Below are 282,078 nucleotides of genomic sequence, written 5' to 3'. Positions count from 1 at the left end.
AGCTGCAGCTGTACACATCCTCCAGCCGGTGCTCCTGGATTTTCAACATAACCGATGCAGTGTTTGGGAGCATCTGATCTTAGTCTTTGCTTAGAATTTTTAAAAAGCAACCAAAGCACTTCTCCTTAACGAAAGTTTGGCGGATTAGGACATTAGCCAATTGGAAAGGGAAAGTCAGTTCCTTGTAATGTCAGAGAGCAAACGCTCCCTTCACCCGAGGAGCAGCAGACAGCCTCTCGGGGCCTCAGTGTGTCCATCTGTAAATGGGGCAGATGACAGTCCACAGGAAGGAATCGCTATAAAAACTAGGTTCCCAGGCAAAGTCACTTCCCGAGGAGCAAGCCCCTCCTTTCACGGGCCTTGCCTTGCGGGATGAGAGAAAATGCATCCATAAAAGCCTGCCATTCTCCAAGAACAAAGGCCCCGAGCCAGGTGTGGGCTTGGGGAGCAGGTGACTCACGGGAGGGGAGACGTGGGCAGCACAGTGGAGCCAGGAGGGGAGGACAGAGGAGACCGTGGGAACCCGAGGGGGTCTGGAAGGCAGAAGCAGGGGCGGGAAAATAAATCCCACCCAGACCGTGGGACAATGAGACTGGAGTTTAGAAAGCAGCTTAATGACTTGAGAATGTGCTTGGCGAATATGAAGAAAGGGGGGGCGGGGAACAACAAGATAAAAAGCACACGCATAAAGTTCCGATAGTTTTCCAAGGAAAATATATGTGCGGAGGAAAAAGAGTGGAAAGAACTTTGCTCCAGGAAAGCACCAGGTGCAGAATGTCGGCTTCTGATTTTCCTATGCGGTCCTTCCAATGGGCCAGTTTCTCTAGGGAGGGCCTGTGACACTTTGAAACCAGAAAAGAGAAATGTTAAGAAACGAGGTAACCCTAACTGGTTTGGCTCAGTGGATGGAGCGTCGGCCTGCGGACTGAAGGGTCCTGGGTTCGATTCCGGTCGAGGGCATGTACCTTGGTTGTGGGCACATCCCCAATAGGGGGTGTGCAGGAGGCAGCTGATGGATGTTTCTCTCTCATCGATGTTTCTAACGCTCTATCCCTCTCCCTTCCTTTCTGTAAAAAATCAATAAAATACATTTTTAAAAAAAGAAAGAAAAAAGAAATGAGGTAGAGTGACCACACTTGGAGAGGGGGGTCTTGAAAGGGGTGCTCAAGTTAAAATGGGTCCTAGGGGTGGGTCCTAGTGGAACCTGATGGTGTCCTTACAAGAAGAGAAGATTGGGACACAGGCCCACGCCCAGGGTCGACCCCGCGAGGACACGGGGAGAAGACGGCCGTCTGCACGCCAAGGAGGGAGGCCTCAGGAGGAACCACCGCCCACACCGTGATCTCAGACTTGTAGCTTCTGGAGTTTTGAGAAAATTCATTTCTGCTGTCTAAGCTACTCCGCTGACTAAGACACCACACCCAGCCTGCACTGGTCCGGGATAACCAGAAACAGGGACACGGGTGGCAGAGCCACCCCAGCCCAGCTCAGCTAGAAGCAGAGCCTCCCAGCTGAGCCTGGCCCGAGAGCGTTGCCTCCAAGGAACCACACACCACGAGAAGTAAATGTGGTTGTCGAGTGCCACGGAACTTTGTGGCTTGTTGCTACACAGCGTCCTCCGGCCACGGCGGACTGATAGAGGACGCCAACGGGCCTTAGGAGTGCGAGGACATCGTCCCGCACAGGGCTTTAAATTGGCAGTGACTTTCTCCTGATATGGAATCGGGGAGGAAAAGGGCCCCTTCTTGCCTTTATGACTTAAAACCATAGTCAGAACAGTAGCAGAAACAACAAAAAGAGCAGGAAAGCACAGGTCCTGCATTCAAATCCAAGTTTTGCCACGCACTAGCTGAGTGACGGTGGGCAAGCTACGTGCGTAACCTCTCTGTGCCCTGGTCACTCAGGTAGTAACACCCAGGTCATAGGCCTGTGTGAGGAGTGAATGTGTAGCACCTGGCACACGTAAGCGTTAGCTATTTCTATGCGTTGAGTGCCGACTGCATGCCAGGCTTAGGCAGGGACCCCTCACTCTGTTATGGCTCATCCTCTCAATAAATCTATTGGCCCCATTTTGCCAATTAGCTCAGAGGAGTGGACCCATCCAATTCTCTCCATCAACATTTCTACCCCTAGTCCCAAATCTGGACTGCTCTTCCTCCAGCGCCCTGCCTATCTTCCTCAGATCTCAGCTCAGTTGTTACATCTTCAGAGACATTCTCCTGACCACCCCTACCTACCCAGCCCCTTCCCCCACTGCACCTTTCACAACACCGTGTACCTATTCAGTGGAGCTGTACCAGTCAGGATAGGCCAAACTCTGCTGCAGTAACAAACAGGCCCTCATCTCCTTGGGTTACCAAAGGTTTACGTCTCCCTTTTGCTACATGTTTCCTGTGGCAGGAGGTGAGGGGCAGGGCTAACTCATCATGGTCACCCACGCCTAGCAGAGGCTTCGTCTCCACACATGCTCCCACATTCCCAGTGGGAAGGGACTGTGGTCAGTGGTGACTGGCTTTAAAGCTTCCACTCATCCCTGAGACACATGACCCTTAGGTTCACATTTCATTGGCCAAAGCAAGTCACAGCCCGATGTAACTTCAAAGGGAATGAATGGGAAAGTGCAGTCCTATCATGTGTCTGACAAGGTGGGGGGAGTGGGGCACACTCTTTGGAGAACGTCACTAGTCACTGCCACAGTAGCATTGACCCCCAGCGGTGAACTTAGGTGCATTTCTGTGACTGGTTTCTGTCTGTCTCTCCCTGGAGTATAGATCCTGGGAAGGGGGTCCTGTCTGGTTTTGCTCATGACCACACCTCTGAGTACGTTATTGAAAAGTCACCCTGTGAGAAGCTCTGGATTTGGACCCACATCTATCTGACATAAAACCTCTTGCCCACTTCCCTTGGCCAGTGTTAGAATTCTATTACCGACAGCCTACTTGTGGTGCTCTCTCTCGAAATAAGTTTTGCTTATTTGTTTTTGATTCTGAACGGGTTAAGGTAGGAGCGATGTGATTAATACCTCCGTAGGGATTCATTTAATCAGATTTATTATTTTTCCCTCTTAGCACTTGGCTGAGCTCTCCCTCAGACACTGAGGCAGCAGGTGGGGGTTGTGGAAGGGACAAGGTTTTCATGAGATGGGAGTGGAGACCAGGGAGGAGGTGGGGCTCATGGGGGAGCCTTTACCCCCTGGGGACGTTGTGAGACCGATGACAATCCTCAGCCGTGTCCTCGTTTTGCCCACAGTGGACTCCGTGCAAAACGACACAACACTTGGACAACCTGGTTTCTTCCTCAGAAGGCGTGATCTCTAAGCAGCTCAGTCACCGGGCTGCAAACTTCCGTGCAAGCCGAGTATGGAAGACAAAGGACCTGCAGAACAGAACTTTCCCTCTTCTTACCTGTGGTCAGAAGCAATTTTGCCAAGAGTAAGCAGGCCCTGGGCATAAATACTTTTACTAAAAATCCTCCTTCCCCACCCCACCCCCACCCCCGACAGGAACCCGGGAATCCTCGGGGTCTTGTTCAATGGGATACCAAAGCGCCCTCTTGTGTAGGACCTGAGAACTACAAGTAAGTTGACCGCAGCCATCGCTGGCCAAACACACCCCTCACGTCTGGCAAAGGCCAGTACTTGTTTTACTAAGTATGTTTCCAAAGACAAGCTCTTCTCTCTCTCTCTCTCTCTCTCTCTCTCTCTCTCTCTCTCTCTCTTTAAAATATATCTTAATGATTTTTTTACAGAGAGGAAGGGAGAGGGATAGAGAGCTAGAAACATCGATGAGAGAGAAACATCGATCAGCTGCCTCTTGCACACCCCCCACCTGGGGATGTGCCCGCAAGCAAGGTACATGCCCTTGACCAGAATCGAACCTGGGACCCTTCAGTCCGCAGACCGACGCCGCCGCTCTATCCACTGAGCCAAACCGGTCAGGGCACAAGCTCTTTTGTTGTCAGCCACAAGCATTCCCAGCGCCATGTGGGGTGGCTGCGGGATATGCATTTGCCCTGGATGGTTGGGGGGGGGGGGGCCGTTTGGGAGGAGCGAGCAAAGGTTGCTATAAACTGAGCTATGCGGCCGCCGGGTCACGAGTCCGCAGAAATGAAGCTATTCCGATATTTTCAGTAATTACAACCTTTCCTAACTGCCAGCTTGAGTTGCCCAGTGGACGAGGAGGAGAATCTCCAGTTCTCTGGGAAAATAGAAGACATACTTGGGAAGTTTGGGGCAGGGGTTGGGGGGAGAGTGTTAATTCAGCACAGACATTTTTGCTGGGAGAATCTAAAGAATTCAGCAGCGAGACTCCCCCTCCCCGCCCCCCAAGAGGAATAAGCGTATTTTAAAGCGATCTGCGATTTGGTCTCACGTCTTGGTTTTCAAAAGCAGGGCTGAGAAGGGCCCGGGGTGGGGCATTCGCCTGTGAGCCTGGGGATTTCCTGCCCTTGAAAGTGCATTTCTGCCGACTTCGCTGCTTGCGGCTCAGGAGCAAGGATATCAACACCAGAGGCTTTAGCCTCAAAGGCCAGGCGTCTCCGGCACTTTCACTGCTTCATTCCTGCGGCCATTTAAAGTTACATTTCCCCCAGGAACACGCCCCCGCCCCAGCGCCTGCTTGCACCCCAAGCACAGAGGGGGCCCCTCTCCTGCCCACTAGGTTCCCCGGCTCACAGTGCCTGCCCAGGACATTCTCATCCAGACAGAGCCTCGTTCCTGGGGGAGGGAGGCAGGACACTCAGAAAGACTTAATTCAGCCAGATATGGATCTAGTGAGAAAGCACCATAGTTACCAGCACCGTTTATGTAAGAACAGAAGGACAGGAAAGAGGAGAAAAGAGGGAGTTGGTGTTTTGTTTGTTTTTTTAGCTGAAGAATAGAACGTTTGAGGGTGAAATTGGGACAGCGAGGGGAAGGGAAAGACTACGGTGACAGTGTTGGTCACACACCTACAAAGTGTGGTTACCAAGCTGCCCTTTTTCCGGCCTGAGGCCACCGTTCGGGTGTCCCCTCGGGAGGACCATGGGGCTCTGGGCCCCCAGGGAAGGCGTATCGCTTTAACTCTGGGAAAGAAGTTTGCTCCCCCAAGAAGCCGTGGTTGTAAGAATCTTCTGAAGGGTGAGCTGAGGCCTTTCTGGAAAGTTCTGGAAATAAATGCTCTGCTGAGATAGTCTGCCCCCTATGGGAATCGGGGGAGAGGTGGGCTCCTCTTTTCTCCAAGAAGAGAACATTGAAGGCAACTGATCTTGTTGCTATTGTCAGAGAGCGCTGAAGACTGGAGCAGCTGAGCTCGCCTGACAACACGTGTGCTAAGATTGGAAGGATACAGAGGAGGTTAGCATGGCCCTGCGCAAGGGTGGCACCACATGCGTGGAGTGTTCCATATTAAAAAAAAAAAAAAAGACTGAAGCAGCCCCAAGTGGACTGCAAGTGTGTATTTAGGAAAAGGAGCGAGAGGAGCTGGGAAAGTGGTGTTTCCAAAATCAACGCCCCAGTGCCATCCTCCCTGAGGCTTCTCAGGAGTGGGAGGGAGTGGTGTGAACTCCACAGGGCAGTGGGAACGGGGGCAGTGGGAACCGGAGGGTGGGAATGGGGTGGTGGGAACCGGGCGGTGGGACCGGAGGGCGTGCAGGTGCTGATCCCAGAACCGGGACTTCTCCCTCCCACGGCTGGCATCCCTGGCTTGGTCCCGAGCTGCGTCTTATGAAAAGGCTTCTCTCTAAAGAGCCCGTGGACTGGTACCGAAATCGCCCTCAAGGTCAACAGCTGGGGGAGTGGGTGTTACTGTGGAAGGTGGGGAGACACCCAGGCGGGCCGGCGTCAGGCGCTGCGTCAGAAGTCACCCCGCAGGGCCCGGCATCCCCTTCACTCCTCGGCTTTTGACATGAGAACATCAGCTCCGTGACAGGAAACCCTCCTTCGCCATTTGTTTTCAGCTGAGAACCTAGTGTGTGTCTTAATCTGATTATTTGTTAAACCGCCTTGGGGGCCTGTTATCTCCGACTTTATGTTAGATGCCAATTAGACCTAATTCTAAAGGCCCGTTTCCCCATTATCATTATTATTATTGTTACCCTCTCAGTATTTTTCCATTTATTTGAGAGACTCTCTTCTGTGCCTATTGGAGAGTGATTACTGGGGAACTGAGAGCGCTCTACGTCATATGGTAGTTTTGTTTTGTTTTTATGGAAATGTCTCCAATATATGTGTTGTTTACATGGAAACACCCCCAAACCCAACCCCCAAAGGTCCCCTACAAACCCCAGGACAAAGTGGGGACACAACGTGACCTGAAATTAGCTTCAAGTCATTGTAAATGCCTCTGCCTCTCAGCTCCAGGCCCACGATGCCGTCTGCGAGGGGAGATATTTCAGGCCTCGGGGCTTTCCCTCCTAAAAGCCACCCAGGACCACAGCCACCACCTTGCCAACACCCTGCCTGGTAGAGAACAAACTGGGGCTGCACGTGGTGACCCTGAAGCCCCACAATAGCAAGTGCTTTCACCACGTGGTGGGACCGGTGGGGAGAGGAGAGAGGGCAGTTTCGTCTCCATCGAAAAGTCAATGGAGAAATTTCAATGGGACCGGGGGCCAGGGCCAGGGAGCACAGGGATGACCCAGAGGCAGGTGTTACTTTTCAGATTCCTCTGGAAGAAGCAAAGGGCACAGACGGAAGGATCCTTAGACACCCTATCGTTTTATTCTGTGGTACTGGATGCAAACATGGAGTAGCTCCCAGGAGGTCAGAAGTGAAATAGTAGAATGGATGGGTGGTGGGTGGATGGGTGGATAGATGGGTGGTGGATGGGTGGTGGGTGGATGGGTGGATAGATGGGTGGTGGATGGATGGATGGATGGATGGATAGGTATATGGATGAGTGGTTGGATGGGTGGATGGACAGGTGGGTGGTTGGGATGGATAGATAAGTAGATGGGTGGGTGGCCAGGTAAACAGGTGAGAGGTTGGTAGATGGATGAGCAGGTAGATGGGTGGATGGATAGGTGGCTGGGTAGGTAAATTGTAGGGAGTGGGAACCAGTGAGTAGAAGATGAGGTGGGTGTGGGCATGGCCATGAGGGGGGATGGGTGTGGTCTAGAAGGGGAGGTGGGTGTGGTGTGGAAGGAGGTGGGTGTGGTCTGGAGGGAGGTGGGTGTGGTCTGGGTGAGATTCCTGGCAGATGCATGAGGGAGTGCTCTCAGGCAGTCTTCAGGGCAGGAGTGCTCACACAGGTTCCTTTTTCTGAGGGGGACGGGACAGGCCAGGCCAGATATTTCAGGGAAGTTCAAGGAAAGGGCTCAGAGAGGAGACCAGGTCAAGTAAAAGCTTTTCAGAACTGAATACATTGTTGAAATCACCATCGCGGCGTTTTATGCTGTAGAGATGGAGGTAGGATGGAGAGCAGCTGTTCCAGGACTTTTTGAAACGGAGATGACCAGACACAAACATTCTGGCCAGGAAAGCTGCCCATGAGTTACTATCAATATTATTCACTAACTAAAGGCCCGGTGCATGAAAATTCGTGTACGCAGGACGGGTCCCTCAGCCTGGCCTGTGCCCTCTTGCAGACCAGGAGCCCTCAGGGGATGTCTGACTGATGGGGAGCGGGCCTAAGCCGCAGTCTGGCCTCCCTCTGCGGGAGGTGACCTGCGGGTCTAGTGGTCTAGCCGGGACAGGGGAACGGTGCCTCCCCCCAATTGCCCCTCTGCCACCGCCGGTCACCACCCCATCCCCCCACGCCCGATTGCAGTCCCCTCCCTCTGTCCGCTGGGACCTGCCTTGGCTGGCCTGGTGCTGCCTGCTCGCCGGCCCTGGCCCCTGTCTACTGGTTGTTCCGCCATTCAGTTGATTTGCATATTGGGTTTTTATTATATGGGATTCAACAAGTATTTATTGAGCATCTACTACACTGGCACTGCTCTAGGCTCTGGGGACATATCATGAACAAAAGAGACAAATCCCTGCTCTCGTGGAGCTTACAGTCCAGGGGGAACAGATGACAGGAAACACGGTAAACATGTCAAAGGAGCAATGCACCAATGGGGTGCCAGGCACCACCCGTGTGGGGAGTGAGGACACTCGGAGTCGGTGGGCTCTGCTCACCCGTCAGTGATGTTCTTCCTGGAGTCAAAGAGCAGCATTCAGATCAGGAAGAGAGAGCCTGGCACCTGGAATATTGCCCAGAGCCTGACCCAGGCCCGCACACGGCAGCACACAGCACACCCAGAGCCTGGCCCAGGCCCGCACACGGCAGCACACAGCACGCCCAGAGCCTGACCCAGGCCCGCACACGGCAGCACACAGCACGCCCAGGGCCTGACCCAGGCCCGCACACGGCAGCACACAGCACGCCCAGAGCCTGACCCAGGACAGCACACGGCAGCACACAGGACGCCCAGAGCCTGACCCAGGACAGCACACGGCAGCACACAGCACACCCAGAGCCTGACCCAGGACAGCACACGGCAGCACACAGCACGCCCAGAGCCTGACCCAGGCCCGCACACGGCAGCACACAGCACGCCCAGAGCCTGACCCAGGCCCGCACACGGCAGCACACAGCACGCCCAGAGCCTGACCCAGGCCCACACACGGCAGCACACAGCACACCCAGAGCCTGACCCAGGCCTGTACACGGCAGCACACAGCAGCACACAGGACGTCCAGAGCCTGACCCAGGCCCGCACACGGCAGCACACAGCACACCCAGGGCCTGACCCAGGACAGCACACGGCAGCACACAGCACGCCCAGAGCCTGACCCAGGCCCGCACACGGCAGCACACAGCACGCCCAGAGCCTGACCCAGGCCCGCACACGGCAGCACACAGCACGCCCAGAGCCTGACCCAGGACAGCACACGGCAGCACACAGCACACCCAGGGCCTGACCCAGGCCCGCACACGGCAGCACACAGCACGCCCAGAGCCTGACCCAGGCCTGTACACGGCAGCACACAGCAGCACACAGGACGCCCAGAGCCTGACCCTGGCCCGCACACGGCAGCACACAGCACGCCCAGAGCCTGACCCAGGACAGCACACGGCAGCACACAGCACGCCCAGAGCCTGACCCAGGACAGCACACGGCAGCACACAGCACACCCAGGGCCTGACCCAGGCCCGCACACGGCAGCACACAGCACGCCCAGAGCCTGACCCAGGCCCGCACACGGCAGCACACAGCACGCCCAGAGCCTGACCCAGGCCCGCACACGGCAGCACACAGCACGCCCAGAGCCTGACCCAGGCCTGTACACGGCAGCACACAGCACGCCCAGAGCCTGACCCAGTACAGCACACGGCAGCACACAGGACGCCCAGAGCCTGACCCAGGCCCGCACACGGCAGCACACAGCACACCTTGACTGAACGCATCGATGCCTTGAGCGGTAGATGGGTGAATGAATGCATGGGTCCACCAGCTGATGAAGGACAGCATTCACTTGGTGAAGGAGGGATGAGGCTCCCAAAGGGAGCTGGCCCAGGAAGAGGGGCGTGCCAGCACTGAGACTCGGGTGTGAACTGGTGGGCTCTTTATCTCCAGAAGTCCTGGACAAGTGAGTTCAGGGACAAGGGAGGGGTAAGCAAAGGGAAGCGAGTTCATTACCTCGAAAGTAAGAAAGCTCTGTACATGCTAAAGGGGTCCCCGAAAGGGTTGTTGCAGAAGCGCACAATCTAGGGGTTTAAATTTCCTGCCCTGGCCCTCTATCGGCTCTTTAAAAAAACAAAAACGCTCTGCTCTTGGGCTCAGGGGGAAGGGCAGCTCTGCAGTTGACTGGTACCTCCGCCTGCCTTGCTCACAGCCTGACCACCTGGGTCATCACTTTATCTACCCTCTCCCTCCCCACGGCCCTTACCCTAAACTGCCTGATCCCATCTAACTGCTCAGTATGAGGACCTACTGTGTGCCTAGCACAACCCGTCTATGTAAGACCCCCATCCCCAACCCTAAGCACTCAGGGTGACCACGAAAGGTCCCGTGCCCCGCCCACTGCCCTGCTGTGCCAGGGGAGCCAGGGCTTATGTCCGGGTCTGCCTGCTCCTCCTGCTCCCCTTCCTGGGCGTCCCTGTGACACTCCTGAGCTGCTAAGTTCTCAAAAAACATCAGTGTCTTTGCCGCAATCACTGAACCCTGGAGAATTTCCCCCAGGAATCCAGGCGCATTCTTCCACAAGGTGGCTAAGAGGAGTGCCGTGGGCGGGCCCTTCGGGCATCCTCATCTAACAAGGCAGAGGTCCCCTCTCATGGGCTTTGTTTCTGGGTGCCCTACCTGGTCCTACAAATGGCTGTCAATAAATTCGGGGCCTGCGCAGTCCTGGTGGCTGACCAGGTTTAAATCGCATCTCGATTGGGGTGGATAAGAGAGCCTCAGGCCCTCTGCAGACCAGGCCCCTTCGCCCCACCCCCTCCCCCCGGCCCAGCCGACAGCAGGAATTTGTGCTCTGGGATCTGCTTGCACTGAGTGAGCCCAATGCTGTGCGGGGGAGGCCATGACTCAGGCCTGGCAGCCTCAGGGGAACCTGCTCAGAAGGTGTCCCTGTAGCCGCTCTCAGGAGCTCGGGCTCTCATGGTCCTCGCCAGGCCCAGAGGAGATGGTCGTGCACATGTTTTCAGGAGCCAGGGGGCTGGGAGAGGCCCACAGACCCCTCAGAGCTCAGCAGAGAGAGGGCTCCTCCCGCCCAGAGCTCAGAGGGAAATCCTGACAGGGAGGGAGATGCTGGGGGAGGGGGGGAGGAGAAGGGTTAGGGGAGGGGGCTTAGGAAGCCTCCTGCGTGGAGTATGGCCGGGTCCATGGCCCCAGCAGCGAGTGTATCCTGCCAACTTCCACTTCGGGACTCAGCTCCAGCAGCAACGGGTGCAGGGCCGAGGGCGTGGGGTACAGAAGCTGCAGGTGGGCCTAGCAGCCAGCAGGCCCCCTCCCCTCTCTGAGCCACGAGGCTGACATTGGCAGACGGGCGGATCCGTGCGTGAGAAGCCAGCCCACTCGTGTCAGATACTGTGGTGCCCTGCGTGGCCACCACACACAATGCCAGGCCCGGTGGCGTTTCCTCTAGTTCTGGAGGTTGGAAGCCAAAGATCACCCGGGATCGGCAGGGAGGGTCCCTCCTGAGGCCTGTCCCCCAGGCTTGTCCACGGCCGTCTCTCCCTGTGCCCCGATGTGTGAGTCTGTGTCCTAGTCCCCTCTTCTGATAAGGACCCCAGTCCTATTGGATTATGGCCCTTGTGACCTCATTTGACCTTAGTGGCCTCTGTGAAGACCTGACCTCTAAGCCCAGCCATAGGCGGAGGTCCGGGGGGTGAGGACATCCGCATAAGGATTTTCTGGGGACACCGCTCAGCCCCGTAGCAGTGCTCACGGAATGGCCCCACCCATGGCCTCTGGCCTTAGGCAACTGCCCCCCACTGCACGCACGGCGTTTCCCAGGACAATGAAAGAGGACCCGGGTTTGCTGAGCACTCGCTCTGCATCGGACACAGTGCTGTTTGCTTACTGTGCACATCTCTGAGTGGAACCGGAGTGTTAAGGGGATTTTTCCCTGTGTGTTTTGTTTCTCATTGGGAGTGGGGAGTGGAAATCCCACCAGGGGGCGGGGCCTGGGCTTACATGAGTTCTGAGGCCCCTAGGATTCTGGGAAAGGGCTTTGTTTCAATTACTCATTCATCCAAGAAATAGAAATTGAGTTCCTACTACGGCCGGACATTGTTTTGGGCAAACAACATACAGAACTCTGTCTGGGAGGAGGTTGCGTTCTAGGGAGGGAGATAGGCCACCGATAGGCATAGCTGGTGAACTGTATAGTATGTTCGGAGGGCAGGTGCCACGGGGGAAATACAGCAGATCAAAGCGGTAGGGAGTGCCTTCCAGGGGGCAAGGGGAGCTCTAGATGTTCAGTACAGGCAGTCCTGGCTGAGGAGATGCAGGTGAACAAGACCTGAAGGAGGGAAGGCTTGGCCATGCAGGTGGTCAGGGACAGCCAGTGCAAAGGTCCTGTGGCCAGGGCATGCTGAGTACCATCAAGGCAATGGCAAGGAAGTCAGTGTGGCTAGACAGAGTCAGCAAAGGGGAGTTGTGGGAGGAGAGCCGAGGAAGCCCACAGCAAGTCAGGCTTTTGCCTTGTCCCTCAGGGAAATGAAAATGATTGGAGGGGAAGGATTAATGAGAGGCAGAGGCAGAGTTTATGAATCAGAAAAACAGATGAGCAGTGACCCCACAAGGTAGATGTTAGCATCTCCCTTTTACAGATGGGAAACCAAGCCTCAGAGAGGGTGAGTAACCTGTCCAAGGACACATAGCAGGCAAGCATGCCACCGGGAAGATATGTATTCATTCATTCATTCATTTAAGAACGGTCCAGTTCTCTGCTATTTCGAAGGGGACTGACCCCCCCCCCCGCCACTGTGATGACAGAGGTGCTGAGGGAGCCCACGTAGGCCCAGAGGAAAGGGAAGCTGCCTGGAGGAGGCGCTGCCTACACAAGCCTTTGAAATGAGTCATTCAGGAGAGGAGAGCGGGCACCCAGAGCCAGGGAACAGCTGGGCACAGGGGACACCGGTGGGGAAATGGGCTTCCTGCTCCTCACTGTCCTGCCTTGGACTGTGGGCGGAAGAGCAAGCGCTGGACCAGGATCCTGGCTCCTCAAGCAATGTGGCCTCAGGGGAAATGTTCTGAGCCTCAGCTTCCCGGAGAGGGCCTGGGTTCTGCACAGTGGTTTTCGTGGTCCCCAAACCACAGCATCACCGGGCAGCTTCTCAGAAACACAGTCTCCGGCCTCAGCCCACACCTGCGGCGGGAGGGGCCCAGCAACCTGTTTTAGCAAAAGCTCCAGGGGTCCGCTGCCGGGAGAGTCAGAGAACCGCTCTTCGGCCCAGGCGGGCGCTGGGACAGGACGAAGCACCAGCACCAGGGTTGACAGGCAGAGTCTCTGGGGAAAGGGCCCAGACCCACCCAATCAGAATCTGCATTTCACAAGAACCGCAGGGGCGCCGGCATAGTCACATCGGAAGAGCGCAATCCCAGAGCTGGGCGACCCGCTGCTGAGTGACACCCCTAGAAAACCATCGGGCGCTCTTGGGAAGTCGCCCCACCTTCCCTTTCTCTTTCCGTGAAACCCCCCGGCCGGGAGGGAGCCCGTCGGGCTCAATTAGGGCGGCGCGTCCTTTGATCCTCCCGCCCCCTTCGGGTGAGAAGCGGGGGCGGGGGGGGGGGGGGGGGGGGCCGTGTAAGGGCCGCCGGGGACCGCCCTCCGGCAATAGGACCGGGAGCGTCTCCCCTCGGGAGGCCGGAAACCCCGCGCGCAGCGCTCCTCTGCCACTTTGGCCAAGGAATGTCCCCTCCCGGAGCCTCGGAGCCTCGGGATGGGAAGAAATTCCATGCAGATTCCACGGCCATCCCGAGCCGGCGCGAAAACGCGAGAGCGGCTCCAAAGCGAGTTCAAAACAATTACCAGCCAACATGTGTTTCCTATGAGCGGTGCAAGTGTTAAAGCGGATTTAATTTTCTTTTGTAAATAAAGAGGCCGCTCCAGGCCCGCCCGTTTATCTCCCTGGGAGAGATGAAAGTGTTTCATGTGCCAGCAGCCTCTGCCCGCGGAGCGGGGGCAGCGATCTGGGCCCCATGTGTTCCCGATCTGGGAGCCCACGTCCTCTTTCCCATGTGGGACTGTTTGGGCACCGTGGGGTCTTCTCTCCAAGTCTTATTTTTCCTTATCTCAAATGGTCCCCCCCCCTTTTTTCCCCCTTAAACATATTAGTGATTCATAAACAGTAAAATTAGTCTGCTAGGGGCTAGTGGAGGTATTCATCCCGGTGGCGCCTGCTTTCCTGGGCTGGTAGTTAAAATAAATCATTGCTGTCACAATGGAATTCGGGCCTAAAAATCACCTGTGGGAATCCCCACCCCCTCCTGCTCCACCTCCCCCAGCCCCCAAGCAGCAAAGGATCAAAGCTATCTTCCCCCCTCCAGCTGAGGGGGGGATGGGGGGGGCGCGGGAGGGAAGAGGAGGCGCAGGAGGAAAACCCCAGAAGTTACACCCAACCAGGAAATTAATGTCTCTCTCTATTGTCGAAGCCGGGAGCCCAGAACCCGGAGGCCCATTTGTGACATTAGTGTGTTTCTAAAGCGAAACACGATTAACCACTTCATTATGTAAAGTTATGTTTCCACTTAACCTCCTTGCGCTGGCGTCCAGAATGCGGTTTTTGTTTTGTTTTGGTTTTTTTTTCTTTTTTTACTGCAAATTTAATAAATTCCAACATGCCCTAACTTCCTGCCTTCCACTGTCCACTGCTGGTATCTCTGGAAACTTCAATCGCGGGAGAGAGCTCGCCCAGTCTGCTCTGCCTACCTTCGCGGCCCAGGCCCTAATCCAGGATCAAGCAAATAAGCTTTCATCTTCGGGGCACTTAAGTTAATTACATGGAGGCCGGTGGAGGCCCGAGCCGGTCTGCGCACAGCCCTCCCAAAGCCAGACATCATAGGATCCAGATGCGAACCCTTGGCAGCTTAAGCCCAACAAATTTCCTTTGTCAAGAAATGCAAACAGCCAAACATCGCAGCCCAGCCCAGGCTCCGTCAGGGAGCCGGCCTCCTCCGGGGGCGCTGGGCCTGCGGGGCAGCAGCCAGAAACCATTCAAAGCGCCAGTGGTCAGGGCCTCGCTGGTTCCCAGGTGGACGAGGGAGTGGGTGGCTCTACTTTATTTTGGACAAGTTACCCTCAGAATGGTGGGCTGCCTGCTTTTTAGAAAAATATTTTTTTTTATTGATTTCAGAGAGGAAGGGAGAGAGAGATAGAAACATCAATGGTGAGAATCACTGATCAGCTGCCTCCTGCACGCCCCCTACTGGGGATCGAGCCTGCAACCCAGGCATGTGCCCTTGACCAGAATCAAACCTGGGACCCTTCAGTCCGCAGGCCGATGCTCTATCCACTGAGCAAACCGGCTAGGGTGGTGGGCTGCCTGCTTTATTCTGGCGCAAGGTGTTTTGATGGCTAGAGGATCCATGGGGTGGGGAGGTGGGGGACATGTCTGGAGTGGCTCCCACCGCTGCCTGCCTCTGCCGGCTTCCTCCGGCTTCCTCTGCACCCGCTCTCTCTGGCTCCTTCAGACCTGCCCCAGCTCAAGTAGACCCTCTCCTGGGAGCCCTGCTGTCCCTACTGTGAGGCTGCCCGCTCTTGCCATTTAGAAGCTTCATTGTCAGGCAGCCTTCTTCCCTGGCTTCCTGGCCCATGTCCATCAGAGCGACCTTTGTGGTCCCCTCCACCCCCTTGTCTGTGGGGTGGCTTGGACAGGGGTGGGGGTGAATCTGATTCGGGGGGCCGCCGGAGGAAGCCCACGGGACGCACCAGTGTGGCCTGCTCCCCAGTGCCAGCGGAAATGTTCTGCCACGCGGTGTCCTGACTCGGGTGGGCTCAGAGCTCAAGGGGACAGCAGAGAGGCGAGCTGGGCTCTTCCTGTGTGGGCTGAATCGTGTCCCCCCCAAAGATAGGTTCCACCCCCAACCCCCAGAATAAGAATGTGGCCTTGTTTGTTATTCCTCGTGGGAATAGGGTCTTTGGGGATGTGATCCAGGTGAGATGCCAGCACGCTGGGCTAGGGCGGCCCTCACTCAGGGACCCGTGTCCTCAGAAGAGGAGGTGGGCAGGGACACTCGGGGAGAAGGTCAGGGGAGGGCGGAGGCAGAGGTTGGAGTGACGCAGCTACAAGCCAGGGACACAAGGATGGCCACCAGGTCACCACTTCTCCAAGCCATGCTGGCTGAGGCCAGGAAAGACCCTCCCAGGAACCTTCAGAGGGAGCACGACCTTGGCCTTGAACTCCAGCCTCCAGCCCTCAGAGAGTGGATGTCTGCTGTTTCAGCCCCTGTTGATGGTATTTCACTCGCTACTGCAGCCCCAGGAAACAAAGGCGCCTCCTGAAACCTCAGCACCGATCACCTGCGCCTTCTCCCACCTCCTCAGACACCGTGACGTGGGGGGCGGGCAGTGTCTCCCACCGCGTGGCCTGGCCTCGCTCCACACACAGGGGTTTCTGCTCCGGCATGAAGCCCACGAATTCAGCCCTGCCCGCCTGCTGCATCTCCGACTCATCACTGGGCCAGGCCCCTGCCCCACGCCTCAGCTGCCCTGGGCCTGTGCAGCTCCCCAAAGCAGGGCTGGAGCTGCCCTGCTGGCCTCCGGGCCTTTGCCCAGGCTGTGCCCGCTCCTGGGACCCACCCCTCCTCTAGGCCTGGCCACCTCTTACCCAGCTCTCAAAACGGCTCAGGCTCCTTTCTCCAGGCTTAGATGGGGTGGGCCTCTCTCTGTGTCCCCACGGCCCTGGCACAGCCTATCCCACTCTGCTGTCATTGTCCCTTTGCAGACTCACTCACATCACCCCCTGGGGTGGTCACAGACCACCCACCTCCACGCACAGCTCTCTGCGGGCCCACCACGCTCGGGCCGGGTGCCGCATGAACAAGAGTCCTGAATAAACAGGTGGGTCCCAGCGCCCTCCCCTATGTGTCCTGCACCTGAAACTCAACGTCCCCCCACAGATCACAGCCCCGCATGGGGACAGAAACAGGAGGGAAGTCCCCGCAGGGCCACTGTCCTCTGAAGAGCAGAGAGAAATGAGAAAACCCTCGCAGTTCCCCAATCTGGTTCAGGGACGGGACTGAAATGCGGCCTGAGCCCTTGCTTCGTGGCGGGTTGCCTCCTCCGGAGGGAATGTTGTGGCTGGAGCAACGCAGATACAATCGATTCCCGGAGGCCAGGAGCCTGGGAGGACCCACGGGCCCACGGGACCTGTCATGACATTGATGCTGGGGAGAAGTTCCAGATGCGGTCGGTGCTGCATGTATGGAAGCATCTCCAAGCGCTGCATCTACGAAGACTCTTTCTAAAAGCTCAACAGCCAGTCACACAATCTGTTCCCGATGACTGCGCCCACCGCAGAGTCAGGCCCGGCTGTGATCTCTCGGTCCGAAAGTTCCCTCTGCCTGCACGCCGTCCCTGCCCGCCTGGGCCCCACGCCTCCTACGGGCTCCGGCTTCATGGCACCTCCTCAGGGAGGCCTTTGATCCATCTCAGCTCAGCCCTCCTGCAGCCCCTGTGTGTGCGGGTCCCTAGGCGACATAAAGATCCGCCCTGGCTACGCTGTACCCCGCACAGCACCTGGCACAGAGGGGCTCTCAATATCCCGAAAGACAAACAGCTCGCTGGCTCCGCACAGCCCCCGAGTCAGCGGGGGGCGGAGGGGGGGGGGCACGCATACAGCAGGATAACCAGACACTCAGGTTTGGCGGCTCTAACAGGGACCCAGAATAAACTCAGCTCAATGAGATAGAGACCCATTTCTCTCTCATCAGGGATCTATGTTCTCCCTCTGCCTCTTGGCCCAAGATGGTACCACCCGGTCCTGCCCTCGCATCCACTCTCCAGCCAGTGAGATGAAAGGGGGCGGGGAAAGGATGCTCCCGAATTTAAGGGCGTGTCCTGGAAGTTGCCTGCCTCGCTTCGGCCTGCATCCCATTGATCACATGGCCACACCTGGCTGCAAGGGAGTCTGGGAAAGTAGTCTGTGTGCCTTCTCCCCTGCTCTTCTAAGGATAGTTTTCATTGGCTTTGGGCCCACCCGGGGAAGCCAAGATAATCTCATTTGAAGATCCTTAACTTAATTGCATTTGCAAAGGCCCTTTTTACAAATCAGGTCACATTCACAGGCTCTGGGTAGACATAGCTCTGGGGGACCATCACTCTACTGGGGCCAGGGTGGGCACAGGAGACCAGTGAAGAGGCCATTGTTCAGGTCAGTGATGAAGGTGGCCTGGATCAGACAGGGGGACTCGGCGGGGTGGCAGGACTAAAAGGTACCAGGAGGGGGAATCGCAGGACGTAACAGATGACCAGATGCAGAGAGTTGAAGAAGAGACGGATGTTAAAGGTGACTGTCAGGTTTGGGCTTAAACAAATGGTTGGCTGATTAAAAACACCTTTATTTTACCCAGTGCCATTCCACGCACCTGACTCTTCGCCCCACACCCTAGCTCCAAAAGGCAGCAAACCCCACCCCTTCAAAGCCAGGTCTGGTTCAAAGCAGACCTTTCTTAAGGTTGCACGGCTCTGGGAAACACAAGAAGACCTTCATGTGATTGCTAAGTAATTGCTTTCCAACTATAAAAGTAATTAAGAAATGGCACCAATTTCCCTAAGTGTAATGCAATTAAATCCACTGGCTTGGAAAATCATTTGTGATAAACGGAAACGGCGAAGGATCAGGCCCCAGGGAATTAGGGAACGTCTGGCAGGAGGGACAGAGTGTCCCCAGGGCCTCTCCCTCCTGGGGTGGCTTAGGTCCACGCAGCACCGGGCGACGGAGGGGAGGGTGGAGGCTGGGGAAAGTCAGATGCAGGGCTGGCTCTACCCAGCATTACCTGCGCAGGGGGTTACCTGCAGGGCTCAAGCTCTGGGTGGGAGTCCAGGGACCAGGCAAGGTTGGGTAGAGGTATTATCCCAGCAGGTTGAAGGCAGCTCTGACTTTGGTCAAGAAGTCAGCCAAGGAAGCAGGATGGATGGTCACACTCAAGGAATGAACCTGGACCATGGAGAGAAGCAAGTAAAATCAGGGTCTAGTTAGGCCAAGCAATGCAGCCAGGGCAGGCCGAGTAGTTCAACACCAAGACTGAGGCCAAAGGGCAGGGGTCAAAGATCTCGTCTTCAAGGGTTCTAGCTGCAGGTACCCAGTCTGATGGTAGGAAGGCCAAATAGATTTCCAATATATGTGGAAACTAGCTCCTTTAAAAAAAAAAAAAAAAAAGCAGTGTGCTAGAGAAAGGAAATTCAAGGCAGGCAAAGAGCTCTGGGTTCCAATCCTGATTCCCCACTTTGCCGTCTTGAGCAGCTTGCTGAGCTCTGTTTGCTTTCTCACAGAGAAGAAGCTTAATTCCTGACAAGCGTGTTGCTAGAGGATGTGCTGTAGAAGCTGTCAAGGCCCACACGGACAGACGGCCGTGCCCTGGGACTGAGAAAGGGCCATCGCTCCTCTCTCACCACATCATCCCCCTCCCTCGCTGCATCACCCCCTCTCTCCCTGGGTTCCTTCCCCTTTACCGAGGCCCCCACTCTCTGCCCCTCAGTTGTCACAAATATAACAAGAAAATTAAAGTCCCTCCCTTGTTGGGTATCGTGAGGGTCAAAGAGCTAGTGCATGAAAAAGCATTAAGACGGGCCTGGCCCCTCCCTGGGGGCTCACAGCTGGGCTCGGCCATTATTAGGAACACAAAACGTACAAACATCAGCCCTCAAACAAAAAACACCCCCCTGGTAATAACTATCTATAATAATAAAAGCATAATATGCTAATTAGACCGGACAGCCGAACCACCTTCCAGATATCATTCTGGATGTTCTTCCGGACAAAGCCACGACAGCAGGGGCTGAGGCAGAGGCAGTTAGGGGCAATCAGACAGGCAGGCGAGCAGTTAGAGGCGATCAGGCAGGCAGGTGAGCGGTTAGGGGTGATCAGGAAGACATGCAGAGTGGTTAGGGGTGATCAGGAAGGCAGGCAGGCAGGAGAGCAGTTAGGAGCCAGCGGTCCAAGATAGCAAGAGGGATCTCCAACTGCTGGTTGCGGGATAAGGCCTAAACCGGCAGTTGGACATCCCCCAATGGGTCCTGGATTGTGAGAGGGTGCAGGCCAGGCTGAGAGATCCCCCCGTCCTGTGCATGAATTTCATGCTCCAGACCTCTAGTGGTTAACAATTAGATAGTGACCTTTGGGGCTTTTTAAAAATGCACATAATTCTCGTCTTAATTTTAGGAACTGATCACATCGTGCACACTGTGTGGGGACCTAGTTCTGTCACATAACAATGTGTCGTGAGCAGCTTCCCATGCTCTGGTGCATCGTCATTTTAATGGCTGCCAAACTATTCGTGGTATCATCACACCATTGTTTCATCAATTAGCTACTCTGTGGCCCCCTGGCAAAACTGGTTTCCATCCCTCCTTTTCAACCAATTGCCGCCCCCATTCTGGCCCAGGTTCCTACTCTCCTTTTTCCTATCTCCATCTCCACAGAGGTAAAATCCAACTCTTCCACTCAAACACCTTCAGTGGCTCCCCAGTGCCTAACAATTGAAATTGTATCATCGTCTCTTCCTGGCTTTCAAAGCTCTTTACAAAATGTCGATCCACCCCTGCTTAGCTCCTAAATCTCCCTGTCACACTCCCCCCCACCCGGAGGGACCCTCCTCACTCCCGCTGTTCCCAGCACCTGTAAGGAACTGCTTCCCCTACCCCTGCATGTCTCGTACTATCCATTTTTCAAAGCCCAGTCCAAGCCCATTTCCTCCCTCAAAGCCTTGTCTGCTGGCCCTCTGTATCACTTAGGACTGGATGGGAGGAAACAGGCATTACAACAGTGGCCTAAACAAGAAGAAGCTCAGTCTCTCTTGCATAAAAGATGACCGGGGGCTGGTACAGTAGCTCTTCAGTCACCTGGGACCCAGGCTTCCTCTGGCTTTCCTGGGCCAATCCTTGGACGTACACTCGCCCTCATGGTCTACCATGGCTGCTAGAGCTCCAGCCATCACACCCACACTCCTGACAGATGCTTGCTCATTCAGGAAGCTTTCCAGAAGTGCCACTGTACAGCACAGGGCTTCTTTTTACAGCTCATTCGCCAGAGCATGTTCCCTTGGTCACCTCAGTGCAAAAGAGGCTAGGCAATGTGGCCGCCTGCCCATGGCTAAGAAAGAGGGGAATGGACACTGAGAGCCTTCCCAGTCTCCTGCCGCCACGAGAAGTAACAGCTCCCTCCTGCGAGGCCCAGATCCCGGACAAATGAGGTCTAGATCCTGGACGAATGAGGTCTAGATCCTGGACACATGAGGTCTAGATCCCGGCTGGTGGCTTTCTGGCCAGGAGATTTAGGAAAGTTCCTTAAACTTTATCAACCCCTCCATCTTTAAAAAAACACAAAGGCGGTTGTGAGAAAGTCACAGAACAGAGCTTGTGTCTCAAGCCCCGGGGAAAGTGGCCCGAGAGAGCCTGGTAAATATCGCCGTGGCTGGGCCCTTCTCGTTTGCACTGTCTGTCCCCTTTATCCATGTCTCCACCAGACGCCAGGCAGTCCCGCCCTGCGGGCCTAGAAGCTGCTCACGACCGCCCTGCTGTGTGGTGAGGGCTGTGATGAACATTTGCTGCGTTCAGTTGAATCCAATTGGCCTGTCCTGGGCGTGTTCTGCCCCTGCCTTGGCCAGTGAACGGATGGCCACTGGGATGCTGGTATGCAGCTGACTCGGCAGGTTTGGGGTGGGGCCTGGGCACCTACATTTTCCATCTCGCCAGGGTGGAGCATCCCTGGCCCAGAAATAGAGCCCCTTCCACCTCTGACTCTAGGCTCTAACTCAGTGCCAAGCTGCAGCACGGGCTCAATGAACGTTTACCCTTATTACTATGGTGGCTGTATTTTCTAGCTACTGCTGCTGAGTACCAAATGAGCTCTAAAATACAGTGGGGTTCAACAACCACTTCATTATGCAGAGTCCTGTGGGGCAGGAATGTGGGTGGGGTTTGCCTCTGTCCCCCAACCTCTGGGCCTCAGCTAGGAGACTCAGATGGACGGGGGCTCAAAGGCTGGAACCATCCTTAGGGATCGTCACTGCAGTGATTGGCAGCCAATGCTGCCTGTCAGCTCAGCTGTTGGTTGGGATGCACATGGCCTGGCCCTGCAGGCTAAGCTAGGCTTCCTGACAGCATGGCGGCTGGTTCCAAGAGACAGTGTCCTGAGAGAGCAAGACAGATGCTCATGGCATTTTTTAAAAATATATTTTTATTGATTTCAGATAGGAAGGGAGAGAGAGATAGAAATATCAATAAGAGAGAATCACCAATAAGCTGCCTCCTGCATGCCCCCCCACCACCACCACCAAAGATGGAGCCCAAAACCCGAGCATGTGCCCTGACTGGGAATCGAACCATGATCTCCTGGTTCATAGGTAGCTGCTCAACCACTGAGCGACACCGGCCGGGCCACATGGCATTTTTATGATGTAGTGAGCAAGCCTTGAAAGTCACATAGCGTCACTTCGGCCATAATCACAAGCCTGCGCAGGTTGAAGGGGAGGGAACCTAGACCCCACCGCATGGTGGGAGGAGTGTCAAAGTCACTTTATCAGAAGACAGTGTGGAAAGGGAGATACTGTTGCAGCCACCTTTAAAAACACTGTCATAATCCTATCTAATAATAGACAAACATGGTAATTAACCATACCTCCACTACACTTCCCATTGGCTAATCAGGGTGGTATGCAAATTAACTGCCAACCAAGATGGCGGCCAGCAGCCACACAGCTGAAGCGAACATGAGGCTTGGTTGCCCCGGCGATGGAGGAAGTCAAGGTTCCCCGCCTGCCTCGGCCCACCTCTGAGCTCCAGATGCAACAATGTTGCAATTATAGAAGCTAAACAAACCCCAGATACCTGCTTCCAGCCAGCGGGCCTCAGAGCTGGAGCTGCAACAAAGTTTCAATTACAGAAGGTAAATAAATCCCAGAATAAAAAACGAAAGAAAAAAAGGACTGGGAGCTTCAGTTGCAGGCTTGGCCTGCCTGAAAACAACCCTCAGCCCCTCATCCAGACTGGCCAGGCACCCCAGAGGGGACACCCACCCTAAAGGGGGTGTGGACAGCCTGAAAACAGCCCTCAGCCCCTCATCCAGACTGGCCAGGCACCCCAGTGGGTACCCCCACCCTAAAGGGGGTGCAGGCAGCCTGAAAACAGCCATCAGCCCCTCATCCAGGCTGGCCAGGCACCCCATTGGGAACCCCCACCCTAGAGGGGGTGCGGGCAGCCTGGAAACAGCCATCAGCCCCTCACCCAGACTGGCCAGGCACCCAAGCGGGACCCCCACCCTGATCCAGGACACCATTCAGGGCAAACCAGCCAGCCTCCACCCATGCACCAGGCCTCTATCCTATATAGTAAAAGGGTAATATGCAAACTGACCCTAACAGCAGAAAGACTGGGAATGACTGGTCACTATGACACATACTGACCACCAGGGGGCAGACACTCAATGCAGGAGCTGCCCTCTGGTGGTCAGTGCGTTCTCACAGGGGGGAGCTCTGCTTAGCCACAAGCCAGGCTGATGGCTGCCAGTACAGCGGTGGTGGTGGGAGCCTCTCCCGCATCCTCAACAGCGCTAAGGATGTCCGACTGCAGCTTAGGTCTGCTCCCCGCTGGCAAGTGGACATCCCCTGAGGCTGCCGGGCTGCCAGAGGAATGTCTGACTGCCAGCTTAGGCCCAATCCCCTGGGAAGCAGGCCTCAGCCAGCAGATGGTCATCCCCCAAGGGATCCCAGACTGTGAGAGGGCATAGGCTGGGCTGAGGAACCCTCCCCGCCCCGAGTGCACAAATTTTTGTGCACCGGGCCTCTAGTCTATATATATAAAAGCCTAACCAACCATTACAACTGGCCGGCAGCTATGACATGCACTGACCACAAGGAGGCAGACCCTCAATGCAGGAGCTGCCCTCTGGTGGTCAGTGCACTCCCCCAGACATCCTCCCACAGCCGGCCAACCTCCCTCAGTCCCTCCCCGCCGGCCCCGATCGGCCTCGATAGCCGGCCAGGCTGAGGGACCCCACCCGTGCATGAATTCGTGCACTGGGCCTCTAGTATAACAATAAGGAGGAGGAGAAGTCTTCTTCATTGTTGCCATCGCCTGTGCCCACTAGGCCATACCACTCAGTACAGTGGAACCAGCTTTGGAAACAACTCAGACCTACCACTCACCAGCCTCATGACCTCGGACGAGACCCTTCTCTGCCCTTATGATCTGCTTTCATAACATGAAGACGAGAACTCTTCCTTCCCAGGACTGTCCTGAGTTTTAAAGGGAGAGAACACATGGAAAGTTCCAGGGCCCGGAGCCAGCTCACCCAGGGTGAAGGGCAGGTTTCCTGCTCAGTCGTGCATCCATGGGGCTGAATTAGAGGCGGTCTTCTCCACGGATGCTCCTGCAGCCCCCGGAGGCATTCGGTCAGGGTCAGGGACTGGGGAGGGGGGAGACAGGCCAGCAACGTGTCCAGGCCTCGTTCTTAAAGGACTTGTCATGGGCTTCCCGGACGACTGTCCTTTGAAGTTACTGCGGTGGGTCCCTTTCAACTGTGCCCACGAGATACCCGGTTGGTGACACGGCTGGAAAGATCCTCTCGGAGACACACAGTATCTTGCTTCCCAGCCTCCCAGGCCTCCGAGGCAAGGCTGTGTGTTTGGTTTGAAAACAGAATGGCTTTATCACCAACCAGGGCCCTGGATGAAATCTTTCCCCCAAAGCTGAATAAACAGGCCAGGCCGTCCGCTCACACCCTGCTCTCAGCCCTGGAAGCCCACGGGGGCTAATCTAGGCCCCGCCCTCCATGCTGGGCCTGTCCAGATGCCCTCTTTGAGGCCTGCCTTGAGCCCCAGAGGACCCCATGGGCTGGGAGACCAGCATTCCGCCCCACCTCCTCCCAGCAGGAGGAAGAGGCAGAGGGATTCAAGTCCCTTCCTCCGGAGCCTCAGTCTCCTCATCTGCAAAGTGGGGATGGCACTGCTTGCCTCGCCAGACGGAGCCAGGGTTGGTGAGACCCCTTCATGGACAGCCCTGGCTGTGGAGGTGCGCCAGGAGCCTGGCTTGGTCTGAAGAGAACATGGCAAAACCCAGGGCCACCACCATGACAGCTTATGCGTTGGGTGACCTTGGGCAAGTTCATTCGTTTCTCTGAGGCTCAGCCTCTCCCGCTTGTGAACAATCTGGTGATGAGAAGATTGCAGTGCAATGCTTGAGCACTGTGACTGATGCACAGGTGCTTAATAAATGTATTAATTATTATTTTTAATTCACTACACTCCTCTAGGCAAGAATGAGGTCTTAGAACTCCTTTATTCCCAACATTTCGCATGTACAAATGAAGCTCTTCAGTGTGTTTGCAGAGTTAGTCTTAGCATTTTAGTGTATTTCTATTTTTAAAAAATATCTTTTTATTAATTTCAGAGAAAGAGAGAGAGAGAGCCATCAATGATGAGAAAGAATCATCAATCAGCTGCATCTCACACACCCCACAGTGGGGATGAAGCCCATAACCCAGGCATGTGCCCTGACTGGGAATCGAACCAGGACCTCTTGGTTCATAGGTCGCCGCTCAACCACTGAGCTTTTTTTTAAATGGGAAGTTCCCGTGAGGTCATCGTGGTTTCCTGGGCAGGTGTGAGAAATTACACAGAGACATCCCTTGTCCGATTCTGCTCCATGGCAACACTTTTATCAAATTGTACAAGGGGACTGTGGAACTAGTGATCGTGGAATTCGAGCATATTCTTGTAGCATCGTAATAAGCCATCAAAATAAAGACCCTAGATGACCGAGCCGGCCCCACCCTCGGGCCTCCCAGGGAAGGCCGGCGCGCTCCCCGCAGAATCTTCTTCGCTGAGGCTGCGTTGACTCTCCAACACCCAAAACTTCAGAGCTGCTGGGAGCCTGTTCTTTCCAAACAAACACAGGTTACAATCTCTGTCTCTTTTTCTTCTCCCCAAGATCAAAGGAGGCATTTGGGCCTTTAAGATAACATTCACTTGAGGGGGAGATGGTAATATATAAGATTAATGAAAATTAACACAATCCCTCAGCATAGAAGAGAGCTTTTGTTCGGTCGTTTGTCCTGCTGTTAATTATCCGTTGGGTGGTGATAAATGCTTTAAGTCAAGCGGTGCCTCGAAAACCATTTAAATGATTTTCACCTAATTAGGTCCCTTGCCTGGCTCTGAGCCTGGGTGGGGGTCCCCCCCCCCGGCCACGCCCCCTCCTTTGGATATGAAATGTGCCCGGGGATCAAGGACCCTCAAGCTCCAGAAGGAACTCTCTCTGGCCTCTGCGGGCTCCGACCTACCCGGGGGCCCAGGGCTGTGGTTTATTTTTGCTGAGTGGCTTTGCAGATCAAAAGGGTATTTATCAGTGTCTGTCTCCCTTCAGCCTCTTGCAGCCAGACTTTCTGACAAGACCCTATTGGCCTTAAAGTTGAGAAGGCCCGAGGGGAACAGAGGGGGGTGGGGCAGCCTACTGTCACTGTCAGATGACCGAGCGGAAATTGCTGTGTGGCACCCAGCTGGCCCTGGGCAGCTCTGGTTGGTGCCACTCAAAGCTCTCGGGGTCACAGATTCAGAAAGGCTCCCCAACGTTGCACCCCTCTGAAGTTGAAATGCCATCTGGGCGCCTTAAAGAAACCTGGGGGTGGGGGGAAGTGAACTGACATCCTGGAGACGAAGGGTGAGGTGGGGTGGGGGATGGGCCAAACCTCCCAGATAACCAGGATCCTGACTTGGAGGCAGGCCTGGACCCAGAACTCTCCTCCTCCCAGGGGGCCTCCGGGATTGAAACCCCCGTTCTAGCTCCGGGTCCCTGGAGCATCTTCACTCACCACCACTCTTACTTGCCAGGAGATAGGAGCATCTGAAGATAATTCACTTTGTGAGAAATGCTCACCTGTCTGAATTCAAATAATGGGCTTGGAGACATGAAGCCTGGCGAAAGGAGACCTTTAGTACATTCTCGAGAGCGGGTGTCTGGGCCGGCAGGCACAGAGCGGCGATCACAGGCGATTTCACCCTATGGCGTGAGATCCTCCCCCGGGTCCTCCCTGGCTGAGTACTATGGGGTTCACAGTCCCTCCTGCACCTCGCCTGGGTCTTACTGCCTCCTACTGGGTTATTTTAAAAAATGGGCTGAGGCCTTTTCTAGTTGTCTCCAGGGCCCTTTGATCTTCCTGGGAAACATGCTACTGGTCATGTGCACAGTTCTTTGCTCTCATACCCTCTCCCCCCACCCCTCACCCGCCCCCCCCCCCCTCCCATATCCTGTCTGCAGTAAGGAGATTCGGTTACCACATGCTGTTTCTCTTCTAAAAGTTGACTCTGGCCCTAACTGGTTTGGCTCAGTGGATAGAGCGTCGGCCTGCAGACTCAAGGGTCCCAGGTTCGATTCCGGTCAGGGCACATGCCTGGGTTGCAGGCTCAATCCCCAGTGGGGAGTGTGCAGGAGGCAGCTGATCGATGTTTCTCTCTCATCGATGTTTCTAACTCTCTATCCCTCTCCCTTCCTCTCTGTAAAAAATCAATAAAATATATTTTTTTAAAAATAAAATAAAAGTTGACTCAGCCCAAGATGGATCACAGAGGCCTGCTTCCCACCACGTGGAGGCAAATCGCCATCGTCAGCCTGAAACGCTGCGTAGGGCTGGGCTCTGGCCTTGGGGCTCGACGGGGTTCTCTGGTCTGAAGACTGAGACCCTCCATCTCCACGCGGGTAGATTCCCGGGTCTGTCTGTGTCCAAGGGGCTGAGACTCCCCGGGGTGGCCTCTCCTACTGGGTCTGAGCCTCTCGCCACCCGCTCTGAAGCCAGAAGGTAAAAAAAAGCAAATGAAACCACGATGCCCTCACTAGATACCTCCTCTAGCTTTAAAAAGAAGAAAGAACAAGAAGAAAGTTCACATTTGACGTTGGAATCTTTGTCGGGCCTCCCCCTCCTTTCACCCCGAACAATCCTCCATTCACAGCGCGGACGGCTCGGCGCCCCCTGAAGTGCAATTATTTGGGCATTTTTGGAACATGCCTGTTAATGATTTGTGATCCCAAGGACTTATTTTGAATTAATTCCTTTTTTAAAGGGCAGTTTGGTCTCCCCATGAGGGGCAGACCCTGCGTGCCACCGCCGCTGCCTTTGTGCTAAATGAACTTTTTAGAGGTTCCAGATGAGGCCTGGCACCGCCCGAAGGAAGCCAGCGGAGAGGTCAGTTCCCTGGGACGCGTTCCCTGGGCGATCCCCCACGTCCCGGCAGGAAGCGGTGCCCTCTGAGCGAGGCATTTCAGAAATGCCTTTGAGACCGGAGCCTGCCTCCACAGCTCTCAGCAGGAGGAAGCGGGAGGATGAGTCTCAATGCCGGGCAGTCACAGTGTCACTCCCGCTACTCAGACCCACCCCCCCAATCCGTGCTGCACTCAGCATTTCCAGAAGGCCCTTGATCATCGCCCCACCTTTTATTGTGGTAAAATAGACATAAAATTTATCACTATTAAGTGGCATTGAGGGCATTCACATTGTTGCAACCATCCCCATCGCGCACGCCCCCCCCCCCCCCCCAGCCCTTCATTGTGGCAAAACTGAAGCTCTGTCCCCATTAAACACTAACTCTCGCTTCTTCCGTCCTTCCAGCCCCAGCACCCACCACTCTGCTCGCTGTCTCTATATATCTGACTCCTGTGGGGACCCCAGAGGTGGAATCACACAGTGTCGGTCTTGTTGTGACTGGCTTATTTCACTTGGCAGAGTGTCCCCAGGGTTCCTCTCTCTTGTAGCCTGTGTCACTATGTCCTTCCTTTTCAAGGCTGAATACTATTCTACTGCCAGGGACTGGCCATGTTTTGTTTGTCCATCTAGCCATGGATGGACACTTGGGTCACCTCCCCGCTCTGCCTAGCGTGAGTAACGCTGCTGGGAACGTGGGCATGCACGGATCTGTGTGCATCCCTGCTTCACTCCAGTGGGTGTGCACCCAGAAGTAGAATTGCTGCATCAGATAGAAATTCTGTTTTTAACTATTTTACATCCCCACCGGCAGTGCACGGGGCTTTAATTCCTCCACTTCCCACCAACATGTCATTTCCTGTTTTGTTTTGTTATTTTTTTCATAGTCGCCATCCTAATGGGTGTGAGGTAGTATCTAATGCTGGTTTTGATCTGCCTGTCCCTGAGGACTAGTGATATTAAACACCTTTCCACGTGTTTATTGATCATTTCTACATCTTCTTTAGAGAAATGTCTACTCACATCCTTTAGCTATTTTTTTTTCATCAGGTTTTTTGTTGTTGCTTGTAGAAGGCTGGATATTAATTCTGGATATTAATCCATGACAGAAACGTGACTTGACGATACTTTCTCCCATTCATGGGTTCCCTTTTCACTTTGTTGCTAGTGCCCTTTGACACACTCAAGTTTATAATTTTGATGTAGTCCAACGTATCTATTTTTTCTCTTGTTGCCTGTGCTCCTTAATCATTCTTACCTCTGGGTCTTCACTTGTTTCCTCTACCCATAATGCTCTTCCCTCACCTATTAGCTGGACTGACTCCTATAAAGTGTCAAGTCTCAATTTAAATGCCACCTCCTCCAGGAGGTCTGCTCTGATAGGCTCACTCTGGAATAGGTGCCCTATTGTGTTTCTAAGGCTGAGGTGCTTCCTTCAATCACAATATTCATCCAATCTATATATATAAAAGCCTAAGTGACCGTTACTGTGGAGAGCACCTGGGAAAGGCCCCTGAGCTGACTGTCATCTGAATCCAGCACTGCCTGGCAGAGCCATGCCCTGGAAACATACCTTGCCAGAGGCAGGTGTGTTGTCAGCCTGACCTTCAGCTCAGGTGCCAGGGGGTGGGTTTCGTTATCTAAATCCAGCCAAGCACCAGGAACAAACACGATTATCCAGGCCCACCCAGCAGTGATGATTACAAAGAAGCCACAAGAATGCACATAATCTTCTTTGTCTTGGGCTTTCATAAAAGCCCTGGTATTTTGCTCTATAAAATAAAAGCACTACATCAGCTCTGGGTCACTGTCTCTCCATCAGAGGACAGCTGTCCCACCCGGCACCAGCTTTTTCCTTCTATCTCTGTGTCTGTCTCTTTCTTTCATTTTCTCAATCCCCAGCCACCCCTACTCAGGAACTAGACCGCTCTCTAGCTGCGCTGGACACAGAAAAGAGATAAATATTTATAGTTGCGACCAGTCAACCAGACAACCAGACAACCGACTGGTAGCTATGATGCGCACTGACCACCAGGGTGCAGACGCGAAACGCAGGAGCTGCCCCCCGGTGGTCAGTGTGCTCCACAGCCAACCTCCCATGGTCCCTCCCGCCTCCCTGGCCAGCCGACCCCACCCCGATAGGGACTGGGTGAGAAGTCCCTGATCAGCCTGATCACAAGCCAGGCCAAGAAACCCCACCTGTGCATGAATTCATGCACCAGGCCTCTAGTTATTTCATAATTGTCTGTTTACACGTGTGTCCATCCCACCAATACACACATTTGCCACTGGACTTGGAGTCCTTCAGGACAGGAGTTACATTTTCTAGGTCACAAACCAGGCACAGTGCTTGGTGCACAGAAGGCTCTCAATCAGTACCTGTGAATGGCTATAGGCGAAGTCTGTGGCTCCAGACATTTTGCATTATAAAGGCCTCTGACATAGGAAAGTATTTCACAAATTCTCACCTGAGAGAAATTATATTTCCCTGTTTATGCTCATTGAGAATATCCATGACAAAAACCAGTGAGCTTTCAAGTAAATGTGTTTCTTCTTAATCCCAATAACATCAGCAGGCATTCCACCTACTGCAGCGCTGGGTTTGCATGGAAATTCTAAGACTCAGAGTCACTACGCAGTCAACACCCCTCCTCCTGAGATCCGGGGCCTGCAGACTGGGAGCAACCACCTATTTGATCAATGGGAAAGTTAACTCTCAATGGGGGAAAGGGAATTGCCCCAATGATATGTCCTAAAATACTGACTGCAAAATCCTGCCCAGTTCTCTCCAAATATGTCTACTTTTGTGGGATTCTGGTCAAGATATAAGCTTTGGGAAAAACAGTGGCCGTGGCATAGACACGGCTTCTTCTTCCCAGACTCATCCTGCCCACATTTCCTGGCCTCCCTTGCAGGTCAGTTGGGGAACATAGGGCTGAGTTATGGCTAATGGAGTACAGGAAGGGGGGTGTCAGCCACTCTCAGCCCTGGTCCTATAACAACATCCTGAATGATCCCCCCTGTCCCTTCTCCTCCTGAGGTGACCTACTTCCTAGTTATACTAGAACTTTGGCTAATCTATAATAATAAAAGGGTAATATGCTAATTAGACCAGACGTCCATCCAGATGTCCTTCTGGATGAAGCCGAGGCTGGAGGGAAGCCTGGGTCCCAGGTGCCTGCGGGCAGCCGGGGGGATCCTGGGTGCCAGAGGGAAACCGGTGCTGGCATTGGGAGGGGTCGGGGGGGGGGGGGGGAGGGGGAGAAAGGCCTACTCTTGCATGAATTTCATGCATCAGGCCTCTAGTTACTTTATATTTCTGGACCTCAGTTTCCACATCAGTTAAATGGGGTAGCTGGCGTACCTGTCTCACAGGGATAAGATGGAGATCGAATTATAACACATACGTAGAAGCAATTTTTAAACGATACCTAAAAGGTCTTTGCAAATGAACAAGTTCTTGTCATCACCTACCAATTTCCGCTTTCGATGCTTTCCCGAAATATTACTTTGCTGTGCCCCAGGCAATGTTGGAATGAATTGATTGGCTCAGTTGTTGGAGAAAGGAGAAAAAGGGGAAAATCAAAGACAGCTTGGAAGTGTCAAGCCAGGGAGACTTCAAATGCATGCATTTGAAAAAAATCTATTGAGCACCCATTATGTGACGGGTGTCGATGCTGGAGGTTCAGCAATAAAGGCTGGTTGTCTTAGTTGGGGTAATGTTAGCTGCTATAACAAATAACCCCCCACATTTCAGTGACTTAATAGGATGTTTCTTACTCCCATCACCATCCCACAAAGATGCACCTGCCTGCTGGGGTGGGGGCGCTCCTCTCCACAGGTCACTCAGGAGGAAGCTCTGCCGTCTCCCGCAGTGGCTCCCACAGGCATCCTGGGCTTGGCCCCCTGCTCAGGAGATGGCAAAAGATGGTGTGGCGGGTATGCCCGGAGGTTTGCAGACCAGGCCAGAAGCTGGCCACTTCCATTCACGGTCCAGTGACGCAGGCACAGGGCCACACGAGGTGCCTGGGGACAAGGAACTCTGAGTTGGTGCATTGCTCCCTGGCTGTCTGTGCCAACTGACTCTGCCCCCCAGTGGCTCAGAATATAACCTGAAAATTCAATTAGGAAAACAATTCCATTTTTAATACTACCAAAGAGAATAAAATCCTTAGGAATAAATTTAACCAAGGAAGTATAATGCTTGTACACTGAAACTACAAAACATCATTGAAAGAAATGAAAGAAAACCTAATAAATAAAAGATCCCCTGCGTTTATGGGTTAGAAGACTTAATATTGTTGAAATGGCAGTACTCTCCAAATTTATCTACAGATTCAATGCGATCCCTGTCAAAAACTCGTCTTTTTTTTTTTTCTTTTTCTTTTTTTCCAGAAATGGACATGCTCACAAGAATTTCTATGGGAATGCAAGTGACCCAGAAGAGCCAAAACAAACCTTAAAGCACAAAGTTGGAGGGCCCACATTTCTCAATTTCAAAACTTACTATTAAACTAGAGTTGGCAAAACACTGTGGTTCTGGCATAAGGATAGATATATAGATCAAAGGAATAGAATTGAGAGTTCAGAAATAAACCCTCACATTTATGGTCAATTTATTTTCAACAAAGTTGCCAAAACCATTTAATGAGAGAAAGAATAGTCTTTTAAACAAATGGTGCTGGAACAACTGGATATTCACATGCAAAAGAATAAATGTGGACCCCTACCTCACACCAAATACAAAAATTAACTCCAAATAAATCAAGAACCAAAATGTCAGAGCCAAAACTAAAATTCTTAGAAGAAAACACTGGGCATAAATCTTCATGACTTTAGACTAGGCGATGGTTTCTTAACATGACACCAAAAGCACAGGCAACCAGAGGAAAAAGTAGGTAAATTGACTTTGCCAAACTTAAAAACTTTTGTGCAAAGGACACTAATAAGAAAGTGAAAAGAGGGAATCAGAGAAAATATTTGCAAATCATTATAGAGTAAGGATCTAGTGTCCAGAATAATGAAAGAATTCTTACAACTAAACATTAAAACAACAATTCCACTTTAAAATGGGCCAAGGATCTAGACATACAGTCCTTCAAAGATCTCCAAATAACCACTAACCACAGGCAAAGGTGCTCAACATCACTAATCATTAGGAAGATGCAAAAACACCAGGATGGCTATAATCAAAAGACAGGTAATAACAAGTGCTGGTGAGGATGTGGAGACACTGGGACCCTTATGCGCTGCTGCTGGGGATGCGAAACGGTGCAGCCTGCAGCCACTTTGGAAAACAACTCGGCAGGTCTTCAAGTAGTTGACCGTAAAGTAACCACGTGACCCAGCAATTCCACTCCTAGGTCTATACCCAAGAGAAGTGAAAACATATGTTCACACGAAAACTTGTATGTGAAAGTTCATTGCAACATTATTCATAGTAGCCAAAAGGTGGAGACCACCCATGTCCACCAATGGGTGAACGGCTAAACAATATGTGGTGTGTCCATACAATGGACTATCATCCAGCCATCCAAGGGAGGAAGTTCAGATTCTGCAACATGGATACACCTTGAACACACAGGCTAAGTGGAAGGAGCCAATCACAAAAGGTCACATGATATAATTCCACTGACATGAAATGTGCAGAGTAGACAAATCTATAGAGATGGAAAGCAGATTCGCAGTTGCCAGGGGCTGAGGGAGGGAGTTGATGTTAGAGCTGAGTCTTGAGAGGTGAGTATGGTGGCAAAAGGTTTCCCGTAGCAAAGGCACAGACAGGCACTCCCTTCCCCTACCAGCCAGGGCTTCTGCACCTGAGGGGGCAGTCCCTGTGTGACACCCATCCCCTGGGACACCCCCCCCCCCCACACACACACACACTTCTTCTCAGCCCCCTGAGACCAAGGGCCTGTACTTTGGGCAACTAAAAGAACCATCATCTTCTCCTACTCGGGGCCCCCCATCCCTAAGATGAGAGGGTTCTGAGAGCCGAAGAGGAGCTCTCAAAGAAGGCGTCTATCTTCAAGACCCTTTGATCTCATGCAACTTCGGATAACGTCGGCATTTACAAAAACAAAACATCCTCAAACGAGCTTGTAATAAAAATCCAAAGCAGTGTTGGGGGGTGGGGTGGGGGCTTGTAAATCCCCAGGATGTCAATTCCAAGTTGAATACAATTTACAAGAATATGGTTCAAATATCACAAGGTCAAAACAATGTTGAGCTTTGCAGTATTTACAAACATACCTCACTTCATAAGCCTTTTCGGCCCATGCTACACGGCACACACAGGGCCATCTGAGAACAACCCGCTTTAATTTGATGTGGCTTTCGGCGAGGTCTGTTGGAAATGTGCTACTAATTTCGGGCTTTTGTGTTTAGGGGAAAATGCGATTGAAGCTTAATCCAATTTTCTAACACCCAGAAACAGCTCCGAGGAAATAGACGGGCATCAGGGAACAATGGCAGGGCTCGCCTCCGAAAAGGCTCTGCTGCTCCCACCAACGCTGGAACGTTCCACACGGACCCAGCGTCCGCCCTTCAGGCACAAGGCGCTGTCTCGTGGTGGAGCAGGGCCTTGGGGGAAGAGAGCCCTCGAGAAACTCCTTCTGGAGGGGTGTCCGCTCGAACAGCTGCGTGGAGAAGTCTCAACATTGAACAAGTGGAACCAGCGTGGGCCTGAGTGAGGGTTTGAGGGGAGATCTGGACTCTTCACTAATTGTCCGTGCGACCTTGAGGCATCCCCTCATCTCTGTGAGCCCCTGTTCTCTCCCCTTCAAGCCCCCAGGGCTGCCGGGTAGCTCACTGGTCCATCTCGCTGACAATAATGCACATGTGTGCACGTATTACACAGATGTCTTTTCCATCCCCCTCCTCTTCCTGTAGATCTCATTTCCTGTTAGCTATTCTGCTCTAGGCCCAGGGACTAGGGAAGGAGAATGCCACCTTGGGTTGAAGAGGCCTTGGCCCAGGAAAGTCCCTCGTAGACAGGAAGGAGAGGGAAACCAAACCCTCTTGGCTCTCCAAGAGGAGGGCGGAGGAGGTAGGACAGAGAAGCCATATGCCCATGACCTTGAGGTAGACGTGCCGCGATAATTTAGAGGAACTGGAGAGCAGCAGGCTCACGACCTGTGGCCCAGGCAGAGAAGCTGCAGCCTCGGAGAAGCTCACGGGGTGTGGCACCCGACATGATTGCAACAGCGAAGCTTGGGCAGCGGCAGAGTCTAGCTCCGTGACCTAGGGAGGCACCGCTCCTCCGCCATGGTCCACTGAGGAGTCAGCGGTTCCCCGAGGGCTGGGTGGCGGGCAAAGGGGACCAGCGGAGGCCACGGAAGGCGCCACAGAACTCGGGGACTGCGTGCAGGGGCTCTGAGAGCACAGCAAAGGGCCAAGGCCATTGGCAATGGGTGCCCAGGTGATGCCCAGAAGACTGGTCGGGCCCAGCTGTCCCTCATTAATCCCACCCAGAGGCCCCGGGACCAGATCAGAGCAAACTGGACGTGTCACCCCAGAGGCAAGAAGATGCAGGGACAGCCCACCCACCTGCCTCGATCGGGTCACAGAAGCCTCGAACCCCGGCCTTGCAGACGCCGAGAGAGGAGGAGGAACAGGAAGTGTGACAGGAAGACCTACGGTTATGGAAGAGCCGAGAGCCAGGCTGAGCCACCGGGAGGTCCCTCCCCTCCCCCAGCCACCCAACAGCACAGGTTGGCTCGTCTATCAAACACACAGAAGCTGCATTTCCCACTCCAGCCTGAGGATTGAGGTATGAAGCCGCCATCCCACCCCACTGAGATGGTCCTCTCGGACCGTCCTGTCCTGAAGGCTTTCTCTAAAAGGATGACCCTATGGAAACCCATTCGTAAACTGTCCCATCCAAGGAAGAGAGAAGTAGAGCCGATAAACCGAATCTTCTCCCGAGGCCAATGGGGGCGCCTGGGTGATTTAAGCAAGGGAACGGCCGAAGAGACTTGTGGTTGAGGAAGACCTGGCACTAGCAAGGGGGGAGGGACAGGCTGAGGCTCGGAGGTGGAATGGCCCAGAAGAGAGACCCTGGACCGGGCAGGGGCCATTCGGAAACGGCCCGGGAAGGCAAGATTGGCAATTACCCCAACAGCAAGCCTTGCCCTTGTCCATCGCGGGGCACCTGCTCCTAGGCAGGCACCACGTCCTCTCTGACCCTCAGTCTCCTCTTCGGCCCAGAAGGGGTAGTAATCGCTCTGCTACCTTCAATGGCATCGCGGCGAAAGCACACAGCATGGGCTTTCTCTCTCCTGCTCCGGCCGCGACATCCCCCTCGCTGTGTGAGGGTCCGTTTCCAACAGCGATGGCGTGTCCGGGGGAGGGACGCCTGTCTCATCCGCGGTTAGGGAAACAAAAAAAGGCCTCTGCCTTCCCGTTGGAGAAGAAACTCCCTCTGCAGCAGCGAGTGGGGATCTGCAGAGCACAGAGAACTTCATTCCGCGGCTATGAAAGGCGCTTGGGAATCAAACCTGTGCACGAGGGGCCTCTGCCAGCCACACCCAGGCGGGCCGAGAGCAACGTGCCTCTGGAGGAGGTGAGACCCGGCGTCACCGAACTGGAGCGTTGTCTCCTTCCACTTACCCTGGGAGCCAGGCAGGACCCCAGCTTCTCCCGCCCTCGGTTTCCCATCCGCAGGGGAGTGAACACCTCTGGTGTCACAGGGGTGCTATGAGGCCTGCAAGGCAGCCTGGGGAAGGGGAGGCATCCTGGGTAGAGAGTCGCCTGGATGACCTCGGGCAGGTGGGTGAGTAGCCGAAGCCTCAGTTTCCTCAGCTGTTAAATGGGCGCAGCACTTCCCTTCCTGCCTCTCAGAGTTTTCATTCTTCCAAGTCTGAAGAATGAACCCAGTGTCTGCCAGGTACCAGGCTCCGCTCTAGGGACTAGGGGTGCCACCAAATACCACAGAGGCAGCAGCTGCTGTCATGGGGCTTAAGACTCCGGTCAAGGTCACCCTGAGAGCAGTGCAGACTCTTCAGGACAGAGGGACGGGGGCATCCTGGACACCTGCTCCCGGGTCCAAATTCTCACTCCACAACCAAGTAGCTGGTGACTCTTAGCAAGTCACTGCCCCTTTCCTGGCCTCAATGGCCTCATCTATATACTGGGGAGAATGTCAGTTCACCCAATGGAAGAACTCAGTGAAGTGAAGTGAAGGGGGAAGGCTCTTGGAGCAGTTACTTCTGTGTCCTCTCTCCGAGTCTGACCTTTTATCGGAAGGTCTACACAGCCTGGCCGCAGGCTCCTTCCCCAACACTTCCCCACCACGTACAGTCACCCAAAATCTAACGCCACCAAGCGACCCCAGTCTCCAACCTGCCGGCACCTGAACTCCCCGCCGCCAGGACTGTGGGAAAGTGCGTTTCTGCTGTCTCAGCGCCGTCGGGTGCTTTGTACGGCAGCCCAGCCCGAGGGAACTAACAGGAACACCCACATGGAGCTCTTGGAGGGCCGTTAGCAAAACAGCCACGTGCTCCCTTCTCTTCCATGAATTCAGGCATCACCCGGAGCACCAACTCTGCTGGGTGCTGGGTGCTGGGTGCTGGGCTCACAGATACAGAGTGAAGCCCGGGTCTGACCTGAGGGAACAACACTTTTCAGGAGCCCAGAGGGGCCGGTGCCCGCCCGCAGCCGTCAGGGGAAACTTCCAAGGGACAAGGTCGCAGGAGTGTTGTTCCAGGAAGAAGGCATGAGCAAAGGCCCGGAGGGAGGTCCTCGGGGGTAGCCCCAGAGCAGGGCCGCCCGGCACTGGCCGCAGAGCGAAGGCCCCAGGTTCCAGAAGGGCGGGCGTTTGCTCGGACCCAGGTCCCAGACACGTCCCACTCCCGGGGCCGGCATTAGAATGACGGTCACGGCCGCATCTGACATCTGCCCAAACCAATTCGTTATCATTAGGAAATGAACCCCTAATGAATTTCTGCCACCATTAAGTCTGATTTACAGGAAGGGTAATCACCCTTGCAAGCACATGCTTTATCCCTTTAATGACTAATCCTCGCTTATCAACCACCCTAATGATCACGGGGCAAAAAATGGAAGAGGGCCTCCCACCCCCACCCCCGGCTTCCCCGGCTTCCCCGGCTTCCCGTCACACTTAGGGGATGGGGAGAGGGAGAAAGGGGGTCTCTGGACCAGGCCCGGGACCAGGCTGCCTGCCTGCCTGTGGGGGCATCAGCACCCCTCATCCTCTAGCGCAGTGGTTCTCAACCTTCTGGCCCTTTAAATACAGTTCTGTTACGGCCAAAGGTGATCCTGAGTGGGAGGGTGAAAGGATTGAGAAAAGACAGACAAGAGAATGAAGGCTGGGTCTCGGTGGAACACTGCATCCCTGATGAGGAGACAGCGCCAGTGCCCACAAGCCGTGTCTTTATTTTATAGCAGATGCCACGAGGCAAAGTAGGGGCGTGATCACGTTGTTTACAGCATTCTTGTGAGTTCCAACCCTACTCAACTACATGCACCTGAACTCTAAAACAAGGCACTTGGGGCCACGTGTTCGGACCATAGGTTCAAGCTTACTACCACAGCAGTTGGCTATAATTGTGCTGGGAGGGCCCTGCCCTCTAGTTGGGACTTGCACGTGGCAATGAGAGGGAGGACCCTGTCCTTTCATTAGTCCGAGGCTTGAACCTGGCCAAAACACTGTAGCCGAGCCCTATACAGTTCCTCATGTTGTGACCCAACCATAAAATTATTTTCGTTGCTACTTCATAACTGTAATGTTGCTACTGTTATGAATCGTCATGTAAATATCTGATATGCAGGATGGTCTTAGGCGATCCCTGTGAAAGGGTCGTTTGACCACCAAAGGGGTCTCGACCCACAGGTTGAGAACTGCTGCAGTCTAGCGGGACCGTCTGAGTCAGCTAGAGGCTGTGCTGGGACCCGGGCCCTGCTGTGCCGGCCCCTCACTCCTCTGCAGGCTCCCGGGCCTGTGCAGACTTCGGCAAACCTGAGCAAGTCACTCCCTGCTCAGAACCTGTGGGCTCCACGCGTGCGCCTGGGACAAGAGCGTGAACTCTGGCGCCCAGCTGCCTGGCTGTGAGTGAGCCCCCACTTTCTCCTTGCTGGCTGCGTGATGGTGGGCAGTGACATGGACCTCTCTGCACGTGGGGACCCCGTTAGGATTCTGTGGGTACATAAAGCACTTAGGACTGTCCCCAACACACACCCGGGCAAGAACTCATTTACAAAACCGTACCCTCCCCCCCCTGCCCACTAATGTCCTTATATCCCCACTGCACAGCCCAGGGAGTGAGACTTAGTAGGTGCTCAATAAAATACTTGTCGAGCCCAATGACCCCACAAAATGGAAACAGAGCCTGGCCCACAAAGCGGGCATTCGCTTCTCTTCCTCAGGAGGCGGTTTTCCCAGAGCGCACCGGGGCACACACTGCGCATTCTTTACTCCAGCGAGACGGGAGCTTCATTAAGGCGCAGCGCCGTTTCATTAGGAACCCTGACTTTCGGGGTTTTATAACTCGGCCACAAAAATTCACTCGGGGCAACATGCTAACTCTCGTCTGGAAATAAATGGGTTTATTTTATAAATTTTTATGCATTTTCCACACATAAACAAATGGTCAGATAAACCGTGCTTGCATGGAAGGATTGCGAGAGGAAAACTTGATATTCTGGCATATAAGACAGAAAGACGCGAGACGGACGGGGGGCCGGGACCTCGCTTGGCCAGAGCTGGGTCTCGCTGGTCATTTGCTCAGACTCTGTCCCCTCAGCCTTTTCCAGGGTCCCTGGCCCCGTAGTGACCACCGCTGTGACAGCTGCCCTGGGCCAGCAGCAGTTCTAAGTGCTTTGTGTATATGAACTAATTCCCCCAAGTTAGTCTCCGTCCAAAGAACGGGTGTATCGGGTTAGTAAGGGTCTTGGTAGGTGTCATCCAGGTGAGATGAGGCCACACTGGATTAGGGTGAGGCCCGAACACAATGCCTGGTGACTTAGGAGAGAGGAGAGGAATTTGGACACAGATTCGCTGAGGAGGGAGGCCGTGCGATGACAGGCAGAACAGAGTGACACAGCGACAAGCCACGGACGCCAAGGTCAGCCGCAACACCACAGCTGGGAGAGGCAGGAAGGACGAGTTCTTCCCGCAGCCACAGAGGGAGCCCGTCCGACACCTGGATTTTGGACTTTATCCTCCAGAAGAGAGGAACTCTCTGTTGTGTGAAGTCACCAACTCATACAATGGGGGAACTCAGGCCATCGGAGGTCAGGCAGCGCACCTGGTTTGTTCCTGGAGCAGGCAGAGGCGGGGCTCCGGGGTCCAGGGCACCCCGCTCCCCTCCCTGCTCACCAGCAGATTTGACGTGAGCAAACCTTTCGAGCCTGCTCAGCAGTAAACACTCAGTCAGATGACTTTATCGCTTCATGCTTTCCCAGGTTCCCACAGTGAAACATGAAGGAACAAACAACTCCCAAATTGTTTACATTTCAGGGTTTTTAGCTCATAATCCAGGGTTCTATCCAATGGCCTAAAAGCTGCCTCTCACCCATCTCTGTCATGATGTGAGGTCTGGTGAAAGCAAGGCAGAGGTCCTCACACGCACGTTGCATCCAGGACAACAACGGCGCAAGAAAAAGCTACCTAATTCTGATCCAGTCTGGCTGGAACCCTGCCCCTCCCCCTCAGCAGTGGAGTGTCCACCTGCACACTCGGACCTCGATGCCAACAACAGGGGGTGTCAGAGGAAGGAGGGGCCAGCAGCCGACTCTGTACAGCCGCTGACAATGCAGACACTGGCCCATTGCTGTGGGTGGGGAAAGACATGCACAGGATGTTATAAAGTGAAGAGGCAGCTGACAAGATGGCGTGTGCCACACACATCTTCCTATCTATATATATAAAAGCCTAAGCAAGCCTTACGACGAAACGACTGGAACAACCGGTCGCTATGATGCATACTGACCACCAGGAGGCAGATGCTCAAGGCAGGAGCTGCCCCCAGCCCGCAGGCCCCAGTCGTTAAGGGGGCCTGCCAGCCAACCACCTGCATGAGGATGGCTTTACTTTTTAGAAGGGGAAATGGCAAGTGTCAGTGAGAACGTAGAGACCCGGAACCCTCCTGCATGGCTGACGGGGATGCAAAGGGGTGCGGCTGCTGGGGACAAGCTGGTGGCTCCTCAGAAAGGTCAACACTGAGCTATGATAGGACCAGCAATCCCACTCCCAGGTGTACACCCCAAAGAACGACAACGTGACCAGACAGAAATTGGCACAGGCGTGGTTGCAGCAGCACAATTCACACAAGCCGGATGGTGGCAAGAACACACGTGTCCATCCACAGACGACGGAGCCTGGCCGGTGTGGCTCCCTGGTTGAGCTTCAACTTATGAACCAGGAGGTCAGGGTTCGATTCCAGGTCGGGGCACATGCCTGGGTTGTGGGCTCTATCCCCAGTAGGGGGCGTGCAGGAGGCAGCCCATCAATGATTCTCTCATCATGGATGTTTCTATCTCTCTCCCTCTCCTTTCCTCTCTGATATCAATAAAAATATATTAAATTAAAAAAACAAAAACTGACAACGGAGCTGTGCTTCCAGAGAGCGGAGACCGAGTGCAGAGCCCTTGGATTCGATTCTGGTCAAGGGCACATGCCTGGGTTGGGGGCTCGGTCCCCAGTAGGGAGCAAAGGAGGCAAACTGATCAATGATTCTCTCTCATCATTGATGTTTCTATCTCTCTCTCCCTCTCCCTTCCTCTCTGAAATAAAAAAATATATATATAAAAAAAGAATTTTAAGAAGGAACGTTTTGGAACAAATCAGAGGAGTGACGCTTCTTTACTTGAAAGCAGAAGAGAGAGGAGGTGCGGAGATGACCACCACTGCGGGGTCCGGAGGGAAGGTGCGTCCACTAACCGGGACGCTAGCAGCCGGACGCCCTTCTCAGGGCCCCTCCGCTGGACCCGAACTCCTCGCACCAGCGCCTGTTGCTTTATGAGGAGGCAGAGTCATTCCCGCCTCTGTTTCTCGTCTTCGGCCAAGGCCAGGCCCTAGGCATTGCTGACTGCATGGTTTTAGCCGAAAGATGGGCTCTGTCTTCGGCCCCCGATGGATGCTCCCTTTTGTTGGTGCCCACGCTGCGCGTGAACACGGAGATCCCACGGAGGGACTGCGGGGCGACTGGGGTGTGCGCTGAAAGTCCCCGAAGACCATGGCCAGCGGCCGTCCCCAGCGGGACAGGGAGGTGTCCCGTTACGTAACTGAGGAGACAACGTCTTTTCTACTCAGCCTGGTTCGCTTTTCACACTAAATTCATCTTCGTGAGCATCTGCTTTGAGTAAAGGAAGTTTTGTGATAATTCAACCGTGACCTCGGTAAAGTCCCAGTGATTTCCCTTCAGTCCCTTGGCCCCGAGTCTCCCCTTGAAACGGCGTCTTCATTTCATGATCATCAGCATGTTAACATGAGCTGATTAACCCCATCCACCCACTACACGGCGCCACCGCCGACACAGCCCAGGGCTATGACATCATTAGCTCTGGGACGCGAGCGCGGGCTCCCCGCCGGCCGGTCAGCTGGTCCCACGGGTCATCCGATCCAGGCTCCTCGGTCCGGAGAATTAAAAGCAGACTCTCCCGCTGGCTTGTTTTCTGGCTCCAAGACGCAGGTAAACCGGTCCCAACAATGGCGTCGCTGGACCCCCATGTTTGCAGGGGCCCACGGAGCCTGTGGTCCCTGCGGGAGTGTGTGTGGCCAGGCCTCTGGGCCTCAGCCGTGGGTCTCAATGACCACCGTGACCTCTGCCAGCCCCCCTGTCATCTCTGAGCCATCGTCACGGACTGGGTCCCACACCTTCCCCAGAGGAGAACCCTCGACAGCAGCCTGGATGGAGGTGCCCCTGCCCCTGGCAGCCGTGTCTTCTGGCTCCTGCATCCCGGTGATCTTTCCGGAAACTTCCCCTCCTCCCTCACGCGGGCTGTGGGGAGGATTCCTGGACAGAGCCATTACACCTCCCGTGGCCCGACGGCCCTCAGTGTGATTCGGACCAGCAGCTCATCTGGGAATCTGTACGAACACAAATGCTGCATGAGAAGGCCCGGGACCTGGGCCGGCCGCCGTGTCTCCGTGGCCCTCGCAGGGGCTCTGACGAATGTCCTCGCCAGCCACGTGAACCGAGCTGGTCAGCCACGAGTCCCCGGGCTCCGTGAAGGTCCCTCTGGGTGGGGTACATCCTCCGGGTTGTGACAAGTGTGTAATGACATGTACCGGCCATTCCACTATCACTGTAGTGTCGCCGGCCTGAAAACCCTGTGCGCTGCCCGCTCCTCCCTGCAGGCATGTTGTGTACGCCGCTCGTTTGTGGATACTCATGACGGCGGCCATAGGAACCTGTGACCGCCTTGTCCCTCTACGAGACTCCGGTCTGAGCAGGCCCCGCAGCCCTGGCTGGCGCTGTTCTCGGGGGCTCCCGCGCCTGCACCCCCCATTCCTCCAGGGCCCGCTCCCGGCCTTCCTGTGAGTTCTAAGGGCCCCAACAGCCACCCTAGAGGGAGCGGGAGTTGGTGCTCATTGCTTATCACCGAAGGGCCTTGCTCCTACCCTTCCAATGTATGGACTTGAACTCTAGAGGTGGGGCTAGCAGCTAACGGATTTCAGTGCTCACAATGTTAAGGAAAAACTGTTTCCATCTCCAGGATCGTTTGAAAACAACACCAGCCCAACGCTAACACCCAGGAGAGGCTCGCTCTCTGCCCGCGGGTCCAAGCTGCCAAGAACGCGTCCTGAGCCGCTGGGGCCCGGGGCTGAGAGCGCACCATCCAGGAGTTTCTTGACTTCATCCTCCCGGAGGCCCTCTAAGCTGGACGCTATCGTGGTCCCCTTTACAGACAAGGAAACTGAGGCACAGCGAGGTGGAGGACTGCTCAGAGTCATGGGGCTCTCCTGCCCGGCTAATGCTGTAACGCAAGGAGGGACCCCCAACAACTAATCCCTCCCTAGACCAAACCAGACCGGGTGAAGGTCACAGCCCGACGCCATCCCCGGGGGGTGGCAAGGTCCAGAGCTGCGTCCTCGGCCTGACCCAGAAGGTTCCGGAAACTTTTTCCACCGCAACAGCGCTCGGAGCGGCTCCCCTCCATGAGAGCAGCTCGGTCCCAGCAACGTTGTTTTCAACTCCCATCCTGCAAACTGCAGTTCTTTCCCTGAACATTTATTATTTCAAATTATAACTTGGAAATGAAGGCATGAGCTAATTTGGCCTTCCTTTCATTTGGGATTTGGGACTGAAAAACTGTAGTGTTGGATGTAGAAACACAGTCCAACTTTCCAGTTTTCTGAGCACTCACACACACACACATATGCACATGCACACATACATACACACACGCACCCTCACACACATGCACCCTCACCCAACATCAGACAGCGAGGCTGGGGCAGGGACTGGGGGCAGGAAAATCAGGCGGCCACGCCGCTCTGTCTCCCAGGGTGACCCTGCCTCTGGCCTCAGCCCCACCCCTCCCAGCCCGTTGGGACAGAGCGCCCACTGCCCACACATGGCTTAGATTTCTCTGCCCCGACCTGGCGCAGAGTTGAGCACAAATATCCTGTGAGAGGAAATGAGTTGGTGCCGACTCCCGACTCGCAGATTTGCTCCCTTTTCTCCGATTCTGGCAGGGAGTGAGGGACTAGCAGGAGCCCACCTTGGTGAGGAGGGGGGTGTTAGGGGAGAGAGCATTGAGTTTGGAAGCTGCAGACCAACTTGCTGTGTGATCGTGGGCAAGCCATTTGCCCTCTCTGGGCCTCAGTTTTTACATCAGGAAAAGGAAAGACTATGTAATGAGAAGAGATCTACCTTAGGACTCTAAGTGTCACTCGGCTCCATAAGATACCCACGGAACAGCCGCTAGATATGAGAAGACACACCTTTTGGGGAGGTGCTCACTGCCAGGGTCAGGGCGGTGCCAGGGCTGTGCCATCTTCGGTCTCATTTCTATCACTAACCATGACCCTGGAGAGCCCTGATGTTACAGGGTGAAATGTCTCCTCCCTAAACTCATATGTCCAAGTCCTCACTTCTAGAACCTCGCTCAGAGTGTATTGAGAGACGGGGTCTTTCAGGAAAGAATGAAGGTGAAGGAGGTCAGAAGGGTGGGGACTTCCTTTGATAGGATTTGTGTCCTTATAAGAAGAGGAAGAGATGGCAGGGTGCACAGAGGAAAGGCCCTGGGAGCACCCAGCAGGAAGGTGGCCGTCTGCAAGCCAGGAAGAGAGGCCTCCCCAGACCCAACCATGTGGGCACCTCGATCTTAGACTTCCAGCCTCCAGATCTGTAATAAAATAAGTCTGTTGCTTAAGCTTCCCAGCCCATGGCATCTGGTTATGACAGCCCGAAAAAACTACGACACCTTCCCCTCTCGGCCTGCCTCCGGTTCTCAGGTTAGATCACAGTATCTTTAACTTTTTGGCCCCAGGACCCTTTGGGAACCTGCAGAAAGCACATATTCTGGTAGACAAGGCAAGAATTTTAAAGAGAAAACAGGATAGGAGGCACACGTTCCCATGACCTGAAAGGGCACATTATCACAAATTCTGCATTTTATTTGTACAGATAAAAGGGATTATGGACAACTTTATGCCAGTAAATTTGGAAACAAATAGACAGACTGTAAACTGAGACTTCATGATGTTATGTAGGAAGAGGTACAAAGCCTGAATTTCCTGTATTTATGAAAGAAATTGAGTCTGTAAATAAAACTTTTTCACACAGCAACCTCCAGGCACAACTGACCACCACAGTTGGTCTAGCCAACATGGGAGGTAGAAATACCCTCCGTCTAGACAAATGCTTGCAGGGAATGGAAGACTCCCTGTGTAACAGCGATCCCCAAATCCGACAGGGATGTTACAGGGAAAGAAAACTACAGGCCAATCTCGCTCACAAACGTAGATGTAAAAATCCTGAACAAGCCTGGCCTGTGTGGCTAGGGGGTTGAGCGTCAACCCAGGAATCAAGAAGTCACCAGTTCGATTCCCGGTCAGAGCACATGCTTGGGCTGAGGGCTCAAACTTCAGAAAGCAGCCAATCGATGATGTTTCTCTCTCATCTCATCAATGTTTCTATCTCTCTATTCCTCTCCCTCCTCTCTCTCTGAAATCCTATCTAATAAAAGACAAACATGGTAATTAACCGTACCTTCACTACGCTTCCCATTGGCTAATCAGGGCGATATGCAAATTAATCACCAACCCAGATGGCGGCCAGCAGCCACGCAGCTGAAGCGAGCAGGAGGCTTGCTTGCTCCAGTGATGGAGGAAGCCAAGGTTCCCCGCCTGCCGCGGCCCGGCTCTGAGCTCTGAGCTCTGAAAGCAACTAAGTTTCAATTATAGAAGCTAAACAAACCCCAGATACCTGCTTTCAGCAGGCCGTGGCCTCAGAGCTGAAGCTAGCAGCTCTCAGCTCCAGTGACAGCAACGAAGTTTCAATTATAGAAGGCAAATAAATCCCAGAATAAAAAAAAAAGAAAAAAAGGAGAGGCTGGGAGCTTCAGTCACCGGCCAGCCTGAAAACGGCCCTCAGCCCCTTACCCAGACTGGCCAGGCACCCCAGTGGGGACCCCCACCCTAAAGGGGGTGTGGCCAGCCTGAAAACAGCCATCAGCCCCTCATCCAGGCTGGCCAGGCACCCCAGTGGGGACCCCCACCCTGAAGGGGGTGTAACCAGCTGCAAACAGCCATCAGCCCCTCACCCAGGCTGGCCAGGTATCCAAGCGGGACCCCCACCCTGATCCGGGACACCCTTCAGGGCAAACCAGCCAGCCCCCACCCATGCACCAGGCCTCTATCCTAAAAGGGTAATATGCAAACTGACCTTAACAGCAGAAAGACTGGGAATGACTGGTCACTAGACACACACTGACCACCAGGGGGCAGACGCTCAATGCAGGAGCTGCCCTCTGGTGGGGTCAGTGCACTCCCACATGGGGGAGCTCTGCTCACCCACAAGCCAGGCTGATGGCTGCCAGTACAGTGGTGGTGGTGGGAGACTCTCCCGCCTCCTCAGCAGCGCTAAGGATGTCTGACTGCAGCTTAGGTCTGCTCCCTGCTGGCAAGTGAACATCTCCAGAGGGCTGCTGGGCTGCCAGAGGGATGTCTGATTGCCAGCTTAGGCCCAATACCCCGGGAGCAGGCCTAAGCCAGCAGGTGGTCATCCCCCGAGGGGTCCCAGACTGCGAGAGGGCACAGGCCGGGCTGAGGGACCTCCCCCGCCGCGCCCCCGCCCCCCCCCCCCCCCCCCCCCGCCCAGTGCACACATTTTTGTGCACCGGGCCTCTAGTAAATAAATAAAAACATACTTAAAAAAATACTGAACAAAATTATAGAAAAGGTAAATCCAGGGCTTTAGAGCATAAAAAAGAAGAAAGTACATCATAAATGAGTTGGGTTCATTTCAGGAATTCAGGATTGCTTCACCGTCCTATAATCGACCAATATAACTCACTCTATTAAAAACATATTGGTGAAAGGTCTTCAATCGATAGAAAGTGTTTGATAAAATTCAGCGCCTATTCACAATAAGTCTTAGCAAACTAGAAAGAAAAGCAACCCTCCTTCATTGGATGAACTGTTTCTTTCTAAACAAACCATTTTTCTCAGAGAAACGAAGACTTGTTTTCATGCAGGAATTTGTACACAAAAATACATAGCGGGGTATTCATAACAGCCCCAAATTGGAGGTGAGCCAGACTGCCTTCGGTGGGTAAATGGTCAAACCAACGGGGGTACCTCCGAGCCACGGGCAGCGTCCTGGGGCTGCCGGAACGAATTGCCACACATGGGGAGGCTCGACGCCACAGAAGTACATTCTCACAGTCCTGGAGGCCGGAAGTCCAAACCCAAGGCATTGGCAGGGCCATGCTCCCTCCGAAACTTCCCGGGAGCCTCCAGCTCCTGGTGGCTCTAGGCCTTAGGGCCTCCCTAGGGGCCTCATCTTAACTTGGTTAAATCTGCAAAGACTATTTCCAAATGAGGTGAGGACTTCAAACTGCAATTTAACCCACAACACTGCTCAGCGATAAATAGGAATGTACTACTGATTCATGCGACAACTTGGAAACCTCGAGGAAGTTATGCAGAGTGAGAAAAGCTAAGCTGAAAAGGCTAATGCTGTACTATCCCTCTAAGGCAGGGGTCCTCAAACTACGGGCCCGCTGGCCACATGCAAATACAAATATTGTATTTGTTCCCGTTTTGTTTTTTTACTTCAAAATAAGATATGTGCAGTGTGCATAGGAATTTGTTCATAGTTTTTTTTTTAAACTATAGTCCGGCCCTCCAACGGTCTGAGGGACAGTGAACTGGCCCCCTGTTTAAAAAGTTTGAGGACCCCCGCTCTAAGGTAACATTAGTAAAATAACAGAGAGAGTGAGCAGATGAGCGGGTTCCGGTGGTTAAGGATGAGGGGAGAGGAGTGGGTGAGGCTATGAAGGGGTCACACGAGTGAGTCCTGTGGTGATGGCCAGTTGTGTTTCTTGGTTGTGGTGGTGGCTATGCAGACCGCACATGTAACAAAATTGCACAGAGCTACACTCACACTCAAGTTAGTGCCTGAATCGCTGGTGGAACCTGGAAACCCACGCATCCTTCAGTGGGTGAATGATTAAACTGTGGTGCATCCATGTCTTGAAATACTACTCAGCAACGAACAAGAACAAACTGTTGATACACACAACTTGAGTGCATCTCAAGGGAATTATGCCGAGTGAAAAAAGCTAATCCCAGAAGCACACGAGTGCAAGTGTGGATTTATAGGACCTTCTTGAAACAGAACAGATGTCGTGCTAGCAGGGGTTAAGGATGTGGGATGGGGGAAGGAGCAGGTTGCATAGTACGGGCAACACCAGGAGTCCTCGGGTGATGGAGAGGTTCTGCACCTTGACTGTGGTGCTAAGTGCATGGACCTACGTATCTGCTGAAATCAAGGAGCACTAAATGCATGTAATGTAATACACACATAAGGACAAGTAAAACGGAGCAATCTGAATAAGATGGGTGGGCTGTACCGATGTCGATGTCCTGGTGGTGACAGCGTATGGTAGCTTTGCAAGATGCTGTCAGTCGGGAAGACTGGACGAAGGGTGCACGAGCTCTCTCTGCATTATTTCTTACAACTGCATGTGAATGTACAGTCATCTCTGATGTCAGCCGGCCACGGTCCGATGTCCTGACTCCATCACAGACCAGCTTGGTGGCTCAAAGCAGGTCAACTCCACGAAGCCTGTTCCCCAGCCACTAAATAGGGATGCTGATGGGTCCTGCCACCTGGGGTTGTGATGGGGATGGAGCATCGTGTCCTTGACAATGTGAATCCTCCGCTCGTCACGTAGAGAAAAGGACCATTGTTACAGACGGGACGAGTGGGCCTTAAAGAGAGGGTTTGCCCCAGATCACCCCGCAATGAGGCAGGACCCCAGTCCCTGAGCTGGGCTCTCCTTGGAGAGGATCAAAGGTGGGAAATCTGGGGGTGGATACGCCGGCTTTCTCCCCCTGACAGTGTGTATGTGAGAGTGTGTTGGGGGAAGGGAGGCTAAGGGAGGGGGAGGAGGGGCACGAGGAGACGAAGGAGGAAGGGGTCAGAGAGCAGGCACGGAAGGAAAACAAGCTCCGAGAATCAAAGGGCCGCTGGGAAACAATCGTTTTGAAGGCTATTGTGCTCTTGCCGGATCCTCTGGCCAAGACTGAATAGACTCCCGGTCCGCCTCTCCCACCAGTGTGCGCGCAGGGTCAGCCGGGTTCAAGGATGTGACAGCTGCCTTGGCCAGCGAGCAGCACTGCATCCGTATTCGTGGATGCTGACGATGGTGGTGTCAATTTTGTAACTGCAGGTTAGAAGGACCCCTCGGGGTCATTTCCTATTCTGTGTTACCCCTTCCTGCCTCACCCACACCTTTCCCCGAGCGGGCCCACACCTCGGCAACTCTATTTGTCCTTCCCCACCTTCCTGCTGCCAGGGCTCAAGGCCTGGCCCTTCCGAGCCAGAAGTGGCCTGGGAAGTCCTCTAGGTCCTTGGTACGTCAAGTGGCCCAGAGCCGGGGGGGAGCAGTGGCATTACCTGGGAGTTTGTTAGAAAGGCAGACGCTTGGATGATGTGCACAGCTCTAGCCCAGCATTCCGGCTTACAGCCAGGGAGATGAAGGCTCAGAGACGGGGAGGGACTGCTCTGTGTCACACAGCATGATTGCCCCAGAGCTGGAACCAGCACCCGGCTCGAGGCTCCCCGATAGACAGCCGCCTTTCGCCAGAGCCTTTGGTTCAGGTGGTTGACGGGGAATGGGGAAAAGGTCTGTCTTCACTCCTGAAAGCTGTGGCCAGTCAGTAGATTGAAAGGGGCATCAGGTGGGAAGTCTCCTGGCCCATCTTCACCTCCAGACAGGGAAATGGAAACCCAAAGAGGGACAGAGGCTGCCTTCAGGACTCACAGTATTCGTAGTAGCACCGGGACTCCCTGCACCTTTTCTGGGGCACTTTCTACCCCACATCCGTTTTCCTGTCCTCCCATGAGGAAGTCACAATTCAGCCAACATTGACCGGGGTCCTCTTTCTCTCTCGAAGCGAGGCCGGTGATTGAGACATGAACACAGTTAGGCCCCACCCTGGGGAAGGCTCTCAGTGTAGGAGGACTGAGCCAAGCAAGTTCTGCTTCTTTGAAAGCCATGTCCTGGAAGGATGGAGGTACCCCGGACCAGTGGGGGGGCGGGGGCGGGAGTGGGCGGTGCCTCGGTGGGTGGGGTCTTTGTGGGCAGGGCATCTGGGCAAGATGAACCTAGGTCGGAGGTGGGTACTTCAGGCAAACTGCCTGGGAATCCCTGGCCGCTTGGAGGGCTTTCCAACAAAAATGTCGGAGGTCTGGAAAAGTGGTTTTTGGCTCCTACCACGAGAAAAGGAAACTGCGAAGTCAAAATTAATAAATGCGTAATTCAATGTCTACAGAAGGTAGCACCGTGTCAACATCATTAAATGGCTAAATTAATTATTCCTAAAAATTTTCATTACATGTGAAAACGATTTAGATTTTCTCACTTTGCAAGAATTTCCCAGTTTGCCCAATCAGCCCTAAGAAATCACAGCCATTGTAAATTAGGGCCTTGTAACCAAGTAAAAGCAAAATTAAAATGATTTTTTAAAATCCTTTAAAATGGTGTAATAAAAAGGCCCTGTGCGGTGCGTGTGAGGTTGCTCTTCTTAAGGGCTTGCTGTGATGAGAGCCGGGCCCTCCAAAACAGAGGTGCCGGGGGGCCTGCAACTCACCAGAACTTGGCACCTGAACTCGCTCCGCGCTGGTGCGGGACTGGCCTGCCACACGTCCCTGCGCGGGGAAGGCACTTTCCGCTTTGGTTTTCCCCTTCTGAAATATTGGGGGGGGGGGGGGGTCAGTGACCCCACCTGCAGGAGCTTGTTGTGAGAATCCAAAGGCCTCCTAAGCCCGCGGGAGGGACCAGTGGGTTCCAGCAGGACAGGGATGCAGAATTAAAGAGGTGCAAAAACTTGATAAAGGGTGTGTGTGTGTGTGTGTGTAAAGCAGGGTAAAGGAGGATCAGGCCTGCAGCCAGCCAGCCCGGCGGCACCACTTCTAGCTCGTGCCTCGGTTTCTCCATCTGCACAATGGGCCACCATCCCACCGCCTCGCAGCGCCCTGGGAGATGGACACGGGTTTAAAAGCGGAAGGATGTAGAGGAGCGCCCAGCAATTAGGCGCGTCAGGTCCTTGCTGTTACGGGCAAAGAACGGACGGCCACCCTCCGCGGCAACGTGACGCCCCGTGGGAGAAACTCAAGGTCACACTGTCACCGTGTCCTTCGCGCCGGGCTGGGCACAGGCGCGTGCCTGCGGCGGGTGGGGTACCCTGCGCTGCAGTTCCCGCCTCGGGAGGACTCTTGGGGGGCTCCGGGGACAGGGGCCCGAGCGCCGAGGGGCGGGAGCGGGGCGCGGGGACCACGCTACGCGTCCGTGTCCACCTCTGTCCCGCTCCTCCCGCGCCGCGAGGTGGCGGCGCCCTTGGCCGCCGGCGCTGACACCGACCCCACGGCCCACGAGCCCCTCCTCCGGGCCCGCCGCACTTCACAGCCTGCGCCACCGCCGCCCCGAAGGCGATGGGGGGGGGGGGGGCGCCTGCGGGGCGACAGGGCAGACGGTCCGAGTGCGAGAGGCGCGGGGGCCGCCCTGCCCCGCTGCGTCCCGACGCCGAGGGCTCGCGGCTCCTTTGGTCCGAGGTAGCGGGCGCCTGCCCCGAAGGGGGCCAATAATGAAACGCATTTTGGCCATTTCAGTCAAACCGAGAGCGCGATCATCTCCAGTGTCTCCTTTTCGGGAATAAAATAGGCCCCTGGGTTCGTCCTGAGACCAAAGCAGCCCCTGAGGCCCACCCGGGGCGAGTCGCTGGCGGGGTGAAATCTCTGCACACACCTGTCTGGGCGGCTGGGCTGCTCGGTGGGACGCTCGTGCGGACACCTGGGGGGGCTGTTGGGGACGTGGGGGAGGTCGTTCTCCAATGGGACACCAGGCACAGTCCCGCGCTCAGCCTCACCCCGCAGGGAGCCCCAGGACCCGTCCCCCCAGTAAGTTACACCTAGACTTTGTCCTGCCTGGGGGCCAGGAGGGCGACTTCCACGCTCCTGTCTGTCTTGGGCTGCTATGGGGTTGCGAGGGTGGGGGTTGCGGGGGTGGGGTGGGGGTGGGGGTGGGGGTGGGGGGGAACTAGCTGGTCTCGCGGCCAGCGCAGAAGTGACCCCAGCAGCCGGGCAGCGCCCCTGAGGGCTGCAGGTGTGGGTCCTCCAGAGCAGAGCACACAGAAGCTTGCGGGGGCGGTTGAGGTGGGGGGGGACGACTCTGGGCAGAGCACCCACAGATCCACCGCAGTAGCTCACCATGGCCGGGAAAACACCTTACTGTTTTTATGTGTCTGCCTTTCCCAGCACAGCCAGCCGCGCCCGAGCAAGGCAAGCGGCTTTCCTGTGGTGGGGTGTCCGCAGCAGCAGCAGCCGTACTCAGGCCTCAGCGGGAAGAGCCCGCACTCAGTCCTGCCCAGCTCTGCGGGCTGTGCGCCCCTGGGCCTCAGCACCCTTCCCCATCCGTCGCCCGCAGTGTTTACTGGGCATCTCTGGTACTGGCCTCTCATTTCTGGGCCCTCGGCTACAGCGAACAAAACCAAGTTCCTTGTGCACCACCCGCCCCAGCCTGAGTTCTAGTGAAAGAAGAAAAACATCAAAGTAGATAGTATGTCAAAAAGCAGTACATTGAGGAAAGCTAGCATCAAAAAGAAAAATGAAACAAAATAACAAGTGTTGACAAGGACGTGGAGTAATTGGAACCCTTGTGAGCTGTAGGCAGGACATAGAGAATTATTATATGATCCAGCAAGTTCACTTCCGGGTATGTACCAAAAGAATGAACAGTGGGGACTCGAACATATTTGTCTACCCATTGTGGCACTATTCACAACAGCCAAAGGCGAACCATATGAGGAAAATAGCCCCGGATAAAGGCCAGATCTGCTAAAACTCTGCTACTCCATTTCTACCCAAGACTCACAAGGCACAAACCCCAGGCCCTTTGCACTCACCACAACATGGTACGTTGGAGTTTTACTCTTAGCTGGGGATGGTCCGGGCAAGACATTGCCTTGTGAAACAGATTTTAGCCAGAGTCTGCCACGCCTTCCAATATCAAGGAGGGAAGTTGTGAGTTGAGGCTGGAGAAAGACCTGAGAATTTCGGGGTTCTGGGCTCCCCACAGCCTTTCTGAGCTCAAGGCAGCTTACTGGTGGGTAGCTGGGACGAGCAGAGCGCACACTGGAGGTTTTCTAACATTCCTCACCCGGGGGTAGCCAGGCCCCTTCTCCGAGTTCCCGCAGAGGGAGGGCTGGGTGGGCACGGAGAGATCCCTCACCGCTGAGGGATGCACTTGGAAAGAATTCCCGCTGACTCCTGGGATTGCTGTCTGCTGCCTCCCCAGCAAGGGTTTCATGTGGGCTAACAGCAGACACCTGAGCTAGTTAAGAGTGTGAACACCATCACTCGTTCCCTCCCCAGTACGGGTTACTTTGCTCCATTTTCTCTGAAATGCCTATAGGCAGGAAGTTCTCAGAGCAACGGTCTTGTGAGGGGACGCTGAGTAAGTGCTGCAGGGTGAATAAACGTGTGTGTGAATGAGCTGCATTCACGGAGGAGTGTGCAGAAAGCTATGGGTGGGCTCCTCAAAGCTGCAACCACGTGTGTAGGTGCAATCTCTCTCTCTCTCTCTCTCTCTCTCTCTCTCTCTCTCTAACAGGAGAGGGTGTGGAGCTTTTGAGGTCTCCTTGGGTTACAGAAGCAAGATTCAAAAGTTCGAGAAGCTAAAACAAGGGGACTAATGTCATAAGCCTGTATAACAAGGGCAGGTGTTGGACTCAGAACATTTGTCCTCAACCACCCCACACAGGGAGGCGATGGGGGAGGAGGCTTAGCGGCAGCACAGGCAACAACGGCCAGGGAGCAGCGCCGGAGTCAGGCCTGCACCGGCCGCCAAACACGTTAATGAGCGCCTGAGCCTTTAACACAGTGGTTCTCATCCTTGGCTGCACATGAGAATCACCTGGGAATCTTGTTAAAATCCTGATTTCTGGGCCTCATCATTAGTAACAAACAGAATTTCCAGAGGATGAGGCCCAGAAATCAGGATTTTAACAAGATTCCCAAGTGATTCTCATGTGCAGCCAAGGTTGAGAGCCACTGCTTTAACACGAGCCGGAGCCGCACGGTGCTCAGCACGGAGACCCGGAGACCTGAGGGGCACATGAGTCAGACCACACCTGGCGCCTGGGGCTCAGCTCTGGGGAGAAACCGGGCAAATGGTGACCAAACCAAATGCCACGTCACGGCAAGGGAAGAGGGGAAAGTAGGGCAGAGAGTGGCCTATGAGAAGCGAGGAGGCTGGGAGCAGCCAGAGGGCCGGGACAGTGGGGGGCTGCGGTTCTCCCCGCACCCCCAGGTGACTATCTGCTGCATGAACAACATGGAGCATCCCAAATAGGAAGAGCTTTCCCAGAAAGGAGAGAGGCCCCACCCACGGGGGCATTTAAGTGCAAAATAGCCCCTTGCTGGAGGTTTCTAGTGCTACCGGGAAGGTACGGGGCGGGGCAGGGCTAAGGCGGCCTGGCCTACCTGGGCTCTTGACTTCCTGCAGGAAAGAGCTCACAGCAGAGTCCAGGTGACGAGGAGGGGTGCTATGGAAGCTGGGACAGAGAAACAAGGGGGTGGAGGCACAGACAGAAACAGCAACAGGGGAGAGCGGAGCGGACGGCTCTGGCCGCTAGAAACCTTATAGGAAGGAAGTGAGCCCGGGCGGGTGCTGCCAGCTCACGGGGGAGTCAGGGAAAGGGGGGCCTTGGGCACAGGTCCAGGGGGTTAGCCCAGGACGATGTACAGCTGCCCAGTGCTCCCCTGGCTTCGAGGCTCGTGGGGTCCCTTAGAGTTAGGAGCTGCACACAGAGAGGAGGGGGAGAAAGGCGTGGCCGGCTCACGGAAGGGCCTGCTCGGGGGCCTTTGCTTAGGCTTTTAAAGGCTGTGCGTTAGGCGGGCTTCGGGAGGGTCTCAGTCGAAGGCCCATCAGCTTTCCCGGTGTGGCCTCTCAGGGCCGTGGCTCCCCTGATTGATCGGCGCCAGGGCGGGTCATTAGTCCTCGCAGGTGGTCCTGGCAGCGCCCACCTGGTTCTGCGCTTTTCTGGGCCTGGAGCCGAAATCCAGCCAAGGCCTCAATATTATCTCCAGGGAGAAAGGTCAGGGGTCACAGGACCAGCGAGATGCCAGGGGAGGAGAGGCCACCTGTTTTGCCTGTTGCTAGGCACTGGGGCTTTCTGCCCCGGGGACCGGGGACCGCCTGTGTCTGGCTGTAAGTTGCTCAGCCGGTGTGTCCCGCTGTCTCAGTTTCCCCATTCCACGAGCCACGGAATTTTCCTAGCTCCTTACTCCCCGGCCTCACAAGGAGAGATCCAAGCATCCAACGACGTTTTGGAAATAGGAGCGAAGTTCCACGTCCTGAGACTCTTATTCCGTAAGTCTGGAGAGCAACGCCCTCACCATGCCTCCTCTCAGACACTTCTTTTTCATTAGTGATTTCCCACGAGACGGGAGGGGGGAAGAAAGGATCAGTGGCCAGTGGGAGGGCCTTGACTCCCTGAGCAGTTTCCCCTCTCCCCACCCCCAAGGAGGAGGCCCCGCCTGGGCGTCTCACCCCATTAGAGTGTCGCTGTGGCCAAGTTCACTGCCTGTGTGCCAGCCTCCCCTCCCTGAGGCCTGAGCCATCTGCCTCGGGCCGTTTTGTTCCCAACACTCACACAGTACCTGTTAGTAAACATTTCTCGAATGAATGAGGGAACAAATGAATGAATCCCGCACTGTTGGACTCTGTTAGGGATGATGTGTTCTCTACACTGGCGTGTTTTTCATACAATATGCTGAGGTAGAGTTTGTGTATATGATTCCATTGGAGGAAAAAGGAAGGCAGACGGGTGGGGTGGGGTGGGATGGGGCTGGGGGGACATTCCGGGGAAGTGAAAAAACCCCCCTTTGTGGGTTTCAGAAACACGCCCGAGGCGGAGCATGGGGCTGTATTTACTTTTCCTTTTCTATAAACAGTTATAAGTTTCCTACGAAACCAACAACAAACAGCAGAACCTCTTGTTACTTTTCGTAATGAAAACATATGAGCATGTCTCTGAGAGTCTGCGTCTTGATACTCCGCCTGGCTTGGTCTCGAAGGTTTAGAAAAAGTGTGTGTTGTCTTGTACCTTGGGTTTTTCAAAGGCCCCTAAGCACGTGAAGAAATTTCAGGGAGAGCAGGGCTAGCCTCTTCCCTATCCTAGTTCCTGCAGCTAGAGCCGCGCCTGACTTACAGGAGGTGCTCAGTACATACTTAGCGGAGGGATAAGGTATCCCTGTCTGCCCGATGCCAGGTGTCACATAATAAGCATATTACTAACCATGCCATTCCTCTACTGGCACATCAGTGGTTAAGTGTGACTCTGATCTTAAAGACAAAGAAATAAATGAGGACTAATCAATGGTGGGCAGGATTCAAAACCAGCGGTGCCTGACACCAAACCCAGGGTTCCCCCTTTGTCCTCAGGGGATAGTGAAACTGACCAGGGCTCTCCCTGCTCCCTGCCTGGCCTGCTCCTCCCCTGCTGTGCTTGGGTCCAGATCTCTGGAAAACGAGGTGGAATATCCGTGTTGACAGGCTGGGTGGATGGCGAGTTAGTTAGCTGACGGATGGATGAGGGACGGTGAAATCGATGGATAGCTAGCGAGCTACATGCAAACACAGAGGCTCCTCCTCCTGTCTGTACCCACAGGGGCAGCCCTACAATTTCAGTCTGACCGCTGGTCCTCGCCAAACAGGCCTGCCCCTGCCCCTTCCCTGCCAAGGCTGCCCCCGCCGCCTGCCCCCTCCAGGATGATAAACACCCAGAGCCTTGAACGTTTACCAAGAGGGAGCATACTTCTGTACTCCCGCTTTTGTCCAGACCTCATTCATTTAGGAAGATGATACTTCAGCCAGTGGGAAGATATCGAATGTGTGCAAACACGCCCTGATTACGGTGTCCTTTTGCTGTCTGCCCCCCCCCCCCCTCATAAGTTTAGAAACTATTCTATGTAAAGCATTTTCTTTGAATGGGGCCGTGGCATTTCCCTGCGCCAGCAGCTGGAGCAGAGGGGGGACGGGGAGAGCAGAGCAGAATGAGAGCTGCCTGGAGAATGCTCCGGCGAGGAGATGGTGCTGCAGCTGCATCTTCACTCTAATCTTAACCAAACTCCTCTGGGGATGCTGTGGGTAGTGTGAGTCTTGGGGAGGCTGATGGGAAAGGGAGCCCGGAGTTTGATGGGCGGGCAACAGAGTAATGGTGAGGCAGAAATCTCCACACCAGGAGTAATGCCGAGGGCAGAAGCTGTACAGGAAGCCTGGAGATGCCTGGGGTGGGGTTGAGTGGTTTGAATGAGGAGGCTGTGTGGGTGGGAGTGAGTGAATGAAGAAAAGGAGAAAAGGTTCATCAGCCGGCAGGGCAGGGCTGCAAGACCAGCCCAGGAGCCTGAGAGAAGGCCCCTGAGCTCTGGTTTCGGGGTCACCTCTGGTCTCAAAGCCAGAGTTGCTACAGCTACTCCCCGTTCCCATCTGACTGGCCACCAGACACTCCCAACGTGACGACGGTCTTCATGGGAGGCTGTTCAGATTTTGCCACCTGAGTTCCACTCCCCTCTGCTACTTACTAGCTGTGTGACCTTAGGCAAGGATCTTAACCATTCTGTGTCTTTATTTTTCATATCTATAAAGTGGCAATAAGATTACCTACCGCTTAGGATTGTGTGATTTACTATCCATAAGCATTTAAAATAGTGCTTGTAAGCTATCCATCTCATCATTGTTGTCATCATCATCATCTTCATCATCATCATCTTCATCGTCATCATCTTCATCACCCCCTACCTCTATTAATGACAACCAGTCACCCAAGCACTTTCAGTTTATCTACTTGTAGGGAATGAGATGTTCTATTCCACTCTCATCCGCCATTTTCTAGAACCTATACCAGTGATTCCCAAAGTGGGCGCTACCGCCCCCTGGTGAGTGCTGCAGTGATCCAGGGGGGCGGTGATGGCCTCAGGTGCATTTGTTTTAACTTTTTTTGTATTACCTTTCTATTCTGAGTTCAATAAATAGTTTCATAATTTCAAACTTCAATGTTTCTAATTTACACCTTTCTTTACTATATTTTATGAAAAAGGTAGAAACATTAATACATATATCTTTCTGTTTAATTGCTATTAAAATTTTAAAAAAATTAATTTCCAGGGGGCGCTGAGTAATATTTTTTCTGGAAAGGGGGCGGTAGGCCAAATAAGTTTGGGAACCACTGACCTAAACTCTCCACAGTGAAGACAAATACAGGGACTACAACTCAAGGGGAGGAGGAAGAGGAGCTGTAGGGTAGAGGAGGCAGCAGAGCATGCACTGAAAGCTTGGATGGAACCCAATACATGGTAGGACCCCAGGGCTTCCATAGACCAAGGAGTCAGAGAAGGAGGAAGGGAAGAAAAGAACAAAGGTCTGAGGGCATTCCAGAGGGTGGCCATAGGCGCCTCAGGAACAGAGAGTTAGGCCCCGTGCTGGGCCGACGCTGGGCCGAGCAGCTGCCCTGCCTCTCCTCCCTTTGCAACCCTGTGTGGACAGGAATGTGCCATCAGGACTTGCACACTCTTCTGGGCCCCGTGGGAGACTTGCCTGATAAGAGCAAGTCTGTTTGGTGTTGGAGACGTTCACTCCTTCCTTCCACAACCAGGGGCACAGGCCGGGCTGGGCTCACTCGGAATCATGCCTTGTCATGGAGGCATCAAGCCTGTGAAAGCCCTTTGGGTATAATTAGGGATTTCTATGAACTCAGTTAGTGCATTACTAGAATAAATTAGGCATTTCTAATGAAGTACTTTAAGGTGTATGGGGCATATTTGGTAACTGCTGAATGACCAACATACAGGCTCTTTGTTTAAAACCTCTTCCAAGTTACAGCCACTCAACTTTCAATCTATTTTTAAAACACAAACCTAACCCATCAGAGGCTACTTTTTTTGGGGGGGGGGGGGGGGGGAGGGAGGAGACTCAAAACTATTCCCACTGATGGTCACAGTGAGATTTTCGTGTTCAATTTTGCACTTCGAGCTGTAAGTTGCCTGCCTTTTTAATGAATAATTATTAAAAGCAGCGGCTGGCTTAAAAGCTTCCTAGAGGAACAAGGAGAAACTTGGCCTTTCTGAGAGGGGCCGGGGAGAGCTCCAGCCACAGGCCGACTCCTGGTTATTGACAATGTTTGGAACCCGCTGTGCTGGCCTGCCCCATGCCTACCAAGCCGAGAGGTGAAGACAAGTAATCACGGAGACCTAAAAACACAGCAACCAGAATCAATGTGTTGCGAGGAAATTCCAAGCTTTATTAAATGCACTTTTGGTGAAAGAGGCCCTACAGAGACTTTCTTAATAAATTTCAAGGAGGGGAGGTGCGTGGTCGCTGGAGGAGCTCCATAGCCGTGGTGGCATCTGAGGAATGCCCAACCTGGACACGGCCAGAGGGAACTGCCGGCTGCCATCCGGGACGGCGGTTTCATCTGGCGGAGCCTCCTGGCCCTGAGTTGGAGGGTTCTGCCAGGATCACGGGTGCCCCGGTTAGGAAAGAGCTTGCGAGTGTAGCTGTCCCTGCACGCAGCCAGCGAGTGCTCCTACACGTAAAGACGCGTGGCTGGAAGAGACACTGTCCACTATTGAACATCTTGGTGACTCATCCCAAAGTCCAACACCACAGCATCCAGGACCTTCTTCTACCGTGTAGCCTGGATCCCCCACGCGCCAGTGTAAGCTCGGTTCCTCTCAGCGAGTCCAGAGCAGAACAGGGGCAGCTGCTCCCCACCCCCTGGTCCACACAGGAGGGCCCTATTTCATCCACCGCGGCCTTGTCTCCAGAATGAATGCTCCTACTCGCAGGAACTCTCGGAGACTGCCCCAAACCATGGCAGCCAATTACTAAGTGCTTCCTGTCATCCTGACACTCACCCCAGGCCCTGTCTCAACCTTCCTCGTGAGCCCCACGTTCCTGGGTGATGTGGGGGCCGGAAGTACACCAAGGCTCCTTCCAGTGTGTGAGGAAGACTCGCCACTGCCTCCAGCTGTGACGTGTAATCTGTTACCGTCCTCAACACCCTCGGGGGCAGTGGTTCTATTTGTAGGACCAGCTCAGTGCCAGAGCTGCTACACCCTCTGCAGATCCTCTCATGAATGCCCACAACAACCCTGCTGGGTGGATGTTTTTATCTTTAGTTCATGGATGAAGAAATACCTTCCAAAGGTCTCACTCCTAATAAGTGACTGGGATTCCAACGCAGGGCTGTCCGACTTGGTGCCCCCGTGGCCCCCACGCCGGGCTAGGCCCTGGCTCCACTCCAGATTCCGGTCAAGGCTGGCGTGACTGGAAGGGCTGGAAAGGACCACAAGAATCACCTTATTTCTGGGGTCAAGACCCCCTTTTTTTTTTTTAATATATTTTATTGATTTTTTACAGAGAGGAAGGGAGAGAGATAGAGAGTCAGAAACATTGATGAGAGAGAAACATCGATCAGCTGCCTCCTGCACATCTCCTACTGGGGATGTGCCCGCAACCCAGGTACATGCCCTTGACCGGAATCGAACCTGGGACCTTTCAGTCCGCAGGCCGACGCTCTATCCACTGAGCCAAACCGGTTTCGGCAAGACCCCTTTCTAATTCATGGTCTTTTCCTGTCTATGGAGAGTAGGTGGGTGATGCATAAAGTGGTTTTTAAATTTAATTCTTCAGAGACGCCTAAAAACGGCAAACTCTGCTTGTGCACCTGTTGTGGTTCATTATAATGGTCTATGAATACGTCTGTCTGCTCCGTTAGTCTTTGACCTGTTCCCAGGTGGAGACTTTAGGTCTGTTTTTATATTTTCAGTACCTAACACAGGGCCACTTACTGACAAAATGTGTTTGTAATATGAGTGAATGACTGACAATGGATGAGTGGATGGTGGATCAATAGGTGGATGTATGTATATATGGATGGATGGATGGATGGATGGGAGGAAGGATGGATGGGTGAATGGGTGACACATACTCAAGTCCACACGTAATTACCCCAATTCTCAAATTCAAAAGTACTTACAGATACATACGGATCCCTTTGTATGCATGTCACTCCCCCTACCTCCCCCCCCCCAAAAAAAAAAACCTGGCTTGAGAGTATTGAACAGTTGGGAGATAAAGAATCTACTCTCATTTCCCCGCCCCCACGAACTCAAGGTATGATCCTGGGCCAGCCACTTGCTTCCTCACCCGAAATGCGAGGGTGTTGGATGGATGATATTTGAGGCCCTTTCCGATCCTAAATTTCCATAATTCTATGGCGATCCACCCACCTCAATCAGACTTATCTAAATAATCACACAAAAACACCACTTCATGCTGGAGAAACACAGTCATAATAAACTAAGCAAAACCAAATGCCCTTCAATATCCTGTTGTGAACTATAAAATGTCCCCTAAAATCACATTTTCCCCTTGAAACAGGATGTAGGAAAAATATTTTCCTATTAAATCCTTTTAAAGTGCAAAGGAAAGCATTTATTCTGTGATTTGCCATCCAACTCAATAAAAAGTCGCGGACCCGGTCGTCCTAATTCTGGGAGATACTGTCAGCAAGCAAAGCGGGTAGGAGTCCAGGCTGGAAACCAAGATGCCGGGCCCTTCCTCCGTCGCCAAAGCCAGCGATGGCTGGACACGTTTCCTGGAGCGAGTGGCCAAGTGCGTCCCGAGCAGTTTATTTCTGCCATTATGTTGGGGAAACCAGTAAATGAGCTTTTACGAGGTGATTTATGAAACTCCTGGGGTGGACGAAGTGAGTGCTGGGAAGAAGTGGCACCACCTTCCAACCCTGTGGGGGTGAAGGGAGAGAGCGGACTTGAACTTTGGAAACTGTTAATGACGTTGTTACAAGCTGTGTCCTTTAAGATGGGCTAAGCAAAGTGGGACCGTTCCTCGGGAGAGGCAGGCAGGGCCAGAAGAGTTCAGAGGGGCCCTTGTCCTTCCGGCGTGGGAAAGCCGCCTGCGGGAGAACCCTTTAGGGCAGTGCTCCCGTCTCCCTGATTTCTGTAGCCCCTCGGAGTGTTGCAAGGAGCAGGCCCAGGACTGTTGCTAGAGAAATGGAAAAGCCTGGATCTCTCTGTTCATCTGGGAAGACACGCCAGGAGCGCGAGCCCAGCTCATGGTCATCCCACCTTTCTGTTGGAAGCGAGCCCCTGTGGTAGGCAGAAGGCGTTCAAATCCATACACCCGGCATGTGTGAATATGTTGATACATGGCCAGGGCTAATGGGGTGGCAGATGGAATGAAGGTTGGTCATCAGCTGGCCTCCAGAGTGGGAGGTTACCCTGGACCACCTGGCCCCGCCCCCCCGTCATCACAAGGGTCCTTACATGCGGAAGAGAAAGGAGGTGTCAGGCTGATGGATTGTAAGAAGGACTCGCCCCGCTATCGCTGGCTTTGGAGATGGAGGAAGGGGCCACGAGCCAAGAAAGGTGGGCACCTTCTAGGAGCCAGAGAAGGCCAAGTGGATCCTCCCCTACAGTTTTCAGAGAGAGCGCAGCCCTGCCCACACCCGGACTTCAGCCCAGTGACACCCATTTTGAGATTTTGACCTCAAGAACTAGAAGACAGCAAACTTGCATTGTTTTAAGCTACTATGTTTGTGCTAATTTGTTCCAGGAAACTAGCCCCAACCATCAGAATATGTCCTGACAGTCACGTTTGAACCTCATGACTCTGGATGCTGAGCCATAGCTGACTGGACCAGGGGCGGATGTCTGTCCCAAGCTGGGCCAATGTTCTCCTGCATGCTCAGAAGCTGGGCTTGGAATTGATACAGCTGTGACGAGAAGCATATAAACTCAGGAGCTGACGGTGGCCCGTGTTCGGCCATGTGAATTGAGAAACAGGGAAGGCTGGTTCGCAGAGATAATCAAATTGAGGGAGAGAGAGATGGAGAGAAGTCTGGTAGCGTTCTAGTGCCTAGCTCCCTCCCAAGGTGAAGTACAAGTATGCAGAACGGACCCCTTGCCCAATCCCTTCCTCCTGCTGACATCTGCAAAAGAGCCCATGTCCTCAGCTCAGAAATGTTGAGAGATCAGCTCCAACCAACTGAAAAAAAATGCAGGCCGCTGGCTGTTGTCCAACAACCAGATGACTCGCACTGGCTCCGGGGGGAGGTGGAAAGTGTATTTAGGAAGAAATTCCTGCTCGTAGAAGCAGAAGTGATGAATAGGTGTTCCTGTTTCTCAGACAGTTTTCAGACAAGGCTCGGAGAGGTAAGTAACTCACTTAAAGTCGCACAGCTAGTGAGCAGGGAAGCTGGAGTTCAAACCCAGATCGTTCAGTGTCCAAATCTCAAGTGTTTTTCGTTTGTATGTTTGCTTTTCCTATTACTCATTCTTGGCTCTTTCCTGGGATTCTTCTTCTTCATTTTTTAAACTAGAAATGTCTAGTGTCCAGAAGCTACAGGTCCGATACAGATGAAGGTTAACACAATGGCTTCCCATTCCCTTCTGAAGCCTTTTGCTCAGTAGCATCCACTCTCTGTGGCTCCTGGGGAGTGCACACCAGCAGGCACTGGGTGCTCAGCAGCCCGTGGGCCCGTCTCTGCCTCAGGTCTGGGCTTGCGGATCCCAAGCAGGAATGATGGTGGGAGAAGAATACATCCAATCGTCTTGCTATGACAGGTTATCTGGATATGGGTTTTATCAATCAAGATAGTCTAATTATGCTGCATAACAACCACCACGCATCTCCACAGACATCAAGAACAAAGGGTGCCTTCGCACGGCCAGCACACGTACTCGGCTGGCTGTGCTCCATGGCATCTTCTCTCAGGGACCAGGCCGAGGAAACACTGGACTATTATGGGTTGTCATGGCAGAAGGTAAAGCCAGCAGTGGAGCATGTGGGATTTCTTAAATTTGCAACACATGTTGCTTTTTATGGCCAAGTCTGTCATCAACAGGTCTAGCAACTATCACCCTCTCCTGGGAAGAGGCCCTGCCGATGAGTGAACACTGAGACCACCGCAGAGGGTCTCCAGTTCCTATGTTATCATGGCACGTTCATGATTCCACGGGTCCAGAAAACTCAGGTTTCCCGTGCTACCCCACGAGAATTCCCACTTCCGGGTGCTGGGCACCTTCCATGCGGCAAAAGCCTGCTTACACCACCTTTCCCAAGGCAGCAGGGTCATCCAGGCAACCTTTCTAAGGGCTGTGACAGTGACGTCTGGGTGGCTGGCAGCTATTTCTCACTCACAGCACACGCCTCTCATGGGTGGCAACAGATGCTCTTTCTGGCCGAGGCTGCGCTGAAGGACGTCTATGAAAGTCCCCAAATGAGGCCACGCTGCCTGCATCCATCCCGATGGTACAGAGGTGGGGCTGGAGGGGAACTCCCATGTGCCTTGCTCTCTTCCAGAGCAGAACGCCTGGCCTAATGCATGAAATATTCTTACTTATGAAACCTCCATTAGGTGCTACATCGAACGGGGCCCTCTGTAGCATCCCTCCACCTGCTCTCCCTTTGCATCCATATCCCCTCAGCTTTACGGGGTTTCAAATAGTTATCAGCCCACTGTCAACTGAAGATTCCTGGCCTCTGAGGTTAAGAGAACAAAATAGAAAGAAGGATGAAAGCGGAATCTCATAGCCCCAGTCTGTGGGGAGACGAATGGCCTCCCCGCTGGCTTTTCTAGGGATAGCTTGCACTTGTGGTCACGTGGGTCTTGGATAGCCTGATGTTTTGAGCTCACTTTTGTGGCTCTTGCAGATCCAGGGAAAACTTGAACCTTTGTTCCGACCCTCCTGCCTGCCCCCCCCCCCCCCCCCCCCAAAAAACACTAAAAAAAAACAACAAAACTCCACAACTGCACCAAACACATACTCACGTTGAAGGTTTGGTGTAGCTCAGGCCCCTCCCACTGAAAACCCTTCCCTATGCCCGGGCCCCCTTCCTGGGTCCTGGTCCCCCTCTTACCCTAATTCACTCCCGTCCCTACAGTACCCAGAGCTAGTTACCGCTCTTCTGCTCTGCCCCAGCCTTACCTTCTCGTAGGCAAAGACTCACTAGTGTCTCCATGACACAAAGGGCCACTGATGCAATACAGAATCATTGGCAGGGATTTGTCATTTCTTTCTCACTTTCTCCATAGGCAGAAGAAAGCTGTATGGAGGCGAGAGGGGCACGGGTGTGCGCATCTCGGGGTTCGGGCAGGCAGACCGCGGAACCTATTCGCTCGCGTCGCCGTCGGCAGGCGGAGGCCGGAACCTTTGTGCTCGCGTCGCCGTTGGCGGGCGGAGGCGTGCAGTGCCGGACCTGTCCTCCAGCGGCCGGGTTCGCGCAGTGGTCGCCGGCTGCTGACGTGGGCCAGCCGGGTGCCGGGCTGTCAGTGCGGGGCGTGATGGCGGTAGACATCACACTCCTGTTCCGGGCCAGCGTAAAGACCGTGAAGACTCGGAACAAAGCGCTGGGAGTGGCGGTGGGCGGCGGGGTCGATGGCAGCCGCGACGAGTTGTTCCGCCGCAGCCCCCGGCCCAAGGGCGACTTCTCCAGCCGGGCGCGCGAAGTGGTGAGCTGGTTGCTATGGAAACGGCGGGCAGGCGGTGGGCTCGGGCCCGCGACGCGGACCCGGAACCAGGCCAGACCCTGTCCCACAAGCGAGTGTGACAGAAGCGCCTGGAGAAAAGTGGTCCGAAAGCGGGAACAGGAGGGTTCGCCCCAGGCAGCCGACAGCTGTTTCGGGAAGGAAACAGCCTCGATTCGAAGAATGGGGACGTGTATTGGGGAGCACATTTCCCTGGGGGCTGGGGGGAGGGGGGGGGGAGACGCTCGGGAATCTCAGTCCGCTAGGTTCAGGGGCGGCTTTGAGGGAGGGCGAGCTCGCTGTCGCCGCAGCCCTGAGCGCCGGGGAAGCTTCCCCAGGCCCCGCGTTTCCCTATGGCTGCGCTGACCATAGTGCCTCTGCCTCCAGGGTTTCCTCGCTTCCTGCTCCTCTCTCCCTCCCCCGCCCCCGCGTTGAGGTCAAAGGTCACGTCCGCTGACCTCCCTCTTCCCCTCGCCTCCCGCCATAGATGAGGGCGCATCTAGGGATCAGTTGGTCCCGAGGCTGGTGTGGGGTCATCTTTCGCAAACACTCCACGCTGCAGCCATCGGAGCCGCTTTCTGTTCCCTGGACACGCGGGCGGAGAGCAGGGACCTTCCCCCGCAGGGCGGGGCCGGGCGGGCTTGGCCGCGGGACCCCAGGGCCCCGCTCGGCGTGGCTCCGTGTACGGTTAGTATTGAGTGCAGATAGAAAGGAACAGATGGCCCCGGCCGGTTTGGCTCAGGGGGTGGAGCGTCGGCCTGCCGACTGAGGGTCCCGGGTTCCATTCTGGTCAAGGGCACATGCCTGGGTAGCCGGGCTCCATCCCCAGTGGGGGGCGTGCAGGAGGCAGCCGATCCATGATTCGCCCTCATCATTGATGTTTCTATCTCTCCCTCTCCCTTCCTCTCTGAAATCAATTTATATATATAAAATGAACAAATAAATGGTTGTTGGTCTTCCCCACCAAACTCTGCAGGGGGAGAGGACGCTCTGCAAGGGGTGTCTGCCTTGGTCACCTCTGTATCCTTGGCACCAGGGGGATGTTGTTTTGGGGTGGCCCATATACACGGTTCGGTCTGGACTCTTTAAGAAATAAAAATGCAAAATGACAAAAGACGGTTCCGTGCTTTGGGAGGTGCAAGTGAAGCTAACACTTCACTAATGTCAGGGTAAATCCACTTCTGTTGGGCACAGTCCGATAGCTGGTACTCTGCAGACACTCACGTTTTTTAAATGAATAGATGTGCATGAATGAAGGAGCGGCAGTTTGCAGGGAATAGTCAGGCATTGGTGGGGCTGGGGGTTGGCCAGATGCTTATTGATAGGTTTATAGCACAATTTAAAAGGACTGGTGGGGGAGACACATTCACCACGCAAGTGCCATCAAGCCTCGTGGATGTGTTGGGCACAGAGGAAGTGTGTTCAGTTGTACCTGAGCGCCAGGAACGGCTGTTTAGAGGCGATGGTTCCTGAAACAAACCTTGAAAGAGGAGTAGTTGGTTCCGGGCCGACAGAGTGAAGAAGGGCGCCTCGGGCTGAGGAGAGTTATACACGAAGGTGTGGAGACAGGTGACTTTATGCTCGTTTATATATGCCCCGTGCAAGTCTACCCATTAAATTACAAACAAATTAGTAATGATATTTCAAATTTTGCTTTGTAAGGGAGAAACTTACATCTGAACAACTGCAAACAATGATGAGCTTGGTTAGTTTAACTTACTTGGACTGTGGGACCGATGGGGACCCTGGGAGTGGAGAGAGGATTAGGACTTGGAGTTAGAAGACTTACATTTGAAACTGGGTCCTGCCACTTAGAAGTGGGTGACATGGACAAGTCCTGAGCCTCATTTTCCCTTCCTATAAAATGGGCATGGTAATACTTGAACTGATAATCAAATCTTTAGGCTCTTATGAGACTGCATGTATCATAAAGAATCATATCCAATGAGACTGTGTGTATCATACAGAACCATACCGATTCTTACTGTTCCTCCTCACTCCCCACCTCAGCTCCATGTTGGCTGTCTAGACTGTTTTCATCTTTGGGGTCAAGCTACATCCCCTAAGCCACTTAGCGTTCTTGTACTTTCATTCCTTGCTTGCAAAGGGGAACCAAGCAAGTTCGTGAAGGAATCGGTGAAAACCCGGTGCGGTACTCATAGCATCAGTAGTGGAGACAGCAGCGTTCCTCTGTCAGGGTGAACGCTCGGTCAGTGACGGCAGACATGTGGCCACCATGCCACTGTCCTCTCTCCCCCTGTGGCCGTGGGAGCCCCGCTGATTTCCCAGCAGATCTGTATAGCTCAGAACCCGCACAACATTGTGCCCCTGACAACCGTCGCCAATCCTTGGGCCTGACATTCAAGTTACAATCTGCTTGACATCTTACCTGACACAGAGTAGAAACAACCTGTATACCTAAAGCTGAACCACGTGTACTTCATGTTCTTTGTGTACTAAAGGGTCTAAGTTCATGTTGTACAGGCTTCTCATTTGACACGTGGGAAAACTAATACCCAGGTAAGTGGAACGACTTGCCCAGAGTCCTAATATCTGCACTCATGGCACAGTCAGAAGTAGAAGCCAGGTGCTTGCATGCTATTTATTATGCCCCCAACCGCCATCCTCCTACCTTTAATTTCCACTATAATTTTAAACCAAAAATTCATTTTTGGGGCTTTAGAACGGCAGTGAGTCTTCTTCTAAAGTTAATACTGAATTCATAACTGGAGACTGAATGGTATTTAGAGCAGAAAGCCCTGAATTGGATGTCTCTTACTTTATGAATTGGAATGCCTCTTACTTACTGTATAAACTTGGACAAGATCCTTAACCTCTGTTTCCTCACTTCTAAAATAAGGTTATTACGCAGATGGAATGAGAAAAGGTATGCAAGTGCCTGCATGAGTGTGCATTCTTTTGGTTGCAAATGACAATAATCTAATAGTGTAAATTAACCTGAGCTAATGGAGATGCCTTCGCTCAGACAGCTGGGACACGGCTGGAGCTTCTTTTTCTAGCTCTTCTCCATAAAACCCCAGGAAAGGACTCTAGTTGGTCTGGTTGGATCCTGAGCTCTCCTTTTGGCATCAGAGGATTACGATCCTTCAAATGGCCCCGGTCATGTCTGCTCCAATGGGTGGGTTGAATACTATGGTTGTTGCCCTGCCAGAACCTTGGAGGGGAGAGCTCCTTCCAGGAGTATGGAGGGAGGGATGCTGGACAGGCAAATCCAACAAAAACAGCCACCACAGTGTCTAGCACGGTGCCTGACTTGCTTCCACCCTGCCCGGTTGTCTTCAGCTCGGGTGGGGAATGAAAAACTGGAATGTGGGAGTTTGTAGTGACAGGCTGTGGGTGTGGGAATGTGCCTGGAGGTGCCTCATATGGCAGCTCTTCATTTTCTTCCTGACAAAAAAGTTACAGAGGCCACGGAATGCACCATACGGGAAACCAGACGCCTCTAAGCAGCCAGATTGTCCAGGGAGCAGGGGCCAATGAAAAGCACAGGAAACCTGTGTTGTAGCTCAAGGCCAGCCACTAAGTGGGCAGGCCACGTAATCTCCCGGGGCCTCCACATTGGTAAGACTGAGAGCTTAGACTGGGTAACGGCAGTGAGTTCTGTTAAACAAAGATGCTTTGATTACATATAAGGTAATAGTGGCCCTGAGTTGTTGGGAATTCTATTTTCAGAGTAAGCGTGCTGATAAGGTTCTCTTTATTATACATTGCTTTCCTGAAAGCTAAATGTAATTTATTTTTTATTTTCTTAGGAATTGGTTATCTTGAATTCTTGGCTGAAATTCAAAGTGATCCACAGCCAGGTGATCTGGTCCCTACTTCTCCGACCTCACCACTTCTTACTCTTTTTACTCTACTCCCGCACCCTCGCCTCTTTGCCTTTCTCACACTACCGGGCACATTGCTACCTTAGGGCCTTTGCATTTGTTGTTCCCTCTACGTGAATACTTTTCTCCCAAATTCAACATGGTTTGATTTTCAGGTTTCTGCTCAAATGTTGCCTGAATGAGACCTTCCTCAACTGCCCTGTATAAAGCAGCTTCCTTTTTCTGTACTTTACTCTGCTTTATTCTTTCCATTATCTAACACGTCAGGTATCCATTTATTTACCATTTATCTATAGAATATATGCTTCATGAAAACAAAGACTTTGTGCTTTTTAGCACTGAATCCGTAGGTCCTAAGGACATAGGTACTCAGTAAATATTTCTTGAATTACTGAAGGAGTGTTAATCCACGGGGTCACTTCGCTTTCAGTTTTGCAGCTAGTTGACCTCTGTCCAGGGCTCCTTCCAATTCCAGGAAGGAGTGACCCTAACATTCCTCAATAGTGCACAGCATACATTTACACTTAGTGCAGTACCTGGAGTAAACATTAGATAAAAAGTAGCTTTTATTTTATTAAATAAAATGTATTCTATTATGAAGATGTGTTCCTACCTCAGTCTAATGGAGAAGCAGACACCTAAATGGTATAACAACTCAGGTATAAGCGACAGCCGCTACTCTCAGCATGATTCCACAGGTCCTCCTCGGTTTGCTTCTGAGACGTTTTGTTGACCTATGTGCCAAATTTGGGACCTAAAGGTTGAGCCAGGACCACCAGGGTAGCTGGAAATAGATTTTATTCAAGGATCGAGTATAGTTCTACTTAAACAGGATTTCCGTCAAGGGAGCAGGGTTTGAAAAAGCCATATCGGGGAGCAGGTGCCAGGGGTCAGTGAGAAGCCAGAATGACAGGTGATAGGGCCAAGCAGGACAGGAATAGATCAGGAAACCGTAGGTCAAGGATGCAGGCTTCAAACAGAACATGAGCATATTGAGTCATATCTTTTTTATTGTTCTATTTAATGCAGAAACCTTTTTGCCAATGAAATAGGAGCAGCTTTGGTTAAGGCTAGGTTAGGGTGTGGGGAGAGAGGTTAGGCAGCCTGCTCTCTACCACCCTTCTCCCTTCTTGAGGAGCCCTTATGGAACCAACCGAAAGGCTCAGGGACACAGAGGTTAAAAACCATTGTGTTAACATTCTCCAAGGCCTCTCTTAGCTGCACAATGCTACGTTGTTTTGTTGTTGTTGTTGTTTTAAATATATTTTATTGATTTTTTACAAAGAGAAAGGGAGAGGGACAGAGAGTTAGAAACATCGATGAGAGAGAAACATCAGCTAGAAACATTGATGAGAGAGAAACATCGATCAGCTGCCTCCTGCACACACTCCACTGGGGACGTGCCCTCAACCAAGGTACATGCCCTTGACTGGAATCAAACCTGGGACCTTTCAGTTCACAGGCCGACACTCTATCCACTGAGCCAAACCAGTCAGGGCACGATGCTATGTTTTTACGGATCGTAATAACCGAGTGAATATTGTAAGCAGAACTCAGTGCTGGAGACTTTTCGTGATAGTAATAGTGAGCCCTTACCTGGCCAGTGTGGCTCAGTGGCTGAGCTGTATGGAGATCGGAGGTCTGCCTCACAAGTCCAGCCAGTACTGGGCTGGGCCTCCCTTCACACGGTGAGACATACAAGGCATGTTAGCCTCGCCAGATTGCAGATGAGGACAGAGACTCACTGGGCCCTTCTGCATGCCAGGCTCTTAGCAGAGTCTGTCTTCTCAGTGTGCTTTCTTCATCCTTGAAGGAAACGCATCCTGGTGGTAATGATTGCATCACATGTCCTAGCAGCATGATTGTCAGGGATGGTCAGTCCATTTTCTCCTTTGTGCCAAGAGAAATCGGCACTGGGTCAAAGAGTTCCCAGTTTCCTCAGTTTCTAGTTGGCAGTCACCAGCAGTTCATCGAGTCACTTACTTGGGTGGGGCTGCTGAAACGGTCTCCTCGGGGTGACGCTGTGAATTAATTCTTCCTGCCTGGGGTCTGGTTCTGTCTTGCAAGCTGGAGAACCAGATCTGTCAACACGCTGAGGGGAGAATCATCTGTCAGGACAGCTGTCGCTGAGCTCACACCGACTTGTGTTAAAGTCAGAATACAAGCTTATTTACGTTGAGCACTATGACTAATAGGAGGATACACATTTTAGAAAATCAGTTTATTTTTGAGCTTCTGCTGTAGGTCAGGAACTCTGTTAAGGACTTTACATACCTGATCTCATTTAATTTTTCTCTTTTGGGGGGTTAGGAAGAGAATGTGTGATTCTACAGTTTTGATTGTATTATGAATAATATTCTAGAATGCATACACACTTGATGTTTGAGGTTTCTTTTTACATGGAAATCCATATGGGCTCCCTCTGGTGGGTGAAGTGTCAGCAAAGTCTACGGTGGTTAATTACGGCATGTATTATGAAAAACCTAATGTGTTTAAGACATATTAGGGTGAACGTTGACTTAGAAAGAGGCCCCTGGGGAACCTCTAATAGGGAGTGAGTGAACAGAGGAGTGAGGGTCAGACGTGTTGAATGAACGCATGTCACGCAGATATGAAAAGCTGTGGCACAGTTGTAACTCTAAACTCAATAGCACGTTTTTCTTCCCAACTTTCAGGCTCTCGAAGTCTGTAAATCCTGGAGTGTGCCAGCTCCTACTTGTCCCAGTGGAACACAGGCTGCTTGTCAGGACTTTCGTCTGGAGCCCTGAGCTGTATGCATGTTACTGTTCAAATTGCTGTGTACTAGTACTTTTAGACAGATGATGTGCAAACCCCGGTAAACTGAACGTTTGCCTTCTAGTCGAAGTAGAAGTGACAGCAGCATATCTTGACTTAGAGACATTGAGAAAATAATGAAAAAGCATACGTTTTCATTACAAATACTTTTAGAGTTTGCTGTTAAGTAACTGATTTTGGAGACCTCACCTAAGCTCCTGTTTGTTTTGGGTTCATTTTTTCATCTTGTTTGTTTAATGAGAGGCTTTGGCTCCATAATCCTTAAGGACCTTTCAACAGGGGCCCCGTGACTCAGTGCTCTTTTTCCAAGTGTTCTCCCCCAAGGATGTGTTTTTATTGATTTTTAGAGAGAGAGGAAGGGGGAGGGAGGGAGGGGGAAAGAGAGAGAGAGAGAGATGTGAGAAACACCAATCAGTTGCTTCCTATACACACCCTGACCAGGAATTGAACTGGCAACCTTTTGGTGTATGGGATGATGCTCCAACCAAGTGAGCTACCCAGGACCAGGGTGCCAGATATATTGTTAAACTAGAGGCCTGGTGCACAAATTCGTGCACTGGTGGGGTCCCAAGGGGGGTGGGGCCGGGATGCAATCGGCCCTCTGGGCGGGTGGTGGGACGCCCTTGCCAGCCTGGGATCTGGATCCATCCTGCTGACGTTCATGCTGGTTGTCGGGAGCCATCTGGCAGCCACTTTTATATCATTTCTTCCTTGTGGAGCATCTAGGGAGGGGAAGCGGCCGCGGTGCCCGAGGCCGACTTCCAGGAGGCCAGCAGCACTGTCAGGATTGTGCGGGCGGTGCTGGTCCGTTGGTTCCTGGCCCGTTCTCTGGAGATTAGACCTGCAGGACTACTGAGGGAGGGAGTGGCTGCCCAGCCCCAGGGCTGGTAGGCTGCTGGGACCAGGTTTGGTCACTTAGACTTTTATATATAGAGATGATTTTTGCAATGACAACTACCCAGTCCATGCCTTGTGCTATTCTGCCTTCCTTTCCCACCCCAGGTTCCTAACTTCTCAAAATTTTTCACCTAGATGAGAAAAATGAGTTTGTTTGTTCTTTAGAGTTCTCATTTGGTATGTTTCCACAGATTATTTGATTTAATAGTGATTATATCCTATATGATAAAAGCCTAATATGCTAAGTGTCCGACCATTCGTTCGACCATTTGACCAGTCATAACATGCACTGACCACTTTGGGGCAGACACTCCAACCGGTAGGTTAGCTTGCTACTGGGGTTTAGCTGATTGGGACTGGGCAAGATGGGCCAGACAGGTGATTGAGCCCTTCGGCGGTCCCTCCGCAGCCCCATCGTGCACCGTTGGGGTCCCTCGGCCTGGCCTGCGCCCTCTTGCAATCCGGGACCCCTCGGGGAATGTCGGAGAGCCAGTTTCAGCCCCATCCCCACAGGCCAGGCCACGGGACCCCACCAGTGCACGAATCAGTACACTGGGCCTCTAAGTATTCTTATAATGGACTTTTATCAGTGGGGCATGTTTTTGAGGTTAACTAATTTAAAATCTGATTATAAAAGTCATAAGAGCTCAGCCCAGCTGAGTGTCCACCCATGAACCAAGAGGTCCGTGGTTCAATTCCCTATCAGGGCATATGCCTGGGTGGTGGGCTCAATCCATAGTAGGGGGTGTGCAGGAGGCAGCCAATCAATGATGTTTCTTTCTCATCAATATTTCTATCTCTCTATTCTTCTCTCCCTTCCTCTCTAAAAATCAATAAAAACACTTTTTAAAAAAAGTAGGAAGAGCTCATTAAACAGAATAAAAAAGAAAATAAAGTTCACATATATTATTGACCAAAAATAGTACTGTTATAATTTTGATGTATATCTTCCCAGACATTTTTCCTATTAAATAAAAACAGCATTTTTTTCTATGATGCTGTTATGTAGTCCCTCTTTTTTTCTTTTCTTGCCTTTTTTACTTACAGTGTAATATGGACATTTTCCACATCAACATATATTGTTCTGTGTCACCAATTTATTTGGCTGCATTACTTTTGAAATGAAAAGCAGAACAGAACAATTAAAATTCTAGAAAGACACAGTTTTTATTGAGATGCTGCGGTAGGAAATGAATTAATATCTTTCGATTAGAAAACTCATGAGTAAGCAATATCTAATTACATATTAAATGCACAATGGAGGGGTCCGTCCTTACAGGAAGATTGCAGTGAAACCTGTAAAGGGAGTAATTTTCCTGTAACTCGGCTGGATTTTTCACTTCAGCTTTTCTTAACTTATCCAAGAAAATCACCTACAAATGTTGCATTGATGTCTTGGCTTTCTGGCTGTCATTCTGAAAAATAACAAATGATAATAATAGCTACCACTTGTTGAACACCTACTCTACCTGGCCCTGGCTGACAGCTTTGTAACTGAGTTGACTATCCTTGCAAGTTAGGTCTCTTTACTCACGAAGAAACCAACTTCAGAAGGTGAAGTGACCTGCCCAGGATGCAGTAGTGATGCTGGCCGTGTGCGTACCTCGGGTTGCCTGCGCCCTCCAGGCTCCCTGAGTGCAGGGTGTACACATGGTGAGTGCTGCCCCAGGACTTTGGACTGCACTGCATTTGCAGAGCCACAGGGTAGGTCTCTGGCCGGTTCCTCCTTGGCATGTCGTCGGAGCATCTGCTGTCTTTAGGAGCATATTTTGGACCATAAGTCATACACATTTTAAAGTGCCTGACTAGTTTTGGGGGGAATACAGTTGCTGCCAAACCAAACTTAAAAAAAAAAAATCAATGATTACCTTCTTCTACAGTTTTATTTATTTTTCTGTATTTTAATAGTTAATGTATTTTAATAGTTAATGTATGTTGAGGTATGCTTTTGGGACAAAAGGGGGAAAAAGTTGTGGTTTTAGTTAGTAAAATTATAATAAGGAAGAAGACCCAACATATAGTCATACAAAAAAGTGTAATTCCTTTTCATCTTTGGGGCACTGTTTTATTATTTTGTTTACTTGTTCATTCAACAGTCATCCTATGGAAAACTTGGGCTGAGATGACTTTCAGAATTGCCCAGAGAGGCATTAGATGGCCATTGGCTGGCCATTGGATGTGAGCTACCCCCAGGCGGGGCCGTGTCGGTGGGCGAGGCAGCTTCCTTCTGCTGTGGGCCATCAGCTGGCAGTTCTCCTGGAAGCGGAGGGAAATGAGGGCCTCACTCCTGAAGGCACAGGTCTGCCACACCACCTTTAGGGCTGTTGTGGGGATTGAATGCCATACTGCATGTAAAGCTGCTAGCATTTGTCTTGCACAATATAGATTCTCATTAAATGGCAACTTCCTCGTTGTCAGCTTATATTTGTTGAGTTCCTCTGTTTAAAGAAGGCACCTAGATTGCTGTTTGGGATAGAAAGATGAGCATGACTTTCACCTGGCCGTTAATATATTATAATCTGGAAAGGACATTCGTTCATTCATTCATTCAATAAATATTCATTGAGCACCTGCTGTAGACTGTTCACTGTTTTTGCCACTGGGGATAGAGCAAAAATAAGACAGAGAAAAATCTCTGCTTTCATGAAGCTTATGTTCTAATGGGAAATTTACAGTAAATAAGGAAACATACATAAAAATGTGTATGTCAGGTAGTGATAAGTAAACTCATAAGACATACTCCTAAGTAATTAGAGAATTCATCAGAGGAACTTTAAGAATTCAGAGGACGGAGAGGTTAGTCGGGTGAGGTTGAGAGGAGACTTCCTGGGGAGGTGGCGTTGAGTGGGCCTCATCGATTTCCATGTGGAAACAGGAAGGAGAAGAGGCCAGGAACAGGACAGAGGCTCCGGGTGGGAAAGCTCAGTGTAGCTGGGAGGAGTAGAAGCAGGTAGTGGGTGTGCCCTGTCTTACCCCTTGGCCCTTCCTGATCCACCCCCATCTTTGCCCTCTGCTCTTGTCGGGATAAGTTTACTAGCCGTCCGACTTCTGACTGGGTTTAGCCACTGGGAGGCTCCAGCAGGAGATGGGAGGGTTGGAAGAGGTGTCGGTTTGGGAACTGGGTAGAGGCTGTGCATCCACAGTCTGTGGCTCTGGTTAGGTGTCTGCCCACCAGCCCTCCAGTGTTTCCCTGTGTATGTGAAGCATCCTCGGGTCGGGATGGGTTTAACCAATAGGCTGGTCCCAGCCAGCAGTGGACGGGATTGCCTTGCAGCCCCATCCCTGAGAGTCAGGGCCACAGGGGCCTCCTCACGGGCCGGACTTGGGACCATGCATCTCGGCCTTTATTTAAGGTGGTTGGTAGGCGATATACTTCTCCTTCTCGCCCTTTCTAGCTCAGCATTCCAACAGGCAAAAGTCAAGAATTTAGGCTCAAACAGATTTTCTCTTAGTGATGTGGCAGTTGATGCTTTTCTTCCGAATATGCCCTGAAAGGTGAGCGGTGGTAAATGGCTCCTGTGGCGTTTTTGACTCTCAATCTGAACTGGAACGGAATCTGTAACCCATTATCAGATTCTGAATCAAGCGGCCTTGTCTCTCTCCTGTTTTTGTTTCAGTGGAAATGTGTGTTTTTATTCTGTCAGTGGGCAGTTTACATACCTAATATACCTAATATTAAGAGGGAATTATATAATGAATACTTGATGTGAAGGGACTATTTAAATACTTCAACTCCAAGGGATTCCATTAAAGTAATAAGGAAATTACATTTAATTTTAAATGGTAGAGATTTTTTTTAATGTTATTGCTATTAAGCATGTATTACACACACTCAGCCCACTTTTTGCAAATGAATTCCCAGAGTACAATTCATCTTTCTATAGTTGGAAAGGAAATATTCTTGCAAAATATGTAGTTTGATGTCTTCTTCTTAACTGCGGAGAGAAGCATACTTTTCCAAAGAATAGAATGTGATGGTTGATTGGAAACTTTTGGAGTTACAGGCTTTTAGTTCTACCTCTTGAAATAAGAAAATATATATAAATGGGTCCCCAGATGAAGGCGTGGTGGGGTGCTTTAGAGTCCTAATTGACTCCAGACATAGAGGCCGTGATTTGTAAGCAAGCAGTGACAAGAGGAAGTTAAATCAAAATTAAATTAAGGGAAGGGAAAAAAAGATATCAAGGAGAGGTGATGAATTTTCTGAAAGCATCTAAATACCTATCTGTGGGCAGGTGGCACATGTGTGACTATATCTCAAAAGATGAAATCTGGAAGCATTTCTGCACTAAAAAAGACCTCTCTCATATCCATCACTCGGTACAGTTCAGTCAGCACAGGCATATTCGCTTCTATACTTTTCCATGACTCAACTGTCAGCAAAAATCAGTATCTCCCACGAGACACAGGAGGTGATATTTTGGGAGATTGGTTTTTCTGTTTATGTTTTGGCATTCTGTTGTAGTTCCAGCTCATGTAAATAAAATGCTGGGAATCGGAGCCTCCCCGACACCCGGCCACACTGAGCGCCATTTGTGCCGTTTTTGTCTCCCTTTTCCAGACCCATGAGGACAGGGACTGCTCCACACCCCAGCACAGCGCAGAGCAGAGTGAACACACACAGAGAAATGAGTGGAGTGAATAAGCGCCCGTGCCTCCTCTTCCTCACCTCTCCCACTGTGACCATGTGGGTTCAGACCCTCGCCATCTTGAGCCCGAGCTTAAAACCCTGGAGCCACCTCCACAGCCAGGCCAAGCCACTGTGCAGAAATGCGCTTTCCTCCTGGTGCCCAAAAGCAAATGCGTTCAGTACTGCTCATTCCCCACATGATGGACGTTTGGCTGGTGTTCAAAGGTCTTTATACTTAGCTGTATAAAGACCTACCCACTTTTCCATTTTACATCCCACACTTCCCCGGATCCTCCCGCCACCTTCAAGCCCCTCTGTCCGGAGCCTCCTCTGCTTCCTTGACTCCTCCTGTGTCTCTTGCTTGGATGCCGGGCTTTCCTATACTTACTCACATTCTACCATCTTTAAAGGTACAGTGTGTCCTATACTCTCTCCTGAATTCTAATCATTTGCTGCTAGTATTACTCATTAAGCAGGGGACTGTGTGCGGCTGTGACAGCCTTCACATTGTGGTTTTGTGTTGCTGTTTAATGATTGCATTGTTGCTTAGCTTTCAGAATGCTGTTATGATGTCCCCCAAAATATATTGTTTCCTTTTGAGCATGGGGCTGGGAAAGGAGAGGGTAGGACCCTGGCTTGATGCTCGTTTGTATTTTCCTCAGTGGCTCTTGGAGCTAGTGTGGCAGCCTTTAGATATACTGTCACCACATCGTGGGCATTTCTGCATTTCCAGTGCCTAGCGCCATGCCCGCCCATAGTAGGCATTCGGTGCATGGTATGTGGATACATGAATAAAGGACATTCTCAAACATTTGTTTTCTAGTTTGACTAAAGAATCAACATAGGGAATTTTACGTCTTCTAAAAGCAATAAAAACCCAGGTTTTTCTCTGAGTTTTTTTCCTCCTTAAGAGTTCTCCCTAAAGCACTTCTTCCTTTTGCCTGCCTTTGCTTCATACCTAAATGGAAATCAATTTCCTCTAATTGTTTTCCCTGTGAAATTGGAGAACAGCTGTTTAGTCACCTCCTTATTCATAACCTTTCAACAAGTTAAATAGCCTCTAGGACTTGCTTTCTCCAGATTCAATTATCCCCAAACCCTTTTTTTTGTCTTCATAAAGGCTTTTTTTTTTAAAGCATTCATTATTTCTTTTTCTAGTTCTTTATAAAACTTAATTTTTTCATCAGTGTACCACAGGTACCCCATGAGGGCCTGAAGAGTACTGTCTGGATGAAAGGCATCTGAGTCTCGTTCTCAATATTTGTGTTTTGGACTACCCTGGTGACTTTTTGAAAAATTTTCACTGCCTGTCAGATGTAACTTGTCCACTGTCACCTGCTCCGTGTGTGTGTGTGTGTGTGTGTGTGTGTGCATTTTAAATGTGTAGCTTGATATTCTCCCCACGAACACTAACATGCTGTATCAGGAGTCTTCTGGTTACAAGTTACAGAGAACCCAGTGTAAATTCCTTCAGTGATCAAGGGAATGCATTGCTTTATACATAACACTGCAAAGTCTAGTGGTACGACTTAACCTCCGGATGGCTGTACCCTGTGGACTACAAGCGTCTCCAGAGGCCCCTGTTCTGCAGTCTCGTTAGCGAAAGAGCTGCAGCTCTGCGGGCCTGCTTTCCCACAGGGCCCCACCCAGAGGGGAGAGGCTCTGCTCTCCGGGTTCCCACCAGAACCTCGGACTAAGTCATTCTCACTGGCTCACACGGCAGCGTGTGCCTGTCCTGAAATCCACCCGTCTCGGCGGGGAAGGGTACACTGCTTGGCTTACTGAGGACCATACACATGGGGAGATTAGGGGGGCTGCTTCTGGAAGGAGCGAGCGGTGGATGTGGGTGGCCAACAATAGATGTGCATTGCTCTCTAAATCAGCGGTCGCCAACCTTTCGGACCTCGCGGACCACCGGTGGTCCACAGACCACCCGTTGGCGACTACTGCTCTAAATTGTGCCCTCACCCCGCCTTAGGTTATGAACATCGCTGTGAACTGAAGGATTTCTGAGAATGAATTTTTCATTCACTTACTCACTCTTTATTGAGCACCCAGCATATGCCAGGCATGCAACCAGGTGTTGATGCACAAACACAGGTGCGATGATGCCTGACTAGGAGGAACTCATGGTCCGGTGGAAAGACAGACTAATAGGCACATAATCACAGCAGGATGTGGTAAGTGCTGCTGTAAGTGTGTCTGGATCCAGAGGGAGAAGTGAAGAACTCAGTGGAGGGGCTTCACAGGAGGGCTTCAGAGGACAGGTGAGTTTTGAGCTGAGCCTTGAAGGGGTGAAAGGGACTTTCTAGAATGGGAAAGAAGGGCCTTCTCCTGAAGACCATGGTGAACCCTCAGAAGTTTTCAGCAGGGGCCTGGCAGGATCAGGTGTGGGTTTTTGAAAGGCCTTTCTGCTGGCCGTTGGTGGGCTCAGCGGAGGTGAGAAGGACCAGCAAGAGGGAAGACAGTTGAGTTATTGCAGTTATCAAGTCCGGTCAAGACACAGAGAGGCCTGAACTAAACCAGTGGCTACAGGGACAGAGGACAGGTTTCCAGGTGCATTTGACAGGATTTGGGACTTGTTGGGCAAAGGAGATGAAAATCAATGGTTCTAGGTTTCTCTCAGTGGATAGAGCGTCTGCCTATGGACTGAAGGGTCCCGGCTTTGATTCCGGTCAAGGGCACATGCCCAGGTTGCGGGCTCGATCCCCAGTAGGGGGGCCTGCAGTAGGCAGCCAATCAATGATTCTCTCTCATCATTGATGTTTCTATCTCTCTCTCCCTCTCCATTCCTCTCTGAATTTAATATATATATATATATATATATATGTATATATATATATATATATATCCATTCAACGGTTCTAGATTCCTTCACCCAGTGTGGGTGACTAGGTGGTCAAGATAAGTTCAGTTTTATGTTATTTGAGATGCTTGCTGAACACCGTGGACACATGTTTATGAGGCAGTTGTAAATACAGAAATAGACCTCAGGAAAGTTTCTGAGCTGGAGCTGCAGATCAAGAGACATGAAGGTGGAGGGTGAAGGCTTGAGGAGTGAGCATTGGCCAGTAATTCCTGGGCAACAGCATTTGAGAGACCGGCAGAGGCTAAGGTGTCAGAGAAAGGGGCTGTGGAGAAGTTAGTTATCTGGGTCCTTCCATATCAGCGATCTCTTCTGACCTTGATAAAGGTAATGTCAGCTGGGATGGTTTGTGGTGTGGACTCTGGGCTCTTCTACCTACCTGTGTGTGACTTGTGGGAAAATAACTTAACCTGGTTTCCTGATCTGTGTAATGGGAATAAAGTAGCACCTAATTTTGGAGGATTCAATGAGTAAAGCACTTTGAAAGTGCTTGGCACATAGGAAGTGCTATAAACTGTTTGCTAAATAAACCCAGAAACCAAGAAACACATCTGTGTGCCTTGCATCTGTGCATCTGTCTGTATTTCTGGGTCACTGGCTAGTTAATCTGAGATCCACAGTTAGCTTATTTGAACTCTAATAATCTTCTGAAAACTCAGCTGGTTCCAGTGCAGCAACACAAGTGCTGACTTCTGGAGGGTTTTCCAGAGTATTGATTGGATTATTTTTTTCTAATGGCTATTAATGGTACCTCTGACTTTGATGTACTTTTCTTTGTTTTTTATACACCACATATTTTTAAATCGTTCATGATACCTCCTAGCATACAGCTTTTCCTTCTTTCTCCTTTTTATTTTTTAAGGTTTCCTTCCCCAGAATCATTCCTAAAGTTCTGGAATGCCGTTAGTTGCTCCCCACATTTTGGCCAGTTCCTGGCATGTTACTTTTAATCAGGCTACTTTTCTCATCCATCTGGTGGAACTGGCAGTATTTTCAGCTCCTCCCCATTATGGTCAGGAATATGAACTTGCTGTCTTTTCTTCTTCCTCTTCCATTTTCCCGAGTAACTGTCTTGAACCACTGATTAGATCTATTTGCCCACAATAACATAAGCAGGCACGGAGCTTAAATCTGATTTGAAGGACTATTGTACAGAGTCTGTTACTCCATTGAAGTTTGTTAAAGTCTAGATTACAGAATAACAGTGTGCAGGGTGCGAGTATGTGAACTTCTAACATCATTGAACCAGACAGCGTGTGTGTTCATTTTTAAATAACTGGGTGGGTCACTTTTTTATTTATTACGAACACAAACACTGATACTAGCAACTGACATGTGAAAGGAAAACAGGCAATAGTGATGAAAACCATTTAATGATTAGTGAGGAAACAAATATTGTTTAATGAAAATAAAACCATGTCTAAAGGGCCTGATGCTGACTTTTGGAAATATGACCATGTTGCGGTCTGTTGTGTACCCTCTGTCCTGTACAGTAGATATTGTTTAAAATTGCTTGGGAACTGGAGCTTGCAATTGTGAGCCTGGAATGTCCTGCAGATAATTAAGTTGTGGTCAGGCTTTGGAAAAATAAAAAGTTCTCGAACTATGATTTTATAAACATGCTACAATAACATTTCTTTATATTTAACAGTTTCTTATAGAAAGCTGATACTCTCATGAGGCATTGATTAAAGGTAAAACATCAAGAAAGAAAAAATATTAAATTAAAACTTCACTTAGGATGTTGACAGTTGGCTTGTAATATTAAACAGATGTTGTATGTTCCTGGGGATATTCTTCTTTCTGAACTGGATTGCTAAGTTGTATTTTTTTTTAATGACAACTACAAATTTTTGATCAGTTAATAATTTTAAATGCCCTTTCTACAGTCTTCTGTATTCTAACTTCATCTGGAGTCTGAGCCCTTTCAGTGATGTGATGCCTGGTGAAACCTTCGCTGCCTCTTCTAAAAGCCTCTCACTTTCTCTTTCTCCTTTCCCCTCTGATGCTCTTCTCATTTCATGATGCATTCTTGGGGCTTGATTCCTTGAAATAATTTTAGGATCATTGGGTGGAATTCTACCCTTTTCAATTCATGTCTCTAGTTTACCTCCATGTAAGTTTCGCGCTGGCCTGTGAATGCACACGCTGACCTGCACTGTGGTCACTTGTAAAGTCTGTATCGCCAGCCCCGCAGATGGCCTGCGCCCCCATGCTGTGGGGCCAAAGAAAAGTCAGTGAGGGACCCAAAGGAAACCAGGCGTGGGGCGAGAAGAGGTTCAGTATATTCTTCTTTTTGCTTATAAGGGTTTTGCCCTCGTAGGCAAGTCACAGAGTCCAGAAAAGGCGCCGGGGTGGGGCGGAAGGCGAATGGGTGAGCGGACAGATTTTGGTCATCAGAGTCAGGTTGGATTTTGCAGGATGAGGTGAAGACATTTTGCATCTTCGAAGATTCTTCTGATCTATTTGCAAGAGATAAATTGTTCATTACTGTGTTTGGGCTAATGAAAATTTTTAAATGCTGAAGATCATTTTAATTGTAAGTCTTTGACATATGGACATCCTACGTTTTCTGAAAGCTAAATTTCACTAGGAAAGGAGTCTCTGATTAACCTGGGAGACAGTTTAGTTGGTTTGGATAGATTTATTTATCTTGGAACTGTGTGTTGTTTGCACAGTCTTCTTTTTGGAATCAGTGTTTTTTCTCTGCAGATTCCACTTGGGAAGCTCTGATTTGGGGCCTAAGTATATGGAAGGCATTTCCAATAAACACAAACAAAGGCCCGCTAGACTGTGAACAAACACAACGACATATTTTATTATATAAAACTTGAACTATGTGAATAATGAATTCATTTTTAATAGCACACTATTTAAATGTGATTTATTTGTTCTTTATATCTAATAGTATCAATAGTTTTAAAGTGTCCTGTTTCTTAAAGTTTGTTTTAGAAGCAAAAATTTTTTTATATGAAAAGTGCATTTTTATTTGAAAGAATTTTACAAGCATACATTCCAAGTGTTCAACGTTTGTTCTCTAGCTTACTGTTTTAGAATTAGTCTTCTTTCCTACTGTGTGTGTGAAAGAAGGGAGAGGAAACTTCTGTGCACGATGTCTTAGCAGATTATTTGAATCACTGCCATATTCTCCTAGAAATTTGAGATGCTAATTAACGGTGCCCTTTTGGAAAGACTCGGGAACTTTATATGCAAAAATACTATGTAGGTTTAACATAATTTGTTACTCCAAAAAGGAGCCATCCATATTAGTGTAAGAATCTGAAAAGCAGTAAAACATATCTGAGGTTTCCATCAGTTAACTTGTTCTGGGGCTTGCTGTTACTTCGTTCCAATTTTCTTCCAGTGTTTTGCTAAAAGGAGGGCTGCAAATATTTTAAATAGTTCTCTCTAACCAGAATTAATAATAGCAGATTTAAGTAGAAAATGCTGTTCCATTTTACCATTATTACTGCATCATAAGATAACTCTCTGTCAATGATATTCTTTTAGAGGTATTTTGGCGTGGCTCACCGATCCTAATTTCAGTAGTATGCCTGACTTAGCAATAAGCCGCAGCGATCTGCTGCATGAATTGTATTAGGCAGGCTTTATTTTCTCTATCAGTGTGGGATTTCAGCTTCCCCCACCCCAGGTGAGAGAAGCATGGTTTTCATATTGTTTTCAGTTTTAATGTTTAACAACTCTAAGGGGAAGGAAAAAGTAGGAAGATTTTCAGAGCAGTGATGAATAAAGAATTATACCATTTGAACTACTTCATCTTTTAAAGTTTTTACTTGATCATTCCTTTTTCTGTGCAATGTTGGGGGGGGTCTTCTCAGCTCTTTTACAGATAATGGATTTGGGTCTATAAGGGAGAAGGGAGGACGTTGCTAGAGTTTGCCGCATGTTAGTTGTATGAACTATTAAGTCTCTGACTTGGGAATGGAAGACACTTATTGGTCCCTAGTGGTCTGAAGTGGGAAATGCATCTCCTGAAAATGTCATTGGAACTTTCCACAAAGCTTAACATTTGATTAGAAACAAAAATGTTACCAATTTTTAGGTAGGCTGATGAGTTTATTTAAAGTGTTCTGTGAGTAACAGTTGAAGTTACTTATCTTCTTAATCCCTTATTGAAGATAGATAAACTACATATAAAAACTTGGGTATAAGGTTGGCACCTGGATTTCAAGCCACTTAGGAATGCAGGCAAATTCTGTAAATGCTTGTGTAAGTGCTTGGGAAAATCTGCGAGGCGTTTTTCCCCTCATCTCTCTGTTAGCTTTATCGTGCTTAATTTTTTGTGAAAATAATGTGTTTGTTACTGTGGTCACACCGTGATTTAGCTTTGGCTTATGTATGATATTTTATTGTCCCTGTCCTAGGAAATTATAGCAGTTTTTATGAGGAGTGGTTTGTGGGTTCACACAACCCACTCGGAGTGCCATTTACTATAATTCTCTTCTAAAAGGACCATAAAACATCATGTAAATTGTTTAAACAGGGAAGGGCATTTTTTGAGAAAGGCTAAGAGGAAATCTCTTCAGGTTTTCTTTTGTTTCTTATATTCATTTTCATGATTTTAAACTCAATTTATTTAAAGCATTTATATTAAAAAATAAAGTGTGTGTGTCTGTAAATAAAGATGGTTGTGAGCTACAGCTAGGCAGAAACCGACGTTGATTCAGAATAATAGAGGTCAAATTCATTATAGTCTAATCTTTTAAAATGTGTTTTCTGTGACTTTGGAAATGAAATTAAGGAAGAAAGGAAGAGAGGGAGGGAGGAAGGAAGAATGGAATTAATTGATTGCATGTACATCTTTTTAAAAAAACCTTTCAGTTCTTTTAAGTTATGTGTCTATGAACGTTATTAAGGTGAAGTGTTTGGTAACCAGTCTTAAGAAACTCATATTTAGATTCACCAATAATTTTACCTAAAGAAACTTCCTTCATTGGCAGTTTTATCATTTCGGTTGGCCTGTTGCGCTCTATTGATACACACCCTCATGAAGAAAGCACACCAGTAAAACAGCCCCGTACCAGGCCAGCGCTCTGCCGTGGTTTCCTGCGCATGGTTTTCTTATTCGGATACTGTTTTGGTTTTGTGTATGAGCTCTGAGGAGAGCAAGGATAGAAGTTGTTAATAATTTTCTATAGCATTTACGTGGTACTCGGAGCTTCTAGTCACTTAATAGAGATCTATCTGATGTTTAACAAAGAAAATCCACATATACATGAAATATAAAGTAGAAGAAGCAGCTGTTCATTTCGCATAAAGATATAACACATATATAATAGATTTAATGTTAAAAACCACTTAGTACATGTGAGATCATTATATTTGCAACAACATTTTATAGGAACACTTATAAATGAAATGATTGCTGTGTTCGTGTAAATAGTGATAGAAACATTTGTTTCCCCAAAATGTTCTCTTCTTTTCAAATTGGCATGTTTTTAAAAACACAAGAGTATCTGTGGTTTAGGAACTCCTTGGTTTTGTGACAAGAGCTGTAAGTAGATCACATTTCTGCATCTTGTAGAGCGTCAGTGAAACTGCTGTGTTCTTGAACGTGGCTGTCTTTGCGTATAAATACTTGCATGTGTAATTGCCTGAAGAACATCAACTTAGGTTTTATATGACTACAAATCCCCCTTTTCCATATGTGTTAAAACACACACAACCAACTTCCTAGAACATATAAAAAACTTTTCGACACTATTCCGTGTTCTACAGTCCTTTTTATTTTTCTGGTTTGGGGATGTTTCTGGGCCATCAGGATTACAGATTAGCTAACCAAAGTGAATTTGGGGCATAGAAATGAAGCTCTATTGGGAAAGGAGATTTTTTAAAAATTGGAGTCTTGTGTCAGGCTGTGATGTTATGGGAAGTGGGAGCGAGATGGATGGACCGGAGCCTTGCCCGCTGGTGCCCAGCAGCCTGGACTTGCCACAGCCTCCTCCGGGCTGGCTCACCCAGTCTGTAGCCTGGAACCCACTTTCTGTTATATTTGCAAAGAAGGCTTTTCCTGGCACTTTAACCCAAGCTGTTGAGTATGCCACAAGTTTTCATAATTAAAAATTTTGTGTCTGGCTCTATTGAATAAATTATTTTAATAGGAGATGTTTGGAAATAGGATGGGCTCTACACTGAAGGGACCAAATACCGAAATCTCCAAGTTACATATCATTTTCCCCTGTGAATTTATAATACGTTGCTATATAATGACATCATTATTATTGTAAGTGATACAGAATGGTATTTTTAGGGATTTTCTTCTTTTAGACTAGAAAATAGTTTTTCTTTTTTGTGTGTCTGAGCACAGACAATATACTTCCTAGTCATTTATAGTTATTAAGCAAAAATGTATAGGATTTGAGTCAAGTATGTTTTATAAATTACTCAGTTGCAAGAATCTAAACTGACTTTACTTACAACTTTCATCCAAAATGTTGTTTTCCTATTTCTATTTTTCACTTGAGTTGGTGAGAAAATATTTTTCATGGACTTTAGATGACACTAAATCGTTTGTTATTAAGTAGCTAAGTTTTTTTCTCTTACCTGAAAATTTTTGTCTGTATGACCAATTCCTATCATAAAAGGGGCACAGTTTTTTCAGTATTTTCCCCCCAAAACTGCAACTTCAGAAAATATGTAAGAGATGTAGCAATTAACCTACATGCACATTTATAATACTAGAAAATGGGCCGCTAGTTACATTCAAAGACAGGATCTGATAGGCCCAAATTGCTTAAAACATCACAGTTATTGAAGATATACCCCCGGGAATCTGAGAAACCATTTAACAGATGAAAGTACATTTTGAAAAGTCTGACCTTACAGGCAATCATAAAATGAATCAAAACAGTGCTTTTTCCCCTGAAATGTACAGAGCCCATCTGTGTCTAATCCAGTAATTACAGACTGTGTTCAATTACCTTCTCAAACTTGGAGCAGACTGGAGACTAGGCAGTGAGCAAACATAGGGTTTTGTCTAGACCTCAATTGACCACAGTCTAAAACTTGAATTTATATCTAATTTTGTTTTTTGTTTAGCTTGATAGTTCTTAAAGTATTCATTTTTGCTACTTGATGTTTTACCTTCTTAGATTGGAGATACTGACTTTTCTCATCACAGGAGCTTTAGTATCAGCGATAGCGCATGCTGTAATCAGATGTTTGTTTTCTGAATACCTGCTTTTGTCTGCAAATCGATAATTTGCACTGCAGAAAAGACCGCATGGGCTGGGGGAGGGGATTATACCCGGGAGTAGTATTTTTTAGAAGTTGCCTTTAAAATGTTGCTGTTGCTGCTGACTAGAACTCTTGTCTATGTGCTGGGAAAAATCATCTATTTTCCTCTTAAACTCAGAAATTTTCAGTTCCTCTGTACAGTTAAGAATATGTTTTGTAAAATACGTGTAGACTACTAAAACAAATCTTTCTTATTACATATGTCTTACAGTTTTTTCTCTTTATACATTTTTTATTGCATTTGCTCATCAGGATGGTATCCATTAGATATTGTGGATAATATTCATAATCCACTTCAAACCATTTCTCAAAGTCTTTTTATGATTTGATGAGTCTTTGTGAGAATTGGAATGAACAGCCACAGCCAGTTCAAATATTTAAATTTTATCTAGGAATCTTGGCAACTGAAGTTTTTCTTAAAACACAAAACAAACAAAAGATGACCACAGTTTTCTAGAATGCTTATGCCATGGTCGAAGCTCTCCCCCTCCCCATTTTTTAGTATTCAAGTCATTCACATTCCAATTAGCATTGGAAACAAATGTTTTGAGGTATTTATTGGATGTAATCATTGCATATAGACCATGAATTTTTCTAGAAATTTTACAACCAGTATGCTATGTTATTTTTTAAAAGTTGTGTTCATTTAGGTCTCACCATCCTAGGAAAGTTTTAAGGATTCTGTCATGGGGGAGAAAAGTAGATTTATTCAGTTGCATGAGAAGTGTAACTTTCTGAGAAATTATATGGGGAAAATGAGACTTAAAAAGGATTACAAATACCTTATGCTTCATGTTTTCATAAGACTTTTGTTCGAGAACACTAGGGCAATATGATTTCTTCACTATCTTCCTGTCCCCCATGCTTCTTAGACTCTTCATAAAGAAGGCGAAAGATAGTCTTCCTGAGTATGAACTTGAGAGACCCTTTAGGCCAGCGGTTCTCAACCTGTGGGTCGCGACCCCTTTGGCAGTCGAACGACCCTTTCACAGGGGTCGCCTAAGACCATCCTGCATATCAGATATTTACATTACGATTCATAACAATAACAACATTACAGTTATGAAGTAGCAACGAAAATAATTTTATGGTTGGGTCACAACAGGAGGAACTGTATTTAAAGGGCCAGAAGGTTGAGAACCACTGCTTTAGGCCCTGTCTCATTCACTCCCAACTAATCCTTTCCACAGACAGCACGCACTCCTAGTTTCTGCTTCTGTTAACATAATCTCTGGCCCCTGAAGCTACTCCTCCTGGCACTTCGCATGGTTTAGATTTTTATATGTGTTTCTTAACCTATTTGTGCCACTCCCACAGAACTGTAAGCGCCTTCAGATCAAAGGCTGGCTGTGCGCTCTCCCATTGTGCTCCCGCACCAACACAATGCCTGGCTTGTGGCAGGCACTGACTGAATGATGAATGCCCAACTTTCATCCCCGGCTCCCCCGCTCAGTCACCATGTCTGGACGCTGTTCTCAAATCCTCCAAGCCCCTCTTAGCCCAGAGCTAGTCTTCCTCTCCTTTTCCTCCGTACCATGTCATCGTCCACACCGCATTTCCCTCATCATGCTAGCCATGCTGGTGCCTGCCCAGAATACCCTCCACCGTTCTCCTTTGAGCCAGCCAGTTACTCTTCCTTTAAAAATATGGCCCATTCCTTGGGAACCTTGCTGTTGCAAGCTGCATCTTCTTTTTATAGCTTTTACTTGCCCGGTGTTTGCACTTCATTGGACATAGCCCTGGAGAAGTTGTGTCTTGTATTCGAGGACAGTTTTCTGATCTGTTGATATGGACCAGTGTAGTCTATGGGGCTGTATTGTGATGGGACTCACGTGAGGCCTAAGTATGTAAATAATATCTAGTATCTCTTTAAAGCATTCCAGTTTGCCGTTTTCACTTATTCTCACAATCCGCTTGGGGAGGCCTCCCTGTTTGAGAGAGATGAGGCAGCTTCAGGGAACCCAAGTTGACTCCACTGAGTTGTAAACCCCAAAGCGTCAGGACAAGGATTCAGATCAGAATTCACTCTAGACCCTGTGTTCTTTCTGGTACATCAAGATTCTTCGTAAATATCTTCTCAGCCTTATTTTTATCTGCATCTGGACACACTGGAGGCTGTGCTGGTCTGTGCAGTGGCTGATGTGCTGCAGCCGAGGTGCTGTCTGCTGTGTCTTATGAGCTATGCTGCAGTCGTTGACTCTTTCCCCACTTTCGCTTCTGGAGGGCACTGGCCATGTCCTGTCTGATTATCACTCCACAGGGCATGTCCTGGTAGTAATGCAAAAAACATTTGTTGAAAGAGTGTAACAAATCAAGTGAAAGAAATAAAAGAAATTCAATCAAAGTAGAAAGCCTTACTGGTCTGGATTATATACCCTATTTTTTTCAGAGCACTCTGCTAAACCCTGGGAAAGCGGCTGGGAGGGAATAATGCTTGCCTTTATGAGTGTCTAATCCAAAAGAAAACAATGGCTAACGTAAAGGCAATACGCTGTGGTAGTTACGGACAGAGATGCTGGAACTCAGTCAGCCTAGACTTCCAGCCCTGGCTTTGGCACTTTCTGTCGGTGCGATCCAGGTAAGTTACTTCACCTCTGTGTGTATCAGTTTTCTCATCTGTGAAGTAGGTATTGTAATAGTACCTGCCTATACAGGGTGGATCAAAAGTAGGCTTACAGGAGTTTTCTTGTATTGTAACTTATTAATTACTGTGTTATTTTCCATATGAACAGTTCTAAACCTACGTTTGCCCTGCCCTTTATATATTCCTGGAGTAGTGTTTAGCCCATAGTAAGTGCTCAATAAGTATTAACTTTTATTCACATAGAGCATATAAGGTCACTGGCCATAAAGGTAGGCATCCATAAGTAAACATAAATATAAATAATTGTGGATAGCTATAAAAATAGTAGAAAATACTCAGGAGTTGCTGTAATAGTCAGATGGCCAAGGCTAAGTGAGGCGGTGTGAGCATGCCCAGTGGAGGAGTGAACACTGAGCCCTGAGTGTGGGAGAAGAGCATTTCTAGGCCACGGGACATTCACTCAGGAATGCACTCACTCAGCAAAACCTACCCAGCATGTCCTGTGGACTCTCCTCATGGACCTACATGGATTCCACAGGTCAAGTTTACAGGAGAAAGATGCTAAGAGGAGCTCTTTAGCCAGGAGCTAAGGACGGTTCCTGGGGTGAGCCCTCGGAGAATAAAGACTCCAGGCCAGGATCCCAGGATCCCAAGAGAGAATTTTGGTTAAATAATTGGATATCATGAGGCAGAGGAAAGACCAGGAGGCTTCACCAGGCTCAGTGGTTATCACGCGGAGAATACTTTCAGTGAAGAGTTAGGGGAGAAGCCAGGTTGTAAGGGTTTAGGATTAAATAAACCATATGTTGAACAATAGGGACAAAGTGGATCATTCATTTAGGGTTCTTAGTATTGAAGGCATGAGAGAAGAATCTTAATAGAAATTATGGTACATCTAAATAAAATTTAAGCTCTCTCTTGCCATATCCAAATGGCTGGAAGAAAGAACTTCATTTATTATTATTATTATTTTAATCCTCACCCAAGAATATGTTTTATTGATTTTTGAGAGAGAGAAACATCAATGTGAGTGAGAGAGAAAGATCCATCGGTATGTGTATGTGCCCTGAATGGGGCTCGAACCTGCAACCCTTTGGTGTATGGGATGATGCTCTAACCAACTGAGCCACCCAGCGAGGACAAAAAGAACTTTATTTTTGTTTCTTACAGTAAGATCAGTGACAGAGTGAATTTTATTCATGAAGCCGTCTATTTTCCATTGAGGCTGCACTATCTATTGCTGTGCTTGACCAGTGGTTGCTTCCTTATAACTGAATTTATGCAGCTGCTTTCCCCATCTGCAGGGAGAAGATCCGTTGCTCTGATCTGGACATTTCCATGTCTCCCGAGTCATGGGAAGTCCTGCAGGAATAATGCTCAATAAACAGCTACTGTGCACTGCAGGGTGCCACTTGGTGCTCGGCTCAGGGAATGTGAAGTCTGAGGGTTGATGTCAAGCTGGACTCTCTCCCTCAGTGGAAGGTGGACTCCCTGCTCTCCCTCCAGTACTGACTCTTAGATATTTGCATGGTGTCCCCCCAGGCCTCGGGTTGAAATGGAAAGAAATCATGCATTTATAGAAGCAATGGTTGAACATCAGTCTCTTATAAGAACAGATAGAAGTTTATGGTTATCTAATTGCAGCCAACTAGCACGTTACTATTGGTCAGCAAGGAGACTTGTCCGACCTCTGGCTTTGCGGGGAAGATGTGAATGCTGGGGTACTTCTTACCCCTCAGAGGATTAATAATCTTGTTGGTTGTTTCTTTTTGTCGGGTGCCTGTTTAAAATGTAGGAATGTGATTTTTACTAACATTGGGATTTTGGACATTTTTCAAGGTGTCACAGTTAAGTAATCCATTGATGGATTTTGAAAATATTGCTATTCCTGTGTGTGTCTCACTGGGGAATGTAGCCCCTAAAAGTAACTATTACACAGTGTACCCCAAGAACAGAACAGAGAGGGCTGTGACCATGAGCCCCGACTCCAGGAAGCTGACTGAGATGCGTCTGCAGTTGAAATCCCTCACACTTCCCTCTACTGTTCCCAGCCTGTTTCTCTGCCCGTTCTTGGATTGTGGCTGGCTCCTGGCCCAGGAGAGGGGTGCTTCCTCTGGACGCAGGTTGTACTCAGGTGTGTGAGCCGACTTCTCTGGGGGTCACAGAGGAAGTGAAGCCCCTGTGAGCTCTGGCTTGCCTGAGGCAAAGCTGAGGTGGGGGCCCAGGCCAGAGCCCACCCTCTTTCTGATCGCACTCTCCAGGAACAGGTGCTCCTCTATGAACACAGACAGTTTCTGCCCTTTGCTAAAGAGAGAAACGGGAGGACTGCCTGTTTCCTCTCTCCTTTAAAAGAGAAAGGGAAAGTCTCCTTTGGGAAAGTCTAAATTTTTACCTTAGACTGCTTCCGTCTTTAAACTCTGAGTTGGATGCTTTTGTGTCCGTTTGATGTGTATATTTTCATATTCCTGGATTTTATTCCTGAGCTCAGTTGGAACGTTTCAAGGCAAACATTGGTTTTCTGTTAACCCACAAATGGGGCAATGGTTCAATTATGGTCTTCTGTTGACTTAGGCAGGGTCGCATTTTAAAAGCATATTTTGTTAGTAGCCCACAGAGCATACCACTGTCAGCCCTTTGTCATGTCTGACTGTGGGCAGTTAATATCACAGCAATAGTAATATTCCCAAATTTCATCTGTGGATTACTTAACTGTTTCATCCAGAAATTCACTTTAAAATGCATCAGTGACAAAATGGCCAAGCGGAGACATTATGTGCTGTGCTGCCCAGCTATCCAAAGATTAATAGCCGTCTCCCAGTGTTACCCAGATGCTCCCAGAATGCCTGACTCACAAGCGTGCCTCACTGGGGGGGGGGGGGGGGGGGGGGGGGAGTAAGTCTAGTTCACTCATGAAGAGCCATTAATGTCCTGCTTGCTTATGGGTCAGTACTACATGGGTTTGGGGGATACCTATTATTTTTTTGTCCCAAACAACCCTCTGTCAACAGCAGCGCCTTCCTGCTTTGGGGAACATACCCTGCCTCAGACTACGAACTTGTCACTTCAGCAGAAGCTGCTCTGTTCCCATGTAGCGTCCTCCTCCTACAGGCCACAGAGCTGGGCGGTACAAGACTCAAGTCAGGCCAATCAGAATCCTCCCCTAGGATTGTTTACCAATTGGAATTTTTTTTTTTTTAAGTCTTTTTTTGTTGTTGTTCAGAGGCCTGGATTTTAACAAAACTCAGGAGCTATTGGTGGCCACTTCCCCATTGCTGAGCTGCAATGAGAAAATTAAATGTAAAATGCAGAAGGAAAGGGGATTAGAAACGGAGGGAGCCATAGGGAAGGTATAAATGTCTGCTTCCAGTTGTTTGAGAGGCCCAGCTGTATCTTTGCCTTTCCCACGCTTTAAAAAAAACTTTTTAAAAAATTTATTTTTAGTCCTAATTGGTTTGGCTCAGTGGATAGAGTGTCGGCCTATGGACTGAGGGGTCCCAGGTTCGAATCTGGTCAAGGGCATGTACCTTGGTTGCGGGCACATCCCCAGTGGGGGGTGTGCAGGAGGCAGCTGATCGATGTTTCTCTCATCGATGTTTCCAACTCTCTATCCCTCTCCCTTCCTCTCTGTAAAATATATATATAAAAAAAATTATTTGTAGAGAGGAAAGGAGAGAGAGAAAGAGAAACTTCGATGTGAGAGTGAAACATCCATTGGCAGCCTCCTGCACACCCCCTACTAGGGATCAAGCCTGAAACCTGGGCATGTGCTCTGACCAGGAATTGAACCAACAACCTTTTGGTGCACAGGACGACGCCCAACCCAGCCACACCAGCCAGGACAGCCCTTCCCATGTTTTAGTCACTAAACCAGTGGTTCTTAACTAGAGGCACTTTTGCCTCCAGTGAACATTTGGCAGTTTTTGGTTGTCACAACTAGGGGAAGTGCTGGCATCTAGAAGGTAAGAGGCCAGGGTGTGGCTAAACATCCTACCATGCATAGGACAGCTTCCTCCAAAATAATTTCCCTACAACAGACATTTTCTGGCTCAAATGGGGGTCTTTTGATTCCAAGTTCAATTCAGTTTTTGTTACAAACCAGCTCCTCCTTGTTGACTTCGGAATAATCCTGATGTTTTGGGACTTCCTTCCCCCGGTCTCCTGAAGTTCTGGGCTCAGTCTTCACTTCAGAGTGTAAACTTCATACATACAATCTACATGTTTAAACCAGTGTTGCTTTGTGCCTCTCTCTGCAACACAGAAAATCCCTGGATTTTCACTAAATTTGGAAGTTATGTTTGGGACGGTCTCAGGTATAATATTGGCTGCCGAGCATAAATGGGAGGCAAGAAGGGGCAGTCCAGATGTTAGGCCATTTTCCTCCACAGCAGCTTCAATGGGGGAGAATGGCGAGGCCCACGTGATAGACTGATTGAGATGCCAGGAACAGACAAGACGAAGCCAAAGCCAAACCACCCACCAGCAGCTTGGGACATGCGCCCGGAATTGGAAGTCCTAAAAGCAGGTGCTTTCGCAAGGACAATTCTCAGCAGCCCCGGGAGGCCAGCTGCTGTTTACATTTTAAAACACCGTTATTTGGGCTCAGTACCCTTTCCATCCTGTTAGGCTGGCCAGGGTCACTTGCTCTGGCCAGTGACAAACGCCCCGTCAGTACACATGGAAGGTTTAAGCCAGTCAATGAAAGAAAAATACCACATGATCTCACTCATTTATGGATAATTAAGACCATAATAAACTGATGAACAAAAATAGATACAGAGGCAGAGCAACATCGAACAGACTGTCACACTACAGCGGGAAGGCTGGGGAGGGTTGTGGGGGTGGGTAAGAGATCATCCGAATGACTTGTATGCATGCATATAAGCATAACCAATGGACACAAGACACTGCGGGGTAGGGGAGGCCAGGGAAGGTCAAGGGGAGAAAAAAAAAAGGAGACATATATAATACTCTTTGTAATACTTTAAGCAATAAAACAATTTTTTAAAAAAAGGAAGGTTTACTTTCAGGCGGAGCACGGGCGCCAGGACAGGAATGTGCCTCTTTACAGGTAGCGTCTTTTTTCTTAACTTTAATTTTATTTCATAATTAACCTACAGCAAAATGGACCTTCCTGCCCTACAGTCCTGCGGATGTTGCCGTTTTATTGTAACCGTTTCACAGTCAGGATACAGAAGTTGTAATACGCCCAGGCTCTCCCTCATGCCACCCCTTCGTAGCCACACCAGCGCCTCCTCCCTCCCCACACAACCTGTCTTCCTTGCTATAGTTTTGTTTTTCCAAGAATGTTATGTCAGTGGAATCATATAGTATGAAGTCCCCGAAACTGACTTCTTTCAGTCAGCACGATGCCTTGAGCCTGTCACGATGTGTGTCAGTAGCACCTTCCTTCTTCATCGCTGAGTCTAGTTTGTGGACGGGCTGCGGTCATCCATTACTGGAAATAACATTTGAGTTATTTCCAGTTTGGGGCAGCTATGAATAGAGTTGCTATAAACATTTGTGCACAGGACTTTGTGTGAGTTTAAATTTTCATTTCTCTAGGGCCAGTACTCAGGCGTGGGATTGCTGGGACCTATGGTAACTGTATGTTTAATGTTATTAAAAAAGTACTTGTGCACAAGTGTTCACGGCAGCATTATTCATAATGACCAAAAAGTGAAAATCATCCAAATGCCCATCAGCTGGTGATGGGTACTACAACGCGGCACGTTGATGCATTGAGGTTATCTGGCAATAAAAAGGAATGAAGTGCTGATATTACAACCTGGAAGGGCCCTGCAAACATGCAAAGTGAAAGAAGCCAGATACCAAGGGCCGCATATTGTCTGACGCCATTTATATGAAATGTACAGAATAAGCAAATCCACAGAGACAGGAAGTGGATTGGTTGTCCTGGGCTGGAAGGCTGGGGGAAATGGGGAGTGACAGCTAATGGGTGTGGGGATTGGGGGGTTACAGAAATGTTCTAAAGTTGATTGGGGTGATGGTTGTACAACTTGTGAATATACTAGAAACTACCGAAAAGCACACTTTAAATGGGTAAAGGATATGCTACCTAAATTATATTTTAACCAGAGGCCCAGTGCACAAAATTCGTGCACAGGTGCGATCCCTAGGCCTGGCCGGTGATCGAAGCACGAATGTCTGGAGTGGAAGGGCAGGTCCCAGTTGAGCTCTGGGCCCCAAGTCCCCATGCGGAGATGCAGTGAGTGCAGCTGTCGCCTGGCTCACCCAAAAGAGGCCATGTGGGTGTGCGGCGGGCTCCTCGCAGGCTCCCGGCACCTGAGCGGGGAAGGTAGCAGGGGGAGTGAGAGCAAGCTCGGTGGACACCCCACATTCGCACCGCACCTCTGTCCCCATCACCCCCGCACCCAGGTAGCCAGTGAGAGGTCGCAGCCCTCCGCCTGGGCTCTGTGAGAGGTTGGTTGCTGCCACCCACCTCCAGTTCCCCGTCATAGCCTGGGACTGGCCCCGATTGGGCAATCAGAGCCTTCCGGCTGCTGGTCACCATCTGCGAGGAGATAGGTCAGGGCCGGGCCCCCTACCCAGCTCCCTAAGTGCCTGGGAGCCGGATGGCGGCCCCCATTCCCCACCCAACACTGTTGCTGGTTGCCATCTGACATCTGCCATGTTCCATGCCACCCCCTGGTGGTCAGCGCACATCATAGCGAGGGGACGAACAACCGCCCGAGGGGACAATTTGCATATTAGGCTTTTATTATATAGGGTAAGGCTGTTACTTTTTTTAAATATGCTTTTATTGATTTCAGAGAGAGAGGGAGAGAGAGGGAGAAACATCAATGATGAGAGAGAATCATTGATTGGCTGCCTCCTGCACACTCCCCACTGGGGATTGAGCCCACAACCCTGGCATGTGCCCTGACTGGAAGTCGAACCATGACCTCCTGGTTCATGGGTCAACACTCAACCACTGAGCCACACCTGCCAGGCAAGACTGTTGTGTTTTTTTTTAATAAACTGCTAATTTATTTCCCAGAATAGTTGTCCCATTTTGTACTCTCACCAGCAATGCTGGTGAGGCTACGAAGCCCCTGGTATTTTCACTGTTTTGTGTTAGCTCTTTTAATGGGTGTGGGGTGATGTTTCATTGTTAATTTGCATCCCTGTTGGCTAATGGTGTAATATCTTTCATATGCCTGCATACTCTCCTTCCTTAATGAGGTGTCTGTGCAGGTCCTCTGCCCAGTTTAAAATCGAGTTGTTTCCTTAGTGTTAAGTTGGAGAGTTCTTTATATGTGGGATACAAGTCCTTTGTCAGATGTATGATTTTCAAGTATTTTCTCTCAGTCCCTAATTTAGCTTGTGCTTTAACTCTCTTAAAATAAATACTTCTTGATGGTTTGCAAGATCTCTGAGGGCTTGGTTGTCTGTTTATTCCTGTAGCTTCAGAGCCTAATACAGTATCTGGCACAAAACAGATACTCAGTTCACATTTGATGGATGAATGAATGAGTTCCTGCTTCTTACTGATTAGCAGCAGATTTTTTTTTCCCTGAGAGATAATAAATATATAAAAGGAAACCTGATTAGGTCACTTCTCTGATTAAAATGTTTTTTTCCAGTTACCTCTTGAGAAAAAAAAATCTCTACTATAGATTGTTAAGCATGGCATGGTCCAGCTTGATTCCTTGAACATTTTGAGTTCTCTTCTTCCTCGTAGCCTTTGCACATACTGTTCCCTCTGTCTGAAACACCTTTGCCACCCAACTCCTTATTTTTATTTCCTAGCTGATTTTAGTCATTCATTCTACACCCTGGGAATGTGAGAGTGAACAAGACAGACACAGTCCTTATCCTCTTGAGGTTTACCTGGAGTAACAGAAACCCTTTCTGCCCCTCCCCCCAGACTAGGCTGGGCACTTCTATTTTATGCTCATGTAGTGTCCCTGTTTTTGCTTCACAGAACTTTAATTATTTGTAATTATGTATGTTCAGTGATTTTGCCCCACCAGACCATGAGCCAGTGCCCTTTAAGTATTTTTGTTCATTTACTCTCTAAAAGAATTTTGAAAAACACTGGGTAATTGCTCACATATATATTTCAAGCTGACAGCTGTAATTTTTCATCATAAATTTAAATAGTTGCAAAGGATATACTTTCCAGTATACTATAAAACTTGACATTTTAAAGTGAAACTTTTAATCACTTTTTAAAATGTATCCCATGGAATCTTTAATACTGTTTGATAACCATCATTTGTTGGGAAAAATATCCCTGAAAAAATTTTTCTCCTTGAACTTGATTTCTATTTCGCTCCCCCACATAATAGTATCCTCTCTCCGTTTATGCTTGAAAATCCTGTATTGATGGTTCTATCATACTTCTATGCAACAAAAATGGGTATGAGAATCGAAATTTAATTTTTAAAAAATTTCTGGTGATGACCAAAGGGCTGTAATTGTCCTCTGATATCATGTTGAGTTGTTCTGTGTTGAACTACCTTTGCAATTATCATTAGTATACGTGGATGAGAACAAAAAAATACATCTTTTATTAGAAAAGCCCCTTAAGGCAATGGATGGGTGTGTTTTCTAACTAGATCATGTGCACGTGGATGGCTATTACTTTTTTCTAGAACATGACAGGGTTCAATATCAGCTACCTTCTTAGTTTTTATTTCTTATGTTATAAGAAACCTTGTTTATATAAATGAGTGGACAAGAATGGATGTTTTGTGACAACACGGCCACTCCACCCAGTTCTTTGAACTTCTCGGAGTTACATGCCAAATTGTCATCAGAACGTTTTCCTAATGACCTGTCAGACGACAGCTCGGGTAGGTCCCCTTGGGTTTTGTTGGAACAGTTGGGACCCCCTTCCCAGCCCTGTGACAGGGTTTGTTGTCCAGTCGTGAGAGTCACCACTTCCTCGGTGTCCCTGCGTGAAGAGGGCGTGTGGCCAGGCCAGTGCCCCTCGGCCAGTGCTAGTTTGGTGAGAGCTACGTCTGCTCGGTGTGATGTGGGAGAGGGTGCCCGTGGAGGGCACGTGGGGAAGAAAGTGGACCGGGCGGGTCACAGAGTCTCAGCTGACCTGCTCCGGAGGAGCGGACATGGGAGTCGAGGGTCTAGAGATGGCGTTCCCCACCCGCATCGTGGGGACAGACCAGGGCTGCAAGCACCACGCGGCAAGGGCTGCGTACTGTTTCTTTCCCAATTAGTTTCCTCGGTTCAAGGCATTCAGTTAGACTCAGTAAATATATTTCACTGGTATTGAATCCAAGGAAAAACTTTTCGTGTAAAGTTTGGCTCCAAATCTATTAACCTTTTCAATTTCCTTTGAAAATATATGAAAAAGATAATTTTTAAATTCCTGAATAGTATTGTAGGCTATGAAGTTAATTTTTTATTTTCAAGAATAAAAATGTTATTTTATTTTACAAGTAAACCGTCTGACTCAGTAGCTTTCCCTAAATGCTTTTTCTCTGTTTTGCCAATTACATTGTTTTAGGTAACTTACTGTTTTTCAAGTAACAAGGTTATGCTTGAATTCTCCACTGAAATAATGTTTAAAATATTTTTGGTCCCTTTTATACTGATTTAATCTTCAAAGATTAAAAAAAAGTGTTGTCACTTGTTTCTTTTTTGTCCAGTGGTTTTGAGGAATCTGGCGGCTACTTTTCAGCACGTTTCACCTCTAGGGTGATCGAGGTCTGTGTGCACGCATCAAATAAACGTGCTCTATTGCTGTTAAGAAATATAAAGCAGATTGGAAGCCTTATCTTCCTGTTAGTGTGTAGATTCTTAATGCTCAGTAGTATCCTGGAGGTTCCTGCAGAAAATTTAATACAGATTTTCGATGGCCTCTTAAAATGCTACGCTTCTCCAGGAAACCTTATCTTGGATACAGCGTCTGGCTTTCTGTGAAGTCATAATTTTGAATCAGAATTTCCAGCTGCGGCATCTAGTTTTATGGAGCCTGAATTGAGAATCAAAAACTAGGTTATGTGTTTAAGTACCAGAAGTGAATGTTATCTTTCTTTTTACAAACAGTATGGCAATTGTATTTAAGTATTTCCAATTTGCAGAGTTATTGTTCATGATTTGCTCCAAGAGAAACCAGATTGAGCAACAGCTGATCGGCTTTAAGTGAGTTGGTTCCATTTTATCCTACTGTCAGTGCCTTGTGAACCAGCACGCACGGTGGGTGTGTGTCTGCGCGGTGACAGATAAGAACCATAAAACTTTAGACTCGAAAGTTCCAGAGGCCCTTTCGCCTGACTCTCCTCATTTTCCAGACGAGGAAACTGCTCTCTTCTTCTTTGGCCTGTATTTTGCCATGAAAATGCTCACTAACTTGAGGCAGGAGGAATTGGATTGAATGGTATTAGGATAACTGTGTTGGTGGCTGTTTTAAAATGCAGCAGCCTGAGCAGGCAACCGAAGGGAGGGTCCAGGCAGCACTGTCAGCGACAGCTGCCCTGCCTGCACCTGCGCCGGGACAATGGCCCTGTCCTGTGTGGGACAGTGTGTGGACATCTGTGTTAAGATTTTGAAATGTGTGTAACTTGTTACCTTGTGATTCCTCTGTTAAGACTGCATCTAAGGAATGACAAAATCAGATAAAGGCTTAGTATATAAAAATACTCTGGTATGGTTTCGCAAAAAGATGTTCATTACAGCATACTTTATTCACATGAAAAATGAGAAGAAACAACCTAGGTGTCTAACAGTACAGAAATAGTCAAATTATGGTAAGTTTCAACAATGAAATGTTACGTAGACATTAAAATAATTTTCAGAAGAATTTTAATTACATGGGGAAATGCTTGTTATGATGTTAATTAAAATAAGCAGAAAATAGAATGTACATCTAATATGGTCTCAGTTATATAAAGGATATATATATACATAAAATGGACAATACGTCAAAGTAGTAAAAGAGTTTATTTCTAGGTGAGGATATTATGGGTTGAATTTATTTTCTTTTTTATATTGTGCAATTTCACAAACTCTCCACTCTAAGCAGAAAATAAGGTTGTAAAAATTTGTAAATGTAATTGAAGAGGCCATTTTTTTGGTAATGCCAAGTGATGGAAAAACCACTTTAAAATCCCACTGAGGCAAGGATATAGTCTGCCGCTTGCGCCGCCCCAGCTCCACCCCCGCGGCTTGGCTCCTAGCCATGGGGGACAGGGACCGGGCCGGAAGGCGGGCAGTGGGACGAGATCCAGAGGAACTGAAGTCACTGCTCAAAGAAAAGTAAACTTGAAAAGCCTTTCCCCCTGTTGAACGAACGTCCCTTTATTCTTTCCTTTAGCAAATGAGGCCCACAAGTTAGCTGTGACCTGAAGGGAATGTCTGCAGCCATGATTCTTCGCCCAGTGATTCTGACATTTTCCCAGACCTGCTCGCCAGTGTTCTGTCACAGAGGCAGCTCGACACAGGTCCTGTTCCCACCTGGTTCGGGTTTAATCATTAAATCGGTTAACTATTAAATACGGGATGCCTGTGTAGAAGCCGGTCGGTGTGCTACCCCTGAACCCGAGAATACAGCTGTAATCATGCGGGGCTGGGTTGCTGCGCAGCGAGGCCCAGCAGCCGCGCAGAGGAAGCGCCGCTTTGCTGGAAGGGCAGCTTTTCCAGAGCAGGGACGGTCTTCTTTGCTTTCAGAATTCTTTGGAAAATCTATGAGTATTTTGAAGTCCTCAATTCCACTTTCTAATTTCAAATTAATAACTTCTTACTACTGTAATTTCATACGTTTTATACTACCCCCTAGGAAAAAAAAGTATTTGCTTACTTCAAATTTCTTATATTGATTTCAGTTGGTCTCGTTCCACATTACAATTACGGCTTTCCATTCCACAAGGTATGGCTTAGAGTTGTGTTTCAAATTTGAAATGGGTTGTGCGTTAATAAAGCTACTGTTTCTAATTTAAAAGAAAAGATCTTTCAAGGAGAGTTTGTTAGGCACCAGGATACATTTCTGAAAGGCTTGTTTTATGTAAATTCACGGTAGCCTCAAATCATTATCCCTCTGCTGAGAAGTGCCACCTCTTTGCTTCCTTTGCCTGTTTGGCCTAGTTGTGTATTTTCTTCAAATGCTCTGACCAAGGCTAGTGGAAGGCTGGTTCGGCGAGCCTCCCGTCTTCACGCAGCAGTAACCCTAGGCCCTGTGGACCAGGCGATGTCTGTGTCGTTAAAGGCCTTCGGAGAAGGACATCCGCAGTCTGCCCAGTGTTCACTTCTCGCATTGACCACATCTGTTTCCTCTTTCTCTTTTACCTGTGAAAGCTAGAATTTTTTCTTAACACTTACACTGCTTTGCTAGTTGCTTAGTACTTTGGATTATTAGTTTATACCCTATGGATATAAACAAATCGTTCTCATTATACTCCTAGAAGTCCTGACTGCCTGTATTATATTAGCTGATGGTTTTGTCCTAACAATGAATGGTGTTAAGTTCCGGTGAACAAGTAGCACAGAGCTGTTTTCATTGGGAGGATTATGAAGTCTTTGGTTTTGCATTGGACCAATGGTGTAAGTAGTCCAAACACGGGTACCTTCTTTTACTTAGTAATTCAGTAAATATTTTTGGACTCATGGGACTCTGTGCCAGTCACTGTGCTGAGGATTGGAGGCTCAAAAATGATGAGATTAAGTGGCTCAGAGACCAGCAAGTCTAGTAGGGAGACCTTCTTGACATATTGGCAGTAATATTGTTATTGGGGTTTATTATCACAATTGGGCTTATTATATTTTGCAAACAAGTAGAAGAGTCACTTCAAATATATTTGCTTCTTTTACTGGGATTGGTTCCCTCCAGAGAAAAATTATCCTGAAAAGAAGAAAAAGATCTTCCAAAGTTAAGAAAGGCTTATCTAAACGAGCTGTAAATTTGTGGTGACCAACAGTAGGCACTCAGGTTCTGTGGAGCAAGAATTACATTTGATGATCTTCGTTAATACTGTATTAAAGTTCATGTGACTTCTCTGTTAAGTAGAAAAGCACCTGGGTTTGCTGCAGTAATCAGCAATCATACCCCTTTCGGACACACCCAGTACCTTCGGGTGTGAGCACCTCAGTACACCAAGCATGTCAGACTCAAAGGCTAACACGGGCCAAATAAACGAGGCATGCGGCCCATGGGCCGCGAGTTTGACATGCTTGCAGTACACTATCTGCACATACAGCATGTCTCCTTACATGCTTGTGTGTTAGAAGATAAAGCTGATCTTAGTTTACCTCAGCAGGCACCATCAGATTTCACTGTGGCCATCATAGCTGTATCTCAGCGTGGTGGGACCAGGCTTTTCATTGGCAGATCTTGGAGGTCTAGCAGGACAGGCAGTGTAGACAGCAGAGAAGAGCAGTGGCTGGAGCCAGATGAACTGGGTTTTCATCCAGGTGTGCTGCCTGGTAGCTGAGTGGTGTTGCGCTCAGTATTTAACCTTCTGTGCCTCAGCGTCCTCGTGTACAAAATACAGATAATAAAGCTGCCTCGTAAAGTTGTTACCGAGAACTGAGTTAACATCTGTAGGACAGTCTAAAACCATGCCTGTTGCAGGGGTGAACAGATGTGTAGTTTCTGCTGATGTGTTTGGTGTTAGTCACAGAATAACAACGCACGGCAGTTAGTCCGCATGGGGAGGGGTGCGGGCGAAGCGCCGGGCTTTGTCCCCACAGTCGGGCAGGGCAGCAGCATCCTGATGTGTGAGGCTGCGAATGGCAGGCACAGCTCCTGACTGTGAACAGCACACATATCCCCGCCTCAGCTCCTCCCTGGCATGCAGGCTGGGGCCAGCGGGTGGGAGGCGCACGAGGGTGGACGTGGGGCTGGAAAGGGGAGAACCTGCCAAGCAGGGACAGCCATGAGGAATCCGCCCTCACGGCTGAGGGCTGAGCAGAAGGGGCGGGTTTCAGGCGCCATTGCAGAGATGGAGTCCGTGGGATTGCTGGCGGATTGGCTGGTTAGCACAGTGGGCAGCAGGGACCAGCCATGGGGCGTGGGGCCGAGGCCCAAGAAGACAGCGGTGGTCTCGAGCTCACAGCAGCGAACACAGGAATTGCGACCACAGGGCCCAGGGGGCTGTTCTGAGGGCGGGGCGGGGCGGGGTAGAGGTGTCAGCGTGGGAGGGTCCTCCACAGTTTGTGGACACTGTTTTGCTGCCCAGGCCTCTGCTTTTCCCCAGGCCTCTCCCCTGGGGTTGCTTCTTAAGGAGTCATGTTCATCTCACTTAACGGTGGCCCTGGGCAGTCCCTCGGGCTCCGTTTCTTCATTCTTAAATTGAGGACCTTTCTCTTGAGAATGTAAAGAGTACATGGGAAGAAGGGAGGGAAATCTTGTCTTGGAAAGTGCATGTGACAGATCCTGATGGAGTTCCACTTATCTGAGGAAGTGAATTCGACAATAGGATGAAGACTCCCATGCGCCCATCACGGGCGCCCATCTCCCGCCCCCGTGTTGGGCGTGCACATGCGCAGAGCCCGGTGGGTGCTCTCGGTGGCATCACTGTGCCTGTCGTTTATTTCCAGCTCTCAGACCGTTTACCTTGTTCCATGTCTCCACACCAGGACCCGTGAGAACCGCCTTTAAAAAACCTGGTTACAGTTCACTCCACAGATTACTTTACCTGAACGTGAATTTTATCGTGTTTTTCTTCCTGTTTAAAAATGTAGACGCAGGGGTGGGGAGAGCTGGAGCTGGTCCTGCTTTGGCGTAAAGTTAGCATTTATTTTTTTGGCATTAAACACACGACTTGCATATGAAAGAGGAGGAGGAGGAAGCTGCCACCCTCTGTGGGGACATTTGGCACCACCAGCTGCAGGGACCGCTTCCCTGGGCGCCAGGGCCCCCAGCCTTCGCCAGTACTTGTACGCAGGCCCTTTGCTGAGCCCTTCGCAGAAGACGGCTCATTTCATCCTCTTACACCATAGGAGGTATGCACTGCCATCTTCCCACTTTACAAATGAAGAAACTGAGGCACAGGTAGGTTAAGTCATTCGGGAATGGCCATGCAGCTGGTGGCTGTCAGAGCTCCATTGGATCCAGGCAGTCCGACTCCACAGTCCGCTTTCCTGTGCCCGCACAGTGGTTCTCAGCTCTGCTCGTCCATTAGAATCACCTAGAGACAGAAGTAAATGCACCTGGCCCCACCCGAGACCAGTCTTCCCTCTGCTGCCGTTGCCAAGGGCCCACGTCACTCCCTCCGTGTTTTCCGGTCCGTCAGACCTTTTCCGTCCGCCGATTTCATGGCACATGTAGGTTTTTAATGGCCTTTTGCAGTCAAGGGCGTATAGCCTTATGGTTTGGCCCTGGAAGGTAGGGCCCGGGGAGAGCGGGACATGCCTCCTGCCTGTGTGTACCCTGCACAGCATTTTACACACGCGCAGCACTGCACTGGTCATTCCTCCGCGGCGAGTCAGTGCATTGTTGGCATTCTGCATCAGGCAGATCCCACGATGTGTGGGAGAGTGTGGAGAGTTCGTGGGACAGATCCAATTTTATCAACCCTAGCAGATCTAAGCCTCAGCTTTCTTACCTATAAAACGGGAAAGGTGATCATATCAGAGGATTGTTATGAAGATTAAATGAGATATGTGAAAATATGGAACATGCTTTGTCATGTAGTAGGTAATCAGAAATAAATGCTAAATTTTTCCCTTGTAACTTAAGCACAGTTACACATAAAACTTGGATATGAAAAATCCCTTTAAAATATATTACTCATGGGCATGCAGAATGGTGCAGCAACTGTGGAAAACAGTATGGAGTTTCCTCACAAAATTAAAAATGGAACTGCCTTTTGACCCAGTGATCCCACTTCTAGGAATATATCCTAAGAAACCTGAAATACTAATTCGAAAGAATGTATGCACCCCTATGCTCATTGCAGCGTATGTACAATAGCCAAGATCTGGAAACAGCTCAAGTGCCCATCACAGATGAGTGGATACAAAGCTGTGGGACATCTACACCCTGGAACACTACCCGGCTGTAAAAAAGAAGGAACTCTTACCCTTTGTGACAGCACGGATGGGCCTGGAGAGCACTGTGCTCAGTGAAATAAGCCCGTCAGAGAAAGACAAGTCCTGTATGATCTCACTTACATGTGGAAGCTAATGAGCAAAATAAGCTAATGAACAAAATGGAAACAGAGGCATGCATACATGGGACAGACTGACAGCTGTCAGCGGGGAGGGAGGTTGGGGGAACTGGATGAAAGAAGGTGAAGGGATTAACCAAAGAACATACATGTATAATCCATAGACATAGACAATGGTGTGGTTGATGGCCAGAGGGAAAAGGGGAGGGTGGGGGAATGGGGATGGACAGAGGCTTCGCTTGGGGCAGTGGGCCACGGTGCAGTGTGCAGGCGATGTTTTATTGAGTTGTACACTTGAAACTGTATGGTTTTGAGAACCAATGTCACCCCAATAAATTCAATTTAAAAAATAAAATATACAGTTCAGTTTTCAGTCAAATGCAAGAAGTCGTGGAATTTCTGGGGCTCAAATAGACCGTAGGGACCAGAGAATGCAGTCCCTTCATTTTCCAAGCAAGGAAATTGGAGCCTGAGGAAGGGACTTGACCAAGGGCACACTGTGGGCCATTGTGTACCGTGTACACATAGGTGGTCAGTACAGGCTTCCTCACTGCTGTGCTCAGCATTACCTTTGACCTCACAGCATTTGCATTACCTCCTCCGTGCGCTTGCGTATGTTACAGAGCCCTCGACAGCTTTGCAGGCCTGGGTGTCTGACCCCGTGTAAGGCTTTGCTTGTTAGATGAAATCCCACAGGAGATGGCCCTGGGAGGCGGGGCTCAGGAGGCACAAGAAGAGTCTGCATGTACCTTGTTGGTTATTCTTGCACGAGGGGGAGAGGAGGGAAAGGCATACACACAGCGCGTGAAGTTCTTGTGTTTTCCGTGAATATGGGTGCTTGTATCTTTCGGAGGTTCTGGCACGTGTCAGGTCAGCAGAGGGCAAGCGCAGGGATTCCAGCGATACTGTTAAAAGAACGTTGATGTTGCTTTTACCACACATCATATTGTAAAGTTTCAAAACAGCATTATCCTTTGAAATTATTTTTAAGCTATTATAAACATTTTCTATTGATGCTTTCGAATATATTTCTAGATTTCTGTCCTCGTTTATTACTTTAATTTGAATTAAAAGTGGAAAGTGATTCATTGACACACGTGGTGTTTACTGCGGGGACTAATTGCTAGAGAAGCATGCAGCCTGGAGTGAAAGGCAAGATGTGTCATTTTCTAATATCTGAGTCTAAATTCTTGGTTCCTGCTTTTTTTGTTTGTTTGTCTGTTTTTGGTATTTTTTTTCCATAGAGGAATCGTTTTAGACCCACTGGGGTCAGGCACAGGGGAAGCCACCCATTCTCATTTATGATACCTCAGCGTTTTCTCTCCCACTTTGCAGCTCATTCCATAGGCCAAGATGTCTTGATTCTCTTAAATGCTTAGGAACTGCTTCCGTTGTAGGACTGTAAAATCAGCCACGGCGGTGTGGGGAGGAAATGCCGTCTTTTCCAGAAAGTGGGGTTGCTCACCGAAGAGCATGGGAAATGTGTAGGCTCCTCGCAGCACCTAAGCCCCGGGGAGAAACGCCTCTTCCTGGCCTCTCTAAAGACTGGGCGTCTGAGCAGAAACACTGCTGTTGGATTGGCTCGGTGCTTACAATGCACTGAGCGCCTTACAAACAAAGTGTTTGTTTTTTACGTGATCGTCAGTATCTTTGCTTCCTGGTACTACACTAAGCTTTTTTGTGTTTATCTCTCTTTTTTTTCTTTTTTTTTTCCAGAAATGTCTGGGTTTTTGTTTTTTTTAATATAATGGAAACAGAATGTGGCTTAGCTTTTAAAATTATTCACTGTAGAGAAGAACTTGAAGCTATAAAAGTTAATCAAATTTGGTAGTACACAAATTTCATCAAAACCTGAATTTTACAAGCTTTGAAACTTTGACTTTTTAAAAACATTTGAAGAGTTTGTCTTTACCACCCTTCAGACACACGCATTCCTTCTGTCCCGGGAGGGAGTGGTGCAGAGGGCCTTGCCGTTCCCCCAGCGTGCCCCCCCCACAAACACACACCACCCCCGCCTTCTCTCTGAAATGAACTTCTGAGTCATGGGTGATAAGCAGAATTCGGACCGTCTCTGTTTTAGTGCATGTGAAACAGAAAGCGAGGGTCATGGCCAGCATGCTCTGAGTTACGACGTGTTGATGGATCTTCGTGTTAAGGCCGGCGAATGGTATTTTTAGTTTCCTAATGAAAACAAAGTGACTTCCGCTGTGAGCACTCTCCTCGCTGTTATTAAAGTCTTTTCTTCACTCTTCCCTTTTCTGCTCACTCAGTCTACAAGCACTGTTTGGATCCGGGGTGTTTCACTTTCTTTTCTTACTCAGAGTTTTCAGTGGATGGATTCCTTGAGCAAAACCTTTCCACAAAGTATTTAACTTTCTGTGCAGAAAAATTCGAGTCAGTTAAACGTGTTTGATTAATTTATCACAAAGAGTGCCACCTTGAGTCAAAACAATCCTACTCTGTGGAAAGTTCTTTCTCTTCAAAGGAGGGTCCTTATTTCTAAGGGCAGAGCTCTGATTTTAATTAAATAAAGGGCATTTTATGCAATTTTTCCCCCTAAAGCTTAAGATTAATTTCTATGGTTACTAGGGATATAAATCTCTAGATTGCTTTAAAACAAAGATTTTTCTTCAGGAGAGAGCTGACAGCTCCCTTTAAGAGAAGCTATTACTTAATTTTACTTTCCTAAGTTTAAACACATAAAAATATTTGTAATGATACCCCAAAGGCATCATAAAAATGTAAAATAATTGTACTCTAAAATATCGAAAATTACAGGAAATAGACCTCATTTTAAAAAATGAACTGGGATTCGTGGCTGGGGAACTGGGGTGTGACATACTTCAAAACTAGAATCTCTTGTCAGGAGACATTTTTTTAAAGGATAAAAAATTTTTTCTGTTGCCAGTCATACAAACTTTAAAATATGTCCATTCTGTTAGAGTATTTCTTTATAGTTTTATGAACTTTAACATGAATTACTGTATAGATGGCTTAGGTCCCCTCTGAGAGACAAATTTCTGTCTCAGGAGTGAAATGGCCTCCCTTGGCTTGTGGATTAGCTGTGTCACAGTCACCCTTTAAACTGGTTTTTCATGATTATTTTTAAAGTGCACACAGAGCCATTTTCTCAGCAGCTTTGAGCAAGGCCAGCATAAATAGTTTCTAGGGTTTTACTTACCCACAGTATACTTCCTCTTTCAGGAGATAATGCTAACTGGTAAATTGTTCCCACATTAAAAGTTTGTCATATTTTAATAAATGTAGTGCAAAGTCTATTGTAGAGACACTTAAAGGAAAAAAAAACCAAATTTTTAACTAAATGAGTTCATACTCATCCTCCTTCCCACTTTAGTTTTGTCATATCAGTCTTTTGTTATTTTCATTTACTAAAATTTAATTGTGTCTTTATAGTCAAACACCTTCATTTTATTAGGAAATGTGAAATTAGATTCATAAGCTCTTCCGACCCCGGTCTTGAAGGAAATCATTTCGTCCGCAGCCCGAGCGCTGGGGAGACGGCTTGCTTGCAGTTGAAGACACGCCTGCTGCGAGTGCTCTGCATTAAGTGAGTTTATATTTTGAGAGCAAAGTGGGGGGAATAAAACTACTTTCCCTCCTTCTTTCTAAGAGACAAGAAAATTAAGTTGAGTGCAGATATTGAAAGTGCTGTAAGCTGAAAGTAAACACTGATTATTGCAAATGTACATTTGGACCAATTTACTTTTATCTCTCAAGCGAAACATTTCCCACAGTTTTTGTGGGTTTTTATTTAAGTTTGGAAAACTTTGGAAGTTTGTGTGAAAGTATAAATAAGTTTGGGAAAGTCGTGATTAGACTTTGATAATAAACATGCAAAAGCAAATTGGGAGACTCTATTAAAGTCAGATGTAACATTTAATAATGTTTTCTCCAAAACTCATTTCCAGAGAGAAGAGTGGTGATTTATGTGGATCTGAAACAAAGACTTGGGCTGTACTTGAAAATAAGGGTTCCATGTGAATTTTCAGCGTGGGTGTTTGCTTTCCTAAAAGAACCTTCGTGATTGTCCTAGAAGTCCCCAACATGCCCCTTTCCAGTGATGGGCACAGACAGTACATATATGTTTATAGATTCCATTTGAAAAACAAAATACTTACTTAGTTGCCAGGAAAATTTAAACTATTTTTTTTTTTATAAAATAAGCATTCCATTTTAGCATATGAAGAAATAATTAATTTTGTAAAGAGGAAAAATGTTTTAGTTGGTTTAATTACTGAAATACACCACAATATAGAAAGTACAAATAAAATTTAAAAACCTTAATTAAAATGTGGTTTAAATCTCATTGTTATAACATTAACCTCACAATCGCATGTTGGCATTAAATGTGGGAAGGTATTTGCCAGTTGTTACATATCAAGCACTTTTGAAGTAGCAGTCATGCCAGCGTTGGATCAGATACTGACTGACTAGTGCTACAGCGCTTCTAAGGAGCTCTTGAGCATGGTCAGGTTTGAATCTCCTTCCCTCAGTGATGCTGCTACATTGTCCCTTAAAAGTGTGTGTGTGTTTGGGGGACAGTGTTACATTTTGGTGACACTTTTATGGCTTACAAATTGATATGTGATGTTAACCTGAAATTTGTTGCTGTGATAAGAATGGAAATTTTTGTGTGTGTCATGTTTTAAAGGCTTTACCTAATGATCTGAAAAACTGTTAAAGGGATTTAAATTGTATATGCTGGTTTACCTTTTAAGGCTTTAAGAATGAGTTCTGAATATAAAATTTAAATATAGGAGTTAAACATTTTTTTTGTTTCTTAGTAAAACAGTATATCTTAAAAGTAGGAGGAAAAGATAACTTTGATTCGCAGAGTGAAGATCTGTAATATACAGCTCAGGATCTAACTATTATTTTTCTGGTTATTTTACACACAGATTTTTCTCTGGCAAGTGTTATAATTAGGGACTACTTATTTTATGCTATTTTGAACACTTAACTAAAAATCAATTTTCATCAGACTAGTCTGTTTCCATTTTATAAAACTTAGCAGCTAGTAGTTTGCTACAGTTTCTTTAAATTTCAGAAACAACTACATTTTCTTTTCTTTTTTTTTTTCAAGCAGAGAAGCTGTTAGAATTTTTTGTGATTTATTTCTTGGAATAATATTTTCTGCCTTTTTTTTTTTGGCATGTGTACGGAAGTACTTTAAGTTTCATGCCTATTTACTCCAAAGAACACCATAATGAGGGAAAGGAATCTGAGTTTGGGAAGACGAGGAATGATGAAACAAGGCCCTGGGTTTTGCTTGGAATTTGAGCAGTTGTCCAATTGGTCGAGGCCGGCATGCTCTGCATTCTATTCCCATTCACTCAGAAAGATGGCTTTGGAGGCACGGCTCTGTATCTCGTTACCCAGCGCTTTCTCAGAGCTTCATGGTAAAACACACGTCGGTTCCTTGGCTTTTGCTTTTACTAACAGAGAAAAAGTATGTTTTAGTAGAGCAAAGCACTTAAACTTCGAGGGTTCAAATGTTATCACGTAGTGTTTTCTGTTGAGTGTAAATTATTGGCATCTATCAAGAAGTATGGAAGTTGAATGCATGTTCTCCCTTTGTACCACCCGCAGTTCATTTCACTCTTCTCTTTGCTGATGTGAAGCAGAAACTGGACAAGGTAACAGTTTTGATGATGAGATTAGAGGTAGCCAGGCTGACTGTCTCCTGGCTTTTAGAGACCCTTATGAGCTCAGGGCTTCCCCCTCCCCTTGTTTAGATATTACTTGCTCTTTTGAGTTTCAGATTACAGGAGCAATTGATCTGCATGACCTATCTTAAGAACTTTAACTTTGCAGTGGAAACTTAAACCAAATGTATATCCTCAGGAGACAAATCATCTTAAAACCAGGCTGTTGTCATTTTGATGTACTGTACTGTTCCCCCAGGAACCATGTGGTGGAGAGCACCACCTAGTGGACAGGAACTGCATGTGCTGCGGGGGGTAAATTGAGGGAACCAGTCTAGTTGACCAGCTCTTGTCTTTAGTTTGCAATAGTGAGGTTTTCTGTTGTTTCAAGCTCAGTTTCTACCCAGTGCTAGGATCCTAGGAGAATGAGGTTGTGAGAAGTTGTGCTATGGCAGTTTTGTTTGTGGTTTTCTCACTTCTGTAGGTGTAAGTGCTGGTCCTGGCCTTTTTCACAAACATTTTCTCCTTATAGATGATCTTATACTTCAAATGAAATGATCATTTTTTAAAAATGCCGTCCTAGCTGGTTTGACTCAGTGGATGGAGTGTTGGCCTGTAGACCAAAGGGTCCTGTGTTTGATTCCAGTCAAGGGCACATGCCTGGGTTGCAGGCTCGATCCCCAGTGGGGGGTGTGCAGGAGGCAGCCGATTAGTGATTCTGTCATCATTGATGTTTCATACACACACACACACACACACACACACACACACACACAGTGGGGCCTTGACTTACAAGTGTCCCGACTAACGAGCTTTTTGAGATACCAGCTGTCTCTCAGCAGATTTTTTGCATTGAGTTGATAGAGTAATTTGAGTTAACGAGCTCCTTAATGAGCTCCTTAACGAGCTCGGTCTTGGAACGAATTAAACTCGTAAGTCAAGGCCCCACTGTATGTGTGTGTGTGTGTGTGTGTGTGTGTGTGTGTGTATGACTACCTTTGGGTAGAACTTGTTTGTTGCCACAAACTTTATACTCTGTTGCTAAGCTGTTCATCTATGAGAGGAGAGGTTGATGCTAAGTATTAACTGTGGGTCATAGCTTGTTGGCTGCTTGTTATAGAGAGCGTGTGTCTTTCGTATATACAAAAACATTTGTAAAAATGGCATGAGAAAATTCTACACTTTAAAAAACCTTTAATACATCATCATCACTGGTTTCAGGTATAGCTGTTCCTTAATGTTTATTTTATGATAGATTCTTGATAAAACGTACCACTCATTCACAGACATTTGTTGAGCTAGGAAGCTTGCCGGGCTTTGGCAATCCAAAATGAGCATGATCTAGTTCTTTCTGGACATACAAGTGTTCAAAGCCTTTTAACTCTTCAGCACAATGAGGGCGAACACATTCCTGGGAGATGACATGTTCGGTGGTGGAGTGTAGGGGTGTCTGTTTGCTTAGTATTTACTGCCTCGGATTGGGAGAATTTAGACGACATTTCACACGTGCTCTTGGAGAAGCTGATGAATGGAACGGATGGCTTTGTTTTAATGCGTTTGGTGTGTGGGAAGTTGTAGGAGGCTGCGTGATGACTCCTCTTGGGTTTGGTTCCCAGCTCAGGTTTCGGCTCGCGAGCCCAGGCTTGGAGGCACGGAGTGGAGAGTTAAGAGCACAGGCTCTGGGGTCTGTTTTGGGGCACCGACCGTGGCTTTTCAACCTGCTAACTGTGTGACCCTAAGGGGCAAGCCACTTAGGGGCTCTGTGCCTCAGTTGCCTGAACTGTTTTCTCGTTTGTTAGGAGAATAAACGAGTTCATCTATCCAATGGGCTTGATGCAGTGCCTGGCACACAGCAAGCACTACATGTTGACGAGGGTAAGGGTGGCTCTGCATGACGCAAGGCAGGTGTGGTTGTCACCGTGCACTGGTCTTTCCCCCACACCTGTGCCCCCTCCATCCAGCCGTGGTGGGACTGGCTAGTGTCACTGTGCAGACAGACTCCACGGACGGATGGCCAGCAGCTCTCTCCCATGCTGGGCCGCAGCGCTTCCTCCCACGCGTGACGTTTACAGAAAGGGCCGCCCTCTGCGTTTGTGTGCTTGCTTATTGCATCACATTTGTGATCAGAGGTTCCTACCCTGGGCCCCGGACAGTCCAGAGCCTCCAGTCCATAGTGGTAGGCGGGAAGTTTCTGTATCTGTGGGAAATTCATTTTCTTGAGGAAAGAGCTCAGGTACGTAGCTTTTGTCAGAGTTTCAAAGGCCTCTGGCCCCCCAAAAAGGTCACCTGAACTTCAGATGGTCATGATTCTTTCTGGAAGGCCACTCAAGAGGTTAGAAATATAACCCCTCCTAGAAAATGAAGCGCAGATTTGCATCTTACACGCTGTTTTATATGAGACATAAATTATTTTGAGGATATAGTTGAGATTTTAATTTGAGGGACTCAAATATAAATGGACTGTTTTTCCCTCTCCCTCCTCTTGTCCACATTTTGAAGAATCGTGAGAGCAAGGAAAGGAGAGGCGTGTAGGCTCTGGAATGGACCGTTCCCGTTCAGCTCTCCCTTCCTAGTGCGACCGCGCCCGTGACTGAGCCTCCCCGCCTGTGAGGAGACTGGGACCGTGCCTGCCTCACAGGGTCGTGAGGACGCGACACGGAGCCATCGCACAAAGGCCTCTTGCTCTTCCTGGCGTGTAGTACATGCTGTGTGAATGCTGCTCTCACTTTTGTTGCATGTGTACCTCACAGCATTTGTACGTACAAGTTAGCTGCTGTTGTCACTTGTTTTTTATTGTCTAGTTCACCTACACCTTATTGACGTGTGAACAGTTATAAGCATTTCTCATTCTTTATGACCAGACTTACTAAGGTTCTACACCTGAGTTGTCGTAAGTCAGAAAACCTTAATCGGTGAGGATCCCAGGCACATGGATCTTACTCATGCTGGGAATTTGGGGCAGCATCAGAGGAGGGGACAGGAACCAGTGAGTGTGGTGTGGTCACAGGAACTGTTAAGTCGCTGGAGCAGAGCCAGTTATCCTGGGGTTTCTGAGTGGAAAGGCCCTCTTATCCAACCTCGGCAGCACAGGTGAGGGATGAGGCCCAGAGCAGCGGCTCTGAGCTCCTGGAACTGACACGCAACCGTGGGCAGCGTGTTTTGCTTCTCTCTGGGCCTCAGCTTCCTTCTCTCTCATAGGGGGATAAGAATAGTACCCACCTCATAAGGCTGTTGTGAGGGTTCAATTAGATGTATGTAAAGCTCCTAGAATAGTGCCTGGCACAGAGTAAGTGCCCAATAAGTGTTATGCCCTGGCCGTGTGCTCCGTTGGGTGGGCTTTGCCCCAGGCACCGAACGGTGGCGGTCGGGGCACATGCCCAGGTTGCCATCAGTGTCAGGGGTCTTCAGTGGCAGAGGACCAGAGTGGCAGTGACAAGAAACCAGGGGGAAGTGAACTACTGAGCACACAGTTTACCAGCAGCAGCTGAAGAAATAAGTTGAGTTGATGTTAAGTCACCTTGACTCAGTGACATCCAGTGGGTGTGCTCGTAGGTGACATTCCCGGAGGCCGAGGCCAGAACCAGGGAGGCCACAGTCCTGCTTGCCTCTGCACCTCCTCCTGGAGCCCAGGACAGAGTCCCTTCTCGGGCTGTGTTAGATGTTCCAGGCCCAGAATGGCTGTCTTCAGAGGAGAGTGAAGGACTCGTGAGGGGACTGAGGGTGTTTGGGTGGAGAGGAGAGGAGATTCAGGTCGGGGACAGCAGCTGGTCTCCGCGCAGAGGAACAGAACTCTCTGCTGTGTGAGTGGACGGCCTACGTGGGGGAGGCGGGCCCTCCCTGTGGGCGCAGCAGGTAGCAAGGTGCCGGAGCCAGGTGTGGCTGCGCCTGGAAATGTGCGCAGGAGACGCAGTGCCCGGAGCTGGGAGCACAGGGATACAGCGTTTGATTGGAGTCAGGTGTGAGCGTGGCCGCAGTGAGATGTACAGCAAGGGGCCAGCAGTGAGGAGGACGGGCTGAGAACATGACAGACTTGCTGTTTGAGGCGGAAGGGCCTAGACCTGTTTAAAACGGAAGCAGCCTGATCACGGGTCATTAGCACCGTAGGGCACAGTTCGGCTTTTAAAAGTAAGACGTGAGCTCTTTCATTGTGTCTTCAACACGAAAGACGTAAGATTCTACTTTTCTCCATTTTCTGAATTTCTTAGAGGGATGGGGCTTAATAGTAGGAAGGGCAACCTTTTCCGGTTGTTAGAAGGCTGGTTGCTCATGTGAGAAATTAGGCCTCCGAGTCCATCCCTGCTGGAGTTAGCCCTGTCCCCTCTGTCCGCCGTCCCTGCAGGGCAGGGCTCTGGAGCTGGCGCAGAAGAAAGCGGGGCTAGAAGAGCTGCCTCCTGTGCACGTTTCCCTGTCTCTCTCCTCCAAGCCCAGGCTCAGCTCCGGAAGCTGCAGTCCGGGAGCGCTGACATGTTCTCAGCAGGCACTCAGAACAGGTTATTCAGCTACTAGTTAGTGATGTTTCTTAGATCCAGGTCGCCTGTCCTTTTTCTAATGAAGTTTCCAGCCTGATGGGATAGAACATATGTTCAGCTAACACATGTAACACTGTGTACACACATACACATACAACGTATATGACACGCATACACTCAGCCAGTAGGCACAGCGTGCTTCAGGAAAGCTCTGCAGAGAAAGAGGGAAGTGACCCCAGAAGGTCAGGTTTAAAACCTTCTTGGGCTAAACACATTGGAGTAGAGGTTTGTCCGAGGAGAAAGACCTTCCGGGCAGGGAAGGGCAGGTGCCCTGGTGCAGAGGCAGAAAGGCGGCTCTGCCCTGGCGTGTGGGAGGTGGGGTGAGGAGTGGTCGGTGCCAGCTCCTTTGGCGGATGTTTAGCAAGGTGAGTGGACAGGCCCAGCCGACCACTTAAACTTGGGGGGTGAGAGGAGGGAAAGATGGGTCTGAAACAGGAGATTTTCTAATGTGGGGAACAGAGAGCGCTCTTCCTCGCTTGGGGGACAGGACCGGAGGGGCTGCTAGGAAGCCAAGAGGGATGGAGAGGGAGTGGTCGGATCATGAGCACCTCTGGACTGGTTGCTTTTGAGCCCCAGTGGGACCTGCAGGGGATGGGGGACCCACTCACCTGGACCATGGGGTGAGGCAGGGCGGGGTGGGCGTTTTCTGCAGACAGCAGGCAGAGCTGTGGAGGGGAGGGAGTTGTTTAGCAGGAATGTGTGAGGGCTGAACGTAAATCTCGAGGCTGGGGAAGCGGGGGGAGGGGGGGAGTTGAGTGAAGGTGAAGGAAAGTTGTCAGGGTTTGAGAAGAGGACCTGGAGGGAGTGGGGTCCTGGGAGCCCAGGGAGGACAGGGGTGGAGCTTGCACGAGGACTGTCACCCTCCAGTGCCCGCACCATTGAAGGGTGGCATCGTGCAGGGGGAACGGGGGAGCACTGAGCACAGAACCAGGGCTGGAGTGAAGGCGAGCAGGGCAGGAGCAGTTCGCCTGTGTGACCCCCGGGCAGGCTGGCTGCTGTTAGCCCAGCACCGGTGGAATGTCTGGGGCTGTGCCAGCCTCTTTTGTGGGTGACTAGCCGCTGGGAGCTTCTCTAACAGGGACAGGACTCCGACACCCCGCTGTGACTTCAGCAGGTCGCCACGCCCCAAGAGGTCCTCTGGTTCTGGACTTCTAGCTGGAATTGGTCTTGATGCATTTTTCAATGATGACCGAAGGGGGTGGATTCAGAATTTAGTTAGGGGGCCTCCCAATTAAACTGGGGAACATGATCCTTGTGAAAAGTCATTTCAGCTTATCAGTAGTTGGCAAACATTTCTGCAGCAGTGGTGGTTCTGGCTGCTTACTCAACTGAACAGCAAGCTGTGTCCGCTGATGGAATGAAAAAAATAATGATGTTGTTACAGGGAACTTTTTACAATATGCCAGAGGGACCTACTGGAGTCTCTTTAATCTTGAACAATGGCTGTTTCTTGCAGAGGCAAATTATGCAAATCGGTACTTAGTGTTTCATAATCAATCAGGTCTTTGTTGGGAGAGTAGCGAGTGCCAGCGGACAGAGCGCCTCTCCTCCTGGGGGTGGGCGCTGGCAGCCAGACCGCTGCTGAGACCCACGAGAGACACTGGTGACTGCTGTGAGCTCTGCAGCTGAAATGCCCATGTCCTTTGGGAAGAGCCCGACCGCTTTGTACCAGGGATTTGGTTTTACAGTTTATCTTCCTTTCGTTAATTTACAAAACACCCACGAAGGAGCCACTAGCAGGACTGTTCTGTGGGTGACATAAAGCCGGGCCGCACCCGCCGGGGACAGATGGAGCGTGCTCCCTCCCCCAGGTGCCAGCCCTCTGCGGCTCTCCAAGTGCACACGTGTATGTATTCTAAACAGTGTCTTTTCGGCTCTGGCCTGGCATAGCAGTTAACCTTTCACAGTCCCTTGAGTCTAGATAGGAACAAAGAACCAGAGGACTTTAAAAGCCCTTGGGGAAAAACAGTGATATGTTTGAGTTCCCGTTATCGCTGCAGCTGTAATGCTAGTGCTGCCATCTAGTGGTTAAGGGAGTCACTTCCCTACTATTAACTCCTTCCCTGCTAGGAAGCGCATGAAGAGCAGTTCAGTTCAGAGGTTAAATCATTATTGAGGAACCGCTTCAGGCTATGCTGTGAGCAGCTTATGTCACATTTCAGAACCAGGCGGTGACGTGCAGGGGGTCCGTGCCCTGGCCTGGAAGAGGCAGAGGAGACCTTCTGGAGGCTGTCGCCGAGCAGCCTGGCCAACAGGGGTCAGAGGACTGGGAATGGGAGGGGGAGGCTCTGAGTCTGGGGAAGTCCGAAGGGAGACCGACGTGGAGCCTGGGGCTTAAGGAATTGGACTCGATCCTGTGGGTCCATGTAACTTGGGGAAGTCCTTGGAAGACTTACCTTTTTGTTTGAGACAGTTTTCTGTCTGATGGCAAAGATGGAACACACGAGTCATAGAAAATTCTTGAAGTACAAAGAGGTATTAAGAATAAAGCAAAGTCTCCAAATCTTGCCGCCCAGAAACCATCCGTGTTTTGCTGAGCAGCCTTAGGTTCCTCTCTGTGCGTGTAAACCACGTGGGTACGAATTTCCTGTATTTATGTCCATGGCCTCGGGCAGCCATGCTTTCCCCCACTCAACAGCGTGCTCGTGGAGACCCTCCCGGTCAGCAGCCCTGGGTGAGTCCCGTCAGCGCAGGTTGGGCTGTTCTGTTTTGTTTGGCCTCTCCTCGAAAGCCTTGATGTGTAAGGACAGGGAATGCGAGGCTTTTCCCTCAAGTGCATCGACTGTGGGACCGCACGGCTACTGTTTCATAATCTACTTGCTTTTATGGTGGGTGGATCGCGTGGAGAGTTGCCGTGTCTTGCTGATTTGGGGACTTGGCCTTAGTAAAATACAGCCACTTAAGAGTGAACTCCGTTTATTGTCAGTATCGTCAGAGAAGGAGAGGGCGGGTCCGCTGAATAGCTGGAGTTCAGACAAACCGGTGGGTTAGCAGCAGCTTCCGGAAGAGGCAGGGCGGGCGGACCCTGAGCGTGGCTGTCACTCTGTGCTGTCCCGCAGCTGTAGCGGCCTTTCCTTCAGCGCGGGGACCTCTGACCTCAGAGGGTGCTGGCCACACTCCCGGCAAAGCAGCCCTCGGAGAACTGCTGGGCTTGGGGCTGGGGGGAGGGGGGGGGCATCTTCCTGGGTAGACGTGTCTCCTGCTTGTTTTGAGCCATTTATACGAACCGTTACCTCGGTGCCTTCCCATCTGTAATGTGCGTCATAGCGGACTCTGTCTCCTTCGATCGTTTCAGGAAGTGAATGAGGTCAGGGATGCAGAGCATTTAGCTCGGTGCCCGCGCATAGTATGCACTCAATAAAAGTTGCCTTTTAACTTGTGCTACTGCTGTTTGTAAGAAATGGTTTTTACAGCTCTCCCTTTGTAGTGGAGCCCAAGGATATTAAGCAACTTGCTCAGAATTTCAGTTGGCAAAGCCTGAGAGTTAGAAGAGCTATAAACACGCCGCTTTCTTCCCAGCCCAACTTTGGAACCACCTGAAAGAGAAATACAGGAGTCGGAACACAAAAAGCCAAGTTCGATTTGGGGCCAGATGTGGGTGGAGCGTGGACCTGAAGAGCCCCCTCTGCCGCTGGCCGCCGAGCACACCCACCTTCTCCAAGTCATAAGCCAGAGAGCTTTCGCCTCCGCCCTCCGAGAAGAGGGAGCGGGTTGGGAGAGGCCGGGAGCAGCCATCAGCTGACATCCTCCCACGTGAAGCCTGAGGACAGCAGAAGGCGGCCCAACGAGATGAGAGCCAGAGGACCCAGCCAGCTCCTCGTGTTCCTGCCAACGCCCCGTCTGCCCTGCTCCACGCCAGCCCCACACACCACCTTTCGCCCCGGCCTGCTCTGCCCACGCCCCGTCCTGAGACACGTGGAGATGAGCTCAGGTGGGGGAGCAGCACCCCTCCTGGAAGTTGCCTTCGTGGCGCCTTGCAGCCCTGAGGGCGGTGTTTGCTGATTGACACGCAGGGAGCACTGGTCACATTGGCCAGTCTCTCCGACCACCCGTCTCCTTGCTCAGACTCTCAACATCCCTGTGGCCATCAGTTCCAAGCCTCCTGAGTAGCACCCCACAGGGGCCAGCAGCCGCCTCGGAGCAGTGGCCTCCGCTGGGGACACGTTCCCTCTGGCAGGCACATCTCACAGCCACAGGAGGACTTTGACACGAGCACGTGTGTGGGGACACGAGAGCCTCCCGCAGTCTTCCTCTGCCCACTCAGACACATTTTAAGCCCATGCACACAGACGTCTCACCTGAAAACCTGCTCATACTTCCCTGAAGAAAGACCTCAGACTTAAGCTGAACATGCGTAGTTTTCTTAGTCGTGGCGGTATGATATGGAATAAGTAACTTAGCCCTTGAGGTGTAGGCCTGCCATCCACCCCACTTCACCGTCACTGGCCTCGTGACCTTGCATGGGCCTCAGTTTCCGTGCTCCTTAGAAGGGGATGGGGTGATGTGGATTCATCCGGGTGTTATGGGGAGTAACTGACAGAGTGAATGCCGAGCAGTTCATGCCTGGCGCACACGTGGCTGGTGCTCTGTGACAGCCACGGCCCGGGACATCCCGAGGGCAGTGCACTGTTGATCCTGATGTGAGAGGAGAAAAGCAGCTGATGTGCTCACTCACTGCTGTTCCCAGTCCCCGGTCGTCCCCTGTGAGCCTCTGCCAAAAACTGGTCGTGACCTATCAGGAACCTGTGTTTCCATTTGTGCCTGACACTCGGGTGCCTGGGTTCCGTCCGGGCTCCCCCCCCGCCCCCCCTGCGTCCCTGAACAGATGACTCACCCTTGCTCCGACGCACTCTCTCACCTGTAAACGCGTGTGATGATGGGGCTGCTGGAAGGATTGGATGAGCTGGTGCACGAAGAGCTCTCGGAAGCTGCCTGGTTCCTAGCAGACTCTCAAAGAAGATGGTGCCGATTTGCCAACGTGGCAGTGAGACTGCTCAGTGGAGCTTAGAAATAAAGCAGCTGAGATGGCAGTGGATTTAGGTGTTGGTTCAGGTGTGGGTTACTGCTGTTTTGGCAGCAGAAAATCTGCACTTCAAAATGACTGAAAATGTTAAGAGAAGAAAGTGCTTAAGTGGGAGATTTTTCAAAATAATATTCTACTCAGGAAAATGTTAAATGCCCTGCAGGGGACGGAGTGGCTAGGGACCCATGCACCGGCGCCCACCTTCAGCTGACCCTGTTTCATCCGCTCCCCCCCCCCCCACACCTATTATTCTGAAGCAACCCCAGGGATGTCATTTTATTTGTAAATTTTCAGCACATATCCTTAAAGGATAAGGATTTTTAAAACAACAATATTAAAAACAGTCATATTACATACTACTGTTATCATACCTGAATAAAAATTCATTGTAATTACTTAACATCATTAGATGTTAAGTGGGAGGTTTTCAAACCAGTTGAATAATAGTACACAGCAGGCACTGAAGTGACTTCAGTGTCAAATGAAGCAGCGTGTCTGTCACCAGTGGTGTTGGGAGCCCGTGGAGCTCAGTGTCAGGAGGGTCCCACTCCTGCTCTCGCTGATTCCGCCTCTCGGGCCTTTGGTTCCTTCCCACTGAGGAAAGACCTGTTTCCACAGGTTGTCAGAACTGGATGAAGTAACCACTGGCAGTGACGGGTGGAGGAGACAGGAGCTAGTACTGCCTTCCCTTCTCTTTTAGCTACAGCTCGGTTCTTGCTGTAAATCACGGTGTTTGTTGGAAATGAAGGATTCCGTCTTCATCCACATCTGTCCTGTCCGATAGACAATACAGTGTGGCGTGTGGCCAGGGCGCAGCTCCCGCTGTGGAACCTTCCCCAGGGAAGGTGCTTGGCCGGGGAACAGAGCCTCTCTCTGCAGCTCATCAGCGCTCACCTTGTCAGCGATTGTACCCAATGCTCACCTGCCTGCCCCTCACTGACAGGCGAGGAGAATGATTCGCACAGAGCCAGTGTGTTCCTCTTCATCTGTTTGTTTACAGTATCCAGGGGCCACCCTCTGATAGCTTTGCTACTTCTCGATTCAACTCATAAGTCAGGAGTAATCAGATCTTGAAGCCCTTTCCTTCTCCTCTCCCCCATCCAACAGGTAGGTCCTGGGGACACAGCAGTGAGTAGGACCTCAGAGAACTTAATGGAAGTTGAATGGGGTCGTAGATAAAACTTCTATCACATGGAAAGTGCTGGCAGGGGTCTATAAAACACTGCGGGAGGTGTTGGGGAAGGCCTCATGGAGGAGGTGGCATTTGAGCGGAACCTGAAGGATGTGGCATGGGGTTGCATAAGGAAGAAGGCTGTTCCAGGCAGAGAAAGAGCGGTCACAAAGGCACAGAGCTGTGAGGACGGCGTGCCCACACTGCCCGTCTGTGAAATGCCCCACTCGTGGCTCAGCCCCCAAAGCGCTCCTGACGTAAGCCCTTGCGTCTTATCACCTCCCTGGCCCCACAGGCACTTGCCCAGTGACCCCTTCCTTCCTCCTAGGAACCCCCTCTCCCTGTCATTCAATGATATCAAGACCAAGAAGCTGACACTGGTTTTAGATTTTAATGGGGCAAATGTGCTTCCATTTTACTCTGATTTTCTTGTCAAACTTGAAATGAGGGTCTTTCTTCTTTAAAAGTAAGTGTTATACTCTGTAGATACACATATATAAGAACTCTTTTCAGAATTAGCACTATATGTGGAAATATTCACAATCCAAAGCATACAACTATACAACCTCTCTAAAACTTTGAAAACGCCAGGGGCATATCACAGTTGTGTGAAATATAATATGCTGTTTTTGGCCGTTTATTCTCACAAGATAGGGCTTAAGCACAACAGTAAACAGATGAGAGGTTGGCCAAGAGTTTTCACAGAGATAGTGTTGGTCACGTGGTTAAACTGCCAGATCATTCCTCATGACAATGACCCTATCCTGGGATGCTATTCGGGGGCTTATGCTGTCTATTTAGGTAAATCAAAGGCCTATTGGAATTTTTTCCTTGTTATTGATCTGTTGCGATTTGTGCATGTGTTTATTTTAGGAAGCTCATAAAATTTCAGGGTTGTCAAATACCTATAGAAATCTCAATGCTCATTTATTTCTTTGTATCCTTGGCATTTGAAATATTAGCTTATACATTGTGCTCATGTTAAATATTGAGTTATATTGATGATATTATAATCATTTAACACCTCTTAAGTTTCCAAGAATTCCATTTAATCCTAAGTAAGCTTCACTCCATTTTAATACATTCATTTTATCGAAATCCGCCGTTACAGAGCATAAGACATTGGGGTCACATATGTTATACTTTAAGTGAAGCCTCTTGCAGTTATGTTTTTGAGATGCCCCTGGGGCCTTCTTGTTCCTGGCACACACACACCCCCACGCACCATTCCCCCTGGGAGACTAGACCTAGCTAAAGAGGGCGGTGGCAGCTGCATCTAGCCTATGGAGTAGATTCCTTTAAAACTTTCCTTGGACCTTTTAAAGCTTTTTATGGAAAACTTTTTGACTCCTAAAAATCCTGTTTTGGAAAATTAGGCCCTAAGTAGGTGTGCTGTGGACAGAATGTGTGTGTCCCCAAAATTCATATGTTGGAGTCCGAACCCCCAACCTGATGGTATTTGAAGATGGGACCTTTGGGGGTGATTAGTTCACAGGGTGGAGCCCCACGAATGTGATTGGTGCCCTTTCAGAAGAGCCATGAGAGAGGGGATCTCTCTCTTCACCGTGTCAGGGTTCAGCAACAAGGCAGCGTGCGCAAACCACACTATGATGGTCTCTGGAGCGGACCCCGAATCCGCCAGCACCTTGATCGCGGCCTTCCAGCCCCCAGAGCCATGAGAAATGAATGTCTGTTGTTTAAGGCCCTGGCCTATAGTATTGTGTTACAGCAGCCCAGGCTGACTTAGACACGGTGTATTAGAGTCTCATTGCTGCCATAACAAATTACCACAAACTCAGTGGTTTAGAGCAACACACTTTTATTATCTTCCTTCCTCATTTTACTTTGTTTTTTAATTCATAGCTCTATGCACAGTACTTGACATATGGTAGGTGCTTTAGAGTCTGTTTTTAAGATGCTGAAACCGGCGGTCACAAATGGAATCCTCTGCACTGTGTGTGCTCTGTTCATCCTGGCAGGGCTGTGGGGGGCCGGGGGCCGGCTGTGCAGGGATAAACCGTGGCCCTGAACCTTGTAACTGCTGCTTGGCAAGGGCCCTTTTCTAAACGGGAGAGCTCTGCCTTACGGTCCATTTTCGATAAAGAGAGAAAAGGGGATTGGCCCTCATTGGCATATGCTGTGCAGATACCAGACATGCATTATCCCGTGTAATCTCAAAGTTCCTCAGAGACCATTTCTCCAAAATGTCACAGACCACAACAGTCACAGGAAGAAGGAGCCATTAAAAAGAGATCAAGGCCAGCAACGTCAGTGGTTATACACGCGTCTAAAACCAAAGTTGTCCAGTTTGTAGTTTCAGAATCTTTCTACAACCTGCATTCCATTCTCTGTTAATATTACATGTGAGTATAACACCTATCTAGCTATATAAACATTTTTTTTGTTTTATTTTAGATTTCACACATCGGCAAACTGAGAGATTTTCTTCTGGAACACAGGAAAGACTACATCAATGCTCACAGGTAAGTGCATACTTTTTACGTGGCTTTGCTGACTGTTCTGTTCCATACCGGCATCCTGACCTTTTACTTGGGGACTCCGAGGCGTAATGGGGAAGATCAGTTTGGCAGGGCGCCTACCGAGCACAGGGCTGCTCAGAGTCCCGATACCCCCACAGCAACATGTCCTGTTCTCATAGCCCAGGTGGTGGCGTGTCTGTGTGCACCTCACTGCTGGGAACTCAGGTGAGGGGACCGAGCGTCTCACTCAGGAAGAATGTGGAAATGCCGTGGAGATGAGCGCTTGCCGGGGGGCTGTGGTTAGGTTGATGTTCTTAAAAGATAAAGCATTTCGACGGAGCCTCCAGACCAGTGGTTCTCAACCTATGGGTCGCGACCCCTTAGGGGGTCGAACGACCCTTTCACAGGGGTCGCCTAAGACCATCAGAAAACACATATATATAATTACATACTGTTTTGTGATTAATCACTATGCTTTAATTATGTTCAATTTGTAACAATGAAATTGGGGGTCACCACAACATGAGGAACTGTATTAAAGGGTCGCGGCATTAGGACGGTTGAGAACCACTGCTCTATGGTCTCTGGAGCAGGTGGCAGCTCTTGCAGACAGAGCACAGGCGGGATGCAGGTCCTGGTGGCGGGGTGCAGGTCCTGGTGGCGGGATGCAGGTCCTGGTGGGATGCAGGTCCTGGCGGCGGGATGCAGGTCCTCATGGGGTGCAGGTCCTCATGGCGGGGTCCAGGTCCTGGCGGCGGGGTGCAGGTCCTGGCTCCTGCCCTCCGCCCTCCGTGTGCCCCGGGCGTGTACACCAGGCAGTCGTGTGGGTAATGGACGTTGGATTGGACCTAGGAGGTGACGGAATCAGAAGCATCTCGGGAGGATTTCATCTCCGTGAGATGAGGGGATTGGCCCCAGAACCCCTCCCCTCACGGGGCCAGAGAATGGAAAGGAAACCCTCTTGTCAGTATACACGGGGAATGTTTTGTATAAACGCTTTACCAGAGAAAAGAATTAACCTCGGGTGAATTTTAAATAACCCTTGCCACTTTGTCTACTGAAACATAGACAACTTTATACATTTAAGTGTATTTCATTTGAATAACTAAAAATATACTAAAGTTATTACCCTAATGCCTAGTACCAAGAAGACGGTATTTTTAAGTTCTTAGTTCAAATAGTTGGTGAACACTAGGTGGCAGTGTAAACTGTTTCTAAAGGTGTGTTTGTATAGCAAGTACTAATCTTATGGTCCATAAAATGGAAGCTACAGTTATTTGGGGAACCTTAACCACACTATGTAAACCTTCAGTGTCCAGCTCTTCCATGGAAATCCATTGTTAACTTCCCTTGGCCGTGAAAAGGCCTCCGGCTGCGTGAAGGCTGTAAACGATGGTTTAGTTCAAGCCACCACCTCACCAGCCTATAGACCAGTGGTTCTCAACCTTGGCTGCACATTAGAATCACCTGGGAATCTTTTTAAAATCCTGATTTCTGGGCCTCATCCTCTGGAAATTCTGTTTCTTTGTTATGGGGTGGGGCCACAACCTTAGTAACAAAGAAACAGAATTTCCAGAGGATGAGGCCCAGAAATCAGGATTTTAAAAAGATTCCCAGTGATTCTAATGTGCAGCCAAGGTTGAGAACCACCACTATAGACCCAGTGTTTTGCTCTCAGCCAGGCTCAGCCTCTGCACCTGCGGCCACGTCCAGCCCACTGCCTGTGTTTGAACAGCCGTGAGCTAAGAATAGTTTTCACGTTTTTAAATGGCTAGGGAAGAACAATAAACTTCTCCACATATGAAAATTCTGTGAAATTCTGATTTCAGGGTCCGTTAATAACATGTATCAGAGCAGCACCGTGCCCACTCGTGTGTGCATTTCTGTGACGGCCGAGTGGAGCGCTGGGGCAGACACACGGCCCTCAGTGTAATGTGTTTATGTCGAACCCTTTCAGAAAACATCTACGGAGCCCCACTCGAAATACTCAAGGTGATGCTCACTCAGCACCTAGTGAGGAGACTCAAATAAGACGATGCCGTTGAAATTTGGTGCAGAAAGAAAAAAGCAGCGGTTCAATAAAGGATTGCTGTGTCAGGGCGCTGCTCTGATTATAGCGGTGCCACCGAGGCAGTTCTCGCACAGCTCAGCCCCCACACGTGCCAGTGTTCCCAGACCGCCAGGCCGGGCTCACGCCAAGGCCTTTCCTCAGATGCCCTCAGGAGAGCGGGCACTGCCTGAGCCGTCCCCATGCCAGCCTCAGTGGCAGCGGACGCTGGGCCTTCCTGGCTGTGCGCCCGAGGGTCAGGCAGAGCTGTGGCTCCTGAGGCTTTCCTAGTCTTGACCAATCCATCACCCGTTTCCTGGTCGCAGCCGGTCGTTGCCAGCTAATGTGCTCTGAGTTCCATTCCTGACCCTGTTTCAGTCCTTTTGAAAGAGCGAGGGCTTCGGGCCAGGCACACCTAGGAGCTGGCGTCAGCTCGCCGAGTGTTAACCATATGTGTGCGTGCAGCTCACTTCACGGCCGTTCGCTTCTCTGTAAAACCTGGACAGTTTTTCACAAGGATTGAATGTGAGCGTTCTTGGCTCACGTCAGTCCCTTGGTGGATAGAAATGGAGTTGGAACCCCATTTGACCTGTGATGCAGTTGGGGGTGATCACTGAAAAAAAGCGCCTCATCTCCTGCCAGACAGAGGGGGAGGGAGGGGGAGAAAGGTGGGAGGCAGGAGGCAGGCCAGCATGACGCCGTGCGTGCGGTACCGGTTTATCGCTAGTGAAAGCTCGGGTGGCAGGCAGGGCTTGGGTCAGCGGGCGGTGGCCTTGATGCGGGCTCCTGAATTAAACACTCACGCAGCCGGGGATGCCACTGAGCAGCCACGGCTCCTGGAGCGCAGAGAGCGGGCAGGTCCCTTTAGAACCCGTGAGAGGAACAGAGCCGAGCCTCTGCTGTCCAAGCAGCAGGTCCCACAGGGGGCGCTGTGGATAGACATGGGGCCACGTTCCTGCCAGTCCCTCTGCCAGGTGGTCAGTCCGGGAGGGCGGGAGGGAGGAGGCTGAGGGGGGGCTGGGAGTCCAGGGGGACTCGGGCCCCAGAGCACGAGGACTAGGGAAGAAGCGTGGCCTCAATGCCCTAGATTCTCTCCAGATGGAGAGAGGCCGCCCTCCCTCCTCCCAGTCGGCGCTCCCGCCCAGGGCCTGACTGGGAGGCCTTTCTCTCTCCCTCCTGCCTGCGCCCTGCGGCCACGGCGCTCCAGCAGCATTTGGATGGAGTATGATGGTGGAATTGAAAGAACATGTTTAGAAATATTGCGTTCAGACCCATAAGGCTCTGTTAGTTGGACATAATTAGGAAGCTGTAATTTTTTCCATAATGTAGAGCTCAGACTTTATTGACCCATTTAATTTTTTTAATAATGACATTTTACTAGAGCAGAACAGCATGCAACCTAGGTCGCCTCTGGCTGGGTCTCTTGAATGATTTCATTTAAAAATAAGTTCCCACTTCTGGTAGATGGACCATTTCTGCAATATCCTGGCAACAAGACAACACCACGGGGGAGGGGGCTCTCTTGGTTTCTGCTGTTGTTACTAATAGAATAACCATACTGCTAATTTCCTATTTAAAAGGTTAACATAAAATGTGCCCTAAAGAAACATAACCTTTTAATTGAGTCATCAGTTTTATCGAATTAACCTTTAGGACTTTTCCATTTCACTGAGCTGAGGTGCCATTAAGTCAAAATATAGCAAAGGCGGATGTTAATCTAATGTTCTCAGAGTTAGTCATTTAGAGGTCTGCTCTGACCCCGGGGCGAGGAAGTGAGCAGCTCTCTTTGTCCTTGTCCCTGACCCTGCTACCCCAACCAGGAGCAGGGAGCAAGCCTGAACCCCGTACATGCCTTTGACTGGGAATTGAACCTGTGACCCTTAGTGTGCGGCCGATGCTCTACCGCTGAGTACACCACCAGGGCCAAAGCCACATTTTTAATGAGGGCTGCATGCTCCAGCCGGACAGCTCCCAGGCCTGCGTCCCTCTCTGTGTGCGGCTGCTCCAGCGTGGCCTGTGCAGGCGCTTTTTCTGTCTGATGCCTTCCAAGTGCGGGTTCCCCTCCCTGACCGTCCTCTCACCTCTGAGCCTGGCCGGTCCCTCCCCTCCTTCAGTCTCAGTGTGGCTGCCACTCAGGCAGGGAAGCTTATTTCCCTCACGCCCACTGGGCTGCGTGACGTGCCCATCTGCTGCTGCCCTTTAATTTTGCCCCCACGCCACTCTCTCTCTTTTTAGCCATATCCTGTCTGAATATGGGAGGATGACAGACGCAGAGCGAGACCAGATAGACCAGGACGCGCAGACGTTCATGAGGACCTGCTCAGAAGCAATTCAGCAGCTGAGGAATCAAGGTGAGGTGTCCTGGGGCTCAGACACAGCCGCGACCGTCCTGGGATCCTCACGGTATCACCAGTTACAGTCCCTCTGGGCACCTGTTTAGATTCAGGTTTTAAAGCTTCCAAATCCTTCTTTTTCTGATCAGTGTTTTAACGTAAGCAGATAAAAGTAATGAAAAGGCCGTAATCTAAGTTAAATAAACAGGACCTCTCCAAACAACTAAAAGCTGCCTAAGGGGCCAGGGTCAGAGAAGATTCGTGTGTGTGTGTGTGTGTGTGTGTGTGTGTGTGTGGCAGCCCTTAGCAATCACATAAGTCATGCTCCGTGCCTGTAAGGGTCTATGCCAGTAGTCGGCAAACTGGGGCTCAGCAAACTGTGGCTTGTGAGCCACATGCGGCTCTTTGACCCCTTGAGTGTGGCTCTTCCACAAAATACCGACTTCTGCGCATGGGCCATGAAGTTTCAATAGCACTGTACGTGCGTGCCCGCACGTGGTATTTGTGGAAGAGCCACACTCAAGGGGCCAAAGAGCCGCATGTGGTGCTCGCGAGCCGCAGTTTGCCGACCACGGGCTATGCTGACATAACCTAGAACAGTGGTTCTCAACCTTGGCTGCACATTAGAATCACCTGGGAATCTTTTTAAAATCCTGATTTTTGGGCCTCATTCCGGAAATCAGGATTTTAAAAAGATTCCCAGGTGATTCTAATGTGCAGCCAAGATTGAGAACCACTGACCTAGAACATACACGGGAACCTAATAAAACCAGGAGCTAAGTGCCGAACCTTGTGACAGGCCCATTGACTCGGCCTTAGTCTCCTCACGTGCAAAGTAAGCACAGCCATGGCTGCCTGTAGACTGCGATGTCGGCGACTAGCAGTGATGGGTGTCACGTGCAAGCAGGTGCTCAGCTCTCAGTACCTGGGGCTGACCTGCCGGGGTCCAGGCTCGGGCTTCGGAGATCCAAGTTCGCAGGAGGAAGGCATCCTGTGGCCAGGAGTCCGGGGAGGGTTGACTCCATGTCAACGGGACCTGGTGAATGGCGGGGGGTGGGGGGTGGGGGGACAGGACACACCGTCCCAGGCACTGGGAGTTTGTGGTCCGCTCTCAAGAAGTGGGCGCGCCAAACACCCATTCTTACGCGCTGCCGGACCGTCAGCTGTGTGACTGGTTTTTCTGCAGGCTCATCTCTCATCTCGTAGAGCCTGACGCTCTTACTCTTTTAAAAAGGCAGCTGCTCACGCCGCTCTTGTTCTGTAGCTGGGTTTTAAAATGCTTTCAGTGGAGAAACTCTAAGGAGGCGGACGCCTGGCTCTACGCAGAGGTGCGTGCAGAGACCTGAGCCTTGCTTTCTGTTGCAGCCCACAAGGAGACACACTCGCAGCAAGTGAGGGAGCACAGGAGCGCCATCCTGGACTTCACCCAGGACTACCTGAGAAGTACGTCCTTGCCCTAGCGTCACGGGGGCATTTCCGTGGACGAGATGCGCGCTCAGCTTTGCTGGCGGAAGACCACAGCGTCTCGTTGTATTTGATGAGCCCTTTGCCCGAGAAGCCCTTTTAACCGGTCTGTGTTCTGGTGCTTCCCCTGCAACAGGAGTTTGCAAACTGTACTCAGAACAAAGAGCCATCCGCGTGAAACGAGTGGTGGATAAGAAGAGGCTGTGAGTATTGTCTGCTGGGCCCTTCGTTAGCAGCAGTGATGGGGATGATGGCGTGGCGCTCGGGCTCTGCGGGGCCCTGCGGAGTGCCTGGAGATGCGGGGCGGGCTCTGCGGGGGCCGTGCGGAGTGCCTGCAGATTCGGGGCGGGCTCTGCGTGGGCCGTGCGGAGTGCCTGCAGATGCGGGGCGGGCTCTGCGGGGGGCCGTGCGGAGTGCCTGCAGATGCGGGGCGGGCTCTGCGTGGGCGTGCGGAGTGCCTGGAGATGCGGGGCGGGCTCTGCGGGGGCCGTGCGGAGTGCCTGGAGATGCGGGGCGGGCTCTGCGGGGGCCGTGCGGAGTGCCTGGAGATGCGGGGCGGGCTCTGTGTGGGCCGTGCGAAGTGCCTGCAGATGCGGGGCGGGCTCTGCGGGGCCATGCGGAGTGCCTGCAGATGCGGGGCGGGCTCTGCGTGGGCCGTGCGAAGTGCCTGCAGATGCGGGGCGGGCTCTGCGTGGGCCGTGCGGAGTGCCTGCAGATGCGGGGCGGGCTCTGCGTGGGCCTTGCGGAGTGCCTGCGTGGGCGGTGCGGAGTGCCTGCAGATGCGGGGCGGGCTCTGTGTGGGCCGTGCGGAGTGCCTGCAGATGCGGGGCGGGCTCTGCGGGGCCATGCGGAGTGCCTGCAGATGCGGGGCGGGCTCTGCGTGGGCCGTGCGAAGTGCCTGCAGATGCGGGGCGGGCTCTGCGGGGCCATGCGGAGTGCCTGCAGATGCGGGGCGGGCTCTGCGTGGGCCTTGCGGAGTGCCTGCAGATGCGGGGCGGGCTCTGCGTGGGCCTTGCGGAGTGCCTGCGTGGGCGGTGCGGAGTGCCTGCAGATGCGGGGCGGGCTCTGTGTGGGCCGTGCGGAGTGCCTGCAGATGCGGGGCGGGCTCTGCGTGGGCGGTGCGGAGTGCCTGCAGATGCGGGGCGGGCTCTGTGTGGGCCGTGCGGAGTGCCTGCAGATGCGGGGCGGGCTCTGTGGGGCCGTGCGGAGTGCCTGCAGATGCGGGGCGGACGCTCGCTGAGCCTCACTCACTCACAGCAACCCCGGGAGGCGGGGCTGTTGTCTTGATTTTATGGGTGGGGAGGCTGCGGCTTAGGAAGTTAGGTACCTCACCCCGAGGGTGCAGCCAGGCGGAGCAGAGGCCCTTGCACAGTGTGCCTCTACCCATCTTGTTGTCTTAGTTCCTGAGGGAAGAGCCGAGCACCGCGGGCAGTGTCCCCGCCAGGCCTCCTCAGGCATCTGCGCCATGCTCTGCACCCCCTCCCCGCCACGTGCCCTTCTCCAGCACAGACCCCGCTTAGGTGAGCACACAGCAGCCCCAGCAGGTATAATGAGTTGCCCGAGGCCTCACAGCCAGGATTGAGGCAGGCCCGACCCCAGTCTCCCGTGACACCTGTCTGTCCCCCGTCTGTCCTCCCTGGGGGCTGGGGGCCAGCTCCTAGAGCCCCGGCTTGCATCTTGACGCACGTGGAGAGCTGGGTCCAGGCCCGACTCCTGGTCACGTCTAACTCGGGGGAGGTTTTAGGGCGTTCTTTCAGAAGATACAGTACATAGTGTTTGGGGACAAATTTTCCTATCGTGTCAGGGCCCCGGCTCTACCCTTAGGCTTGGTGGCTTCCTGGAAGGACTTACAGGACTTGGCGTGCAGCCTGCCCGGTGCTGAGTCATCACAGTGCGACGGTGCAGAGCCAGCTGCGAGGGGCAGGGGCACGCTCCAGAGTCCTCCCCAGGGGCAGCAGGCGTGGCTGTGACAGCTCGTGTGAAGCGTGGACGCCAGGGGGCTCAGTAGAGATCACTGCTCGGGGATTGTCGTGGAGGCTGGTCAGGTGGGCACCTGCTGCCTGGCCACACTGCCTCCCCACAGTTCAGCACATCGAGCCTTATCAGTCGGGTCTGGGAGTCAAGTCCAGGTTCCCAGGCACCAGCCACGGGCCAGACTGCAATTCGGCCGAGGTGAGCAGCCTCCACCTGCTGTGGTGACGCTTCTGTACACATGAGGCAGGTTTGGAACTGCAGACGCCAGCCCACCTGTGGGAGAGTGTGTGGATGCGCCGGGTTACCCGTCAGCAGGGACTGTAGTACACAGGCCCCGAGAGCACAGGCAGAGCGGAGCCAGAGGCGACGTCTCGGCCTCACGGAGCTCAGAGGCAGCTGGGCTGCTGCATAAGCGTGGACAGTGAGCCAGCCTCGCAGGGCATGTCACGTTAGTGAGGCAGCACCACGTTCAGGGGGGATGGAGCTACCAAGAAGCATGGCCTCGTGCCTCGGAGCCCAGGCTGCAGCCAGCCGCCTGTGTCCACATCCTGGCTCTCCGCGTACACGCTGTGTGGCTGTGGGAAGGTCACTTAGCTCCCCTGTGCCTTCCTCTCCTGTGTACGTGGAAGCCTTCACCCTGCCCACCAGGTTGGGTTGTTGTGAGAACGAGTGAGTTGGTGTAGGTGGAACACTTGCATGAGCCGTCACTATGTGTTAATGTGCACTGTTATATACTGTTAAGCCTTTGTCATGGGTCAGGCAGTATATTAATTACCTCCTGTAACCCTCACAACCACTCTGTTAGTATTAGCAGCCTGTGGAAGTGGAGGCTCGGAGAACCTGGGACACTGCCCAGCATCACAGCTCGACTGAGATCTGAGCCTCGGGTAGGCGGGCAGCTTGCAGTGGGCTTGGTGTTGGTGTTGAGAGCACAGTGTCTGGGGAAGTGATGGGGAAGGCGCGGTTAGGCAGTCTCCAGGCGTCTGGGAGGAGAGGGCGGCCCCTGGGGATGAGTGATTTACCATTGAGACGGCCTGGTCGCTGGCTCTCACCCCCCAGAGGGAGAGATGCCAGGCTCTGCTGGCACTGAGACTTAACAAGCACCCAAGTAAAGCAAGAGGAGGCTTTGCTGCTGCCTCTCAGGGGAAGTTTTCTCAAATTAAAGTCAGTCAGGTGGGAACTGCTCTCATTTGGACGTGACGCACACCTTGTCTGCTGCCAGATAGCTGTCCTGTGCCACTTACTCTGAGCACAGGCCCTGAGGAGGTACCTGTGGCCATCACGATGGTCCACCTCCTAGCCCGTCCTCCCTCGTTAGGAAGGTGCTGCTGCCCTTCCGAAGTGTGCCCACCTGTGAGGGCAGGCTCCGGGGCGAAGGCCGCTTTCCTTGCTTGTTCTGTGCAGTCGCCGTGGACTGAGGTGTGTCCACTGCACAGGACGCGTTCACAGCTTACACCGCAGGGACCCACCCCAGAAGTTGGGTGACCCCTGAGCTGGAGATGAGCCACGATTACCTGTCAGTGTCAGATTGCCGTCATGTTTCCAGTGCTTACTCTTCATCTCTGTACAGTCTCGTAGCAGAGCCGTGACAGCCAGCTCATTGGTCTGGTCTGGTCCGTGCACCACGCTGAGTACACTGGCCTGACAGCCTCCTCGCACGCAGGATGCAACAGCCGAGCAGCGAGCGGACGGCTGCGGGGCAGGTGGCTGGGTAGGGTAGCGTGAGGCTCCCTGATCCCAGGAGGGCTCGGTGCCTGTGGCTGGTGTGAAAGCCACTTTTGAAATGATCATGCCATCTTATTGCACGTCAGCCATGCCTTTTCCTACCCAGAGCCTTTACGGGGCCATAAAAGCAGTGTCGTGCCCGGTATATGAATGACTTTTCTCTAATGTCTGCATAGGGCTTTATTTCGGTTTGCAAGGAACTTCTCCACGTGTTTTCTTGTTTCAAACTGAAAAATCCATTTCTCATCCTCTTTTCTATCTCCTGTTCTTTTGAAATGTTAACTAGAATCACGAGGTTTCTCAGCTAGGGGACCCAGAGACACGTGGGCCAGGTGGGAACTGCCGATGGCAGTGAGGAAGGTCCGCCTCCAGTCGGAGAGATTAACCTGAATAAATCACGGGCATAAACTGGTCTTCCCGACAACTTTTTTTAAATGGCTTTTTTCAAATTGCCTCCACTAGATAATTTGTAGCTCCCCTGAGGGGTTTCGCTAGGCGTTCTGTGTATAATCAGATGTGTTTTTATCACTTGAGAGCAGGCACTGAACTTGGTCGGAGCCTGCCTGTCGCACTGCAGCCTTTGTTCATGTTCAGCTGGAGACTGGCCATGGCGCACTCTGGACACAGCCTGGCAGGCAAAGGGAGCCCTTCGTGTAAAGTCAGTTACCCGTCGCCCTGTGAACAGTGCCGCCTGGCAGGTGGAGTGGGGCGGGGTGAGGGGTGTCCCGCGAAGGGGGCTCCCAGAGCAGGTCAGAGTGGGTGCAAGCTGAGGAGCCAAGAGGAGGGCCTGCGCACCTGCGTGTGGAGGCTGGCAGTGGAGGTGTGGCCAGGTGTGCTCAGAGGACTGACCAGGTGTGAGCACTGTGAGGACCATGGAAGTCAGGTTTCTCACTCCCGGAGACCTGAAAGGCGCAAAGCCAGCAGGAACCCTGTGGTGTTGGGTTAGAATGGAGGACTGGTGTGGGCTCACGGCTTGCAGTGTACATAGGCAGATGTAGAAATGAATATGGCTGTCCGTGTGTGTGCACAGGTATGCAGGTGCATGCGTATGCTCCTAGCGCTGCAGCTGGGGGCTGGGACAGTGACCCCAGTGGCAGTAGCATGGGCAGCGCTCAGATCCTGGCTGTTCCATAGCTCTCAGCTTCCAGAACCCGGGCCCGGGAGAGATGACTGACTCAGGCAGGCTGAGTATAAGATGAGCCAGAGAGCAAGGGAGGGCTCAGAGAAGGGGCGTGCGAGGGCACCAGCCATTGAAGGGGCCTCTCATGGCCACACTGGGGACACTTAGAGCATCAGCATCCCTGGTAGCAGCCGATTGTCACCCACTGAGTTACATAGGACCCCGGGCGCCCATCCCGACAGGAAGGAGTGAATGGACAGAGCGAAAGTTTGAAGTTGATAATGACCTGGAGTCCTCTTCATTACAAAGGGGAAAGGGAGGCCTTACGTGGGGAAGCCTGGCAGGCACCCCCGTCGCCAGGCGATCACGGTGGAATCAGCACAGCCTGGCAGGATGCGAGGGGGAGAATGTGAATAGAAAGCACTTACGTTCATGCCGGAGATGCAGAGCCTGCACCCAGCCACAGGGAAGGCCCGGCACACTCAAAGCGAGGCTGTCCTACTGAGTAACAGGTCCTGGAGCAGAGAGGGCTGAAGACGGTCCCAACCCCGGTGTCGATGGGAGTCCCCGGTTGAGTGCCGAGAGCGCTCTTGTGTTAGGAAACACCAGGATGCTCACAGGTGAAGGGCGTCGGGCGCCTGTCGATTCCGATGGCCCTTGACCTGCAGCAGACTTTCTGTGATTGTTTCACAGCAAAACGAATAAAACCACCTCACGTGTGTTAGAGCGGTTCAGTAGTAAGAATTCGTAAAGCACTTACATTTGACATGGGACCTTTTTATCTACTATTTTGTCCCGTCTTTGCAACAGCTCTGAGTGATACATGATTGGCAGCCAGTTTTTCATGCACAGAGCGGTGGGAGGGGGAAGCCAGTTCTCTTCCCTGACGCCCTGACGCGCGCAGCGTGAGCCGGGGGTCCGGGTTTGTGCACAGTGCTCCTGTCCCTCCGGCTGCCCCAATGGGCTCTCTTCCCTGACGCGCACAGCGTGAGCCGGGGGTCCGGGTTTGTGCACAGTGCTCCCGACCCTCGGGCTGCCCCAATGGGTTCTCTTCCCTGATGTGCACAGTGTGAGCCGGAGGTCCGGGTTTGTGCACAGTGCTCCCGACCCTCGGGCTGCCCCAATGGGCTCATCACGGCCTTCTCTGCCCGCAAGGGGATCGCAGTGCGTCTACAGCTCAGGGAGAGCTGGCATCTTTATGGTGTTTCTTTTTTCTACCCAAGAACGTCTGTTTTCTCATTTGTTGCAGTATATTTTGTATATCTTAAGAACATCTTTTAGTTTTTCACATATGGGTTTTAAATTTTTTTTGTTAAGTAGTTAGTTTATGCTGCAGGGTTTTTTGGGTTTTTTAAATCTCTTATTGCTAGTTTTTTATTGTTTGTTTTGGCATTGCAAATGGAGCGTCTCTTTTTTTATATCTCCTAACTGTAAACCAGGCACTTTTCCACAAACATCTAAGTCATTTCTTTTGTGACTATAAGCAGTGCTGTGATGAATATCCTGTAACTATATCTCTGTGCACGTTTGTGATACTTAGAATAGCAGATTGCACTTCCCAGAGGTCACTGCACCTAAACCTGCCCATCCCACACGCTCTTCTTAAGATGTGATGTTGTCACTGTTCCCGGGGGAGGACAGGTGAGGGGCACAGCCTCCTCCGGCCTCCTCCAGGGCCAGCTTCCCGAGGTCACCTCCCAGCCCAGCCACTTGCTCCCTGTGGCCGGGACAGGTCTCCTAACTTCCTCAGACCTCTGTTTCCCCCTGCAAAAAGGTCATTAACACTAGTGCCTGCCTCCTGGGATGGGTGGTATCACACTTACCCATGTGCAGGGCTCAGAGAATGCTCAGTACACAGTAAGCCTCAGTAAACATCAGCTGGCACTGTGCCGTCCTCGGTGTAGTTACACGGCTGTTTTCATGCAGTCTCTGCCTGCTGCTGTGGGCTTGATCCCAGGTCTGTTTGGCGCTCTGCCTCTGATATCCATAGCACTGTGTGGTTCCAGTACAGCTACTACAAGGCTTGGTGTTTCACAGGCAAAATTGTATCTGTTCCTGGCCCTTTACTGACAGGTATAAAGTGGCCACTCGTCCAACATGTATTTATTAAACACTGAATGCCAGGCCCTCATCCGGGATCTAGATACACAGCAACAGGACTTAGAGCCCCACCTGCTCTCAGAGCACGCATGTTGGGGCGGGACAGGCTGTAAACAGGAGCTGTGAGCAGGGGCGGGTGCCGGGGAGTGGACAGAGGCCTTTTGGGTAGGAAAGTGGGAGAAGGCCTCAGCGGGTGAGATGGGGCCGAGCCCAGCAGGTGGAGCACAGCACAGCCGTGGAGGAGCCGGGGCAGTGCCGCTGCGGCTCCTGAGACAGGTTGGTCCATCCAGCGGACGTTCAAAGATGACCTTATGTTTAAGCTACTATACGACGTTGCTTGTATGTGTCATGTAACAGACGTGCGTGTGTGGTGTATTCGGCGACACTGCATTGCTGCCCTTGTGGAACTGGAGGAGGCAGCCTTGCTGCCGCGTGTTGTGTGTGGTGTCAGTATGGGGGGCGGGTTCCTGTGTTCTTTGCTCCGGCACATGCTGACCGCCCCTCCCCTGCCCTCACCCTGCAGACGGTGAGCAGGGCCTTGGAATAAGTTCCCCCCATTCCCCCTAGAGGGCGTCAGGGTGGTCCTTGGGCCAGAGGAGCAGCTCTGCTCTCAGGGGGCGCAGAACAAGCATGTCGGGCCCTGTGGCTCCCTCCTGTTGTCGAGATGGAATGCTGTTGCCTAAGTGAATGCTATGACGGCAATTCCTTTCAGAGCCAAGCTGGAGCCAGGAGCAACCGCAAGGACAAGGGAACCCGGTTCTTCTGAGGAAGTTTCCCTGGACCCTTCGCAGGACTCTGGAGAGAAGCTGGTCGCTGAGGAACATGCAGGTAACAGTCCGATTCGCAGTCGTGCTTGCGTCCCTTCCAATGACCTGTGACAAAAACACCAAGCGGGCGAGCAGGCGCGCAGCCCTACGGGCATGCTGTCTACGTTTCCGTAGAGCAGGGGGAACCGGAAGCGGCAGCCTTTCCCTGTCACAGCGGATCGTGTGGCCGCTCGGGGGACAGGTGGGAGGACCCCATCCCCGGGAGCTGGCGGGGCCCAGGAGGAAGGCTGACACTGCTGTGCCCCAGGGGGTGGGACTGGGCTCCATGAGAAGGAGACGTCCAGATCTCTGCTCAGGGGCTGGCGTGTCAGTCACAGGAAGGGGGTGCTTGTGCACTGCTCCCGTGGCCTGGGGCACTGTCAGCAGTGGCCTGCGTGGAGCTGACCTCCAGCCTCGGGGTGGAGCAGCGCGAGGGGCGGGGGAAGCCCCGATTTTGAGGCTCCGCCCTGTTTGCTGGGGCAGAGGGAACGCATGTCTAATACTCAGAGTGAAGAAAGCACTGTGGGCCAGCGAGGCACACGGCAGTGGAGGGTGGGAATTAGGTCGGGAAGGGGTGGGGCTGGGGCCTGGCCTGTCTGCTGGCGTTGGGCCACCAGGAGGTCTGGCAGAGCACTGGCTGATGCTCACGGCAGGCGGGCAGCATGGCCCAGAGGCCCAGGTGAGCCTGTTGTCTGAACGGGAGCTCCCTGAACACGCTGGCCAGTCCCGCTCAGAGCTGGCTCTCGCTGGCTTCCGTGTTCCTAATTTTGTGTTCTTATCCTTAAAAGTATAGAAGTAAAAGCTCGACATGGATACGGTAATGAGGTCAAGCAGGGGACCGCAGGCCCTGGGGACAGGTGGGATGAGGGAAATCACAGCTGTTCTCACCTGGATGTCATCTTAGAAAACACACGTCCACTTCCAAAGCTGCTTTCAGCCTGGCTTCTATAAACATCTCTTATATGTAAATTGTGTAGATATTTTACTTGTATATTATATACAATTATATATATACTAGAGGCCTGGTGCACAAAAATATGTGCACTCGGGGCCGGGGGGGGGGGGGGGGGGGTCCCTCAGCCCGGCCTGTGCCCTCTCGCAGTCTAGGACCCCTCAGGAGATAATGACCTGCTGGCTTAGGCCTGCTCCCGGGTGGCAGAGGGCAGGCCCAATCCCTAGGTGCAGCCCCTGGTCGGGCTCAGAGCAGGACCGATTGGGGAGTTGTGGTGCCGCCCCCTGTCACACACAGAGCCGCAGGGTGATCAGGGGGTTTGGTCACTGCCCCCTGTCACGCTGATCCCGGTGCTGGGAGGCCTCACTGCTCCGCTGATTCCGGTGCTGGGAGGCATATTACCCTTTTACTATATAGGATAGAGGCCTGGTACACGGGTGGGGGCCGGCTGGTTTGCCCTGAAGGGTGTCCTGGATCAGGGTAGGGGTCCCCACTGGGGTGCCTGGCCAGCCTGGATGAGAGGATGATGGCTGTTTGCAGCTGGTCACACCCCCTTCCGGGTGGGGGTCCCCACTGGGGTGCCTGGCCAGTCTGGGTGAGGGGCTGAGGGCCGTTTTCAGGCTGGCGGGTGACTGAAGCTCCCAACCTGTCCTTTTTTTCTTTTTTTTTAATACTGGGCCAGCTTTAGCTCTGAGGCTTGGCTCCAGCTCTGAGGCCTCGGCTGCTGAAAGCAGGTATCTGGTTTGTTTGGGTTCTGTAATTGTAACACTGTTGCGGTCCTGCTCACTCCAGCTCTGAGATCCCGGCTGGCTGAAAGCAGGGATCTGTGTTTGTTCTATAATTGAAACAATGTTGCGGTCCTGCTGGCTGAAGCCCAGCTGGCTGAAAACAGGTTACTGGGGTTTTGTTTAGCTTCTATATTTGTTACAGTGTTTCAAACTGGAAGCTCAGAAGCCGGCAAGGCAGGCGGGGAATGTTGGCTTCCTCCGTCACTGAAACAAGCAAGCCTCCTGTTCGCTTCAAGCTGCCTGGCTGCCAACCGCCATCTTGGTTGGCAGTTAATTTGCATATCGCCCTGATTAGCCAATGGGAAGGGTAGTGGAGGTACGGCTAATTACCATGTTTCTCTATTATTAGATAGGATATGTGTCTTACCAATATGATAACAGTTCTGGCAAAAACAGCCATGCAGCGATTATGTTAAGCCTTGCACAAAGTCGCAGGCAGCGTGTGTTTTTGTGATGATGTAACCCGAATACCCACCTGTGCGCATGGTCTGCCCAGTCGGCTTCTCTGCTCTGTGCTGTCACGGTGCTCCGCTGCCGGATCGGTCTCAGAGCAGAAGCTCTCTTTTGTCCATCTTGAGGGCTGAGATCAGCCTTCGAGTACTTGGCAGCCCCGAGAGGCACCACTGACACCAGACAGAATCACCTCTGGAAGCAGAGACCCCATCATGGTCTCCACCAAGGAGGCGTGGTCCCTTCCGTCCTCTCCCCTCTCCCCTCTCTCGTCCGTCGTGTAAAGTGCACGGGCCTCGGACCCGGCCCTGGGCAGGCAGCTCTGCTAGGAGCCTGTGCTCGGTGCTTCGTGGAGGACACAGTTCCCCAGCACCCACGCCCAGGTCCGTGCTGAGCCGCCAGCCTGTGCGTGGGCCGGCATACGGTGCATCATCCCCGTGAGAAACAGCAGCGAGTGGTCAGGGAGGGGAGCTGTGGTGCCGTGGGAGCAGGTCCTTGCAGTGGAACCCTGTGCAGCGATTTAAAGGCTGCGGCAGATCTGGGTGGACCCGCACAGGATGGTCTGCGAGGTACATGGGAAGTCATGGAAAGCGTGTTTCAGAGCAGTGTGTGACCACTGCGATCTTGTAGTAAAACAGACCACCACACACAAAAGCATACCCTCATTCTGGGGTAGGGGGGGCAGGGAGTTGGTACCTGTTTGTGAATGTGCCTCGATAAAGTTTATGGGGCTGCATCAAAGCATAAGAGGGGCCGAAACCGGTTTGGCTCAGTGGATAGAGCGTCGGCCTGTGGACTGAAGGGTCCCGGGTTCGATTCCGGTCAAGGGCATTACCTGGGTTGCGGGCACATCCCCAGTGGGAGATGTGCAGGAGGCAGCTGATCGATGTTTCTCTCTCATCGATGTTTCTAGCTCTCTATCTCTCCCCCTTCCTCTCTGTAAAAAATCAATAAAATATATTTTTTTTAAAAAAGCATAAGAGGGTCCTTCCGGGAGAGGAATGGGAGGAGGGGCGGTTTGTTCCTGTACTCTGAGTACAGATGATTCTTTCACAATGAAAATGCCCATACATTTCGCAATCTTCAGAAAGCATAGGGAGGGGGTGTGTTTTGAAGTAAAATAGCATGGGAAGGCCGGTCCGGAAGAATGGCCATTGGTTCACAACCATCACTGAAATCAGTGCAGTACGCATAGGTGCCCTACACACACACATACACACACCAACACACGTGCACACACATGCACACACACATGCACACGCACACGCACATGGGTCTAAACACCGTCCAGGAGCCAGGCTGCCGGGCCTGACTGTTGGCCGGCAGGTGACTGAAGATGCACGCCCGTGAGCTCCCTCCCTGGTTTCCATGTCTGCATCCTGCAGCCTGTTCTAAAATGAACATTTGTCTTCTGTTTATTTTTAACAGAAAAGATTCCAGCTGAAGTGCAGCCCGAGTTGGGAAGCTGGGGAGACGGCAAAGGCGAAGACGAGCTATCCCCAGAGGAAATACAGATGGTAATGCTGTTCTTTCCTGCGCACTCGGTTTCAACCCGTTTGCAAGACTTCTATTCAGTAGGAAGTCGTCCTGCACGCCCTTGCCCTGTACACCAAGTTTTAAAAGTTATAACTATTTTAGATACAACTTATCCACTAGATTTCCTAATTCTTGGTATACTTTTTATATATTTTAAATTTGCAGTTGCATACTTAAAGGAGAAATTGCCTTGGAATAATGTTAGATATCTTTTCAGCAGCAGTAAAATGTCTTCGAGACTAAATGGTGTTTTGTAGTTGGTGCTCTGGCACCTCTTACTTGTGTAAATTGTTGGTGCCGTGGTAACGTGAAGAAAGCATATAATGACTGAACGATGCCAGGAGTAACATCTTTTAGTTCCCTGCCCTCTAGCTGCCAGTTTGCCAGCTGGGCGAGTTCCCAGAGAAAGTGCCGGAAGCCTTCCTGAGACCTGGTGTCAGTGGGTGCTGTCGGCAGCGCGGCCTTTCCCCGCTCGCCTGAGCCCCCCAGGCCTCACTGAGGGGCTGCCCTGCGCTCGGCTGGGGAGGCAGGTTTGGTTTTCAACCACAGCCTGAATGTGGCCGCCCTGGAGTGCAGGCCACTGTCCAGACAGGCGCTGGCCCCTGGCAGACCTCTCCAGTCCTGTCCCCTGCGCCCAGGGGACGCTGCTCCCCAGGTGGCCTCAGGAACCCAAGCTTCTGTGCAGGCCCTGCTGGGCACGTGTCTTTGGCTGCAGCGCTTTTGAGACCTGAGTGTGATCTCATGTTTAATGTGTTTGTTTCCTTGCAGTTTGAACAAGAAAATCAGCGCCTCATCGGTGAAATGAACAGCCTGTTCGACGAAGTGAGGTATGTGTGCAGTTCCTGCCGGCTCGTGGCCTCGTTACAACTCCAGAACCGGGACCTTTTCCACTTCCTGTGGGCCTCCTAGTCCTTCCTCCCAGACAGCTCCACCAGCTGCCCCTGCCCTTCCCCCAAGTCCCCTCCTGCCCCTCAGCTGGTCTGGGAGGAGCCAGGAACATCTCTGCTTCGCCTGGGCTGGAGCCCCGCTTGCTGCCCACAGCCTCTCGCCTCTTGCCCCCGTCACTGCTTGTGCTGGGACAACGTTACCTCCAGTGCCCTGTCCACCCAGCCCACCCCTGCTGCCCCTGACACGGGGAAGGCACCACCCCCGGTAGGGTGCTCTCAGACAGGCCAGAGGGGGTTCCCCTTCCCACAGGGAGTGGCCAAGGTAAATACACCCTCCCCTGACCCCCGGAGCAGTAAGGGGTTCTCAACATCTTCTCACGTTTTCTCCGACTCCCTCCACGTGTCACTGGGCACAGTCTAGGCGCAGGCCTGACAGGCTTTGCTTTTCGTAACTGGGCGCAGCCACATGCTCCTGGCCCCACCCTCTGGCCCAGAGGCAGGGCACACGGATCCGCTTACACGGGAGGGCGATTTCCGACAGTCCGACGCACCCCACTGGGCTGCAGACATTCAGGGGAACTGCCCACCCCTTCCCCAGCCTGGCGTGGTGACCCCTCCTCTCTCACCAGTGGCAAAGTGTCCCCCTCCCTCTCACACATCTTCACCTAAAAGAGGTTTCTTTAGAATTGTGTGACCTTCCTGTGAAGATGACCAAGTACTAATAGTGAATCTATGATCTCTTTTTTTAATGAAGGCAAATTGAAGGGAAAGTGGTTGAAATTTCCAGACTCCAGGAGATATTCACAGAGAAGGTTTTGCAGCAGGTAAGAAGACAGCTGTTTTAGGGGAAGAGAGGAAGGTCCTGATTGCTCGGGGCACCGCCGAAGGGGTCTGTCTGGGGCTGTGCCCGCGGCCAGTGCTGCTGAGGGTGCATTCGCGGCAGAGCTCCTGGCCACGGCCTCTCGGTCTCCGGGCAGCTCTCCACGTGGACCCCGGCTGGCCCAGGCCTGTGCCACGGGGCCGGGAGGGAGGTGCATGGGTCTTGGCTCTGCAGGCCCTCAGCTGGCAAGGCCGCCCCTCCGAGTATGGCTTTCCCATCTAGAAAATGGGGTGGCCGCGCTGTCAGGTCAGTGTTAACCTGCAGAAAGCGTCCAGGCGGCACCGGCCGATGGGTAATATCCTTTTAACCAGCAGTGACACGGCTGACTCGGCCCTCCAGGTGCCGCCCAGGCCGCCTCAGCTGCGCGGCCCCCCGGGAGCAGGGGTTCTCATCCGTGGTTTCCGGGCCGTGTCTGCCTGCAGCTCTGACAGCTTCCAGCCAGCAGCTGGCCAAGCCTTCCGACCTGCTGCACTTGCCCTGGTTGGAGCCTCCACAGCCTGGGCAGGGTCTGAAAGGCGGTGCTTCCCTGGCTTCGCGAGTTTCTAGGCCTGAGGAGTCAGGTCTGCCTGGGGTTGTCACCTGTGTTGCCGTTGCTCACGTTGATTCTCTCAAGCTCCCACTTCCTGACTCTTTAAGAGGGTGACAGCAGCGGGCAGTGCCCAGTGTCACACTCACTGCTGGGTCAGGTGGCTGGAGGCTGTGTCCCCCACAGCACGGTGCCCATCAGGCTGCCCCAGATCCACGCTCTGAACAGCCCCTCCCTCCCTCTCTCCCACTTCACACACTCACACCGTACACACTCACACACTGTACACACACACTCACACTTCACACAGGCACTTTACACATAAACTCTCACACATACACTGTGCACACTCTCACACACATGCACACTGTACACATACGCTCACACACACATTCACACTCACACACACTCCCCCTCCCCTAAAGGAAGGCGGCCCCAAGCCCCAAGCCCCAAGCCGTGCCTGCCTGTGCCGGGCTGGGGGCTGCTTGGACAGGGGCTCCACGGGAAGACCAGGACCCACCTTTCTGAAGTGTCCCAAGTGTTGGGGGTAGATGTTTTGCCGACACCCTGTGTCCTGTGATATTTAAGTTTGAGCCTTAGCCACAGGTGAGGCAGCGCATGTGTGTGAAGCCAGCGCGTCTGAGAGCAGTGCATCTGAAGCTGCTTCTCCGCACTTCCCAAGAGTGAGACTGGGGCACCCGGTGTGGGGGCCGCTCCGTGATCCCCGCTCGAGGTTGGGCGGGGTGCAAGCGCTGGGGCCCAGTCCTGTCCTGCACTGGGTGGCTGTGACTTTGGGCACCTTACTAAACTTCTCTGAGCCTTAAGTTCCCTTCTGTAACGTGGGGGTGCTGTGGGGGTGCACGGGTTCGTGTGTGTAAACCGGCCCTTGGTGAGCGGCCACTGCGGTCCGTACTGACGTCGGGGGTGTGTGGGGGTGGGGAGGGGGGGGCGGGGGAGTGCTCATCCGCCCTGTCCTCCAGGAAGCAGAGATTGACAGCATCCACCAGCTGGTCGTGGGCGCCACTGAGAACATCAAGGAGGGCAACGAGGACATCAGAGAGGTGGGTGCTCCAGGCCCAGTCTGATCGGCACAACATGGTCAGCAGTAGCATCAGCCTCCGGCAGGGTTGCTGACCTCGCCGCCCAGGGCCCCCTGCTACCCAGAGGAGTGTGGGTGCTCCCACAAGGGCCTGACCCACTCCCTGAACCAGAGGTGGTGCTCCTGGAGGAACGTGTCAGACCCCCACAAGGGGCAGAGCTGGCACTGTGTGCATGGAGGCCCCAGGCCAATGTGGAGGGACCTTGTCACTGAGTGTGGCTGGGGTTTGAGCTGGCCTGGGACTGCTCCGAGGCCACGCCCTCCCATCGCTGGGACCCCAGCCAGGAGCGGGTGCCCTGAGTCTGAGCCTTCAGTCTCAACCCTGGCACAGGGGCCGTCTCCGGGGGCGGGTCCCCAGGAGGTTGTGCAGGACCCCCGGGAGATGGCGACCAGGGAGGGAGGGGCTGCCCTGTCTTCTCTTGGTTTAAACCGACCTCTGGGTTTGCTTCATCATTAGCCGCCCGTTCAGGGTAAGCACAGGCTGGACAGTCAGCCATGGGGTGGGGAGGAGGGATGCGGTCCGTGAGCCCCAGGCCCTGCGCCCGGAACCCAGGAAACGCCTGTCTCTGTCCCCAGGCCATCAAGAACAACGCGGGCTTCCGTGTGTGGGTGCTCTTCTTCCTGGTGATGTGCTCCTTCTCCCTGCTCTTCCTCGACTGGTACGACAGCTAGTCCCGCTCCGGCAGCGCGTAGGCCTGTGGTCGGTCCTGACCAGGTTTGACCACAGCGGGCGGCGCTGAGAGACACATACTCCACTAACGGGACACAAACCAACCTGGAGTTTTAAGCCCATTTAGTAGCTGAACGAGACAACAATGAACACGAGGCAGATGGGGAAATGGGAGGGGTTGTTATCCTGTCTAGCGGAAGGCAGCTGTGGAGGGGCTGCGCCTGGAGGGCACCGCAGGTCTCCCTCCACCAGCATCTCGGGGCTCAGAGGAGGCACAGCCTGACTTCCTGCCGCCGGGGCCCAAGGAGCTTTTGTTCAGAGAAGGGACGGGCCCCAGAGCCCGGGCCTGCTGCTCTCGCTGTGCATCGACGCCCTAGGAGACGTGATGGGACCGTCTGTAATGGCAGCACGGGCTGGAGCCGCATCTGCACACAGCGTCCTGGGGCCCTGGGCCTGTGAAATGCGTGCTGTGCAGACAGTCTGCTGGGCAGTCTCAGGGACCCTCGTGTTCTCTATGTAAATGAACTACAACCAATAAAGTCCTTCTACTCGAAACTGCAACTGGGCTGCCTCGGCCCGTGAACTTGCCTACAGATAGCAGGTGTGGGAACCCTTTGCCCCCGTGGTCATCACTGTGTGTGCAAGCGTGGGCACCCCCACAGCTCCGCAGCACGCGAGGCAGCAGGCCCACTGCCCTGTGGGTGCGGGCCCTTTCCAGGCACGGTTTTTCCGGACACGCCTGGTGAGACAGCGTCTGCCTCAGCGCGCACCTCAGGAAGCCATGTGCTCGCAGCAGGTCTCACGGTCATTTATTTCTGATCCACTAAAAACGGCACCTGTGACATGTCCACCAGAAACGACACGTTCAAGTAACACGGAAGGAATGGCTGAATGTCTTAGTTCTATTTAATCGTCTTACACACTTACTTATCTAACTGGCAGTTTATAAACATATACTTTAATGTCAAGATTCGGTTGAAACAACATTCTTACAAAGGTTGTGAGTTGAAATGTCATAGCCCCGCCCCAGCCTTTCCTGCCTGCTTCTGACTTTGAAGGAGTTACATCTGTTTCACAAAATTAAGTTACAGTGCCCTGGCCTCCAGCCATGACACTTTCACTTTTCCCACCCAACTCTGTTTAAAAACTAACTTGCCAATAGGGCCGTTGGTGCGCGAGTATTCATGACAGAAGTGATCAGGGGGCCAGTGGGCTGCGTTCCTGTTCAACACATCACGAGCAGGACTACGACAGGGACAGGGGGCTCTGCAGCCCGGGCCCAGGTCACCCCTTCCCGAGGCCCCTTCCCACCCACTGACTCAATGACATGCACTCGAGCAAAACTGGGCCTGACAGTGACCTGGTGGCACACGTCCTCTGCACGGCTCGGCACTGGTGCCGTCTGACAGGAGCGGGAGCACAGCCCTCTCTGAGTGGCTGGGGCATTAGGTCCCAAACAGCCAGGTGTTAAAAAGAAATGCCAGCCCTGGTCAGGTGGCTCAGTGGGTTGGAGCGTCAGCCCGCACACCAGCAGGCTGCAGGTTTGATCCCGTCCAGGGCGAGCACTAGAGGACACTGATCCATGTTTCTGCCTCACATCAATGCTTCTCTCTCTCACTCTAAAAATCAATTTAAAAAAGCATATCCTCAGGTGAGGATTAAAAAGAAAATTCCACAAATGCATTATTTGTCTGAAATCCAAACCCCTCGCACGTCCAGTGTAAGTTTGTTTTTTGGCCACATCCAATAAGTCGCAGCGCAGCAGCTACGTGAAGGCTCCTCCCGCGGAAAGTGGCGCCAGCCCTCCAGGCAGCGCGCACACGCCGGGGATGCCCGGGGTGGGCTGCAAGTTATATTTGCAAAGCAGCATTAGCAGACGGAAGCGGTTGCACCATAATGAGTAACCTCTAAATTACCGGTAATTATATTTAATGAAATGTCCCTCTGAGTCCCTCTGTCGCCTTCAGGTGGCCCCCTGTCAGGAACTGCCCACCCGCTAGGCTGCCTTCTCCGCGGCCTCGGTCTCCTGCTCCGACAGCTTCTCCTCCGACAGCACAGACATCCAGGGCGACACGGAGCGGGTGATGCTCTGCTTGGCCAGGTTGTAGTGGTTCACCACCGCGTAGAACTTGTCCGGGGAGTGCGGGTCCTGCTCCGCGTAGTAGGCCGCCAGGCCGTTGGGGATGCACTGGGTGTTCTGCAAGACAAGAGGCGCTGAGCCGCGTGGACGCGGAGGGGCCAGGGCGTGCAGCCCCGAGTCACCATATGACAGCTGACTTAACAAGCAGGACCGAGGTGCGTGGGCCCCCAGGGCGTGTGTCACTGGGAGACAGGCCCTCCCACTTCATGGAAGATCTTACACTAGTTGTCATGTATCTTAAATCTGGAAAACAACAAACCTTTGACACATCCACCAGGAATAGCATTCAAACAGCTGGGCGCTCAGCAGCCTGGGGTGGGTGGGGGGCGCTTACAAGCAAAGGAGACCTCAGGCAGGAAGGTGGGGAAGGGGAGGGGGGAGGTATGGCGAGAGCGAGAGAAGGAGGAAAGGGACCGGAGGGAAAGCACTGGGAGCCCAGGTGAGGGCCGAGGTGAGGCCACACCTGCAGGGCCCGCTGGGCAGTGGGAGTGTGACCTGCCGTCCACAGCACAGCAGGAAGCCACCCAGACCTCAAGAGGACACGGGGCAGAGGAGGGCTGTCCCGGAAACTCCCCTGACGGGGAAGAGGCTGTCCCGACAGAGCAGGTCACGTGTGGAATGTTGCTCTCGGACATTTTGCGGGAGATCGGGCTCCTCCGTGAGGAGCTACTTCCCGGAGGGACCAAGGAACCGGCAAAGGCAGTGTGTGCATCACCCAGCGGGCGGGGCTGGGAGCCGGGAGCCGCGAGCTCTGGAGACAGGCCTGCGCGTTTCCAGGTCACATTCTGAGCCTCTGCTCCCTCCCTTTAACATGGGCTATGAGTCACGCCTCCCAGGTGCTGCGAGGACTAAGGTCAGGGCACCGCAGCTCGGGGAGGAAGCCAGGCATGGCCGCGGTTCACGGTGGACAGGACAGATAAAGAGCCGCAAGGCGCACCTTGGAGTGAAGCCCTTTCCCCATCCGTGCATCCTGACCCCGGCCATGCGGGGCTCCGGGAAGTGCAGCACGCCGCCCCAGGGGGCTCCGGTGGTGCCCAGCCTGCACTGCCACCTCCCTCACTCTGTCCTCCACCTGCCGCTCCCTGCACAAGGGTCCACAAGACCACCTGAGGTGGGCAATACCCACTGAGCAGCGAGCGGGGCCGCCAAGCGCCCAGGGTGGGGCCAGCAGCTACTTTCCGGAGGGACCAAGGAACCGGCAAAGGCAGGGTGCGGCCCACACCACGGAGCTGCAAGAAGAAAATGCTGGGAGGCAGCCTGGGCCTGGACCAGTGAGGTCACCCAAGGAAGTGTGTTCCCAGCAGCCCCGCACACACGAGTTCCACCAAGAGAAAGCTCGTGTGGCCACGGACAGAGCAGAAGTAAATGTGTGGGGCTGGGCCATGTCTCTGTTGTCTCTGAAGCCGGTCTGTGCAACTCAGATCAAAGGGAACCGCGGAAACCTGCCCCCCCACACCCCCCGGCCACACCCCCGTACATCTCCTCAGACACGTGGTTGGGGTCACCTGGAGAGGCCTGCTCAGCAGGACTTTCCTCCCCAGGCCCAAAGCACAGCACCTGCCCGGGGTCCCCCCCCCCAGCTCTGCTGTGCCACCTTGGGGCTGGGGGTCGGCAGGCTCAGCCCAGAGCGTCCTCACCAGTCGGTCAAAGGGGCTCCTCCTCAGGTCCCAGCCCTCAGCCCTGTGGTCCCCCACAGGGAAGAGGTGCCCAGGCTCGGGGTCACCTGGTTTCTCCGCGTCCTAACACGCGGTAGTTTCCAAGCTGTCGGTATTTGCTGCTGCTGTGAGGTGAGCCCAGGCTGACCCGCCCACACGGTACTCCCAGCACCACAGGAGACCACACTCAGGAAATAGATGCTGAGCGTAAGGTTGGCCACAGGGCGTGGGCGGGGGCACCGCGACCATCTGCCGGCGTCCTCCTGTGGTAAGTGTCTGGCAGCCCTCGGAGATTTGGGGCAAAGGCCCTAGGAAGCCTGCACTCAAACATGCAGGAAGGGGCGGAAGGGCCTTTCTCCAACACTCACCCCTCCCCTTCTCCAGCTTTACCAAGGGCACGGGGCTCAACCAGCAGCTCCCGGCCCCCCGGCCACGTTCTCCAGGAAGGCACCTCCCCATGAGATGCCAGTGGAAAATGCCAGTCCAGAGACAGCTGCAGAACAACCCCTCAGGGCTGCCGCCACGCGCCCAGGGCTGGCTGTGCGCCAGCATCACCGGGCGGCCCCCAGCAGACGGGGCCATGCAGGGGTCTGCCCCTCCCCCGGCAGGGAGTGTCCCAGCCCCAGGGAGAATGAGCAGAAAGGAGACCCAGACGCCCTGGTGGGCTGCTGTCCTATCTGTGAGCCGTCTGTCTGGTTGGGGACTGGCCGTCCTCTGTGCACAGGGTCCCCTAGGCCATGGCTCCTGTGGGATCTCTGCCCTCCATGACATCGGCCCTCTGAGTCGCCAGCTCTGACCACGTGCCACCTCCTGCCCTCCCCTGCCCCCCAGATTCCGTCCAGTCCCATGTGAGGTGAGTCTCCCCTCTATGCCCAGCACATGACCAGTCCAGACCCTCACTCCTGGTCCACAGCAGCAGCCCCCCAGGTCACCTCGCTGCCTCCTGTCGCCGAGGGACCATCCATCACGTCCCCTCCTCCAGGGACCTCTGCCTGGCACCCCAGTCTGGCCCCAGCACGCCCTGCCGTCCCCTGTGTGGGCTGCTCCTCCCCCATCTACCGGTTCAGCCTGCAGGGTCTGCTCACCTGCTCATGGGTCAGGCCAGCCTTCCCTCCTCACAACTGCCTTTAAACGAGGTGGGGAACCTTTTTCTGTCGAGGGCCGTTTGGATATTTATAACATCATCCTCAGGCCATACACAATCATCAACTTAAAAAGCAGCCTGCTGTGGTTGGGTCAAACATTTAATTAACTGACCCTAATGCCTTGGCAGGGCCAGACCAAACGATTTTTCGGGCCTTATATGGCCTGTGAGTCGATGTTCCCCACCCCTGCTTTTTTTTAAAATATATTTTTATTAATTTCAGAAAGGAAGGGAGGGGAGAGAGAGACAGAAACATCAATGAGAGAGAGTCTGTTCAGCTGCCTCCTGCACGCCCCACACTGGGGATCAAGCCCACAACCTGGGCATGTGCCCTGGAACCGAAACTGGGACCCTTCAGTCACCAGGCCGACGCTCTATCCCCTGAGCCAAACCGGCTCCGGCCCCCACCCCTGCTTTAAACCAGGGAGGCTTCTGAGCCTCCAGACAGACTATAAACTCAGCCCCTGCCCAGGGCGCGGACAGGGATTCCCCGCCTCCACCGCCATATGTTCAACCCTGCCTGGAGGCGCTTCCCAGGGTCCCTCCATGGCTCCCTCCCAAGCCTCCTGCAAGCCTTGCTCAAAGGTGACCCGTTCTAGAAGCTGCGCCCCAATACTGCTTTGCTTTGCGTTTTCCAATGCTTACAACCCTGTCACTCACTTACAACCCTGTCGGTTCTTGGGAGAGTCAGGGAGCCTCGTGCAGGCTCCTTCCCCATGGCCGCCTGCTGTGTTCAGCACCTGGGACAGCAGCCGGCCCAGCCCAGGCAGGCAGGGACCAGTGCCCGTGGGGGGAGGGCGTGTGTGGCCCTATGGAGTCCATAGTATGGGCAGTGCAGCACAGTGCACAGCGCTGTGGAGGAGGAAGGGTGCGGGGCCAGGGACAGGGCGGGGCCAGGACCCTGGTCCAGCCTGGCCTGCTACCTGGGCAAGGGCCCTGCATCCCTCACATCAGCGTCAGCAACACCCAGACCCAAGTGACCATGTGTGTACTGGGCCCTCCTGCTACGATGTCGGCATACTGGGTGCCACACACCAGCGTTGTGGAAGGAGGCACCACACCAGCACCGTGAGCACCCAGGAGCGTGGCCGACACAGACGCAGTCGGAGCCCTTCTGTGCCAGCCCCGCTCCCACATCCCCGTGGCCGTGGGCGGCCTCCCTCTCTGGGCCTTGGCTTCCCCACACCCTCAGCGTGCCCTCCCTTTCTGAGGCCTCCCAGGAGTCTCCTCCCCCAGGTCCCGCCCGCCCTGCCCCCACCCCAGCGGGACTCCCACCAGGACTTTCCCAGGGACCCGCGAGTGAGACAGGTGCAGGGCCCCGGTGGGGTGCGGCCTTACCTTGAGGATGAACCCGTCGGGGCAGAGGCGCTCGTACTTGTACACCTTGTAGACGACCAGGAAGACGACGCAGGTGAGGAAGGCCAGGGCGATGAAGACCAGCACGGAGACCTGCGGGCAGCGCGGGCGTCAGGGCGGCCGGGGGGCCGGGGGCCGGGCAGGCAGACAGACGGATGCACATGGGTGTCTCTCATACACACACACACACACACACACACACACACAGTCTCACGCACACAGACACTCGCACCAGCGTGTGCAGAGCTGTCTCGGAAGGAGGTCAGCAGAATCACTTCACTGGACAACTTTTCATACCACTTTCATTTCCACCAGACCCATGTGTCACCTTCATTTTGTAAATTAGCTATTTTTAGCATTCCAGGCCCTTCCTTGAGAGCTGCAGGCACAAATATGATTAAGCCTCATGGACACAGACACGTGATGGATGGTTGCCCGTCTGACTGCCACCATCACCAGGTGACGCAGCAGCCACCTGCTCATCAGCTGTCCTCAAAGGTCTCCTGAGGCCTGGCCGCCGGCCGTGCCCTTGAGCAGGACCAGCGAGCAGGAGCAGCCCCAGGCCCCACCCCTCTGCCCTCCACAGTGTCCTGCCTGCTCGGTCAGTGTCTGTCCCCACCACAGAGGCCAGTCTCCAGAGCAAGGACACAGCTTCCTTCCTGCTGCAGGCCGAGTGCCCAGCCCGGCACATAGTATATGCTCAGCTAACGTTTGCAGATAAATGCACACGGCGTGTGGGAAGAGCACAGAGGTGGAAGGTCCTGCCCCAGCTGGGGGACATGGGGCCTAGGGGACAAGGTGACCCTGACCCTGTGCCTGGCACTGGGAGACTGACAGGAGGGAGCTGGGGCTGGGTCAGGGTAAGTGCCATCCAGTTCCGGGAGCAGGGATACAGCCACCCCGCCCCGGGCAGCCCAGGGAGACTATAGAGGGAGCTGAGCGTGAGGCTGGGTGACAAAGGAGGTCAAGTTGTCCAGAAATGGGAGGGGCAGTGGCCCCAGGGGCATGCAGCCCCAGAGGGAGCAGCAAGCAGGTTCAGGTCTTTCCAACAAGAGCAGGAACCCTGCAGGCCAGGAGCTCAGAGGGGCGAGGTAGAAACTCAGCCCCTGCAGCCAGGCTCCGGTCGCTCAGCTCCTCTGGGCTGGGGCTCCTGCCTGCCAATGGCTGGGAGAGGACCCAGCTCCCAGCCTGGCAGGAGGGCCAAGGGCCCAATGCACACCGCTGAGGCCAGCACCTGGGCCGGTGGACGCTGCAAAGGAGGGAGGAAGAAGGAGGCATTTGCTCTTGCACTGCAGCTGTCACCTGTCTTTCCCGCACTCACTCTGGGAGGTGCAGAGCTGGGCTCTCAGTGCCGGCCACACAGCCTCCCCCAAGTCTGCCACCCATCCCACCCGAGCCCCCTCCCACACTCACTCCCTGTGGCTGCTCACCCGAATCTGCCCTGCCGGGGACCCAGCCCCTGCTGCAGCCCTGGGGGCCACGAGGCAGCTTCAGGGGGTCCCCACAGACTATAGCAGCAGGGCTGCCTCACCCGGGTCTGTCGCGAGAGCTGTACTATAAGTATCTCCTTCGTAACCCTTTATGTTTTGGGTGTTAGTAAGCACCATTACAAAAAGGCCCGCAGCACGTGACAGATTAAGCCCTGTGAGAACACAGTCTCAACAAAATCTTAGCAAAGTGAATTCAGCATCACATTCCACCAATCATGTACCACGGTGACGGTGACGGAGGATGCACTCCAGGAATGCAAGGATGGCTCAACACCCACAAGCCAGCCACTGTGACAGAGCCCAGTAACAAAACGGATGCAGAAAAAACATCTGACAAAAGTCAACATACGTTTATGATAAACACTCAACAAAACGGGGTACAGAGGACACACACCTCAAGATAATAACAACGGTGGTCTAGGTCGTGCCCACAGCTGACATCATACTCAACAGTGAAAAGCTAAGGGCTTTTCCTCTGAGAGCAGGACCAAGACAAGATGCCCCCTCTTGCCCTCCTACCCAACACAGTATTGCAAGTCCCAGCCAGAGCAACTGGGCAAGAAAAAGAAGTAAAGGCCTCCAAATTGGAAAGGAGGAAGTACAGCTATTTGCAGATGACATGATATGATACACAGAACACCCTAAAGACTCCACCAAAGCACTGTTAGAATCCGTCAACCATTCAGCTAAGTCGCAGAACACAAGTAAATGGGGTCGAAGGTACAAACTTCCCGTTACAGGTGTCTCGCACTTCCTGAGAGTCCGAGTTACACCCCTCGGCTTTTACAAAAGACCTGCATCCGTGCCTGCGCTCACTGACGGAAAGCGATCGGAAGAGGATTCACTTTCATGAGCAGAGGGGAAAAGCAGAAAAAGCACTGCGTCCGTTTTGCAGCGAGCCAGGACGCAGGCCCCTCCCTCCCCCTGCGCAGCAAGAGGGCCCGCGAGCTCCTTCCCCAGAACCACGCCAGCGTCTCAGCATCCAGCCCTGGAGCTGGAGCTGACTGAGCAGCTGGGCTTCAGCTCCACGTGCTCTGTGCATCTGTCAGCAGGATGCGTCTAAGCTATCAGAAAGCCCACGCTCGTCAGGGTGTTACGTTCAGCATAAAACTGAATGTGATCAGGCACTGCAAGTGCCATGAACGAAATACAGACACTGCGTGTGCCTTGAATTTGGGGTCTTGGAAACGCTCACGAGTTGTCCATATAAGTTAACAGTAATGGCCTCTTTGCTTTAGGCCGTTCCAGCTCACAGACGGCTCCACAGGAACCTGTGCTTTCCTATCGTGGGGGACACGGGTGCGCGTCCCGGGGAGGTGACGTGCAGATGGGGACATAGTGACAACACGGCACTGTGTGTCTGCAAGTCGCTGAGAGAGTAGATCTTAAAAGTTCTCATCACAAGAAAAAAAAAGTGAGGTGACGGATGTTCACTAGACTTACCATGGTGACCACTGCAGTGTGTACAATACTGAACCCTGTGGGCACTCCTGAGCTGATAGAATGCTTCATGTCAATTCCATCTCAACCTCAAACCACACAGAATCCCATCTCCAGTCCCGGAGGGGCATCCTCAAACCCGTCCCGGGACCTTGGGAGCCTCGTCAGAGTTCGGTTCGGGCACCCCATCTGTTTAGGTTTAAAAATAGCCAGAGCTTGCCCGGCCGGCGTGGCTCAGTGGTTGACCATTGACCGATGAACCAGGTCACAGTTCGATTCCCAGTCAGGGCACATGCCCAGGTTGCAGGCTCGGTCCCCAGTGTGGGGTGTGCAGGAGGCAGCCAATCAATGATTCTTTCTCATCACTGATGTTTCTTTCTCTCTCTCTCTCTCTCTCTCTCTCTCTCTCTCTCTCTCCTTCTCCCTCTGAAAGCAATAAAAATATTTTTAAAATAATAAAAATAACCTTAACCGGTTTGGCTCAGTGGATAGAGTGTCGGCCTGCGGACTGAAGGTTCCCGGGTTCGATTTCCATCAGAGGCATGTACCTTGGTTGCAGGCACATCCCCAGTGGGGAGTGTGCAGGAGGCAGCTGATCAATGTTACTCTCTCATCGATGTTTCTACCTCTCTATCCCTCTTTTTCTCCCGTCCTCTCTGTAAAAAAATCAATAAAATATATAACAAACTAATAATAATAATAATAAAAATAACCCCAGCTCTCCCCGCGGGCTGTCAGGAACCACTTCCTGAGCTGCTCCTCCTGGAGCCCGGCCTGGGCCTTCCATCTGGGGTCCCAGGCCTCAGGGCCCAGGAGCTCACGGAGCTGAGAGTGGGACGGTCCCCAGAACAGGCGAGGGAGAAGGGCAAGGAAATAAATCCCGGAGTCAGCAGGAGGCAGCAGCGGGCACAGCCCTTCCCTGCAGCCGGTGCCCTCGCTCCCCCTCACTCTGCAAACCCCGGATCCTAGGAAGCTTGCGGTGGGAAGAGGGCCTGGAGTCGCTGAGTGGCTACCATGGCCCGAGGAGAGGGCCACAGGCCTCTCCAGGAGCCCCAGGCTCAGCACTGGCTCCAGAATCTGCCACCTGCCACCTGCCAGGCGAGTGACAGCAGGTCGCCCGCGCACCTCACCTCTACGAGGGGAGCGCCTCTCGCTCTTACACGTGTATCAGGAGAATGACAAGGGGTGGACAGCATGTGTCGGGAGAATTGTGTTTCCCCCCGAATCACAGAAGTCCTACCCAGGCACCTGTGACTGACTTTATTTGGAAATGGGGTCTTTGCAGCTGTGATGAAGTTGAGGTTATCAGGGTGGGCCTAACCCACAGCTTTAAACCGCCCCGCAGTGCAGGGCACGAGGGAGGGTCCACCATGCGTGTGCCAGGTGCATCCTTGGCCGCCAGAAGCCTGAGGCACTGCTCTCCACGCCTGAGGCACTACACATGGGACTGTACATGCAAAGGAAACCAGCTGTCCTGAGCCCCTCCTCACCCTCCACAAAGCCAGTCCTCGGGTAAGGATTCGAAACACGCACATGTCCTCAATCAAATGACGTTCAGTTCGGGGGCCCAGCCCATCCCACGGGGCTGAGCAGCCTCCTCCACAGGTGGCGTGGGGACAACTAAGTATCTTCCTGCAGAAGAATGACACTGGCCCCTCCCCTCCCACCACACACGGAATAAAGCCCCGAATCTGAAAGCTAAAGCCATGAAACTCTTAGGAAAAAATGTAAGAATTAAATCTTCACGACCTTGGATTTGGTGCCTCAGACATGACACCCGAAGCACACGCAACAACAAGCATAAGTCAAGGTGCTCCCCCCGATTAAGCAGCTGTGTGCACGGATGAACCGTGGCAAGCAAGGGCAAGGACACCCACCGACGGCAGAGGACGTGCCACGGGGTGCGGTCCGTGTCCAGACGTACGAGGAACTCCCACAGCTCAACCCGCAGACAACCAGCCCATGAAAACGGAAAGGACTTAAAGCGAACACCTCTCCAAAGAAGGGAGCACGTGGCCACGGAAGACAAGACTCGCCGTCACCGGCCGTTACGGAACGTGGCCACAGCACGGAGTCAGCACGGAACGGCTGTGACAAAACCGACAGGTAAGGGCCGGGCCAGGGGAGGCCGTGGGCAGGTGGAAGGTGCCGCTGCCGCGGACCCCGCCCCTCAACCTGTTAACGGGAAACCCCCACGTGAGGGAACAATCCCACTCCGGGAAATAACCCGAAACCGCTGAAAACAGGCGTCCAAACAGAAACCTGGACACGCACACCCACTGCCCCGCGGGCACACGGCCAGAGGCGGAAACAACGCACGTGTCCAGCCCGGACCCGGGACACAGAGCGGCCGCCGCGCGGCGGAACACGCCTCGGCGGGAAAAGGCACGCGGCTGACCCCGGTCCGACACGGACGGGCCTTGGAGACACGACGCTGGTGAGAGCAGCGGTCGCAAGGGCCAACACTGTGGCTCCGTTTCCACGAAGTGTCCAGAGCAGGAACCCGGAGGCGGGAAGGTGGGCGCTGCCTGGGGCTGGCGGACAGCGCTGAGGGCCGGGCACCTGCAGACGCAGCAGCCGTCGCCGAGGGGGACACGCGTAAAGGCACACCGAGTGCCATGTATGTTTTACCACAATTTCTGACAACGGGGAGGAGGCCAGTGGCAGGGCTGGGAGGTCAGGACAAGACGGTGATCCCAGCCAGAGCAGCCTGCCGGGGGCAAGAGCGGGCTCAGTGTTTTCTGGAAAGAACAGCCAGAAACGGGTCGCAAATAGGACGTGGGCCATGGGTGCCCGGGACAGGGAGTCTGTGAGGAGGGAATGTGTCCCAGGTGCTCCGCAGTCCCGGCTGACGGCTCCTGCCCGGGCACCCCAAGGGGCCTGTGCCCACGGTCACTCAGCCTGCCCGTCTGGGCCCCGCAGCTCACGAGGAGGGCCTTGCCCGGAACCAGCCCTGCGTGTCCACGAGCTGGGAGGAGGAGGCTCCCGTCCTACAGAGGAGGGACTCAGGCAGCAGTGAACTTGCTGTGTTCCCGTTGCTCTTTCTAGCCGGGGTCTCCTCTCCTCCCGGGGGCCTGCTGGGGTGACTGCCCAGCGGGGTGGGAGCCCTGATGTCTGCAGCTGCGGGTGCAGGGGCCAGAGCTGGTGGACTCGGTGTCGGAGGGACTGGGTCCCAGTCTACTTCCACCCTGACTGCTCCTAACTGCTCGGACCATAATCCCCTACAATCGTGGTTCTCAACCTTCTGGCCCTTTAAATACAGTTCCTCATGTTGTGACCCAACCATAAAATTATTTTCTTTGCTACTTCATAACTGTAATGTTGCTACTGTTATGAATCGTAATGTAAATATCTGATATGCGGGATGGTCTTAGGTGACCCCTGTGAAAGGGTCTTTCGAACGCCAAAGGGGTCGCGACCCACAGGTTGAGAACCGCTGCCCTAAAACATCAGGACAGCAAGCTCAACCCTGGAGACTGAGACCACAAGAGACAACCCTGGAGAAGCTGGGCCTGAGGGACGCTGGGGGGATGGCGGCTGGGCTGTCCTCACTCGGGGGCGGGGAAGGAAATGTGCCTGTCGGCTGAGCAACGCAGTAAAAAATCTTGAGAAAATAAGACAGAGCCTGACCCCGTCCAGGGTTTGCAGCGGTCGACCTACAAGTTTTAGGTAACCCGCCCGAAGGCGAGCACAGACCACCCCACTCATTTTCCCTCCTGGATGGAGCCCCACTCGAGCGCTGGGCCAGGACACGTGGGCTCTGCACCCTCCAGCGGCACCGAGTCCCGCGGCAGCTAGCGGAGGTTGGGTGTCCAGCCGCACCCCGAGGGGCTCCGGGGCACCGCTGACTGCTGTTCCTGACTATCTAACAGATGCGGCTTGAACACGCCCGGGGCTAGCTGAGAGGGGGCTCGGGGTCATTAAGGACTCGAGGGGAAGATGCCAACCACCCGACACGTTTGTGAAGGTGCACAGGGCCCCCCACTGCAGCATCGAGTGCCAGCAACGGCCCTGGCTGGTTTGGCTCAGTGGGTGGAGCGTCCGCCTATGGACTGAAGGGTCCCGGGTTCAATTCTGGTCAAGGGCACATGATCGATCCCCAGTAGGGGGTGTGCAGGAGGCAGCCGATCAATGATTCTCTCTCATCACTGATGTTTCTCTCTCTCTCTCCCTCTCCCTTCCTCTATGAAATCAATAAAATATATATATATTTTAAAAGAAGTGCCAACAATGGGGACCATCCGCACCAACAAGGTCCCTCCTTCTAGAACATTCTCCCACTCTGGGCGGACCGTGAAAGACATTCACACAAGGCAGGGCCAACCTTGGAATCTCATCACAGCCCGAAGGCAACATGGCAGGGGTAGGCGGGGAGGGGTGCGGTTTGCTCACCCAGAACCACAGCTCACAGAGAGGGGGCGTGCGGGCCCAAGAGGCAGCCACAAAGCACAAAGGGGCTGGAGCCCTGCGACCTGTCTTTTCCCGCCCAGTCATGGCCCCTGCATCATCGGAGGCGGGAGGGCAGGGAGCAGCAGCCCCCAGCCGCACAGACAGGCCGCCCCGCAGGGGCGAGTGCAGACTCGCAATTCAAAAAGGTTTATTCTCGGCACAAACACACCTCCAGCTAAAGAAACGCGGCTTTTCTGGTTGACACTGACGTCCTCGGGAGCCTAGACATCTGGCCGCCGTGCGGGGACGCGTCCTGCAAGCCCAGAGTGGCCGAGCCTCAGGAAGCCCTGTCCCCAGCCAGCAGTTACCTAGCAACCAGCCTAGCAACCTGGCGGCCAAGGGATTAATCCCCGAGTGATCACCGTGAAGTAGCGTCCAGAGGACATCAGGTCTCGAGGATGCCAACCGGAGGCACAAAAGACCAGGCTCCAGCCGCGGTTTAAGGACAAAGGGGACGCGATTTACTTGTTGCTTCGCAGCTGAGAAGCAGTTTCTCTCCCTCTCTCTCTCTCTCTCTCTCTCTCTCTCTCTCACACACACACACACACACACACACACGGGCGGAGAGCGAGGTGACAGCGGGGCTGGCGACACACACCGGGGGCGGCACCAAGAGGATGAGGAAGAGGGGCGCCCGGCGTCAGAAAGGGCCTCCCCCTCCCCGCCCTGGCCGGTTTGCTCAGTGGATACAGCATCAGCCCTGGGACTGAAGGGTCTCAAGTTCGATTCCGGTCAAGGGCATGTACCTCAGTTGCAGGCTCAACCCTGGCCCTGGTAGAAGCACATGTGGGAGGCAACCAATCGATGAGTCTCTCTCACATCGATGTTTCTCTCCGCGCACCACCCGCCCCCCGCCCCCCCCCCCCCCCCCCCCCCCGTTTCCAGTCTCTCTAAAAATCAATGGGAAAATATCCTGGGGTGATGATTAACAACAAGAAAAAAAGGAGCACCCGCCAGGGGAGTGCCTTCAGAGAGGCCAGAAACAGAACGGCTGTAAAAGGCCGAGAGAATGTTCCGGAAGGGTGAGCACCCAGCCCTCCGAGTCTGCCCTGACCTGGGGCTAGGACGCACCCCCGTCCACGGGGATCACCTAGAGAGCTGGTGGCAGGGCACCCTCCAGGGGCCAGGCCCCTGTGCTTGTCTTCCCCCCCGCCCCGCCCCCCGCAGGTGCGCAGGGAGCAGCCAGGTAACCCCTCCCCCGTCCGAAGGGCCTTGGAGCAAAGGCAAGCGGTGCACCTGTGTGAGCCCCGCCCGTGGGCCTCCTGGTCCAACTGGCCGCTCGCTGACCCCTGTGGCCCTGGGCGGGTCACGGCCCCACTGGGTGAGGAGTGAGTCCGCCTGTGAGGGGCTCACACGCACGCAAGGCCCAGGGGGGCTCTATGGGGCCCGCTCGCCTCGCCTCCCCGAGCGCTGCGCCAGGCGGGGCCTGAGAGTCACCAGCAAGGGTCCCGCTGGGACTGGGGATTCGGCGCCGAGGGGAAGGCGTCGGGCAGGGGATGCGCCCCCACCAGGATCCGGCACCTTCGTTTCTGGCTGACGTGGTCGCTGGGGCCGAAATGCCCTGATTCCACTCCCAGGGGCCTTCACTTCAAAGGGCCCCACGGACCTCGCCAGGACCCTGTCACAGGCCGCCCACCAGGAGAGCCAGGGCCAGGACAGCCCCTCAGAGGAGGGGGCCAGGACCGTGACGGGGCAGGAAGGTACGGGAGGGCCCGGGGGCCCGGGGAGGCCACACGCCTGGAGGCACGCAGGACGGCGACCTGGTTCTGTGGGGCTCACCATTGGGTGTCAAGTCAGCAAAGGAGGGGGTCCCTAGAGCAGAACGGTCACCCCAAGGGGGCCTGGTGAGAGCTCCCTGGCAAACGGGGCTCCAGGAGGCACATGACCTCGGATGTCCCAGCCAGGGGCAGGCTGCCTGGCGGGGGGGGGGGGGGGGGGGGGGGGGTCAAGGTCTGCCTCAGTTTCCCCTCCACTGTACAACGGAGACTTCACGGGCACACTTCACAAGGTGTTTGGGGCTGAATAGATAATACGTGTAACAGGCTGGACCCAGCGCGTGGCTCACGAGCGCCCCACAAGGTTAGACCTGTGACCTCACCACAGGCAGTGGGAACACCAGGGCGAGTCGATCCCCGAGGCTTCCGGGGGCGGTGATTCCTGAGCTGGAAGGGGAGGCTGGGGAGGTGCGTGTGGCAAGAGGTTGGTGGCTAGGCCCTGGGCCCGCAGGCAGGGAGTCGTGGGGAGCACCCCAGCCCCCCGCTGGGCACCACCTGGGACTCAACAGCTTCATCGGTAAAAAGGGCTCATGACACCCCCTTGGGGTGGCTGTGCATCAGTGCTGAGCGCCTGAACACGCGTGGCCTGTTCGCTACGAGGCGGGGGGATGGGCTCCCTGCTGCGCAGGTGCTGAGCTCCGACTGCTCGAATCGCCTCCCTCACGTCCCCCGGGGGGGAGCAGCGAGGAGGCAGGTTCTGGCACCGCGGCCGGTCCCCTGGGACGGGCACAGGCCTCTGAGGTCCTGAGCCCAGGCTCTGGGCAACCGGAGCCAGGTAACCACCCGGAGGCCCCGCGCGGCTGCCGAGCGCCTGGTGCTGAGGTGCGTCACCCACGCCCTCAACACGGGGCCTGGAGACCCGCACCAGCTGATCATGTGGGAAAGGCACCCGCAAAGGACCCGGCGCTGGGGGACCGCCGGGCACCGGGGACACTCGGCAGATGGAGGGACAGCCATTCGGTGCCCACTCCTGCCCCCGCCCCGTGGACCTAACACGCCGGCGCTGGGAGAGGCGACGGGCCAACCGGGGGTGGGAAACCCAGACACTCAGGTGTGCAGGTGGCGTCCGTCCCGCCGGGGGATGGTGGCCGTGGTGACCTTCAAATCTAGGTCACGTCTGCCTCAACCAGGAGACGGTCCCAGGGCACAGCAGGGGCAGCAGTTGAGGCCAAGCCGCTGGCCAGGGAGAAAGAGCGGTGCTGACCCCGGCTCAGGGCAACCTGGTCCCGTAATGAACCTCACAGCCAGCCAGCAGCTGTCGGAGCACCAGCCACAGGCCTTCCTTAGGCCTCCAGCAGGAGCCACGGCCGCAGACCGCTCTGGGCCCCAACTTCCCCACCTGCAGGAGGGGCCTCCTCGCAGCCCTTACCTCGGGGGGAGGGCTGTGGGAGGAGGAGACGAGTTTACACGGGAACACCCCGTCCCCCAGCAACTCTGATGGGACCCCTGGACCAGGCAGGCCTCTGAAGGGCTTTTCTCCACCCAGTGAGCAGCGTGGAGGGACGGGAGGGGGCGGGATTTAAGATCACCCGCCAAGCCCCCTCATCTCCTCTGGTTTCCATCTCAACTATTAACCAACCCCCACGGCTGCCCGGAGCTGGGACAGGACTCCGTGTGCAGACACTCAGCACAGAGCTCACGAGTCCAGGAGAGCGCAAGGAGGCCACCCTGCAGGGCCAGGCGACGCCTCTCAATCCAGTGAGGGCCGCCCTTTCACCATCTGTTTCCCAAAGAGCAAGTTTCCAGATCAGCATCGAACTTGTCCCTCAAGCAGCACAGCAGTGTGCACGCTTAGAGGACCCCAGGCCTGGGGGGGACCCACTGTTCAGTAGCTGGGCCTCCCTGGGAAACTGCCCAGAGCAACGCTTCCCTCCCCAAGTGAGCACGTCCGGAGGGCCAGCAGCCTCACCCTCCACACCGTGTAAGCGGGGCGGGCGGCAAGGAGGGGCTGACACAGAGCTCTGGGCCCCGGCCCTGCCCCACGGAGCTGTGACTGCTCTGTGCCTCGATCTCCCCATCTGCAAAATGGGTCATCCCGACAGTACCGCCCTCGGGGGGCTGTGTGGATGAGCTGGCACAAGTGAGGGCTCGGTCTGTGTCGGGCAGGGAACGTGGGCAACAGTCACCCTCCTGCTACTCCTCCTTCCGGACTGTGGGGTCAGTGTTCCTGCCTGCTGGGTGGTTTTCACGTTTATGACCTTTGTCTAGAGGAGAGTTTAGGGGTGGGTTTCCCCCATTATTAAAACTAAGTCCTACGTGACCATTTGGGGAGATGAAGTTTTTTAAACCACCAGTGGTTTGGCGCAGCTGGGTCAGCCCAGACCCGTCCTGTCCGGTCCCTGACAGGTCATTGCTGCGGCTCGGGACCCTCCCGAGGCCCAGCAGCACCTCGCCCGCCCCCGCCACTCACCTTGAACCTCTCAGACATGCTCTCGGTGACGCTGACCGTGAACTCGGCGATCTTGTGGACGCGCCCTTTGCCTTTCTTGCGGTCGGGCTCATAGTCAGTCTTAGTTTTCACGACCACCTTGTCCAGGAAAGAAGCAAACGTGCGGTCGGGGGGCAGCCAGGGCCCTTCAGACACACCTGCCCAAAGGGGGTGCTCGTGCCCAAGGTCACCACTTCACCAGGAAGCGCCTCATGGGCAGAACCAGAACCACCACCAACTCCTGGCCATCCCTCGGTGCCAAGCCTTGCAGGGAAGTGTCCGGTCAGTGATCCTGACAGCAGCCCCGGTGGACGATGGGAACTGAGGGGCGGGGGGTTAGGCTCATGGGCCGAGGCCACACGGCCAGCAGGTGCCGGCTGGCAGGCCTCCGGACTCCAGGCGCAGGGCCTGTCCACCGCCCAGTGACCTTGGGCACGTCCTGTATGTAACTGAGACTCAGTTTCCTCATCTGTGACCTCAGGAATCTTCGAGACCAGCACTCAGCCCCTGCTCGATTCCTATCTCTGGGCGTCTCTGCCAGGTGCCCCCTTTGTTTGAACAGGCCCGGAGATGGGAGTCATTACCGGCCTAGGCCACTCCATTGTCCTACCTACATGACCTCCTCCCTGATAGAAGCCAACTGTTTACCACATGGTCCTGGAATGGAACAGACTGGGGGAGAAAGAGGAGGGCCCGGCTGAGAGGAGGGGGCCACCTGACAGGCTGCCTCGGGCACAGCGGTCCTGGCATACATAGGCCGCTGCTCCGGGTGAGGCGGGAGGGCGAGGTGGGGGCAGCGGGGCCAGGCTGTGCTAACGGGGCAGGCGCGATGCCTGGACAGGGTCGGGGAGCTCGGAGGCTGAGGCCTCAGGCAGCCCGACCCCTCCGGCCAGGCCTCTCCTGGACCATCAGGGCCCCAGTGCACCCCGTGGCCAGGTGCACGGGTGTGGCCTTCCTCCCCTTAAACACCTGTGCCGCCCGGGCTCCTGCCCGCCCCAACCTGACAGACAATACAGCTGGGGACCAGCCCCCTCGGGAGGGCTGAGCGACCCCCTCAGAGGACCCACTGGCAGTAAAGGGGTGGTCTGGAAGCGAGGACCTCCCCAAGGAACCCCCATCCCCCACGGCCGCCACCAACATGCCCAGGAAACAGCCAAGCCCCAGCCAGAACCTCCTCCCCAGGGACTCAATGACACAGTAAATGCAAATGTTCTTCGCTGGGAACGGAGTGTGCTCGCTCCCGGCTGTGGCCGTGCAGCGGCCTTGCCCATGGCCGTGCTGTGCCCGTGGCCCGGGTGGTCTGAAGCAGCAGCAAGGGGGTGAGAATGGATATTGGTTTATTGTTTCAGGTTCGAGTTTTACAATTGCGTCAACTTTTAAACATCCTATTTACCTGTTTAAGTGTAAATTCCTGAAAACACTGTCCCTAATGAACACAAATCTACTTGACTGGATGCTGCAAGCAACAAAAGACAGGATTCTTTAAATTCAGGGGAAAACCACCTCTCGCTGCACTAACACTGAGGGGCGTGTGCTCGGGATTTCACAAAGGAACAAAGGAGGAGGTGGAAGCCGGAGCACAGCCCGCAGCATCCTCAGCGCCGGAGGGGTGGGGGGTGGGTGCGGAGGGGACTCAGCCCCTGGGAGCCCCACCCCCCACCCGGCCTCCCCTCCGCAAAGGGGCAAATCCGGCTGAAACGGAACCTCCTAGGGAGGCACAGGGGCAGCGGCGCCGGCGCTCACCCCAGACCAAGAGCCCCGGGCACCGCGGGGCAGGGGCAGGGGCAGGGGCAGGGGCAGGGCTGGGTGGCAGCCTTGGGGCCAGGGCACCTCGGACAAGACGCCCACGGAAACCAGGAAGGGGCCTTTCCGGGCGCCCCGCTGTCTGCGCTCGGCTGTCCTCAGGGCCCGGACCCCCGACCCGGAACCCCCATCCTGGGGGTGGGGTCCTCCCGCCCCAGCCCGCCCCACTTCGCGTCTCCAGCGCACGCGGCGGGTTTCCTTTGTTGCAGCCGCCGCCCGAGACTTGGGGTTCGCACCCGGCAGCGGGGGGGTGCGGGGCCTCTCACCTTATCCGGGGGCGGGAACTGCAGCTGATTGACATCGAGGGGCGTCATCAGGGGGATGGTGTCGAAGCCATCCTCCAGCAACGCCTGCTTGGCGCCCTTCTCCGCGAAATTGTTCCCCAACTTCACCATGGCTCCGGGGCCCCGAGGCTGCGCCTGCGGAGGGGCGGGCGGGAGTCACCGCGAGGGGCACGCACCGCTGTCCCCCGCTCGCCAGCTCCCTCCTTCCCCGGGGAGGGGTGCGGGCGCGGCGGGCGCGGCCCGGGCGGGGGTGCTGTCTTTACGGATTCAGGCCCCGCGGACGGAAGCACAGGGCGCCCCTCGGGAGGGTGAGGGGCGCTGCCTCTGCCGGCGAGTCTACGCGTCCCCGGTCCTGGCGCCGCAGCGCCTGGAGACCCCTCTCCCGCCTGGGGAGACCCGCAACCCCAGAGCCCGCCCCGACGGGAAGGGCCCGGCCCGGGCCCCGCCGCCCCACTCACCGCGCCGGCTCCCGCAGGTCTGGCTCCCGCAGGTCTGGGCTCCGACCCGCTCCGCGATCCGCGATCCGCGATCCGCGTCCCGGCTCTGCTCGCAGCAATGGCGGAGGCGGCGCGCGCGGCCGTGCGGGAGCGAGCGATTGGGCTCGGCGGCCCCCTCCCCTCCCTCCCCTCGCTCCCGCCTCCCTTCCTGCCGCTCCCGGGGGTGCGGTGCGCGGGTGAGTGTGCGCGTGTGGCCGGGCGCCCCCCGCCTTGACGCAGCGCGCGCCCGACGCACAAAGGAGCTCGGGGCGGGCGGGGATGGGGCGCTCCCGGGGGACCCCACGCTGCAAACTGGAGGGGAGGAGAGGGGCGAGCAGGGGGATGGGAGCGCTTCCCGCTGGGGAGTCGCCGCGGCGAAGGGCACCCCGGAGCTGGGGGCCGGGGATGCGGGACGTGGAAAGAGGGCTGCGCAACCCTGGGGCGGTGCCCGGGGCGCAAGGCGAGTCGTAGTGGAAAATGGGGGGATATCCTAGTGATGGAGTGACCCCCGAAAGTGGGGGAGGGTGCCCCGTCTGCAGCCGCTCCGACGGGGAGGGAGGGGTCTTGAAGATGTGAAAGGTTTGGGGCGATTACAGGAGGCGGCAGGGACCCGAGCGTTCCCTTGGTGCGCAGCTGGGTGGGGAGGCGCGTCCCTGTGTAGAGGGGGCACCGATGGGAGAGGAGCGGGCCGGGTTAGGGGGTGCAGGGTGGGGGGCGCTCTTCGGAGCTGGTGACGGCCGCCCCGGGCAGAGAGAGGGAGGGTGTTCAGGGCAGAGAGCGCGCGCACCGCGCTGGAGGAGGAGGGAGAGGTTTCTCTGGTCCAGTCCCCTCCCCACAGCCTTGGCCTCTAGCATCCCTGCGCCTCTGGAGGAGGCACGGCCTGGAAGGAAGGAGAGGCTCTAGCCGGTCCTGCTCGCCCCCCACCCCCACCCCCACCCCCACCCACCAGCGAGGGGCGCCACTGTCGCAGCTGCCCACAGAAGGCCCCATTTTGCAGACTTCCAGCCAGCTCGGCGGAGGGAGCCCCACCAGGAGCCGGGGAGGAAGGGAGGAAGGTGGCTGCCGGAGAAATGCTGTCCCCGAAGTCTTTTGTTCCCCACCTTGCCTGGGTCCCCCTGGCCTGATGGTGACCCCAGGTTTCCCACCAGCCGCCTGAGGACCGGGAGAGAACACACACACACACACACACACACACACACACACTCTGAACCCAGAGAGCCTGGTTCTGCCCACTGTGCCCTGAGCCAGAACCGCGACAGTCAGCAGTCGCTTGGCCTGGGTGCCCTGATTTCAAAACCCCCAGGAGGGCCCCACCCCTTTCTCAGATGAGGTCACTGATTCCTCTTCACCACTCAGGTCCCCAGCAGCCCCAAGGGGGCCTTGGATACAGGGCAGCCTGCAGGGCCAGGCTCTGGGCCCACTGCCCCTGGCCACCTGGGAGGTGGTGTCACCGTGGCCGGCCCCTGCCACCAGCCTCAGCACCTGGCCTCGGCGTCCTTTTCTCAAAGGCCCTTTGAAACAGGACTCGAACTGATGAGGCAGCTCGTGTGCAGGTGTCTACGTGGGCCCAGGCAGCCTGCTTCCTGACCCTTGACCCTTCCTGCAGCGGGCGAGGACGAGCAGTTAGCAGCTGCCCAGGGCCCGGCTGGGTGATGTCCTGGCACACTAACGTCAGGGGTCAGGAGGAACCCGAGGGCTTCAGGGAGGGAGTGGCTTTGTCCCCATCGTCGGTGCCAGTGTTTCACGGGCGCCTGTGCTGTGGTCAGAATCCCACCCGGGTCGCTGCAGGGCAGGCTGGCCTAACCCGGGTGCACCCCTCTCCCCCTCATAATCTCTGCCAACTGCGGACATACAGACAAGGGTCCATGGGTGGTTGTGCCAAGACAGCTGTGGACTGTCACGGTGCTGTCCCCGGTTCTGACTGGCGCTGCTCACTGGGACTTTGCTCATGTGGGTTTTGGGGGTGCCCAAACTGTGCCAGGCCCCGTGACAGTGACACACAGGCAATGCCAAGGCATGGCACACAGCCCGCCTGCCGGGAGCTTACGAGGAGGGAGATGAAACCGCTGGCCAGTCTCTGAGGGAAGCAGTGAGCCCGGGGGGGGGGGGGGGGGGGGGGACACGAGGGGCAGGGAAGCTGGTCACCTCCTCACAGGGGGCTGCAGATAAAGGATGAAGTCCCCTGGGGAGGCCTGAGGGACAGCAGAGCAGACTTCGTGTGCAGGGAAGGCATTCCAGGTGGGGAACAGAATGTGTGAGACATCACCACAAACCTGGAGGTTTAAAACAACAGAAAGGTGTTGTCTCAAGGTTCTGGAAATCAGACTGAGTCACTCACCGATCCTGGGGACAGGCCCATCACTGCTGGAGCATTAGCAACAACCCCAACCCCCAGCCACCCTCCCCTGGGCAGCCGGCTGCTGCTCCCCCAGCCTCAGGACAATGCGGCTTCTCTTGTCCCCCACCCCCACCCCCCCACCCCCCCACCTCTTGGAGTGCTGACTGCTACAGCAGGAGGCAGAGTGACTCAATCTGATTGCCAGTCCTGTCTCTCCCCCTTCCTCGCTGTGTGACTTTAGACAAGTTGCTTAACTTCTCTGTGCCCCAGTTTCCCCGTCTATAAAATGGAGATGATAATACCTCCATCATAGTGGTGTTATGAGAATCAAATGAGTTATTATTACATCATTAAAAACACAACAACACAGTGCCTGCTTGGGCTGTGGTTATGGCTTTGACCTCTAATTCCATACCCTGTGGTGTCTATTGGAAGCTTAGGCCAGAGACTGGACGAGGTGGTGGGCGCATGTCCTGGGCAGGATTAGTGCCCTGAGTGACGGAGGAGTCTGCGGTGCTGGTTCCCCTTGCGCCCTCCAGACCACTCCCCTTGCCACCCTCTCCCCGGGCGGGAGCTGCCCTGCAGAAACCCGTGCTCACCTCAGTGGCCATTCCTGTCCCTCAAAGAAGGTCACAGCTCCTCTGTGGCAGCTTCAGGTCCTCCAGGGCCTGCCACCTCCCCCTGCCCTCCTGCTGGTCCAATCAGCCTGCCGACCGCCCCTTCCGGGCCCACATCTGACCACACCCCTGCAGCCTATCCCTGACATAGAGCCCCTCGAAGGCCCAGGCTAGCTGCCCCTCTGAGGCCTCATGGTGACGGGACAGACAGAGGGGGAAATGTTTGGGCCCTGCCTGGACCCTCTGCAGCCTCCAGGAAGACACACTCCTCCCAGCCTCCTGCAGGGAGCAGACTTAGGTGCTGCTGATGATGATGGAGAAATACCTTCTCTGCCGTCACCTCTTCTTTCTAGCTTCGCACGAAGTCTAAAGAGGAAAGAGAGGTGCGATTACACCCATTTCACAGAGAGCGGAGCCATAAGAACCGGCTGCAGCTTCTGTATTAATCACAGCGAGCATGTGTGAGTGCTGACGAGAGCTCAGGCCTCCTTCTGGGGAGGGTCCCATTATGGTTCCATCTCGCAGATGAGACCACCGAGGCTGGGATGGATGATACGCTGGCAGAAAAAGGGAGAAACCCAGACACCTGGAGAGCTAGTCACAGGATGGACTCCCAACCCCAAATGCAGCCCCTCCCCTCTGGTTCAGGCCCAGCCCTGCGCCCACACTCACACCCTGTGATGGGGAACCCAGCTGGACCCCTGGTTCCCCTCTGGACTCCAAGTTCACGGCTGGCCCCCAGATGGAGGAGGGACGATACACTAAACCTGACAGCCCCTCCACCCCCCACCCCCAGGCCCTGAGTTCATTCGGGCCTTTCTCATTAGGGGGGGAGTCATACCAGCAGAGTGGCCTTGGGCAAAGCCCCGCCTCTCCGGGCCTCGGTTTCCCCTCCCATAAAATGAGGGGTTGGGTTGCAATAACTTAATTCCCCTCCAGCTGAGAAAACCCCCTGACTTGGGTCACTGTCTCCACGACAAGAACGGCCCGATGGATCAGAACCGAGGACAGAGGGCGTGTGGGGGTCCGCGAGGTGCTGCCCAGGACCAGGGGAGGAGACGCCGGCCTTTGTGTCATGTATCCAGCTCTCCCCTGCCTGGCCCGGAGCTTTCCAATATCACCCCGCGCCAACTAAACACCGGTTTCCGCGCAGCAATAGCTCGTGTTAAATTATTTAGCTGGTAAATGATGAAAAGCACTTTGCCAAAGTAAAGAACCACAGAAAGGCCAAATCCTAATACAGCAATATCACTGTTCGTTTGAATTAATTATTGGATTTTTTAAAAGCCCACAGATGGGCGAAGGCAATTCATTCACGCTCGGTGGAGCCAGGGTCCCTGGGAGAGTGGCTAAAATTCACAGGGCCCCCAGGGGGAAGGGGGGTGCTGGAGTCAGCTCTGTGCAGGGCTGAGCTGCCCTGGCGGGTGGGGGGTGGCAGCTGGGCGTGACCTAATGGGCCTTTTCTGTCTGTACTGTCTCTGTCCCTGGGCTGGGGCTGGGGTTTGGGGAGACATGGTAGTGAGATAACTTGAGGCTGATCTGGGCCGTCTGACCTGAGCTACGGATGCTGGCGGGGGGCGGGATTCTTTTCAGGCGTCCACAGTGTGTGTCCTTTCCTTGGGGCAGTCCCCTGGTTTCTCGGGTCCGGCTGGGGGATGGGGGTGGGTTCCTCATGATCAGATTTTCCAAAAGATTGACTTTTTACCCCTCGAGGCCTAGTTTTCCTAATTTTGGACCAGTCACTCTGTAATGCAAGGCACATTGCCCTGCCTTCCAACACAGAGGACTTGGAAAGAGTGGGGTCGCTTGAAACACAGCTGGACCGGGCAAAGGGCTGGGGGCCTCGCACCCGAGCTCCCAGGCTCCAGGCTTGGCTAGGGCCGTGCCCTGCCTGGTGTCTCTGTGACCTCCGTCCTGGTCAGGGTCGCTGCCACCGTCCTCGACACTCACCCCATCAGCTCCTTCCAGTTTGCTGTGAGCAGAGAATCTAATTGCCAAATGTATTAGAATGACATTTTAAAAAAAGAGGAAGGCTCTAGCTGGTTTGGCTCAGTGGATAGAGCATCAGCCTGCAGACTGAAAGGTCCCGGATTCAATTCCGGTCAGGGCACATGCCCGGGGTGCCGGCTTGATCCCCAGTGGGTGGCATGCACGAGGCAGCTGATGAATGATTCTCTCTCATCATTGATGTTTGTATCTCTCTCTCCCTCTCCTTTCCTCTCTGAAATCAATAAAATATCTCTATATATAAAAGCCTAAGTGACCATTATGACGGAAAGACTAGAACGACTGGGATGACTGGTCACTATGATGCGCACTGACCACCAGGGGGCAGATGCTCAACATAGGAGCTGCCCCTAGCCCACAGGCCCCGATCACCAATGAGGTCTGCTGGCCAGCCGCCCCCCCCCCCCCCCCCCCCCGCTGACCCACCCACCCTGCCGGCAGGTCCCAATCACCCGATCGATCGGGGTCAGGCCCCAGGCTGGGACGGGGAACTGGGGGTGGGTGGCAGCACAAGGGCGGCGAGGGAAGGAGGAGGCGGGGAGGCGGGGAACCTGATCAGCCCTGGTCACAGGCCAGGCCTACGGACCCCACTCATGCACGAATTTCATGCACTGGGCCTCTAGTATTTGTAAAAAGAGTAAGGAGGCTGCGATTGTGTCCCCTAAATATTCATCCCTAAATATTCATGTCCACCTGGAATCTCAGGTGTAACTTTGGAAATTGGGTCTTTGAAGATGTAATTTGTTGAGGATCTTGGGATGAAATCACCCTGGATTTAGGATGAGCCCTAAGTCCAATGACTGGTCCAACGTCCCCTTATCAGACAAAGAGAGGACTTGGAGGCACAGAGAAGGCAGGTGTGGGCGGAGCCGAGTGCGTAGCCGCAGCTGAGGCACCAGGGCTGCCGCCGGCCAGACCTGCTGACACCTGGGCTTTGGACTCCAGCCCCCAGAACCCGGGGAGAATGCGCTCCTGTGGTTTCAAGCCCCCCAGTTTGAGGTCCTTGGTGATGAAAGCCCAAGGGAACCATTACAGAAATTCCACAGCCCCCGTCACGCACTTAATGCTTTTACACTTCAGAGCGTAGTCCATTACATATTTCAGCATCATATACATTTTTTAAATCGCTCTTTAGAGTTTGCAAAGCAACTCCCAAGCGTGCATTTCCATGCTTAAAGCTGGTAGCTGGAGGTGCATGCACCCGCTGGGAGCCACTGTCTTTGCCCCGGGCTGTCCCAGTTGCCTCCTGTACGTGCCTGGACCAGGGGTGGAACCCACCACCCAGGTATGTGCCCTGACCAGGAATCGAACCTGCAACCTTTTGGTGTGCGGGACGGCCAAACCGAGCCACCCAGCCGGGGCACCTGCTTTCTTGTGAGGAGTGGCGTTAGCTAAAACCAAGGCATTCCACCGTGGCAACCATCGGCAGCTACGGGACAATGGCTGGCCACCTCGGCCCGCCTCGCCCCGGCCTTGGATGGGTCTGTGCGTGACGCACCTGGGCTACCTAACCTGCTTGGCGCCTGTAGGCACTTGAGTGTGAGACCCTAATCACATACAACACCTCACTTTACAGGTGGGGAAACTGAAGCCCAGACCAGGCTCCTGGGCCACAAACGGTATCAGCATATTTGTACCCCACCCCCACCCCGCCCCCTGCAGCCCAGGAGCCTTTGCAGGTGTTAGAGGAAAAGGGAAGGAGCTCACCAGGTGAGGTCAGGGACCCGCGGGCCCAAGGGAGAAGGTGAGTGTGGAGGCTCGGAGAAGGAGAGGACGCAGACACTGAAGGGCAGAGGGTCCTAACACCAGGACAGGGACGCGTGGCGACAAGGTGGGAAGAAAACTCCCTCGCGTTGCTGATGGGAATGTAAAGCGGTGCTGCCGCCTACCCCACAGTGCCACTCCTGGGTGCGCCCAGAGGATTAACACGCACGTTCACACACACACACACACACACACGTGCGTGAATGCGAGTGACAGCATCGATCACAGAGCTGGGACGTGAAAACAGCCCAAATGTCCCTCAGCTGACGAGGGGATGACCACATGCAGGTAGAAGAACGACACACGACACCCGCAACAACGCAGCTGGACCGCAGGCGTGTGCCGAGTGAGACCACGCTTCCTGCGGGGAAGGACCCGGACAGGCAGACCCATGGAGACAGACAGGAGGTTGGGGTGGCGGGCCGGGGAGGGCCGAGAGGTGCCGCCGAGATAGTCTACACCTGGGCAAGGCGAGAGTCGCACGGCCCAGGAATATATAAAGACCGGTGACTCGTGTGCGTTAAGAGGGTGAGCGCTGTGATGTGTGAATTCTAGCTCAGAAAAAGGGGGGCGTGGTCAGCTGGCAAAATGGTTGCTCGTTGGCAGTTGGTGGCGGTGGGGAGGGTGGCGGGTGGGGGCAGGATGACTCTGAGGCACTCGGTGCTCATGGCTGACACTCGATGGCATTCACATGACAGGCTCCGTGTTAAGACTTTACGGGGATTAACGTCCTCGAGCTGGATGTGTGCAAGGCCATGGTCAGAGTCCTTCCCCACCTGTGGCAGGGCCGAGACTCGAACCCGGAGCCCCTGCTCTGCCACTGTGGCAGCCAGCTTGGGGGACGCTGGGGCTGTGTGTGCATGTGGGTGTGCACATGTGTATGCATATGTGTGTGCATGTGTTTATTGTGTGTACACTTATGTGTGTGCGTGTGTGAATTTGCATTGTGCATGTGTTGTGTATGTATGTATATGCATGTGTGTACTGTATGCACATGCCCGTGTGTGTATGTGTACGTGTCTGTGTGTACGTGTGTGTTGTATGTGTGCACATGCCATGTGTGCCTGTGTGTGCGTGTCTTGCACACCCTCGAGAGGAGCCTAGCGCCTGAGGGAGGCTCTGCCTTCTGGCTGCGCCGGGTTCCAGGAGGGGCGGAGCTGGGCTGAGGGGACAGCTTCCCAGGAAGCCCGCCTGCACCTCAGGCATGACGGGCTCAGAGACTGGGATGGGACCAGAAGAGCCCTGCATGGCCGGCCTCCACCTGAGCTTCCTGACCAGCCGAGGCCCAGCCCCGCTCCGCTGAGAAATCTCCACAGCTCAGGCTGGCTCTCTCGCACCCTGAGGCTCCCCATGTCCTCAGCTCAGGCGCAGTAACAAAGCCTGCAGGCTGGAGGCTGAGACAGGTGAGGCAGGCTGCCCTCCCAGGCCTCTCTCCTTGGCGTGTGGACGGCCGTCTTCTCCGTGTCCTCACATGGCCGTCCCTCCGGGTGTGTGTGTCCCAATTTCATCGTATGAGGACACCCGTCGCATTGGATCAGGGCCACCCCAGTGACCTCATTTTAACTGTATCCCCAAATGCAGTCGCCCTCTGTGGTCCGGGGTTAGGACGGGAACATGTGAGGTTGGGGGTGGGGTACATGACTGGGCCGTGACCCGCGAGAGCACGGTTTCAGAAGCCCGCGTGGGCCCTAAGCCACTTAGGCCGGGTCACACCCCCTGCTGTGGGTCCCTCCTCTGAACCATCAGTCACACGAGAACCCAGAAAGGTGCCCTCGGGTTTTCTGCACTGACAGCGCCAGCTGCACAGCACGCGCTGCATAAAGAACACGCCCGTGGGTGCTGGGCCCGCTCCCAGCTGCCGAGGCTGCCTGGGCCAATCCCGGGCAGGGGCCTCTTCAGATTCCTCTCTACCCCTGCACCCCCCGCCCGGCCGTGGGAGTGAGGAAGGCACCCTTATTAGCTGCACACTAACTACCTGCCAGGAAACAGAGGCTTACCAAGGTCAAGCCCTTGCTCAAGGTCGCCTAGCCGGGAGGTGGGCGTGGGTCAGGCTGTCCTTGCCTCCGCTCTGCCCCCTGAGCTCTGGGGGGAGGGGGTGCAGAAACAGAATCAATCATTGCCCCCCCCTCCCCCAGTACCAGCAAGGGGCCTTTGTGAAATAGATTCTCCACCCACGTGCCTCAGTTGCATTGATGCCACTTGAAACAGGCGGGAAATGGGGGTGGGGGAGGGTCGAGACCTTTATTCTGTGCTCTGTGTCCTCCTGGCCTCCAGAGATTGTTTCTGAACCTCCGACAACGACCCTTGAGCGTGAAATGAAAACGCTTTCCCAGCAAAAGAAGCAGCCATTCAAGTGAGACGGGAGGCGGGGCTGGGAGGGCTGCTCCGCTTAGGACACCGCTGTTTTCCCCCCAGATGGATCGTGCTGTCCCATCTGCTCCCGAAGCCGCTGGCGGTGGATGCATCTCGGCTTTCGTCCCAGGAGCTTTCGCTCAGGACCAGATCACCTTTCAGCCAGGAGCCCGGGATGGCCCGCCTGGGAGACTGCCAGCAGGACGGGACCCTCCGCGAGTCCCAGTGTCCCCACTGCTAACGGCAGGGCGCCTCGGGGTCCGGAAAGCGAGCTTCCTCCGATGTCCGATGTCCGGTGTCGGGAGGGGGACCGCGTCTGCCTGGGGTTCACCAGGTCGCAGGTGCCATTCTCGGGGCACTTCCTCTCGCGCAGCCTTGCCACAGCGGGGGGAGGGGGGGTGAGGGTTGCGGGGGCAGCACTGTTGCCCCTCTTACAGCAGCAGGAAGTCATCAAACACAGATCTGAACCAAGCACAGCTCACCCCTAACCACGCTGTCCCTGCCTTGTCCCACGGGCCCGACTCCGCCATGAGAGTTCAGAGAGCTGGAGGATCTGTTCACTCTCCCCAGACCTAAAAGACAGCCCTCCGGGAACCTTTCTAACAGGTGCAGCCTTAGGGCCACGGGCTGGTTCTTCATTCTTGTGGTTGGTGGTGGCGGCGGGGCAGGGGCTGGGAGGTCGGGTCGCACAGGTCACTTGGGCCCCACGCTAGCTGTGGGTGGGACAGGCTCCATCTGCTCTCTGCTCCTCGCCCCGATCCTCGGAGGTATTTCCTCCTGTCCTCCCTTGGAAGTGCCACAGGTGCCGAGACCAGACACTGCAGGGTCGGCCGTGTGGCCCCTGGTGCGCGGCCCCTGCCCGCACCTTCGAAGGGCACCCTCCAGTCTCCGCTGCCGTCAGTCACTCTGCCCTCTCCTCAGGCCCCACCCTCCTGTCGCCCTCGCAGGGGACCGCTGTGAGGACATCAGGCCACAGGGACAGCCCAGGACCTTCCACGTAACCCCATCTGCGAAGCCCTCTCACAGAAGGTAGCGAGCGTGGGTCCCGGCCTGGGACCTGTTCCTGCAGGGGAGCTGTCACTCAGCTGCCACCCTGTGACGGGCTGCCTGGCGTGTCCCCTCGCAAATCCCTGTGCTGAAACCCTGGCCCCCAGTGCTCTGCCCCGCTGCAGGCTCCCCTGCCCATTTCATGCTCGGGTTGTGCTGACATGTATGTGGGTCCTCGCCACCCAGTGCCGGCTTCCGGCACCGACCTCTCGCCTCACTCCAGCCCTGGTCCCCGAGCAGCCCTGTGGGGTGGGTGTGTGCCATCCTGTCCCACTGCCTGGCAGCACCTGTCGGTTCTCTGGACACCCCTGGCTACGTGTCTCCTCCCAGCACCATGGAACCTCTGGGAGTGGGTGTCGGGGTCACAGGGCTGGGCCTGCCGCAGCGCAGCCTCGTCTCTGCACCCCAAAGCACGTTCTCACCTCTCCCTCTCCTCCCCCTGTGATGCCACTGGGCCCGGCAGGTCCCCTGCCACAACCCAGACCCCTCATTACTCACACTGCAAGGTCCCCCTGCTGTGCAAGGTGGTGCAACGGGGGTCCCGGGACCAGGCCAGGGTCTCGGGGCCTCGCTGGCTGACCACAGGGGCCCCTCCCAGGCAGCTGTGCAGGTGAAAGCTCTGGTGGTGGGTGGGGCAGGCCCCCGGGACCCACACAGGTGCCCACGGAATGAGCGCAGGCGTGGGCTGTCTGCCGTGGCCAGGGCACCCGCGGTGAGAACAGACGTCAGCTCCACCAGCTTGGAAGACAGGCCCGCCCCCCATTCAGCACCCACCCCGCTCTGTGCAGGGGCCGGGAGCAGCCGGGTGGCCCGAGGCCTGCAGGGCTGGCAGGAACGTGAGACCTCGGCCCACACCCTGCACACGGGAACTGGGCCGGGGGCCCTTCACATCAGATGTCAGATTGCAGCCTTGATCGCCGGCTGGACCTTCAACAGCCAGGAAAGGGTGCCTGCTGTGTTGTCCCCGAGGGACTGGAGAAGCCACAGGACCTGCCGGGGTCACCGGGCCAGGTCAAAGGGCAGACGCGAGAAAGCGTGGACTTGCCCTTTTCCCTCCTGGGGGTCAGGCCACCTTGCTTTAGGGAACCTGGTACCCACCCGGCCCCGGAGGCTCATAAACGTGATAAAGAACTTCCTACACAGAGGCGTCCCCCTGGGCCCCAGGATGGAGACTGCTTCCCACAGTCGGGCCTCAAGGCGAACTCTTCCCCTCGGGCCCTTCCCCCGCCTCTGCCCGCCATGCCCCTGCCCAGCTGTGCTAGTGCGTTCATTCTTGTCTCCGTGAAGGGGGCGAACAGAGCCAGGGCCGTGGGCGCAATAGTGGGCGCAGGCAGCCCCCCCCTTGTAGGTGTCTTGCGTCCAGCGGCGAGACAGGTCCAAAACCAGGGAGGGCGGGTCCGTGGCCGCCTGGGCACGGTGTCCCCTCATGCTTCCCTGGGACATCGCGTGGGCGCTGGAGGCCGGGATGTGGTCAGCACTCGGGAGGGAAATGAATGAGCAAGGGACGCCCTTCCTTAGGCCCGTCCTCCGCCGGGAAGGCGAGTGCTACCTGGTCAGCTTCCTGGGGAGCATGAGGGGCTCAGGCGGTGAAGGAGCTTTGAAAATGCAGGTGCCCGGGCCCCGGCTCTGCTCCCTGTGAGGGCTGTGCCGCCATCTGGTGGCTGGACGGAAACCCCACACCAAGCAGCCAGCGTGGGGCCAGGTCTCCCGGTCAGGTCATGTCACAGAGAAGAGGGCACGTTTGTGGAGCCCCGCTGGCCGCAATCCCGGACTGTGCGGGGCCTTCACGAACACCCCGGCTGAAGGAGCGATGGGACTGTACGCAGGGCCTCAGAGCGTCGATGTTAACACTTTTTTTTTTTAACAAGGAAAGACGTTGAGAATTTGCTACCTGAAAAGGCAAAGAAGTGCATATGGTACGGGCTGACAAATGTTTCGGTGGGGCACTGATTTGTGTGATTGGAGAGGCAACGCCTGGAAGGAAATACCAAGATGTAACAGTGCACCACCTCCCTGGGTGGAAGGGGGTAAATGAGGACGCACAGGACGCACCCGACAGTTTGCTGTCCCAGCCGGGCGTCCACACACCTCCCAGCCTCGCAGTGGGAGATGGGAGGGAGGGAGGAGGGGCAAGTTCACAGGAGACCTCACGGCTGCGGGGCTCTGTGCAGGGCGCTATGCCCCCCTGACCTCGGGCTCTCCGTCTGCTGCCCGGGCCTCGCCAGGCTGAGTGCAAGGGCTGGTGGGAAAACCAGGAGTTCAAAGTCGGTCCTCTCCTCTGCAGCCGTGCTGCTTTTCTATGACATCCTGCCTCCCCGTCTCATTGGTGCCTGTAATTCTGAGTGAGAGCAAGAAATGACAGGGTCGGGGGTGCTTTCACTCCGGTCCTTTGAGCAGTTTTACAGGCAAGTACCTTGCTTGTGCCACAGGTAACTCTTTTCATGTGCTGATCCTGTTTTGAAATCACAGGACACGACTCATTCCCACACAGGCAGCAGGTGTGCTGGGGGTTGGGGATGCGTTTAGGAAGTCGACTAGCGGCTGGACCTGGGCAGCAGTGCTGTGGGCAAGGGGTCATGGGATGCTTGGAGGAACGGAGATGCTCATCTCAGACTAGAAAAGAAAACCAGAGAAGGCTGAGGCTCAGAGCCCGCCATGGCCTGACCAGCGAGGGGCAGCCAGGACACGGCTCAGTTCTGATGGTGTCTGAAGCCCACTGTACCAGGACGGCCGAGCCAAACTGAGACCTGTCCTTGAAGGGGGAGCCCTTCATTTTGTTACTACTATGGTCTTTAGATTAATAAAAATGCTGGAGGAAACACATTATATAGCAAGGTAAGTTTCATTTATTCAAATTATAGTATGAGTTTCATCCTATATTATAAAGAGCTAATATGCAAATGGTCGTCACACCCTCATGCCTTCACGCCGTCATGGCTCAGACACTCAACACTGGGGAGACTGAATGGGGACCAGCCAGCCACAAATGAGCTCGCGAGAGAGGAATGGGGACCAGCCAGGCTGCGGCCCGGGAGAGGGACAAGCCACCCGCCCTGCGGTCCTGGTGCCAGCAGCTGTGCCTACGCCTGCAGCTTGGCCTAGGAAAGGGACAAGCTGCACGCCCCACCATCCCGGGCTCCAGCGGCTGGGGCTGCAGCCCAGGAGAGGGACAAGTCACCCGTGCCGCGGTCCTGGGTACCTGTGGCTGCCGCCTAGGCAAAGCCGCCTGGCCCATGGTCCCTTGCGGCTGTGGCCGGCCCGGACGCCTACAGCCAGCCCATCCTGGGTGCCTGCGGCCAGCAGAGAGAGGGAAGCCCAGGTCCCGGGTGCCTGCAACCAGCCCGAGGAGGGAATCCTGGGTCCTGGGTGTGGGGTGAGGCAGAGGTGGTTAGGAGCAATCAGGCCAGCAGGGGAGCAGTTAGGTGTGATCAGGCCAGCAGGGGAGCAGTTAGGGGTGATCTGGCAGGCAGGCAGAGGGGTTAAGGGCGATCAGGCAGGCAGGAAGGTGAGCAGTTAGGAGCGAGTGGTCCCGGATTGTGAGACGCAGTTGGACATCCCCCCTGGGGTCTCGGATTGGAGAGGGTGGGTGCAGGTCGGGCTGAAGGACCCCCCCCTCCCGTGCACATTTTTTGTGCACCGGGCCTCTAGTATACAAATAAAATCTGTGTAAATAAAAATAGAAAATGCTATAAATTTCAATCATGTAAAAATGCAAAAATATTTGTATTTTACATATGTGTATATATATATGTTTTCCCTTTAGCATAACCACAATGTACAGTAGTTGCCCCCAAGTCCACACGCCATGATGCCAGCCAGCCAGTGGACGGCTTCTCCAGCCCTTGGGTCTGTGACGCCAGCTCCCACTCTAGCGTCTGCTTCCACAGAGAGCCGGGCCTTTCTTCCCAATCCCCAAGCTCAGGAGGCTCTCCGTTACCAGCCATGTCAGGAGGGACCGTCCCACGTGTCGGGCTGGCGAGAGGGCGTCGCAGGGGACGGCCGCCTCCTGGAAAACGCACCCGCGGCTGAGCAGCGCTGTGTTGGCATCGCAGCGTCGGTATCACTGGGGTCGGCGCAGCGGCATCAGCATGCCGGCATCACTGGTCCAGCTCGCCCTCGTTCTGCAGCGTCTTCATCGCCAGCCCCCACAGAGTCATGCTGGAAAAGAAGGGCCCTTCTGAGTTCCTGTACGCCGCACCTGACACCCAGCTGCCCAGGGGGTCGCCGCAGGGATTGTCCAGAGTGGCCAGAGATGGGCGGACTATGGCCATGCTGTCCGTGGGCAGCGGCCCGTTGCTGGTGGAGGCATCGGCGGCCGAGTAAGCGAAGGCCTGAGGCTGTGTGTGCTGCCCGGGGGCCTTGGCGAGTTTGCCAGGATCCGCACTGAGCTTCTCCGGGTTGCCGACCCCACGTGGCTGAGGCGTGGACCGGAACTTACAGAAGGAGCCGGCAGAGTGGCCGTCAAATTCTGTCACGGGCTTGTCGACTGGGTGGATGGGGAGCTTCACAGACACGGGCATCAGAGTCACAGACACGTCCTGGGAGAAGGAGTCGGAGCTGGGAGCCTTGTCCAGGTCGGAGGCCTCGACGGCGTGGGTGAGCTCCCGCAGCGCGTCCCGGCCCCCATCGTCCGCGCGGCAGTGCATCCGCCGGTGCCGCCGCAGCACGGCCGAGCGGGTGAAGCACTTGTCACAGATCTCACAGGTGTACGGCTTCTCCCCGGTGTGCGTGCGGAGGTGCCTGCGGAGGTCACCGGATCCCCCGAAACTTTTCCCTGCACAGAGAGAGGGGTCCTCTCAGAAGCGGGCATTGGGACATGAGTGGAGTGGAGCCTGCCACCACCCGCTCTGCCCTTCTCTCCCCTCTGCCCCCAGCAGCCCCCTTCCACCTGCCCCCTGGGTGTGGGGCCTCTCAGTGCCAGCCTCCTGGACCCTGTCTGCCTGCACAGGAGCCCCCGCTGGGCAGGCAGCTGCCACCCTGCCGGCTGGTGGGTGCTGGAAACCCTGTCAGTTTCGTTTAAATTTCTGTGAACCTAGAGCAGCCGATCTATAATGAGAAACACTTTCCTCGTGGCATCTGTGCTCTCACTTTCACTACAATTCTGCCCGTATTTCCCCGGCTTCTAGGTCCTTTCCCTGCGCATAGCATCAAGGTGGGGATTTGCTTCCACAGGCAGAGGTGGTGAGGGGATCAATAACCTTATAGAAGTCATAGCGTCATTACAGAGGAGTGAACACTACACACGTATGTACATGTATGTTTAACTGCTCCCTTGTCTGCATGTCGCTCTGTTTGAATTCTCGGCCCTCCAGCCCTGGTCAAGCAAAGGTGGGCTATCTATACAAAACTGCCTTTCAACAAAACTAGCTGTCGATGCCCCCGTGTTAAATTTTGGGATTTTTTCCTGTTAACCTAAAAATAAAAGGCCTTTCACAGCAAGAGGCAACAGGCATTTAATTGAGATCAGTTAAGAATTCAGGAAGCACTGAGAGAGGCAGAAACCCGCCTTGTGTTCTGATGGGAGACAAAGGCGGGGGGCGTGTATGAGAAAGGGAAGGGGGCAGTGACTGCCTAGAGGGAAGGCGCTGCTACTGCTGCAGACGAGCTAACTTAGTGATGCTAATTCTAAACCAGTTTTTAATTTTCAGCCCAGTGGTCATCAGACAGCAGTTAGAACAACTGTGTTCTTGTCTCTGCAAACAGTTCTCTGGACAGAGTGTGGCCTGGGCCCCGTCCAAAGTTACCACGCGGGACAGGATGGGACGGGAGGCCTGGTCGGCGCGTCACTCACCGCAGGCCGTGCAGCTGTAGGGCCGCTCCCCCGTGTGCCGGACGCGGTGCCTCACCAGCTTCCTCTGCATGTTGAAGGACTTCCCGCACTCGTCACAGGTGAACACTCTGTCAGCCGTGTGTGTCTTCTTGTGCTCCTTCAAGTTGCTGAAGTTGCTAAAGCCTGGAGAGACCACGACCGGTCAGCGGAGGCCCGCACGCGCCAGGCAGGGCCTCCAGGAGGGAAAGGAAAGGAAAGCACAGCCATACCTCGGCCACAGGTGTCACACAGGTGCGGCTTCTCTCCCGAGTGAATGACGATGTGGCGCTGGACGTCCCCAGAGGCTGCAAACCTGCAATGGATGTGAAACGCAGCTGAGAGCCCGTCCACCTCACGGCACTGGGCAGCGCGAGGCACGGAGGACAGCTGCCCCGCCTTCCTGGGTGTAATCAGAGCACCTGACTTCATTGGAAATGGGCATTAAAAATATCTTTACCTTTCCCCCCTTTTAAAGGAAAGTAGAAAATAATGCAGGGTTTTGTTTGTAAGACACTTTTTCTACCTAGCGGCATCAATCTCTCTTCTTCAGAGATGGCCACCACCGGCTCAGCGTAGGGAGTCATTCCCACCCAGGCCTGGGATAGGAAATCTAGGTGCGTTCCCTCCCGCCACCCTAGAGGAATAACAAAAGGGAGGACGGGAGGCTGGGAAGGTTGGACTTCTTTGTTTCTACCACCTGTTTCCTGCACAGGTGACTCTGACTGCACCATGGCCATCTCGCCCTCACAGACCAGAGAATGTGCATGCTACCATCACAGCACTTACAGCAGCAGGTGGCTAATAGGTGCTGACTGAATGGATGGCTAAATGAACGGCTATAAAGCCAGGTCTGGTATGGTCCGGGCTGATGCCTGTTGTCCAGCATGACCGTCAGAGGAGAGCATATGGACTCTGATACCTAACCCCTGGGGGGGCGGGCAGCCAGCGTGCGGCTGTGTGCACGCGGGAGGGACCCTCTCCGCACTGCACCTCACCGCCACAGTGAGACTGCGCCAAGTGCCCGGGCTGAGCTCCGCCTGCCTTCCTGCTGCCGTTCCCACAGCCGGAGGCCGGGCTGGGCAGCCAGGCTGCAAGTCTCACGTCCTGCTAGGTACTCACCTCCCAGGGCACTCATCTGCTTTCATGGCCATTTTTAGAAAGAATGGACATTTCAGTGTAAAATCATTCTGTGTCACATAAAATCCCATTTCTAAGACTTCTGTCCTGGGTGTTCCTTCTCTGAAGGACTGTCCTTGCCCTTTTGTTACTCATATGTGACATACAAGGCTAGGCAGAGGGTCTGACGGGCCTGCGCTCCTCCGTGGAGTGAGCCCCACGCGGCTCACGTGCGAGCCCTCAGAGCACTGCTTTCCACGGAGACCAGACCAGAGGGGGCCCCAGAGGCGGAGGACAGCCCCAGCACTGACCTCTTGCCACAGACTTCGCAGATGTACGGTTTTTCACCAGAATGCCGACGCAAGTGAGTCTGCCAGTTACCTGCCTGCAAAAAAGGAGAAGCACAAGCATACCAATAATGAAAGGATTTTTGGAAAGCAGGTCACACACATTCACATGGAAGACTGGCAGGTTTACCAGGTTCCAGTCCACCTTCCAAGGAAGACTAGACACACACTCGGAAGGAGCCACGTGCAAGAGGAAGGACCGCCGGTTCTAACTGGGGGTGTCCCCACCCTGGTTTCTCCACTGTGCTCCTGGGCCAAGGGCTGCACTGGCTGCCCCATCGCGGGCCTGCCCTGGGCCGCTTCTCTCTTAAATGGGCGACACAGTGCAGGGTGCCGTGGAGGTTGCCAAGCTTGTACTTTATCAGACCTTGATGTATTATTTCATATATTTTTACACTTGGACCATCTATATGCAAGTAGCACTCGAGAAAAGCAGCAGCGCTTGCATGTGGCTACTCTCTGTTGTTTCTCCCTGAGAAACATGCCTTGGTTAATAAAGGTAAGACTCCCCGAGCAGCACTCCCTCTGCAGTGGCTGCTCTGCCTGGTGGGCTGTCACGCTGTCCTGTGTGCAGAAATGAAATCAGGAGTCACTGCAGTCCTCCGTGGCAGGGACGCCAGGCTCCTGGTTTCTGACGCCAGCAGGGCTTTACCAAGAACGCCTGATTGAAAGGGAGGCCCCGGAGCAGACTGCCAGTGCTCAGCAACAGGACGTCAATATTAAATGGCCCGCAGTGAGGCTGAGACTGCAGATGCCTCAGACATTAAGCACTCCGGCTACTGCTTCCCACTCGGACGTGGAGGCAGAATTTCCCGCTGTGAAGGCTTCAGTTAACAGTCTCAGTCTGTCACATCCCTACTTAATATTCTATAGAGTTCTGCTAAAAACAAACACTGAAATAAGTGAGCATACCCACGAGAAACAATGCTCAGGTGTTATGCACAGAATAAGCCATGAAGGGGGCGTGAACAGTAATACCAACTAACAAATCTGGCTTTGTAAATCTGCATTTTTAAAAATATATATATATTTTTACTAGAGGCCTGGTGCACAAAATTCAGGGCACAAGTAGGGTCCCTAGGCCTGGCGGGTGATCTGGGCCGATCGGGGCCTTCCGGCTGTCAGCCAGGGCCTCCCTTTGTTCTGCGCCACCCCCTGGTGGTCAGCACACATCCTAGCGAGTGATTGAACTCCCGAGGGGACAATTTGCATATTAGGCTTTTATATATATAGATTGATTTCAGAGAGGAAGGGAGAAGGAGAGATAGAATCATTAATGATGAGAGAGAAACACTGATCTGCTGCCTCCTGCATGCCCCCTACTGGGGAGTGAGCCTGCGACCCAGGCATGTGCCCTTAACAGGAATCAAACCTGGGACTCTTCAGTCCACAGGCCGACACTCTATCCACTGAGCCAAACCAGCTAGAGCTAAATCTGCAATTTTTTAAAAAAATTAAATGCAAAAGACAGTCCATGGTGACAGGTTTGAAGATGGGTCTGAAGTCCACCTGTGGGTGGAAACATACAAATGTACAGGATCAGAAACTGAGGTTGGAATTTTCTGTTATGACATGGAAGCCTTTCTGTCTGTCAGACACTGAGAAACACTGTGTTACATCCTACCTTTTAGAATATGATACATATGGTTTACACAAAATCTCGGGTTTATTTTAGGTAACCAAAGAAAAAGAACTTGGCAAGCCCTGACTGGTTTGGCTTAGAGGATGGAGCGTCGGCCTGTGGACTGAAGGGTCCCAGGTTCGATTCCGATCAAGGCCATGTACCTTGGTTGCGGGTGCATCCCCAGTGGGAAGTGTGCAGGAAGCAGCTGAATCGATGTTTCTCTCTCATCGATGTTTCTAACTCTCTATCCCCCTCCCTCTCCCTTCTTCTGTACAAAAAAATCAATAAAATATATTTTAAAAAATTAAGAAAAAAGAACTTAGCAAAATATTAGGAAATACCCAGGTTTTAACAGAATGACTATGAATAACAATAATAAAGTGACTGCCCAGCCAGTGTGGCTCATTGATTGAGTGTTGACCTATGAACCAGGAGGTCATGGCCCGATTCCTGGTCAGGGCACATGACAGGGTTGTGCAGGAGGCAGCTGATCAATGATTCTCTCTCATCATTGATGTTTCTATCTCTCTCTCCCTTTCTCTCTGAAGTCAATAAAAATATTTTTTAAAAAATAACAGTATAAAGCGACAAATGCTAGTAGCAATATATAACTGGTCTACGTAGGCCTTCACACACATTACCACGTTACCCTTAGTAACTGGCATTGACATCTATTTTCTAGATGAAAACGAGATTCAGATAAGGGGGTTGCTCCAGTTCCTCGGCTGGGCCAGGAATGGATGCCGCTGGTGTGAGAACTGCCGCCTTACTGAGGGGAACCCTGAGGACAGCACATTTCTGTGGCTAAACTAGCTTGTGTGGAGCACTCAGTGTGACAAAGGCCGAGTTGCCCTCAGGAAGCAGCCTCCTGGAGTGAAGTAACGCACCCCTGGCTGTGTTAGACCAGTCACTTCCAAATTTCAGAAAAGCTCATCAGTCATGGAACAATTCAAACAGCACCGTCTGCTCAGCTGTTAAATGAGATCCCTCCTTCCCAGCTGTTTTGTAAACTATGTATGAAGATAGAAATTGTCTCTGAATCATTCCTAGCAATGCTGCATTGTCCCTTTTTAAGTCAAGCATAGCAACTGTTTATTTTCCAAGTAAATATCATCGAATGGTCTTCCACTCAGTATTATAATAAGCATAGTGAAAAAATTTTAAAAAGGTTTCTTTAGCCGAAACCGGTTTGGCTCAGTGGATAGAGCATCGGCCTGCGGACTGAAAGGTCCCAGGTTTGATTCCGGTCAATGGCATGTACCTGGGTTGCAGGCACATCCCCAGTGGGAGATGTGCAGGAGGCAGCTGATCGATGTTTCTCTCTCATCAATGTTTCTAACTCTCTATCTCTCTCCCTTCCTCTCTGTAAAAAATCAATAAAATACATTTTTTTAAAAAAATAAAAAATAAATAAAAAGGTTTCTTTAGGTATTTAATAGTGGAAATGAATAATGGAAATAATTATTTTTCCCCACAGAAAGGAGCACATATTAGTCTGACAAATTATATAAAAGTACATTAAATAATAGAAAAATTCAGGCAAAAATGTCCAATAATGCGTTCAGATAATATATATCAAATTATGTGGCAAATTGGGGCCCAGATTGTTTGACCTTGTTATGTTTTCAGTTGTAGTAAACTTTGCTATGCTCTAATTATATGCTAAGGACATAGATCACATCTTAGAAATTACCTATAGATAGCCGGATCCACGAAAACTCTGATAAGAGGTAATAACAATAATAGCTGTCAAGTGCTAAGATGCTACTATGAATGAAGCACTTGACTAAGTTGCAAGCAGTGTTTCATGTAATCATCACAATGTCCTTATAAAGGAGTGTTGTTCCCATTTTACAGAGCAGACTGGGGAAGGAGGACTGAGCTGCGGACAGCGTCAGGGCCCAGCATGGGGGGGAGGGTGAACATTTATCTTGTTTCAGAAGGAAAAAGAGGCTGCATTCAAAATGTTCTCTACAACATTGCATCTCTGGTTCCTTTAGGCCCAGTGCCCAGATCAGCACACAGCCCATCGGACACAATAAACACTGGCTGGATGAGAGATTTAATACTTCATCTTAATAAGGATCAGCTACAAGGCAGCAAAAGCAGGGAAAGAAAACTGGTCTGTTGTCCAACATCCTAACATCTACAGTCCCAACAGGAAGGAGGAGGCATCTGGCTGAATGCAGCCCAGCCTCATTTGCAGCCTCCAGATGTGAGCTCAACATGGTTTACTGCATCTCTGAGAGGACAGACTAGGACTGCACCCACCCGGGGGACGGGTGGGTTGTGAAGGTCCTCACACTTATAAAAAATGGGATGTTTTCCCCAATGTACTAGGATTCTGTTTTCTTGAAAATTATTTTCTCCTGATATAGACTAGTCTTTAAGTTACAGATACCTTCAGAGGCTTCTCTTGCAACTCCAATGCATGTCTTACTTATAATAAAAATCAACACTAGGTTTCAGGTTTCCAACTATTAACAATAAATAAAAGTATTCCCACCTGAGAGAAATGTTTCCCACAAATGTTACATTCAAAAGGTTTCTCACCTAAAACAAAACAAAACAACAGCTTGTAAAATCATTTGTATTATCTGCACAACCATTTTCTGTTTAAAATGTTTAAACTATCCCGTGTCCACCACTCAAAGCAGAGACTACGTTCCTCATCATGAGTGTATGAAAACGGGAGTCCACACCTCTTCCTCGTCTCTTGTCCTTAGGTAGTGGGCAGGGATGACAAAATGAAATCTGTGATTAGTTTTCTCTAAAAAAATCAAACTGTGCCCTAGATGATTTGGTTCAGTGTATAGAGCATCACCTGCAGACTGAGGGTCGCGGGTTCGATTCTGGCCAAGGGCACATGCCCATGTTGTGGGCTCGATCCCCCGTGTGGGGCGTGCAGAAGGCAGCCAATCCATGATTCTCTCTCATCACTGATGTTTCTATCTCTCTCTCTCCTGCTCCCTTCCTCTCTGACATCAATAAAAATATGTTTTAAAAAATCAAATTGTTCTCCAAATATAAACCTATGTTGAAGTCAAACTTAACTTGTTAGCGTTCAAACCCTGCCTCGGTTTTGGGCACCGGCTTTCCCTTCCGCTGAAAATCAACTGTGAGTTTCTTTGCTGAAGGGCCCGAACCTTCTTACAGCCCCTCAGCCCGACTCCTTTACTCTCCCACCAGCTCCTAACAGAACCGGGTCTCATTCACACACGTGAGGTGTGGGCACGGCACAGCCCCAAACCGAGACAGGCCTCCTGAAGGTGGGATGGGGAACAGCCCTGCCCCTGCATTTGGCCTTGGCTGACCATGCTCCCAGGGGAAAACAAGAGGACACCATGGGAGCCACGTCTGATTTAGAAACTAAGCAATTACGCTTTGGTATAGAATAACCTATGGAGAAGGGAACTCTGCCACCAAGAAACCACAGCAGCCCTGAACACAGACTAGAAAATGACCATTTTAACAGTACACTTCCAGGTGCCACCTTGAACCTAGGGAACTAACAAATAGGCTGGGCAGAACCAAGAACCTTCTGTTTCCCCCCGCCCCTCCCACAAGGGGTTTCACTCTTTAAAAATCACAATACCCCTTCCTTCTACATTGCTGGCTGCTAGCTTTCTGGGCTCCTGCCAGGATACTTTTACTTTGATTTTTTTCCTGAAACTGTTTAATGGCTTCTTCAATGGCTTCTTTCTGGAGCAGGCAGAAAGCTTTTGACTGAATAATGATAATCATACAAAAGGCCTGGTGCACAAAATTTGTGCATGGGTAGCGTCGCTAGGCCTGGCCGGCAATCAGGGCCGATCTGTGGGGCGACCAGCAGGATGATCAGGGGGTCCCCTGCTGGTACCTGCCTTGGCTGGCCTGGGGCCCGCAGGTGGGGGGCAGTTCCTGCGTTGAGTGCCTGCCCCCTGGTGGTCAGTGCGCATCATAGCAACCGGTCATTCCACTGGTCGTTCTGCCATTCAGTCGATTTGTATAATAGGCTTTTATTATATAGGATAGGATTACTTCAGTATTTTGGGACAACATTTATGTCGGAAATTATGGGGATAATAGGTAACGTTAAGTTAAAGCCCCCATTATGTGATCCAAGAATTTGAAAAAAAGAGGCTACTGGTTATTAAGACTCCCAAGTGACCAGAATTGATAACCTTACTCCAGTGGTTCTCAAATGCTTTGCTCTCAGGATCCCTTAACACTCTTAACTGAGAACCTAAAGCGTTTGCTTATGTGGGCTACACCCGTCAGTACAGTCCATACGAGAAATGAAGACGGAGTGATTTTTAACACATGACTAGACAGCTCACTGGCCACCCGGGTGATGACAGCCTGTAGCCGACTCCACTGCACACTTGTGGGAGACGACAGACAAGGCAAGTAACATCCTACTTGGTGACAGAAACTGTCCGGCCTCACAGACCCTGGGAGAACAACTCAGATCATAAGTCGAGGACCACTGCTCTCTCAATAGAGTACATCCAAGTGAGCATCCCACCGTAATGGATGACATTATTGTTCAAAAGAACAAACAATTTAATTTTTAAAGCTAAATAGATACGTTTCTCAAAAATTATACTGATCATGAGGCTCTAGGAAATTCAAGCAAATGGAATGACCTAAATTTTTTTTCAGGGCAAAACTGAATCAGTGATAGTGCCTTCATATGGAGAATACTTCTGAACTACTAGTAACAATAAAGGTAATACTTTATATATTCAAATATATTACAATTTATAAAGTGCTTCCATAAATATTAAGTAAGTCTCTCTCCACAATGCACTGAGGTGATAAACACCTAGACCAGCCGTGGGCAAACTACGGCCCGGGGGCCGGAAATGAATAAAACTAAAAAAAAAAAGACCGTACCCTTTTATGTAATGATGTTTACTTTGAATTTATATTAGTTCACACAAACACTCCATCCATGCTTTTGTTCGGCCCTCCGGTCCAGTTTAAGAACCCATTGTGGCCCTTGAGTCAAAAAGTTTGCCCACCCCTGACCTAGACACACCAGGAGTCAGTGATAGCAGAACGTCACATCGATAATTGCAATTGCACAAACGTCTTAAAAGCAGTTACTCTGGAAGCATCTGTAGCTCATCACTTCCCATGCCTGTGAGGTAACTGCCATTCACCCGCCGTGTGTACTAGAGTCATCCTGCGTAAGTGCAGGAAGTAACACACACGTACTGTATAAGGAAATGTACATGTGCCGTATAACATTTTTAAAAAAGCTTTTGAAAAAGTAAACTTTTTGGAAAGGGGAGGAGGTATGAATTAAGGAAATAAAACTTTGAAAATTCAATGTTCAAAATGGAAGAACTTTCGTTTGAAAATATCAAATGGTTAAAGCTGATCCTTATTAAAAAGTTTACCTCCCACCTTCCGAATCACAATTTTTAAAATCTGATATTCACATTACTTTCCAGAGAACTTTTAGAATTACTCAAACTAAATTATTTTATTCTGATTAACCTACATTACACTTTTAAAGAATAAACTTAATCTAATTCTAAAGAGACAACTAAATATAGCTTATCTGTTTTAGAACTTGAAAATTTCAGTCCATCAAAATAATTTACTACACTTCTTTAGAGATGGAAAGTTTGTCATAAAAACCTAATTAAAATAAAAATGAAGTGAGACATCTTTTAAAATTGGCTCTATGAAAGTATCTATAGATTACGCCTTAAGAGGCATCACCAAAACTATGAATTAAAAAGTAGCTAACGCTCCTTGATTATTTTTGTGTGCAAATGTCAACGCCACAGCAAAACTTCTTACAGAGAGGAGCAGGCACCGTGTGCGTCTGTGCTCTTGCCTGTCCGGGCCCGCGGGCACTGGGTCAGTGTGCGTGTACCTGTATGAGACCGTTTGTGAAGCTCCAGATTGCTTGGGTGTTTGAAAGGCTTCCCACACAGGTCACATGCGTACTGCCACTGGGACTGAGGCGTCTGGAACTGGTCCTCTGGAGCCTCCAGGTCTTCGGGACTCTCCGTTTTGATAATGCAGTGGAAGCTGTCGGAGCTGCCAGGTTCTTCACATTCCTTCTCCCCAGCGTGTTGACTGCTGGCTTCCTCTGTGGTGTTGTCACTAGCAGGGCCAATCCTCTGGGTTAGACCCTCATCTGACGTGGGTTCAGCAGTTTGCTCTGCAGACTTCTGTGACTTCAGGAAATTGAGCTTCTTCAGGTGAATGGCCTTTTTGAGCCTCATCTGTTTGGTGGGTGGCTGGCACGTGCTGTCTGACTCAGGGTCTGGGGCAGGTTCACTCAGAGGCTGGGCCAGGAAGTTGGGAGGCAGGTGCTCCGCAGACTGCAGGGCGCATTCGGAATGACTGACAGCACAAGGCTGGTTTTCCACGGCAGCCGGGCCTGTGAATGGGCTGACAGTGAAAGGCTGCTCGATTATTCTCTCGTGACTGGGACAAGCGGCTTGCTTATAGTACTGCTTACTGTACAAGTTTCTCAGTTTGTAGTAGTAATTTGGCTGTTTGAGCGGCAGTTCTGTGCAGCTGCTGTCTAAAGTGTCAGGGCCTAGTTTCGACGCTTCGCCTGCAGGGTGATGAAGCTGAACTGATGGTGGAGCCTGAGAGTGCGGCTCATCCAAGGCCTTACCGTGCTGCACGTCCGCCGAACACGCCGGCAGTACGTGAGGAGAGTAGCTTTCACTGAGAGCACAGCTGGTGTCCAGAGCCGGAGTGCCCGGCAGGGAGAACGCGCTACCACCAGGCGTGCTGGGTGGCTGCTCCACAGGGGCTGATTTTAAAAACGTGTGACACAGACTCAGAACGTTCTGCACCTGCAGACACTGTGCTGTGTCCAGCATCACCTGCACATTATCCTGGTTCAGGTCCAGGTGTGACGTGTACATGAAGTCCAGGATCTGCCCAATGCCGCTGACATTCTTAATATCCAAGTGAAAAACGTCGCTCTTCTGGCCGGGAGAATTCTGGAAGAGGCTCCTGACAAAACAAAGATGCCTGTTTCAGTGTTAACAATTCATACACACTCTTAACTTTCTCTTACAAATAATACTCATACTAATATTCAAAACAGCAATACTTCTATAAATGCCAGAATTTTATAATTAAGTGAGCTTTAGCCCTTTTAAAAAATCTGGCTGGCAAGTCATCCAATAAAGCAATTCAGATAAATGAGTGTGATGAATATCCAAACTTCCAAGTAGATATCCAAGGAAGATTATGCAGTATACCCATGGCTCTTTTATCAAATAATCCATATGCATTATTAATAGTATATAGAGTACAGAAAACTAAAGGACACACATTTTTCACTACTTCCTGTTTGTAGTCTGACAAATCATGTATTTTATTTTAGGCCATAAAACACATATAAAAATATTTCCATATCTAAGTGCCTTAAAAAGTCTAAAAATAAAAATAGCTATAATAAACCAACCCTCAGTATACATTCATTTTGTTTATTAAATACATTTTTATTGATTTCAGAGAGAGAGAGGGAGGTAAAAACATCAATGATAAGAAAGAATCATTGATCAGGTGCCTCTTGCATGCCCCCTACTGGGGATCGAGCCTGCGACCTGGACATGTGCCCTGACCAAGAATCGAACGGTGACCTCCTGGTTCATAGGTCGATGCTCAACCATTGAACCACACTAGCTGGGCTACACTCATTTTTTTAATCTTAATTTTTAATTGTGTAAAAATTACATAATATTAAACATTTAATTATGGTTCAAGTGGTAAATTCAATGGCATAAAGTACATTCACGATGTTGTGCAACCATCACCTTTATGCATTCATTCTTAGAACCTTTGCATCATCCCAAAGAGAAGCTCTGTTCCCATTAGACACTAACTCCCACTCTTCCTGCCCGCCCCTGGCACCACCATTCTGCTTTCTGTCTCTCTGAATGTGACTGCTCTAGGACCCTGATACACTCTCATTTTATACTCAGTCACTCCTCTAGCTGTCTAGCAACCCAATGGTCCATACATCAGCAGTGAGAAAAGCCCTAGGAGTGAATGCGGGAAGAAAGGGCACACTTCCATAAAGCCCACACACTATATTCTGGGCACAAATCAAATTCACCGGGGAAGGAATCTGTATGGTGTAGAATATCAAGCTAAGTTAGGTAAGTTGTCTTGCAACGTTGTTGGAGACATTTTATCAGATGCAGTCACCTGCTTCCCCAAACAGCCCAGGTTGTGGGTTTGATCCCCAGCCGGGGTGCATACGGGAGGCAACCGACTGATGTTTCTCTCTCTCTCTTCCTCTTTCTAAAGTCAGTAAGAACATACTCTCCGTACAGTGAGAAGAACAAAGACTGAAATCGCACCTGAAGTACTGGCTGAAGGCTGCGAGGACATTCTTGTGCGCTTTGAAGCAGACGCCGTTCACCACCAGCATGCAGTCACAGAGCAGGCCCTGGATGCGCTGCTCGTGCAGCTGCTGGAGGAGGTGGCAGCTGTGCGTGGCCACCGGGTCCATGCTCAGGCACTCAGGAGACCTGCACAGAGGACGCAGATAAGACATGAGTCTCCATGACAAGACTGGGAACTAAACGGCACCAAGTCCACGGATTGATCTGTGGTTCACTGTCATGAGTCCCTGTCACAGCAGCTTAAAAAACAAACATGCAAACAAACAAAAAAGTCGTTTCTTAAGCATCTTAATCAGTGCTGTTCAATGGAACTACCTGTGAAAATAAAAATGTCCCTAGAACGCTTCTGCTCCTCTTACTACGGCCCTAATCTGCCGTACTTCCTCCCCTGCAAGCCCCCGAAGGCTACTGTCCCTTAACACTCAGCCCTGAGCCGTCTTCACTTTCCCTTGACAACATATCTATCTCTGGCCTCCATCTTGTAAGCAGACAAGTCCTAAATTTGGAACTTTAACTTCAACCACCAGTTGCAGATGTCCAACTTTCTGCTAACCATCTGTAACTGTATGACCACACAGCTAAGGATCTCCAAAACTTACCCCCATTATCTCGCCCTCAGCTCGGCACCTTATTCTGATCCCCCGTTTCTTTATGGAAAGCTCAGTTTCTGGTATGTGGATTTGGGGTGCTGGCATGATCTCCTGGTTTGAGATCAGGGTGGCATTCAGAGGACACCGGGACGAGAGGCGAGGTCATCTACAAGGAGCCACATGCAGCACTGGGCGTGGATGTTACCCAAGAGGGGACCAGGAAGGGGAACCTCCGTCAGGCGGCAGGGCACTGTCCCTAGTGCTGAATCCTCAGAGGTACAGAGCAGCCAAATGACTGAGTCATCAGTCACCCACCCCATCCCCCTGGCTGCCAGGGAAGAACAGGATTCCTGGTTTACTATTATTAGCATCATTTACCGACTGCTCACTACAGGCCGGGCACTGTGCTAAGCATATTACATACGTTAACTCAAATAATGCTCTAAGAACCATTATCGCCATTTTACAAGTCAGGAAATTAAGAAATGGGAGTTTAAGTAACATGCCCGTGATCATAAAACTTATGTTCCAATGCCAGCATTTAAATGCTGGTTCCTAAACCCACAGTCAGTGCTAGTGGGCTATGCTATCGTCCCTGAGAAAAAGGATGTTAGAAAACACAGCACATAACCTGCCTCCAGACTCCAATGCTGAAATGCAGCAAATGTTCAGAATGAACACTGGATGTTTTCTAGCTCTACAGAGGTGACAAGGGGAACAATTCTTTGGAATGACCCTCAGAGTTATGATGATCTGCAAAGTCACAAACTATTCCATAATTTACTTTGACAATAAAAATCATAATTAATCTGCCCTGGCCGGTTTGGCTCAGTGGCTACAGCGTCAGCCTGGGGCCTGCAGGAGGCAGCCGATCAATGATTCTCTCTCATCATTGATGTTTCTATCTCTCTCTACCTCTCCCTTACTCTCTGAAATCAATAAATATTTTTTAAAAATCATCATCAATCTAATAGTTTCATGAAGTTAATCCTATAAGACCCTTATAAAAAGCTGCTAGAAAAAGAATTGGTAATTTATATTTCTTACTAGAGGCCTGGTGCACGAAATTCATGCGGGGGGGGGGGGGGGGGGGAGGGAGCGGTCCCTCAGCCTGGCCTGCACCCTCTCCAATCCAGGACACATCGGGGGATGTCCGACTGCCTCTCGAAATCTGGGACAGCTGGCTTCTAACTGCTTGCCTGCCTGCCTGACTGATCGCCCCTAACTGCTCCCCTATCGGCCTGATCGCCCCTAACCGCTTCTGCCTTGCCCTGCACCCAGGACCCAGGATTCCCTCCTCTGGCCAGGCGCAGGCACCCAGGACCTGGGCCAGCTTCGCCCGGGCTAACTGCAGCCGCAGGCACCCGGGACTGTGGGGTGGGCGGCTTGTCCCTCTCCCGGGCCACAGGTGCAGGCACTGGTTTCCGGGACCGTGGGGCAGGCGGCCTGACCCTCTCCTGGGCTGTGGCTGCAGCTGCTGGCGCCTGGGACCGCAGGGACCACGGGGCGTGCGGCTTGTCCCTTTCCCGGGCTGGGCCACAGGCGCAGATGCAGCCGCTGGCACCCAGGACGGCGGGGTGTGCGGCTTGTCCCTCTCCCGGGCTGCAGCCTGGCTGGTCCCCATTCCTCTCTCGTGAGCTCATCTGTGCCTGGCTGGTCCCCATACCTCTCTCCCCAGTGTTGAGTGTCTGAGCCATGACAGTGAGGACATGAGGGAGTAACGACCATTTGCATATTAGCTCTTTATTATATGGGATGTGTCCTATGTGTAACAACTACAAGTAACAATGTATACGCCTAATAAAATAACAACAAATATGTATAAAATGTTTCCTATATGCAACCAGGCAATATGCTGAGCCCCTTACAAGTCACCGCATTTAATGATCAGCGTCCAGGTGAGAGAGGCTGAACTGTCGCCCTCGCTCTCTAGAGGAGGACAGCGAGCACCTGCAGGTGACGGGGCCGCAGGTCTTCCCTCTCCTCCTAGGGAAGCCGCTGTCTCCTCCCCGGGATCTGAGCAGCCTCAGCCCCTCACGCGCGGCAGCGGCGTGTTGGAGACGGGCCTTTACAGGGGCGATTAAGTTAAAACCCTAAACCAGTCCTCCTGACGAGGGGGAAATGTGGGCACAGAGCCCCCAGGGGTGCTCCTGCCCAGGACCCGGGGAGGACTGCACAGGATAGGGGGGCCACAGGCCTAGAAGAGCAGCCTCGGAAGAGACCACGGCGACCCCTGGGCCTTGGCCTTCTCCCCCCGGAGCCTCCGGTGTTTGTGGGGGCAGCTCTAGCAGGGAACACGCCTTCCCTTCCAGGCCGACACTTCGCTGCGGGCGAAACCCTCCTGCTCGCCACACTCGCCCCCTCCGCTCACACCCACCACCGCACGCCGGCCGGTCTGAGGCCCGACACCGGCTCCGGGCAGGCCGGGCAGGAGGCCGGTGGGGCAGCGGGTGGGGTTTCCCGGCCGCAGGAGCCGCACGAGGGCGAAGGCCCCGCTGCAGGGCGACACCCGGTCTGCGTCCCGGAGCCAGCGCTCGGATCGGCACCGCCGCGGGTCCATCCCGCACGACCCGCAGCTCTCCGCCGCCCCTCGCGGAGCCCGGGATGCGGGGCGGCGGCTCCCTGCCCTGCCCGTCTCCTCTCGGGCCGCTCCCCCGGGCGGCACCCGCACGCCCTCGCCTCGCGGCCCCGCGGCCACCTTACCCTCGGACTCCTCTCTCGGACCCGCCGCCTTCTCCTCAACCGTCGCGCCGCCCCCAGAGCCGCTCGCGGAGCTCCCGGGCTGCGGAACCGGCCCGACAACGCCCCCTCGGCGGCTCGGGCCCGCCCCCCGGCTTCCGGTATCGTCACTTCCGCCGGGGGGTGTGGCCGCGGCGCGCATGCGCGGGGCAGCGCAGAAACGAATTCTGCGCCGGGAAGCGAGGCAGGCGGGCGGCGGCGGCTGCGCTGGGCTGGCGGGCGGCCGCGGCGCTCCCACGTGCTCCCCGCGGCCGGTTGAAACCGTTGGCGGACGCCGGCTGAGAGGTGAGGGGCGGCGGCGCAGGTCCGACCTGGGAAGCGGGGCGCAGAGAGTGAGGGGGCGGCGCGGCCGTGCCTGCGCTTTCCCCGTCGGGGTCCCTGTCCGCCAGGGAGGAGGCCGTCCCTTCGGACCTGGTTCGTGCCCCGGGAGGTGGAGGGAGTCCTGGGCTTAGAACGACCGGCTCCTCCCGGTTTTAAAGCCGGATCCCTCTCTGCTCTGGGCAAAGCAGGCGTTGCCCCCGCTGGACTGGGCTCAGGCTGGGGACAGGCTGCTGTCTTCCCGGGGTCGGGGAGCTCGGTCCAGAGGGGCGGCCTCAGGCCGGGTGGTGGGGAGCCGGGACCTCGGGTCAGAACCACAGCGTGTGGATCCAGGTTCGCCACCCACTGCACGCGTGACCCGCTGCGAGTTACTAACCTCTTTGTGCCTCGGTGCTCTCGTCTGTCAAAAGGGAATAATGCGAAACTAGCTCCGAGGACTGCTGTGCGGGGCACACGAGCGCAAACGGGGGAAGCGCTGTGGCAGGCAGGGCTTGGGACCTACGGTCTCAGCAGGTGTCAGGATGTCCTACAGCCCCTACGGCTGGGGAGGCCGGTAGGGAAGGAGGTGGAGGGTGAGTATTTGCAAGGCTGACTTCCCTGCAGAGAGGGGCCACGTGGGGCTCGTTCACGCAGCTCTCCCACAGCCCCCCGTGTCCAGCATAGAGCCGGACAGGTAGGAGACCTCCACGGACAGTTACCACACCAGTGAAGGGATGCTGCTTCAGGCCGTACTGGCGATGTAGTGTGTGTGTGTGTGTGTGTGTGTAGGGGGGGCTGGGAGCTGGCTTCTCCCCGCCTCAGTTTGCTCACCTGTGGAGTGGAGATGGGTGTACCTACCTACCTGTGGGTTTTTTGCAGAGAGCAAGGGAGAGGTCCTGCGTGGATGCACCCCCCATTCGGGGGTTTAGGCAGGACGGTGGACAGTACCTACTCCAGCGATTCTCAACCTGTGGGTCGTGACCCCTTCGGAGGTCGAATGACCCTTTCACAGGGGTCACCTAAGACCATCGGAAAACACACATATAATTACATATTTTTGTGATTAATCACTATGCTTTATGTTCAATTTGTAACAATGAAAATACATCCTGCATATCAGATATTTACATTACAATTCATAACAGTAGCAACATTACAGTTATGAAGTAGCAACGAAATTAATTTTATGGTTTGGGGGTCACCACAACATGAGGAACTGTATTAAAGGGTTGAGGCATTAGGAAGGTTGAGAACCACTGACCTACTCAGTGGACAGCTCATGCTCGTCTGGCCTTCCCTTGCACCATCCCCATGGTTTCTTGGAATTCTACTTCTGAAAGGGGCTCAGGATGGTCTCGTTGGCCTGACCCCTTGTTTCACAGTTAGGAGAACTTGCAAGTTCAGGGGAACATGACCAGCTGAGGTCACAGTGCTTGTGGGGACTGCTGAGGTTGCCAGCCTGGCCTGTCACAGGGCTCTTTTGGTGGTGGCAGTGGCGGTGGGGTTTAGGTCTGTGTGTATGTGTGTGAGAGAACCCTATATAATAAAAGCCTAATATGCTAAGTGTCCAGTCGTGTAGTCAGCTGTTCAACCAACCAAAGTGTAATATGCTAATGATATGCTAAGGCCGCTCAACCACTCGCTATGACGTGCACTGACCACCAGAGGACAGGCACTCCAACCAGTAGGTTAGCTTGCTGCTGGGATGATCGGGAATAAGCAAGGCGCAAGGTGGGCCGGACACGCCCTGTAGCCCTTTCATGGTCCCTCCCTGGCTGGCCAACCTCCCGAGTCCCTCCCCAGCCCCTATTGTGCACCAGTGGGGCCCCTCAACCTGGCCTGCGCCTTCTCACAATCTGGGCTGAGGGGACCACCCCCCCCCCCCCCCCCCCCCGCACGAATTTCATGCACTGGGCCTCTAGTGTTTTAAGAATAGTAACTGTCATTTTTGTAAAAATGTAGAGTGGGAGGAGGTTAAAAATCACCACAAATCCAATCCCAGAATGAAACCTGTTATCAGGGTACAGGGTGGTAGAGTAGCCCCAGTGGGGTGGGGAGTGAACTTATGAAGAAAGATGGGGGGATTGAGGTCATCTTAAAGAAGTATGGGTTTAGGTGGGGACTGGGTGTGACAGCATTGATGTGCAAATCAAATCCTACCATTGGGGAAGGAGGAGTCTTTCATAGCTGGTATCTTATTTCATTTTCTGCACAATGCTCGTAAGATTTTATAGGTAAGCAGATTCAAGTTAGCGTGCCTTGAGGTCATTTAGGTTTTGATGGGCAGGTGCGGGCTGCAGCCCAGATCAGTCCAGGCCCAGTTCAACAGGACATGGCTGCATGTTGATAAGTTCCTGACAGCCCCAGCCCCTGGCAGATGCTGTCTCTGCCCCTCAATTTGGCACCATTTCCCCACCCCTGTCCTCCTCCCTGTGACGGGGTAGTTTGCTCAGTCCTCATATTTAAGATCTAAGACTTAGGGTCCTTGTATTTTAAAGGGGAAGGTCGTTTGTAGAGCCTCTGAGTTTGAGGGGATGAGGGTCTCAAGATCCCAGATGCCAAGGGATGGCCAAGGACATGACAAGTCATGGCGGAGAGGCAGACAGGCGTCTCCAGGCAGATCACAGCCGCCCTGAGTCTGGGTGGTGATGCTGTTGTGATCATAGATGGGAAATGGCTTTGTGGAGAGCTAATGGCTGTGTTCGTCATTCATCACCCTTTTCTCAGATCACAGCACGTGATGAGAACTCAGTAAATTGCCCAGTCAGACGAATAGACTGCAGAAGCTCACAAGAGGACCTGGTCCACATTTTTTTCTGGGGAGGGGGGAGGGGACCTGGGTGTGTGTGTATCCCAGTGCACAGTTGGCCTTCAGTAAATTCTGCTGAGCTGACTTACAGCGACATCTGGGGCGAGGACCCGCATGTGCGCAGCCAGTCCACAACCTTGCGTCCTACTTGCCCTTCTCTAGAAGGAAGGACACAGCATCTGTCTCTGTGGCTGGATTGGGACCCAGCCTTGGGCAGGCGAGGAGCCAGGGAAGGAAAGGCGGGCTCTGGTGGAGGTTCAGCCCCGCAGAGAATGCCATCTTTTCACACTTGGGGCCACACACTGCCGTGTTTGACATCCGAGCCCCGCAGACGGTGTCCCAGCGTCTTCCTGCAGCATACTTTCAGCTCCCCTCATTTCTGTTACAAATTTACCATTTCTGTTTAATTGTTTAAATTTCTCCAACATTTACTTAGTCTTGTGAAATGTTAATGAGTTTAATTTTTTGTTTTAGGCAATGCTTGCTATCTTCCGTTGGAGGGACTGACTTTTCACATGGTGTACTTTTGTAAGTGTGTCGCATTTGCTCTTCTGAGATTGTTTCGCCTACACTGAGCCTTGGCCCCTTCCTGGCTTTCGGCTTGCTGTTCCTTGCAGCCCGCCCCCCACACAGACACACAAGTGCTTCCTGCATAAGTGACAGGTCTTTCCCCCGGGGGCTGGGTGGGCGTGAGGCCTGATCAAGGTGACCCTCAGCTGGTGCTGGGATGTCCTCTGGGCCCTGAATAAGTGAGGGGTAAGGTCCTCACAGGCCTCATTTATCTCCTTAGCAAGCAGGTGGCCACAGTGTTCCCCTTTCATATCAAGAGTGAAAACGCAGCCAAGGTTCTGACTCACTGTGCAAGCCCCGCGTTCGGCCTGTGAAGGAAAAGGAGCACATCTCCAGCCGTGGGCATTAGCCGTACAGACTGAGGGAAGAGGTTGGGGTATTTTTTGGTGGACATGTGATCAGCCTAATCCCCTCCTGACTGATGTTTACACTGCGTGTGGCTCATCCCCAGAGGAGTTTTGCACAGATACTCCCAGCATCTTTTTTGTCAACATCACTGGCTTCTTTCCGTCCAGCCGGTTTGCTTCCCCCTGTCCTGCCCAGGCCTTTAACTCCGGACCTTCCGTGATGACAGACCGAGCTTCCTAATGTGATCGCACACTTACCGAAGCCCCCTCCCTCCTCCCCTCCCCTGCAATCAGAAAACAGGAGACTTCAGCAGGGAAGGCCCGAAGGCTCTTGGCCGTAGCTTCACTCTGAGGAGTATTTTTCATTGTTGAGTTTCATTATGAAAGAACTTACACATGTTCAGCAGATACGTGGCTTATCACTCTGCTCCTGCCTTGTATGGACAATGGCCATCTGTTTCTCGGTGCCGAGTTGCTGGTTTGCCCTTGTTCTTGAACCAGAGTGCCCTCCAGACTACTGACTTGATTAGGTGGTGCTGGCTCTTGCTCCAGCCCTTGTTCTCCCTGAGGGGCAGGCGGCATCCGTCTGAGCATCCGTCTGAGCATCCGTCTGCCTGTGCAGAGTGCTAAGCTTGGAGGGAGCTGCGTCACAGCCATGATGCCAGCTCCCCAGGCTGGCAGATGTGTCACACGTCTTCACCACAACCAGGTGAGAAGATGGTGTGGCCGCTGCACATCCTAGAGCAGACAGCCGTGTTGCTTTCCTCTGGATTCGGTGCCAGGCTGTAGCTGACCACATGCCCTCCCTTGCTCACTGACCCGGATGGCGAGCTGAGGAGGGGGACCCGGGACCAGGGCCTGCATTTTCGTGTAGCCAGTCAGGCTCGCTGATGTCCGCAGTGCCAGGAAGAGCCAGAGGCCTCCATGAGAGATCAGCTGGGCCTTTGTCAAGCCTGGAGCTGCAGCCAGGATGTACATTTCCACTCGGCTGAGCGGGCGTGAGCAGTTCCGGTCTCTGCTCAGGAGTCACCTGGGCAGTGACCAGGGCGGTAGAGGAGCGTGATGCAGGCGTGAGCAGATTCTGCGAACCAGCAGGTGCTCCTTGGTGCTGAGGATTTGGGGAGAAGTCTTACCCTGAAGCAAATTGCACCCATTTACTTGATCCTTGCCTTAATTTTCATAGTGAGCAAGGAAGTGCCGGGTTCAGCAGTTCCCAATCATTTAGCTGTGTAGCTTGGATAGAAAACAACAGTCCTCTCACATGGAAAGTTGCTGGGACGGTCACACTTGCAGATGGGGGTGTGTTTTGGAGCACAGTGGCAGCGCCATGAATTTTTAAATGGTTATGTATCTGTACCGGCACAGGTCATGCTGACACAGTGCTGGGACACCCGCGTCTGTGACTGCCCTCCAGTGGTCCAGTGCCCAGCAGTTAGGGCAGCTGCAGGTTCCATTTCTCTATCGATCCCACAAGGAGCCACAGAAGGAGCCCCCCCCCGCCCCCCGTCCACTCAGCCTGAGGGCACACCCTCCTGTATTAACACTGAGGATGCATAGCAGTGCCGACGGGAATGTTTGTGTGCCCTGTAGAAATCATTTGTAGGTGTCTTCTCTGCTCTCTAAAGCTCCCTCCCCTCCCTTCCCCTCATTCTGCTCTTCCTGGATTTGGGGACCTGAGATAATTTGCAGTGCACACCTAAGTGTGAGAGAGGGAAGGAGGGATGGAGGGAGAGAGAAAGAAAGTTACTAGAAAATGTAAGATATTTTACTTAATGCCCCCAAAACTTCATCCTTAGAGGCAGCTGCCAAGTTTAAATCCTGATTCTACTGCTGTGTGACCTTGGGCAAGTTACTTAATCTCTCTGCTTCAATACCTCATGTAAAGTGTGAGCAATAGTTTTTCCCTCACAGGGGTGCTGTGAAGATTCATTAAATTAATATGTGCAAAGCTCTTAGAGGGCCCAGCACATGGTGTGCACGCACTCATCTTAGCCCTTAGTATCACTGTTAATTATAATTTTGCTTACATGGTGGTAGAGTTATATATAGATTGTTAATCAACTTTGATTTGTTATTTGTAGTTATTTTCATGTGAAATTATGGTTGAAAAGTTAGCTGTATGATCATTTATTGGGAATAAAAGTTCAGATTATAATGATAATTACCTTTTTTTCCCCTTTCCTTTTAATCTTTTTAGGACAAGATTTAAAGCCTATCTTGGATAGAGAATATTTAATCATTTAGCTAAAAATGGTATTTTTTACATGCAATGCATGTGGTGAATCAGTGAAGAAAATACAGGTGGAAAAGCATGTGGCTGTCTGCAGGAACTGCGAGTGCCTTTCCTGCATTGACTGCGGTAAAGATTTCTGGTAAGTTCCGAGTAACCCCTGCATCCATAGTAAAGGCCCAGGCCAGTGTTGGAAGCACTCTTTCCACAAAGCTTTAAAAAATAGAAGCATGCCTAAGCTGGTGTTGCTCAGTGGATAGAGCGTCAGCCTGTGGACTGAATGGTCCCAGGTTCCATTCCGATCAAGGGCACATGCCCGGGTTGCTGGTTCGATCCCCAGTAGGGGGCATGCAGGAGGCAGCCAAACAATGATTCTCTCTCATCATTGATGTTTCTATCTCTCCCTCCCTCTCCCTTCCTCTCTGAAATCAATAAAAAGTTTTTAAAAAAAAATTAAAATAGCCGAAACCGGTTTGGCTCAGTGGATAGAGCATCGGCTTGCGGACTGGAGGGTCCCGGGTTCGATTCCGGTCAAGGGCATGTGCCTGGGTTTCGGGCACATCCCCAGTGGGAGATGTGCAGGAGGCAGCTGATCGATGTTCCTCTGTCATCGATGTTTCTGGCTCTATCTCTCTCCCTTCCTCTCTGTGGAAAATCAATAAAATATATTTTTTAAAAAAATACTAAAAAAAATAAAAATATTTATTTATTGAAATATAATCCTATCTAATAATAGACAAACAGGGTAATTGACCATACCTTCGCTACGCCTCCCATTGGATAATCAGCATGATATGCAAATTAACCGCCAACAAAGATGGCGGTTAATTTGCATATGAAGGCTCCACGCAGCAGAGCGAAGATGGAAGATGGAAGGTGGCTCCAGCCGGAGTGAAGGCCTGGGTCCCGGGTGCAGAGGAAAACCGGTGCTGGTAGCCAGGAGAAGGGAAGGCCTATTGCACGAATCTCTTCGTGCAACAGGCCTCTAGTTGACATATAACATTACATTAGTTTCAGTTGTACAACATTATGATTCAGTATTCCTGTTGTTTAAAACATGTATGGAAAGTTTGGTGGTGGGTTTCCTATTGAACAGTGTGGAGCTGGGAAATGTGTTTCTGCAGCAGGATGTGAGCACAGTAAGTGAAGTAGGTGGAGGTGTGCGCAGTGGGCTGGCGTGGACTGCCAAAGGCAGGAGCAGTGTGCTGAGAATGCACCTAACGGTGGGACCTCTGTCACCTCACAGGGGCGAGGACTACAAAAACCATGTGAAATGCATAAGCGAAGACCAGAAGTACGGCGGCAAAGGTTACGAAGGGAAAGCCCACAAAGGCGATATCAAACAGCAGGCGTGGGTGCAGGTACGTTCCGAGTCGTCCAGTAGTCTCAGCTGACGCCTTCCACTTTTCTTTGGAAGCCTAAGAAACGAAGAATAAATGCCTCACCCATGCCGACAAGACCCAGAAACAGCATGTCTTAGCTAGACTAAGGGTCGTGTTGACATCTTAATAAGGCTTCCAGCCCATGAACCGTTCTATTTGTTTGTGTCTTCTTTCTTCCAGCAGTGTTTTGTAGTTTTAACTCGGTAAGTATTACATACATTCCTGGTTTAAGTTCTTAGCTTCCTTTTCAGATTGTCTGTTTGTAGAAATGCAACTTGATATTTGAGTGCAGTTCTGCTGAATTTGTTTATTGGTTCTAAAGGTGCTTTTTGAAGAATCTGTAGGGTGTTCCACATGTAAGACCATGTTGGCTGAGAACAGAGATAATTTCACTGCTTTCCAACTAGGATGCCTTTTATTTCGTCTTCTCGCCTACTTGCTCTGGCCAGGACTTCCAATGCTATATTGAATTTATAAGAATAGACATTAATACAAAATTGGGACTTGACATGTGGATTCTGTAGCCCTGGCTACATGAAACGTATGTCAGTTATTTATTATCTTTGTTTTGTCTTTCTTTTTTGTAGAAAGTTAATGAATTAATAAAAAGACCCAATGTCAGCCCCAAAGTGAGAGAACTTTTAGAGCAAATTAGTGGGTTTGACAACATTCCCAGGAAAAAGGCAAAATTTCAGGTATGTATTTGATATGGCTTCCCTGACTGGGGATATGGGCCCATCAGGGACAGCTGTGTTTACCTGTCCAATGGGATTTTCCCCCCCTTTTTTTCCTTATAGAACTGGATGAAGAACAGTTTAAAAGTTCATAATGAATTGATTCTGGAGCAGGTGTGGAATATCTTTTCTGAAGCTTCCAGCAATGTAAGTCAGACCTAATTTTAGATTTGTCGCGTGGCAGACATGCTTACTAATAATGCGGTGGGAATGTCTTATTTTTGGAGGTCAAGACAGCCTTCTTTTTCAGAGAGCCTCTTGGGCCTTCATTTATGGGAAAGAATAACTCAATGCCTTGCAGAGAAGAGTTCCTTATTGTGCATGGAAAGATATTTCATCCCCATGTTTGACAATGGTAGCAGCTAACCTGGAACGGTTTGCTTAGAAAGCAGGCAGTGGACGTATCGGGAAGAACAGGAGCTCTGGGTGTCTGGCAGACCTGGATTGAATCCCTGCTGCTCTCTGCCATATTTTTGTTCTTGGGCACGTTACTTGTCTTGTGAGCCTCAGTTTCCTTTTCTTTAAAAAGTGGATCATATTCATTCATTCATTCATTCATTCAGTACTTATGAGTGCCTGATCTGTGCCAGGCCGTGAACAAAACTGAACTAGCTCAGGTGGCGATAGTGCTGTGCAGGAAGATAAGCAGGTGAGGACGGAGTGCCTAGGTGGTCTTCTAGGTAAGGGGAGAGGGGTCACCAGGGCCCTTACCTGCTGTGGTTTTAAAGTAGATGAGACTACAAAAGCACCCACCTGTGCCCACTTTTCAGCGGGCACTCGATAAGCACCATCTCTTCCCTTCCAGTGGAGGGAGAATTTTTTGGAGCTTACATCCCACTCAGAGAGTTATATCTTTAATAGTTTTGTTAAGTATGGAACGCTTCATGAATTTGCGTGTCCTCCTTGTGCAGGGGCCATGCCAATCTCTGTATTGTTCCAAGCTTAGTATATGTGCTGCTGGAGTGAGCTCATCAGTAGTTTAAAAAACAACAGTCTGGCTGGTCTTTTCTTTTGGTCACATTGTAAGGAGTTGATTCGCTTTCTATAGAGAGAATAGTTTAGGCAGCAAACTGAGATAAAAATGAAAGTTTATCTTGGTAGTATATCTAGCATTTGCCTCAAAATACACAAATTGGGCCTTTGAAACCTTATGACCAATCACTGAATTGGCCTGTATGTGGCACCTATTTTTTAAAGGTTATTGCCATTATTTTTACTAAGAATCAAAGATTTGAAATGACTTAGTTCAATTGTAGTTTTTAAAAAGTTCTTTTGAAGCTGTGAACATATTAGGAATTAATAGTCAGTAAGCAGCTCGTGGTAACCTGGTAAAAAGCTTATTATTGGTTTGCCTGTGTTCCATGAACTTCACCGCACATCCCAGTGTTTGGTGCAAAACGAGCGGTCCTGAGGCACTATTCATTCATGCCTGCAATTTTATTGCTCCCTTTACTCTGTGCTGGGCATTAGGTTGGCGGCTTTCTCTTCTACATGATACTTTTTATACCCAGCACAATGCACACCAGTCACTGGATACAGCTGTAATCAGTCCTGCCCTCATGCAGCTGTGTTCTTGTGGGGGAGACAGACAACTATATGTGTGGGGTTTTGCTATAACACCAGGTTGTGAAAAGCACTAGGAAGAAATAGAAGACAGGAAGAGGGGCAGAGAGCAAAGCAGGGTGCTCTGTCAGGTAAGAGCCAGTGAGGTGGTGCTGAGGAGACCACACTGGAGGAGAGCCTGGAATGAAGGAGAGAGAAGATGGGGAATGGATTGACCAGTCACTGTTGTGTGGCTGCAGGCGGGTGGCTGTGTGCCTCCTGCCTCCCCCCTCTTCCCTCTGTGGGTTGGGGTGTGGGGGGAAAGCACCAGCTAGAGACTTGGTCTGAACTGGGCAGATGGCCGGCTGAGATCTGGGGCCCTTGGTGATGATGATAATAACCGATACGCAGTATGAACACAGTTACAGGGCAGGAAGGAAGCTTCTTTGCCCCCTTCCTCCTGAGTCTGTACCTGAACTCATTCTCTGCTCCTTGCCCCCCACTCCGTGTGCCTGGACGACTTTCTTTCTCTGAACTGCTACCGAGAAAACCCCGATTTAGTTACCACTCTTCTGCCAGAGGGTGAGCATGGGTGTCAGAGGGAGGCATGACTTTGTATTGTACTTGAGTTAAAGCCAGTCCTTTATTTGGTCTGTCTTGGGGGACAGTAGCTCCGTTCTTGTGACCTAGACTCCGGAGGGTGAAGACTGGAGGTGACTTGTCAAGTAAACTGGCTGGTAACTCACCGATGGAACTTGGGCCCGGTCTGCGGACTCATAAGTCTCGGGATTTCCCGGAGCTGCTGCCACTGGCCCTCTCCCTGCCTGACAGGCCCCTTAGGGTCGCGGCCGTTCAGTAGGTAGCTCTGCACCAGCTCGTGGGCAGGGCTGGCGTAGAGATTTCTGCGTGAGTCACGGAGTGCGGCAGGCAGTGGGACTAGCTGTGCTGACGTTATTTTAAAAAATAGGATCCAGCCCTAGCCGGTTGGGCTCAGTGGCTAGAGCGTCAGCCTGCGGACTGAAGGGTCCTGGGTTTGATTCCCAGTCAAGGCACATGGCCAGGTTGTAGGCTTGATCTCCAGTGTGGGGTGTGCAGGAGGCAGCTGATCAATGATTCTCTCTCATCATTGATGTTTCTATCTCTCCCTCTCCCTTCCCCTCTGAAATCAACAAAAAGCTTTAAAAAAAAAATTAAAATAGCCGAAACCGGTTTGGCTCAGTGGATAGAGCATTGGCCTGCGGACTGGAGGGTCCCGGGTTCGATTCCAGTCAAGGGCATGTGCCTTGGTTGCGGGCATATCCCCAGTGGGGGATGTGCAGGAGGCAGCTGATCGATGTTTCTCTCTCATTGATGTTTCTGGCTCTATCTCTCTCCCTTCCTCTCTGTGGAAAATCAATAAAATATATTTTAAAAAAATTAAAATATGAAATATGATCCATGTGCTGATTTGAATAAGGGATGCAGTGAGTGCGAGGTTCTCCCCACCCCAGCGCATGTTGTTAGTTTTCCGTGACTCCTTAGCCGCCATCCTTTACTGCCCAGGCGTCCCTGACTTCCTCTCGGGACTCACCTAGTCTGAATGACGGTTCGATTAGGCCTCTGTGTAGCACTGGTCGTTTACAAAGCCTTTCTCGTGCATTGGCTGGTGCGCTGAGCATGCCCTGCACTGAGCGCATGACATTTCTTATTTTATTTGTACGTGAACAGTGTGAGGAAGGGTTCCTGCCTTTCATTGTACAGACGAGGAGACGGGTCTGGAGCAGGTAAATAACTTGCCCTGAGTCACCTGGTAATTGACAAGAGCTGGAACTTGAACCCAGGCCTGCAGGTACCTAAACCTAGTTTCTGCCCCACGTGAGCACTCACCTTCATTGGAAAGAAAGGTGAATTGTGAGCCATAATTAAAGGTCTGGCGGAAGTGATTTAAGGATTCTTTCCTTTTCCAGTGGGACGAAATGCCTGTTAAATGCAGAGAGGGGGCCCCAGCTGGTTTGGCTCAGTGGATGGAGCATTGGCTGTATACCAAAGGAACCCCGGTTTGATTCCGGTCAAGGGCACATGCCCGGGGTGCAGACTTGGCCTCTAGTAGGGGACGCGCAGGGGGCAGCCGATTAATGATTCTCTCTCACCATTGATGTTTCTATCTCTCACTCTCCCTTCCTCTGAAATCAATAAAAATATTTTAAAAAATATATAAATAAAATGTTTTAAAAATGCAGAGGGGGTGTGGGCTGGGGGAGTTCTTCTCATTTTGTGTATTTACTATATTTTAACTGTGGGGGGTCACAGTTCTAAAATGGTAAGTAAGAAAGACACTTTCCTTGGAACAGTGTTCAGTAGATACATGTAGGTTGTGAACAGGGGTGTGTGGAACGAATACTTATGTGTTTCTTGTTTTGCTTCATAAAAAGGAACCAGCCAATAAAGGGCAAGAGCAAAAGCCACTCAACCAAGTGGCAAAGCCACCTGCGGAAATGACCACCACGGTGGCACCTTCCAAAGCCAATGACACCACGCAAGGACAAGCAGAGACAAAGAAGAACAAGAGAGAGAGGAAGGAAGAGCGGCAGAAGAAAAGGAAAAAAGAAAAGAAAGAACTAAAACTGGAAAACCACCAAGAGAAAACCAAGAGTCAGAAGTCTAAAAAGCGCAAAATGAGGCCTGAGGCCGAGCAGGAGGCGGGAGGGGTGGGTGCCCCCGAGGCCACCGGCCCCGCAGGGAACAAGAGGCAGGGTCCGAGGAGCAAGGGCGAGTGTGGAGTGAATGGAGATGCGAACAAGGAAGAGACAAACATGGGAAAAAGGAAGCGGAAGCTTTCCGAAGGTGTGTGGCGAATGCTGTAGGGCTTGTTAAAATGTTCATGCTCTGAGTTTGGGGTATATAAAATCTGTTAGATCTTGCTTTTGGAACCAAGTAATGCAAAGAGCATAAGCTTTGGGGTCAGGGCAACCTGGGCTGAGTCCAGGCAAGTGGCCTCACCTCTCAACTCCCAGTTTCCCCCACTTTCCCCCCACTGTCCAGGAGGAGAAACCCCACAGGCTGGGTTGCTTGGGGGATGAGCAAGGTGATGGAAGGGGATGGCCATGGAGGATGCATTAAGTGTAGAAGATGTCAGGAATGCAAAATCTCTATTTTTTTTAAAATCTCTGTTTAGTTGAAGCATATTCTAAGAAGAAAAAGATTAAGTTCCCAGGACTGCCTGCAGGCGGAGAACCAGAAAACCGTGAAGCTCCTGCAAAAGGTATCACTTGTGTCATTTGGAAAGCTCTGCCCTCTGGGGTGGGAGGAGGAGGTGAGCAAAGTTCTCTAGGGCGGGAGTGACTCCAAAGTAACCCCCGAGGACTGTGAGTCACTCCTACAGTGTGTCTGTCCCCTTGAAGGATTAAGGGGAAAGCAGTCTGGATTGGAAATATGCATTATCTTTGGAACTTAAACCCGCGTGCTTTCCAAGTCCCGGTCCCCTTCCTGTCCTCCAGCCAGACCTGGCTGTTCCCCTCTTGTCTCTGGGTCTGTCCCTGGTGCCTCCTTGCTTGGGCTCCATGCCACCCCGCTCCCTCGGCTGGCGTGTGTCCTTGTCAGAATCCAGTCCCTGGCCTTGCCTCTTCAGGCTGCCTCCTCCACACAGCTGCTCCCGTTCCTCGGGCCCGAAGCTGCCCCCGGGGTCCTGCCAGTTAGGAGATCCAAGGACTCATGGGAAGCGAGGCTTTATTGATGGAGGTTCAGTGACTGCCCACGTTGGGTTAGATCTCTTAGCTTGGAACTCACCCCCCAACTTTAATTTTTTAAAGGGTTTACTTTGAGGTGATTATAGATTCACATGAAGGCTTTGGATCTTGTCGCCCACGTGTAGTGATATTGTGGCGGTCCCCTCTCGTTCAGGGTTCAGCTCCTTTCGCTCACCTCTGTGTTGCTCACTGTGCTCGGCCCCACGATCTCCATGGATGCTTAGTGAATCTTGCTGAGGTCCTTCGAAGCAACGCTTATCTTTTTACAGGAATTTGTAGTGGGGATGGTGTTTATGTTGCCTGGTTACCCTGCTCACTCTGAGAACAAGAACGGTGAAGGGAAGCGGTGCTTCTAGGCTACTGTGATTGGACAGGCCGAGTGCCTGCTCCACAGTGTTACGGTACCCTGCCCACTCAGGATTCATTCATTTCCCGGCAGCAAGTAGATGTTGCAGAAATCATTTCCTTTCCCTTCTGGTAGTACAACAAAACATGCATGTTATTCTTTGTATTGTAGGTAAATTCAATTGGAAGGGGACTATTAAAGCAGTCCTGAAGCAGGCCCCTGACAATGAAATAGCGGTCAAAAAGCTAAGGAAAAAGGTATGCACACGAACCTAGGTACACCAGCTGGGGAGAATCGGTTCTTTATTTTAAAACACCTCAAGTGCTGTGAATGTGTGTGTGTCTCATTTACGATGCCCTGGTAACCCGTCTGGCCTCGTGGGGAGGGAAGGGGGCTGACTCCCACCCCTCCTCAGCCGGCGCAGTGCGTGCGTGATTTTGAAATGATTATTCTAGATAGTTTGCGACCCTTTATTCCAGAGCAATGCTTTCTTCTCTGGTTTTTAGTTTTTTATCGACATCTGACCCACATGCAGCCAGGTGCTCACATTCACATGTGCTGCTGCACCGATTTCACAAGCACAACCCTGTGTGGCCAGCACCTGGGTTTCTTTTATTTCTTACTGTCGTCCTACTTCTGGGTTAAAGGACATTTTAGGTAAATTTTCAGGACAATGACCCTTATTTGACAGTCGCTCTCCTTTGCGAAGGTTTTAGCTCAGTATTACGCGGTGACGAATGAACACCACAGGTCTGAAGAGGAGCTCCTGGCCATCTTCAACAAGAAGGTCAGCAAGAACCCTGCCTTCAAGTTACTCAAGGACAAGGTCAAACTTCTGAAGTGAACATTTTTGTATTTAATAGAGTCCATTCTGTTGATTTCTTCCTTTCACTGCTGTTTGTAAAACATGTAATAAATAATAACAACTCAAATTTTGTTTTCTTATAAGAAAAATATATATTTTTGGTAGATCTTTTATGAGAAAATAAACTATATTGTCCTTAATCCTCCAGTAGCCTCGGTGCCTGCAGTTCTTCGGTGTTACCCTCTTGTCCTTGAAACCCTTCTCCATCACAAGGATGAAGGAGATAATCCCAGAATGCTCCTGGGTGGGTCTGCATTGTCTTTAGGGAGAGGACAGACCACCCAGGCAGGCGCAGTGACGTGTCATGGAAGGGTGTGTACAGTTGTAGTGTTCGCCCAGAAAGGGAGTGAGGCCTTCCGCCCGGGGCGGGGACAGAGGGCGTTAGGTTAAGGCCCCTGGATTGATTCTTGAAAGGTCTTTCTTACCTACTTGCTGTATTGGGGCATCTTTCTCTTCCTGCCTCTCCACCCACCCACTTTCCCCCGCAGACTCCCCCACACCCACGGGGGAGGCAGTGGGCAGTAACGGGCTCAGAGCAGGGCTCCCCGGTACTACGGTGAGACACAACCGTGAGCCTGGCTTTGGGTCTTAGCCAGCAGCCTCTCTTGGGCTGGTGACATAGCCTCCTTGAGCCTCAGGGTTTTTGTCTGTTCGGCTGCCTTCCTGAGGTAATAGAGTGGAATTAGAGTGATGTGCACAAGCACGTACGTAGGAGGTGTCTGAAATGTCCCCTCCTCATGCATGAGGTGCGCACAGACCGCGGTTTACCTCGGACGGCGGCGCTGGCTGCAGGGAGGCCCTTCCCCCGGACACCTCGCTTTTCCAGCACGTGGCTCTCCAAGTGCCTGGGCTGCAGCAAGAGGAGCTGCAATGACCGGGCAGAGTGGCAGCTTCATGCAGAAATCCACTTCCGTTCTGAGTCAATCCTCCTGTTTCCAGTTCACGTGTAGCCATTTCTCAGGACACTGGTCCAGTCATATAGTCCATTTTCTGAATGTAAACTTTCTACTGAAGTATACATACAGAAATGGGTAAAAACCTAAATGGACAACTCAGAAAGGCACACACCCGTGCCAAATCTAAGACATGGGCTATCTGTAGCCCAATGGCAACCATGTCCTCACCATGTCAGCATGAACTATATGTGAACTAGAGGCCCGATGCACGAAATTCATGCACGGGGGGCAGGGGGGGGTCCCCTCAGCCCAGCCTTCACCCTCTAATCCAGGACCTCCTCGGGGGATATCTGACTGCCAGGATGGAGCCTAAACCGGTAGTCGGACATCCCTCTCTCAATGCTGGACTCCTGGTTCCTAATCACTCATCTGCCTGCCTGATTGCCCCTCACTGCCCTCCCCGCCCCCCCCCCCCCCCCCGCCAGCCAGGTTGCCCCCAACTGCCCCCTCCCTGCCAGCCTGGTCGCTCCTAACTACCCGCCCTGCTGGCCTAGTCACCCCTCACTGCCCCCTTGCCAGCCTAATTGCCCCCAACTCCCCCCCCCGCCCGCTGGCCTGGTCACCCCCAACTGCACCCCCCTGGCGGCCTGGTTGCCCCTAACTGCCCCCCCTCCCGTCGGCCTGGTCGCCTCTTACTGTCCCCTGTGCCGGCCTGGTTGCCCCAACTGACCCCCCTGCCAGCCTGGTTGTAGGTAGCCATCTTGTGAGGGCATGAGGGTTAATTTGCATATTGCCTCTTTATTATATAGGATGGTGTCATAGAGCCTGTGCCCTTTGTGTCTGGCTTCCTTCTCTCAGCGTTCCCCACGTTGCATTGGTGCTGTCTTTGAACTGAACAGCACGTCTCCCTCTACTGCTGATGAGATGCTGGGCTGTCTCCAGGGTGGCTGGGTTTCTGATGAAATGGGCATCTTCGGTCTCCTGGTCCGCATATGCTCTCATTTCTGCTGAGTGCATGCCTACGCCTGGAACTGCTCAGTCATCGGGGGTGTCCGGCTTTGACAGACCCAGCCACACGGTTTCCCAGTGCTTTTACCCATTTGCACTGCTGCCCTCTGTGTAGGAGGGTGGATGGGGTTTATGTTGCCCCCAAATGTACTGAAAGTTAATATTCCTCAAATTTCCATCTCTGTATCTCTCAAGGAAGTTCTGTTTTTTTGAAACTGTCAAGCAAACTTAATCACCGGGGCTTTGCACTAGATTATACAACTGGAAAATGGTACCTCCAGGTTTTCTCAGCAGATTTCAGTCTCAAGTGATGCTAAAAATAAATCGGAATAGCAGCTCCCCCGGCATCTTCTTACTCTACCATGTCCTTAACCCCCTTATCATTGGATTTGTGAGCTCCTGTAATTTGGGCTTGGAGCATCCTGTGCTGGTTACAAAGCAGCGAAGGCTCCTGGGAGAGCGGCTGCTGGTGAATGAGCAGCTTTGTTTGAGTGCAGAGGCTCCCGCAGCTACTTTTTGCTATGGGATCCAGGCGAGCTTTAATTTATTCCCTTTGATAGAAGTGATCAAGCTGTCCCTGTGGGAGTGCAAGCTGTAACTGCTGAGTAAATACATATGTCAGAGTTGAGAGGTCAACACTGCTTGGAAGGCGAGGCCTTTGGCCACAGAGCAGTACTGTGAGCTGCCGAAATCCTACTTTTGCCACTCTGCCCACCTGGTGACCCCAGGCCGACTCCCCGGAGGCCGGTGGTAGTGTCAGCTCTCCGGCTGCTTCCCCACAGCACTGCTCTTGGGAGCTGCCGGCAAGTGTGCATCAGGCACTAATGGAAACCTGACAGGACGGCCCTGCTCCAACCAAGGGCATCCCGAGCGGAGACATTTCATGGCTAACTGAAGCGGCACTCTCTCCTCCAGGTTTCGGGGAAGTTAAGGTAATAGAATTGGGGTTTCTGCATAAAAGTTACACCTCTTGGCACTTGTTACTATACAACTCTAATTTAGATGCTATGGGAGTTGGCATCAACTTTTAAGGCACTGGTTGCTTTTTCACTTAATTGAGCCGTATCCCATGATCTTCCACAGAAGTGCCCGATGCTCTACCATTTGAACATGTTTGAGAACGGTGGGCCTGTAAGGAGAGCCAGTGGTTCCAAACACGGTCATGCCACAGGCACTGTGTCTGGAGGGCTCGCTGTGCCAGCTCATGAAGGTCCCTAATATCAGGCCTTCTGGCTTCTTCAGAGCCCTGACGCCATGATTGGTGGTATGGCCGCTCCTCCCCTCACAGCCAGGCACTCTGCTCTCCGTTGCCGATCTTAAGGGCAGGTGTTTGCTCTCTCCTGCTTTGTCATGTTTAACTTGAGGGCCCATGGTTTCCTCAAGGGTTGTGTTGGCGGTATCAGGGGTGATGTTCAAGGGGAAGCTTAGAGTCCAAGTGACCTCTGTGTGCAGGGATTCGCCCGCCAATACCACCTTGCGATGCCTCGATGTGCCTGAGGTTGGCAGGGGCTTTCCCTATGGGCTCTGTTCAAATGTGCATGTTTGCATATTTACTTTTGTGATTTTTAGTACATTGAGATGAGCAATGGAAGGACACACAGATGCTTTGTGGCATAAAAACAATCCTGTTTGCACTTCTGTCCTGTTGCCTGGCGTGCCCTGAGCCCTTGAGCTTGGGACAGCGAATAGATTTTCTCTGACGTCAACTCCAGTCAAGCGGGGATGATTTTCTGGTGCTGTTCAGGATTCCGCAGCCCCGCTCCCGCTCTCAGGAAGGGGAAGAAGTGCTGCGATTGATTATGTGAAAAATACGTTCATAAAGAAAAGAAAGTTAAAACAGCAGATTTTTCCTCAACCCCAATGAGGAATTGGGGAAAATTTACAGAATGGTAAAGCCAGCAGTTGCACATGTTCCGGTGTCTCCTGCCCACTGCTGGCACGAATGGGAAGTACAACAGGGTACCCTTTCCGGACTTGGTGTGAAGAGAGCAGTCGCCTTTCCAATGTTCAGATCTTTGCATCTAGAATTCCAATTCTACAGCTTTTGTCAGTGAAGTGGGGTTGTGTAAAAAGGGACACATATCTCATTGTGTTATTTCTATAACTAAAGGGAGTTTTAAAAACTGGCTTTCTTCTTAGAATGAAGGCCAGTGTCCCCAGTGAACTATATTACCATTTACGCGCTTGTTCCCTATGCTGGGTGCTTTTCTCAGGGCGTTGCACGTATGAACTCATTTCTGGAGGTGCTCGAAGTCCAGCGGGACACTGCTGGGGCAGCTACCGAGCGCAATGAGAGGGGAGGGCTGCCGCATTGGTCTGGCCTCAGGGTTGCAAGTGCAGGAAACAACTCTGATTAGCGTTGAGGAAAAAAATCTTTTTTTTTTTTTTTGGCTGAGATAGCTGTGTAGTCTTAACAATGGATACTAACAACAGTTAAGACTGAGAGCGTCCTATGGGCCAGGCACTGTTCCAAGTACTTTGCATGTCTTAATACTGTTAACCTTCCAACCCTAGGAGGGAGGTACTGTTCTTAGCCCCATTTTGCAAGTGAGGAAACTAAGGCAAAAAGGAGAGTAAGTGGCTTTCCCAAGGTTGAAAGGGCCAGCAACACAGACCAGCAATGACAGCCAGCCAGGCAGTGGCTCCAGGGCGCAAGTCCTTTCCTAGGTGACCTTGGCCTTAACTAGGTGGCTAGACTCAGGAGTTGAGATGACACTACCAAGACCTCTTGGCTTGGCTTGCATTGCAAAGCTTCCTTCCTAGGTGGGCTCCATGTGTCTCCATGGTGACAGCCCCAAGCCCACACTAACCTCACAGCTCACCATAGCAACAGAGAAGGTCATCCCAACCCCACCTAAGTCCTGGGGCTGACGGATCTGGCTCAGGTCCTGTGCCCTCTCCCAGCCTCCTGAGAACTCCGCAGGACTCCCGCAGGAAGGAGGGAAAGGGGTTTCTCAGGAAGGATGCTGAGCAGACAGAAGTATGGCCACAGTGAAGCCAAGTCAACTGTGATCAAGGGCCAAAGTGAAAACCAGGTAATGGGGGGCTCCTACTACATGCAGGGCCCTGGGGAGATACTAAGTCATGGTTATTGCCCCATTAGGGAGAGAACAGGCAAAAGGGAACTTGCAACAAAGAGTCACTGGAGCCGGAGGAGAAGGAATAACTAAGAGGTGAGCAGGAGCCTGATAGCAAGGCCTGGCAAGCCCAGTTCAGCAGTAATGAATAGTACCTACCACCACTTGAAGGCATACTACCAGCCAGGCACTACGCTAAGCAACCGCTATACACGTTGCTAAGGGGAGGCCAGCAAAGGTCAGAGTCAAATTCATCTCCTCCCACAAGTAATGCACATGGAAAATGAGAATGTCTTGGTTGGTAGCACGCTGATATCATACACCTGTCACTAAGGTGCACAGCGCACACATTTAAGAACTCATTCCAGGGGCCCCAACAATGAAGATGTGCTCATTAGATACTGGATTTCTTCCAGCCTGCTTTTAAGGAGCACCGATATGGTGTGCAAGTAGTGCCATTCAAAATATCGGGGGACAAAGCTGGAAGGATTTCAGATCCAAACACAAAGGCCCTGAAACCACCAAAGGGGAAACTGGATCTGACCCGAACACACTACATATGGAGCCCCGGGGGCTGGTGCCATGCTCGGGGAATATTCAGTTACCAGGGAGGCCCAGCACTGACCTTTCTGCAGGGCGACAAGCCACAGGAGACTATTTGACAAGGGGAATTCGCTTCCTGTTAACAAGGCACTAGCCCTGTACAAAGGGGGGCAAAGACCCCGTTGGCTTTGAAGAGATGAACCCTGGTTCTTTAGGAGTCTGAGAAGGAAAAACAAAACGAAACAAGAAAGAGGGGGTATTGTGTAGAAAGGCCATATGATCCACCCAGCTGTTCAATCCTTTGCTCCAATGGGTTTGCTAGAAAGGCTGAAGAAATAATAGAAATAAACCAGTAGGAATTTGACATTCTTATTACATTTCTTTTGCAAATGCCCACGGCATAGAGAAGGTATGGAAGAGTGCCAACTGACTTAAATTTTACTTCCTGGGTGACTTTCCGGGCTACCCACCCCTGTATCTGACACACCTCAAGCCACTCTTTTTTTTTAAACCTTATTTTAGCACCCTCTATTTAATGATCTTAAATAACATAATTTTAAATACAATTAGGGTAGAAATGAAATATAATTATAGTTTTGAATTAAAGGTAACAAGCCCAGATATCTGTAGCCTTAATTGTGGGATTTTTTAGTTTATTTTGTGTTGTTTTTCTTGTATCTTTTTTTTTTTAATTATCTTTATTGTTGAAAGTATTACAGATGTCCCTCTCCCCCCCCTCCCCCCACCAGTGACCCCAGGCCAACAGCACTCTTGTCTATGTCCATGGGTTATGCAAATATGCATATAAATTCTTTGGTTAATTTCCCTGCTCCCCACACCTCCCGGCGGAACACACGACCCTTTATTCTGTCCTCCCATAGCCCTACATAGTGTTTCTATGATGGCACTGTAGTGAGGTTGTCTCCTCTCGACTGTCACTTACCTCTGCCCTCAGCATTTTAGCAGCTGCAGCTGCTCAGAAACTGTCTGCTGACTTCATGAAACGCTTCCATACATTTACAAACACGGCAGGGCACTGCAGGACAGCTGTGGTCATCTTTGGCCCAGGAGCTCCTCAAGTGCAACATCATGTCTTACTCTCCTTCCCTCTCTCCCCCACCCCCCTTGCCTAGCATGGTGCCTAAGAGTTCCTAGCAAATGCTAGTAGGTGCTCAGTGAGTGTCCGAATGGTTAAGCGCATTCTGCACATGGCAGGGTAGGAAGGGGGTAGGAGAGTAATAAACAGACTCTTAATATAGAAAAACGTGTGAAGTCATGACACAGTCTTTTCCGGCTCATGAGCATGACTGATGGCCGTTTCCTGGGAAAGTATAAATTTAGTTCCCGCCTTCCCAGCCGGTGACATTTCTCAGAAGTTGGACAAGGGGGTTAATAAGAACAACATACAGGTGCTTCGGTGTCAGCCCACGGGCGGGTATAATCCCCCTGGTGCAGGAGAGGAAAGAGGTCCAGAGAGGCTGCTCTCTTGCCCAAGTGCACCCACATGGTCGGGGCCAGGCCTGGCCCTGCGGCCCTCTCCTCCTCCGAGGCTGCTGTCGACCTTTCAGTCTCGCTGGGCGCCACGGAGAAGAGAGAGAAAGGAGCTGGGGCTCTGGTCCGCAGCCTGCACGCGGCACTTCTCCGCACCGGGCACTTCTCCCTCTCGGGGCACTTCCCCCGCACGCACGGGGGCAATTCTCCCGCACGGGGCACCTCTCCCGCACGCACGGGGCACTTCTCCCTCTCGGGGCACCTCTCCCGCACGCACGGGGCACTTCTCCCTCTCGGGGCACTTCCCCCGCACGCACGGGGCACCTCTCCCGCACGCACGGGGGCACTTCTCCCGCACGGGGCACCTCTCCCACACGCACGGGGGCACTTCTCCCGCACGGGGCACCTCTCCCGCACGCACGGGGCACTTCTCCCTCTCGGGGCACTTCCCCCGCACGCACGGGGCACCTCTCCCGCACGCACGGGGGCACTTCTCCTGCACGGGGCACCTCTCCCGCACGTATGGGGCACCTCTCCCGCACGGGGGCACCTCTCCCGCACGCACGGGGCACCTCTCCCGCACGCACGGGGGCACCTCTCCCGCACGCACGGGGCACCTGGGAGCCAGGGTCGGCCCCGCAGGCAGAGGCACAGACGGGGGAGCGGCGCCGCGGGCCGCGCATCCCCACCCGGCTGACTCGGCACCACCAGCTCCATCCCTCGGGGAAAATGGGCACTTCCGGTCTTGAGAGGACCCGCATTTTGAAATTAAATCATTTGGCTGGTTTGAGCGCGAAGATCGCGAAACCAGTCCCGCCCTAGTTCCTCCGCTATTAAACCTCAAAGACAAAACTGGACCCACCGACTCCCAGAAGTCGACCCCTCCGCCCGGAAGTCGAGGCCAGAAGTTCCCACGGGGCAACGTCACTTCCGCCGCGCTTCCTGGAGGCGCCAAGATGGACGCTGCGCGGGCCCGGGAGCAGCTCCGGCGGCGGTACCTGTTCTCGCCCGACGCCGAGGCCTCGCTGGACGGCAGAGGCTGCGCCGGGCCGGGTAGGCGCTCCCCCGGGCGCTCCGAGCCGCGCCGAGGCCCCGGGCCAGGCGCCCGGACACCGCCGGCCCTGCGGCCTCCCGCAGCCCACCCCGTCGGGAGGGCCCGGCTTCTGGTCTCAGGGTTCACCTGTCGTTTGCACGTAGGGTGGTTAGTGCCCTAAGGACCCTTAACACCCCGCAGCCCTGCGCGTCTGCACCCCAGGCTGCGCTCCAGGAGTCCCCGAAGGCTGGTCTGACCCCGGCTTGGTAGCCCCCATTCGGAACGCCCCCCCGCTCTGTTTTTAGGGATCGGCCAGGCGTACCCCGCAGGCCCGCGGGGGGTGGGTGCGGGGGTTTGTCTCATCTCGGCGTCGCTGGCCACAGCACCCGGTGGTCCGCCGCGGGAGCCGGTCAGACACCAGGCCGATTGCGGGCCGTGCGGGTGGTGGTCGCCGGGAGGCGCAGGGCAGCGGGTGGGGTACGAGCTCCCCCTCCGGCACCGGCGAGCGGGAGGCCGTGCGGGCGCGTTTCCTGGAGATGCGGGAGGAGAGAAGCCGCCGGAGGTGACACTGACGGCTGCTCCTGGGCAGGGGACCCGGGAGACATGGCTTCCACGTTCGGGCTTTTGGCCTGCGTTACGCAAACCGCTTGCATGTGTTACGTTTTAAAGAGAAACACAGGCCCTAATCGGTTTGGCTCAGTGGATAGAGCGTCAGCCTGCGGACTCAAAGGTGGGTCCCAGGTTCTATTCCCGTCAAGGGCATGTGCCTTGGTTGCGGGCACATCCCCAGTAGGGGGTGTGCAAGAGGCAGCTGACCGATGTTTCTCTGTCATCGATGTTTCTAACTCTCTATCCCTCTCCCTTCCTCTCTGTACAAAATCAATAAAAATATATTAAAAAAAAAATAAAATAAAGAGAAACACAGAAGACATCGTGCCCAGGCGTGCGTGCTGGCGTCTCAGTTTTGAGGGTCTTTGTATTGGGAACAAGCTGCTCAGGAATCCTAAGGGGTGAGGACCTCGGGCGTGCACCCCGGTGGTTCTCCCGTGAACGGAGACGGGGCGCGTCCATCCTGCGGGGGAACTTGTTGGAAATAACTCCTTGGATCCAACCCCAGCCGCCTGTTCTGTCAGATGGAGTCCCGGGCGGAAGACATGTGGACTCGTCCCCACCTGTCTAGACAATACTGCGCCCGTTCCCCTTTTTAAAAAACATATTTTTTATTGATTTTTACAGAGAGGAAGGTAGAAGGATAGAGAGTTAGAAACATCGGTCAGCATACCTCCTACTGGAGATGTGCCCGCAATCACGGTACATGCCCTTGACCGGAATCGAACCAGGGACCCTTCAGTTTGCAGGCCGACGCTCTATCCACTGAGCCAAGCCCGTTACGGTCCGTTCCACTTTTGAGCCGCCTTAAAAGGTTGTGTTCGCTTAAAATCATTAAATAGTGATAAGTAGTATTTTTGGAAAATGGCATCTGTTTTGTGCTCTAACATGTGCCTGCGGCATTTTCCTTAATAGGACTAATGACTTTCTTAGATGAAATATGAAGCATAATGTTAAAATTCCTACACTGCTAGAAGTTGTCATTCTTTCTGAAAGACGGAATATGTAGATTTGATTTCAGAATCCATTTAAAGGAGAAAAGTTGACTCTTGCACATGTTTTATAGTGGGCTCCTAGTAATTATTTCTGCAATATAAGCCCATTTTGGTGGTTTTTACAGGAGAAATTCGTGCTATGGTGGGAGAGATTTCTGGTTCGCAAAAAGCTCTAGGAAATTTTTTTGTTTGGCTTAAGAGAGGTTGATTTTTCCCCATGCACTTTATGGTAATTTAATAAGTTGAAATCTCCCTTATTTGCAGGAGCCTCTGCACCTGTTGAGAAAAAGCAAAAACCTCTTCCAAGACTTAATGTCCATTCTGGATTCTGGATATTGGCATCCATTGTTGTGACCTATTATGTGGATTTCTTTAAAACTATTAGAGAAAACTTTCACACTAGTAGGTAAGAAAACTTCCCTGAATATCACATGATCGCACTCATTTGTGGAATATAATGAACAACATAAACTGATGAACAAAAACAGATCCAGAGACAGAGAAGTATCGATCAGACCGTTAGACCTCAGAGGGAAGGTAGGGGAGGGTGGGGGTAAATGGAAGAGATCAACCAAAGGACTTGTATGCATGCATATAGGCCTAAACTATGGACACAGACACCAGGGGGGTGAGGGCATGAATGGGGGGAAGGGCAATGGGGGAATAAGGACACATATGTAATACCTTAATCAATATAGAAAAAGAGTAATAAAAAAAAAGAGAAAACTTTCCTGGTTCATAAGTTAAACGCCCTTGTCTTATTTTTTGTGTTTTATTTTGTTAGTTTAAATTTTTGTTGTTAATCCTCACCCGAGGACATGTTTTCCATTGATTTTTTTTAGAGGGAGTGGAGGGAGTGGGAGAGAGAAAGAGAGAAACATTGATGTGAGAGAGATACATTGATCGGTTGCCTCCCACACACACCCCCAACCAGGACCAGGGATTGAACCCACAACCCAGTGTGAATTAACCATCTTGCACATTGATTTTCAGCATTTCAAGAAACCTGACACACCCACAACTTCAGAAACAAAAGGAAAGCTGCTCTCTCTCCTGTGTTCTTGAGGAAAATGCATAGCCATAACCAGGGTTCTGTTTCGGGTGGGCTGCTTATGAGCGCACACATGCATGCCTGTATTGAGAGGCTTACTTTTTCATCCTCTCGTGGGTCTCAGGCTCGTCCTTTCTCACTCATCTCCCCGTAGATTGGACTTTCTGAAATCTGGACTCCATTGATTGTGGGTCCCTCTGTGTTCCTCTTCCAGTTGATATTCTTGTAGAAACAGATGTTTAGGCAACCGGTGAAAACTTGTAAGATTTCTGCTGATGTGCTAAGAGCTATCAATCCTGATGACATTTTTGTCTTACAGTTGGTTTCTCTCTGGCGGCGCCTTGTTGCTTGTCAGCGTGTCCATTGCATTCTACTGCATTCTCTATCTGGAGTGGTATCGTGGGATTGAAGATTATGATGTCAAGTATCCAGCCCTGATCCCCATCACAACTGCTGCTTTTATCGTGGCAGGGATTTGGTAAGTTAACTTCGAAATACTGATAGAAATGAAATGTTGGTCAGGTACTGATGTGCATGGTACGAATGTCAAAGGAAAAAAAGGAATACTGGGGAAAATAGTCTCCCTGTCTTTTCTAGTCTCCAGTTTCCTTTTCAGTAATATCGTCCTTCACGTATGTATTTAACTATTTAAAACACAGATGGTGACGTACTATCTGTATTCTGCAATTTGCTTTTTAAGTCATTTTCTATGAAGTATAATACATACAGAAAGTGGAAAAAACGAAACTGTACAGCTGAATGAGTCATCATGAAATGAGCATTGGTGTGAACCGCTCCAGGTCTGGGGAGAATCGAGCCAATACCTCGAAATCTCTTCCCACCTCCCCATAGTCACTGCCCCAAGTAAACACTGTCCTGACCTGTATGCTGATTGCTCTCGTGCACCTCCTAAGTACTCTGTCTGTCTTTTTTTTTTTTAAAAACTTTATAGAAATGGACTCGTAGCATCTATTCTTTGATGTTTGCTGTTTACACGTATGATTCATCCGCATTGTTGTGGGTAGCAGCAGTTCATTGCTGTCAGGCAGTCCAGCCTGTAGCTGAATCCGTTTCTTTTTCTACTATTGATAGCATTTGGATTGTTTCCAGTTTGGTGGTGTTATTAATGAGGCTATCAAGAACATTCTAGTGTATGTCTCTTGAGAATATGTGCCCATTTCTGTTGGATGTATATGTGAGAGAGACACATTGATCGGTTGCCTCCCACATACACCCCGACCGGGACTGGGGATCGAACCCACAGCCCAGTGTGAACTAACCATCTTCCACATTGATTTTCAGCATTCCAAGAAACCTGACTTAATGTGGAGAAGTTATCTCTACAAGTGAAATTGTTGGCTCATAGGGTGTGCATGCCTCCAATTTCAGTAAATAATGCCACACTGAGATTGTTCTTTTTTTTAAATTTCTTTTTATTTTTTTAAAATATATTTTTATTGATTTCAGAGAGGATGGGAGAGGGAGAGAGAGAGAGAAACATCAGTGATAAGAGAGAATCATTGATCGGCTGCCTCCTGCACACCCCCTACTGGGGATTGAGCCCGCAACCCAGGCATATGCCCTTGACTGGAATCGAACCCGCGACCCTTCAGTCCATAGGCCAATGCTCTATCCACTGAGCCAAGCCAGCTAGAGCTCTTTTTTTTTGAACCGTATAGTATGGAATTCTTCCATATGTAGATGTACCTCACTATTTCTGATAGTTACGTAGTTATCACTCCATGGACATTAATGAATTATTTAACCAGCTCCCTGTGGTTAGTTGTTTTTATTCTTTTGCTCTTATAAAAATACCTCAGTCGGTGTCTTTCTTTATAAGTTAATAGGCACTCAGTGAAAAAAAGTGATTTTATTAATGTTTACAAAAGTACACTTGCTCACTGAAGAAATATCTGTTAAATACAGTAAATACAAAAGAAATAAATCCCATGATTCTGCCTGTCAGGGAGAAAAATTACTCTCTATGTACAGTGAGTCCTCACTTAACATTGTCGTTAGGGTCTGTGACGTTAAGAGAAACAACATAAAAGAAACCGGCTTTACCGCAGGCCAATGGATATAAGCAAGAGGGCCGTCTACATGTCTCAGTGTCACGATGAAATGCTGTTTCGTGGATGTAGCCTTTTAGTCTGTTCCTTTCTTGATGTTAAATCAATTATGATTTTGGAAAACCACCTGCTTTTGTACATACTCAGTTTAAATCTTTTTTTTTTTAAATGATTTATTTTCTGTAGTTGAAGGTCAAGGGTATTTAACATATTATGTTATGATGTGGCTCTTATTAGCCCTTCAGTAATGTAGGTAGACAGCTGTGTTACATTTTCTTACAAGGCTACTGTCACCCCCAGAAATGTTATTTAATTTTTCAGGACAGTATAATTATAGCTCTTTTAAAGTTCTACTTACTAAAATGTTACATTTTAAAGTCAATAACTGTCTGAAGCATTTACTTGACTATAGTTCTTCCCATTTACCTTCTGCTCTTATGAATTCAGTTCACAAAAGTCAGTTGCACTTAAAGTGTTTCACTCTTACCTTAGTGATAGGAATAGTGTTTTTCTCAGTGGAAAATTTAATAGCAAGTTATAAATGGTTGCTTTTTTCATTCTGTTTCTAACAGAAAAATGCTTTTAACCATCTTTTTACCATAATGGTTTGATAGCGTGGGAGGCTGAGAGCAGACTACGGCCATTCTTGTTCATATCCCATTGCAGACCCCAACTTTAATTAAGTTCCCTTAAGCCAAGCCGGCCTGCATTAGAAGACCTGTGACTCTAGTCCAAGTACTTGTTGAAGAGATTGTGATAGTTCCAGTATTTGTTAGATCACATCTTTGAGAGAAAAAAAAAATACACATAATGTTGTTGGCTGTATGAACTTGCCCAAACTGAGTAATACCAGTTCTCTACCTGCAGACTCCACAGCAGAATAAGCGTGTGTAGATGGTAGCTGGTTGTCAGCCTGTGGCCTTTTCCTTTCAGCTTCAACATCGCGTTATGGCCCGTGTGGTCGTTTTTCACTCCGCTGCTGCTGTTTACCCAGTTCATGGGCCTTGTGATGTTCGTCTCACTCCTTGGGTGATTCCTGCAGGTAAGCTCTCTGGAGTGGTCGTGCTCTACTGACCTCATTTGGAAAACATCTTTCACGACAGTTTCAGGTGACTCCCTGTGATTTGGTGCATTTGTGTTCACACCGGAGCTGTTTCCCGCTGAGCTCAGATGGAAGGATGGAGAGCCTGCCCTTGTGTATAATGTAGTTCTGACTCGAGAGGGCCCCCCATCCTCCAAAGGGCTCAGGGAGACAGTACTTGCACCTTCCAGTAAAAACACGCTCACACCTGGGACCAGTCTTCATTGAAGTCAACTTACATACAAGTGACTATGGATTAGATTCGTGGTCGGCAAACTGCGGCTCATGAGCCACATGCGGCTCTTTGGCCCCTTGAGTGTGGCTCTTCCTAAGCCTTAGGAACACCCTAATTAAGTTAATAACAATGTACCTACCTATATAGTTTAAGTTTAAAAAATTTGGCTCAAAAGAAATTTCAATCGTTGTACTGTTGATATTTGGCTCTGTTGACTAATGAGTTTGCCGACCACTGGGTTAGATTGTTCTTAAGGAATGGGAATTTGGGGGAAATGAACAATTTTACCCAATTGGGGGAAAAAACTGCCATTTTCTCACTGTTCTGGCTGCCTCATAAAAATCTGATGGATGGCACACCAACTTTTCCCTTCGTGTTACATATGGGATTTCTGCCTCCCCACAGACCCCTGCCCCTCCTTGGACCTGTGGCTCCACACGGTGGGGTCTGCTTGCTGAGTGTCAGACAGCACATTTATTAAACACGTGTGTGTTCAAAGGACTCACTCAGTGCTAAGGGACATGGTGAAAAAGACAGGTGGTCTCTACCTTCCCTTCGCTTGTATCAGAACTGGGAGGAAGTTGACTTCACACATGAGTTTACAGGATGAAAATTAGGCTCAGAGAGGTCAAAGTTATCGGGGTGCTAATGAAAATGGACATGTCTGCGAATAGCAGCATATTCTCCCTCTGGAGTTTTAGAGGAAAGTCAGTGAAACTAGGACAGAAAGGTACATAGCCTGATGTTGCCAGCACATCCATGACCACGGCTGCGCTGATGAGCAGTCAGTCCCCCCACACACACTGTGCCAGCACATCCATGACCACGGCCACGCTGATGTGCAGAGTCCCACACACACTGTGTCAGCACATCCATGACCACGCCACACTGATGTGCAGAATCCCACACACACTGTGCCAGCACATCCATGACCACGGCCACGCTGATGTGCAGAGTCAGTCCCCCCACACACACTGTGTCAGCACATCCATGACCACGGCTACGCTGATGTGCAGAGTCCCACACACACTGTGCCAGCACATCCATAACCACGGCCACCCTGATGAGCAGAATCTGACCATAGCACACTGATGTGCAGAGTCCCCTCCACATTGCTGTGGGGGGCCACCGGGACTCTTAGAGTGCGCCCTTTATCCTCTTGACAAGTGTCACCTCGTCTGACCATGTCCCCTGCTTCTCCCCTTGAAATGGTGTTAAATCTTTGTCCGGTTTTGAGTTTTTGCACATGTTAGGAAGCTTTTAACTCCCTTCTGACATGAGTATCAATGGTCATGAAAAGCCTTGTAGATTGAACTGCTTCCTCACACTACAGCCACAGCGTAGTACCCATTGTCTCACGTGGGACATAAATGCTGGCTTTCTTTCAGGTTCAAGGGCATGCAAACTGAACCATTAAACATCCAGCTGGCTGGCAGCGTTCCAAAGGGGGAAAAGCTACAGTGTTTCTGCATCCTGAAGTGAGTGGTGTTCTAGGAAAAATTGTACCTTCACTGATCTGTGGTTGAAATGAGAATAAATTATATTTATTTGCATATTCTTAAAGTCAGATGATTTTTCAGATTCAGAATAGGAGTATTCTCTTCAAAATAGAAATAACTAAGTTGCAGTGTGAATCTGTTTGAATCATGGAGAAAGTATTGGTGTGAAAGTTATATGAAGTATAGGTGCGCATTGCTGTCAGTGTTGTAGGTGGATTGCTCACTCTTCACTTATGCGGTGACGGACGTGTCCATGTGCCTTTAACCCGGTAGCGGTGACTGTGGACCTCACTGTGTAATGCCTTCGCTAGTGAGAGGACCAACCGAACGTATTCTATGCATTCCTCTTTGGATTTTACCATTATATGTAAATCATTGGGTTTTCAGCATGTTTAACATATGAACTTTTAATGATTTCTAAGTATGTATAATTATTTTCCTTATTTGAATAAAATATTTTTATAACTTTCTTGTGATTTTGTTAATACAAACGTGGGAATAGTTTGTTTTCAGCTATCAGCGCTGAAAAGTTACCTGTAGAAATGAGGTTTGTTTTTAGAGAGGCTGCTGTGCTGTTCAGAGACCTGAAGACTAGTCACTTTCACACGCAAGTACGTTCCCCTTACACCTGCGCATCGCGAGCGTTGTGACGTGGAAAGTACCTGATGTGGATCCTTATTCCCATAAAGGGACTTCCAGAGACGATCTGATTTGTCTCCACTGTGTGTGGCTCGGGCCACGCTGTCCTGCCGCTGCCTGACCCTGAGTGGTAGTCTTTCTCCAGCTGCGAAGTGGGTTGTGGAAAGTAGGAATGATGTTGATAAACCACCATTACAGCACCTGGCGCACAGTAGGAGCTTACTCAGCGAAGAGTGATGGAGAGGGAAAGAAAGACAAAGCGATCTGGGATCGGGAATGGGAGAAGGCATTGTGATCCGTTTGTGATGCAGGCGTGTGAGGGTGTGAGAGTCATTTAAAGTAAAGAGCGAGGTCAGGTAGGAGTCGGCGATGCCAGCGTCCAGTGCACTGCAGCCCTGGCAGTTAGGATGACCAAGGGCATTGGTTTGATCCACTGGAGGGAACCTTGGTGCGGCCAAAGTTCAGTGCCCCAGTGACAGCTGCCACAAATCCTCTGCCTGCCTGCCTGTCTGGATAGAGTCTGCAAAGGAATCATCCATCCCTCCACCGATCTACCTACCTGTATCCATCTATCCACCTACCTACCTCTCTTTTCTTACAGAGTACTTTTACTACTTGGATAGAAATCTAAGGCTGGGATTTTTAAATTGATTCCGGAGAGGAAAAGAGAGGGAGAGAGAGATAGAAACATCAATGATGAGAGAATCATTGATCAGCTGCCTCCTGCATGCCCCACACTGGGGATCGAGCCTGCAACCCGGGCATGTGCCCTGACCAGGAACCGAACCGTGGCCTCCAGGTTCATAGGTCAACACTCAACCACTGAGCCACACCAGCCAGGCTCTTTGTACTTTAAATGAGTAAAGGTAACGCTAGGTGGTCAATTTCAGAACTGTTGGGCTTAGCACAGTAGTTTGTTTCTCATTCACACAGCTCCCGCTTCAGCAGGGAGAATCTCAGCACTCACTAACATGACGCAGGCTGACAGGCTCTGCCGTTTTCGGCACGAGGCTCCCAAGGATGTCTGGTGTTGCTGTCAACATCCAGCTGGTAGGAGGAGTAGGTGAGAAAATGGAGGGTCCCACAGGAGGTTCTCATGGGCTGGCCAGGCCTGGGAGTGCCCATATCTCATCTGCCTGCACTGACCGTACTCACCTGGCTCCAGCCAGCTGCAAGGAGCACTAGGAATTCGAATCCCTGGCCTGGCAGGCACTTCCCAGTGACTGTTTCTCGTAAGTTCAGCTCCGTGACTGACACATAGCAGGTGCTCAGTAAGTAAAGTGTCTTCGGTACATTATATTCGGCAGGCACTTTCCAAAGTGCACCATGTGTCGAAACTCATTGCATCCTCATAGAAACGTGTTAAAATGGTTACTACTAAGAGCTCCATTCTACAGGTGATGCAGTTGAGGCACAGTGAGGTTTAATAACTTGTCCAGTGTCACACAGCAGGAAGCGATGGAGGCAGCAATCAAACCTCACAGCCTGGTGTTAGCACTCGCCCACCGAACCACCACTCCATACTGCCTTTCCCTACAAATCCACGTTGACTTGAGCTGAGGTGGTGTTAACGGAGCCCGGGCACTCACGGAGCCCCTGCCATCTGCCAGGCTCTAAGCTCTCCGTCCCTCCCGGGTTCCCAAGGCATTTGACACAGACTGCGAGCTTCATCTTGTCCCCAGGGCTGGTCCCAGAGCTGGCACAGGGGCAGTGCTCAGTGCACATTTCTCAGTGGATTAAAAAAAAGCTGGATGCTAGAGGGCAGAAAGAATCAGACATAGTTCTTGCATTTAGGGAGCTCAGAATTTTAAGAAACAGTTAATTTGATTGTGACACGTGGGTGATAGAGGGATGGACAGGTGGACAAGTCCACCGGGGGCCACAGAGTGAATAAGTCGGTGTCTTGGTTTCCTGGGTTGGCCATGAGAAAGACTACAACTGGATGGCTTGAACAACTGAAGTTTATGGTCTTAGAATTCTCAAGACTAGAAGTCCAAGATGGAGCTGTTGGCAGGGTTGGTTCCTTCCAAGGGCATGAGGAGAATCTGTTGCAGGCTTTGCTCCCAGTCGCTGGTAGTCTGGGGTCTCCTTGATCTCCAGATGGCATTCTTTCTGTGTCCTCACATCTATAGTAGAGGCCTGGTGCATGAATTCGTGCACAGGTGGGGTCCCTCGGCCTGGCCGGTGGGAGGTTGGCTGTGGGAGTGCACTGACCACCAGCAGGCAGCTCCTGCGTTGAATGTCTGTCTCCTAGTGGTCAGTGCACATCATAGCGACTGGTCAACTGGTCGTTTGGTCACTTAGGCTTTTATAGATGTGTGTCGTCAAATGTTCCCCTTTTAAAAAGGACAATCACATTGGATTAGGGCCCACCCTACTGACCTCAACGTGGTCATTTATAAAGACCTTATTTCCAAATAAGGTCACATTCACAGGTACTGGGGTTAGGACTTCATCATCTTTTAGGGGGACACCAGGTCACACTTATTGAGACCTACTATGTGCTGAAAACCACTGATCGACATTCTGCACAATACAGCAGTGGACAGGATAGGCAACAGCCTCCTCATGGGGCAGCCAGGCCCCAGACTGCACATTCCAGGGAAGGGTGTGTGCTCAGAGGAAAACAAGGCAAGGCTAGAGCACAGCGGGGAGGACGTGCCGTCCCGCCCCACACCCGCACTGGCCAGATGAGGAGACCATCCATGTGTGCGTTCAGTGCCTCCTCGGTCTATTTACTGAGCCTCCACCTGGTTGGCTCGAGGGACATCAAGATGATGGACACATTCCCTGGTCACCGCTTGCCTTTCCACCCTCGTTCCTGTGCACGTGCACCATCCTCTCCGGGGAACGCTCTCCCCTGCCCTGCCCTGCCCTGCCCTGCCCCATGTCGCCTGGCCAGCTCCTACTCCTGGTACAGAAACTTGCAGGTGCTGCCTCCTCTGGGAACCCCTCACCCTGCCTGGCAGACTTGGGCTTCCCCAAGCATCTCCTCCAGGCAGCCCTGCCCACGGGCTGCTTGCTCGTCTCATCCAAAGCCATGAGCTCCGTAGGCAGGGCTGTCTCTCCAGCTTCCCAGGGAGGCCTCCGCAAGGACTTGCCCGTTGAATGTGTCTCTGCCAGAATGTCAGCTCATAGTCCCTCCCCAGTGCCTAGAACAGCCTGGCCATGATGCAGAGCAGAAGAAACGTTGACCACATGGATGTATGAACCAACTGAAAAAAAAAACAAAACGAAGGCAAGGCCGGGTCCCCAGGGTAGCTTCCTCCTGGCCCAGGGCTCCCGCAGCCAGGAGCCTCTGGCTACCAGCACTGGCTGCATTTTGCTGGATCCACTGCAAAATGAAGGGCAACAGCAGAGCATTAATCCAGGGGCGGGCCCTGCCTCACTGCGCAGGTGGCTGGCCCGGGAGGCCTGTCCCCAGGACCTCTTAGTGGCATCTCAGGTGGACTGCGCCAGCTTGGAGCAGGCTGAGGGTTTGAGGGAGGGGCTCGGGCCAAGGTATCATGCACCCCCGCCACCCCACCCTCAGCTCCTCTCCTCAGAAGTAGTTCCCATCCCTTGTGGGAGGGAGAGAGGGGATCTTTGCTTGGGAAGTGGCTCCGTCTATCCGCATCTGGGCGTCTCCTTGCAGACACCCAGGGACACCAGAGGGACAAACAGAGACAGGAGAAGACACGCCCTCCCCCTATTCATAGATGTGGGGACGAGCGATCAGCCCGGGAAGCCGCCGGCCTGACAGAGAGACCCGAACCGAGCAAACACCGCAGAAATCAGCGGGGACAGGACAGCCGGCTGACAGGCGGGATCGCGCCCGCGGACACTGACTTCCAGGCTCACCCGGACCTCAGGGACAGCGCGGGGCGGCGCACGCACCGCAGGTCCCGGGAGCTCAGCGGGGCCGAAGCCACGCCCCCGCGCCCACTCCCCGGGCTGCTCAGGGCGACCCCCTCGCCCCCCGCCCACCGCGGGAGCCGGCGGAGGCCCCTGTCGCTCGCCTGGGGGCCGGGCGCCCTGGGACGGAGCTGGAGGACGCGCGGGCGGGCGGTCGGGGCGTCGGGGCGTCGGGGCGTCGGGGCGTCGGGGCAGGGCTGACTGAGGTCGGAGGCATCAGGGGCGGGAGCGGGCCCGCGGGGTCGCGGAGGGAGGGAGGGAGGGCTGCCCCAGCATCTCAAGGCGAGGGGAAGTGGGCGGTGCGCACCGGGAGCGCGAGGTGGCCGGGGCCAGCACGGGTCAGCCGGGCGGGGAGGCGGTGGCACCTTGACTGGGGCAGGAGAGGGGAAAGCTGGCCTAGGAGGGTGACCGGGAGGGTGGTGGTTGGAAGAGGGCGTGGGGCAAGCGCTAAGTCAGGGGCGGCAGGTGGGGGCCGGGCCTCGGCCACTCAAGGATGCCCGAGGGCCAGGGGGCGCCTCCCTCTCCCCGGGCGGCACGGAGCGCCCCGGACAGAAGATCGTCGGAGCCCGCCCTCTGTCCACCGTCTCAGATTCTGGCCCGGGGGTCCCCGGGGTCCCCGGCCCCGCGGCGGGGCGCCACTCGCAGCTGCATCCCACAGAAGTTGGCCGAGGCGCGCAGTAGCCAGTACGGGCTGATCGTGTTCGTGGCGGGGCTGCTGCTGCTGCTGGCCTGGGCCGTGCACGCCGCGGGCGTGGGCAAGAGCCACCTGCTGTGCGTGCTGACGGCGCTCATGCTGCTGCAGCTGCTGTGGATGCTGTGGTACGTGGGCCGCCGCGCCGCGCACCGCCGCCTCGTCCGCCTCAAGGACACGCACGCCGGAGCGCGCTGGCTCCGTGGTGAGTCCGGGAGGGAGGCCGGCTGCAGCCGGGCCATTCCGTGCCCTTCCCCCTCCCCGCTGCCTTTTTCTCTTTTTTGTCTTCTGTGCATCTTCCTGGCTCTCCCCATCTGCCCTCCCTGCCCTCTGGGCGCCCCCTTTCTCGGGGAAGCCTCGATGGCTGCAGTAGCTTCCTCTCTCCACCTGCAGGCTCTTGCCTTGCATCCCATTGTTAGAGCTTCCACTGACCCCAGGATGAACGCCATGCTCCCCATCCTGGCATTTAATAATAATAATAATAATAATAATAATAATAACAACAACAATAATAATAGTATTATTATTATTTTCGTTAATCCTCATTCCAGGATATTTTCCATTGATCTTTTTAGAAAGAGTGGAAAGGAGGGAGAGACAGAGGGAAACATGGATGTGAGAGAGACACATATCCATTGGTTGTCTCCTGTACACACCCCGCCCAGGGCCAGAGAACTGCAACTGAGGTACATCCCTTGCCCGAGATTGAACCCCGGGACCCTTCCCAGTCGCAGACCAACGCTCTATCCACTGGGCCAAACCCGTTAGGGCCCCAGATGGGTTCCTTAGTTTTAACCCAGTGCTCCCATCTCAGAGGTTTTAGGTCCTGTCACAATATTGCATGTTTCCATGACTGTGCATATTCTGTTCCCTCCTCCTGGAATGCCCTTCCCCCCACCCCCCCTTTCCTCCCCAGTGATGTGTTCCCAACCTACCCCCACCTTTGAGGTTCTGACTGCACACCCCCCACCCTCCTGTGCCCTGGGTGGACACTGTTCTACCTGTTGACACTCTTGTCCCCTCCACCAGAGGGGAGAGCTGTGATGGTCGTCTCTTAGTCTGGAGCCATTCAGGGCCTGGCACAGAGTAGGTGCTGAGAAAATGCAGGCGGGGTGGATGATGTATGGACGAGCAGGTAAGGCTCGGGCAGTGGGGGTAGAGCACCTGCTGGGGACTCACAACATATTGATGGAAACTTCATCAAGATGGGAACCCTCCCCATGGCTCCCGGAGCTTTCGCCCGTGACAGGGAGATAGACATGATGCGGGTCCAAGGGGAGGCAGTGGGTATCTGTGGAGAAGGCCCCTGTCTGAGAAGCCGTCACGGGAGAGGCAGGTCCACACCCCGCACACCGGCTCGAATGCTCATGTTCAGATCTCACGTGGAGCGCGCCTTCCACTCTCCTTGCGTGACCCCCTCATCTGCCCACCTGCTAGTTTCAGCCTGTGTAGCCCGGAAATCACACTGAGGGGAACCAGTGACTGCCGGCGACAGGTGGTGCCCAGCACTCGTTCGTTCTCCTCCCCTGCTTCCCCTTTGAATGCCTGCCCCAACGCCCCCCACCCGCCTGCTCACTACCACGGGCACCACGCTCTCCGCGGGGAGCCATGGGTCCTTGCCAGTTTCTGCCTTGTACTATGACGCGTTGGGTATGAGCCTTGTCATCCGGGTGAGATTTTAGATTTTTCAGGCTCAGGGACTGTGTCTAGTTCATCTTGTCTTGAGAAAAACTGACCCAACTCCCGGGTGGCTCAACTTCCTGTTCTGAAAATGGCTGTTTTAGGGAGGGTCATGGTTCTGTGACTGTGAGTGGCAGTGATCCGGTGCTGTATCGAACAGACAAATAGAAGTGAAATGTTGTTTTGAGGATATTGACTTACTCAGGCTAACTAACATTAGAAACACAGGCTTTCAACCTGTGCTTCCTGTAGCGGAAGGACCCTTTCTTTGTCCCTCCCTCACTTCCTCCCTCTTCCTTCCTCCCTCCTTCTGTTCTTCCCTTTCTCTTTCCCTCCCTCCTCCCACTTCCTGCATTCCTTCCTTTCTCTGTCACCCCTCCCCAACCCCACCTCCCTCCTCCCTTCCTTCCTCTCTCCCTCTTTTTTTCTCACTTTCTCCCTCCTCTTGGAAGGCTCCAAGCTTTGGGGCCTGAGGAAGTGGGTGGATGGTGCTGCATTTCGGAAGATTGGGAAGATGGGGGAGGGGCGAAAGTGAGAATGTGGAGCCGGGCTTCTCTGGTGGCCATGTTACAATGGGAGATGTCTATTGGACACTGAACAGTGATAGAATAAATGAGGCAATAGAGAGAGAGCACACAGTAGGTGCTCTCTAAATGGTGGCTGTTAGACACTCAGCAAGTTGCCCCATAATAACATAACCGTTCGGATGAGGCATGTGGGCAATGGCGCTGGCGCTGGCCATGGAAGGCGTGGCTCGCTGTCTGGCTCTATCACCATCACCTTTCTTTTTCTCTTCTGCTTTTTAAAAAAATATATTTTTGTTGATTTCAGAGAGGAAGGGAGAGGAGAGATAGAAACATCCATGATAAAAGAGAATCATTGATTAATTGCCTCCTGCAAGCCCTCTACTAGGGATCGAGCCTCAACCCAGGCATGTGCCCTTGACCGGAATTGAACCCAGGTCCCTTCAGTCTGCAGACCGACGCTCTACCCACTGAGCCAACCCAGCTAGGCCGCCATCACCTTTCTGAGTCCGGTTTCCTCATCAGTGAAATAAGAATCCCGACCGCCTCTCAGGGAGGGGCTGGGAGATGTCGAGTGAACACAGTTTGAAAAGCATGTCCATCCCTCTCCGTGAGCCGTGGCTCATCAAAGAAGCGAGAGGCCAATTATGCCAGAAGAATGTTGGAGGTCATGGTGCCATGGGAAGTGCCCTGAGCCGTGTCTGAGGTTTCCCTGGAATCCGAGCTGGAAAGACAGGTTCGGCCTCGCGGCCTGGCTCTGCCCTGGCTTCCCTGGCCGGCTCAGCTGTCTGCGGCTCCGAGCAGCCCGCCCGCCCGTGGAATGCCGGCGCTGAGGTTGTCCAGAGAAAGTGTTGGGGTCTCGGCTGTAAGGCTTTTCCTTGAGCAGGAAATATTCTGCTGCATCTGCTGGGTGCGAGGTGGTGAGGACTTCTGTTGGCCGAGCGCAGGAGTTTTATTCAAGGGTCTGAGCATTTGCAAACTTAGAACACAGGTAGGCGAAACCCCAGAGGTGTCCCAAAGAAGGATGAAAAGCTCACAGTTCTCAAAGTAAAAGTTATATCCTGGAGGATAACCAGCCCTGCCTTGTTCACTCTTTTTAAAAAAATATCTGTCATTGATTTTTTTTAAAATATGCTTTTTTTCTTCTTTATTGATTAGAGAGAGGAAGGGAGAGGGAGAGAGAGATAGAAACCAATGGGAGAGAGAATCATAGATTGGCTGCCTCCTGCATGCCCCCTACTGGGAATCGAGCCTGCAACCCGGGCATGTGCCCTGACCGGGAATTGAACACCGGCCTCCTGGTTCGAAGGTTGACCCTCAACCACTGAGCCACGCCGGCCAGGCCTGCCTTGTTAGCTCTTGACTTGGTCTAGCACAGCTGTCAGTCAGATGTCAGAGGCTGGCTGATGGATGCCCTGTGTTTTGGAGGATGGGTGGCAGGAGGTCTGCTCACATCCTGAGTCCTTTATGGGGGCACCTGAAAGTCCAATGTATATCCTCACGTTGACACGCAGCGGACTGGTGTGTATCTAGGCATGAGTGCAATGCTGGAGAGTTTAAAAGTTTAAGTTCTCAGGCTGGTTCCGGCGAGTGAAAGGGCTGTTTCCTCATACCTCAGCGTTCCCCTGGTGGATAACTTAGCAGCTCAATGAAAATGACTCCGTTTTGTATTTGCCCTGTCTTCACTCTTTGCTTTGGGATGAGAAACACTGAACTGGTCTTAAAAATGTGGTAGAAATGATGGGTTATAATGCAGAGACTGGTGGGGAAGAAACGCCAGCAGCCCGGCTGTCTCCTGCGGCCCGGTGTGTGCACTGGCCCGAAACCCGGGAAGTAGCTGTTTCATCACATTAGTGACCAGCCCTCTTCCTGCTCTGCTTCTAGTCTCTTAAAAGTGGGACAGGTCGTTGTTTTAAAAAATACATTTTTATTGATGTCAGAGAGTGGAAGGGAGAGGGAGAGAGAAACATCAATGATGAGAGAGAATCATAGATCGGCTGCCTCCTGCACGCCCCACACTGGGGATCGAGCCTGCAACCCGGGCATGTGCCCTGACAGGGAATCAAGCCTTCTGGTTCATGGGTCGATGCTGAACTACTGAGCCACGCCGACCGAGCTAGTTTATTGTTATTTTTTACTCGTTTTTGTCCTGTCTCAAGCCCAGAGAAGTGTTACTAACACAGAACGGAGGGACTGATAATGAGAAGAACAGCCGTGCGTGTGGAGTGCGTTTGGAATGCTGGGATGTTGGGAGCATGGCCCAGCTGTTAGATGCAGCAGTTCTTTTTGTGTGTGTGTGTGATGATCACCCTCAGACGGACTTCTTGTATAAGGTCAGCTTTTTACCGAGTGCTTTTTTCCTCAAATGACCCGCACCCACGTGCACCACGCATTGCGTCTCTGTGCAGCATGCTGTCCCTGGGAGGGGGCTGCTCAGAGCTCTCTGCTCATTGCCCCTCGAGGGACTAGAAGTGAAGGGCAGAGTGCGCTGCTGACAGACGATCAGCCTGGGGCTGGGGCGGGGGGGCGGCGGGGGGCGTGGGTGGGTGGGTGGTGGCGGCTGTAGGAGCTGTGGCGACAAAGGCCCGCAGCACAGTGGAGGGTTCGGGAAGCGGACTGTCGCACGTGTGAGAAAGTACATGTATGAGGAGGGGCGGGTGCTGTGGGGCATGGTGGCAGAGACGGGGTGGAGGGACAAGGTCAAGGGCTACAGGACACAGATGCACAGGTCCCGGTGCTCAGGGAGCCTGCAGTCTGCAAGTGCAGCCAGGACGGATGAGGAGCTACCCTCCTGAGGTCCAGGCAGATGCAAGCTCATGACCACTGCCTGGGCTGCCCTGTGCTTTCCCGCCTCAAGGCGCATGCTCATCTTACTGTGACCGCCTCTTCTCCGCAGACACAGCCCCTCCCAGACGCGCCTGCTTCCTTGTTCCGTCCTGGGTGTAGCATCTGTGTGTCCCGGCAGTTCTCAGTTCTCTTTACGTAGTAGCTTTATGGAGATACAGCCACCAAACTCCACCAGTCACCCATTTAGAGCACATAACCCGGTGGCTTTTAGCGTATTCACAGGTAGAGTCAGGGTAGGGGACGTTTCTGTCCTCTCAAAAAGGACCCTCTTACCCTTCAGTCATCATCCCCCTACACCCCTACTCGCCCCTTGTAATGTTTTCAATGTCCCAGCAATTCCTGAGGTGGGCGCTGTTCCCTACGTACACCAGGAAGCTGGGAGGGCCGAGAAGGAGGGTTGAGCCCCCCTTGCTGGCAACATTGGGACAGAGTGAGAAAGAGACAAGTAACCCACTCCTTGCTTGGGGCAGAGGGTGTGACATTAAGGCTGACAGGGAAGGCATAGCCCTACTTTCATCTCGCTTCTGTCTTCTCCATTGAGCAGAAGGATTTGAAGACCTTGCAGAGAGCAGCAGAGAAGGGAGCCAAGCCCACAGCATGGGGGCGACCTCCTGGTGGCTGAGCAGAGCCTGTGGTCTGCTTTGGTTCACCCACTGGACTGAGTCCCCACTGGGTGCCAGGCACTGGCTGGGCTGTGAGGGGTGGGTGATCAGGCATGGCTGGCCCTGCACCACGATTACCCAGACAATGCAGGCAGCCGACAGGATGGCCAAGAGCATAGCCCCCAGGCAGGGCGTGGAAAGCTCTAGGCCAGTGATGGCGAACCTATGACACGCGTGTCAGAGGTGACACGCCAACTCATTTTTTGGTTGATTTTTCTGTTAAATGGCATTTAAATATATAAAATAAATATCAAAAATATAAGTCTTCGTTTTACTATGGTTGCAAAGATCAAAAAATTTCTATATGTGACACGGCACCAGAGTTAACACTTGGAGTGGGGGAAACGAGTTAAGTCGGCTCGCGTGAATTGCGCGTACTCCGCGGGAGCCGTCTTAACTCGGTTCATAGATTTGCGGTGGAGTGCGGGAAACGTGTAAACTCGGGCCGATTGTAACTGCGTATTACCAAATATTTGTTTGTTTGCCGTTCACAAAGATACCTACCTGCGTATGCGAACCGTTTCATACCCATTGGGGTAATAGGTATCATAAAAATCCCTTGTAAGTAGAGAACACTTTATGGCGCTAAATAATTGCCCGCGCCAGCTTATATTTTGGCGGGAAATTCACCCCACACCGGAGTGTTAAGTTAGGGTTTTTCAAAATGCTGACACGCCGAGCTCAAAAGGTTCGCCATCACTGGTCTAGGCCAATGAGATAGACCTTTAGAAATCACTTACTCCCCTCTGTTTGCTCCTCTTGCCCCCCAACCCCCATTTCCTTACCATGAGATCATTGAAAAGCTTTACATCTCTGCTTCCCACCCAGTCTCACTCCAATTTTATTCTGTCACAAGTCTCTACCGAGCCTGTAAATCACACATTTCCAGACAGTTTCTCTTCATCCCTTTGGATTTAATGCCTCTTATCTTATTTTCTCTTCTATGAATCTATTGATCTATCTCCATCCATCCATCCATCCATCCATCCATCATCCATCACCCACCATCCATCCATCCATCATCCATCATCCATTTCCCCCCTTCTTCCTTTGCTCCCTCCCTCCTTTCTTCCCTTCTCTCCTTCCCTCCATTATACATCCCATCTGCCTCTCCAATTTGCCAAGTTTATTGCTCACTATTGCCCCCTCTCCTCTTCACCTTCCCTAACTGTGAGGCCTGGTTGTTTGGTTAAAGCCCTTTGCCAGGCGAGTTACAGGGATGACATTTTTCTCCGACCCTAGAGTGTGCTTTTCTGACCACCGTCATCACCCTCAGTTCTCTTCCAGGCGCTGCTCTTCTGCGTGTACTTAGAACATCCTGGCACTTCTTCTCTATTCATTTATTTGTTTGTTTTCTGTCTTCCCCACCAGAATGTTAAACTCACTGAGGGCAGCTACGTTTTTTTTTGTTTTGTGAATCCTCACTTGAGAATATTTTTTGCATTGATTTTTAGAGAGAGTGGAAGGGATGGAGGGGGCAGAGAGAGAAACATTGATTTGAGAATGGCACATCCATTGGTTGCCTCCCACACATGCCCCTACAGGGGCCGGGGATTGAACCTGCAACCCAGGTACGTGCCCTTGACCAGGAATCGAACCCATGACCCTTCAGTGCATGGGAAGATGCTCTGATCATTGAGCCACACTGGCCAGGGCTGGATATTTTCTTTCATTGCCCTTCTTATATCCCCAGTGCCCATGACAGTGCTTGGACCATAGTTGTTTCTTGACAAATAGTTGCTGAACAAATTATGTTTTGCATGTCTTCAAATATCTTCCTGTCTTTTGCCCTGACAAGCGAGGATGCCTTGGTGGGAAGAGGAGGGTCCTTGAGCTGCAGTCCTTCCCTGGCCTCGGCCCTCCTCAGCCTCTGGTTTCCCAGGCGGCAGACCAGATGCCTGCTGCCAGCTCATCTGTCTGCCCTGTGCACACCCCAATTTGTGCAACATTCCACCTGTGCATGTTTGTCTCCCCAGCAATCTTGTTGGTGTACCTTTGAGCCCCTGGCAAGTGCCTCATGCACAGTATTTGTTATATAAATACATGGGTGAATGAATCCATGGGTGGTGAAGGGATGGAGGCAGAAACGACTTTGAGAGTGTGAGAAGGTCCCTGATGGATTCATCACAGCCCTTGAGATGCCAGTGATGGAGATGTTCTAGACCAGTGGTTCTTAAGGTGGGGTCCCAGACCAGCAGTATCAGCCTCACTTGGCAGCTTCTTAGAGATGTAAATTTGGGGGCTCCACCCCAAACCCAGCGAATCAAAAACTCTGGGGGTGGAGCCCAGCTAGGGGTGTTTTAACAACCCCCTCCCCGCTCGCAACCCCCCCCCCCCCGCCCCCCGCCCCCTTCGGTGATTCTGATGCAGGATCCAGTTTGAGAACCGCTGCTGTGGACTATTCTCATTGTAGACAGGAAAACCGAGGCTGGGAGCAGGGAAGGGACTTGTCTAGCTCACTGGACTGGTGCCAGGTCCCCATAGCCGCTGCCTGTGACCTGCCACCCCAACCACCTGCCTCGCCTGCTCTTGCTCTGTCTCTTTGTAATCAACACGAACTATGCGTTTGTCCAGCCAGTTCAAAGCACTGCGATTGAATCTCCTCTTACAAAGGCTCTGGTTTCACCGGGGGTTTTCCAGGACTTAAGAAAATGGGACTTAGCGATGTTTCTATATGGCTTTGAGCGAAGGCAAGGAGCCAGGCGATTGCATTACTGCTCACGGCAGGGGGGCGGGGGGCGCTCCTAGGGGGGGTGTAATGTTATAGCTCACTGTGAGGGCCCCTGCCCTTCGCTCTCTCACGCCGTGAAGCATGTCACACACGATCCGGTTTCCTCCGTCCGTGGGAGAGAACGTGTGAACGGTGCTCAGCGCTGCCCCGAGGACGGATTGGAAACGCTGACGTTGGTCAGTCCCACGGTCATTACGTTTTTCTCGCTAATTGCTTCATTTGTTGCAAGTTCCCAGTTCATGTCTTCTGCACATTCCTTTCCAGTCTCTTTCTTATATGCATGCTCTTTGTTCGTTTTTATTTCTGGCCCAAATCACGCTGGATAGACCATCGGAGAAAGTTCCCTTCCCTTCTTCACGTCATGCAACACAGACCTTTCCGTGTCGCCGCGATGGAGCCCTAACCTATCACTGAAAACACACACTTTCTATTTTAAAAAAGTTTTAGGTTTGTAGATGGGCTGCGAAGATAGTGCTGTGAGTTCCCATAGGCCTCTGTACCTTCACCTTTCTCCTTCTTCTTCCTCCTCCTCCTTCTCTTCTCCTTCTCCTTCTCCTCCTCCTCCTCTTCTTCTTCCTCCTCCTCCTCCTTCTCCTCCTCCTCCTCCTCCTCCTCCTCCTTCTTCTTCTTCTTCTTAATTGACTTCAGAGAGGAGGAGAGAGAGAGAGAGAAACACCAATGATGAGAGAGAATCATTGATTGGCTGCTTCCTGCATGCCCCACACTGAGGATTGAGCCCGAAATCCGGGCATGTGCCCTGACCAGGAATTGAACCGTGATCTCCTGGTTCATAGGGTGACGTTCAACCACTGCACCAGGCCGGCGGGGCCCTTTATTCCTTAGGGAGCAGGACTTTAGGTCAGAGAACTGGGAGTTTTGACCAGAACAGTGACGCTCTTAGATGGATCATCTTGGGAGAGAAGCTTCCGGGGCCTGCCGTTGACTCTGCCAGCCTGTTGGGTGTCTACCCTTTGTCAGAGCCCGGATGTGCAGGGGTGGGTACACTGACACACAGGACACACACCTGTCTTCCAGTTTCAGCTTGTCAGGCCAATAGTAGAACTTATTAGATATGCATATTATTTTTAATTGTGGTAAAATACACATGCCCAAGTGTGCCAACTTAATCATGTTAAGTGTACGGTTGGGAGTATTAAGTACAGTCATATTGTGCAATTAATCTCCAGAGCTTTCATCTTGCAAAACTGTACCCACTAAACGCAGCGCCCTCCTCCCTCCTCGCCCCGCCCCCCTGTGAATATAACTGCTCTCAGGAACCGCATGTCCGTGGAGTCACACAGTGTCTGGCTTATTTCACCTGGCATGACGCCCTCAGGGTGCGTGCACGTGGTTGCATGTGTCCGATGGACCTGCCGTGTGGACAGAGCCTGTGTGGTCATCTGGGCCTCTGCGGATGGCGCTTGGTGTGCTTCCTCTGCCCTTTGGCTGCTGTGAGGAAAGTTCCAGAACGTGGCTATAAACTTCTCTTCCCATCCTCGCTTTCCGTGTGTGTGGGTATGTGCCCAGAAGTGGAATGGCTGGGAAATACAATGCTTTTTTTGAGAACCTGCCGTACTGTTTTCTATAGCACCTACACCACTCTACAATCACATCAGCGTGCACAGGGTTCCAATTTGCCCACAGCCTTGCCAGCATTGTTTCTCTCTCTCTCTCTCTCTCTCTCTCTCTCTCTCAGAAGCCACCCTGGAGGGGACCTGGTTTTAATTTGCATTTCCCTGCTGATGAGTGATGTTGACCATCTTTTCATGTGTTAATTCACCATTTGTTTCCTTTGAGAAGTGTCTGTTCAAGTCCTTTGCTCCTTTTTCATTAGGTTGTATTTTTTTTGTTGCCGTTAAATCAGAGTTCTTTGTAGATTCTGGATGCTAATGCTGTATCAGATATGATTTATAAGTATTTGATGGTGTCCTTTGTTGTACAATTTTTTTCTTTTCCTCTTGATGTAGCCCAATTTATCTACCTTTCCTTTCGTTGCCTGCGCGTTTGGTGTCATAGTCAATAAACCATCGCCAAGTCCAACATTGTACAGCTTTCCCCCTGCGCTTTCTTCTCGGATTTCTCCAGCTTTCCGTTCTGCATTTAAATCTTTGACTCATTCTGAGTTAATTTTCGGACATAATTTGTGAAAAGGAAGGGTCCGGCTCTATTCTTCCTCACCGTCATCTGTTGAAATGACTGTCCTTTCTCCATTGAGTGGTCTCAGCACCCTTGTCGGGAATCATTTGACCATGTGTGCGAGGGTTTGCTGGAATCTGCTTTGAAATGCTCTCAGTGAGTAGTAACCCTTGCATGTGTGTTTCTGCCTTTGCCATGCAGGTAGCATCACCTTGTTTGCCATCATCACCGTCGTCCTCGGATGCCTTAAGATCGGGTACTTCGTTGGGTTTTCTGACTGCTTGTCAGCCACCGAGGGAGTGTTCCCCGTCACGCACGCAGTGCACACGCTGGTGCAGGTACATCCCTCTGTTAGCTATGCTGCCTCTGTGTCCCAGGGCGTCCAAAACGGGACCGTGCGGCTGCGTGGAATGACTGGCCCGGATCAAGGCTGTTTTTCACATGAAGCACTTGACATTTGCTTCTGGACGCTGGGGTAGGAACTGTCCACCGGGTGATGTAAGCAGGTTAACAGGGGCGAGGACAAGTGTCCACGTAACATCCTCAATTATCACGACACCATTTCCTCCCAACCCTGGAGGCCCCCCTCTGGTCCCCGCCACCCCGCCACCCCCCGTGCTCCTGGGCCCTGTCCCACCAGGAAGGGCCCTGTCCCTGAGATGAGGCGATGAGGAGAGCGACTTGCCATGCTGAGGGTGGGAGGCCACGGGCGCCCCCGCATTCACACCCCTTCCCCCTGAGCTTTAGAGCCTCTGGAGTGTGCAGACATCGCGATAGTTCCCGCTGAGGCGCGCTTCTCTGATTCATTCCCGTCCAGGTGCACTTTCTTTGGGGACACGCCAAGGATGTCATCCAGTCTTTCAAAACCCTGGAAAGGTAAAACCGGGGACCAGTGCTTTGCACGGTGAGCCTGGGGTGCCCTTAGAGCAAACAGAACCCGCCAGCGCCCTCTTGCTTGGGTTACAGCGCTGAGACCAATGCTCCCTCCATCCCAAAAAGCAGAGCCTTGGCTCGTGGCCGCGGAGGAGGCCCTCGGATCTTCAGGCCCTTCCTGCAGGGACAGGGAGAGCCATACAAACATCAGTGAGGACAGAATCACTGACCAGCTGCCTCCTGCACGCCCCCTACTGGGGATCGAGCCCGCAACCCGGGCATGTGCCGTGACCGGGAATAGAACCGTGACCTCCTGGTTCGTAGGTTGATGCTCAACCACTGAGCCATCCTCAGTGGGTTAGGGTTTCATCCCATGCTGGTTGCTTCACGGTCACAATATTACTGCCCACACTCCAGCCTCCATGTCTACAAGGCTGGGAAAAAAGGGAAGAATGACAGTAAGTCTGCCTTTCTTATGCTTATCTTACTCATTAAGAAAACAAACGCTTTCAGTACCTCACACCCCACTGCACCATGGTTATGCCTAGCTGCAAGGGAGGCAGACAGCAAGTCTTGGGCTTGGCCCAGTGTGGTCAGAGGCAGGTGACGAGGCAGAGGAGGCGGATGATGATTGTTGGGTTGGCCAACCAACAGTAGTAGCATTCCCAACTCTCCCGACGTCCGCTGTAGCCCTGCCATCGTCCCCTCATTGTTCTCTCCTCTTCCCTTCGAGGGGAAAGGGCCTGGGGTATCGTAGATTCATTGGCTGCTTTTAACAAATTCCCATCCTTGCATCCCTGATTCCAAGACCCAGTTTCTTTTTGTCCCAGAGACAGTGAGTTGAGGACTGGCAGGTTCAAGGTTAAGGCGGAATGCTGAGGTGGTGGTTTGGGTAGTTCCCGTGGAACTGCCCCTCCCAGCCAGTCAGAGGACTCACCCAGGGACTGAGCTGCCAGATGAAACCAGGGTCCTGGCTAAGAAGGAGGCCTGCGTGTCTGTGTGTGTGTGCGCACACACGCGTGTGTATGCAGTGTCCGTGTGTTTTGCAGGTTCGGGGTGATCCACTCGGTGTTCACCAACCTGCTTCTGTGGGCCAACAGCGTCCTGAACGAGTCGAAGCACCAGCTGAATGAGCACAAGGAACGGCTCATCACCCTGGGCTTCGGCAACATCACCATCGGTGAGTGTGCGCGTGGCCGCTGCTGCGCTGGCGCGTCCGGGAGACCTGCAGACAGCAGAACGTCCGGAGGACCACAGGGCCCGCCCGGCAGAGCGTCGGCCAGACAGTCCCCAACCCCCCGAGTCCGTGCTGGCTCCGTGAGTGGGGGTGCTGAGTGTAATGAGAGGGTTCCCAGGGTTATCATCTGGGTCACCCTCTGCATGGCCCAGGTCGTCATGGAGATACATGACTTTGTGTACAACCGTGGAAGATTGGTGGTTGTGTCTGCCCGTGTTTAATTAAGCCTTTACAAGCCTTTAGTTCTTTCTACTGAAAGTATAGCTTTTAAAAACCCATAGCCGTCTAATGGTAGGTTTGGGTTCATTGGTTTTAGTTCATTTGAAGTTTGCATTGAGGTCTACTTGGCTTGTCATGTCTGCCCTCCCCGTCCCTCCTTGCTCCTGTGGGAGAGCCCGCAGCACTACACCTTTCCGTTTTCTTGCCAAATCCTTTAGCCCTTAGGGTCTGTCGCTCCGACACCAGGACCCTGGGGTGGAGAGGAATGTGGGGTAGAGGAAGGCCCAGTGGGCTGGGGACTGGATTTGGGTCTTGGTCTGATCACACATCAGCTGTTGCTGTGCATTTCATTATTTGCTCCCAGCATGTCCCCTCCTGGTTAGGGAGCGTGTCTTTGTAACATGGCCAGTGCCTTCCAGAAGGTGGTGCAGCCTGGCCCTCCTGCCGCTGGGGCTGGAGGTGCTGTCTTACGCCCCACCTGTCAGCATCTGATGGTCTCAAGAGGGAAGTAGTTGCTGATGGGATGGGTCTTTTCCCTCACGGAGTTATTTTTTAATAATAATTTTTAAATCACACATGCAAATCAAATTCACGTTGAGAGCTTGGAAGCACAGGGGGGCAACGTCTAGAAGGAAGTCACGCACTCGGCACCATAGACTCACAGTGTTGAGTGTTGAGTGTATCTCAGTCACGCTGAGAAAAGGGACATGAAAGTTTCCTTTGCTGGAAAATAGAAAAGAAAAACCAGTGGCCATTTTCCTCCTAGAGATGATCATTGTTAGCATTTTCATTTTTCTTTTTTTTCTTTTTCTTTTTTATTTATTTTTTAATCTTTATTGTTCAGATTATTACATTTGTTCCTCTTTTTTCCCCCCATAACTCCCCTCCTTCCAGCTCCCACCCCACCCTCCACCCTCACTCCCCACCCACTGTGTTCATCCATGGGTGCATGATTTTTGTCCAGTCACTTCCCGCATCTCCCACACCCCTTTTCCCCCCAAGAATAGTTAGTCCATTCCCTTTCTATGTCCCTGATTCTATTATATTCACCAGTTCATTCTGTACATCAGGTTATTTATTCACTTGATTCTTAGATTCATTTGTTGATAGATGCATATTTGTTGTTCATAATTTGTATCTTTACCTTTTTCTTCTTCTTCCTCTTCTTAAAGGATACCTTTCAGCATTTCATATAATACTGGTTTGGCGGTGGTGAACTCCTTTAGCTTTTCCTTATCTGTGAAGCTCTTTATCTGACCTTCAATTCTGAATGATAGCTTTGCTGGATAAAGTAATCTTGGTTGTAGGTTCTTGGTATTCAGCACTTTGAATATTTCTTGCCATTCCCTTCTGGCCTGCAAAGTTTCTGTTGAGAAATCAGCTGACAGTCGTATGGGTATTCCCTTGTAGGTAATTGAGCCTCTTTCTCTTGCTGCTTTTAAGATTTTCTCTTTGTCTTTTGCTCTTGGCATTTTAATGATGATGTGTCTTGGTGTGGTCCTCTTTGGATTCCTTTTGTTTGGGGTTCTCTGCGCTTCTTGAACCTGTAAGTCCATTTCTTTCTCCAGGTGGGGGAAGTTTTCTGCCATTATTTCTTGAAATAGGTTTTCAATATCTTGCTGTCTCTCATCTTCTGGCACTCCAATAATTCTGATATTAGACTGCTTAAAGCTGTCCCAGAGGCTCCTTACACTATCTTCACACTTTCGGATTCTTTTTTCATTTTGCTTTTCCAATTGGGTGTTTTTTGTCGAATCTTTGGTTTGATTCTTGAGCTCCTCTGGTCTGCTATTGGGTATAATATTCTTTATTTCAGTCCGTGTATGCTTACTTTCTAATTTCTTTATCGTAGCATCGAGGGTCTCATTAGTTTTCGTGAGGCTCTGCACAAATTTATGGCAAGCCCTCAAAATTGCGATTCTTAGCTCCATATCCTCCATTTCTGTCATGTTTTTTTGTCTCCGCATCTTTTATGCTTTCTTGGTGCACCCCCTTGTGGTCTCTGTGCGCAGTCTTGTTCTAGCCAAGCCTTAATTGTTGTAGTTAACACTAGAGGGATTTGACCACCAGGCCGACTGGCTGTTGGAATCAGCTGTGCGGAAAACGTCTGTCTTCTGGGGAGGCGCTAATCCAGCCTTTGCCTGAGGCGATCGGCAAATGGCTGTGCGCAGGGCTTGGGCGGGCGGGATCAACAGGGCGGGGGGAGGGAGCCGCTATGGCCGCTCTCAGTCCGTCCCCAGGGGTTCTGCCTCTCTGTCCCAGCAACCGTTGCAAACCTCGGAGGGGCCGTAGCCAGACAGTCCCACTTCTCCCGTTTGAGTCTGGGTCCCTAGAGACTCTCCCGGATCTGTAGCCCAGAGTCTGAGACTCACTCCTGATTGAAAACGACAACCGCGTCCTCAGCCGCCAGCCCGCTTTGCGCGCGCACCACCTCACCACCGCACCACCGTACCTTTAAATTTTCCACACTACGCCTCCTCTGAGCGTCGGAATGCTGTTGTTTTTGCTTCTAGTTGAAGAGTCTCTCCTCAGCCAGCCTTCCTGTGGTTCTGGTTGATGTCCGTTCCAACTTTTAGTTGTATTTTTGAAGTGGTTGTTTACGGCGGCAATCTCCGGTGTTTACCTATGCCGCCATCTTCGATCTCTCTCTCATCGATGTTTCTGAGTCTCAGCATTTTCATTTTTCTATGTCTGTCTGTCTCTCTCTCTCTGTCATCTGTAGGTCTGTAATTTGCAAAACAGAGTCATGCTCTGGATGCTTTGGCAAGCTGCTTTAAAATAATGAAAATCTTTTAAAAAATATGTTTTTATTGATTTCAGAGAGAGGAAGGGAGAGGGAGAGGGAGATAGAAACATCAATCATGAGAGAGAATATAGATCGGCTGCCTCCTGCACGCCCCACACTGGGGGTCGAGCCCCACAACCTGGGCATGTGCCCTGACCGGGCATCGAACTGTGACCTCCTGGTTCATAGGTCGACACTCAACCATGAGCCACTCCTGCCGGGCGGCAAACTCCTTTTTGGTTCAACAATATCTTGCGAACATTTTTGTATGTTGCTAAGTAAATGTCTACATTTATAATAGATTGATAATGTAACATTCCAATGGATGGACAAAATGTGATTCATGTAATCAATTCTCTTTTGGGGATGTTCATGGTTGTCAATTTAGCCGTGATATTAAACATGATAATAAGCCGTGAAATCACGCTTTTAATTCCACGGGGAAACCCAAGCGAGCGAGCACGCAGTGACAACCGGGACCCTGGGGTGGAGAGGAACGGCTTGTCCTCTCCGTGTCCCCGTGGCCCCTCTCTTCCTAGAGCTGGATGACCACACACCGCCATGCAACTGCTCCCCGCCGGCTCTCTGCTCCGCCATCTCCCACGGCATCTACTACCTCTACCCTTTCAACATCGAGTACCAGATCCTGGCCTCCACGATGCTCTACGTCCTGTGGAAGAACATCGGGCGCAGGGTGGACAGCCGTCAGCACCGTCAGCACCGGAAGATGCAGTTCCGGTTCCAGGGCGTGGCGGTGGGCTCGGGCCTGGGCCTGGCGGTGCTGGCCGCCACCATCGGGGTGGTGGCCGTGTACCTGATCCACATCGGCCGCTCCAAAACCAAGAGCGAGTCTGCGCTCATCCTCTTCTACCTGTACGCCAGCGCCCTGCTGACGCTCATGGGGGCCGCGGGGCTGGCCGGCCTCCGGCTTTACAGGCTCGACGAGCAATCACTGGACGAGTCCAAAAACCCGGCCCGCAAACTGGACGCGGACCTCCTGGTGGGCACGGCCTCCGGCTCCTGGCTCCTGTCCTGGGGCTCCATCCTGGCCATCCTCTGCGCCGAGGCCCGCCCCGCCTACACCTGGTACAACCTGCCCTACTCCGTCCTGGTCATTGTGGAGAAGTACATCCAGAACCTGTTCATCATCCAGGCCACGCACCGAGTGCCCGGCACGCCCGGCGAGGACATCAGGGCCCTGCGCGTGGCCGTGGTCTGCAACGGCGGTGACGCACCCCTGGCTTCTTCCTGCCTCAAGAGCGACGCTGTGGCCCGGGACCTGGGCAGCCAGATGCCACCTGCAGCCAACGGAAGTCTGTGCCTGAGAGAAGTCAGTGGCCCAGGGGAGGCGGAGCCGAGCTGGGCAGGGGCCCGGGGCCCGGCCTGCCACCCCCGTCTCTTGCAGGGCAGCACCCAGAGGAGCGTCCTGAGGAACATCGCAGCCTTCTTGTTCCTCTGCAACATCTCGGTAATCTGCTCCCCTCCTTCCCCAGGCCCCGCATCCTCCGGGGTCTTTAGAACCTACTGCTGTGCACGAAATGACCCCCACACTCAACGTAAACGCACCCACATTGTTTTCCAGGGTGTCTCTGGGCCAGGAATCCAACCCTCGCTGGGCGCCTCTGCTCAGGGCCCCTCACGGGGGCAGTCCAGCTGCCGGCTGGGCTGCGATCATTGCAAAGCTTGACTGTGGGGTGGGAAGGGGACCGTTTCCAACCCACCTGTGTGGCTGCTGGCAGGCCCGAGACCTCCTGCGGGTCCTGGCCACGTGGCCTCTCCTAGGGCAGTCACCACGCGGCAGCCGCTTCCTTTCGTGAAAGAGGGGATGAGCGAGGCGGGTCCCAGGGTCCTTGTAACCTAATCCCAGAAGTGACCCCCCTCACTTTGTCCTATTCTGTTTGTTGGAAGTGAGTCCTTAGGTTCAGCACAACACGAGGGGGCGGGGCCCATGAGGCTGTGACTCCCAGGAGGGGGTCCCAGGGGTCATCGAGAGGCTGCGTGCACCGTGTGGGAGGGAGAGCTGCGGAGGCTGGTGGTGTGACGGAGAAGCGGACCGGAGCCTGACATTTAAGGGGGGGTTGGGGGGGGTGGTGCAGAGGAACAGGGACAGGGAGACCAAGGAGGGGGACCAGTGCGTAGGTTCCATGAGCAACAAAAATAATAGTTTTTGCCAATTAGTTGCCATTGTATTCTCATCGGAGCCTCTGAGACAGGTGTTAGTATTCCCATCTTACAGATGAGGAAACTGAGGCTTGAAGAAAGTTGTAGCCTAGAGTAGCATGAGTAGCATGAACTCAGGTCTGGCTCCAAAGCAGGTGCGCCTCCCCCTGATCAGCAGGATGTGGGCAGGGTCTGGGCTGCCTCTCTCAGCCAAGGACAGGCCAGAGAGGAGACCACAGAACTCACAGCCCAGACCTGTGTGGCCAGGGTCTCCAAGCACCAGTGTAGGTACGGGCAGGTGGGTGAGACCAACAGGCGGCCTCTGCTGTAGGTAAACAATGGGGGCCCCGGGAGCACAGAGGGAGTACCTGCCCAGACTGGTTACATCCAGGAGGGCTTCCTGGGAGAGGTGGTGTCTCAGGACTTGGAGGAAGGTAGGGTTTAGCAGAGGGAAGCCAGGTGTCCCTGATAGAGAGAGAGGCAGGAGCCAAGCCCTGAGACTCGGGAAAGGAAGGCACATTGGGGACCGCACAGCCCTGGTGCAGAGGCTGTGCATCACTGACAGGCGTGCCTCAGGCTCCCTGCCCAGGGGCCCGGGATTGGCTGGGTCTCCTCGGTGGTGGCCATCACGGTCTCCTTCTCTTGCAGCTGTGGATCCCGCCCGCCTTCGGCTGCCGGCCCGAGTACGACAACGGCTTGGAGGAAATCGTCTTTGGCTTTGAGCCCTGGATCATTGTGGTCAACCTGGCCATGCCCTTCTCCATTTTCTACCGAATGCACGCAGCTGCCTCCCTCTTTGAGGTCTATTGTAAGATCTAGTCTGCGTCCGCATGAAAGGCCGGGGCAAGGGGTGCGCGAACAAGGGCGCTCCCCGGAGCCACCTGGGGTGGTCAGGCTGGGCAAATATTGCCTTACAGGTTCCAGGCCTGTCTTTTGTCTGCCGGGGTTGTTTCCCGCGGGCCGGGTGGCCCATCATCCCGGGTGAATGTCAACAAGTCAGGTCAAAATCGATGAAGCGGCTGAAATCCATCCTCGTTCGTTCATTCTAGTCAAAGCCCATTTTATCTCCTTCTAAACGAGGGCCTCTGTTTTTGAAGAATGTGATCCTCGGTTGGAAAAATGTTTATCCAGTTTGTTTTTCATAAAAACCACCCTGTGTTTGCCATTGGTCATGTTACTACATTCAGCGTTTTGCTGACCATCTGCGTAGGCTAATCACCCCATAGATTGCACCCTCCCCGGAGCTGGTGAATGTCGATACGATCACATTTGCTCTCTATTGTACTTTCTGCATGTGTTTAATTTTCTAACAAAGTTATTTTTATGGTTTGGATGGAAATCCGTGCATCGATCCATCTAAAGACATATTTCTTACCTGGATCTTGGCACATTTTTGTTGGTGATCATTGTGAAGTTTTTAAAAATACCTATTTTACTGTCTTCTCTCTCGCTGTGAGCACACACATGCTTTTTATAGAATGTTTGGACAGGCCAGGAGACCAGAGAGACAGGAATCACCCAGAATGCCACTCTGACGTCTCGGTGTGTCTTAGCTGTGGGCGCCGCGTCCCACTTGCCAGTGGTGACGCGACAGCGCCAATTTTGTACACATTTCCCCCACTTACCGACCTGCCATAGCCCGCTCTCCCGTTGCTACCCGTGCTCTGTGAGTGTCCTGTTACTGCTGTACATAGTCTGCCCAGGGAATGTGCCGTGACTGACTCGGTTTCCTAGTGCTGGCTTTAGTGTCTATAACTTTTTGCTTTTACGAGTGACCCTGTGGAGATTAACCATATTTGTAAAGCCTCTCCTACATGTAGAATTCTTCGTGAAGGTGTGTACTTACGCTCAGAATGCCTAGTCTAAAGGCTGTGGCTATCTGAAAGCCTCGTGAGGAATACGGACGGCTGGGAGGCCTTTGTATGTGTTTTTTACACTTATTTTAAAATCATAATAAAGTTAGTTTACTTATTATCAATATGAACATCTTTTCATCTGAGTGTTTTGGTTTTTTTTGACAGCACAGGCAATGGGACATTAAGAAACACTGAACTTTTTTTTACACGATTAAAGTACATTATGTTTATTTTAGGAAAAAAAAACACACACAACTGAAAATGGGCAGATATGCTAAAAACAAAAGAAACATCACTGAGGGCAGTGGCTCTCCAGCGGCTGCAACCTGTTCCCTCGGGACCTACAGCGATGTTTGCAGATGTTTCCATGGCTACCATTAGGGGGTGTTGCTGGCATCTAGTGGGTAGAGGGCTGGGGTGCTGCTAAAGTTGTGCAATGCACAGACGGGCCCCTACCACAAAGAGTCATCTGGCCCCAAATGTTCATAGTGCTGAGATCGAGAGCCGGCGTGGCTCAGTGGTTGAGCGTCGACCTATGAACCAGGTGGTCATGGTTAGATTCCCGGTCAGGGCACATGCCAGGGCTGTGGGCTCGATCCCCAGTAGGGGGCGTGCAGGAGGCAGCCGATCAATGATTCTCTCCCATCATTGATAGTTCTCTCTCTCTTCCTCTCCCATCCTCTCTGAAATCAATAAAAATATATTTTTTTAAAAAAGAGGGAAATTGGGGGACTTTTTCCCTCTCCCAAGGTGGGAGTCTGTACTTGTTCTTCAATAAATTTCCACCTTTACTATACACACACAAAAAAAGGATGGAAATTGTGATATAGAGGTAATTGCTGTTAATCTTGGGTGCCTAGTTAACTATTAGCACACACACACACGGCTTGTGTTCATATATACTGAATTTGCATGTACCTTGCTTTTTTAAAAAATATTTTGACCTGCTGACCATGCTCTTCCACAGCAACGCTTTGTACAGTCAGGGCAGAAACACCGGCTGCTGGAGGGAGATGGTGGGTGCAGGGAGTCCTTGTGTGAGGGGCGTCCCCAGCTTGAGGATGGCAGGGATGGCACTTTCCTGGGGTCTGATGGGAGTGACAGCTCAGTCGCTCCCCCTCAGAGCAGGCCCTAGGGGAGCATGGGGAAGGTGAGTGGTGAGTGCAGTGTTTTAATGCTCAGAGGGGATGGACAATCTGGCCTGGTGTTGCAGCCACACTATATGAAACACCACCGCAATGATGATAGTGCTCGTTGTCCAAAACATGTAAGTTAAGTCAAGTCACCTGCTGAAAACCCTTCAATGGCTTCCCGTTATAAACGCCTAACCATGGTCTATGGCAGGGGTGGGCAAACTTTTTGACTCGAGGGCCACAATGGGTTCTTAAACTGGACCGGAGGGCCGGAACAAAAGCATGGATGGAGTGTTTGTGTGAACTAATATAAATTCAAAGTAAACATCATTACATAAAAGGGTACGGTCTTTTTTTTTTTTAGTTTTATTCATTTCAAACGGGCCGGATCCAGCCTGCGGGCCGTAGTTTGCCCACGGCTGGTCTATGGGGATCTTCACGAGCTGGCCTGGTACTCCATCTTCTCCTGCCAGTCCCTTCCTCTGCCTCCCTCCCCTAGGCACCCATGGGCGCTGCTGCAGCCACACATGTCTCCCTCCCTTCCTTGACCATCCCAACCTGTTCTGTGCCCCAGGACCTTGGCACATGCTACTCTCTCTTGGGAGTGTGTTTCTCTGGCTCCTTGAAACGGATCAGTCTCTTTCTCATCCTAGGCCATGTGGGAGGTCCCTACATAGTGAGGTGTGCTCTGGAGATATATATATATATATATATATATATATATATATATATATATATATTAATATTCACCCAAGGATATTTTCCCATTGATTTTTAGAGTGAGTGGGAGGTGGAAGAGAGAGGGAGGGAAAGACAGAAATATCGATGTGAGAGAAACACATCGATGGGTTGCCTCCTGCACGAGCCCCAGGGAGCCTGCCACTGAGGTAAGTGCCTGTAACCAGGATTGAACCCGGGACCCTGTGGTCTGCAGGCTGATGCTCTATCTATGGAGCTACCCCGCTAGGGCTGCTCTGGCCATCTGCATGCACACACTCCCTGTCACACGTCACCGCGGCACCTTTTACACGAGTTGTTTATTCTGTGTGCTTGTCTCTCCTGGAGAGGACTGTCCACCTTGTGAGAGTAGGGACTTTGCCCCTGTCTCTCCCAGGGTCCCCCCCACACGGTCACATGTGGTACCCTCACACCCCCGGACTATTGCAGGGCATGGGGCCGAGCCGGGAACACGGTGGGCGCTGGGACTGGCGAGTTTCCTGGAATAGTTGGTAAGACCTTGGCGGAGACTCTGCCACCTCCCGGTGAGCGGCCAGCCCTCCATTTGCCTTTAAGGCACCAGGTGGCGCTGGAAGCCCGGCTGGCAATAGAGTTCAGCAGAGCCCGTGGGTGTGGCTCAGCCATTGAGCTCTGACCTACGAACCAGGAGGTCAGGGGTCCATTCCCGGTCAGCGCACAGGTCCTCAGCAGGAGACAGGCAGGAGGTGGCCCATCAATGATTCTCTCTCGTAAGGGATGTTTCTATCTCTCTCTCCCCCACCCTCCCTCTCTGAAAATCAATAAAAATATGTATTTTAAAAAAGAGTTCAGCAGAACCATGAGCTAGAACGTGCTCGCCTCTGCTTGCTCCATATGGCAGGCGTGGGGCCCATCTCTACAGAGGCTGGCGGGGGCTCTGCTCATGTCCTTCAAAGGAAGAACCACCACGTTCCTCCAAAGCAAGGTGTCAGACTCCAAGGCTAACGTGGGCCAAGTGAACGAGGCCTGCAGCCTGTTTCTCTATTATGGGGTGGGGCCACAACATTAGTAACAAAGAAACAGAATTTCCGGAGGATGAGGCCCAGAAATCAGGATTTTAAAAAGATTCCCAGGGGAAGGAGGAGAGGAGCCCTGGCCAGCCTTCCCTAGTCCCTGGGCACAGAGAACTGCCCTGGAGAGGCAGTTGCTAGCCTGCCTCTGATGCCCACCACATCCGGGCACCGTAAGGTACGCCAGCCCACTTGACTCCCGAGTCACCCATGAGACAATCTTCGGGAAGGGGCAGAGCAGAAGGTGGTATTCATCACGGGTCGAGTCCACCCAGGGGAAACACCCTCTTCCTTTGTGTGCCAAGGGATCATTGACTTCCTCATAAGCCAGCACCCAATTGCTCGTGTCCTGCGGGAACACCTGGTCTTCAAGATTGCACCAATGCTCAACCCTGATGGAGTCTACCTGGGCAATTACAGGTGCTCTCTGATGGGGTTTGACCTGAACCGTCACTGGCTGGATCCCTCTCCATGGGCCCACCCTACCCTGTATGGGGTAAAACAGCTCATCATCCAGATGTACAACGACCCCAAAACAAGCCTGGAGTTCTATAGCGACATCCATGCTCACTCTACCATGATGAATGGCTTCATGTACGGCAATGTCTTTGAGGATGAGGAGCGCTTCCAGAGGCAGGCCATCTTCCCCAAGCTGCTCTGCCAGAACGCTGAGGACTTCTCCTATTCCAGCACATCCTTCAACCGAGACGCCGTGAAGGCAGGCACTGGACGCCGCTTCCTCGGTGGCCTCCTGGACCACACTTCCTCCTGCTACACCCTGGAGGTCTCCTTCTACAGCTACATCAGCGGGGGCACCACTACTGCGGTGCCCTACAGCGAGGAAGCCTGTATCCTTGAAAGCCCAGGGGCAACTGTGCTCAACCTCAAGAAGCTCATTGGCCTTCTGCAATCTCACAAAAGTCACCAATATCCCAGCCCAGATGTCTTCTTTTGGGCAACCCATTGCTATTATCAAATATTGAAGGATAACCTATCGTGGCCTGAGGTCTGGGGTATAGAAAGAATTAATTGCTGCTGATTACAGTGTGTGGAAGAGAAGGATGGTCATCAGCAGTTCCACTTGGAGGATAAAAAAATTATAATGCAGAACAAAACTGGTTCCTGAGGACCTGAATTAAGAAATTCTCTCTGATGGGGAAAGATTAGGCATTCTGTGACCAAAATCAATATCCTATGACCCTGTCCAGGCAGAGGACAACCTGTCCCTGTTCTGTTCCTCAGTAAAGAAAAAGAAGTGAGGCAATATATTTATTTTGAAAAAAAAAAAAAAAAAGATTCCCAGGTGATTCTAATGTGCAGCCAAGGTTGAGAACCACTGCATTAGAGAATTAAATGTCTTTATTGTATAAGCCACGAGCAGTCAGGTTTTCTGATACTCACAGCTGAAGGCATTTCTAATCAATACATTCATTTAAGATTTCTTTTTTTTAAAAAATATATTTTATTGATTTTTTACAGAGAGGAAGGGAGAGAGATAGAGAGTCAGAAACATCGATGAGAGAGAAACACCGATCAGCCGCCTCCTGCACATCCCCCATGGGGATGCGCCCGCAACCCAGGCACATGCCCTTGACCGGAATCGAACCTGGGACCCTTGAGTCCGCAGGCAGACGCTCCATCCACCGAGCCAAACTGGTTTCGGCAAGATTTCTTTTATTCTGAGATAATTTCAAACTTATAGAAGAGTTGTACGACCTTCCCAGCTGACCACAGACCAGTAGTGAGAAAGAAGTGTTTGTTGTTTTAAGCCACTAAGTTGGGGGGGGGGCTGTTTGTTATGCAGCATTATGATAACAAAACCTGACTAATATCAACTTACCATTTCCTAAGTACAGCATGTCATTTATTCATAATAGTTTTTTTAAAAAATATATTTTATTCATTTTTTTACAGAGAGGAAGGGAGAAGGATAGAGAGCTAGAAACATCGATGAGAGAGAAACATCCATCAGCTGCCTCCTGCACACCCCCTACTGGGGAGGTGCCCGCAACCAAGGTACATGCCCTTGACCAGAATCGAACCCAGGACCTTTCAGTCCGTAGGCTGACGCTCTATCCACTGAGCCAAACTGGTTAGGGCCATAATATTTTTGCATAGTAAATATTGATGTTAGCATAAAAAAACTTCATTTTAAGTTACAGTTGACATTCAGTATTATTTTATATTAGTTTCAGGTGTACCACATAGTGGTAGACAATTACATAATTTGCAAAGTGATCCTCCCTATAGTTCAGGTACCCACCTGGCACCTTATAGAGTTATTACAATACTAGAGGCCCAATGCACAAATTTGTGCATAGGTGGGGTCCCTTGACCTGGCTGGCAATTGAGGGCTATGGGGGGCGGGGCGTGGCTGGCCAGGGGGAGGGACCCCGGGAGGTTGGCTGGCTTGGGGGAGGTTGGCCAGCTGACTCCCCCTGATCGGGGTCGATGGGGTGGCTAGCTGGGAGGATGGGCTGTGGGAGGTTGGCTGCGGGAGTGCACTGACCACCAGGGGGCAGCTCCTGCATTGAGCGTCTGCTCCCTGTTAGTCAATGTGCATCATAGCGACTGGTTGACTGGTTGTTCCGGTCATTGTTTGGTTGTAACGGTCACTTAGGCCATGTGGGAGGAGCACGTCATCCCCAGACGGACAGCCTGGGGGCTGTCCTATATATATAGTCAATAATATATATATATATATATATATATATATATATATATTATTGACTATATTCCTTATGCCGAACTTTATATCCTTGTGACTATTTTGTAACTACCAATCTATACTTCTCAATCACTTCCCCCAACCCCTCATCCCTTTAATGTTACCATTTTATTTTATTTTACTAGAGGCCTGATGCACGAAATTCATGCAAGGGGCTTGGCCCTCGCAGCCCCGGCTTCATCTGGAAGGTAGTGCGAACGGTCGTTCCACTGTTCGGCCATCTGGTCTAATTAGCATATTATGCTTTTATTATTATTTTTTAAAAATATAGTTTTTATCGATTTCAGATAGGAAGGGAGAGTGAAAGATAGAAACATCAATGATGAGAATCATTGATCAGCTGCCTCCTGCACGCCCCCCACTGGAGATCAAGTCCACAACCCAGGCATGTGCCCTTGACTGGAATCGAACCGGGGCCCTTCAGTCTGAAGGCCGACACTCTATCCACTGAGCAAACCCAGCTAGGGCTAATGTTACCATCTTAAAGATGAGGGAACTCAGGCTCAGCGAGGTTAAGTAACTTGCTCCAGGTCCCAGAGCTAGTAAGTCAGAGAGGAGGGATTTGAACCCAGGACTGTCTGACTTGTGAGCCCATCTCCCTTCCTCTATCTGCACGCCTGCACTACCTTCTGGCATAACTGTTTCCGCCTGCCTGACATGGCTGCTCTCAGCTCCCCGTGCTTCTGAGCTGGGGAGGGCTGGGACCTGGGCACTGACCTAGGGGTTTGCCGAGGCCTCAGGTCACCATCAGTCAATGAGGTGGCTTTTCCAGCCGCAGGGTGGATGCAGATGGCGGGTCATCTCAATCCTTCTGCCTGGGCTCCACCGAGCCAGGCTGAGCACATCAGCAGGGCTGGCGCCGGGGCGGGGGAGAGCTCAGGGGTGACCTGTCGCCAAGGAACCAGGCCCGTTTGGGTTTAAAACGGCGTGGATTCTTTTGATAGCAGCCAGGGCAGCAGCCACAGAAAATCCTGGCTGCGGTCCTATCGATTTAGCCATTTGTCTCAGGGAGACAAATCCCATTTAAAAAGGAGGATCAATGAGGTTAAACAGAAGAATATTTGCCGACCGGATTAGGAAAACCCCGTGGGCTAAAATGTTCTTAGAAAATCCTCTTAGTACACTTTTGCAGGAGCCAGGCATGCGAGGGGATCGCCTCCTCGCTGTGTCCTCGGAAGACAGGGCTCCGGCTGGGAGATAAGGAGTTTATTAGCGTCTAGTTGGGGAGAGTCCTTGACAGTGAGGCTGGCTTCTGAGGTTGCCTGAAGACACTCCTCGGTTTTCAGCTGTTTACTCTGCCCAGTTCTTCTAAAACCGTGGAAACGGGCCTGGGTGAGCAGGGCAGCACCGCCTCCACTGAACCATCGTCGCCCCAGGCACGCTGCTGCGGAGCCGTCCCGGGAACAGGGGACAGACACGTGCGGCGGCTGCCTGGCTGCAGACTGTTACTGTGTGCGCATGGGGTCTTATCGGTGGAGAGAAAAGTCTTCGAGTTCTGAAGACCCACCCTTTCCCCCATGGAGCTTCATGCCTCTGAGCCTTTGCACATGCTGTTCCCTCTGTATGGAATGCTTTACCCCCAGCCCGCGTGTCCTCTCTTCTGTGCAGCCCTGTCCCGGCTGTCCACCCAGAACGGCCAGTCCACCCCGTTGCTCTCACGCCACCATCTGACTAAGACGCCTTGTTTATTTCCTGTGCTGGGCAGGGCTTTTTCAGTTGCAGGTGACAAGTGAAACTCAACTCAGATACATGTCAGCAAAGGGTGACTTCCTGGTTTTTGTAACTGCAAAGACCAGGCTAGGCCATTTCCTCTCTAAGACACAGGCACAGCCAGAGGCAAAAGGGAGGCTCAGAGCCACCCGTGGAGGCTCTACTTTGGCCTCATCACACTGGCCTTTGAAACTACTGTGATCAACCCATTTTGAAGGTGAGGAGGCTGAGGCTCAAAGGTATCAAGTAACTTGCCCAAGCTCCCACAGCTAGGAAATGCCTGTTCCCGCCTGCCTTGCCTTTCCTTCTCCCTGTCTTCCCTTTTGTCCACTTAACTGTGATTTCAACCCAAAGAGGGCCTTCCCTAGGGAAGCCTCCTTCACGATCTGGCCTCGGTCAACCCCTCATAGTGCTCAGTACCGTTCCTTCCTAGCCCTTGGCACAGAGTAACTTTCCCTGGGCGATGCTCGGGTTAAAGTCTATCTCCGACACTGGACTATAACCTTGAAGAGGGAAAGGACAATATATACGTACATATTTTATACACTCTTGCATTCCCGTGGATAAAACAGCATTTGGGACATAACAGGTGCTCAATAAATATCTGCTGAGTAAAAGAATAAGAAACTGAAATTCAAACCCCTGTCTCCAAAACCCAGGCTCTTTTCTGACCTCTTAAGTCGGTGTTCTGCAGGACAGGAGTGGATGGGGCCATCCAGGTGAGGGATTAATAACCGTGTGACCCACTAGGAAGATGGCGTGTATGCGCGCGCATGTGTAGGACAGTGGCTTGCATCCAGGCTGTCTGTGGCCGAGGAGGCGCAACAAGAGAAGGAGCACCGAGCCAGGGAAAGGTGATGAAAAGAATAAAAGACCTCACCTGACTGCCTAAGGATCGGGGGTCCCAGGGAGCTCCCAGGGCTGTCCGTCAGGGGATGACGCGCTCGTAGTTATATTTGACAAGGATCACTCTGCCTGCCGTTGAGTGGAGGGTGGACAGAGGCTCACAGCAGAGCCCAGAGTGCCTGAACCCAGGATAGTGTCACCATAAAACAGGGTGGGGAGGACACAGTCCTGGACAGGGACGCCAGCGACGGAGAGGAGATGGGGAGACAGGTGGTAAGTGTGACTCCAGTTCTAGGCGTAGGCATCTGGACAGATGGTCTTGCCATCTCCCACAGCAGAGAGCGGGGCAGGGGTGTGTGTGTGAGGGGGAAGGGCTGAGCCAGCTGAGTCTGAGAAGCTGGTGCCCTTAGGTGTGGCTCCAGGTGAAGGGGCAGGTGGGTCTGAGCAGAGGGGGGAGGGCCCAGCCCCTGTTTCTAGACCTCACAGCGGGTCTCAGATGGGACGCTGCGGCAGGCCGATCCCCATTCATTTCTCTCCAGTTGCCTTCCGCTGAGCTTCACAGGCACAGACTGGGCGGGTCACAAGCGGAACTTGTCCGCGGGAGGCGTGGTGAGATCCTGGAACAGGGCTCTCCCTGCCCAGCCTTTCTCCACCTTTTTCTTTCTTTCTCTCTCTCTCTTTTTAAAGAAATGTCAGGCTCTGGCCCACCCATTCAGGCCTCAGTTCCCCCTTCTGTGAAGCACTGAGGTGCTATTAATCCATCCCTCTCAGGGCGGATAAAGAGGAAGACGGTGCTAGCGCCCTGCAGAGGGAAAGCCCCCCTCCCCCTGCCCCAGCTGGGGCCCCTTCCTGTCCTTGTCTCTGGGTTCTCAGCAACTATGCCCCAAAGCACAGAGGCTCCAGAATTGGGGGTGCTGGTAGGGAAGAGGGCTCTCTCAAGGCCAGGTGAACCCCCAATCTTAGAATGAGTGTGTGTGGAGGGGAGGCTGGGAGGCGTTCCTAGGTGACAGCCTCCTGTGGGGGGGCGGGGGGGGGGGGAGACAGGTGAAGGGAGCAGGTGGGCCTTCCCTGGCCGGTTTCAGGGGCCCTTGCACCACGCGCCGAGCCGGCATCATTGCCCCATTTTGAGGATGAGGAACCAAGGCCCAGGGAGGTCAAGTTTCGCGCTCAAGGTCACACAGCCAGGAATCAAGTCCAAATGGGACTTAGGTTTGTGAGAAACCCAGAGTTGCCCCGCCCCCCCCCCCCACCAGGTACCCCACAAGCGCTCTTTCCCAGCCTGCAGGCCAGTGCTCCACCCCCCGCCCCCATCCCTACCCATCCCTGCGTACCCCACCTTCCTGTTTATTAAACATGGCCAGGGCCGAGGCACCGGCAACAGGGCTGGGCCAGGCACCTATTTGTCTTCCCGGGCGCGTCTGCCCGGCGCGCTGCGGGACTCTGGCACTGGGGTGCCTCTAGGACCTGCGGGTTCCTCCCCAGACTCCGTCAGGCAGGGCGCCGGGAGACCCTGCCCAGGCACCGGCCGAGCGGGTGAGCAGGAGAGGGCGCCCCGGAACCCGTGGGGCGGGCGCGCGGGAGAGCGAAGACGCGGAGGCAGGAGCGAGGGCCCCGGGAGCCGCGGGCACCCAGGCAGCTCCGCCACGCTCGCCTCGAGCCGGCCTCCCGCCCCCGCCCCCTCGGTGGTGACTCGCTCCGTGCGTCTCCGGCTCGGAACCAGACACAGCTCCGCGCGCCGGGGCGTTGCGCGTTGCGGGCTCCCAGGAACAGCCCCGCGGCCCGGCTACTTCCTGTCCCCAGCGCCGGCACCGAAGGGGCGCACCGCGGCCACCCACCCGGAGGCGCCCGAGGAGAGAAGAGGCCTCGCGCGTCCCGGGGTCCCAGCGCAGCGCGCGGTGAGCGTTCCCCCGGGGCTCTGGGATCCTTGGCCGCGGGTTCCCTCGCGCTACCCCGGGTGCCCGATGGGGCCGCCCGGGGGGCACAGGGCCGACGTTTGGAGCGCACGCAGCCGGCCCCTGCCGCGGAGTTCGAGTCCGACATGCTGCTGCGGGGGCGCAATGGCACGGAGTACCCCGCGCGGCAGCAGCTGGCTCCCGGAGGCGCCCCGGGGGGAGCGGAGGGGGCGGCGCCGCTGGGGCCCGCGCAGGTGCTCACCGCTGGCCTCCTGACCCTGCTCATCGTCTGGACCCTGCTGGGCAACGTGCTGGTGTGCGCCGCCATCGTGCGCAGCCGCCACTTGCGCGCCAGGATGACCCACATGTTCATCGTGTCTCTGGCCGTGTCCGACCTCTTCGTGGCCTTGCTGGTCATGCCCTGGAAGGCTGTGGCGGAGGTGGCCGGCCACTGGCCCTTCGGGGCCTTCTGCGACGTGTGGGTGGCCTTCGACATCATGTGCTCCACCGCCTCCATCCTGAACCTGTGCGTCATCAGCGTGGACCGCTACTGGGCCATCTCCAGGCCCTTCAGCTACCAGCAGAGGATGACCCCGCGCGTGGCCCTGGTCATGGTGGGCCTGGCCTGGACCCTGTCCATCCTCATCTCCTTCATCCCGGTCCAGCTCCACTGGCACCGGGACGAGGCAGGCTCCCGGGGCACGGTGGACCCGCCGCCAGCCGACCTGGCCAACGGGACGTCCTGGGGGACAGCGGGGGACCCAGAGGTGCTGGAGGAGAACTGTGACTCCAGCCTGAACCGCACTTACGCCATCGCCTCCTCGCTCATCAGCTTCTACATCCCCGTGGCCATCATGATCGTGACCTACGCGCGCATCTACCGCATCGCGCACGCCCAGATCCGCAGGATTGCCTGCCTGGAGCGGGCGGGGCAGCGCGCGCAGAGGTGCGGGGGCCGTGAGCCGGAGCCCGGCCTGCGGGCGTCCATCCAGAAGGAGACCAAGGTGCTGAAGACCCTGTCGGTGATCATGGGGGTCTTCGTGTGCTGCTGGCTGCCCTTCTTCCTCCTGAACTGCATGGCCCCCTTCTGCAGCAGCCGCCCCGAGGGCGCCCGCGCCGGCTTCCCCTGCGTCAGCGACACCACCTTCGACGTCTTCGTCTGGTTCGGCTGGGCCAACTCCTCCCTCAACCCCGTCATTTACGCCTTCAACGCGGACTTCCGGAAGGTGTTCGCCCAGCTGCTGGGGTGCGGCCGCCTCTGCTCCCGGCGCACCCGGGTGGCGACCGTGACCCTCAGCAACGAGCTCATCTCCTACGACCAGGACACCGTCTTCTCCAGGGAGACCGCAGCCGCCTACAGCCACGTGGTCCCCAGCGAGGTGACCCCCCGCCACAGGGAGGGGGACAAGGAGGAGGAGGGCCCTTTGGATCTCATGTGCCAGAACGCTCAAGCGTCCCCAGAGGGTGACCCCGCCGCCCAGTCTGTCTGGGAGCTGGGCTGTGAGGGGGAGACTTCATTAGGCAAAACGACGCCTTTCACCTCAAGTGGGTTCCATTAAACTGCATACAAATGCCCTTCGTGGACCTACAGAGCTGCCCGGACACTGAAGCCCGGGGAACACACACACACACACACACACACACACACACACGCGCGCGCGCGCGTCCAGTGTTGCTCGGATCACCATCGTTCCTGTCTCTGTGTAGTAGCGTTTGTGCTTAGAAACCTTACCTGATTGGTTTGTTGCTGAAAGAATTGGCAGAAGCAATTGGGGCAAACTCGGTGTAATATACCCCAGTCTGGCAGATGCGGACCGATGGTCCTTTTAGAGGTGGTGTTTGGTCCTTACAAAAACTGGAAATGTGGGACTTGGTCTTAAACATATATCCTCTTCCCCTTTAAACCAATGGATGGCTCAGCGACTTGGGCTCGGGCGGCTTTTTGAATAGGTTCGGCGTGTGCGGTGCTGACGGGCGGGTGGCTCTGCTCCCCTGTCTCTTGCCTCCCGGGGCCTGTGTTGAAGCAGCATCTGCGCTCGGCGTCCTCCGACAGCTGAGGAATGCTTCCCGACGTGTCCTGGTGTCTAATAAACACAGATTGTGTGTGCGACGGGTGAGTGTCTTGCTTTGCCCGGTTGGTCCACAGGATGGCTCCTGCGGAAATCATGAACGCGTCCTTTCAAAGCAGGGAAGACCTCGCTGGGGCTGGAAGCACATGGTCCGTTTGTTTCCTACACGGACAGCTTGGCCTTAAAGATGCACGCAGGGCCAAGGGATGTTTTCGTTTGCTTGTTTGTTTCTTGTTAATCCTCACCTGAGGGTATATTTTCCATTGATTTTTAGAGAGAGTGGGAGGGTGGGAGGAGGGGGGGCGAGAGCGGGAGACACATTGATTGGTTGCCTCTGCACATTCCCTGGCTGGGGTAGGGGAACAAACCTGCAACCAGGTACGTGCCCTTGACCAGGAGTGGACCCCTCGACCCTTTGGCGTGCAGGCTGATGCTCCACCACTGAGCACACTGGCGAGGGCATGGGCCAGGGGATCGTCAAGAGCTTCTGATGCCTCAGGATTTTAAAAAATATATATTTTATTGATTTTTTACAGAGAGGAGGGGAGAGGGATAGAGAGTTAGAAACATCGATCAGCTGTCTCCTGCACACCTCCTACTGGGGATGTGCCTGCAACCGAGGTACATGCCCTTGATGGGAATCGGACCTGGGACCCTTCAGTCCGCAGGCCGACGCTCTATCTGCTGAGCCAAACCAGTTAGGGCTCAGAATTTTTTTGTTTATTAGACACAGACATGTGGAATCTGTGCTGAGAGCTAGCTTCAATGCCACGGCATCAGACACCAACATCTCAAGCCTGAGATTCTTTTTTATCTGATTTGGAATCTTTTTTTTTAAAGAACGTAACACAAAACAACTCTCTGATTCCTAGAGGGTTTCTATCAGTTCCGGGAGGCGATCACATGGCACAACAGCAAGATCTGTCTCAGCTTTTGGTCAACCGTGTGTTCGGAGGGACGTTGACATGCTGACCTGCTTTGGAAAACAAATCCCAGTTTTAAACAGGGATTTTTATTTGTAGACGACAAGCAATGAGGGACTGCACTTTAACTAAAATGTAGGAGCGAGAGGCGACACTTGAATGAACTTGAAAAACCTGTGCCTTGAGGGGCTCCCCCAAATGCCCAAGGAGGTCCAGTCATTTCCCTCCCTGCCGGTCCCGCAGTCTGCACAGGAATTGGGGCGTGCTATTCCAGAACCATCCCGGTCAAGAGCAGCTCACTGCCGTTGGAGCTCAGTATGAGCGCTGTTGGCAAAAGCAAATGAAATGTGGATATGTAATTCCATGCAGTCAGCCCCCACTTTGAAGCAGGTTTATCAAGACCCATTCAATCCATTTGGCTCCTCTTAGGGATGATTTGATTGTTAGAGTCTACTGACCAGCCGTGTCTCGTTCACTGTAAAATGTGCAGTGCCCGGCACGTGATGCGTAACAGGTTATTTGTTGAATGAGTAAGTGACTATTCGGGAACGGTGAAATGGAAAGCAAATCCTATTTGGAACATTCATTTTCATACATGACTTGGAATATTCATTTTCATATATGATTTGGAACATTCATTTTCATATATGATTTGGAACATTCATTTTTATACATGATTTGGAACATTCATTTTCATATATGCTTTAGTCAAATCGATGTTGGCGTCTGAGGTCTGAGTCCCATTTCTGACCTCCTGTGAACTGACAGCGAAATGGACCACCAGGGAAGCACCCGACTGTGACAGGTGCCTGCTCTGTGGTTCAGGAAGTGGCTGCGTGACCTTGAACGAGTGGATGAGGCTCCCTGGGCCTCAGGTTCCCCCTGCATCTGTCCATTGCGCTCCACGGTGCAGATGTGAGTGGATGGAGTCCAGGGGGAAAACAAGGCTCTGTGTGCGTTTCCTCCCCGGGGCTGCCTGGGGCATTCCCTGTGCAGCAAGAAGCCCCTCGCAGGAGAGGATTCTGCATTGTTTCCCACTGTCTCTGCCCTGGGGAATCCCTGTTAAAAGGGGGATTCCTTATTCCCGGCTCTCCGGAGACCACAGTGTCAGGGAACACAGTTTGAGAAGCTCTGCTTGATCTAGAAGCCTCGAAAATGCAGCTGTTTTAAACAGGCCAACGCTTTTGTGGCAAACATTGTTCTAGACCCCAGTTCAAATCATTCCTGTGTCGGGAAAAGTGGATTATGTGAGGATTTTGGAAACCCCTTCTGAAAAGTATCAACCATTCCGATTATTTACATGCCATGTGGTGGGCACTGTCCTAGGGATCTAGTCACCCATCCAGTGCTCGGTGTCCTGAGCTTCTTTTTAGGGGGAGGCAAGCGCACCGCCCGGACTGGCCAGGCTGGCTGCAGTGCGTGGCCCCACCCAGACTGAAATGTCCCGCCAGGCGGCCATGATTGATGTGCTGCTACAGGAGACAGAGCGAGAGCAGTGGCGAAGCTGTGTTATCCAGGGTGGTCCAGGAGCTTCTGGAAGAGGCTGATGGAGAGAGACCCAGGTGAAGAAGTAGGGGTTGGAGCAACTCTAACGCCCGGAGGAAGAGCGCGCCAGGCGGAGGGACTGGCTCCAGCCCAGGCCTGGGAGTGGGACAGCGCTTGGCACCTGGGAGGAGAGAAAGGCCGCCCCTGTGGCTGAGGGCCCTGACAGGTCGGCTATAAGGCAGGCCCGTATAGTGTTCAGTTGATGCTCAGCCCCGGGGGCAGGCACTGTCATCACCCGCTCACAGATGAAGCAATGAAGGCACGAGGAGGGGACTCACTAGCCCAGGACCACAGAGCTTAGGGGCGGCAGAGCTGGACGTGAACCTGTAGCCTGGCCATGGAGTCTACGCCACCCGGCAGTGGTGAGAGGGGCCGCAGGGCATCCCCCGTCAGCTACCGCACTAGCACCTGGACCAGACATTCCTCATTCCCGTGCTAGGAGCTGGTTAACTGCGGTGCTCCCATAGCCACCTTCCCCGCGCACCTGCATTGGGGGGCAAGCAGCAGGCGGCAGTGGGGCAAAGAGCCATGTCCTGAGCCCGTCCGTGGTGGAGCCTCATATTAACCCCACCTGCTAGGATTTTTCCATTTTACAGATGAAGACGCTGAGGTCCAGAGAGGGTAATTGTTTGTCCAATGTCCTATCACTAGGAAGTGGTGGAACCAGGGTGTACACCTGGGCCAGTAGTTCTCAACTGGGGTGACTTTGTCCTCCAGGGGCCATTTTTGGTTGTCACAACTGCGTGTGGGGTACTCCGGCCATCTAGTGCAGTGATGGCGAACCTATGACACACGTGTCAGAGGTGACACGCGAACTCATTTTTTTGGTTGATTTTTCTTTGTTAAATGGCATTTAAATATATAAAATAAATATCAAAAATATAAATCTTTGTTTTACCCTGGTTGCAAATATCAAAAATTTCTATACGTGACACGGCACCAGAGTTAAGTTAGGGTTTTTCAAAATGCTGACACGCCGAGCTCAAAAGGTTCCCCATCACTGATCTAGTGGGTCCTGGCCAGGGATGCTGCCAAACACCCTACTGTGCACAGGATGCCCCCCTGCCCCCACCAGGACTAGTCGGCCCTGAGAGGGCTTGATCCAGGCTGGTGGAGTCCAGGTCCCAGCTGCCTGTCCACAGAGCGCACCACCCAGGGTTGGAAACGCCACAGCCCCCCAAATTAAAACCGCGCTGAGACATCACCTCAACCTGTCAGAATAGCCACCATCGATGAGTCAGCAAACAGCACGTGCTGGTGAGGGTGTGGAGAAAGGGGAACCTCGTGTACTAATTGGTGGGGATGCAGACTGGTGCAGCCACTGTGGAAAGCGGTGTGGAGGTTCCTCGAAAATTAACAATGGAACTGCCTTATGACCCAGCGATTCCACTTTTGGGAATTTATCTGGAGAAACCCCAAACACTAATTTGAAAGAATATACGCACCCCTATCTTGATAGCCGTGTTATTCACAATAGCCAAGATTTGGAAGCAGCCCAAGTGCCCATCACAGACGAGTGGATAAAAAAGTTGTGGCATGTTTACACAACGAAATACTACTTGGCCATAAAACAGAAGGAAATCTTACCATTTGCATCAGCACGGATAGTCCTGGAGAGCACTGTGCTGAGTGAAATAAGCCTGTCAGAGAAAGACAGAGAGACTCCCCCTGCATTTGGGGGTGGCCTTCTTTCCCGCACCCCATATAGCACACGGGGCACAGCAGGGACATGTGAGCAGGTGAGCAGGGAGCACTTCCTTAAACTCGCTCTCACTCTCCTCACCCTGTTCCGGGCTCCGTGTGATGGCAGGAACGACCGTCCCCACGTGGGGAAGGTCCACGGGCTGGTTGGTGAGACACAAAATGGCAACTGATAAAATTACGCTCCGTCCTAGGGAACAGCGAGGGCCCCTCAGCCATTCCCGCCTCCCGGAGGCCTCCCTCCCCGCAACCCCTCTTCTGTGGGGGCTTCAGGGCAGGTGGGCTCCTGATAAGGGCTCACAGCTCACAGGTGTGCACGCAGGGCCGGGGGAGCCAGGTGGGCCCTGCGTCTCCTCTGTGACTGGCCTCTGCGAACCACAGACATGAGGCCCTGAGGCCAGACATTGGTCCAGGGGAGCACATCAGACCCCGCTCCTTGATGGGAGGGGTGTCCAGGAATTCGCAGATGTTTTACATTTTCTGTTTATTAAAAAATTATTCTGATATAATATCAGACTTACAGAAAAGTTGCAAAATATTACAAAGGAATTTCTAAATGCCCTTGATTCAGGTCCCCCAAACATTAACATTTTACTATGCTACTCTCTTTCTCTCTCTCTCTCTCCATTTAAAACACAATGTCCATTTACTCCCAAATATTTCATACTTCAGAGCATTTTTTCTACAAGCAAGAATTTTCTTTCTTTTTAAAATATATTTTTTATTGATTTCAGAGAGGAAGGGAGAGGGGGAAAGAGAGATAGAAACATCAGTGATGAGAGAGAATCCTTGATCGGCTGCCTCTTGCACACTCCCCACAGGAGATGATCAAGCCCACAACCCGGCATGTGCCCTGACCGGGAATTGAACCCGTGACCTCCTCAACCACGGAGCCACGCTGGCTGGGCAGGAATTTTCTTATCAAATCTGCAGACCTCATTCAGAGTTCATGATGATGTCCTTTAGAGCAAAACCCGACCCTGCTGCACTGAGCTGTTAGCGTTGCACTGAGCTGTGACGTCTCTTTATTCCGAAACAGCTCCTGCCCGTCTCTCATGACATTGACTTTCACGAGAAACATCCAGCCAGGCACTTGGGAAAATGTCCCTAAATTCGGGTTTGCCTGCTGTTTCCTCCCGAGGAGAGTCTGAGCCTTTGGGCAGGGACCCCACAGAAGCGAAGCCAAGTTCCTCCCAGAGCATCGTGCCAGGGGGTGCGTGCCGCCAATGGATCTGTCATGAGCAGCGCTAGCCCCCCAGAAAGCTGTATTTACCCTGTGCAACGCATGAGTATCCTTTGGGGAGATACCTGGAGGCTGTGGAAATACCCTATTCATCTTCCCACTTTCTCCCGTTGGTTTTAACATCGATGAAGGACCCTCCCCGAGTCACTGATGATTGTGGTTGCCGCATGGCGTTTTTGAAAAATTCCACCATTTTTTTATTGTTGGTTTTCTACTGTTTCTAATAGCAGCGTAGCTTCTGGCTTCTGGGATTCCTGACTTTTTCAGTAGGTTGTGACCCTTTACTCTCCATGTTTATCACGATGTCTAGATGGTCCCAGGTTTGGCCAGTGGGAGGCCTTGGCAGTCAGCTCCTGTGCCCTTCATTGTTCTCCGGGCCGTTTGCTATTTCTTTGTACAAGACACCTTGTGTATCCCCTGCCTGAGCCCTGGAGTCGGCCATGTCCCCAACACACCGATTGCTCTCAGCAGAGGGAGGCACATGGGAATCTAGCCCTGGGCACTGCGGTGTCATTGCTCCTGGGGTGACATTGCTGGTAGGCCCCCTCAGAGGATAGAGCTGGGAACCAGACACATTCCTCTGTGCATCTGCTCTGACCCATAAGCACCCGAGCCAATTCTGTGCCTCGCTGTGTACGCATATTAAGTCCCATGGGTTCATTCTGATACTTTATGGACATATTTTGAAAGAATGGCCCCTGGCTTAAATCTTTACTTCCTTAATGTCTTAGTTCACGAGACCAGGAAGTTAAAGGGATTCAGTTACCTGCCAAGGTGTGTTTTTCCCCTCCCATATTAAAATGGGGGTAGGAACTTGTAGCTCGTTGGGAGGGTTATGTGACACGACACGTGGCACGTGTGAGGCTATGCACGCAGTGAGAATTTGGAAACCGTCAGCTGTGTGATCGGGTCTCTAAGGCCCGAGAGCAAGGGCAGGCCCTCTCTGTGTCCGGGTAGCCCAGGGCCAGGAGCTCAGGGGCCAAGATCTAGGCGAGGGAGAGAATGAATCAACAGCAGCCCAGACTCTGGCCACACCTGGAGCAGGAAGAAGCAGGATGAGATGATAAGCTTGATAAGGAGATAAACGGTTGGGAGCAGGGAGGGGTAAGAGGAGAATGTTCTATTCTTCTTTTTGTTAAATTTATTTATTTCAGAGAGAGAGAGAGAGAGAGGAAGGGAGAGAGAGAGAGAAGGAGAGAAATGTGGATTTGTTGTTCCACTTATTTATGGATTCATTGGTTGCTTCTTGTATGTGCCCTGACCGGGGATTGAACCCACAACCTTGGCCTATCGGGACGATGCTCTAACCAACTGAACTACCCGGCCAGGGCCTAAAGGAGAATGTTCTGGAGGCCAGATGGGAGCCCTGGAGCTCTAGGCCAACGTGAGAAGAACTCACAGGAACATGAGTGTCCCCACTCACAAGTGGGCACAGAGCTGGTACCAAAGTGAGAGGAGGCGTGTAGGGAGGGGACACATGCTTTTTGCGTGTAGGAGAGACGTGAATGGTTTCGTGCTGAGGACAGACCGGAGGCAGTCTCCGTGAGGGCCTCCAGTGATCGCTGCCTCCTGTCTTCTCCCTGTGCAATTGCCTCCACTTGAGTGTGGCTGAACCTCATGGTTTGCATCTCATGAACAGAATATGGCAAACGTGATGGATGGACGCACCTTTGAGTTTAGGTTCCAAAAGGACTGTTCTTTCTGTCTCACTAGCTATTTCTGGCCCTTTCTCTTTCTCTAATTTTTTTTTTTTAAATATGTTTTTATTGACTTTTAGAGAGAGAAGAAAGGAGAGGGATATATAGAGAGGAACATCTATGAGAGAGAAACACCATGGATAGGCTGCCTCCTGCATGCCCCCTACTGGGGATTGAGCCCATGCAACCCGGGCATGTGCTCTGACCAAGATTCCAACCAGTGACCTCTTGGTTCCTGGGTCCACAATGCTCAACCACTGAGCCACACCGGCCAGGCGCCCTTTCTCTTTCTTGTTTGGATGGTCTGCAATGCTGTGAGCTGTCCCGTGGGGAGGGCCAGTGGCAAGAAACTAAGGGAGACCTCTGGCCAACTGGCGCCCAGGACCCGAGGCCTGCCCTAGCCACGTGGGTGAACTTGGAGTTGGAGCCTTGGCTGAACCTGTAGCCCAGGCTGCCACCCTGACGGCCACCTGGAAGAGACCCTGAACCATAACACCCAGCGAAGCGTGGCCTGGGCTCCCGACCCACGGGAACAGTGAGATGATAAACTCTCGCTGTTTCAGCTGCTACGTGTTGTGCTAATATGTTCCTGAGTCATAGATGTCTCGCTCAGAAGACAAGGGAGGAACATGCTGTGTACCTTTGAGTTGGGGGTGGGGGGAAAGGGTGCTCCCTGTCCTCGGACATCCGTTTCCAAAGGAGACCACCAGCCCCAAAACGTTCCTCCCAGTCGTTCCTCCGACGTAAATGACACTGGTGACATCTATGCCTTCCCCACCACGCCTCCCATTAAGATGGAACACCATTCACTTGCTTGCGGATTAAATATAGATGCTCAGGGACGCTTAGCACTTGATTAATCCTGATTGAAAGAAGTGTGGAGAACAGTAATTTACAACTGACAGCTGTGAGCTCCTGGGAGGGCAAAACAGCCTTTCAAAGGCCTGGTCTGCGAGTGTTTTTGGTAGTCTGTGAGTGTTTTTGGTAGTCTGTGAGTGTTTTTGGTAGTCTGCGAAAGACAGTGGCTTTGTTTTGTTTTCTGTGCAAAGTGGCAGGAAGCCATTTTCAAAGAAGAGTGAAGGGGGAAAAGGTGACCTCAAAAATGAACTGAAAACAAACTCAGAGGCACTGGGTCTTCATCACGGCAAACTCCTGCGGCAAGAGAGGCTGTTCAACCACGATCCAGAATCAAAGCAACTTCTGGTGAAATGATCGGGACATTTCGGGCAACAGAGAAGGCGTGTCGGGCCAGGAGGCGAGAATTTGGGGTTGAGACCAGTCGTGTGATTTTTTTTCATTTTTATTTATTTATTTATGTTTATAAAAGATTTTTTTAAAATTGATTTTTAGAGAGGGAGGAAGGGAGAGAGGGCAAAACGTCAAAGTAAGAGGGAAACATCAATCGGCTGCCTCCTGCCCGCCCCCTACTGGGGATCGAACCTGGGTTATGTGCCCTGACGGGAATCAAACCGGCGGCCCCTTGGTGCATGGGGTGATGCCCAACCAACTGAGCCACACTGGCCAGGGCCCCGTTGTGTGATTTTAAGTAAATGGTTCAACATCTCCTGAGTTTTGTCTCCTCACCTCTAATAATGAAAACCATCATGCCTACCTCCCCGAACCATTATTAATGTAAAAAATGCATATTTCCCAGAGTTTACCCCAATATCAGATGCCATGCTTGGACCTGTGCCCAGGAGTCTCATGGATCCTGTGGGGGTCAGAATAGGTCACCCCAAGGTGTGCCTCTGTGGCATGTGGATTATTTTGAGCTAAAGGCAACCTAAACCCTGTGGCCTCAAGAGAAACTTCTGCCCTGTCCCTTGACTACCTAGGATAGTTTGAATTGGGCCTTGCCCGTAATAAGAGATGGTCAGAGATAACCCTTTGAACTGTCTCTATGGTAGGGCAAACTACAAATTACTGCACATCTGTTCTTCTTATCGTTACCATCCTCCCCTCTGAAGCCCGAAGGTGTCTTACGTCATCCTTAGCTCGAATGTCATAGACACCTCGTTTCCCCTTTCTGTCCCTGAGCCTGTCAGGTATGTAGGGGTCCCATACATATGTATGCAGTTACATGTGGTTACTTTTCTCTTGCAGAGCAGCTGAAAGAACCTAGGCGGATAGAGGAAAGTCTCTCCATTCCCACAATCCTTTGCAGCAGCTTGCTGTGGTCCAAATGGGTGTGTCCCTCCATTTTATACATTGGCATCCTAACCCCCCAAGTGATGGTGTTAGAAGGTGGGGCCTTTGGGAGGTGCTAAGGGCAGGAGGTCAGAGTCCCCGTGGTTGGGATTGGTGCTCTTATAAAAGACAGCCGAGGGAGTTCCCATCCCCTCTGCCACGAGAGGTTGCAGCTACAGCAAACACAGGGCTGCCTTGGAAACGAGCTCTCGCCAAACACTGAATCACCAGCACCTTGACCCTGGAGCTCCCAGCCTCCACGCTGTGAGGGATAAAGTTCTGTTGCTTATAAGCCACTTAGTCTGCGGTATTTTGTTATAACAGCCCGAGTGGACTAAGACACAGCCCCGTGCATAGGTGTGCCCATTCCCACTGCACAGCTGACGATGCTCTACCGAGAGGTTCAGAGAGGTGATGCTGCTTGCTTCCGGTCTCACAGCTAAGAAGTGGCGACGGCTGGCTTGACACTATCCCACATGGTAAAAATGTGACGTGAAAACAAATTGCAAAACCAAACCAAACCCACGAGTCCCGAAGACGTCCTGCCCTCCTGCCCTCCTGCCCTCCTGCCCTGTGCCCGGTGCCAGGAGCCCAGAATTAAAGACCCATTGGCAGCGTATTTTGTGGAGCCCTCAGTGGTGCTGGAGGAGGAGCCTGGTGGTGGTGGAAGGCGGGATGATGCTTTTAGACTCAGCTTCGGACTCGTGTGGAAGCTGCATGAGGGCCATCCAGGTAGGTGCATGTGGTGGGGACCAGGGCAGAGGTCTGGACCTGGGCCGCCGGCACCAAAGATAACTGCCAACATTGATTGGCTGCTTGGTTTGTGCTGGGCACTGTGCCGAAGGTTTCGGGGTCCTCACAATGGCACAGGGACATGGCTGCTCTCGGTGTCCCCGCGGTGCAGAGCAGCGAGGGGACCTGCTTCTCAACCACATGCAGGCAAAAGCGAAAACATCAGGGCGAACAATCTCGTACGTCCCTGGCCTTCCTCTTTGGGGGTTCCCGGCTCAACCTCGCCCCTCCAGCTCCAGTGTCCCCTCTACTTGAACCATTTCAGTCTCTTAAGAGCTCCTGCACCGCACCGTTGTTTGCTTCACGTGAATCCTCCTGGGCTCAGTGTGGCCAGCAGTGTTCTCCCTGAGAGCGGGGAGGCATCTCTCTGGTGGTTGGGCTGAGGGACCCCCAGGAAAAACCTTCGCATGCCAGGAGGAGGGCCGGGAGCCTCACTTCCGGATCCAACGGCAGCAGGAAAGGGTTGCCACCCGGATGTTAAAGGAGGCGCTGACTGCCGGGTCCTGGCACAGTTCCTCCGCCCTGCCTTCAGTTTCCCTGCACAAGTGCAGGCCATGTTGATGCTCTCCGTCCCCAAAGGACCTGAGGGGCACGAGAGAGCGCCCTGATTGATGGTCCTGATGGCAGTGATTTATTGGGTCCGTGCTGCACGCACAGGCTGCGTGCGTAACATTCTATAAACATTAATTCATGTGATGCTGACCACAAATCCAGGAGGCAAGTACAATGGAGAGGACCGTGCTGCAAATGACAAGATTGAGGATTGGAGAGGGTCAGTGACTTGCCCAAGGCCACACAGCGGGTTCAGGCCCAGGCAGTAAGACCCCAGAGCCCAGTCTCTGCACCAAACACCTGCCTGTCGTGGCTCATGCTCCTGTGAGGGAGGGGGAACCCCCCTTCTCCTCTTGGTTCTAATGGCTGGTCGAGTAATTAAAATAACATACAGTGGATTAACCGGGGGGAAAAAAAAAAGCAATGTAATACCTATGCACAGGGAATTCACATGAACATGACGAATTACAAAGACAGTAGATGTCCCAAAGGCAGATGGAGGTCTCTGTGTCATTCTGGACTGAGGAGAAGGAAGTAAGGCAGTTTACAGGGAGATGAAGAGGGTTAATGTTTAGTGAAAAATGTTTGCTGGGCTTTGTGGAGACAATGGGCTGCAGAGAGGACTTTGATCAAATGGGCCTGTCGAGGCTCTCCCCAGCCTGCCACACCTAGTTCAGGTGAGACTGCAGTTATGGTATCTACCCTGATAGCTCCCACCGGCCCGGCCTTCCATCCACATTCCTTCAGGCAGTTAGGGGGAGGTCAAAGGTTCTTCCCGAGCCTCCTGGCCCTTAAAAATAACTGCTTGAAAGAATCGATTTTCCAAAGAGGCATCTTTGGGGGTGGCCAACTCTGCTCCCCATTTCCTCCCTTAGGCCCGAGTCCTGGGGGCCCAGGGGGACCCTCATATATCCCATCCGGGCACGTCCATCCCGTCTTTTCTTGAGCAGCCCTGGTCACAACCCTTTGAGGTTAGTGAGAGCGTTTTTCTGACCCTGCCATTGCCATCTGTCGCTGCTCCCAGACCATTCCCATGCCCACGGCTGTGCTAGGCCCACGAGTCTCATGAACGCGGGGGCCCTGGTTCACTTGGAGGCACCAAGTGCAAAGGAATGACATGAATGGGGTTGACCAGATGCCTCGCTGGAATGTGTGTCATCTGTGGGCTCCTCGGCCACCCCACAGGAAGTCTGGGGCGTTGACCAGCTTTATCCTGCAGCTGCGCTCCTTATCTCTAGACCTGAGGTGGATGGTTTTCCTGTGGTTCTGAAACTCTGCCCCCACGTGCCTCTGGGTTTGGTTGTCTGGAGGCAACAGAGAGAGTGAGGAGGTCAGTCTGGCTGGAGTGTGAGGTGCCTGAAGGAAGTCAGCCCAGGAAGGCAGGGGGAGCTGAGTCTTGTGGGCTCCATGCCAGCCCAAGAGGTCGAGACGCGGGGGAGCTGTGGGAGGCAGCTAGACAGACAAGAGCAGAGCGAGGACGATGGGCCAGGTACAGAAAGTTACCAGGGTGGAAAGCCCCAGTTGCCTAGCAACAGACAGTTGTAGGGTGGGACCTCGTCCCCAGGTTGGCCTTTCCTCCCCGGCTTATCACTGGTGATGCGGTGTAGACCCCTGACCTTCTTCCCTAGGCTAACATCTCGGCCTCAGTTGTGTTTCAGCTCCAGGCCCAGAAAAGAAGCAAAACCAGACAATTAACTCCACGGCTGACCTCAGGACCAGCTGCATCGGATAATGACCCCCTGCCCTGGCGCCGACCAATCAATCAGTGGAGACCCTGACCCTGAAGGACTCACCTGGGAAGCTGCTGAGTATTCTATCGAGAACTTCCCCCGGGCCCTCCCCTACACTCTCCACCCTTAAAGCCTTAGGATGAGGACCCAGCGTGCTCTCCCTCCTGGGAGTTCACCTGGCCTGTGCCTTCCTTTCTCCCTCTTCCTCCTCCCACCCCAGGCCTCAATTTTACCTTCCTCACTTCTAAGCTCCAAGGGCCCTTCCTTTCCCTTTACAACTTATTTCCTGGATTCATTTCTTCTACAAATTACATCGTCTACCTTTGCAATTTTCTAAATAAGTGTTTGAGTCTTGACTCTGAATTCTTTTCCAGCCAGAACTCAAGTACCGAGGTTGCTGAACCCAGGGCCAGTCTGACCCCACTGGTCTAACACTTGGTGCCTTTCTCACCTCCCCCAACAGAGGGTCAGGCAGCAGGAACTCGTACAGCATTCAGATTCCTCTTCAGGCTGATAAGCCGAGCAGGGCACGAAGACGACCGAACAGAAGAGTAAGAACTAGGATGATGGGAGACCGTCCCGTTGGCCAGATTGACTTCCTGATGGGGCACATGATGGGGAGGCGGCTGCGTTTTAGGACTGAGAACATAAGAAGCCTGGTGGTGCAGAGGGGATGCTGCTGACATAGCCTTGGTTACTGTATAGGCCGAGTCATGGGCCCCAAAAATGTTCACATCCCAGTTCCCAGGGCCTGTGAATGGTACCTTCTATGGAAAAAAGAGGGAACTTCATCAGATGTGATGAAGTTAAGGATCTTGGGGTGGAGGGATTATTCCGAGAGGCCAGGTCATCACGAGGGCTGAGCTGGCATCTGCTGGCTGGCTCCCGACTCTGCACACTGCTGCCTCTCATGGTGCCGCAGGCTGTCCCTGTAGTGTGACCAGGACGCCTGGCCGGGCTGGGGTGGCTGCAGAGTGGCTTCTCTGTCCTTGTAGCCCTCTTCCCAAGCTTCCTTTGCCAGAGCAGTTGGGTGCCATAAAGCAACCATAACAAATATGAGACCCCAGAGAGAAGTCGCAATACATCACTCAGAGGCGTGCTGCCCTGCTGGCTGTCTCCTTTAACTCTCACAGGTCTGTGGAGAGAGGCTTTGTGCCCTGACACCCAGGTCAGAGAGTCGGATTCCCACCAGCTCTCACCTGCACTGTGTGCCTCTTCCCTCACGTCTCCCTCACCGCTGCCTCCTGCCATCGCAAAGTATTTGTAGCCAGAGGAGACGGCAACTAAACATTCTATATACGCCAGCTTTCCTGTCCCTCACCTTTCCTTTCTTTTTTTAAATCCTCACCCGAGGACATTTTTTCCCATTTAATTCTAGAGAGTGGAAGGAAAGGAGGAAGGAGAAGAGAGAGAAACATCAGCTGGAGAGAGACATGTCGATTGGCTGCCTCCCCAGCTGGGCCCAGGGAATTGAACCTGCAACCCAGGTATGTGCCCTTGACTGGGAATTGAACCCATGACCCTTCGGTCTGCAGGCGGATGCTCTCACCACTGAGAAACACAGGCCAGGGCTCCCCTCACAGTTCTTTTTAGTTATGTAGACATGCACTTGAGCTGGAGCTCCCGCTCTGCCTTATCTCCTGTTGGCCTTGGGATCCGGGCAGACGCTGTGATGAGCGCCCCGGTGGGAGACACGCCCAGCTCTTTCAAGGTAACCTTGCCCGTCTCCCACTATCCCAGGAGGCAGTATTCCAAACACTCCAAATGTTCACAGAAATAGTGTGTGAAGGAGGCAGGCCCTGAGCTGGGGCTGAACAGAAGTGTGTGGAAGGAGAGAAGGAATGGTGGGGTGGTAGAGGCTGCTGAGTCCACAGGAGGGCAGGCACCTGATATTTAGGTTGTTCCCCATCCCTCTCTGATCCTTTGGAGGGACTTTGGGGGGGAAACGGGGGGGGGGGAGCGGGGGTTGTGCACGGGAGCACCAGTGTCCCAAGGCTGCAGGGCAGGCAGTAAGGCAGCTCTGTGGCCTCGGCCGTCTTTTCCCTTCTGAGAAGTGCCCTTGGTGTTCGCTGTGTCCTACCTGCTGCCTTAGCGTTAGCACAGATCCTCCACTTATGCCCGCAGCCAGCCCAGAGGTTAGAAGCCGCAGCTTCCCAATCAGTCTCCCAATCAGTTGAGAGTGTCTGCGCCCTCACAGGTGGCCAGGATGTTTGATGCCCCGCATCCCAACACCCACCACAATCAGGGCCTGCCCGGAGCCTGCTTTCCTTCGGGGGCTATTTATAACCAAAACAGAGTGGGAATCATTAGGTAAAGAGGGCCCCCCTTCCTCCCCCGGGTTGTCAATCTCTCCCCCTCCCGTGAAGCTCTGGCTGCAGTAATCAGACTTAATGAATGGACTCGTGCATTGGCAAGTGCTGAAGGCAAAGGAGTCTGTGACTCATCATCCCCTGCCCACGCACAGAGCCTGCCTTGGACGTGGCCAGCTTCAGTTTTGTTATCTGAACACAGGGTGGGTCGCATCCTCTCTGGTTCGCTCAGGACTCCCTTCTGGTTCCAGAGGGCTCTGGAAGGGTTGTCAATCAGTGCCCTGGGACCCGCCTACCACTTCTGAGTGGAGCATATGAGCAGCTGGGCCTCTTTGCGACTTCTCTGTGAAGTTGATGCCTGCACTTTGCAGGTGGTGGGCTGTCTGCAGGGCCAGCCACAGTCACCCCAAGCTGGCCACGTGACTTTAGATGTGTCCCAGCAGGAGGTGAAATCTATTTCCCTTCCCCCTGAATCTGGGCTGGTCCTAGACTTGCTTTGATCAGGGGAGGGGTGCTGTGTGAGTTCCCATCTTCAGCCTCTAGTGACTTTGCAGGTTCTGTTCTCACCCTCTTAGAACGCTGCTGCTCTGTGATGGCCAGGGGGCCCTTCACGCAGAGTCCACGCAGAGCGTGCCCGCCGGCCCTGCTGTTCTAGCCATCCCAGTCGAGGCCCCTGACCTGTGAATGGGGCCACCTGAGGCCACCCAGCCTCCAGCTAATACCACCTGACCACAAGTGCCAGGGGGGATCCAGAAGACACTACGTGCACCCTGAGAACTGCCCGATTTGCTCACCCACAGAACCGTGGGCAGGAAAATGCCGCCCCTTTTAAAAAAATATTTTTATTGATTTCAGAGAGGAAAGGAAAGGGAAAGAGAGAGAGAAACGTCAATGGTGAGAATCATTAATCAGCTGCTTCTTCACACCCCACACTGGGAGTCGAGCCCACAACCTAGGCATGTGCCCTGACCGGTCATCGAACTCTGACCTCCTGGTTCATAAGTCGATGCTCAACCACCGAGCCACGCTGGCTGGGCTAAAGCAACAGTTTCTTCTTTCTTGTGACTCTGTGGTTGGTTGGGTGAGCCTTCTGCTGCTTTCTTGTGGACTCACCCACACAGCTGCATCTAGGTGGAGGCCCCCTGGGGTGGGCTCGGCCTCTCTGTGCGGCCTTTCATTCCCAAGGAGGCTGGCCTGGGCTTCCGCACACGATGCCGTCAGCATCTAAGAAGGAAAGCCCTAGAGCAGTGGTCAGCAAACCACGGTTCTCGAGCCACATGCGGCTCTTTGGCCCCTTGAGTGTGGCTCTTCCATAAAATACCACATGCGAGCAACAACATACAAACCTGACTTACCCAAACTTTCCAAGGAGATGCAAGGCCATTGTTCACATTAGTGTTTGCCAGTCATTGTCATGATTTAATTTTATGGATATTGTAAGGTAAATTGTAAGGGATTTAA

At 52.4% G+C, this 282,078-nt stretch overlaps 8 protein-coding genes, 1 long non-coding RNA gene and 2 other non-coding genes across 12 annotated transcripts; 8 read left to right on the top strand and 3 right to left on the bottom strand.

Annotated features, from left to right (window-relative positions):
- The first annotated feature begins 5,284 nt into the window (after positions 1-5,284).
- Positions 5,285-5,388, top strand: LOC139000579 (U6 spliceosomal RNA). The gene has a single exon (XR_011469639.1). It is a non-coding gene; the product is annotated as a U6 spliceosomal RNA (small nuclear RNA).
- A 60,430-nt stretch (positions 5,389-65,818) lies between these two features.
- Positions 65,819-147,835, top strand: STX18 (syntaxin 18). The gene is made up of 11 exons (XM_070399469.1): positions 65,819-66,051; positions 125,837-125,904; positions 130,184-130,299; positions 131,647-131,724; positions 131,882-131,948; positions 139,377-139,492; positions 143,089-143,177; positions 143,965-144,023; positions 144,838-144,907; positions 146,470-146,550; positions 147,165-147,835. The coding sequence occupies exons 1-11, from the start codon at positions 65,884-65,886 to the stop codon at positions 147,258-147,260; spliced, it is 1,008 nt and encodes a 335-aa protein (XP_070255570.1). The 5' UTR covers positions 65,819-65,883; the 3' UTR covers positions 147,261-147,835.
- On the top strand, positions 109,166-111,292 carry LOC138997714 (uncharacterized). Its single transcript, XR_011469008.1, has 3 exons — positions 109,166-109,239; positions 110,535-110,600; positions 110,962-111,292. It is a non-coding gene; the product is annotated as an uncharacterized lncRNA (long non-coding RNA).
- Positions 147,836-148,146: 311 nt separating the features above from the next.
- Positions 148,147-167,788, bottom strand: NSG1 (neuronal vesicle trafficking associated 1). Its single transcript, XM_070399483.1, has 5 exons — positions 167,681-167,788; positions 167,205-167,357; positions 165,118-165,234; positions 153,536-153,646; positions 148,147-149,455 (listed from the first exon to the last, which is right to left on the bottom strand). Exons 2-5 carry the CDS (start codon positions 167,331-167,333, stop codon positions 149,255-149,257), a joined length of 558 nt encoding a protein of 185 aa, XP_070255584.1. The 5' UTR covers positions 167,334-167,357; positions 167,681-167,788; the 3' UTR covers positions 148,147-149,254.
- Positions 167,789-181,527: 13,739 nt separating this feature from the next.
- ZBTB49 (zinc finger and BTB domain containing 49) lies at positions 181,528-198,474 on the bottom strand. Its single transcript, XM_070411267.1, has 8 exons — positions 198,391-198,474; positions 195,053-195,223; positions 192,592-193,694; positions 189,226-189,272; positions 185,060-185,133; positions 183,863-183,945; positions 183,615-183,776; positions 181,528-182,597 (listed from the first exon to the last, which is right to left on the bottom strand). The coding sequence occupies exons 2-8, from the start codon at positions 195,202-195,204 to the stop codon at positions 181,921-181,923; spliced, it is 2,298 nt and encodes a 765-aa protein (XP_070267368.1). The 5' UTR covers positions 195,205-195,223; positions 198,391-198,474; the 3' UTR covers positions 181,528-181,920.
- Positions 198,475-198,601: 127 nt separating this feature from the next.
- On the top strand, positions 198,602-213,420 carry LYAR (Ly1 antibody reactive). Of its 2 annotated transcripts, XM_070399450.1 has the most exons (10): positions 198,602-198,711; positions 202,007-202,060; positions 204,647-204,821; positions 205,926-206,040; positions 206,649-206,756; positions 206,859-206,942; positions 210,749-211,160; positions 211,492-211,578; positions 212,580-212,665; positions 213,118-213,420. In XM_070399450.1, exons 3-10 carry the CDS (start codon positions 204,700-204,702, stop codon positions 213,250-213,252), a joined length of 1,149 nt encoding a protein of 382 aa, XP_070255551.1. In that variant the 5' UTR covers positions 198,602-198,711; positions 202,007-202,060; positions 204,647-204,699; the 3' UTR covers positions 213,253-213,420. The 2 variants fall into 2 exon arrangements, with proteins under 2 accessions (XP_070255551.1, XP_070255560.1); XM_070399459.1 differs by lacking the exon at positions 202,007-202,060.
- LOC139000218 (U6 spliceosomal RNA) lies at positions 207,662-207,765 on the bottom strand. The gene has a single exon (XR_011469548.1). It is a non-coding gene; the product is annotated as a U6 spliceosomal RNA (small nuclear RNA).
- Positions 213,421-221,230: 7,810 nt separating the features above from the next.
- TMEM128 (transmembrane protein 128) lies at positions 221,231-229,329 on the top strand. The gene is made up of 5 exons (XM_070399438.1): positions 221,231-221,341; positions 223,190-223,331; positions 224,296-224,454; positions 226,979-227,087; positions 228,750-229,329. Exons 1-4 carry the CDS (start codon positions 221,245-221,247, stop codon positions 227,076-227,078), a joined length of 498 nt encoding a protein of 165 aa, XP_070255539.1. The 5' UTR covers positions 221,231-221,244; the 3' UTR covers positions 227,079-227,087; positions 228,750-229,329.
- Positions 229,330-233,886: 4,557 nt separating this feature from the next.
- OTOP1 (otopetrin 1) lies at positions 233,887-253,916 on the top strand. The gene is made up of 6 exons (XM_070411252.1): positions 233,887-234,289; positions 244,866-245,002; positions 245,482-245,540; positions 246,587-246,717; positions 250,318-251,246; positions 252,587-253,916. The coding sequence occupies exons 1-6, from the start codon at positions 233,887-233,889 to the stop codon at positions 252,755-252,757; spliced, it is 1,830 nt and encodes a 609-aa protein (XP_070267353.1). The 3' UTR covers positions 252,758-253,916.
- Positions 253,917-254,935: 1,019 nt separating this feature from the next.
- Positions 254,936-257,952, top strand: LOC138996982 (cytosolic carboxypeptidase 6-like). The gene is made up of 4 exons (XM_070398352.1): positions 254,936-254,944; positions 256,042-256,189; positions 256,909-257,613; positions 257,936-257,952. Exons 1-4 carry the CDS (start codon positions 254,936-254,938, stop codon positions 257,950-257,952), a joined length of 879 nt encoding a protein of 292 aa, XP_070254453.1.
- A 5,539-nt stretch (positions 257,953-263,491) lies between these two features.
- DRD5 (dopamine receptor D5) lies at positions 263,492-265,979 on the top strand. Its single transcript, XM_070411240.1, has one exon. It carries the CDS (start codon positions 264,016-264,018, stop codon positions 265,426-265,428), a length of 1,413 nt encoding a protein of 470 aa, XP_070267341.1. The 5' UTR covers positions 263,492-264,015; the 3' UTR covers positions 265,429-265,979.
- Positions 265,980-282,078: the final 16,099 nt, after the last annotated feature.

This window comes from Myotis yumanensis, unplaced genomic scaffold (assembly GCF_028538775.1).
Source record: "Myotis yumanensis isolate MYYU_CA2020_CCGP unplaced genomic scaffold, mMyoYum1.0.hap1 SCAF_1, whole genome shotgun sequence".
NCBI classification, from domain to species: domain Eukaryota; kingdom Metazoa; phylum Chordata; class Mammalia; order Chiroptera; family Vespertilionidae; genus Myotis; species Myotis yumanensis.
This window is presented reverse-complemented; position numbering and strand designations above follow the sequence as displayed.

Coding starts and splice junctions, on each gene's coding strand:
- STX18 (XM_070399469.1), top strand. CDS start 65,884: ATGGCGGTAGACATCACACTCCTGTTCCGGGCCAGCGTAAAGACCGTG. Junction 131,949..139,376: donor GTGGTGGATAAGAAGAGGCT/GTGAGTATTGTC, acceptor AATTCCTTTCAG/AGCCAAGCTGGAGCCAGGAG. Junction 146,551..147,164: donor GCAACGAGGACATCAGAGAG/GTGGGTGCTCCA, acceptor CTCTGTCCCCAG/GCCATCAAGAACAACGCGGG.
- NSG1 (XM_070399483.1), bottom strand. CDS start 167,333: ATGGTGAAGTTGGGGAACAATTTCGCGGAGAAGGGCGCCAAGCAGGCG. Junction 153,647..165,117: donor GCATGTCTGAGAGGTTCAAG/GTGAGTGGCGGG, acceptor CGCTGCCCGCAG/GTCTCCGTGCTGGTCTTCAT. Junction 149,456..153,535: donor CCGACGGGTTCATCCTCAAG/GTAAGGCCGCAC, acceptor CTTGTCTTGCAG/AACACCCAGTGCATCCCCAA.
- ZBTB49 (XM_070411267.1), bottom strand. CDS start 195,204: ATGGACCCGGTGGCCACGCACAGCTGCCACCTCCTCCAGCAGCTGCAC. Junction 183,946..185,059: donor TGCGAAGTCTGTGGCAAGAG/GTCAGTGCTGGG, acceptor CATCCATTGCAG/GTTTGCAGCCTCTGGGGACG. Junction 182,598..183,614: donor CTACAGCTGCACGGCCTGCG/GTGAGTGACGCG, acceptor CTCTCTGTGCAG/GGAAAAGTTTCGGGGGATCC.
- LYAR (XM_070399459.1), top strand. CDS start 204,700: ATGGTATTTTTTACATGCAATGCATGTGGTGAATCAGTGAAGAAAATA. Junction 204,822..205,925: donor GACTGCGGTAAAGATTTCTG/GTAAGTTCCGAG, acceptor GTCACCTCACAG/GGGCGAGGACTACAAAAACC. Junction 206,943..210,748: donor TTTCTGAAGCTTCCAGCAAT/GTAAGTCAGACC, acceptor CTTCATAAAAAG/GAACCAGCCAATAAAGGGCA.
- TMEM128 (XM_070399438.1), top strand. CDS start 221,245: ATGGACGCTGCGCGGGCCCGGGAGCAGCTCCGGCGGCGGTACCTGTTC. Junction 221,342..223,189: donor CAGAGGCTGCGCCGGGCCGG/GTAGGCGCTCCC, acceptor CCTTATTTGCAG/GAGCCTCTGCACCTGTTGAG. Junction 224,455..226,978: donor TTTATCGTGGCAGGGATTTG/GTAAGTTAACTT, acceptor TTTTCCTTTCAG/CTTCAACATCGCGTTATGGC.
- OTOP1 (XM_070411252.1), top strand. CDS start 233,887: ATGCCCGAGGGCCAGGGGGCGCCTCCCTCTCCCCGGGCGGCACGGAGC. Junction 234,290..244,865: donor CGGAGCGCGCTGGCTCCGTG/GTGAGTCCGGGA, acceptor TTTGCCATGCAG/GTAGCATCACCTTGTTTGCC. Junction 245,003..245,481: donor CAGTGCACACGCTGGTGCAG/GTACATCCCTCT, acceptor ATTCCCGTCCAG/GTGCACTTTCTTTGGGGACA.
- LOC138996982 (XM_070398352.1), top strand. Junction 256,190..256,908: donor GGAGACTCTGCCACCTCCCG/GTGAGCGGCCAG, acceptor GTCACCCATGAG/ACAATCTTCGGGAAGGGGCA.
- DRD5 (XM_070411240.1), top strand. CDS start 264,016: ATGCTGCTGCGGGGGCGCAATGGCACGGAGTACCCCGCGCGGCAGCAG.